Source organism: Homo sapiens, chromosome 11 (assembly GCF_000001405.40).
Source record: "Homo sapiens chromosome 11, GRCh38.p14 Primary Assembly".
Classification (NCBI taxonomy): domain Eukaryota; kingdom Metazoa; phylum Chordata; class Mammalia; order Primates; family Hominidae; genus Homo; species Homo sapiens.
Window position 1 is genome coordinate 110,071,098 of NC_000011.10, and position 274,528 is coordinate 110,345,625.

At 39.8% G+C, this 274,528-nt stretch overlaps 2 protein-coding genes and 1 long non-coding RNA gene across 23 annotated transcripts, besides 19 other annotated features; 2 read left to right on the forward strand and 1 right to left on the reverse strand.

The window, feature by feature from the left end:
- Window positions 5,246-5,540: an enhancer, noted in NCBI's record as "tiled region #12390; K562 Activating DNase matched - State 5:Enh". NCBI's record gives its function as "activates a minimal TATA promoter and a strong SV40 promoter by Sharpr-MPRA in K562 cells {active_cell/tissue: K562}" and the evidence as "EXISTENCE:reporter gene assay evidence [ECO:0000049][PMID:27701403]".
- Window positions 6,629-6,798: an enhancer, noted in NCBI's record as "active region_5498". NCBI's record gives its function as "activates an Ori minimal core promoter by ATAC-STARR-seq in GM12878 lymphoblastoid cells {active_cell/tissue: GM12878}" and the evidence as "EXISTENCE:reporter gene assay evidence [ECO:0000049][PMID:35858748]".
- Window positions 7,099-7,148: an enhancer, noted in NCBI's record as "active region_5499". NCBI's record gives its function as "activates an Ori minimal core promoter by ATAC-STARR-seq in GM12878 lymphoblastoid cells {active_cell/tissue: GM12878}" and the evidence as "EXISTENCE:reporter gene assay evidence [ECO:0000049][PMID:35858748]".
- Window positions 21,505-21,564: a silencer, noted in NCBI's record as "silent region_3883". NCBI's record gives its function as "represses an Ori minimal core promoter by ATAC-STARR-seq in GM12878 lymphoblastoid cells {active_cell/tissue: GM12878}" and the evidence as "EXISTENCE:reporter gene assay evidence [ECO:0000049][PMID:35858748]".
- Window positions 21,865-22,124: a silencer, noted in NCBI's record as "silent region_3884". NCBI's record gives its function as "represses an Ori minimal core promoter by ATAC-STARR-seq in GM12878 lymphoblastoid cells {active_cell/tissue: GM12878}" and the evidence as "EXISTENCE:reporter gene assay evidence [ECO:0000049][PMID:35858748]".
- Window positions 22,185-22,654: a silencer, noted in NCBI's record as "silent region_3885". NCBI's record gives its function as "represses an Ori minimal core promoter by ATAC-STARR-seq in GM12878 lymphoblastoid cells {active_cell/tissue: GM12878}" and the evidence as "EXISTENCE:reporter gene assay evidence [ECO:0000049][PMID:35858748]".
- On the forward strand, window positions 22,295-100,744 carry ZC3H12C (zinc finger CCCH-type containing 12C). 2 transcript variants are annotated; one of them, NM_033390.2, is made up of 6 exons: window positions 22,295-22,335; window positions 65,566-66,317; window positions 81,822-81,961; window positions 88,159-88,393; window positions 92,176-92,282; window positions 93,244-100,744. In NM_033390.2, exons 1-6 carry the CDS (start codon window positions 22,315-22,317, stop codon window positions 94,638-94,640), a joined length of 2,652 nt encoding a protein of 883 aa, NP_203748.1. In that variant the 5' UTR covers window positions 22,295-22,314; the 3' UTR covers window positions 94,641-100,744. The 2 variants fall into 2 exon arrangements, with proteins under 2 accessions (NP_203748.1, NP_001397966.1); NM_001411037.1 differs by lacking the exon at window positions 22,295-22,335 and adding an exon at window positions 59,903-60,009.
- Window positions 57,028-57,550: an enhancer, noted in NCBI's record as "OCT4-NANOG hESC enhancer chr11:109998850-109999372 (GRCh37/hg19 assembly coordinates)". NCBI's record gives its function as "activates a minimal SCP1, AML or CMV promoter by ChIP-STARR-seq in naive and primed H9 embryonic stem cells {active_cell/tissue: H9 hESC(naive and primed)}" and the evidence as "EXISTENCE:reporter gene assay evidence [ECO:0000049][PMID:30033119]".
- Window positions 59,073-61,412: an enhancer, noted in NCBI's record as "VISTA enhancer hs1311". NCBI's record gives its function as "enhancer in: neural tube[7/7] | hindbrain (rhombencephalon)[7/7] | midbrain (mesencephalon)[7/7] | forebrain[7/7]" and the evidence as "EXISTENCE:transgenic organism evidence [ECO:0001131][PMID:17130149]".
- Window positions 102,385-103,300: an enhancer, noted in NCBI's record as "OCT4-NANOG hESC enhancer chr11:110044207-110045122 (GRCh37/hg19 assembly coordinates)". NCBI's record gives its function as "activates a minimal SCP1, AML or CMV promoter by ChIP-STARR-seq in primed H9 embryonic stem cells {active_cell/tissue: H9 hESC(primed)}" and the evidence as "EXISTENCE:reporter gene assay evidence [ECO:0000049][PMID:30033119]".
- RDX (radixin) lies at window positions 103,825-225,517 on the reverse strand. Of its 20 annotated transcripts, none has more exons than NM_001260493.2 (16): window positions 225,370-225,517; window positions 208,584-208,659; window positions 201,439-201,522; window positions 193,682-193,777; window positions 192,863-193,137; window positions 187,009-187,092; window positions 186,670-186,816; window positions 184,192-184,288; window positions 182,849-183,012; window positions 176,606-176,736; window positions 166,395-166,555; window positions 165,002-165,094; window positions 162,140-162,382; window positions 160,776-160,936; window positions 128,484-128,581; window positions 103,825-104,137 (listed from the first exon to the last, which is right to left on the reverse strand). In NM_001260493.2, exons 2-15 carry the CDS (start codon window positions 208,593-208,595, stop codon window positions 128,515-128,517), a joined length of 1,815 nt encoding a protein of 604 aa, NP_001247422.1. In that variant the 5' UTR covers window positions 208,596-208,659; window positions 225,370-225,517; the 3' UTR covers window positions 103,825-104,137; window positions 128,484-128,514. The 20 variants fall into 20 exon arrangements, with proteins under 20 accessions (NP_001247422.1, NP_001427434.1, NP_001427439.1 ...); NM_001440505.1 differs by lacking the exon at window positions 103,825-104,137 and adding an exon at window positions 113,976-114,522; NM_001260492.2 differs by lacking the exon at window positions 103,825-104,137 and adding an exon at window positions 124,464-125,068.
- Window positions 110,601-111,289: an enhancer, noted in NCBI's record as "H3K27ac-H3K4me1 hESC enhancer chr11:110052423-110053111 (GRCh37/hg19 assembly coordinates)". NCBI's record gives its function as "activates a minimal SCP1, AML or CMV promoter by ChIP-STARR-seq in naive H9 embryonic stem cells {active_cell/tissue: H9 hESC(naive)}" and the evidence as "EXISTENCE:reporter gene assay evidence [ECO:0000049][PMID:30033119]".
- Window positions 121,819-121,928: an enhancer, noted in NCBI's record as "active region_5500". NCBI's record gives its function as "activates an Ori minimal core promoter by ATAC-STARR-seq in GM12878 lymphoblastoid cells {active_cell/tissue: GM12878}" and the evidence as "EXISTENCE:reporter gene assay evidence [ECO:0000049][PMID:35858748]".
- Window positions 129,167-129,461: a silencer, noted in NCBI's record as "tiled region #13162; HepG2 Repressive non-DNase unmatched - State 23:Low". NCBI's record gives its function as "represses a minimal TATA promoter and a strong SV40 promoter by Sharpr-MPRA in HepG2 cells {active_cell/tissue: HepG2}" and the evidence as "EXISTENCE:reporter gene assay evidence [ECO:0000049][PMID:27701403]".
- Window positions 145,924-146,124: a silencer, noted in NCBI's record as "peak1465 fragment used in MPRA reporter construct". NCBI's record gives its function as "represses an SCP1 promoter by STARR-seq MPRAs in K562 erythroleukemia cells {active_cell/tissue: K562}" and the evidence as "EXISTENCE:reporter gene assay evidence [ECO:0000049][PMID:32103011]".
- Window positions 224,614-225,486: an enhancer, noted in NCBI's record as "H3K27ac hESC enhancer chr11:110166436-110167308 (GRCh37/hg19 assembly coordinates)". NCBI's record gives its function as "activates a minimal SCP1, AML or CMV promoter by ChIP-STARR-seq in naive and primed H9 embryonic stem cells {active_cell/tissue: H9 hESC(naive and primed)}" and the evidence as "EXISTENCE:reporter gene assay evidence [ECO:0000049][PMID:30033119]".
- Window positions 224,614-225,899: a biological region, named in NCBI's record as "H3K27ac hESC enhancer GRCh37_chr11:110166436-110167308".
- Window positions 224,700-224,759: a silencer, noted in NCBI's record as "silent region_3886". NCBI's record gives its function as "represses an Ori minimal core promoter by ATAC-STARR-seq in GM12878 lymphoblastoid cells {active_cell/tissue: GM12878}" and the evidence as "EXISTENCE:reporter gene assay evidence [ECO:0000049][PMID:35858748]".
- Window positions 224,890-224,989: a silencer, noted in NCBI's record as "silent region_3887". NCBI's record gives its function as "represses an Ori minimal core promoter by ATAC-STARR-seq in GM12878 lymphoblastoid cells {active_cell/tissue: GM12878}" and the evidence as "EXISTENCE:reporter gene assay evidence [ECO:0000049][PMID:35858748]".
- Window positions 225,000-225,049: a silencer, noted in NCBI's record as "silent region_3888". NCBI's record gives its function as "represses an Ori minimal core promoter by ATAC-STARR-seq in GM12878 lymphoblastoid cells {active_cell/tissue: GM12878}" and the evidence as "EXISTENCE:reporter gene assay evidence [ECO:0000049][PMID:35858748]".
- Window positions 225,100-225,899: a silencer, noted in NCBI's record as "silent region_3889". NCBI's record gives its function as "represses an Ori minimal core promoter by ATAC-STARR-seq in GM12878 lymphoblastoid cells {active_cell/tissue: GM12878}" and the evidence as "EXISTENCE:reporter gene assay evidence [ECO:0000049][PMID:35858748]".
- LOC124902752 (uncharacterized) lies at window positions 257,304-260,316 on the forward strand. Its single transcript, XR_007062884.1, has 2 exons — window positions 257,304-257,426; window positions 260,097-260,316. It is a non-coding gene; the product is annotated as an uncharacterized LOC124902752 (long non-coding RNA).
- The last annotated feature ends 14,212 nt before the right edge of the window (window positions 260,317-274,528 follow it).

A 274,528-nucleotide genomic window follows, 5' to 3' on the forward strand; every position in this document is an offset into this window, starting at 1 on the left:
TAACCTTCCCGGCTCAAGCAATCCTCCCACCTCAGCTTTCTGAGTAGAGCTGGGACCACAGATGCACACTACTATGCCTGGTTAATTTTTAAATTTTTTGTAGAGACGGGGTGTCCCTTCACTCCCAGGCTGGGCTTGAACTCCTAGGCTCAAGTGATCTTCCCACCTTAGCCTCCCAAAGTGCTGGGATTACAGGTATGAGCCACCTCGCTTGGCCTTTTCTTGATTTCTCTCAGCAGAACCTACCAGTTCATTCTTGATGGTCCTACAGGGCCTTCTGACCTTGTTGTATATCACAGTCATCATTTGTTGCTAATGTTTATCTTCTCACTAAACCACAGACTCTAAGGAAAGGACTGTCCTTTGTTAATCTTTAATTCTGAGTTCCTAACATAATATCTTGCCCAGCATAATTGTTGAATGAAGGAAACTAACAATTGAATGAATGAAAGTTAGAGTAGATCTAAAATACATTCCTGGGAAAATTTTAATGTTACCTTTGGATTAATAACTTTTCAGAGTTGGGCAATATCATTGATTTCTTAATAGTGAAAGAGAAGGCGAAGCATGTATTCTACAGTCTGTGACCAACAATGTGAGAGAGGTCACAATTGTTTCTCTGGGACACATTCTCCAGGAATTCTGAAATAGAAGAGGTTGTGATGGGAAAGAAGGGAAGAAAAATAAAGAATTTCAAAAAGTCAGTGACTTATGGTTTTGCTAGATAAAAAAGGAAAATGTTTGCTTTGATATCATTTTCAAATATATGAACTACTAGCCAGGTGCGGTGGCTCATGCCTATAATTCTAGTGCTTTGGAAGGCCAAGGTGGGAGGATCACTTGAACCCAGGAGCTCAAGGCTGCAGAGAGCTATGACTGCACCACTGAGCTCCAGCCTGGGTGACAAAGTGAGATCCTGTCTCAAAAAAAAAACCCAAATATATATATATATATAAAATACATATATATTATACATATATATAAATAAAATACATATATATTATACATATATATAAATAAAATACATATATATTATACATATATATATATATGTTACCAGAAAGGAAACCATAACTAACAAATATTGTACAAGTTAGGAGAGAAGGAGTATTTGTGTCTGGTAATATAAAGCTGTGTAAGTGATACTATGAAGGCACATCATTCTGGCAGGCAGGCAGGACATTGGCTAAGAAGACATGATGCTCTATTAATAATTGTCATTATTGATAGAGTTCTACCGAAGTGTTCATAATTTTTTGTGGTCATTGTTTCCTTCTTAATGACGGGAAAAATAATATTTTTTGTGTGCGGCATCAGAGTATAGAATCTCGAGATCTGTTTACAACTTACTTAACTGATGTGTGTGCTTTTGATGGTTCTACTTCTTTATTTATTTGTTTTTATTCTGAAAAGTTAGATGGGGAAGAATAGTCCCCCAAACCCCACCTTCCACATCTCATAGATGCTGTACTTATGATTCTCTGATCCATTTCTATGTAGAGGTAGAATTAATCATCCAAGATGTACTGAAAGATTTTATATATTAATAATAGGATGACAATCTGACCTCTACTGTTTTTATTTTCAAAGCATGGTTCGATCTCAACCAGCCACAGAGACCACTGATGAATCAGTCCCTGGATGGTGCAGGCAACCTCAACATTACCCACCTCCTACCCGGCTTCTATCAGCCTTCCTGAGAGTGGTATTATTTAGAAATTCTCTTTTATGACATGCAATACCTCTCTTCTTCTAGGTCCTATATTATAGCCTTGAATCAAATCAAACTGTCAAATGAGATGTCTATCAACAAAATCTGCAAGAAATAGTCATAGAAAATTTACTATTTAACTTCCTATTAAAAAATCAGTGGGCTCATTAATGACTACTCCTTACATAAAGTTTCAAGTGTAACATTTCTTTAAAACAAAAAGAGAGAGAAAAAGAGTACAGGACTAGGAAAGTCTTCACTACCCTAAAAGAAATTGTGTGTGCTTCCTGTTTCTTAATAAGGGTAAGTCAAAATTACAGCCCAGAAGCCTGCTGACTTCTCTGGGTTCTCCCAGCCCTATTCACAGTAAAAGTTCTACCTCACCATTATCAGGCAACATGGCTACTCCAGCCCTTACTTGCTGTCTCTTAAGTTCATATCTCCATCTCTTCTTGCTTTTCTTCTATTTTTCTTAAGCCTTTAAGTCTTGCTCTTTGATTCATTCATGCAATAAATGTATTGAAATATATTGAGAGTCCACTATGTATTAAATATTATGCTATGTACCAGAGATTATGAATAAGACAGAAACAGTCATGGAGTTTGCAATTTAAGTGAGGTTTAGCTGTTTTACAAACCCATGATTTTTCTGTTGAAATTCCAGGCTTTGTACAGCTCAGTTAGTCCCCAGTATTGGTCCTCCTGGTCCAGAGGCCCCTGCAGACATTACGTGCCCATCAAGGAGCTGAACAGCAAGGTGATGAAAATCGAAGTTCTACTCATTTGCAACCTCCTGCTAAGGGGCAGATTCTGCCAAAGGCTACTGACTTTTGAGGATGTTCTAATTCCCCTGACATGATCTTTGTCTACCTCTTCACCCACTCTGTTCCTTGCATGCTCTACTTAGTACTTAATTATCCCATTTCCCTGATCACTCTGTCTTTCAATTTTTTATGTCTTTGCAAATGCTGTTCCTTCTTACCCTTCCTTTGCCAACTCATCCATCTGGCATACTCCCATTTATCATTCAAATTACTGCTTAGGACACCTTCTCCTAGATGCCTGCTGGCATCTCCTCTATTCTTTTCCTCCTTCCCCAAAGTACTCCCTCCCTCTTCTGTACTGGAGTGGTAGAGTGCAACAGTTTCTAGCTTGCTTTCCAAAGTCAAATTCATCTGAGTTCATCTCCTGGATGTACCACTTAGTCACTATGTGGCCTTGAACAATGTATATAATCTTTCTGGGTCCCAGTTTTGTGATATGCAAACTTTCCTGATAGACAGTAATACTATCTATCCCATAGGATTGTTCAAATTAAATTATATAAAGAATACACAGTACTTAGAACAGATTCAGACACATAGGAAGCAATTTTACCATTGGTCATATGACATTAGGTTATAGTTATTTATTTAGGTTCGCTCTATCCCACTAGAATGGCAGCTCCTTAAGAGTAAGAACGATGTTTTATTCATCACAGGGCCCAGCATACAGTAAATGTGGGTTCTGAACTGAACCTAATAACGGTATAAAATATGTATATCATAATTCATTGCAATTCAAATGCAAGGAATTTTAAATAACAACTCATAGGGACAGCTGTGCTAACTGCAATTAGAGATCACCCTGTTCCCATGGCCTTTTAAAAACTTCCTCTTCCTATATGGCTTAACATCCATCATTCTACAGTTATCTATCAAATGCCTGCTAGGTGCCAAAGCAGTGGAGATACCTTAGTGAATGTTGGCAGCCCACACCTCCAGAAAAGAAATGAACAAGTAAACCAGCTCTATTAGTCCATTCTCGCATTTCTATAAAGAAATGTCTGAGACTGGGTAATTTATAAAGAAAAGAGGTTTAATTCGCCCACAGTTCCACAGGCTGTACAGGAAGCATGGCAGCATCTCCTTCTGAGGAGGCCTCAGGGAGTTTTCACTCATGGCAAAAGGCAAGGAGGGAGCAGATATCTTACATGGCAAGAGCAGGACTGAGAAGGAGTGGGGAGGTACTACACACTTTTTTTTTTGAGATGGAGTCTGGTTCCGTCGCCAGGCTGGAGTGTAGTGGCGCGATCTCGGCTCACTGCAACCTCTACCTCCCAGGTTCAAGGATTCTCCTGCCTCAGCCTCCCGAGTAGCTGGAACTACAGGCACGCTCCACAACACCCAACTAATTTTTGTATTTTTAGTAGAGATGGGGTTTCACCATGTTGGCCAGGATGGTCTCGATCTCTTGACCTTGTGATCTGCTCACCTCAGCCCCCAAACTGCTGGGACTACAGGCGTGAGCCACCGCGCCCACCCTACACACTTGAACAACCAGATCTAACAGTAACTCACTCACTATCATGAGAACAGCGCCAAGGGAACGGTGCTAAACTATTCATGAGGAACCACCCCCGTGATCCAATCACCTCCCACCAGGCCCCACCTCCAACAGCGAGGATTACAATTGAACATGATATTGGGGTGGGGACACAGATCCAAACCATAGCTACTGTAACCGCCTAATGGGTCCACCTGGCCCGTTGCCTAGACAGAGCCGATTTATCAAGACAGGGGAACTGTAATGTTGAAAGAGTGATTACACAGAACCAGCTGTGCAAGAGACCAAATTTTATTATTACTCAAATCAGTCTCCCCGAGCACTCAGGGATCAGAGTTTTTAAAAATAATTTGGCGAGTATGGGCTCGGATAGTGAGGAGTGCTGATTGGCTGGGTTGAAGATGAAATTATAGGGGGTCGAAGTGAGTTCTTTCTTGCTGACTTCTGCTCCTGGGTGGGATTGCAGAACTGGTTGAGCCAGATTATTTGTAGGTCTGGGTGGTGTCATCATCTGCTGCATAAGAATGCAGGGTCTGCAAAATATCTCAAGCACTGATCTTAGGTTTTACAACAGCGATGTTATTCCCAGGAGCAATTTGGGGAAGTTCAGACTCTTGCAGCCAGAGGCTGTATGGCATGGCATAATTTCTAATTTTGTGGCTAATTTGTTAGTCTTACAAAGGCAGACTGGTCCCCAGGCAAGAAGGGGTTTTTCGGGAAAGGGCTATTATCAATTTTGTTTCAGAGTTTAAACTATAAATTCCTTTCCAAGGCTAGTTTGGCCTACGCCCAGGAATGAACAAGGACAGCTTAGAGGTCAGAAGCAAGATGGAGTCGGTTAAGTCTGATCTCTTACACTGTCATAATTTCCTCAGTTATGATTTTTACAAAGGTGGTTTCATTACCAGCTTATACCATAAAGTCCTGCTGGGAGTCACAGTGGGATACCATGCAAAATGCTGTGAGAAAACTTCAGAGAAGCAACTAACCAATTTTTGGAGTCCAAGAAAGGAAATCCTGCTGGAATTAGGAGACCATAGACTTTTCGAAGTGTACCCTTTACCCACTTACCCACTAAGTGATCAACCTGTTGCCCAGAGGCGCCCCTTGTCCAGAGACATCCTGTGCTAACTTGTTCTTGCATTGCTATAAAGAAATCACCTCAGACTAGGTGATTTATAAAGAAAACAGGTTTAATTGGCTCAGGCTTCTGCAGGATGTAGAGGAAGGATGCATCTGCTCAGCTTCTGGGGAGGCCTAAGGGAACTTTTACTCAAGATAAAGGTGCAGCGGGAGGAGGCATGTCAAAGGCAAAGACAGGAGCAAGAGAGAAAGTGGGGGGAGGTGCAAAACACTTTTAAAGGACCAGATCGCTCAAGAACTCATGCACTACTGAGAGGACAGCACCAAGTCATCAGGGATCCACCCACATGACTCAAACACCTCCCTCCAGGCCCCACCTCCAACGCTAGGGATTACATTTTAACAGGAGATTTGGTGGGGACGCATATTCAAACTATATCACACACTTCTGTTACTATTAAGGACAGATTCTGAACAGCAGTGCCTTAGGGTCTTGGACAACGCTAACTTCCTTACAGCATTACTCCCGGAAGGATATCCAGCCCTTAGAAGCTGATATAGTTAAAAGCAAATAGATTGTAAAAACCATAAAATGCCTGGGGCCATGCTAACTAGAGCTCTGAGGCCTCTGAGAATTGACTGCAGTAAATCTTCCTGTCTTATGCAACCACATGTCTCTTCTTAGAAGGATCCAGGTTTTTTCAAATCACCCGTTAAAATTATTCATCCATAAATTATTTTTATTATGATCTAAAAGGCTTTAATTCTGTTTGATGTAATCCGTGCTTTACATACAAAACATTCTGAGATAATCTCTAAGTTTTCATCAATTTATTAGACATCTACTGAGGTGCCATGATCATTATCACAAACTGAAGGGTTTTCATATCTTGACTTTTTTAATTCTTTGTCTCCAATCTTAATTATCACACACTCAATTTTCCCACACCTGTAGGTTTATTTATATAGTGAAGTAATTTGGGGAAGGGTATAAATACACTGAAGAATGCAAAAGTCAACAGAATCCCTCATCAGACTTTCAAATGGCTTCTGGACATAGCTCAGCTGTCTCCTTTCTGGAACTTCCAAACTGTATAGCAGGGGCTCCTTCCTTTATCTGAGCATCACACTAGGGCATGCTCAGGACAGTTCTCTTTAATTCATACTTTTTTTTCTTTCCATGTCAACTACAGTACTTTGCCCCTGGTATCACTAACAGAATATAATTCCAGGTGTTGAATTTGAGTTCATTGGTAAAGGTTAAGGGCTCTGATTGTCTGGAAGAACTCAGTTTGAATTTTAACTCAGCCACTGACTAGCTGTGTGACCTTGGGAAATTTACGTCACATCTCTAGACCTAGTTTCCTTATCTGAATAGAGTGGTTATAAAGATTGCATGAGATAACATATGTGAAAAGCTTAGATCATTTTAATAACCAAGAATCTTTCTGTTTTACATGTATTAACTCATTTATCCCTTATAAGATGACCATCCCATGGGACACTTAGGGATATATGTCATGTCACTATTTTACAGGGAGTTCATATCTCCCCTACATGGTACATTCTGTAACTCCCAGTCACAAAGATGAAGGCCAGCTTTCTTACCAAGGCCAGGCTTGAGGTGCTAGTTGCTCTAGGCATACAAGCCCTCAAACCCTTCTAAATAGCGCTTTTCACATGCTCCACGCAGCTGTTTCCCTGAGATAGGCAGCCTGCAACTCTTTGCACTAGCTGCAAACATGTCTCTGCATTTTAGTCCGACAGAGCTGGCTTTGCTGACATCAAGGACGTGGTGCAAAGCACAGCTCTTTAGTTTCCAAATGAATGAAAATGACATATTGAAAGCGGGGCTGGCCACAGTATCTAGCTAGAAAACAATAATGACTCACAGGAAAGACAAAGACTGAGTAAGCACCAACGAAAGGCCACTCATCCCTTCATTAACATCACTGGGGAAAATATGGTCTCACTATGGAACAACCAAAAACATACAGACAAAAGTCTCCTGGGCTTTTGAGCATAGTCTAATTCCCATCTGGCTTATAAATTTCCTAACTTCTAAATTAATTACACTAGGAGTTGGAAGAGAATAAACAGTGGCCATAGATATTAGAAATTTTTACATGTGGCATGTATCTGCATCACGACTAGCATTGCTAATCAATTGTGAAATGACTATTAGGTAGCTTTGATAAGAGAGTTTCTTATTAGTCTTAGATATTGGACTACAAAAATAGTCCACCAGCAACAAAAAGAGATTGAATCTTCTTTACTACATCTGTATATTGTCAGAGGTCCAGACAGAAATCTAAAAAATATATAAGAATAAATAAAATATTTATTGTGATACTCCTTCCTTGTTTAATATATTATCATGACAATACATGTCTTAATGCTATGTAATTTTGGCATATCTTAAATATAAAAGTGTCCAATTGATTCATTATTTTTATAGCTAATTATTCAATATATTAACAATTATATTTGTGCAACAAAAACATATCTTGATTTTTAATGCTGGTAAATGTTAAGATTTTGAAGTAAAAATACTATTTACATAATATTCCTGAGAAAAATTATTCAGGTAAAAGGCTCTTGTGAATCACTTTCTTGGGGACCTTGCAGGAATTACCAACAAAAATTGAGAGCCATAAAGGAAATGTCTGAAATATTAGAGGCTGTGTGTCAAAGTATCTTGTATTAACTAAATCAAGCGCTTATTAACAGAAGACAAACCTTGTATATATTTTTAATGTTTTTGGCTCCCCAGCATCTAAGCCCCTTCACTATGCATGAGAAACCTCATGAGGCAGAGCCCACCTCCCACTCTAGAAGCTGAACATTCTAAGTACTAGCTTGCCTGGCCTCTCTTGCAGCTAGGATGATGGCATGTGGCTTTGAGTCATCTGATTGGATGCATTCCCCTCACATTTTGAACCCAGAGCTCATGACCAAAGAAGGAGGAACCTCAAGGAGTCCATTCTGGCAAGGGTAATAGCAGGGACAGAAGCTATATTCATTTTGCAGAAGCAGCAAGCATAACAATTCTAGTGGCCACCTCCAGTGCCAGCATCAGGCTGGAGGTAAGACAAGCTGTGGTGTCAGTGCCTATTGGCAGAGGCATTGATATCTTCCTGGAATACTTCTGTTGCATAATGTTGGTCATAGTGCCAGGCTCCACAGCCTCCAAGCTCAGTTCTCCAGCACTTCTAGAGACTGTCAGGCATACCAATATTCTTTAATAAATTCTATCACATGAGACCAGAATCCTGATTATTTCATTGTTTTTACTTTAGAAAACATTGGACTTCTTTTAAAATAAAAAATGAACAAAGTTTTCAATATTTATTTTTAAAAATATTTACTCCAGCTATATATTATAGCTTGGGGAATGAGGTAGTTTCTCAAGCAAGCCAAGGTAATGCACAGGCTAATTAGTTAAGAGAGAAAAGGACACAGAAACACAAGTTTTGCAATGGCAAGGCAATTGTCAGCCTTGAGATTGCAAAAACATGTGCTGTGAGTTTGGGGTATTCTCACTTTAAATCCCAGAATATAGTTTCCAGGAGGCAATGACTGTGTATTAACATGCAATGTGCATCAGCATTTAACTGTTTTCTCTTACCTCTGCAGTCCTCATACCATACTTTGGCTTCCAGCCTGTTCTCTCTCCTCAGCTGACTGGCCTACTAAGGGGGCGTGGCTTTGGGAGAAATTCCCAACCACTGAGAACATCTTGGAAATCCTAGGTCGGGCTAGGGGCAGTGGCTCACGCCTGTAATCCCAGCACCCTGGGTGGCTGAGATGGGCAGATCACCTGAGGTCAGGAGTTCAAGACCAGCATGGTCAACATGGTGAAATCCCGTCTCTACCAAAAATACAAAAATTAGCTGGGTGTGGTGACACACACCTGTAATCCCAGCTGCTTGGGAGGCTGAGGGGGGAGAATCTCTTGAACTTGGGAGGTGGAGGTTGCAGTGAGCCGAGATCGCGCCACTGCACTCCAGCCTAGGCAACAGAGCAAGACTGTCTCAAAAAAAAAAAAAAAAGAATAGAAGGAAAGACTCCTAGGTCAACCTTCTGGCCCCATTGAACTTGCTCTCATTTTATTAATTCTCTTTCCACTTTCTTGTCAGAGTTCCTTAATACAATTTTGCTTCTTTAAAGAAGATCCTTAACAATGTATTGTACACAGTACTTGAAAATTGCTAAGAGAGTAGATTTTAAATGTCTCACCACAAAAAAATAAGGTGAGATAATGCATATGCTAATTAGTTTGATATAGTCATGCCACAATATATACAAATATCAAAATATCACATTGTACACCATAAGTATATATAATGATTGCCAATAAAAATAATTAATTTCTTAAAAAAGGAGAGTCTTGGCTAGTCTACTGCATTTCAACCTAATTCTTAGGAACTAAAATCATAGCAGTGACTTGTGCATGTGTAGACCGTTCTGGCTTGAGTTGGCCAAATATTATCTCTCACTAGCATTAAGGAATTTCTTCCTCCTGTAATTCTGAAAGAACAGAAAACCATCTGAGAAAATTATATCCATCCTATTCCCAGAGAGTAGTGCCACTTTAGCAAAGTATCTTAACAAAGGGTTTTTAAAAATTAACTTAATAATTCCATTTAAAAATGTTTGTCTTAGTAAGTTAAAAGGTTATTCAGGACGTGGATGATTCAGGGTGGTTGTGTTTTATAAAGTGCTTTCCAAAGCAAACATCTATGACATTTTGAACATATCTTTTTTTTAGAGATGGATCTTTTTTCTCGCTCTGTCACCCAGGCTAGGAGTGCAGTGGCATAATCTCAGCTCACTGCAACCTCCACCTCCCAGGTTCAAGCAATTTTCCTACCTCAGCCTCCCAAGTAGCTGGGATTACAGGCGCCTGCCACCACACCCTGCTAATTTTTGTATTTTTAGTAGAGATGGGAGTTTCACCATGTTGGCCAGGCTGGTATTGAACTCTCAACCTCAGGTGATCTGCCCACCTTGTCCTACCGAACTGCTGGGAGCCACCGCACCCGGCTGCATTTAGAACATATCTACTTATTAAAGGAGAAGCCAAGCAGTAGCGAAATACACTAACTTATTCACAGTACACAGCTCGTCCCAACTGGAACTGCATAGTTGGGACTCAAAACCAGGCATTAGACTTCAAACCTCATTTTTTTCCTCAACATAACTACGCCTGCCACATCCAGAGCCAAGAGCCATTTCTAAGGGAAACTGTTCCATCTGGAGCCCCAAGAGCAGCCTTAGCCGACCATGGTGGTTTTGTTTTACCCCTCTCTGGTCTCCACGGATTGAACAGGATTGGGTAACTGACCCCAAAAAAAAGCCAATCCACAGATTGGTCAGCAGCCTGTAGGATGGCCTGGCACAAAAACTTTTGACTCAACAGAGGTGATCTGAGTCAACCAGATTCTAGCTGACTCTTGTTGCTTCTAATCAAGAGACTCCAGTTGACTCAATCTTTCTGGAGATAATTGTATACATTATTCTGATTAACTGATTGCGTAGAATAACCTTGTTCAACTTTCTATTTCACCACTCTTAGGAAAACATGTCCTAACAGAACAAGATATTACATGTTTGGAAGTTCCCAATCTTCTTAACTTCTGATAAACAGTTTTTCTTTTAGAAATACTTGCTCCTTTGATTCCTTGGCTCCACACAGTCTTGGTCCTCTATTTTTTGGTGCCTCCTTCCTCTATGTTCTAGATAATATGCTGAGTGTTTTACATAAATTATTTTATTGAAGGCTCATGACAATCCCATAAAGTAAACACTATCCCCATTTTACAGATGGAGAAAGCGAGGCACAGGGAGATACTGTTGGTCTGGATCAGGGTTGTGGTAGAGAAGGGAAGAGGACAGATTACAGATATATTTTGAAAGCAGAACCAACAAGGCCCGGTTGCTGAATTAGATGTGGAAGTGAGGGAAAGGACGAATCAAGGATGATGCTTAAGTAACAGGGTGAATTGTGTTGCCATTTGTCCAGCCAACGGCTCATCTCTAATTGGATATTCCAGAAGTATCTCAAGGTCAACATGTCTAAAACTGAATTCATCATTTTTTTTCCACAAGACCTTCTCTTTTTCAAATATTTTCTTCTTCAAAGAATTTCATCATCACTGTTATTAGTGGCAAGTGCTTTATAGAAAGGGATACAAATGAGAGAAACAATAAAAACTATAATAAACATTTTTCTAGAATTTCAAATTGTTTCCTCCCAACTTTTTCATTTGTTTACTAGGCTTTTAGCTCCCTCATTTAACCATAAGCTTCTCAGGAACAGAGCTTGTGTCTGTAATTAGACCTAACATTGATTGAGTATTTTCTAAATGTCATGGCTTGTGCTAAGCCGTGGCTGCATCACCCACGTAACTCTCCTTACAACCACGCCTCATGAGGCTGTTAAGAATAAGGTTAGACTGCCTGAGTTCAAATCCTGTCTCCGTCGTGTGATTTGGGACAAGTTATTCAACTTTTCTGTGCCTTGGTTATCACATGGTACTCTGAGAGTATAGAGGAAAGACATGTAACCCAGATAGATGAGATCAAAGAAGGCTTTCTAGAATGGAATGAAATGCCAAGTTAAATCTTCATTCGCAGAGCTATTAGGGGAAAGGTGTTGCAGGCAGAGAGAGCAGCTGATGTGAAGGCCAGGAAGTAAAGTGAAACATGGAGGTTTGATAACTGCCAGTGCCATTTATCAAGAGCAGGAAAGGGACATGAACGTAAATGTTTACAAGCACCAGGCAAGTAAGGAAAATAAGTGAGGCTGGCTGGGGGTAAGACAATGGGAAGATGTGGGTTCCTGAGGCAAACTGCTGAGCCCAGGACTCACCTGAAGGGGCCACCTCTACTGAGGTCACACTCCCCTCCCTCACCAAGTTCCAATACACTGCTTATACTGTCTGGAGGCTCCTTCACTTGCTATATGCTCCACCTGCAAATTGCTTTGCAAGGCTGGCTCCTGAACATCATTTCAGCTCAAATGGCATTTGAAAGATGCCTCCTCTGATTACCACCCACATGCCAGCTCCAGACCTGTCAGTACTCCACTCTAGTTTATTTCTTCTGAGCACTTACTATTACGTGAAATTATTTTGTTCATTTGTTTATGTGTACATTTTGTGTCTTTAATTGTATGTTGGGTATATAATATAAACTGTATTGGAGCAGGAAACTTTTCCAACACCTACAACAATAGCTGACACACAGTAGAAGCTCAACAAAGCCCATTTATTAATTTTGAATAATCAAGTGATGGTTTTATTGTACACTTACTCCGTGCCAGGTACAATGGACTACAGTGATAGATTTGACAATCATCAGAACATAGGTAGTAGCTAAAAACACAGGAATGTGTGAGAAAAGCCAGGGCATGTGGGTGGAGCCAAAAGATAACAGATCAAGAGAAATTCATTGTAGGCCTCAACATACAAAGAAAAACCCCAAAGAGACTGATCAGGATAGCAAGGGGAGGATCCAGGAAAGAAGTGGTATCACAGAAGCCAAAGGAAAACAGAATCCACAGTGTAAGTCATGACTTTATGAGATATTCTGCTTCTGGCTGATTACAATGTACAACAGATTCCTAGATATCTAAAGACTTCACTCATTGCTGTTTCTCACTGTGCCCATTTAGAGATCTCTCTGCAGAAAGTCTCACCTGTATATTTACCATCTGTCTGCATTTCCTGTGATATATCCCAATAGTGATGCCATGTCTGTTCTCTTTTTACCTTATTCAAATAAACTTTCCTACATTTTCACCTTTGGCAAACAAATTTCCATTCATATACCATACCACTACTCTGCCTCTCCTATAAAATTATTTATTTATTAACAAGACAGAATCTACCATACTTATATTCTGATCCTGATCTGCTCCCCAGCCATCAAAATCTTGATAGTATCATAAGTCTACAGTTTTCAGCCTGTGTTAAGTGAAGGTTGAAGCCATAAGCATCCTATCTGGCCCCCTTCTCAGCAAATATATATGTGTATGTATATATATATATGTGTGTATATATATGTATATATGTGTATATATATGTATGTGTATATATATGTGTGTGTGTGTGTATATATATATATATATGTGTGTGTATATAGGCACTTACAATCACCTAATATATGTGATTAAAAAAAACTGAGTTCAGGAGATGGGTAGTGACCAGAATGCAGATAGAGGAAAGATACGTGGTGATATTCTGATAGGTTGTGAGGGAAAGTTTCTCTAATAAGGTGACATTTGAGCAGAAATCCAAAGGACGTTAGAGAATAAGCCTTGTAGATTTCTGGGGAGGTGGGGGGGATGCTCCAGAGAGAGAGACAAAAAGAACAATAAGGTCAGTGTTTCTAGTGGAGAATAAGCAAAGGAGAGAGCCATAAAAGATGAGGGGTTGGCAGGATACACTGAAGAAAGCAGCACCTGCCTTCAACTTAGGAATTCTCCAAGTCTGACTTAGGAAGTAGTAGTGCATCCAAATAGTGCCCAGAACACAGCAGGTGCTCAGTAAACATGCATTCAATGAAAAAATCCACAAAATGGACAGAGAATTATTTTGAGAACAAGCCCTCGGGATACCAGGTGACTGAGTTATTAAATTTATTTGAGATATGGGCCATGTCCTTTATTTTTATGATTCTGAGTCCAGTGCCAGCACTCAACAAACAGTTGGTTGATTGAATAAAATAAAAAAAATAGTAGAATATAGGCATAGCATGAAGACAATGAAAGAAGAGGTGGTTGGTTATCTCTGGGTGATGGCATTAGAGATCATTTACATTTTTGAAACTTTACGTTCCTTAAAAAATTTCTATAATGAGCATGTTTTTCTGCTACAATTTAAAATAATATATTGAAATACTAAAATGAACCAGATGTTAAAGGCAGTAAAATCCATCTCCATTAACACTTCTTCAAGGTCCATACAGATGAAGCATTTGAGCCTCAATTTAACTGTTGGTTGGCTATATATATAAAAAAGTCTTAAAAAAAGCCAGCTCCCGTTTCTGTACATAGAGAACTGACCATTAAGATAATACAAGTAATTATATAGACACTATCCTACCAACACTCTAAAATGCTCTTGCAAACATATGTTTTAGCAAAGTAAGCCACAAAAAGCAGTGGTAGTACATTTCATCAGAACAGTGTCTTCTCGTAAACAAGTTGTCCTTGCCAAAGCTTACTGAACATTTAACTGCCTCTTGTAGTTATCCAAAATAAAATGACAAGTTTCTGTATTTCTCTAGCAAAATCTCCATTAGAAAGTAGGGACTGCCAAAGACAGACAATGCTCACTTTTAAAAACAGATGCTTGTAAGAATGAATCAGAAGGCCTAGCCCTTCTCAATGTATCTTCAGAGGTCTGTGTATAAGACTCAAACACTAGAGGAAGTCACATGACCAGTGAAGAGCTGGAGAAACATTTCAGGGGACTACTGATACTGTTTCAAATAAGGTAAGCCTTTTAACTAAAATGAAGGACCATGAGACACAGGAATAGGTGAATGGCTCTAATGTATCCCAAAGTATAGCCAGACTTACCTCTGTCTGTAAGTTTAAACCTGTGTGCTCTAGAGTGACCACAGAACAGAATGGGCAGAAGACAAATCACTCCTCTAAGGTCAGAGCTCACCTCCACCAAATCCCTGAATGTGATCTGTGACCCACCGAAACCATTAAAAACTGTTGGATGGCTCTAGCCTATTTATCTCTCTGGCCTTAATCGCTGCCCACCAAGACCAATGGCATTTGCTTGTAGGACTCATAGAGATGTGCTTAACATTTCCTTTCTGGCTAGATTCCCTATTTCTGACTCCTTCTGGATATTCTTGGGCTGAAAATCTCCTAGAATTCGGTGTTCAATCAAAATTGCTGTAAGTATACATTTTCCGTTGACTTCCACCCTAAGTTGAAAGTGAGTACCTGGGACTAGATTGCTTGTTTCCCCTCTATGCCTCTGTCCTTAGTCACTAAGCTCACTTACCTGCCCCCATCCTAGACTCTGAAGACGATATAGACCCTAAGTCAAGTGACCTAATCTATCCCAATTACTCAAGTCTCCGGTGGTTCAGTGACTTAGCAGCAAGCCTGCCCTGCTGATAATCCTGCTGTTCCTGTAAACTGCAGCCCTAATTATGGACTCTCTCTCCTATTTTATCACTGTGCTAGTTGCTGTTTGTTTGGAGAATTGTTTTGTTTTAATATGTTTGCTGGTCAGTTGCTCATCTTTTTTTTTCTTTTTTAACCGAATCCCTGCCTTCTTCTGCTAGTTCAGTAGTTGGCTCCTTCCTTGTTCCCTCATGCTTGAATATTTTTGTAATTCCCCAGTTCCTCTGAGATTTGAATCCTAACTTTCAGAGACTGGAGTCCAGAATCCTAGTTCCCATAGCCATGTCTTTACTACCTTCTAACAAATTAATGCTTAAACAAGCAGCCACGGGTTGGAGAGTCATCAGGGTTCCCACTGTCCATCGCCAACCTGCATGTCTTCCACATGCCAGGCACAGAAAAACTAAGGGCACCACAAGGAGCAAGACAGACAGAGCTCCTGGCTTCAGGGAGCTTACATTCTCATGTGGGAAGACCAATAATATATCAAATAAGCAAATACAATTCTAAGTGATGAGTGTTATGAACAAACATGCATGCTCCCTTGACCCTATGCCTACAGCTGATCCACTGTGATACCTCCAGCTTCTGTGCACTTCCTCCTGTGTCTGCCCACAAGAACATCCCTGGATATTCCCCTTGGGTAAAGCAGTTCCCAACAAAAATCTTCATATAATCTGGGTTTAGAGCTTTTGACAATTAAATTGTAAAAACAATGACTAACACCGTTTAATGCCGGCTGGGAATCCTTGAGCAATAATGGGATCTCCCCTTTCATATGATCATAGGAATCTTTCCCTTGCCTGGGAAGCCCCAGCCTTCACACGTGCAACTCACAGGACTCCTATAACTTCCTCTTCCTTGTGACTGGGCTACTATTTGAAAAAAACAGTGGCTGCTTATTCACAGAATGCAAAAGAAAGGCATGGACAGAGCACACATCACCAATAAAAGCCTTTTAAAAAATATTTTTGATAGCGAATTCAAGTACCCAATTTAAAATTCAAAAGCTATGAAAGGGTATAGAGTAAAAAGTGAGACTCTTCTCCACCCTTTCTTCCCAATTATCCAGTTCTTCTACTCAGAGACAACCAGCTTTACCAGTTTCTTGTGTGTTCATCAGAGATATTATATGCATATATAAGCAAACACAGAGTTTTTTTACACAAATGGTAGTAGACATTGGTCTTTACCTTCCCTTTTCACCAAACAATGTATCTTAAAGTTTATTCCATACACATAAAGCCACACCACCCTCTTTTAACAGGTGAATGGTATTTCAATGTATGGAGATACTGCAGTTTATTTAAAGTCTCCTATTAATGGACATCTAGACTGATTCTAATACTTTTTGCCTTTGCAAATAATGTTACAATTAACATTTCTGCAATACAGTCTTCTAAGAAGATGTACTCTAACCTGCAAATTCTATAACTCTGTTTTTAACTATCTAAATTTTGTACATTTGTAATTCTACTTACCAGTTTCCTTTTAAAACAACAGACGCTTGTATAGGTGAAGAGGATGCTGTAGTACACTTGAAATCCCAGGCTGAAAGAAAAATTTTAAAACTTCTGGGCAAGGCGAACTACAATGGAATGGCAGGTATGGTCCTTGTCGGGGTGGCAAAATGCCATCTGAGTATTAAGTGTTCACTGTTCTCAAAATTCCTACACTGGCCAAACATGGCTATAGCAGGGCAGTCACACTATCTGTTTCAGGTAGGAAATCCATGACCTCATGACACTAGCATATTTAAAACCTTGCAATCCTGTCTCTCTGGTGGCCTCCTACAAATACTGGGGAAAAAACAGTCATACTGCTGGTAAGGAATCTTGTGGTTACCCACCAAAAGAAAGAAGCCCTGAGATTGGTCAGCAGCACATTTCTTGTGTCCTCTAGTTTCCTTTCCCTAAGAACTCAGTACTAAAAAGGAACTCTAGCCAGTCACTGAAGCTTATAAGCAAGGATATATTTCAGCCCTCAGTGTCTGCCTTGTACACAGCAGGTGCTTAGTAAATGGTTGTAATGTGGTAATGCTTGACGTTTCATGGGTTGTTGGAATTAACCAGAACTTCTCTAAAAGACATAAAAGAAACTGTGAATGAAACATCAGAATAGTCACCTGGTTATGCGTGTGAAGCTCTTCAACTAGAGGAAATCAGGTGCTGGCCAAAGAGACAGAGGCGAAGGTGCCTCCGGGGAACTGCTGATATTGCTTCAACTAAGGTAAGTGTTTTGGCAGAAATGGCAGAAGCCTGAGACATGAAAGCAGGAGACAGAACTCTCCTGCAACACCAAGTGTAGCCATGGGGTCCACACGTTTTCAATGAGAAAACTCCTAAGGACACCACCGGAAAACCTCTAAATAGAACTAAAAGCAGTTGCCAGGAGGTGTGCCACCTGAGGGTGACCACCTGAAGCCCTGGGAGGTCTTAGATAAGGTGACAAGGTAATTGGAAGTTCTGGACTAAGGCAGCCAAGGTGAGATGTGAGGAGGATCTGAAACTCTACCTTTTAAGGCTCAAATGTGAATCTAGGTGTGTGGAAGTCTACCTAAGCGCCATATTTTGGAAGGTAGGACTCCTGCCTTTGTGACCATCCTCCCTCTAGCTGCTCTTTCCAAAGCATTTGCTTTTTACTAGTGAGTCTATTCCAAGATTTTGCCTACTCTGAAGCCACAGCCACTAGAGCTTTTTAATTATGTGCAATTCCAAGTCTCAATCCAAGGTCCAGACTTAACTTTGTAACCAAAAAAGATTTGGCTATCCAGAATCAATAATAGCTAAAGTGCCATATTTGCCTAATGCCTGTTTTGAAGTCTACTATCAGATGTTCAGAATTTGATCCTCAATTTTGCAATGATCTCTAAGTTTCTTTTCATTATCCTAACATCCTCTGAACCCATGAAAATTCTTCCCAATATATTCATTATCTCTCTCTCTCTCTGTCTCTTTCTCTCTAAGTAAATATAATTTGGGGGTAAAAAGAGAATATGAGTGGAATTCCCTAATGCCTATTTAATACTGAGTCATATAAACATTTTATGTTTATTTGAAATTTTCTTTCCACTCTGGTTTATTAAAGATGAACAGCCATGCCTGGTTGTTGTTATCATAGTGAAAATTTTAAATTTTCATACTGACGCTCTCAATAGTAGATAATGAATACTCTCATTTACTGAACTATCTGCCTTTTTGAGATAGGACTATAAAATATTTCCACATGCATATCCTGCTGTTAACTCAAATACATGCCTAAAACCAAACTATTCTGAACGTTTTTAAAAGTAGTTTCTGTACTCATACACTGCCCCTTTTTTCCATTAGTAATGCTACAGGTTTCACATTCGCACCCATGAAGTCATTTTAGACTTCTTCCTTTTCTTAAGTCCATCTCCACTAAGTGCACTCAATCATTCACAAAGCCTCTATGATTTGTATACCACAGTGTCTCACTAGCCCATTTCTTCTTTTCCCTCTCTCACTGTCCACTTCGTGATTTCAGGTCAATTCTCCCATATTAGCCTGCAAACTTGTTTCCCTCCATTTTCCAAACCATCCGGTGACCATCACAATATTGGTATTCCTCTAATGGGACATTATCACTTTCTGACCAAAATCCTTCCAGATTCCCTACTAGTACACAGACTACATGGAGCCAAATTCTCTCTTTCTCTCTCTTGCTCTCTCACTCTGTGCATGAGTGAGAGTGTATTCCTTGCTTGTTTTGCAAATCTCTGTAATTTTGTCCTACTTTTCCTTTCCAGCTGTTTGTTATCCTGTTCCCCAAATTTCCCTGGCACTCTTCGTATATGTTATCAATTCTATGAATATGTTCTTCCTTATCCTCTCCACTTATCAAAATACTACTCATTCATCACAATCCAGCTCAAATCTCCCCTTTTTGAAACCCCGACTCATCTTCTATGTAAGTGTTCCTAACCACCCCAACCTAAAGTGATTTCTCTGTCTTCTGATACCTCATGGCATTTATTACCTATACTCACATTTGACACCTATAAATTATCTTCTCTTCTTAGTTTTCTTTTAATTTTTCATGTGTTTTTATTTCTCCAAATAAATAGTAAAGTAATAAGGGCAGTTACTGTATCTTATTCACATAATGGGTCCTGATTCTAGAGTCAAATTGACTGCATTTTAGCCCCTGCACTGTTATTTACTGACTATAATCTTGGTCTTAGTTGTCTCGTCTGTGAAATGGAAATAGTGATAGGTGTTTCCTTATAGGGGTTTTGTGGGCATTATATGAGACAACGCATGCAAAGTGCTTAGAATAGTATCTGGAACATGGTAAGCATTCATTAAATGTTAGTTATTATAACTATTACTCATCTCTTTTACCTTGATTTTTAACCAAGCTTAATCAATGGAGTTCAGCTGAGTCAACTGTGGGATACAAGGTAAGAGGTAGACTGTGTGGGCAGTATACTGCGGAGTGGAGGAACTTCCTGGCATCACTAAAGCCGTGCCATAGATGCTGTCACTTATCGTCAAACAGCCAGTCTCGTTCTAAGTCCCTGCTAAGTCCCTTAGAGATCCTAAGATTGAGGGCCTCTAACTCTGCTCCAGAGACCTCCAAGGTTTTGGCACAGTGTAAAGGGGCTGCTTTCCCAGCCCCTACTTTCCTGCCAATAAAAATCTGACCCGGCTGCAGACAGCAGGCTACCAATCTTCCTAAGGGTCTTCAGGGTGGTATGAAAAAATGTGGACCTGGCCGGGCACAGTGGCTCACGCCTGTAATCCCAGCACTTTGAGAGGCCAAGGAAGATGGATCACTTGAGGCCAGGAGTTTGAGACCAGCCTGGGCACATGGGGAAAACTTGTCTCTACTAAAAATACAAAAACTAGCCAGATGTGGTGACACACACCTGTAATCCCAGCTACTGGGGAGGCTGAGGCAGGAGAATCGCTTGAACCCAGGAGGCGGAGGTTGCAGTGAGCTGAGGTCGCACCACTGCACTCCAGCCTGGGCGACAGGGTCAGACTCTATATAAAAAAAAAGTGTGCACCACAGAACCAGAGAAGGCAGCCTACCTGCCTACCTGCAATTTTATTTAATCGGCTTCATGACTGGCCTACTGACGTGGAAAACAGGCTCAGTAAGACACTCTCCTTTCATCTCACAGGCAGAGTCAGGATGCTCATGTGCACCAGCCAGTAGGATACTCTCAGCTGGGACCCCAACATCAACAGCTAAAGAGCAACTGATGCTGGCCAAAAAGATGGGGACATCTGTGCTGCTCAACTGAGCCATAAAGGCCTACATTTGGTAGAGAATATTAAACTGAAAATTATCAAGTTTGAACCCCAATAAGCATCATGAATATCACTACCATTAGGCAGTCCAAGCAAATTCAACAGATCCAGGCTTAAACCATATATATGCCCTACTGAAAACAACTCAGAGGCAAAACTAATTTTATGAAAGGTAAAAAGTTGATCAAAGGCATGAATCGTGGTCCAGTGAAACAAATGCGTCCTTTAGATGTAACAGACCTGAATACCTCACATTCAAGCTGTGTAACTGCAGGTAAATTTTCTAACCTCGATTTTCTGATGGATAAAGGGGTTTCTAATACCCAGCTCACATGGCTGTGGTGACAAACGGGACAGTGGATTTAAAGCAGGCTATTTGGCCCGTGGCATATGGTAGGGGCACAACCCATTCAGTGTCCCTCCCTCTCACTCCAGAAGCAGACTCATCCTGCCCTAGGCTGCTCGTAATGATTCCAAGGACAGGCGAATAAGGTTATTTGAACATTTCTGAAACATTGACTTAGTTTGTGCTGGGTGTTGTACGATTCACAGAAGTAGAAAGGCTCTCTGCTCCCGGTGCTTTTCAGCCTGCGATTCAGGCGCCCACCTCTGTGCAAAGGGCTGTTTCCTTCCGATCTCCTGAAAGAGATCTGGATGTATCTTGGGTTCAACCTCGATTTTGACACGATTGCCATTTCCATCAAAGCCAATTTCCTTGCTGAAAGAAGTCCTATCCCTGGGTGAAATCCCAACAGCTTCATTTGTTTAAATTCTTTTATTGGCCTTGCTAATGCAGGGTGTGGTTTTTCCTCATCACGGAATATTGATAAGTAAACAACTACGGGGAACCTGCCCTAAGAAGGCGGCCCGTCGATCTCCTTGACTGCCCGGGACATGATCAGTGTTACTGCTGGGTGGAGAAGGTGTCGCCGAGCGGAAAGGCGCCGTCCTGCACCAGGTCGGGGGAGAGGCGCGGGGAGGTCGGGACCGCTGGGTTGGGCCGGGGCAGGGAATAGGCGCGAGGGGAGGCGGCGCGGGAACCTCGGGCAGCCCCAGCGGCTGGGTCGAGCCCGACAGGTTCCAGCAGCTCCCCTCACCCCTCTCCACGCCTCTCGGGTTTTCCCCTTGGCTCAGGGTTTCCTGTTTCAGTTCTCGGCGTTCTCCAGCAGCAGGTGCTGGTTTGCCAACCTCGGCTCCAGAGGCGGCGACGGAGGAGAAGGAAAAGAGGGAAGGGGAGGAGGAAGCGGCGCGGCTGCGGTGGCTGCGGGCGGGCGGGCGGGCGAGGAGCGCGGAGCGAGGTGGCGGAGCCGGGTTCGCTCTCGCCCGCGGAGCAGCGGCACGGACGAAGGGCAGGGCCGAGCCGAGCCCAGCGCTCGGGCGCGCCCGAGCCGGGGCCCTGGCGTGCGGCCAGCTGTCCGGGCGGGAGGCATGAGGGAGCCTCGCGCTCGCCCCGCGCCCTAGCGGCGGCCGCGGCAGCCCAGGGCTGAGGCGAGAGGCGGCCGCCTGCCGGAGGGCCCCGGGGCTGCCCCAGCTCCAGGGCATGTAGTGATGGCTGCGGAGAAGAGAATGCAAGTAGGTTGAGCAACAGATTCGAGTGCGCGCGCGTTGGGGCTGTGAGTTGTGCAACCCAGGGAGGGGGCGCCGGGGCTGCGGCCCGCGGAGAGGGCGCGCGGGCGGGCGCGGCTTGGCGCGGGAGGGCCGCGGTGGCCGCTTCTCCGCGGGCCCCGCCGCCCGCTCGCCGCTTTCTCGCGGGGCTGGCTATGCCGGGTGGCGGCTCCCAGGTTTGTCCTCGGGAAGGGGGTGGGGGACGCGGACCGCGGCGAGAGTGGTCCTGGGGTAGCCGGTCGTGGGGAGGGCCGCGGGGCCGCGCCCGGGCGCCAGGCGGAGGGCGCCGGGGCCGCAGCGACCTCGCCGTGTGATCTCCAGGCCCAGGCGGGTCGGGCTCCGGAGGTCGAGTCACCGAGCTCCGGTCGCTCAGGTGGGGCCGAGCGGAAAGCCCAGCGCATCCTCCCCTCGGGCAACGCCGTCCCCGCCGGGATTTCGGGCGAGGTGAGGCCGGGCTTCCCGGCCCCGCGGCCTAAGGCACCGGTCCCCGCCCGCCCGGGGGCATAGATCGCGAACATGGAGGCGGGCTCGGGCGCCGCGGATGGAAACGGACACACTGCGCTGCCCCAGCGGCTCAGACTCGCGCGCGCTCGTGGGGCGAGACATCTCTTGGCATCTCGGATCCAGCCCTGGCCATTCGCTTAACTATCCATCCCTCCATCCAGATCGCCAGCAACCCCAGGCCGAGCGTCACGAAAGCCCCTCACTCCCCCCTCGTCCCTCCTTCACCCCCAGGCTCCAGTCCAGATCCCTTTTACACGCTGCGTTCATTTTAGCTCGGCTGTTCACATTTTTAACTCCGTATTAAGAAGTGTTACAAATATAACTTGGAGAAATGAATCCCGCATTTCTTCCCTAAGCTGTCTCATTTCAAGTCCTTAAAAACAGCCCTAACATCCAAGTACTGATTACTCTGTCTGGGGTTCTTGCCATTTGGTTATCCGTTAACAATCTCGGTTTGTGTTCGGTGTTTTGTGATAAAGAGATGAAAGACGAATCCAGATTTAGGAAAAGTTTTCCTATTGGTTGACAAGACTGTATTGGAGTATCCCAGGCCCATCAGGCGCTTATTGATTCAGACTTTTTTTAAACCATTTTAGAATAGATGCAGAGATAATTGGAGCTAAGTATTGTATGTTTAGGAATTTGGCAACGTTGTTCAGTTTTTCACTTGTTACGTGCTTGAGTTTTTCCACTTTTAAAATGCATATTATAAACGGAAAACGAGATAAACCTCAAACACAATTTTTGACTTTTCAAGAACCACAAGAAGTCATAAATACAGTGTGTTATAAATGTTTTTGTCTTAATGGACTTAGGATTTAGAGGGTATGACTTCCATTCATTTAATCACATGTACAATTAATTTTAGTAGCAGTTTCTTAAGTTTAGGGTTCTCTGTGTTTGACTACATGATAGCTTCATCAAACATTGGTAAAATTAATCTTAGTGTGATAAGCCCAGGAAGATGCCTATTTCGGACTTGACCCCCTGTTCACCTGTTTTCTTCAACAATTTGGCATGCTTATTTCCAGTTACCTAAATCTGTCTACTGGATGGTACCATAAAAATAGAATGGCCTGTTGACTATGTACCCATAGTTCAAAATGTTTTAATATTTTTACATGAAAGAGTCTATCTTACTTTCAAAGTAAGTTACAAGATTCTACTTCTAGTATTTGGTCACCATAAAAGTACTTAAACATTATAACCAAAGTAAAATGAACTTTTAAATAAACAACAACAAAGTGACTGGCATTTTTTAGCCTTTATTTAATAAGGGAAGTCTAACGGAACTATTTTAGTATAATGGGAAATATTAAAGGATAGGAAACAGAAACTTGGAATGTTTCTATACTGATGAGAGTTTTTATTAGTCACTTCCTTTTACTAAATTTTTGTTTTAATGACCAGACTATATAAAAATACCCTATTTTATATTATGGGCTTCTCTGGAGCTAGGTTTTCATGGGTTACCAACGTCTGCAAAATCGGATCCCAAGTTGTTAATAGAAATTTTATGTTTAAAACATTTTTCTCATTCTACAACTAGGTCTTCATTCTAGCAGACCACAGTGGTTGCTACATTAATTTTAATTACTATCACAGACGTAAAAATGTTGCTGTTATAACTTCTTAGTGTGTTTCATTGTTTTTGTACATAAATTTAGAATTCTTTAATTCTGATTTGATAGCATTTTTAAAGAAACAAACAAGGTATTAAGTAGGGAATGTTTTTATCTTTTTACTGTTGGAACGTAGAATAACACTAATCTGCAGTTATTGCTCATTTGAAACTGGTATGCTTCTGTTCTCTCTGCAAATAATTACTTATTATCACTCTAGCTGCTGTGTAAGGCCCCCGACCTCTAAAAGGATAGATTATGAACGAACATAATGCTATGTGGAAAGTACTAAGTTCCGTGAAAAAAGAAGTGAGAAATTCAGGTACTGGGGAGTGCCTCAAAGGTAGGATTTGAGTAGGTAGAGCTGGTTGGGAGTCATTTCCAAATGAGTCAGTGAACCCTGGAAGGAAAGCAGGGAGTGGGCGGTCCAGTATGTGGCGCATGGGGCAGATGATAGGAGTAGTGAGTGGGTAAGTTGGCAAATAGAGTTTTGGAGTATAGTTTTTATTAGAGCAATATTAAGTAAATAAGATGGTCAGTGAATAATGAAAATTAATTCAATCAGGATTCCAAATTTAAGCCTAAAATATTGAGATTCCGGAGTTTGATCGTAAATCTACCAAATGTTCTAAAAAAGCTTCTTGTGTTTTAAGTGCTAATATGCCTCATGGACCTGCAGCATATGAAATCTCATGACTTTACAAAGTGAAAATGTGTGAAGATTCAACAAAACACATGTTATAATCTCTGCTGCTGTTTTGCAATTAATAGTTCAGAGAAAGGATGATCAATCAAGAATGTGATTTTTTAAGAAAGATCTATTTCACCCCAGAATAGATCTCTAATTTCTTGGTGATTCAAGATTTGTTTAAAATTTTTGTAGGATTAGTGTGTAAATTAAATATCTGACACATAGTAATTTTTGGCATCTGATAGTATAAAGATAACTGCAGATATGTGTTGTGGCGGCATCAATTCTCTACTGTTGTTTTGGTTTTTATAGGTGACATAGTAATAGTCACGTTTGTACACTGATGTGCCAGACAACATGCTAAGTCTACATGCATTATCTCATTTAACCCTTGAACACCTTTATGCATTGCTTCTATTATCCCCAGTCTATAGATGCGGAAGCAGAGACACTGAGTTTGAGTAACTTGCCCAAAGTCATATAGCTAGTAAGTTGCAGAAAGGAGTTCAGACCCAGGCAGTCTGACTTTATAACCCATGATCTTAACCACTGTGCAAGTTCTGCCTCGATAGGATTCTGTTTTTAGTTTGTTCTCTAAAAAGTGTGTCATCATGTATGTTGTTTTGTTGACATACACCATTTGAAAATTAAGTGATGCATAGTGAGTATGTAAGACGAGAAGCCTTTCCTCTGCATAGTACGACAGTAGTAGGACAATACAGAAATCCTGTCTGGCCAGGTAAGTTGAAGGCAAGGACCGTGTCTTTTTGCCAGGCTGCTTGAGTTCACTACAGAGACAAATCAAAAGACTCCAGTTTCAGTCCAGCATGGCAAATGATGTAACAGCAGTGTAGTTCACAAAAAGGAGCACTTTTCAGTGAAAGCAACAAACATTCTTAATGAATAATATTTTTTATTGATTTTTATAACTTTTCTCAGACTATAGAAATGTAATGTGCTTACTGTGGAATAAATTAGAAAATATAGAGAGGTATAAAGAATTTTTAAAACACCTGTAATCCCATAATCCAGAGAGAACTCATTTAACATTATGGCAAATTTCTCTCTGTTTAATTATTCTTAGCATCATCAGAGGATTGTTTTACTTTCTTAAGGAAAAATGGAAACTAATTGCACCTAAAGTATAATGTACACGGTTTTACATTACAACACTGACAATAATTCTTATGCCCAGTAATGTAGCCTGAAGCAGAGCTCATAAGCAGATACCTGAACATTCAAAGCATTCTGCCTTTAAGATAAGTATCACATATCTTAGGGTGGATATGGAATAAGTAGAAAATCCCATGGTCTTCCTGCTTACCTGGAACATTTTAAACTATCTTCCCTCACCTTTTGCCTGGGTCACACCTTATTCAGCCCTCAGCTTAGATATCACTTGGTTTACTGCATTGTGGTTTAAGTTTGAGAACGCTATGAAACATTTATTGTGCCAAGTATTGTTCTAAGTGCTGTACATGTATTAATGCATTTAATGCTTACTACCTGCTTATGAAGAGGTATTTCAGTACCTCTTTTTTCAGATGAGAATACCGAACCACAATGTGGTCAAATAACTTACCCGAGTTCCCACAATTAATAATAGCAGAATGAGGGTTCCAATTAATTTAGCCAGGCTAAGTCCCTGTTAAAACAAATACAGTCATGCACTGCATAATCATGTTTTAGTTAAAAACAGACTGCATATATGACAGTGGTGCATAAGATTATAATAGAGCTGAAAAGTTCCTGTCGCCTAGTGATGTCATAGCCATCTCCTGATGTCATAGCACAAGGCATTACTCATATGTTTGTGGTGGTGCTGGTGTAAACAAACCTACAGTGCTGCTGATGGTAGAAGGATAATGAACGATTATGTTACTGGGTTATTTATTTACTATACTATACTTTTTATTGTTATTTTAGAGTGTACTCCTTCTACTTATACAAAAAAAAGTTAACTGTAAAACAGCTTCAGGCAGGTCTATCAGGAGGTATTTCAGAAGGCGGCATTATCATAGGAGGTGACAGTGCCGTGCCTGTTACCGCCCCTGAAGACCTTCCAGTGGGACAAAATGTAGAGGTGAAAAGCAGTGATCTTGGTGATCCTGACCCTGTGTAGACCTAGGCTAATGTATGTGTTTGTGTCTTCATTTTAAATGAAGTTTAAAAAGTAAAAAATTTTCTAGATAGACAAAAGCTTATAGAATAAGGATATAAAGAAAGAAGATATTTTTGTATAGCTGTACAATGTGTTTCTGTCTTAAGCCAAGTGTTATTATAAAACAGTCCAAAAGTTAAAAAATGAAAAAGTTTATAAAGTAAAAAAGTTACAGTAAGAGTAATTTATTGAAGAAAGAAAAATTTTTCGATAAACTTAGGGTAGCCTAAGTGTAGAGTGTTTATGAAATCTACAGTAATGTACACTAATATCCTAGGCCTTCACATTCACTCACCACTCACTCACTGACTTATCCAGAGCAACTTCTAGTCTTACAAGCTTCATTCATGGTAAGTGCCCTATATAGGTGTACCATTTTTATCTTATAGACTGCATTTTTACTCTACCTTTTCTATGCTTAGATACACAAAGACTTATTGTGTTACAGTTGCCTACAGTGTTTAGTACAGTAATATGCTGTACAGGTTGGTAGCCCCAGAGCCATAGGCTATACCATATAGCCTAGGAGTGTAGTAGGCTGTATAGCCATCTAGAGGTTTGTGTAAGTATACTCTGTGATGTTTGCACAAAGAGGAAATAGCCTAAGGATGCATTTCTCAGAACATAACTTTGTCAAGTGACACATGACTGTATTAAAGTCTGTGTAACCTAATACGTGTCAATAGATTTGTCTAGTATTGTGAGGTTTAAGCAAAATAATGAAGTCATCTTTCTTAGGAGTTTGGTTCTAAAAGGATACATCTTTTTCCTGTATAATTGGAATTATATTACTTGTAGAACTTGATATCCTACATTCGCTCTCTCATTTAACGTACACTAAGGATTTTCTCATGACATCTAAAAATATTTCTAACGTTGTGTTATTTAATCATTCTACTATTTCAGTTAGACATGTATTTTTTCCCAGTATTTTAATATTATAATGCTTTAGTTGACTAGCCCAGTGAAATTCCTTTTTCTGCATCTGTGTTCTTAGGATGGAGTCCTAGAAATAGTGATAAAACAGAATAAACTTGAAGGTTTTTTAATGCCAAAAAGCTTTTCAGAAAAGTTATATTGATATGTATAACCATTAACATAGAGTCAGAGTACTGATTTCATCCCACGTTTGAGCCACTAAGTATTAACTTTGAAAGTGCTTGATTTCAAAGTTTGATGATGAGCATTAATATCTCATTTTAATGCTGACTTTTCTACTTATATTTTAAATTATTAAGGGAGTACAAGCTGGTTAAGAAAAGCAAAGTACCGAGAAAATGAAAGCCACCTAAAATCTCCTTACTGAGAAATAACTTCAGGTTAATATTTTGATATATATTTACCCAATTATTTTTTTTATTCCTGTAGTTATACTTTACAGAATTTGTACATGAATTTTTAAGTAAAAACATTTCACAATTACAAAAATCAGCTGGGTGTGGTGGCATGTGCCTGTAAAACCAACTACTCGGGAGGCTGTGGCAGGAGAACTGCTTGAACCCAGGAGGCAGAGGTTGCAATGAGCTGAGATTGTGCCACTGCACTCCAGCCTGGGTGACAAAGCAAGACTCCATCTCAAAAAAAAAAAAAAATCACAAACATTTCCTAATCCCCCAGTCCTACACAAAGTAATTGGTAATTGCTTACTTCCCTGTGTTTCCAAAATACTTTTTTTCCCATAACACTTGCATATTAGATGATAGTTAACTCTTCTTCATTTCTTTTCTGCTTTCTGTCTCTGCTATTCATCTGTCAATAGAGAAAATACTACCTATAGATTAGTCATAAGAATTGATAGTACAAAATGATAATGATAGTACACCATACTGTACCTAGGATTTTTACCTTGTTAGTAGTCTTTAGGCTCCCTGAGGGCAAGGACTCTGAGCCACATTATTTTATCCTGATTATTCTACAGAGTTTGGCATATAGTAAATACTTAATGAATGTGTTTTTATTATTAAAAGCTATATGGTACTTTTTTTTTTTTTTTTGATACAGGGTCTCTCTATGTTGCCCAGGCCAGTCTCGAACTCCTGGGCTCAAGTGATCACCCGCCTCCACTTCCCAAAGTGCTGGGATTACAGGCGTGAGCCACTATGCCCAGCAAAAAGCAATGTAGTACTTTAAATGAATCTGCTGGTAAGTGGGTATGATAAACAAAAGGAAGTACAGGCATACCTCATTTTATTGCACTTCACAGACATTGCTTTTTGGTTCTTTTTTTGTTTTGTTTTGTTTTTACAAATGAAGATTTGTGGCAACCGTAAGTCAAGCAAGTCTGTCTGCGCCATTTTTCCAATAGCATTTGCTCCCTTTGTGTTGCTGGGTCACGTCGTGGTAGTTCTTGCAATATTTCAAACTTTTTCATTTTTATTTTATCTGTTATGGTGATCTATGTTCTGTAATCTGTGATGTCACTACTGTAATTTTGGGGGGGTGCCAATAGAAGATGGTAAACAATCAAGCAGTGTTGTGTGTGTTCTGAGTGCTCCATCGACCAGCCGTTGCCCTGTTTTTCTTCCTCTTCTCAGCCCCACTATTCTCTGAGACACAATAATATTGAAATTAGGCCAATGAATAACTCTGTAATGGCCTTAAGTGTTCAAGTGAAAGGAAGATTCAGGTTCTCTCACTTTACTTCAAAAGCTGGAAATGATTTAGCTTGGGGAGAAAGGCATGTGAAAGCCAAGCTAGGCCAAGAGGTAGGCCTCTTGCAACAAACAGCCAAGTTGTGAATGCAAAGGAAAAGTTTGAGGAGATTAAAAGTGCTACTCCAGTGAACACACAAATGAAAAGAAAGGGAAACAGCCTTATTGTTGATACGGAGAAAGTATCAGCTGTACTTTCTCTGTATTGCTGGTGATGGTCTGGATAGACAATCAAGCCAGCCACAACATTCCCTTAAGCCAAAGCCTATTCCAGAGAAAGGCATTAACTCTCCCTAGTTCTATGAAGGCTAAGAGAGGTGAGGAAGCTGCAGAAAAAAAGTTCAAAGCTAGCAGAGGCTGGTTCGTGAAGTTTAAGGAAAAAAGCAAGAGTGTTAGGTGAAGCAGCAAGTTATCCAGCTCTAGCCAAGATAATTGATGAAGGTGACTACACTAAACAGATTTTTCTATAGACTAAACAGCTTTATATTGGAAGAAAATGCCATCTAAGACTTTTATAGCTAGAGAGGAGAGGACAATGTCTGACTGCAAGGACAGGCTGAAGGACAAGCTGACTCTCTAAAGGACAAATGCAGCTGGTGACTTTGAGTTCAGTGTTCGTCTACCATTTCGAAAAATCGTAAGGCCCTTGGGAATCAATGCTATTTTTTTTTTTTTTTTTTGAGACACAGTCTTGCTCTGTCGCCCAGGCTGGAATGCAGTGGTGCGATCTCAGCTCACTGCAACCTCTGCCTCCCGGGTTCAAGCGATTCTCCTGCTTCAGCCTCCCGAGCAGCTGGGACTACAGGCCCGCGCCACCACGTCCAGCTAATTTTTGTATTTTTTTAGTAGAGACGGGGTTTCACCATATTGGCCAGGCTAGCCTTGAACTCCTGACCTCATGTTCCACCCACTTTGGCCTCCCAAAGTGCTGGAGGACTAAAAGCGTGAGCCACCTCACCCAGCCCAATGCTATTAATTAAATCTACTATGTCTGTGCTCTATAAGTGGAACAACAAAGCTTGGATCAGTTTACATCAGTTTACAGCATGCTTTACTGAACATTTTAAGCCCACTGTTGAGACTTACTGCTCAGAAAAAAAGATTCCCTTCAAAATATGTAATATTACTATTCATTGACAGGGTACCACCAAGAACTCTGATGGAGATTTACAAGGAGATTAATGTTGTTTTCATGCCTACTAACAAAATATCCATTCTGGCAGTCCAGGGATCAAGGAATAATTTTGACTTGCAAGTCTTATTATTTAAGAAATATATTTTGTTAAGGTTACAGCTGCCGTAGATAGTGATTGATTCCTCTGATGGATCTGGGCAAAATACACTGAAGACCTTCTGGAAAGGATTTACCATACTAGATGCCATCAGGAATATTTGTGATTCATGGGAAGAGGTCAAAATAGCATCAATAATAGGAATTTGGAAGAAGTTGACTCTAACCCTCATGGATGACTTTGAGGGCTTCAAGACTTCAATGGAGGAAATCACTGCAAATGTGGAACAGATAGCAAGAGAACTAGAATTAGAAGTGGAGCCTAAAGATGTGACTGAACTGCTGCAATCTCATGATAAAACTTGAACAGATGAGGAGTTGTGTCTTCTGGATAAGCAAAGACAGTGGTTTCTTAATTTGGAATCTGCTGGTGAAGATGCCGTGAACCATTGTGGAAATGACAACAAAGAGGATTTCAAAAATTCAACCTAGTTGACAAAGCAGTGGCAAGGTTTGAGAGCATTGACTCCAACCTTGTAAGAAGTTCTGTGGGTAAAATGCTATCAAACAGCGTTGCATGCTACAGAGAAATCTTTCATGGAAGGAAGGGGAAATCAATACAGCAAATTTCATTATCATCTTATATTGAGAAATTGCCACAGCCACCCCATCCTTCAGCAACCACCACCCTGATAAGTCAGCAGCCATCAACATTGAGGCAAGACCTTTCACCAGCAAAAGGAATATGACTCACTGAAGGCTCAGATAATCATTAGAATTTTGTGGCAATAAACTGATTTTAATTAAGGCATGTACATTTTTTTAGACATAATGCTATTACACATTTAAGAGACTATAGAATAGTGCAAACATAACTTTTATATTCACTGGGAAACCAGAAAATTTGCATCACTTGCCCTATTGTGATATTCACTTTACTATTACATTCACTTTATTACAGCAGTCTGGAACCAAAACCACAATATTTCCAAGGTATGCCTATGGATGAGTAAGAGATGGTTACAATAATACATGCCAAGCAGATAGAATTGATACCCAAACATTTAAAATTTAACTTGGAATGCGTTGTGTGATTTCTTGAGGGGCAATACACATTTGTCTTTGAAGAATATAATTAACCTTATTTACTTCTCTTAGTAAAATATTATAAAAGTGAATCTTCCAAAAAGGTAGTCTTTAAAGTTTTCAAGAGCAAAACATTTTAACTATTTTAAATGGAAGAATTTATACACATGTATATTTTTCTTCTTTCAAATAATATGTAGCCTATGATTTCACTTATTATGAAAGATAATAGTAGCTAACATTTATTGGTACTAACTTTATGCCAGGTCCAATATTGAGAGCTTTGCTTAAATTATTTAATTTAGTTTTGCAACTGTATTGGGTATGTACTGTTTTGCTTATCTTCCAGGTAATGGAATTGATGCCTGGAGATGTTAAGTAGCTTGGCCCAAGTTATTGAGTTTTTTTTTGTTTTTTTTTTGAGACAGAGTCTCGCTCTGTTGCCCAGGCTGGAGTGCAGTGGTGCGAACTCGGCTCACTGCAAGCTCCGCCTCTCGGGTTCATGCCACTCTCCTGACTCAGCCTCCCCAGTAGCTGGGACTACAGGCGCCCGCCACCACACCCAGCTAATTTTTGTATTTTATTAGAGATGGGGTTTCACCGTGTTAGCCAGCATGGTCTCCATCTCCTGACCTCGTGATCCGCCCGCCTTGGCCTCCCAAAGTGCTGGGATTACAGGCGTGAGCCACCGCGCCTGGCAGTTACTGAGATTTCTAATTTATCCTAAGTGGCATAGCAATACTTGTTATGCTTTTTGTTTGCTTTAGATGTTAGGGGGCAACAGGAAACAATTCTTTTTTTTTTTTTTTTGAGAATATCATAAGATTGCAGCAATTCAGTCATATCTTTAGGCTCCACTTCTAATCTGTTACCCAGGCTGGAGTGCAGTGGTGCAATCTTGGGTCACTGCAACATCTGCCTCCCGGGGCAGATGTTCCCAGCACAATTTTCGTGCCTCAACCTCTCGGGTAGCTGGGTTATGGACCAGCTACCCGACAGGCATGCACCACCACACCCAAGTAATTTTTGTATTTTTAGTAGAGACGAGGTTTTGCCTTGTTGGCCAGGCTGGTCTTGAACTCCTGACCTCACATAATCCACTTTGGGATCATTTCAGCCTCCAAAGTGCTGGGATTAAGGAGTGAGCCACCGCACCTGGCCGGAACCAATTTATATGGATTCATGTTAGTGATTTGGGGTCTTGTCTCCTTGATGTTAGCTGTTCCTTGCTGACATGATCGTTCCCTCCCTGTAATTTGCAGGAGAGACTTACGCTGTGGATTGTGAACCTGGATGACAACATGCTAACATTATATATTAAATTAAAAAATGTTCAGGCAGTAATTAAAAGCTGTAGGATACTCAGATAATCTAGGTTGAAGACCTGAAAGGCTACACAGTGTGGAGAGAGCAGGTGGGGCCTCTGAAATCAGGTAGACCTGGATTTAAATCCCAGCTCTGCCATTTACTGGTTGTGACCTTCAGCGAGAATCTCAATTTATCTTTGATTTGTTATCCATCAAACATGATCTACTTTGAAGAGTTGTTTTCAGTGATTCAAGATAATGAGTATAAAAGTGCTTGACACATAGAAGGCACTCAATATTCTGAAATGATTTAGCAGTGTCGTTGATTTGATTGAACAGAGATTTTGTTTTGCTTTTCTACTTACTCATTGGCTCTTAGTTGTGTTCTGAGTAATTGAAATAATCAGATACAAAATCAAGGTCACTTTTATTGCTTTTAATATGTCAGTTTATATTTTGGGTTTTTCAAAGAGATTTCAAATCTATTACTTTATGTCTTATAGGGTAAAGCTAAAATTAGTTTTTGTTCTTTGTTCTTAGTCATCTGTACTCATTTCCTATTCAAAATTATGTGGGCTTAATTTTATCCTTATTCCGTGATTTAATCTGTTTCAAATCTTGGCTTTTATTTTATAATTTATTTTTATTATGCACTCACAGGGAACAGTTTTCCCATATAGTTGAGGCTGTCTCCTCATTGTTGACTTACACTTTTAAAAAATCTTTGGCATCATTTTCTTTGATGGCCTCATTGAGTTGATGATCTTATGTACTGGATACTTTATGCAATTTTGATGTAATTTTAAATGACTAGAACAGATATTAAATGAGCAAAAAATGTCTGTTTTAGGTTAAAATACATTATTTCTAGTTTTGCTAAGATAGAAAAGTGCCTTAAGTAACAAAAAAATGGGCATAAAGTATGTTAAATCATGCATATGAAAAAATAGTTTCAAATGGGGGAAGTGTTTTCTAAACTACATTTCTATTACTTTGACTATTTCAGCTTATCTTTTAAGGTTAAATTTTGAGTTGTTTTAGCATTTTATTACATATGTGAAATATAGAAAATATAAAATGATAGTGAAAATCACCTATAATTCTTACCTAGAGATGACTTAAAATTTATAATTCTTTTTTTCATCTTTTAAAAAATCTATTAATCTTTATAAACACATTCTTTTTTAAAAGTGTATGCATATATAGTTTTGTTTGGTTCTTGCTTTTCATTCAGTATATCATAAGAGTCTTCCTGTGTCATAAACATCCTTTTAAGAGATTATTTTTATTAGCTGAATGGCATTCAACATATTTAAGTGCTGTAATTTAATTATGATATTTATTAAAATGTCACCAGTTTTTTAATTGTAATAACAGTGTGATAAATGTATATATAGGTCTGTTTAACATTATTGAATATATTTTTAACAAATTCCTAGATGTGGCCATGCAAACTGCCATCTAGAAAAGTTATACCAGCCGGGCGCGGTGGCTCACGCCTGTAATCCCAGCACTTTGGGAGGCCGAGGCGGGCGGATCACGAGGTCAGGAGATCGAGACCATCCTGACTAACACGGTGAAACCCCGTCTCTACTAAAAATACAAAAAATTAGCCGGGCGTGGTAGCAGGCGCCTGTAGTCCCAGCTACTCGGGAGGCTGAGGCAGGAGAATGGCGTGAACCCGGGAGGCGGAGCTTGCAGTGAGCCGAGATCGCGCCACTGCACTCCAGCCTGGGCGACAGAGCGAGACTCCGTCTCAAAAAAAATAAATAAATAAATAAATAAATAAATAAAAGTTATACCAATTTGTATTTCTGTCAGCAATGTATGTGTCCATTTCTCTGCACCCATCACTGTTTCCCCACACAGCCTATTTACGTTCATTTGATAGATAAGAATGGGCATAACAGTGCTAAGAAGCTCATTTTGTACAGTCAGAGAGATGGAGATTGAGTTCCTGCTGTGACACTTGGGGGTTATGTATGTGATCTTGGGTAGGTTTCTTATAAAATGTCCCTAAGCTTCAGTTTCTTTCTTTGTAAAATGGTGATAATAATACATATCGTGGTAATGTCATGGTAATGGTTGTAGAGATTATTTGATGGTATATATCGAAGCACTTAAATTCTTGAGAAATGTTAGCTATCATTTATTATGAATGTGATTCTCCTCATCATATGCTATATTTTATACTTGGTAGTGGCTGATATAAAAGAAAGTTATTTGTTTTTATGTAATCATCTGGCTACCTTACTGAATAACCCTTTAATGTACTGTTAGATCAATTGCAGGACCTAGTTCCAACACTTTTCAGTTGAGTCTCGTGATTTTCAGGTTCTATAATAATGACCCAATACTATCAGGGTTTTTTCAGTATTTCAATTCATACCTTTTTTCTTCTTGTCTTATTGCATTGGCTGAAATCAGAGAACAGTGCTGGTTAGTAGTAGGCATTCAGCCTTTTCTTTTCCAATTTTAATAGGACTTCTTGTTTTCTAACACAGGTATCTCCTGCTTATATACACATGTTCTGAAAATACCTGTAATGGTCAAATGTGATAAACTTAAAAATAGACTTACATGCCCTAGAGGGATTCCCTTAAATTATTAAATCCCTAAGTATCTTTTGTGAAACATCTTCAACAATATATTTTCAGTATTTAAGACGTGGTCTGTTTTTGAATTGAACATATTGTTAATCAGTTTAAATCCAGGAAGGCTGAAATTTTAATGATTCTATCCTTGTGTCAGTGGTATAAATTTTGAGACCTATTTTTATCACTGTTGTTCGTTTTTTATGTCATATCTATAAAATATGAGTAAAGGTAAATGATACAGTGTGTACAAAACCATTTATTCAAATGAAGTCTTTTTTTTGTTTGTTTTTTTCTGAGACAGGATCTCACTCTGTCACTCAGGCTGGAGTACAATGGCATGATCTCAGCTCACGGAAGCTCTGTCTCCCAAATAGCTGGGACCACAGGCACACACCACTATACCCAGCTAATTTTTCCTTTTTTTTTGTTTTTTTTTAAGACGGAGTTTTGCTCTTGTTGCCTAGGCTGGAGTGCAATGGTGCAATCTTGGCTCACTGCAACCTCCACCTCCCGGGTTTAAGCAAATCTCCTGCCTCAGCCTCCTGAGTAGCTGGGATTACAGGCGCCCGCCACCATACCTGGCTAATTTTTGTATTTTTAGTAGAGACAGAGTTTCACCATGTTGGCTGGACTGGTCTCAAACTCCTGACCTCAAGTGATCCGCCCACCTTGGCCTCTCAATAAGTGCTGGGATTACAGGTGTGAGCCACTGCACCTGGCCAATTTTTCCATTTTTTGTAGAGACAAGGTTTTGCCATGTTGCCCAGGCTGGTCTTGAACTCCTGAGCTAAAGCAATCTGCCTGCCTTGGCCTCCTAAAGTGCTGGGATTACAGGTGTGAGCCACCATACCCAGCCTTTCAGAGACAGTGTCTCTCTGTCACCCTGGCTAGAGCACAGTGGCACAATAATGGCTCACTGCAGCCTCAACTTCCCGGGCTCAAGCTATCCTCTCACCTCAGCCTCCCGAGTAGCTGGGCCCACAGATGCGTGCCAACACACCTGGCTTTTTTTTGTTTTGTTTTGTTTTTGGTAGAGATGAGGTCTCAGTGTGTTACCAAAGCTGCTCTTGAACTCCTGGGCTCAAGCAATCCTCCTGCCTCGGCCTCCTAAAGTGTTGTGATTACTGGCATGAGCCACCATGCCTGGCCTTAATGGAGTCTTAAGATCATGATCTTCATGCCCTCTTTACCTGGCTCCTTAGATATCTTTGCAAGAGCACTGTTTGAAAGCTCCTGCTCTCTCAAAAAAGGTTCAGATAATTTACAAACACCAAAAATGACAGTGCTATTGAAATGGAGCTTTTCAGAGGCTGGCAGACAAACCACATATGTGATATCATGATAGCATGAGGTTTTTATTAAATAGTTTTTGTACTGAAGTCCTAATTTAGCATGTAAAAAACGATTAAGTTTAGTGGCATATATACTACATGAAAATAAGGTATTCACAAATTTAGGTAATGTCTTCCTATTCTTAAGTTACTAAAATTTTGCTCCTGGACTCTTTTTCTACACTCTTCCAAAATAGTCCATCCAATACTGTATTTTAAAATACCATCCATGTGCTGATGACTACCATATTTATATCTCCGATCCTGACTTCTCTCTTGTACACTGCTGTCTTGTGGACAGCTCCACTTGGATAGCTATTGGTATCTGAAACTAAAATTATCTAAAACAGAATTTTTATCCCTCTAAATCTGTTCCTTTCTAAGTCTAAATGTTACTACCTTCTTCTCAGCCACTCAAATCAAATATCTAGAAGTTCTTGATACTTCCTTCATCTTCCACACTGAATCCAGTTTAAGAGCTGTTAACCAATACATGCAACAAGTTGAATTAACAAAGTTGTTCAATATTAGGAAATCTGTTATCATAGAATAAAACCTACCTGGTTAATGTATATTATTATAATTTGAATATACCGTATAATTTCTTTCTTACATTTAGAACTTTTGCATATAAGATTAATCTATTCATATATTTGGTTAGTTTGGGTGCCATCTTTGTTGGGCTTTGTCAGCAGTTAGGCTAGCCTCATAGACCAGTTGGGATGCCTTCAATCTTCAGTGTTGTAGGATAATCTAAGAAACATAGGAATTGTTAGATGCTTTGAGTTTTGTTATAGCATGTCTGTAGAATCTGTGGGTAAAGGATTCTTTGTTAGGAATGGAATCAAGTATATAAATCCTTAATAAAGCTCTCATTCCTTCCATGGTTATTCATATTTATAACCTCTTCCCAAGTCAGCTTTGATTATAGGTTCTTAATTTATTGGCATAAAGATTTATGCAGAAATGGCACACTTTAAGCATCCCTTTCATCTCATTGAATATTACAATGGTAATGTTATATATTTGTGGAGTTCCCTGACCTCCTGGTCATACTTTTTGGAGGTTATTCACTCATTCATTCCTTCATCATTCATTACCAGCTTTCCATTTTGTTAATGGGTTTTACTTTTTAATTTTGCTTCCTAATTTATTTATTTCTGCTTTTAATTTTATGCCTTTGTTCACCTTTATTTGGTTTGTCTGCTCATTTTAACACTTCCAACTTAAATATTTTATTTAGTTTGTTTCTTGTTTTCTATTAGATGCATTTACAACATAAATTTTTCTTTGACTGTCAGTTTGGCCATATCCTGTAGGCTATAATTTTATTGTCATTCATTTCTAAATAGTCTGTAATTTTTATTTCTTTTTACTACAGTTATTTGGAAGAGCATTTTAATTTGCAGATAGTGGGATTTTTAGATGGTTGGCTGGTTTGTTTTTGGCTTTCTATCTGCCTCTAACTTCTCATTTTTATGCATCATGATGAGAGTATATTTCTATTTTCCAGGTTTGAGTTTTTCCTCAATGCCTTGAAAAAGTTATTTTTCAAAAGTTACAGGCACAAATGTTTGCCTGAATCTCAACTTTGAAGTCAAGCAGCCCACAGTAAATTATTACGTGAATACCTGAGATACAGGGGTTGCTTTTGTTGTTGTTGTTTAAACACCTAAACCCTGGAGTTTAATGCCATCTCATTATTTAAGGCCTGTGGATAGGAGAAATAAAACTTCTGCTTGTCAGGGCTTTTTGTCCTTTTTGTGTAAGGATAGGGATGGTGTAACTTTCAAAATAAACGTATTTTTCCTAGTTTGTTTTAAAAATATTTGAGTTCCTTAAATGGAGTTTCCCTATGATATTAATAGTTCTCCACACTGATTGGCCCTAGTATGCTCCTTTCTATGGGTTTTATAGGATTTCTTGGGGATTGGAAGTTGAGCCAGCACCTATGGCTTTTCTTTGGCCCCCACTGTACTCTTTTTTACCAGTTTAATAGTATTTCCAGGAGCACTTCTGAATACTCTCCACCCTCACACTCAAGATTTTAAAGCTTAGGAAATAATAATTAACTCCTCTTTCCTGTCCTGCTTATGGATGGAATGAATAAACTGCCATAGGAATAGTAGAATTATAGAGATTATTCCACATTCTTGAGAATGGAGAAGGGTGGCAATTCTAGTGATTCCTGTAAGACAATGAACAGACAACTAATGCATCAAATCACTGCCCTTTTATTTCCCATTAAGTTTCCTACTCTTTAGTGTTCTGTCACTTCTGAGTACATTGAGAGAGCCTCTGACTGGTCCTAAGGTCTTTCAGACCCCTCTTTGGAATAGAACATAAGTAGGGAACAAGAAGCAGCTAATCTTTGAAGGCAAATTTGGATTCTACAAATTAGAAAGATATTCTGTACTAAAAGAAAGACTAGCTTCAGAGTGTAAGTAGTATAATTTAAAGTATGATTTTTAAAGAAAAATCAGGAATCAGCTTATAAGAAAAAACTTCACAAAATTAATTTTGTGGATTTGGTTGAGGTGGGAAATTGTACTGCTGGCGTGGATGTCTGGGAAGCACATACCAGGTTGGCAGCTGCAGCTTAGCTTCGAGATCATCCCGTGCTGTGATAGCACCTGAGTGAAGATGTGGCAGGTGGAGAAGGCACTTTGGAACTCCTGAGTGACAGCCAGAAGCCAGAGTGTTACTTTGGCAAGTGTGCTACCAGGTGCTGAGTCTTGGGCCTGAGCATTCCTCACGATAACAGGTAGATCATAACTGTTTATTTCCTACTTTGATAGCAAATGAATGTGCATTTTACTAGATTGGATACTTACTTGATGGTATACACCTAATGTGAGCAGGACAGTTAAACATGGATTTACATATGATCAAAATCCTGAAATAATTTATAAACCTACATACAGTGTATAGAATTCTCATATCCTTCAATATGTGATAGATTCTTACTCAACTTTTTTTGTTATCTCAAAAAAAAAAATCAGAATTAGAAGGTAAAATAAAAGTCAGTAACTTATTTTAGAAACACCAGTTCCGAAGACTTGACTCATTTGTCTAATTGCCCGATCTTTGCTTCCCCAGTAGCTTTTTTTTTTTTCTGAGACAAGTCTTGGTCACCCCAGCTGGAGTGCAGTGGCACGATCACGGCTCACTGCAGCCTGAATCTCCCTGGCTCAAGGATTCTCCCACCTCAGCTTCCCAAGTAGCTGGGAGTATAGGCACACACCACCAGGCCTGACTGATTTTTTTTTTTTTTTTTTTAGTTTTTGTGGAGACAGAGTCTTTCTGTGTTGCCCAGGCTGGTCTCAAATTCCTGGGCTCAAGCCACCCTCTCACCTCAGCATCCCAAGGTGCTGAGATTACAGGCGTGAACCACTGTACCTGGCCCCCAGTAGCTTTTTGATTACCAAATCCAATGGAGTAAAAGTTTTTTCCACAAATGAGAAATAGGGTAAGCTGCTCTTATCCTCCCCACATCCCCATCTTTCAGTGCATGTGCATGGTCATGCACACGTGCACACATGTACACATGAACACTCATGCATGTGAACATACACAAGCATAGAGGAGGAAAGGTGCAGGGATAAGGAAGGAGGTCCACAGACCAGGAACATACTAGGACTGCTGTCCTTATAATATCCATTGTATTTACATCCCCTCCTCAAAAATCCTTCACATATGTAGATGTTTAATTACCTTAGTCATGTAAGCATCGGAACACCTTCACTGATCTTCCTTTTGGAACATATACATATATTTTTGAGACAGGGTCTGGCTTTGTTGCCCAGGATGGAGTGCCGTGGCACTATCTTGGCTCACTGCAGCCTTGACTTCCCGGGCTCAAGCAATCTTCCCACCTCAGCCTCTCAAATAACTGGAATTACAGATGTGCACCATCACACCTGGCTAATTTTTTGTAGAGATGGGATTTTGCCTTGTTGCCCAGGCTGGTCTGGAACTCCTGGGCTCAAGCAGTCTTCCTGCCTCCGCCTCCCAAAGTGCTGGGATTATAGGTGTGAGCCACCACACCCGATCCCTTTTGGAATTTTGATTTTTGGTGGAAGAGATAATGGAAGGAGCAACTAGGAATAAAGTATTTAGATTGCCAAATGGCAGCACTAAGCGCTGAGAAGGGTTAAAGAAGGACTAGAAAAGGAGGTAGAAGAGCCACAGAAGTTAACCTCCTGCTTCCTTCTGATAACTGTCAGTTGCCTGCCAGAGGCCCTTTTCCTTGCCTTTCACTCTCCACTCCCAGTCAGTCCTGGCTCACTGGGTGTTGTAGAGGCCAAGAAGGACTGCAGAGTTGAGAGTGGTTGGTTTTGGCAGAGAATTATGGGATGGAAAGCCAATGGTTGCCTGACTGAACCAAGTCTGTTGTTTTTCCCCATTTCACTGCTATTCCTTCTTTTTTCTGTAAGTTATTCTTTCTGTTGTTCTAATTGATTCATTAATTCATTCATACACAGATGTGCATGCATATACCCGTCATCTCTCCTGCCCCACTGAATCCAGTCTCCTGGTTTAAAGTTCTTATCGCCCCCCCCTACCAAAAAAAAAGATTTAAAAAAAAGTCTTCTTTTGAAACCGTTCCTATCCCTCCCTGCCATCCCCAAAATAATCCTTCTATATCTTATTCTTTTCCTGCCAAACATATGCTGTCATCTCTCTCTAGCACATACTTATTTCTTAGCTAGGAGTTTTTAACCTGTGTTCCATGCTTCTCCAAAGAGTCGATAGATAGAATTTGGAGATTGTATGATGTTGAGTATGGGAAAAAATTTTCATCTTTTTTTTCTACAACCTCTAATTGAAATTTAGCATTTCCCTTAATTATGAATGTAAGCAACAAACCCAATGTTAATAGCAGTATTCACCCATAGAAATGATGTTTCCCTACATATTACAGTTGAAACAAATATCCTGAAATATTTACACTTTATGTCAAAATCATGTGAATAGATTTGCTGCTACATCTTGTTATTTTAATGTGTTAGTAAAAAGCACATATTTTACTGTACCACAATTTTTAATATTTTGAGGACTATAATATAATTGGCTTCTTTTGCAATTCAATCCTATGTTTTTGTTTTATGTATTGAAAAGCCTTACTTTGAAAAGAAGTCTGTAGACTTCATTAGACTGAGAAAGGGGTCTATGTTACAAAAATATGCCTGTTTATCCCATCTCTCTTCCTTTTGCAGAAATAGCTCTCTCAGGGACCATTAGTAACCTTGACCCACATCCTCTTCTCTGTGCCATCAGTTATTTTATAACTCCTTCCTCTTTTGTCTTTAGTATCAAATCCTGACTCAACTCATTGGCTCTATCTTAGAAAATATATCATGTTTGTTTCTCTTTTTTTCTGCATAACTTTAGGTAACTTAGTCAGCTTTTACTTAGACTATTATAAGACCTTCCTAAATTGTCATCTTTGAGTTTCTTGCCTCCCCAAAACTAATACAGCTGGAGTTGTCATCCTAAAATAGAAATATGTACTCAGAAACCTTCAGTGTTTCCCATTACCTTGCTAAAATGTGGGTAGAAGAACACTATTCCCTTTTTCAGAAACCTTCAGTAGTTCCCCACTACCAAAGGTGAAACTCCGTATAGCATTATAGACTTTCCATGAACCAGCCACATCCTGACTGACTAGCCGCTTCTCCGGGAGTATTCATCACACAGTTTTCTGTATGTTGTATCATCTCTCACGCCTCTGGACCTTTGATCCTGTTGTTCTCTGGGCAACAATCCTTTTTTTTCTTTGCCTCACCTTACTCCCCCTCCTTCTACCTAACACAGACACATATACCATAGGGAATATAGGAATAGTTTGTCACTGTCATTGTATACTCAGTTTATATGTCACCTCTCAGAGGCTTCCCAAATCTGAAGCAAAGTCTTTGTCTCTTGTACTCTATGACATATCCCTATATGCAGGCATCCCCTGTGTTTTACAGATATTCATTTATCTGGTTTCCTTAATACATTTTATAGTTCTTAAGAATAGCAACTTGTATTCATGTTTGTAACCTCCGTCTTTAACTAAGCATCATCTCTTTCTCATAGTAGGCATTCAGATAAATGTTTCTTCCGTGAGTAAATTAATTCATTGGATACTGGCTTAACCTTTCATTTAGTTTGACTGGATAATCGTGGACCATGCTGCTATTTTTCTGCTACTCATGAAAGTATTACTTTAAAAATGTATTATTTGTATAGAATTTTGAAGTAAAATTTGATCAGCTAGCTCATGTCTCTAAAATGCCCCAAGAACTAAGGTATTTTATATTTAAGTTATATGTCTAAATTATACCACTGTCAATAAAATAAACTCCTCATTCACAAGTATCATTTTTTTACACAAACGATTTTTAGTTAACAGTTATTTTAGGGGGAAAAATATTATGGCTTTAACTTTTCAATAATTTATAGATCTTTGGAGAAAGCTAACTGAAAAGTGTAGCAGTTTATGACTTTAGGGGAATTCTGTGGCTAGAAATTTAAATGTTAATGAAATTATAGGAGAGGTGGGAGAGTACTGCTGCTCTAAATTTGTCTATAGCCATTTATTTTATAATAATTTTTCACTATCCACCATCTATATTGTTAAACTGAAATGAAGGTTTCACTTCTCATTTTCTTTATTTTTATGTATTTATTTATTTTTTAGAGACAGGGTCTCACACTGTCATCCAGGCTGGAGTACAGTGGCACGATGATGGCTCACTGCAGCCTCGCACTCCTGGGCTCAAGCGATCCTCCTGCCTCAGTTTCTTCAGTAGTGGAACTACAGGCATGCACCACCACACCCAGCTAGTTTATTTATTTTTATTTTATTTTTTCATTTATTTATTTATTTATTATTGAGACAGAGTCTCGCTCTATCACCCAGGCTAGAGTGCAGTGGCGTGATCTTGGCTCACTGCAGCCTCTGCCTCCCAGGTTCAAGCAGTTCTCCTGTCTCAGCCTCCTGAGTAGCTGGGTTTACAGGCTCACATCACCACACTTGGGTAAGTTTTATATTTTTAGTAGAGATGGGGTTTTGACACATTGGCCAGGCTGATCTTGAACTCCTGACCTCAAGTGATGCACACGTCTTGGCCTCCCAAAGTGTTGGGATTACAGGCGTGAGCCTCCACACCTGGCCTATTTTGTTTTTTCATAGGATGGGGTCTTGCTATGTTGCCTAGGCTGGTCTTGAACTTCTGGCCCCAAGTGATCCTTCCACCCCTGCATCCCAGAGTATTAGAATTATGGGCATGAGCTACTACACTTAACTGTTTTCTCATTTTCTTTTTTTTTTTTTTTTTTTCTTTTTTGAGATGGAGTCTCACTCACTCTGTCTCCGAGGCTGGGGTGCAATAGCCTGGTCTTGGCTCACTGCAACCTTCGCCTCCTGGGTTCAAGCGATTCTCCTGCCTCAGCCTCACAAGTAGCTAGGATTACAGCATCTGCCACAATGCTCAGCTAATTTTTGTATTTTTAGTAGAGACAGGGTTTCACCATGTTGGCCAAGCTGGTCTTGAACTCCTGACCTCAGGTGATCCATCTGCCTCAGCCTCCCAAAGTGCTGGGATTACAGGCGTGAGCCACCACGCCCGGCCTGTTTTCTCATTTTCTGGAAGAAAATCTTTGTTTCCTTTCAGGTGCCTGCTATATTTTCTTCTAATTAAACTTCAGTTTTCTCCCTCTTGCCTTCACTCCTGCCCACCATTAAATCAATGTATTTCTTCTAAATCACTCATTTCCAAGCGTTCTTACACTTATGTTCCTTACCAATTTCTAACATTGTTTTCTAATTATTTGCACTAGCCAAAGTGTTAATCCCAGCACTTTAATCTTCAATAATTTTTTTAATAAAGAGGATAGGTATGTTTGGCTTTTCCAAACTAAATGTTATTTCCCTTTCCCTTTGAGAAACATTATTCTAAATTATTTTCTTTATTTTCCAAAATTCAAATGTTGAGATATCATGCACAAAGGAATAGAGTCGGGCATTTTAACTCTAGGGCATTTTAACTCTAATGCATTTGATTTCTTGGTTCTATAAATATGTGGTAAGAACTAATGGGACACAGTTAAAGCTTTTGCCTGCATAATATTCTTCTGTGTTACTAAGGAGAGACGTTTTAGAATTACAGTAATGAGAATATGGAATAAATAATGACAATCAGGTTTTCTATTTTTCTGTACTGCAATTTCATTTTTACACTAAACTTTTTTAAAGACACACCTCACCATTTACTATGTGACAATCACTGTTATAAGTTATTATGTATATTAACTCATTTAATCTTCATAACAACCCTATGCTGTTAGTGGTATTATCATCTCCATTTTATATTTGAGGAAAATGAGACACAGAGAGGTTAAGTAACTTGTGCAGGTTGCTTGGTTAGTTTCAGGGAGAAGGCATGGTATGGATTGGTTCTTATATCCATAAATTATAAAATCACCCTGTAGTTCATCCTCTTTTCTTTGTACTTTATACTAGAATAAATTGTACCCTGGAGTTTATTAGTAAGTATTCAGAGACAAGTTTCAGAATACCAGTAAGCCAGATCTCTGGAAATAGTAGTCCCTTTATAGGAACAAGTGGTCCAGTCTAGCCTAGCTTCCTTTGGCACTGGCCAGTTGGTTTGCCATTGAGAGCAAGTTCTGAATGGAATACCATACCACTTTTAAATCAACAAAATAGTGGTGGCTAATTGGTGGCAAAGCAAATAGGTTTAAAGAAAGTGACAAGCCATTCTTATGATTATTGATGTAAAAATTCTTAGTGAAATATCAGCATATGTAATCCTCCTCAAAGTAATCATATTTCTCTATTGGCTAATCTATTAGTATAATTCACAATATAAGTTAAAAATTTGTGATTGTCTAATAGATCATTTTAATGTAATCCACATTTCTAAATTTTTTCTCTAAATCTTTTATGTAGGAGAAAAATGTATTTCTGTAAATGATTTTTCAAAGGCTGTATGTAGTGTGGTATGTATATGTATAGATGTATATAAAGTTATAATTACATATAGCTAACATATGAATGCTTGCTATATGCCTTGCACTGTTCTGAGAGTTTTATATTTATTAGCTCATTAAATTTCAAACAACCATATTTTATCCTTTTTTCAACAATTGAGGAAACTAAGGCATGGGGAGGTTAATTTGTCCCACATGAGATATATATATATATACACACACACACACATATATATATATTATATATATACACACACACATATATATTATATATATACACACACACATATATATATACACACACATATATATATTATATATACACACACACATATATATACACACACACATATATATATTATATATACACACATATATATACACACACACATATAATATATATATACACACACACATATATATAATATATATACACACACATATATATATTATATATATACACACACACATATATATTATATATATACACACACACATATATATATTATATATACACACACATATATACACACACATATATATTATATATATACACACATATATATTATATATATACACACACACATATATATTATATATATATACACATATATATTATATATATACACACACACATATATATTATATATATACACATACACACACATATACACACATACTTTATACACACATATATATATATGTTGTATTAAAACACTAGAGTCATTCCCATTAATATCAGAAACAACACAAAGTCACCCTTGTTCTTTAATATTGTAATGCAGTGGAACAAAAGCATGGATCAAGAGATATAAAAATTGATAAGGACGAGGAAATCTGATTATTTTATATTATTATATACACCTGAAAAACCCAAGCGCCTCGGTGAAACACTACCATTAAGAATTCACTGAGACATGTAAATCTTTTTCACTGAAGTTTTGTGTATAAGAATAGGTGTTTCTTTAGACATGAACAATAACCAGTTAGAAAATATAATGGGGGAAGAAACACCTCCATTCGCACCAGCAAGAAGAAAAAGCAAAATATTTTAAGAAAAGTTTATTAAGAAATACAAGCCGGGCACGGTGGCACACACTTGTTATCCCAGTACTTTGGGGGGCCAAGGCAGGTGGATCACCTGAGGTCAGGAGTTTGAGACCAGCCTGGCTGACATGGTAAAGCCCCGTCTCTACTGAAAATATAAAAATTAGCTGGGCATGGTAGCACATACCTGTAATCCCAGCTACTCAGGAGGCTAAGGCAGGAGAATTGCTTGAACCTGGGAGGTGGAGTTTGCAGTGAGCCAGGATGGCGCCACTGCACTCCAGCCTGGGTGGCAAAGTGAGACCCTGTCTCAAAAAAAATTAAAATAAAATAAAATAAACGTTTAAGAAATATATAAGTTCCCCGTAAAGAAATCTAGGGAACTCTATTGAAAGATTTTAAAATTTTCAATAAACTGTCATTGATTGAACAATTTAATAAGTCAGCAATGCTTTTTAAGCACCTATTACTGTAGCACTATCTCCATCAAACTCTCAATAGCTTTTTGGTTAAAACTTGTCAAAGCAATTCCAAAGAGTATCTGGAAGCATGCACGTGCAAAAATAACCAGGATAAGAATATGAAAATGAGAAGACTTGCACACAGGGTACCCAATATATTACAAATCTACAGTTATTAACATGTGCTGCAGGCACAGAAATAGCAAAAGATCAGTGGAACACAACTGGAAGTATGGAAGTAAGCCCAAGTTGATAAGATATTAATATAAAATAGGATCATCACTTCTCTTCTCAAAACCCTTCAGCAGTTTCCCATCTCAATATAAAAGCCAGTTCCTTCATGTGACCTAAAACCTTGCTACTTAAAGTAGTGGGGTCCAGGGACCAACAGCAACAGCATCACCTATGAAATTGTTAGAATGTGGAATCTCAGACTCCATTCCAGACATCCTTCAATCAGAACCTTCAAGACGCTTATATGATTCAAATGCAGTTTAAAGCTTGAGAAGCATTGTCTTCTAATGCACTACATGACCTGGCTTCCCTTAACCTTGCCTTTCCTGCTTCTTCTGGCTCTTCCCTTGGAGGCTCCTGACCACCTTGCTGTTCCATGAGCACACCATGCACACTCTCATCTCACAGCTTTGTTCCTGTTTGTCTTCATCCGTTCCTGCTGCTATCACCAAATACCTTACACTGGGTAATTTATAAATAATAGAAATGTATTGCTCACAGTTCTGGAAGCTGGGAAGTCCAAGATCAAGGTGCTGGCAGCTTCGATGTCTGGTGAAGTCCTCTTCCTCATCAGTGGGGTCTTGTCACTGCATCCTCTCAGAGTGATAGCGGGGCGAAGGAGCTTGCTCAAGCCTCTTTTATGAGGGCACTAATCCCTTTCACAAGTGCGGAACCTTGTGATTTAATCACTTCCCAAAGGCCCCACCTCTAAGACTATCACATTGGATGTTTGTTTCCAATATATGAATTTTGCAGGGACACCAACATTCAGATCATAGCCCTGTTATACATATCCTTTCACTTTGTTTAGGTGGCTGCATAAATATCACCTTATCTAAGACGCCTTCCCTGATTTATAATTACCATCACCTGACATGTATTTATTATTTAAATTCTCTCCCCTGCCTCTTAAAACACACTGCACTGAAACCTTGGGGAGAGGAGAGGACTTGCTTTGTTCTTACTGTAGCCTCAGTGTTTGGCACCTAGGAGGTGCCCATTTGCTAAGGGAAATGGTCTCTGGTCACAACATTTTTATCAGCCTATCAATATATGCCCTTGTTTTATGTGTGTTTCTGTTTAAAGATGCCTTATTTAATATATATTGTTGATTCATTAACATTGAACTGATGGCCAACAGCACTCTAAATTACACCTAAACAAAGCCCATCTAACAGTCATATTTTCTCTATAAGGCACATCACAGCCTTCTTGCACTTAGGAACACTGGACAGCATTTTGGCTACGCTCAGGGCCATTTTAAGCAGCAAATTCACCAACAAAACACAAAAATGGGAAAAACGTAGCACTAAATAGACCTCAAAGAAAAGGACACTTGACTTGTTTACAAAGACATGAAACACTAAGGCAGAGCTTCTCATTCAGCCTCTGCTGGAACATATGCCTTGGGGAACTCAAATTTTTCACCATTCTCCCTGCACACTTGTCTGTGGAATGACCTAAAAATCACAAGTGTTAATTTAGGGGTTAAAAATAAGTTTTAGCAAGTAGGCAAATTTGCAAAGATGGGGAATCTGCAAATGATGAGGATCAGCTGTGTGTCATTTTTCAATCACTGTGTATTGAGTTTCTACTGTGTGCTCTACTCCCAGGATTATGCAGCACTTAAACATTGATCAGTTCCTATCCATATGCCAGACCCTGTGCAAAACTCAAATAATTTAAAGATGAATTTAACAGTGTTTCAGGTATGGCTGAGTCAGGTATTTAGCTAATCTTCAATAATAATGGGTAGGATTTTAACAGGTGAAACTGTGGAGAAAAGTACTTGGGAAGAAAGAAACTCTGAAGTCAATTTCCGTAACCTTGGCTACACATTAGAATCACTTGGGAAGCTTTTAAAATGCCTCTGGCCAGGCTTCATCCAGACTAATAAAAGTAACATCTCTAGGTGGGACTTTGGCATCAATATATTTTAAATCTCCTGAGGTGATATCAATGTATATCTAAAATTGAGAGAACTGCCGCTTTAAGTACCTGTGTTTGGCTGGAGAATAGGTTATGTGAGGGAAGTAAACAAATAAATCCAGAAAATAGATTTTGGTCCAGGTATTGGAAGGCTATTATTGATTTAGCACATTTGTATTCACCTGCTGTGTGCCGGGCACTCTTCTATGTGGTGGGGATACTTCAGAAAGCAAAACACAAGAATCCCGGCCCCGTTAGAGCTAACAATCGAAATGCTTTGGCAGCTGTTCAGGATGATTCATATTCCAGATTTAACTTTTTATAGTATATGATGATTTGTATTTAGAAGGAATCTTGTCCTAAAGGCTCAGAATTCTTAATTTAATGCCTAAAATCTTACATCACCTTTTGATATGTATAGAACTCTAAAGAAAAGTTTTGTTATAAACTTTTGTGCTAATCTCACTGAGTGTTTTCTAACACAGCAGTTCCTTTTTTTTTTCTAGCCTTTTGCACAGCAGCACACTTGTCTAAAATCAGTAGTATGCAGTTATTTAAAATCAGTAGTGTGAGGCCATTGGAAATTATAACTCAAGCTTTTCATTTTCCCATCTTACAAGAACACTGATGTAGAAAGAAGTATTTTCTACATTGATTCTTAATAAGAGTTTATGTTGAGAGCAAACCTAAAATTTACAAAGTACTTTTCTTGGGTCATAGTGGGTTTGCAGCTCGTTTTGGATTATTTCCCATATACCATATTTTATTTTTTTTCCTGAATTCCTGTACAAGCATGGTAATATGTTGTTTACACACTCTTATGGACTCTTAATAAAAACAGACCTAAACACATAACTCTGTTTTAATTCTGATGCAATTATCCTTTGTAGTCTGTCTGTCCATTTCACTTTTTAACAATGCTTTGGTCAAGCAGTTTTTAATTAGTTTCCTAAGTAAATTATTTAACACTTAAAGAAGAACAAGACATGCACGTATCCTCATTTGGTACAAGCAGCCTAAAGATATGATTGTGCAGATGAGCAGCACATACCAGGTGGTGGCTGAGGATGTCAGAGAGCGTGGCATCCGAAGGAGAGATGAGATGACGTCTGACCAGGCTTTGATGGTGATATTGTGAATATTCTTACCATACAGTGTCATTAAACTACCATCAGTTATTTTATAATTTCAAGATATCTTATGTAGACATTTTCTTTTGTATAAAATACGCATTTTTGGTCATCTTTTTCTGACAATTTCAGTTATACTTAATATAACCACGAGTGTATTTTGTTAACATGAGTGATAATCAATCATGTGCCTTCTGCTTTTAAAAAAAAATCATACGTAGTCCTCCCTTATCCTCGAAGGATATGTTCCACCACCCACAGTGGATGCCTGGAACTGTGGCATACATATATATACAAATGGTCCCCAATTGATGGTTGTTCACCTTAAGATTTTCAACTTCATGATGGTGCGAAAGCCACATGCACTTGCTAGAAACTGTACTTCAAGTACACAGATACCATTCAAGTGTTTTTCACTTTCAGTACAATAAATTACATGAGATAATCAACCTTTATTATAAACTGGGCTTTGTGTTAGATGATGTTGCCCAAGTGTAACTTAATGTTAGTGTTCTGAGTACATTTAAGGTAGGCCAGGATAAGCTACGATACTCAGTATGTTTAAATGCATTTTCAACTGATGATATTTTCAACTTAAGATGGGTTTGTCAAGACATAACCCCATTGTAAATCAAGGTGTATCTATACTACATTTTTTCATTTCTCCTCTAGCCAGCTAACAGGCAGGTGGGGTCTATAGTGTGGATACACTGGACAAAGGGATAATGCACATCCTGGGTGCCACAGAGCAAGTGGGCAGTAGATTTTCTTATACTGCTCAGAACGGCACACAATTAAAAATGTATTAATTTATTGTTTATTTCTGGAATTGTTTATTTCTGGAATTTTGCATTTAATATTTTCAGACCATAGTTGACTGTGGGTAACTGAAACTGAGGAAAGTGAAATGTAGATAAGGGGGACTACCGAATGTCCTCTTTGACTCATGAGTTTTCTCTTCCCATACACTAGCTGCCTCAGAACCTATTACATCAGCACTTTGGATGTCATTTGCATTCCTTGTACTTTTCTAAAATTCCTCATTCCGTGAGTATTTACAGGTTTTGTAGGAATTGAAGATAATCTTTTTTAAGAGCTATTTGCTTAATGAATTTTTTAAAAAACACTAAATGGGAAACTAATCCCTGGAAAATATTGGATGAAGTCCTGGGATATGAGTTATATTTTCATTTAAAATGAATGTAGAAGAGTTTCTTTGTCTTTAGACCAGTGGAAAGGAATGTTGTTTTTGTGGATTTATTTTGTATTTGTTTCTGGTTCCTAAACAGAATTGAAGGTTATCTACTCTTGATGACATAGGACGGAAAGATTTTCATAAACCTTAAGAATTTTGACTTTGAGGAGCATTATCTTTCTTGTGACTGAATTTTTTTCTTCTTTTTTGAACTTAATCCCCTCAAATGTGTTAGACAAGTGGTCTGATTAGAGTTAATTCATACAGTTTTTATTACCCTTTATTTTTCTTAGTAGTTCTTTATAACAAAACTCTTTTTATTCTTGAGTATTGTTGGAGTTTGAGGGGTCTTTTTCCTGCCTTATTTCTCAACCAATTGAGAAACAGACAAAGGAGCCAAGCACATGGAGATCAAAATAGCAGCCCTTTCCATCCATAGAACTATTGGAGAGAAGGTGATTTAAGAGAACAGCATAAAGAGCTTAGTAACACTGAACCCCAGAATTAGATTTAACCATCCAGTCCCAGGCCATGCTGGAGGGCAAAGCACCCAAGTGTTTTCTGCCTGTGGGCAGATCTCAAAGAGAAATGTGCAGTTGAAAAGGACTGGTCCTTACAGACTTACCCATCAAAGTGATCCTCAAGTGGGGAGGCAGAAGCTGCAGTGGAACTTCCGCAGTTGCAGCTCTAGTTGGGAAGAGAATCCAGAGGAGACTGCGGGAAAAGACCCGTCATCACTGGGAGTCTTGAGCTTCTTTGAATGTTGGAAGCAGCCCCAGTGGCAGTATCAGGGCTACAAGAACTTTGCCAATGGCCGAGGGCTCTGATAAACCCACCCTGTCACAGGGAGAAATAAAGACTAGCAGAGCAGCATTTTTGTTCTTGTGAATGCCTGCATTCAAATTTGCAGGGGTCTATTTTTTTTTTATTGGTCGATTTTTCACTTGAAGATCTTCTAGAGATCAGCACACTGCTGCATGCCATATTGGTTGTACTATGTAGATTATGGGAGAATGAATGGTTCTGCTCTCAAGAAGCCTACATCCTGGTTCATAAATAAATGCTAAATTGTACTGTACACACTATTCATGTTACAGAAGTTTGAAGGAATTGGAAAGCAATAAAAACCGAACTAGTCCAAGAAGGCTTTATGGAAAAAATAAGTCTTGAGCTGGGCTTAGAACAATAGATAAGAACTGGATAGGTGAGGCTGTAGTGCAAGACAACACTTAAGGCAAAGAGACATCTGTGCCCTCACTTTTGCTGTCCCTTCACCTTAAGTGGGAAATTAGATTACAGGGCCAGAGGAGGCCCCGTTTGTAGATGGAGCCTCGAAAACAAAACAAAGCAGAGGACCAGAGACTTGTGATTTGCAGCTGAGATTTTTTTTTTTTTTTAAGCAGAAGAGTGATGTCATTGAAAATTACTTTGGCAGGGAGGTACCTAAGGGATATTCAAGGAAGGAGATAAATTAAGATAATCTAAGCCTGGGGGAATAAATGCTTAGCCTAAGGGATGCTCATGGCCATGGGAATGAGAAAATTGGGAAGAGAAAAATAATCAAGAATTGATTAACTGGATCTTCAGTATGTATTAAATGAATGAAACAATTGAGAAATAGACAAAGGTGTCTATGAGGTTTTAAGAATGCACTGTTGCAACAATGATAGCTACTCTTAAGGAAAATGGGGAATGAGATACACTGTTGCTCATAGATGTGAAAACGGAAGCCAAGCAATACATAAGTTCTTCAAGACTGATAAGTTTATTCCATTTCTACTTCCTCTTTTAAGTCATTTGGATGGATTTTATGGGAACCATATAGGATCTCTCACTAGTGTGTGTGTGTGTGTGTGTGTGTGTGTGTGTGTGTGTGTGTGTGTGTGTGGTTTTTTTTGTTTGTTTTGAGATGGAGTCTCGCTCTGTCATACAGGCTGGAGTGCAGTGGTGTGATCTTGGCTCCCTGCAACCTCCACCTCCAGGTTCAAGGGATTCTCCTGCCTCAGCCTCCCGAATAACTGGAATTACAGACACATGCCACCATGCTAATTTTTTTGTATTTTTAGCAGAGACGGGGTTTCACCATGTTGGCCAGGCTGATGTTGAACTCCTGACCTCAAGTGATCTGCCCGCCTTGGCCTCCCGAAGTGCTGGGATTACAGGCGTGAGCCACCATGGCCAGCCTCTCTAATGTGTTTAATGTCCTTCTGTACTGGGTGTCTGATGTTCTGTCCACCTAGCATTTTCCTGCTCTGCTTCTGTTACTATCACCCCACCTAAGGAATGCCCCGCCACCATCTCCTTACGGCCTGACAGGGCAGCCCATCATGGCCCCACATACATCTGGCCACAGTACTAGGGCAAACAGGTGAGTAACATGACTTCAGCTGTGCTCATCAGATTCTCTGTCTCAGGAATTTGAACCTTGAATGGAGAACACAAGGTCAGAGAACATAGTGCTGAATCATCAGAGAGATAGTCTAGAAGCTCTGCAAATGAAACCCGGGGTTTAGTCCTCATCTCTGACCTGAAGGCTTGAATGTTGAGATCTCTTTCTGACCCTGAGAGCTCCTTCGTGTTCTTCCAGTAAATGTCCCAAGCCCTTTCTCAAAAGTCCTGTTTTTCTTGCTGATGAATAGTAAATTGATATGCATCTATTATTTTTATTTACCTATTGGTAGTTGCTTAGTATTTTTAGGAGCAAATATGATTTACAAAAAAACATGAGTTCTGATACAATTTCTTTTAGGATTTGAATAGGAAAAGTAGTTGTTGTTTTCTTCTTTTTTTTTTTTTTTTTTTTTTTTTGAGATGAGGTCTCACTCTGTTGCCCAGGCTGGAGTGCAACTCCAGCTCACTGTAGCCTTGAACTCCTGGGCTCAAGTGATCCTCCTGCCTCAGCCTTCCGAGTAGCTAGAACTACAGGCATGTGCCACTATGCCTGGCTAATCTTTTATTTTTTATTTTTGAGATACAGGATCTCCCTATGTTGCCTGGGCTGGTCTTTAACTCCTGGGCTCAAGCAGTCCTCCTGCCTCAGCCTCCTAAAGTGCTGGGATTATAGGTGTGAGCCACTGCACCCAGTTGTTTTTCTTTCTTATTATTAAAATACCAACAGTTTACTTAATGGCTATGGAGGTAACTATATCATGGTGATAATTTTAATCTACCTTCCCCTCAGCCCCCACTTCCAGTAATGAGATTAATGTTAACAGTAAGAAATGGCAGAGATGGCCATGTTACTGGAGGAAGTATGAGCAGAAAATGTGTTTGGAACTTTTTTCATTTGCACTGCATGTTCCAATAATGCTACTTTCATTGATTTTTGTTGTCTTCCTTATTGGTTAATAATATTAGTTATTTTCTACCCAATATTCATATTTTAATGAATAAATACACTAATATTAATGTACTTTTTCTACCCCATATTAATACTTCTCTATGAGCTTTATTTTATATAAAGTTATTTATATTTGATGATTTATTTTAAACATATGATCTTGATTACAGTTGAGATCTTTTTTCTTACAGTTAATGTTAAATATAAAGGTATATTTTTCCAGAAGTTACTTTGGGTGGATTGTATTCAGGGCTGGCTTCAAATATGGGCTAATGTTGGGACTTTCGGCGTCTGCCTCTTCTCTGAAAAGTGGCATGGTTTCATGGACAGAAAGGAATTAGGAGAATGTCTAACGCTTTCAACAGTACTTTCTGGAATGGGCATGTCTCAGATGTTTATCAGGTTCTTGATACATTTGACCCTACGACTTTCTGTTAACCAGTGCTCCCTATATCTACAGCAATTTATTTGTCTTTAATTCATACAGGCAATATTCTTAGCATTGTTTTGTGGTTTAAAGTTAGTCTTTAACACTTTTCAAATAGCACTCAGAAGAGTAGCTTTCTACAAGAGAGCTCATGGCCTGTCTGACTTCCTAAATATAATAACTCATAGATACTAGAGTTAATGCCTATTTGATTTTTTACTCTATTCTTTTACACTATGTGTGTGAATTAGCTTTTGTTGTTGTTGGTGGTGGTGGTTGCTTCTTTTTTTAACACTCAAAAATAATAGTTTTTGGTTAAAATTTTAATTTCAACGTTTTGGGGACAGTTGGGAAAATCTGATATAATAATCTTACTTCCATGGTGTTATCATTAGGATCAAAAGAAATTATAGGCTGGGTGTGGTGGCTCATGCCTGTAATTCAAGCACTTTGGGAGGCAGAGGTGGGCAGATCACATGAGGCCAGGAGATTGAGACCAGCCTGGGCAACATGGTGAAACCCCATCTCTACTAAAAAATACAAAAATTAGCTGGGCGTGGTGGCTGGGGCTTGTAGTCCCAGCTACTTCGGAGGCAGAAGCTTGAGAATCCCTTGAAGCTGGGAGGTGGAGGTTGCACTAAGCTGAGATTGTGCCACTGTACTCCAGCCTGGACAACACAGTGAGACTTACTCTCAAAAAAAAAAAAAAAGAGATTACATATTAAAGAGAGTGGTCCCAGGAAGTGAACTCAGATCACTGCTGGCAAAGATAATTGATGCCATACCCCCACATCAAAGCTTACTTGTTTCACATTCATACGTCAGAAAAAGTACAAGCCCCTCTCAAATGGTTCAAGTTTCAAATATTAGACCCACCCATGGCAAAGACAGATTTTAGTATAATACTCCTAAAACTACACTGTCTTTTTTTTTTTTCTGTCATAAGTGTGCATTGTGCTCAGTCATTTATTTCAGTGACCCAAACAGAGCCCAGTCCAGCTGTTTGTATTTTCCCTGCAGTGGGAAGTGGACTAGGGCCATGTGACTAAGAAAGCCAGCCTGGGGGCTGTCTTTTCACCTACAGATGTTTTAATGTGCTTAACATTATCCAATACTAGCAACCGAGATAGTCTAAATACCACAGCAGGATCTGATTAGCTTTTTCAGATCACTGCCTTTATTTGCTGTTTGCAAAAAAGCTTAATCCAGTGCTAGAGATCAGGCTTCCTGCTGAGCCCTGGGGTAGTTTCTCTCATTCTTTGTGTTCACAGTGGCAGGCGTTAGTGAGCAGATTCCTCCTCCTCCTAAATTAAAGCTGTAAAGTAGTAACTGTAGTAGCAAGGGATAAAGAGAAGGAAGAAAACCCAAGGGAAAAAAGAAGACTGTCTATTCATACCAAGTAGTTTCCTTGATATACACAAAAGAAAGAGTTTCTAATATGAATTCATAAATACTGACCTCAGTGTCTCTTCTACTCAGTGCACAGCTATTAAGTTTTATTAGGTTTCAGTTGTAACTACTTTGTGTGGATATATGTTACGTTTTTCATATTTATCCTACTCAATCAATCTCAGTTTTACCAGAAGAATTACATTTATTAGCCATAACAGTGGCCCTTCTCTTATTCTTTTCAGGGCTGATATCTTTTTTATTCATGAGATTTCAAAAAGAACTATCACCACCACTAACAAAAAAAAAAAAAAAAAAAAAAGAGATAAAGTCTTTCTTCATTTCTGGGACATCCATTTGCTTACCCAATATGTGACATTTGAATTCTGTGTAATTTACATTGTAATTTGCAATAAGCGAGAATACTAGAGATGCTTTATCTTGATCTTTGATGGGTTTATGAAATGAGACCATCGCCTTAACTATTTCAGTAATATTGCTATAACCCTTAGCAGAAGAAAGAATAGGTCTTACTTTAGAAATTAGTTTGTCATTCAGAACCTAGTAATTATATTTAGTTCAAAAATATTTTCACTGATTTTTAAATTTCCTACCATTTTTAGAATGGCATACATCAATAAAATATTGGAACTCTCTTGAGGAAATATCTGTAAACAAATGATGATCTGTAATATGGTACTTTATCTTTTAGTTTTCTTTCTGGAAACAATAATAATTTTCAGTTTTTAGTAGGCAGAAGGAGTGTTTTCAGTGCGATAACTGAAACATCTTAACCATGTAGATCTTCTTATTTTGTAAATAGAGACGATCTCATTTGCATTTGAGTAGGCACAATAAGGACAAGGCCAGGAGTCCCAAACTAGTGTTACTTTTTTCCAACTATTCACAAATGATCCTAATTGTGTGTAGCTTCTGTATTTGTGTATAAAAGGAGATTGATTTTGATTGTTTTGGGTACTTTTTATATCTTTAGAATTCATGATCATATAATGAAAAAGTCTAGGCTCTGCATAAATCAGCCTATAGCAGAAAATTGTATGTAAAGAGCAGTTCTTTGCCTTCACTGTTTTAATTTGCACTGGAATGAAAAGGGAATGTGCGTGCTTGTGTTCTACATCACGTAAGTAAATAGTAGAACAGCTATAGATTTCCTTTTTCTTTAGTAGGGAAATATCCTTACAATGCCTTATAGTATTTACATTTTGATTGATTTTTTTTTTTGTTCATAATCAGAGGCCACTCCAAGTATAACTTACGCAGCCCACAAAAGCAAGTAGTACATAGTATTATACATATTGCAGCCTGAAACTTTGAAATAAATCTGGGATAACAAGTTTACTCACGAAAGGGGCTTATTTTTATATACTTTATACACTACAAAAAATCATAGTATTTATAATGTTAACTTGTTCCTGAGCTGAAATTTGAGTATTACATCTTACAAATTTTATGAAATACAAATACTTTTAAACAGTTATGTTGTATATTAAAATATAATGAAAGACTTTGCTTCTCTTTAATTACGTGGTTAACTAGTATCCATAGTAAAAAAAATTTTACACTGCTATTGGCATACATAGGATAGGTTATTCTGATGATTTTAAGTTGAAGTTAAATAATTCTGTCTAAATCTACAGTTTAGGTAACTCATTTGGCACAAAGTTAGACAGAACTTTTGTTTTATCTACACTTTCAGTGAATTTTTAAAAATCAGTTCTATTTGTGATCTCTTAAGTCTTTTTCTTTTGCAATTGTATTTTCATCATCTCTTCTTTTTGTTTTCTTGTCTTGCAACAAATTAACAAATACTTAAAACTACACATTTTCCACTATTTCCAGGGAAATAGTTTGACTATACCCTTCTGTCTCATTTCACCAGTAACTCATTTATTAAAGACAGGGATTACTGCAATAGTTAATTGCTACTTTGACACACTTCATTTTCTTTAATAAAAATGAAAAGCTAATAGACTACAGTATAGCCTCAACTTTTTGGAAACATGCAACTTTTACTACTTTAAAATATAATTGGTTTCTTTGTTTCGTGCATTAAAAACAAGGAGGAAAAACTGAAGTCTGCCCAAGCCAGGTGTTTCTTGTTGGCAGCCTGCTCTCTAATGACTCCGCTCTCATAGAGCAGCTGCCTACTAGTCAGCTTTGTATGGCCTATTGTTGCTGCACACCCCTCGTTAATACACATGCTGCCCGGGGCAGACCCTGCGAATGACATCAGCTTGCTTATCTTAGAAACCTACGAACCTGACGCAGGGTGCTGAGGTTGTCTTGCATCTGCCCGGCCAACTAATTGTGAGCTTTCTGGCCTATGATTGGCTGTTATTCCACTCGGTAATAGGTTAAGCAAAGACATTACCATTCCATCTGTTCAACCATTCATTGTTCTTCTTGCCTGCCTGGAAGTCTGCAGCTAAAATTGTGTTAAGGAGTTTACTGCTGAAGCTGCTACAGAAACCAATGTCTTTGTATTTTCCTGCTAACGTGAGTATTTGTGCTACTTTAATGCCTTGGAAGTTAAACTTTGCTAAATATTCAGAGTATTAATTTGAACTCTGTAAAAGAAATCACCTCCAATGAAAGTCTACAAATTATTACATAGTGCCAACATACCAGAAAATTAAGTTATTTTTGTGAAATATGTCTGCGAAGCAGATTTTTACACTTTTCTAGTCTAGAGTTATATAAATAATTACTTAGAGCTTCATGAACATTTATAAGGCATTAGGCATGGCGTATAATCATTTGGAACTTAAAGTCAAGTTATAATAAATGTTCCGATATTTTTGATAAATGGTGGATTTAAATCTTACCTTGTCAAAGTCTTAAGTTTCTTAAGATGTCACTGTCGTACCCAGGTGCTATAAAATGATAAGATTTGATAGAGCTTTCTGTTGTCTTAAAAGTCTAGCTTGGGGAGATGGATTGATGTAGGTAGATGTCTCAACTTGTTTTAGATGCGATGATTAAGCATTCAGTTGCTTTGTCAGCAATCTCAGTATTCATGTACAGCTTCTGATTTCTTCACTCTCACCTTTCTTCTCCCTTACATTAGTTTCAGACATTAGATGGAAGATGTCATTCCAAGAACTATTTTCTTCAAGAGTTCTGTAAAGGGGAAGGGAGGAAGAAACAAAGACGTGCATCTATCAGTTGGGAGGGAAAGAAAGAGCATAAAGGGTTAAAAAGAGGTTTTCATTTCTACCACATGCCCTATTGTGCGAACATATGCATAAGTCTATTGAAAGTTTTCCGAAGATGGGCAGGCCACCAGTTGCTGGTCTCCTGCAGTTCCAGTAGACATCTGTTGCCCCAGAGCATTAACCAATCTGTTCAAAGGGACATCCCTCCTTTGTTAGCTAGAGGGATGCAGACAACAGCACTCACTCAAATACAATGGTAATTAAATACACAGAGACTGCAGCAGTAGGTATTTATTACATATTCATTATTTTATTTTTATTGTTCTCATAGTATTACCATTTGGATAACAACCAGAACCCACTTTTATGGCATTGTAACTTTACATTACAAACAAATAAGTCGGCTTAACAAGTTTATGGTCTAATATTCCTGATTAATATGAGGCTCTTTAGAATAGAAAAAAGATTTTTTTTTTTAATCTGATTTGAGACGAAGAATTATCCAAGTTAACTAATGAGAACTTTCAGAAAATTTGGTCACTCGATGGAGGAATTTCAGTGTGTGCAATAAATTTCTAGTGAATAGCCATTATGTTGTAAACCTGCATTCAGCTAGTACAAAGTTTCTTTTTGATAATTAAAAGAATTAGCTACACTTCATCATCATCTACAAAATTAGCATGAACATTTAGTTCTTTTTCAACAAATAATATTATTTAATTTTCAACTTGCCTTCTAGCAAGAAAAATTGAGTTTCCAATACAGTATCTGGAAGGAATTTATAGATTTATAATTATAGAAATCTTCACAAATCACTATATATTTGCCCAGTTCCTTTTGTGTTCAAGAATATAGTGTCTTTAGGTCAATTACAGTGGAGCCCTGATAATACAGTTTAAAAATTAGCTGCATTTCTTGGAGTTTTTTGATAACTATGGGAGTAAAAACTGACCTACTTTGTGAAACTTGGACTATGCTGCTTCATGAAATGAGCAAAATTACCCTTATCAGTTAATATTTCATTGATTAATTTAAGATGGTTTATATGAGTTTACGTTTTAGTAAATGCAAACTTAAAAGTCTAATAATTTTTTAAGAAATGAAAAGTATTTTCTACTTTACATGTAATAATACATTTTGTGTTGTTAATGGTCTTTTCCGTTCTTTTAAAAGTTATATTAATCATTTTTAAAGAACTGAACGAAAATAAAGATTATATACCATTCTTTCTTCTTAAGTTTCTCATAGTAATTTCTTGTAAGTTTTACATATTTCATTATATTAACAAATACTGCAGCCTATTTAAATACCTTGTTTTTAAATCTTTATCATGTAGCTTTTCATTGAATGATTTCAAGATATTGCCAAATTCTGGGTTGTTTTTAGGTGCCCTATTAAGTAAGGGCAATCGTTTGCTAATTACAAGTGGGTGAGGAAGCATTCTAGAGATCAAAGTTTTAAAAACCAAATCTTTACCATTTGGATCAATACAAATCAGGTTATTTCAAATTTGTAGTATGTTTATAGGCATAGAAATTGAACTCATTTGTCCCTATTTGTACTGTTTCTGTTTAGCCTCTTGTTTTGCAAGGACTAAAAATCATTTAACTGCTTGTTTAGTACACGATGACATTGGATAACCTTCTCTGAGCTAACCAATGAAATCTAGAAGATGAAGAGAGGCCTGTCAGTGTGAAAAAAGTTCAACCAGAATATTTTAAGACAAAACTTATTTGCCTAAAAAAACTGGATGTTAATTTCTTTTTAAGTAGGTTAGGCTTACATTTATCCTTAGCATTAAAAAGTCAACCTAATTATTGTAAACTTTTTACTTAAAATTGTGTGCAAATTACATAAATTATCACTTTAAAAATATGTGGTAGTCACTAAATACATTGGTATACAAATGAGGTTTGTGTGATTTAGTTATTAAAAAAAACTGAAAATCCTATTTTCCGCCTTGTATCATGATAGCCATATAATAAAATTACATGGTATAGTAGGTTTAGGTAGTATCACTGACACTTTTTTAAAACATTAGATAGAAGATATAGAAAGATTTAAATACCTTTTAAAGTGATTGATTTTCAGTTTAAAAACTTTGCAGTATCTGATTTTGTTACTTTGAAAAATGTGAAAATAATTTCACTTATCCTTTAAGCAGAACATTTTGTTCTAATATTTGTCACTAGTTGTATTTTTCATAAGGTATTCATCTTGTCTGGTGTAAAAGAAAAACAAAAACAAAAGCAAGCCCCAAACTGCTCAATATTAAATAATATTTCCTAGGTCAATTCAGGGATTTGGTCAGCAAGTCATTATCTTGAAGAATTATCTCACAACAGCACTTATACAAAACCCAAACTTTTCAGGGGAGATCAAAAATGTTGCCCATTAAATGCACTTCCTGCAGTCAGAGCAGATTGTGGGGTTTATAGAACAATGATGTCGGAGCTTCCAGATTGGTTTGGCAGCTGCATTGTTCTCGGAGGGTAAACCAGACGCACTTAAGTCCCAGTCTCTTTTATAGGCTTTTGTTCATACCAAATTATTCTTTCACTGTGCTAGCATTCATGATGGCATGTTAAAGGCGTGCAGCTTAGCAACCAGCTTCTGGTTGCCAAGCAGCCCAGCTTCCAATAGGTTTTCCTCGTTTAAGATACTTTTGGTGGGAGCGCCATGAAGGCCATGGTGTGGACTTTTCTTAACTGTATCCCTTTATTAGGATGCTGCTGTGATTTTGTTACTTGCATTATGGTGTTAGTATATTACAGTAGTTAATAAATCACAGGGTGTAAAAATCTGTTTTTAAAATTCCTTCCTTCAATTCTAAGTAATTGGGCTCATGCATATCTATATTAATAGGAAAAAATTGAAGTGGATACAACTTCATAATGAAGCAGATGTATACAGAGCTCTCCTAAGGGATATTTCTTTTTATGAGTTGCCAATCCAGAGCTAGGGGAATTGATGTTTCTTTAAAACTAATGAATCCTGTATTAGTAGAACAATGATATTAAAGTTGTCTATCTTCTCAGGGAATAGGCCCTGAGGAAACTCCTGTAGAAGTGTGTAGGAGTTCTACACTGAAGGAATGTTAAGTGTATTATCAAGCTGAAGATTCCATGTTCTCTTCTCTAGTATTTACCATAGTTAATAAAATGTATTTCATTACTTGACTCTCTAATTAAAGTTTACCAGGTATGCTTTCAAATTTGTGACTTCTCAGAAAATCACTTAGCATTTTCTTTTAACATTTATATAATAGCTATTTTCTAGTGTAAATATGATGTTGAAGAGCTTTAGAAACATTTTCTCAGTTTTCTTTTTCAGGTTAGTTTTAAATAGGTGTTTTTATGGCAGTCTGAAATTCAACTATCGCTGGCTTGCTAATGCTGTATCTGCGTAGAATACCAGAATTGCCTTAACAAGTAAATCATGAGGCCAGGCGTGGTGGCTCACACCTGTAATCCCAGCATTTTGGGAGGCCAAGGCGGGCAGATCACTTGAGGTCAGGAGTTTGAGACCAGCATGGCCAACGTGGCGAAACTTTGTCTCTACTAAAAATATAAAAATTAGCCGAGCATGGTGGCACTCACCTGTAATCCCAGCTACTCAGGAGGCTGAGGCAGGAGAATCACTTGAATATGGGAGGCAGAGTTTGTAGTGAACTGAGATTACACCGCTGCACTCCAGCCTGGGCAACAGAGTGAGACTCCCGTCTCAAAAAAAAAAAAAAAAAAAAAGTAAATCCTTGATGTGGATATAGTTCTTACAATGAAGCACCAGAGAAAATAGCTTTATTTTCCTAACCCATTCCTAGTAGAGAAATAACATTTCCAATAGTCTTTAAGGAAAAATAGTAAAATGGCAAAAAACAAACCAATTTTAAATAGTAAAAGTATTCTTATATGGTGAAAAATAGGAAAAAAGATCACTTTTTAACCAAATGCAGATTAATGGCTAGTTAATCTGACATAATACAGGAGGATTTTCTGCCATAAAATTCAAGAAACTGAGATAACATTATCTAATATGCCTAATTGTTTGCTGCTAATTTTATGTGAGATATCATCTCTGCTTTCCGTAAGTGCAGATAGAATAAAACTTTTACCTTTTCCTGGAATGAAATAGACTGTTGTTTCCCTGGCACTTAATAAGGATAGCATAATGCTAGAAATTATATTGTGTTACTATGTTCCATAGTCAAAAAATCATGATTACTAGGGCAAAACCCTGTTCATCTCTTAAGAAGAATTTAACTCACTTTGTAATTATTTAATTCCCTTCTGTCTATCTTAGAATATGTGCTCTTTCATTGCAGTATCTATGTTATTTTTGAAAGTTCTTTAGATTGCTGTTAAGCTTCATCCAGATTAATAATGATTTTTCAAGTATAAGTTAATGGTTTCTTTCTATGTGGCTTTCTTTTTAAAAGAATATTTATAGATACTTATGAATTCTGTTAGAGAAAAATGTAAATTTTAACCTGTCATGCATATTAAAAACATACTTTTTGATGATATTCTATGTGTCACTCTAGAATTATAAGCCGTCCTAAAAGTAGAAAAATCTGATCCATCGAGATTGAGAAGGAGCATGATATAGTGGGAAAAGCATGGGTTTTAGAATCAGACGAAACTGGGTAAAAAAATACAGTTCTACTACTTATTTACTTTGTTGCCTTGGAGGAATTACATGGCCTTTCTAATTTATGACTTCTTCATCTGAAAAATGGCAGATGATACTCTCTTGGCAAGGGTGTTAGGAGGGAGGAGAGGATGTAGACAAAATACAAAGTATTTTGAGTAGTTGAGTAATTCTCTTCTGACTTCTCCATTGAGACAGAAATCTAGCCATAACTATGAAATTCTAAATATTTTACATTTTTCTCTAGGAATACGGGGTGCTTTGCATTCAGGAATACAGAAAAAACAGCAAAGTGGAGTCAAGTACACGTAACAACTTCATGGGCTTGAAGGATCACCTAGGGCATGACCTCGGCCACCTTTATGTGGAGAGCACTGACCCACAGTTAAGTCCAGCTGTACCTTGGTCAACAGTAGAAAACCCAAGTATGGATACCGTTAATGTGGGGAAGGATGAAAAAGAGGCGTCTGAAGAGAATGCAAGCTCTGGTGACTCTGAAGAAAACACAAATTCTGATCATGAGTCAGAACAATTGGGTAGCATTTCAGTAGAGCCAGGCTTGATAACTAAGACTCACAGACAGCTCTGCAGGTCTCCCTGTTTAGAGCCTCACATACTCAAGCGCAATGAAATTTTGCAAGACTTTAAACCTGAAGAGTCCCAGACTACATCCAAGGAAGCAAAGAAACCACCTGATGTGGTGCGAGAATACCAAACAAAACTGGAGTTTGCACTTAAGTTAGGTTATTCTGAAGAACAGGTTCAGCTTGTACTAAACAAACTTGGTACTGATGCTTTAATCAATGATATTTTGGGAGAACTTGTCAAACTTGGAAATAAAAGTGAGGCTGATCAAACGGTTAGTACAATTAACACTATAACACGGGAAACTTCTTCCCTGGAATCTCAGAGGTCTGAATCTCCAATGCAAGAGATTGTAACAGATGATGGTGAAAATCTGAGACCAATAGTTATTGATGGCAGCAATGTGGCAATGAGGTAAGTGGAAAAATCGTTACTGAAAATTACTACCAAATAATCTTTAAAAGCCTTATTTCTAATTTTGTGGCTCTTTTCCTTCTCATGGTCATTAAAGTCAACATTTTTCTGTATCCTGATGTTAACATTAGAAAACATTAGTTTTCCGTCTCTCTTCTTTCAGGGCACTCAGCCATCTTTACTTCATTTATCCCCGTATAGAGACCCATTTTTCTCAGATATGTCTCTTTTTGTCCTCATCTGGCTAAATTTCTATGGTATAAAAATTAGTGTGTGTTTCTGGTTTACTATTAATCAGTAGTTTTAAATGAATAATTTGATATGATAATATTCAACAATTTTAGAATCTAGTCAAATGGTCTATTTCTTTAGGAAGTTAAATAACCCTAATTCTTCTAGAAAATAAACTATGTATTTTATTGATTTGAGAAAAAACCAAAGCTGTAGTTTGAATTGTTTTGTAATTTGAGTTGTTTTCATTTAAGAAATTCAAATCAGAAATAATTCTTAAGGAACTGGGGGGAAAAAAAAGCAAAACTTTCAGTGATAATTTTTTTGGCTAGGCAGGGTGTCTCACACTTGTAATCCCAACACTTCGAGAGGTCAAGATGGAAGGATCATTTGAGGCCAGGAGTTTGAGACCAGCCTGAGCAACATAGGGAAACACCTCTACCTATAGCAAAATATATATATATATTTAAAATAAAATTTTAAAAGAAATTTTTTTGTGTGATTTTGATGGCTCAATATTTAAAGCACATCTAAATTCAATCAGCTTATGGGTAACTGCTCACAATTTCAGAGCGCTGTGAAGATAAAAAGATATGTGTATAAAAGCATCAGTTCTTCCTCTGGAGAGCTTAGAGTTTCATATGCAGTTTCTCAGAAGGTGATCTGATGATGCCTACCAGAGAATCATCTGAGGGACTTATGGAAAATGCAGATTCTATATCAGTGCTGTCCAAGGGAAATACAATGCAAACCATGTATGTCATATTAAATTTTCTAGTACCTACATCAAAAAGTAAAAAGAAACAGGTAAAATTAATGTGACTAATGTATTTTGTTTAGGCTAACATGTCTAAAATATCTTGCCGACATGTAATCAATTTTAAAAAGTTATTAATGAGATAGTTTACATTATTCTTTTTTTTTTTTTTTAAGACAACGTCTTACCCTGTCACCCAGACTGGAGTGCAGTGGCACCATCTTGGCTCACTGCAACCTCCGCCCCCAGGTTCAAGCGATTCTTGTGCCTCAGCCTCCCTGAGTAGCTGGGACTCCAGGCACATGCCACCGTGCCTGGCTAATTTTTGTATTTTTTAGTAGAGCCTGGGTTTTACCATGTTGGCCAGGCTGGTTTCAAACTCTTGACCTCAAGTGATCTGCCTGCCTCGGCACCCCAAAGTGCTGGGATTACAGGCATGAGCCACCACTCCTGGCCTGCATTATTCTTTTGATTTTAAGTCTTTGAAATCTGGTGTATATCTTATAGCACATCTCAATTTAGAATAGCCATATTTCAGGTGCTCAGTATCCTGATGTGGCTATTGACTACTATATTGGACAATGCACTTCTAGAGCCCCATGCAGACCTACCAAGTCAAGTTCAAAGTGTAACTCAGGCATCACTTTGTAAGTAGTGTGCCTTCCATTAATGATGTATGCTGAAATTAGGGAACTACTGTTTTCTGTAGGTGACAGCAAGTTCTTTGACATAGACTATGAGGAGAACCAACCTAATCCTCTAAATAGCTTTTTCGGGTGGAGGCAGTATTATCTTTCTTTCATTTATTAGCAAATGCAACAAGATTTGAACTACTTGCCAAGACAAAATGGAATTCAAACCCAAAAATGTCTGACCTAAAAGCCTATATTCTTCATTACATAAAAAAGAGAAAAACTAAGTTGAAAAGGTTAAAGCCAGATCTTACTAGAGAATTTAAAGCTGGCTCTGTAATCCAAGGGTAATTGAAGGGTTTTCAGTAGAGGAGTGTCAAGAGTAGAGTTGTGCCTTATACTGATCATTTTTGCAATGATGTATGGGAGGTAGGAGATCAGTTTGGATGTAAACAACCCTTTCTAATGGAGTAGAAAGAATCTCGCCAAGTGTCATAGAGGTATGGAATGCTCATAGGGCTTTGAGAAGGACTTCAGTAAGATTACCTCTTGTTTGATCTTTCCCAAACTTGACCACAAAATAATCTTTTTCTTGAATAATCCAGAATGTCTGAATGATTACCTTAGTGATATTAAGACCAAAAGCCATAAAATTGCCAAACGAGGGAATAGTGAAGGAAGGTCATAGATCCCTGAGGAATACCTACAACCATGCCTGTATACCAGAATTACCAGAGGAGTTATTTAAAAATACATTTTCTAGCATTCTACTTTTGTAGAATATAGAATTAGTCTCTATCCACATGTACCCTCTAGTTTAAATTCATATATTTTCTTTTTTTTTTTTTTTTTGAGACTGAGTCTCGCTTTGTCACTCAGGCTGGAGTGCAGTGGCATGATATATTTTCTTAAATGAATCCAATGCTTTCTAGATTTTTCCCTGGTTTTAGGTTCAGATGACTTGTCGTTAAGAAAATACAATTAAGGCCGGGCACAGTGGCTCATGCCTGTAATCCCAGCACTTTGGGAGGCCAAGGCAGGTGGATCACTTAAGGCCAGGAGTTCAAGACCAGCCTGGGCAACATGGCAAAATCCCATCTCTACTAAAAATACAAAAATGAGCTGGATATGGTGGTGCATGCCTACATGGGAGGCTGAGGTGGGAGGATGGAACGAGCCTGGAAGGTGGAGGCTGCAATGAGCTGAGATCACATCACTGCACTCCAGCCTGGGCAACAGAGACCCCATCTCAAAAATAACAACAACAACAAATTCTAGCGAGCTATCCAGAGTGGGAATGTGATAAATTGATGTTAGTCCCCTTTGGTACCTAAAAGTGTTTGAGTTCTTCAATATTCTTCCATGACCTAGTCATCTGACTTCATTAAAATTAACTAAATCTCCATATCCCATTTCAGCTTCTTCCAGATTTTATATAAAATAAGAATGATGAAAGAAAAAGCCCAGAGCTTCATGGCTACCTCCACATCATGCCATAGCACACATTCTTCTGTTGAGTGTTAGAATGGAAGCTGGCCACACCAGTCTTGTGTTTTTGATATGAACAGACTGTTGAAACTTTTCCCTCCTTTATCATGGCAAGTCCTACCTTTTGGGTAGTGAACCCAGGTTTCTGGGATTAGATTAAATCTCTCCCCTGACTGGTGGGTAGGCCTTATTTTTGCATGTTCGTGTGGAGTATTAAGATAAATGTTTTGTTGGCTAATAATCTCACATGAACCACTTTTGCCCATGGGATCCATGCTCGTATTTTCTCTCTGTTAGTGATACGGAGCTACTAGAAGAATTTAAGCAAGGAAAAAAGTGGCATAGTAATATTTTGCCTTTAGGAAAAATCACTCTATAGGGAAATGTAGAGAATGGATTTGAGCACTAAGATTGGAGACAAAGAGACCCACTTATGTTTGAAAATATATGCAAAAGTTAAATTGTGGACAACTCCTGGAAAAAGATGCAACAAGAATATCATTGGTTTTATATACCAATCAAATGACACAGAATAGAGAAATAAAGTAACCATTTGCTTGAGAGTTTATACTCAGCCCCGCAAAGAGTCATATTGGAAAACAGCTGGTGTTAGTACACATCTGATTGTAACTGGGGTATTAAAAAAAGCACTGCAGGTAAATCACTGAAGTAATTTTCTTAAAGTTTGAACAGAAATCAGATATAGATTATATAGAGTCAGAATATGAACAGGGAAAATGCATTAAGCTGTGATAACTTTCCTCTGTATCAAGAAAATGAACTAAGCCCATATATTTATGAAATACAAGCAGAGTTTAGCAATCTGTACAATCAGGATTTAAGCTTCTGATTAATCTTTTAAAAAGTACAAAGCCTTTCTTATATCTAATCTTTGGGAAGCTGTATGAACTTGAGAACCCTTTTTAATATAAATTTGAATACTGAAGGCTTTCTTGCCTAGGCTCTAAAATTTGCCTTCAATTGTTTGGTTGGTTTTGCTCTCCTGTTGCCTGGTTATCATTTAAGTACAGCACTGACTTATAGTTAATAAAATCATCCTGGACACCTAGTCCAAATGTATGGTTTAGACTACAAATGAGACTAAAAATTGCCGGAATTCATACAAATTTGTTTTTGGCTCTCTCAACAAAACTGTATCAAAATTACGTGCAGTAGACCTGCATGAAATGTGTCTAGCCCAAATTGAGATATGCTGTAAATATAAACTACATATCACATTTCGGAGACTTCGTACAAAAATATGTAAACTATTTGAATAACTTTTATGTTGATTGTGGATTTAAAGAATTTGATATATTGAGTTAAATGAAATACATACTAAAATTAACTTCAGCTGCTTTTTACTTTTTTAATATGGTATGCCAGATGATTTAAAACTATATATGTGACTCACATTATATTTCTATTGAATAGCCTCTCAGTAGACTGTTTTGTAAGCCCCAGTTTACTAGAAGTAACATTCATTAAAGGATAGCTTAAATTCCCTCTAGGTGAGTGTCACAGGTATTACTTCATTTGGCAGTGCCCCATTTCTCTTACTGTTTTTAAAGAAAATCCTTAGAGCCTATGAAAAGAATCAAAGAATCAGAGCTAGCTTTTTGTTATTGTTTAATTATATCATTGTGGAGCCTGACAAAGACAGATATTAGAGTTATATTCCATTGCACCTCTTTATAATTCTAAGTACATAATTCTAGTTGTCATCAATGTCATGTACTTTAATAGACCAGTCAGCAAACTTTCCTATTATCTCAAGTGTGCTTATTTAAACTCTAACCTAAAAATTGGCAACCTTAGTAATCCTATTACATAGAAATAAAGTTAATCACAGATCTTCACCTAACTAGTGTTACCAGTTATACAAAATGGGGAAAAAGTGATTAGAGTCCATGTTTTCTACTTTTGTTAATAAGACCTTTTTACATCTACTAAACAGATTTTCTTCATTATCTTTAGACTGGATCTTGACCAGCTAGATGTTGCCTCAAATTGTAGACCTTATATGGCGAAGGAAATCTTTTTTCCTTTCCTTTTTCCTTGGCCCTTTCAATTCTCAAAGCTACCCCTCTCAACTGTACTGCTGTTGAGCTCATAACCAACTGAAGGGTAATAATTACTGCATAATGGACTTCCATAGTAATTTTGGTGTTAAATATTTTTGTTGTCCTAAATCGATGACTTCCAGGCTTCTATTTTCCTTTAAAGCAGTACAATCCTGCAGATCTCTTCATGGAAGCCCAATATTTAAAATCAAGCAATAGCAGAGTTCTGTTTGAATTGGGAAGGATGTACAGGGTTGTGTTCCCACTTAAAAATTCCCTTCTCTACTCCCCAGAAGGTCCTGCCATGCCATGGAATTTCTGTTTGGAACACAGCTTGATAAGCATTGATTTAAATGATCTATAACAAGGGACATGGATTTAGTTTTCTGGTGGTATGTTTAGTATTTAGCATCCTGTGAATGAGATTTAGCTTCAGAATGATTTTGGTATATTGGAAAAGAGATCAGAGACAATAACGTTGAGTAGCTATAAGAATAACAAAATAGGCATGCATAAATAGTTATGAGCCTTCAATACAAAAGAAAAAACTCCAGATCCCCATGAGATGAATTATAGATTCTCAAATAAATATGAAATTTAATTGGACTACAATGAGAGAAAGTAAAATATCCTGTTTCTACGTTTCTGTATTTTCCTATTGAAGATGAGAGGCAGCTGCACTTCTTCCCCCTGCTTAAGGACTACGGAATAGATGTAAGAGAATTTAACAATCATTAAACATTGAAAAATATATCAGTGAAGAAGGTCTTAAAGTCATTTTTTTTAGAGTCCTTTAAAATTAAAATCTATTTTCATGTGTCCAAGATGGTTTATGTATAATCAGGCCTAAAATATGAGAAAAAAATAAAATTAATTCACCAAATATTTGAAGAGTACCTGGACTTTATATTAATAATTTAATGTTCTATAAATATTTATTAATATTATAATTATTCTGTGATTAAAATCTACTATACTCTTTCTCTAATATAATTAACTATATCTAAACTGGAAGGATTTTGATACTAAAGATTCAAGTATGATTTTCTAGTTTAAAAAGATTATTTTTAAAAACACACACACGTATATGTATTTGTATATGTGTATGTGTATATATGTATAAAGACGGGGTCTTGCTATGTTGTCCAGGCTGGTTGAACTCCTGGGCTCAAGCAGTCCTCCCACCTAAGCCTCCCACAAGTGCCAGGATTACAGGCGTGAGCCACCGTGCCCAGCCTAAAAAGATACCTTTATATTTCCATTCTAGCCACTTCATTGACAAACCCTGCTAACTTGTGTCCTTATCACGATAGGTAGGTTAATCTAATTACCCATTAAAGTAATAGAAGTTTTATAATCATACTTATTTTTCTAGTGGAGGGTATCTTATGCAAGTACATCTTAGAATATAGCAAACTTACAGGTCAAGTTTTTAATTTAAATAAAAGATGATATATAGAAGGTTATAGAAAATCAGTGCATGTCCTTTTGAATCCCATAATTACCTTGATCTTTTGTTTGGTTTCTTTTTAAAACACTGTTTAGTGATCTCTACACATCATGCATTTTGCTCTAAAAGTCATAGTTTAGTATTGTGAGATTAAAGCTATTAAATAAAGATGTATTTTATTGGTTTCATTTTGATTCCAAAACAAGCTTTTTTCCATTTTCTAAATATTAAGACTGAGAGGACATGAGAAAGTAAAGACACTAGCATGTGTCGAAGACTTCGATATGCCACGCACTTGGCTAGGTTTATTACCTTATTCAGTTCTCACAACGCTATGAGGTAGGTGAGGTTATTTTCATTTTAAAGATGAGAAATTGAGATTCAGAATAAGAATCCCAAGCTCACACAGAAAAGTGGTAAAGAAAAAATTTAAACTCCTGTCAAATTCCAGAGGCTATGTTATTTTCGGTATCTTCAAGAGCCATCTCTATTTGGAGTACTGAAATGTGCCATTCTAGGTACTTTGTATCATTAGATTTTAGATGATTTGTGAAAAAGACTTTTTAAGAATAGGTCTTCTTTGATCATGTAAATAATATACGTATTATATAAGTTTTAGAAATAAAGATCACCTGTAATTTCCAAGGTTTTTAACAAGCATTATATAATATGCAAATTGTAGTAAAATCAAATTTGAGGAAATAAAAAGATAACTGAAAAGAGGTTCCTTTGTTCTTTTCTTCACTGCCATATAAAGTATTAAAAAGAGGCAGTCTCTTTTTATAGATGCCTTCATTCTCTTTTTAGGTTTTTCCATGTTTTTCAATTACTCCCCGTGTCTATCATTGGAAGGTAACAGTTATAATTCTAAAATAACCCTTCCTGTTCTGTGGTTAACCTAGTTAATGGTATCTGTATATATACCTAAAGAAAACATTAATATGTAACATTATGGTTTTTTAGATATGGCAGATCTAAAAGTGGTTGTCCCATCATCTTCCCTTCTAGGCCCCAGACTGAGGCACATTGCATTACAATATGTGGTCCCTTGAATTTTTCTCTGCATTACAAAACCCACCTCTATTATCTATTAACCATTGTAGGTGGCTAATATAGTGCCATTAATAAACAAGCATAATTCTCCGGTGGCAATTCATATGGTGTAATAGGATACAAGAAATTATTTTGACTTCTTAGGCCCTTCTCTTGAGGGCAGAAAAGTAGAATTTATGTGCTTTTCCAGTATATTAGTCTTGAGTAAAGATAATCTTATTAGAGCTATGAGACAAAGTGAATTTACAGAAAAATGAAAAATTATAATAGTGAAAGCCTTATGAAGAATATGTTTGTTAAGATAATTTAAGTTCATTTAGCTCTCCTAATTTCCAGTTGTCTAGTTCATAAGGCGTTCCTTTTACCTGAAACTGAGTAGGCATTTTTGGATAGAGGTAATGAGGTTTCAATTAACCCAATCCAAAGCGTAGTAGTCCTTTTCAGAGCTTGGTCTACAGATTAATTTCATCTTATTATCCAATATGAGCTCTACAACAAATTACAGAAATTGGGGGCGGGGGGGAGTTGCAGTGACTCTAGTAAATCAGCATCTCATATCCTATGTGGTATTTTAGCTGCCACTGATGTTAGGATGCCTCTCTTCTTCAAAATGTGGCCCATAGCATGGAAGATCCCCAGCACATACTTTCTCTTGATATAAACAAGCACATACTCACCAGCTCAAGTGCCCTGTCTCCTAGAATCTTCCAAATACCCAGCGTACAGAATATGATGGCTCTTAGGTTACACAGCAGGTCCCTTCACAACAAATTAACAGCAGTAAGAAACAAGAGAGAGGCATGTTCTTCGAACACAGGACCTATTGGCTCGGGAATCTCAGACGAAAAAGAAAAGGTAGAAGACGGTTGAGAGAAACCCATAACTTGTTGGTTTAGTTTAGTTTTGTTTTGTTTTTGAGACGGAGTCTTGCTCTGTCGCCCAGGCTGGAGTGCTGTGGCGCGATCTCGGCTCACTGCAAGCTCCGCCTCCCGGGTTCATGCCATTCTCCTGCCTCAGCCTCCTGAGTAGCTGGGACCACAGGTGCCCGCCACCACGCCCGGCTAATTGTTTTTGTATTTTTAGTAGAGACAGGGCTTCACCGTGTTAGCCAGGGTGGTCTTGATCTCCTGACCTCATGATCCGCCCGCCTCAGCCTCCCAAGGTGCTAGAATTACAGGCATGAGCCGTCGCGCCCGGCCCCGTAACTTGTTTTAACGGGTCAGGCTAAAACAAGAAAGATGAACAGAAACTGCAGAATTCATGGCTCTAGTCTCCACAAGACAGAGCAGGAAAAGATTAAGGCAGGAAAAACAAGCAAACAGATCAGGTTGTCCCATTTCCAGCACTGAGGCTCTCCCATTATGTCACTTTTGCTCCTAGTTGCAGCGTTATTTCCTGTCTGATTTCCCGAGGGGAGAAATCTCTGGAGGGGGTAGTAAAGCTTCATAGTTGGGTTGCATCTCTTGCATCTTCCTCAGTCTCTTCCAGCATCCCTTTTTCCAATGTCCTAGCTTCCTATAGTAGTGACCTATTGACTTTTCATTAGAGGATCTTCTCTTATTTGTTGGTAGTCCCAGAAAGGGGTTTGCTCCCCTTGTGAACAATTCCAACTGGGAAGGTAACACTGCAGTCTTAAGTTTCTTTGTCTTTATCTTTCTACATTTTTTTTTCCAAAACTGGATTGCTATTGCCAATACCTGAGAAACTTGTCTATCCTTACCATCCACATACCTTTTCTTTTACCTACGCCTGAATTCCCAGTAGCAAGGCTGCCATAAAAGTAGAGAAGAATAAGGGTCTATTCTGATCTACCTTTAAATCCATCCTTGTTAATTTAGAAAATGCCTCAGTCAGCCACTGATGAAAATCAATGGAGACTCACCCAACAGCAGCATTGCAGCTTCTCCCAGGTCACCTCGCGGTGGGTTTCTAAGGCATGAGAGGAGGTAGTCTCCTCTTGTTTGAGGAGGCAGTCAGCTTCCTGAGGCCAGGGCACTCCCTTACAAGAGGGGTTATCATTTGCCTCCACCGTGCCTGTTCCATTAGTCAAACACAGTCGGCCAGAGCAACTCCATGCAGCAGCCAGTGTGCCACAGAGCACCTCGGCAAATGTTTCCAGATCTTTTCAGAGCACTGGGAAATAACTCTTTAAGATGGGTACCATCAGCTGGGGAAAAGGTCATATGCACTCCTACCATGTCTGATGTACCTGGCAGTCCTGGATCACTTTAAAAAGGCATTTGAGTCACCGGAGCTACTAAAGGGTAGGGCTGATTTTCTTCCATTGAGATGAAAAAATAAGTTGACTCAATGAGAACACATGACTACAGGGAGGGGAATATCACACACCGGGGCCTGTCAGGGGGTCGGAGGGAAGGGGAGGGAGAGCATTAGGACAAATACCTAATGCTCGCGGGGCTTAAAACTGAGGTGATGGGTTGATAGGTGCAGCACACCACCATGGCACATGTATACCTATGTAACAAACCTGCACATTTCAGCCCATGTATCCCAGAATTTAAAGTAAAATTAAAAAAAAAAAAGAAAAGAAAAGAAACAATAAGTTGGTTTGTATGACACTGTAGTGTCAGTCTCATTTTGCTGTTTGGTATCCTTACTCCTTTTGCCTCCCCTTTCATCTAAGTTACCAACGCAACCATTTGCCAACCTAATACCTTAATTCTAGGACAGTCTGTTATCCAGGTTCTCAGACTCCTTGTTCCTTCTTCTTCATCATTTCTGCCTCCGTAGCTGTGTTTTGCATGTTCTGTTTAGGGAAGTTTTGGAGAATGGAATCCACATTAGAATATTCTAATAAGGCTAGCAATTTTCCCCCTTCCAAAGGGAAGTTATCTCCAGAACCTGTAGCCATTGGGAATCATCCATCCATCCAGAAGGTCATTGCCCCACTCTTCTAGGACCTAGATAGAGGCAAAGAAGGGCAACAAGAAGCAGAAAAAGCAGAAGGAGCAACAGCAGAAAGAGGTCAAGAACCTGGAAGAAGAGAAAGGAGCTTTCAGTTACTTTATCTCTTCCTCCAGTTTCTTAATTCATTCTTTGTGGCTGCCCACTTCATTCCTTCTTTTATTTCCTGAGATCCAGAGATACCAATAATCCCTTTGAGTGGGGTTTTTCTGAGAATTCCTGTAAATACATCAATTTGTCTACTTCAAATGAGCCTTCTTTTGACCGTTGCAAAGCAGGATTTTTATAAGTATGCTTATGCCAAATGTGAGAGAATAAAAGAAGCCTTTTATTTTTAAAAGAGAGACCTACTGACAATATTCTAGGCATCTCGTATTTTTCTACTGCTAAAGCCAGTGATGAATCAGATGGGACCTTCAATGAGTTACCCATTTTGCTCAGTTGTAACTTGGAATTTACAGAGAGGCTTTGGAATTTTCCCTGGGAACCAAATCCCACTCAGCCAAAGTAGTCAGAGGGAGACTTTTTGGCAAACATTCAGAGTTCTGACCTAATCACGGGTGACCACAAATCCTCCAACAAATTCACCCACCAAAAGGACTCACTTGAGATATACCAATCTTCCTTATTGCCAAATTGTTGGGATAAAAAAGTAATCAAGGCCCAAAGGAACATGCTAATTCATAAAAATAGAATTAACTAATTTTGTTACTGAGCAGAAAACCCCTGCATCCATGCAGATAGCCCATAAGTGGCTATAGAGCTATGGTGAATGTTCTCTATTTATAAGCAATTAAAGCTATGGTCCTTTTTTTAGTAAATAGTCAACAGATAGTTCATTTGCATCAGTAGCTACATGGCACTTACTCTGACATCCTGTTTTTCATCATTCTTTATCTGGCTCACTCTGATTTTGTAATTCTTTATCAGTACCTCCTCTAGTTGTCCCTTATATTGTATCTAGCACGTATGATGAGTCACATCCTTCATCATGCGTCAGTAAGGTTAGATTAAGTTCAGTCTCCCAAAACCTCTCCTAGTGTGACAAGTCCCATCTGCAGATTTGAGCCACCAGGTAACTGTCTGCTCAGGCTTAAGTTATTATACTATGAATGATTCTGGATCTTGATGCCTGACACAGACTTCCAAGACAACAGCAGCGATTCTAGAGATTTCTCAGTTAGCATTCATTTTGGGGCCTCATCAGGGGAATATTGGCTGGGAAAGTCCTGGTAACTCGGGGACCCACCCTGCTCATCCCCACTAACCTGCCTTTCCCTCGCCGTTTAAAAGATAAGAACAGTAGCTTGCCCCCAAGTGCCATCTAAGGCTGGGAGGAGGATGAAAGGCAGTTGCCAATTGTATTGAATCTAATTTCGAGTTCCTGTGGGGTTTTACTGTACCTGGATGCAGAGCTACTGTATTTTAGAGAAAGTACGCCTTCCGCTTTATGGAAGTATTGCCAAATTGCTCTCCCAAATAGTTATACCAATTTACACTCCCACCTGTGATGTATGAGTTCCTACTTTCACACATTCTTGGCAACATCTGGTGTTTGCAGACTTTATTTTTATCAATCTGATGGGTGTGAAGTAGTGTCTCATTTTGGCTTTAATTTGCATTTCTTTACTATTGAACATCTTTTCCTATGTTCATTGGTCATTTGAGTTTCCTCTTCTGTGAATTGATTGTTCATATCTTTTGCCTTAAAAAACAACTGGCTACCTCTTTTAATATACGAGAGTACTTTATGTTCTGAGTACTAACCTTCTGATTGGTATTATATGTTGCAAATCTCCTCTCCAAAGCTATGACCTGTTTTTTTATTATGGAGTCTTTTGTATAAAGAACTTTCATGTGCTCCAATATGTCTATTTTTCTTAATAGCATGTAGTTCTATGTCTTGTTTAAGAAGTGTTTTCTTATCCTGATGTGAATTCTCTGGTAATTTATTCTAAAACTTTTATAATTTTTCTTTTCATATTTAAATATTTGATCTATCAACAATTTATTTTTGTATATGATGTGAGATTAAAATGCAGTTTTATTTTTTCCACAGGAATAACCAGTTGCCCTAGTACCATTTGCTAAATAGTTCATCTTTTCCTCATTGATTTGTAATGTCACCTTATTGCTGGCCTTTGGTTTTTCCATGTTAATTTTAAGATTAGTTTCTCAAGTTCTGTGAAAAAAACCTTTGGAGAATTTGATTGGAATTGCAACATACAGATGAATTTGAAATCATTTGCCATCTTTATTAATCGAGTCTTACTGTCCATAAAAATAGTATATTGTTTTTTTATTTAAGTCTTACCTTATGCCCTTTAATATAGGTTTTCAATTTCATTTTATCTATAAAGCTCTTGCATGCCTTTTTTTAAAGATCTGTATGGCTTTTATTACATTACAAATTGGATCTTTTAAATTAAAATTGTAAATTGGTTTTGCTGCTATAGCAACACTAATTTTTTAACAAGGACATTATATCTGCAATGTAATAACATATTGTGGTGAAAGAGTGTATTGTATGTATGGTACAGATTCCTGATATCTGTTGAAATCTGTTCTATGACCTAGTACATAGCCAATTTATTTATAAAGTTTTCATATTTTTTGAAATAATTTTTTCTCTTTAGTTTTGTGCAAAATTTGTATATGTCCATTAGATCAAGCTTGTAATTGATTATTCCAGTTATCTATATCCTTATTAAATGTTTTCTTCTTCTGTCAATTAGTATGGTTGTGGATTTTTTTCATTTCTTCTAGTAATACTGTGATCTTTTGTGTTACTAATTTGGAGATGAGTTTAGAATGACTATAGCTTCCTATTAACTGTTACATAATAACTTTTCTGCTCCTAATAATGGTTTTTGCCATAAAATATATTCTTTTTCTGGGTATTCATAGAGCTGTGCCTAGCATAGCAATTAGGGATGTTTTCGGCTGCAAATAACAGAAAACTTGACCACAGATTCCTAAACACATGGAGGATTATATTTTTTTCAACAAGATGGAGATATTTACCATTAACGACATGCCGTTTTTCATCTTCATTCTTGTTTTTTCCCTGTGAGTCTTTGTGGAGAGGGAGGATAATGAAACAACCTTTATGATCAGAATTGCATAGTACAGTATCCTGTTTTATCATCTATGGAATCTTTATCCCATAATTGTAAATGGTTTGCTGTTTGCACTCATTTTATGAAAGTAAAAGTTATTTAATTATTTAGGAGATAGAATTTTCTATTTCTAGAGTGAGTAAATGTGACAGTTATCCTTACCAAATGAAATTACCAGGAAGAAATGTTTATGCAGGCCTGTCGTTAGAGCCAGAAGCAATTAAATGCTCAACTCTCAGTAAACCAAGTATCATTAGTTTACTAGCAAAGCTTAATACAATAGATTTCAGACAAGATCCAGTGCATTCAGGGTGGTATGGCGATAGACATAATGCAATAGATTTCAAAGCATTAATGCAAAGTAAAATTTTAGTGAGGTTTTAGCAAGCTGACTTTTTGCATCTAGGAATACTTGGTACATGTGTTCTCTCTAGAGATACCATTTTCTACAGTTTTTCAGAAGACTGATTTCAGTATTTCATTATTTTCCATGAAACCTAATATCACTTTGTACCTTTTGATGGTGCATTCACCAGGCTATCGGGTCACCCTTCTTACCTAGAAAATTACCTCAAAATCTCCCTTTCCTTATCCCATTTTCTGAAACTCTGGTGCATCTGATTTCCCATCTAATCATGCCCTGGACCATTAGGACAGGACTATGGAACCATGTATTTTCTCTTGTTTGTATTTGGAGCCTTCGACATCTACAAAGCAAGTCAGTCTATTTCTGTTTTTTACTAAAAATGATTAGCCATATGTTAGATGGTTCTAGGGTTTCCCAGGGAACCCTAGAACAAAATATTAATATGCCTAAAGTTTAGTTTATGCTAAAAGTTAATAAAGCATTTACCTTCAATATTTCATTCAGCCCTCCTTCATCCTAAGAAGAAAAAATATCTCCGTTATAGATAACAAATGGAGCCCTCACATTATAAAAGAACATAATTATTGCATTCAAAATGGGAGACTTTTTCTTCAAAAACATTGGGATGGGTATCATTTTTGAATTATTAGGTTAAAGTGTACAAGCAGAGCCTGGTGCTAGATAAACACTTACTGAATGACTACACTGTTAGTTGGGCATTTTCTTTTAGGCACTAAGGCTGCTAATCCAATTTTGAATGCCCTTTTGTCATCATTAATCCTTGTCCAACACGATATAGTTGAACAGAAACTAGGTGTCTTTTCACTGCATTATATGCAAAGTGTTTCTTCTATGAGATTAAGCATTGTGAACATGTTTTTCCTTTCAGTGAGTGTATAGTATGTTGTTTTACATTGGTCACCTGATAAAGTTTGTGCAGTATTCAGTCATTGAGTATTGAAATATACACTAAGAACTTTTGAGAAAGAAAAGTTTTTAGAAACTCATAAGTATTCAGTTTCACTGTTTTTACAGATTTTTTTTTTTCTGTATGAGTTCTTGACATTTGACTGAAATTCTTCTTGCTGTGGTTGAAGGAAGCCCTTTCTGTTTTCTTTATTCTGATCAAAAACAGCTTGTGTCTTTCTGACTAGTTAACCTTTAGAGCTTTACCTTTGAAAACTCACTTTTGTTTCTTCTCTGGAAAATAATCATCCCAATTTTCTTTTCTGTTTTTCCTCACAGATCTTGATTTTCAACTTAGTTATCTCGATGTGTCTCTGATCTATAAACTCCATTTTAACTCTGACGTCTCTTATTACTGTTGTAACTATGTAATACTTTCTGTTTATAAACTTGAATTAATTTACTTAAATTTAGGTTTTGTTGTGTTTTAAGTGTTCCGTAATAATCTTTCAGCCATGGAAACAAAGAAGTATTTTCCTGCAGAGGAATAAAATTGGCAGTGGATTGGTTTTTGGAAAGAGGCCACAAAGACATTACAGTTTTTGTTCCTGCTTGGAGGAAAGAGCAATCCCGACCTGATGCTCTCATTACAGGTAGGCTTATTCCAGGCGGCTGCTTGTACCTAGCTTTCCTATAATAACCATGCAGGTGTCTGACACTGTCAGGTATCCTAAATCCATTTCACTTGCTCAGCGCAGGCAGTGGGACACAAACGTTGTTTTTTGTTGTTGTTGTTTTCTGAGATAGAGTCTCCCACTGTCACCCAGGCTGGGGTGCAGTGGTACGATCTTGGCTCACTGCAACCTCCGCCTCCCAGGTTCAAGCACTTCTCGTGCCTCAGCCTGCCGAGTAGCTGGGATTACAGGCGTGTGCCACCACACGCAGCTTATTTTTGTATTTTTAGTAGAGACAGGATTTCACCCTGTTGGCCAGGCTGGTCTCGAACTCCTGACCTCAACTGATCTGCCCACCTCGGCCTCCCAAAGTGCTGGGATTACAGGCATGAGCTACCATGCCTGTCCAGTTTTTGAGTTTGAAAACTATCTGGTTTTATTAATTAAACATTAATCATCACTACATAAGCCAGCTTTTTTTTTTTCTTTACTTTTGTGGAAACTCTGACTTCAAATTTTGTGAAATTCTGACCTTTAGAGAGATGCCAGAAGTCACAAGACCTGGATCCAAATTCTGGCTTTGCCCTTCACTAGCTATGAAGACTTTGAGCCACACAATGAACCCCTTTGGGCCCCAATTTCTCATGTGCTATTGTGACATTAGGTGGCAGTCAGATTCTAATAACAACAGTTCAAAAAAGACATGTAAGACCATAAGATGTGCTTCAGTCCAGTAGAAAGAAATGTATTTTGCATTATTTTGTAGTTTTTAAATGTATGAGTTTCAGGCAATGATGTCCTCTGTAACTGTTAATTATTGTTCTTGAACATTTTGCTCAATTACAGTGATTTACAATCAACATCCAACCTTTCTTGTCCTTCTCTCTGCATCCAGTATTGACAAAAACTGAGGCACCCGTGTAAAGACAACTGTAAAACATTTTAAATCAAAAACAAATAAAGAGACCATCTACTATATACCCAAAGGGGATGATTAAGACTTAATTTTTGGCTGGGCGCAGTGGCTCATGCCTGTAATCCCAGAACTTTGGGAGGCCGAGGCGGGAAGATCACTTGAGCTCAGTAATTCAAGACCAGCCTGGGCAACATGGTGAAACTCTGTTTCTACCAAAAATACAAAAAATTAGCCAGGTGTGGTGGCATGTGCTGTGGTCCAGATACCCGAGAGCTGAAGTGGGAGAATCACTTGAGCCCAGGAGGCAGAAGTTGCAGTGAGGTGAGATCACGCCACTGCACTCCAAGCTGGGTGACACAGTGAGACCCCATCTCAAAAAAAAAAAAAGACTTAGTTTTTATGTATAATTATTACATCATTGTTAAATTAACATAAGAATGAATAGGCAAGTCATGGTGGAGTCCAAAGTGGAACCAGACCCTAGCCTATGTATAAATGTAAAGCAGAGAGGTCATCATTCAACCAGTAGTACCAAATATTGGATAACCCTTTGGGAAAAATGTACTTGTTTAGACCCTTATCTTACACCATATAACAATAAATTCCAGGTGGTTGAAGACTAATTATCAAAAATCAAACCATCAGAGACCATAAGAATTTTCTAAATTTAAAACTTTTAGAAGAAATTACTAAGGAAAAGAGAGATAAAATTATATCAAAATTAAAGCTCCTGCATTTTGAGAAACTTTCTTAAAAATGATAATTGGCAAGTTGCCTAAGGAAAAAAAAATCCAACAAAGAATCATGCCCTTAATACAAAGAGCTCATACAGCTTGATTAAAAAAAAAAAAAAAAAACTTCTTTCCAGTATATAAGCATCAAAAGGCTAGGAATAGACAACTCCCAGAATATAAGCACCAAATAAGAAGAAAAAAAGTTCAACCCCATTAGTAATTAAATAAATGCAAATCTAAACAATGTTATTTTTCACCCAGCAAATTAGCAGAGATGGCCAGATGCAGTGGCTCAAGCCTGTAATCCCAGCACTTTGGGAGACCGAGGCAGATGGATCACTTGAGGTCAGGAGTTCAAGACCAGCCTGGCCAACATGGTGAAATCCTGTCTCCACTAAAAACACAAAAAATTAGCTGGGCCTGGTGGCGGGCACCTGTAATCCCAGCTATTAGGGAGGCTGAGACAAGAATTGCTTCAAGAATCGCTTGAACCCAGGAAGTGGGGGTTGCAGTGAGCCGAGATCATGCCACTGCACTCCAGCCTGGGCAACTGAGCAAGACTCCATCTCAAAAAAAAAAAAAAATAGCGGAAAGTAAAAAACTGATAGCATTCAGTGCCCTGAAGCAGTTACTCATAGGCTGCTGTGGAAATTGTTACAACCTGTCAAGAAAGTAGTTGGTCTTAAAATGTTAATATTCTTGGATCCACTAGTTCCCCTTCTAAGAATAAGTTCCAAGAAAATAAGCAGAAGTACAGACAAATATTTGTGACCAAAGACATCCCATGCAGTACCATTATTTAGAATAGAAAAAAAAAAGTGTTCATTCATTAGAAGAATGGTTCAATTAGGAGGTATCAATATGATAGAATATGCATTAGAATATTCAGGCAGAATTTTTAATGATCTGCAGAAATGCTCTTTTACATAAAAGGCAGATTTTATTTTTGTGTGTCTGTCTATACAGACACACAGGCATACATATATATATACACATATATCAACAGTGGAAAGAACAAAATACACAGAAAATGATGAGCAGGAAATATACCAAACTGTTAAGAGTAATTGCCTCTTAGTTGCAACTTTGTGAGGTTTTTATTTCTGCCTGCTTCTTAGTACTCGTCCTTACCTTTCTAATTTTCTACAGGGAACTTAACAATATTTTGATAATGGGGGAAGGGATAGAGTAAATTAAAAAAAGGAAAACAATATTTAGGCATGTAAATGACTTTAAAGCTTCTTGAACATGAAGAGAAGAAGAGAAAATGATAGTACACTGTGTAAGTGTGTCTAAGTTTAGTTTTAAAAATACCAGCATGCCAGTCCCTGGAACACATCAGTATGCAGATTGCTTTATAAAATGCCAAACTAATGGCAGAGGCATTATATTTTTATATATTTTATATATATAAATATATATTTATATTTTTAGGTATTATAGGTATTATAACCCCAGGGTAATAATTCTCTTAACTAAAACCCTGAACCAGATAATACCTGATAAATTGAGTAGCCCAATACTCTTTCACTGCAACAAAAAAGACCCTTGATAAGAAATATTTTTAAGTTGTCAGCATCATAGATTCAGATTAGCACTTTTGCCAATCTTCCATTCATTTATCAAATATTTAACAAGCACTAGCTATGTATCAAGTGCTGTGCTAAGAACTAGAAATTCAGTTAACTTACTAGTTTTACTGAACCCATATTACTTATGTCAGGATTATTTATGTCATCCTAATTAATGTCCTAACCTCATTAACAATTAAAGAAATGCAAATTAAGCAACATGATGACTGTGAGGCCACCGAACTTAATCTACAACTCACTTTGGTGAGGATCAAGACATGGCATAGATGAGTAGACATCCTCACAAATAATAAAGTACCATAGATTACTCATGAACATAAGACGACGAAAGAACTGAAAGACTTCAGAGTATATAGGTTTAAGTAACTCATTCATTCCACAGACAGTCATTGAACATCTACTGATGTGCCTCATGGGCTGGGTGCTGATGGATACAAAGATAAATGACTCATGGCACCTGCCCTCAAAATGCTTATCAGGTTAATAATACACAAAACTATATGACAGCTCCTATAATTGAGACGGGGCACTTGCTTTTGCATTGGTATTCTGTCATTTCTAAAAGAGATCAACAGTAGGCCAGGCACAGTGGCTCATACCTGTAATCCCAGCACTTTGGGAGGCCCAGGCGGGCGGATCACGAGGTCAGGAGTTCGAGACCACCCTGGCCAATATGGTGAAACCCCATCTCTACTAAAATTACAAAAATTAGCCGGGCATGGTGGTGCACGCTTGTAGTCCCAGCTACTCAGGAGGCTGAGGCAGAAGAATTGCTTGAACCTGGGAGGTGGAGGTTGCAGTGAGCTGAGATCGCACCAGTGCACTCCAGCCTGGGTGACGGAGCAAGACTCCGTCTCAAAAAAAAAAAAAAACAGAGAGATCAGCAGTTACATCTATTGAACAAAATTAAGTTGAAGAGCACAGTGTTTACTGAGAGCTTGCCAGGCACTGTGCTAGCTGCTTTGCCGCAAGATAACTCATGTACTTCTCATAGTCTATCAACTGCATTTGACAACATGAAGAAACAGACTCAACAAGATTGTGATTGTCTGATGTGGAAAGTGGCAGAACCTGAGCCACATTTCTTCCACTCATAGAAAGGTCTGGTCTTTTTTTTTTTTTTTTTTTTTTAAGACAGAGTCTCGCTCTGTTGCCCAGGCTGGAGAGCAGTGGCGTGATCTCGGCTCACTGCAGCCTTCACTTCCCAGGGTTCAAGCAATTCTCCTGCCTCAGCTTCCCAGGTAGCTGGGATTACAGGTGTGCACCATCACACTCATCTAATTATTGTATTTTTTGTAAAGACAGGATTTTGCTATGTTGGCCAGGGTAGACTTGAACTCCTGAGCTCAAGCAATCTGCCTGCCTCAGCCTCCCAAATGTCTGGTCTTAATGAATTCATCTGTCAGGAGCATCATCAATCTGTATGCCAGGATTAGAGCTGACCCGTGTCACTCTTCCATCTGTACCCAGCTCACACTTCTGCTGTGGCAGTTACAACCCTTGCTTACCTGGCTTATGTGTTTGTCCAGTGCAGTCAGACTGAGGCTCCTTTGGAGAGGTGATTTTTAATCTTGATGGCTGTTACACCTGGCACAATACCAGGAAGGTATGTAATAATCATCCGTTGCAGAGATGGATTGAAAAAAACTTAGTAAGTCCAGTTAATAAGCATTGAGAAGAAGTGAGCTTTTTTTTAAAAAAAATCATGACATCTGTAGGTTTGTGCCCCGCACTCTGTGCCAGAACTTACAATGGTGGGAAAATGGGGGACAGAGGAGCAAAAGTAGAAGGAAAGGATGGTTGAAAGAGAATTTTTATCATTGATTAACATATGAACTCTAGTACCCTTTTTTAAATCACAAAACAAGTCAATAGAGTTACAAAGTGCTATAAGAGTATGCCAACCAGCCGGGCACGGTGGCTCACTCCTGTAATCCCAGCACTTTGGGAGGCTGAGGCGGGTGGATCACCTGAGGTCAGGAGTTCAAGAACAGCCTGGCCAACATGGTGAAACCCTGTCTCTAATAAAAATACAAAAATTAGCCAGGCGTGGTGACAGGCGCCTGTAATCCCAGCTACTCAGAAGGCTGAGGCACAAGAATCACTTGAACCGGGGAGGCGGAGGTTGCAGTGAGCCAAGATCACACCACTGCACTCCAGCCTGGGCGATAGACCAAGACTCAGTCACAGAAAAAAAAAAAATCCAACCACAGACAAAATGAGCATATCTCTACCTGGCCTTTTCTAATCAGCAGATGTTTTCTCCACATGATGACTTCTTATCTTTTACTCAGTCTGACCCCCACAAGAATGCTGGCATTTGTCACCATGTCTCACAGAAAGGTCATGGGGCATATTGTAGCCATGTTTATAACAACACTTGTGACCTCACTGCCTTCTCTCTCTTTGAACTTTCTGCATTTAAAGATTTTTCTCTTTGCTACCTGGACAACTTCTACTTCCTTTCATACTCTCCCACTAGTTAGAAGAAAATAATTACGAAGTATGCAAACAAACTTAAAAGGAAAAAAATGTATTGCTCACACCTGAACCCCACACAGCATACAGCTGCTTTATTAGAATGGCATTCAAGTAGGAACGTGGAAGAAGCTGTGTCCATAGTGGTCGTGTGATGACTCCAGCTCTTAAGCAAAAGCTTCACATAATGACAGTCAGAATTTGCCCAGTCATGGTTCAATTTTATACTGTTCGTATTTTTTTAACTAGTTTTAAAGTCTTTATTATTAAAATTCCTGAAGGAAAAATACTATTGAGAGTTGGAAATGATGCTGTATCTACAAATTAAATCATAATCCCTAATTAAAGGATTTCATATATACAGCTTATGTTTTAGAGTTTCACATTGTATGAAAGTTGCCATGTGTGTTATCTATGTATTTACTTTCTGCCATCCTACCGTCATTATTCTTGCAGATCAGGAAATTTTACGTAAATTAGAGAAGGAGAAAATCCTGGTGTTCACGCCATCCCGGCGAGTCCAGGGGAGGAGAGTGGTGTGCTATGACGACAGGTTCATCGTGAAGCTGGCTTTTGAGTCGGACGGTATCATTGTGTCCAATGATAACTACAGGGACTTGGCTAATGAGAAGCCAGAATGGAAGAAGTTCATAGATGAACGATTATTAATGTATTCATTTGTCAATGACAAGTAAGTAAAACCATTTACTTGCCAATGATACTGCTTCTGTAAAAATATAACTATCCCTGGCAGCTGCTACAGAATTCTCTTTTTGCCACTGTCCAGACTTCACACAGGTTTCTAACAACTGATCTCCCCACTGATCCTCAGTGGGAGTCAGGAAAACTGCAGAATCATTGCCAGAGGAGGCCCGGTGTGAGTGGCAGGCCCCACCTTTCCCTGTAAGTCACTCATAGAACACCTAAGGTAGAGGAAGTCTTCTAAGACTATGTCTGGAGAACCTGAGGAAACAGACACTGGGGAAATTCCCATCTTCACCCTCAAAGGACTGCCTTTTAAAATCAATTTAGAGCACTGATAGCTTACTAAATAAGCCATGCTTGGCTTAACAACAGGGATACGTTCTGAGAAATTCATCTTCAGGCGATTTCATTGTGGGTATGAACATCATAGAGTGTACTTACACAAACCAGCTGGAACAGCCTACTACACGCCTAGGCGATGTGGTACATATAGCCTGTTGCTTCCAGGCTACCAACTTGTATAGCATGCTACTGTACTGAATACTGTAGGCAACTGTAATACGATGGTATGATATGTTTGTATATCTAAACATACCTAAACACTGAAGAGGTATATATACCATAAAATATGGTATAAAAGATTTCTAAATGGTATGTCTCTGTAGGGCACTTACCATGAATGGGGCTTGCAGGACGGGAAGTTGTCCTGAGTGAGTCAGTGAATGAATGGTGAGTGAATGTGAACGGCTAGGACATTACTATAAACCACTATAGACTTTATAAACACTGTATACTTAGGCTATGCCAAATTTATCAAAAAATACTTTTCTTTTTTCAATAATATATTAACCTTGGCTTATAACTTTTTTACTATTAATATATAAACTTCTTAGTTTTTAAAACTTTTTTCTCTTTTGTAATACCACTTAGCTTAAAACATTGTACAACTGTACAAAAACATTTTCCTTCTTTATATCCTTATTCTATAAGCTGTTTTCTATTTTTATTTTTTTTTCTTTTTAAAGTGTTTGTTAAAAACTAAGACACAAACACATTATCCTAGGCCTGCACAGGGTCAGGATCATCAAAATCACTGTCCTCCACCCCCACATATTGTTCCCCTGGAAAGTCTCCAGGGGCAGTACTATGCGTGGAGCTGTCATCTCCTATGGTAACGATGCCTTTTGAAATACTTCCTGAATGAACTGCATGAAGCTGTTTTACAGTTAACATTATTTTAGAAGTAGAAGGAATACACTCTAAAATAAAAACAAAAAGTATAATATAGTAACTATATAAACCAGTAACATAGTTGGGGATATTTTGTTTTCTTTTGTTTTTTTGTTTTTTGAGACGGAGTCTTGCCCTGTCGCCCAAGCTGGAGTGCAGTGGTGCCACCTCAGCTCACTGCAACCTCCGTCTCCCAGGTTCAAGCAATTCTCATTCCTCAGCCTCCTGAGTAGCTGGAATTACAGGCACGCCCCATCACACCTGGCTAATTTTTGTGTTTTTTTTTTTTAGTAGAGACGAGGTTTCACCATGTTGGCCAGGCTGGTCTCGAACTCCTGACCTCAAGTGGTCTGTCTGCCTTGGCCTCCCAAAATGCTGGGATTACAGGCATGAGCCATCACGCACAGCCAGTGACATCATGGTTTATCGAGTATTATGCGCAGTCCATAATAGTATGTGCTACACTTTTATACGACTGGGGGCATGGTAGCTTTGTTTGTACCAGCATCAGCATGATCACAAACACATGTGTAATGCATTGTGCTATTACGTTACCAGCAACTTTTCAGCTCTACCGTCATATATGCAGTCCATTGTTGACCAAGATGTTATGCAGTGCGTGACTGTACCTGAATTTTTAAAGTTCTTATAGTAATGTAAGACTCTGGTCATGATCAGAGTCTAAAAGTTGATGAATGAACGAATGACATCAAGCATGTCTCATGAGAAGTAAATATATTTCTAAATATGTAGAAAAAGTTCACCTCTTGTGCTAATTAAAAATGCAAATGAATCTAAAAAGAATATATTTTCTCATTTAATTCACAAAAATAATTTTGTGTGTGCCTTATGCTATTAAAGAGGCACTGATAGGTTATTTGGCAGAGGTTCACAGAAGCCTCAAGAATATTGTGTTCCATCAACCCAAAAATCTCATTTCTTGGAATATATACTGAGGAATAAATAAAGACCAGATGTGTTCATTTCTGTATTATTTATAATTGCAAGAATTCAAGGGCAACTAAATGTACAATAGAGAAATCAATCAAATTATGATACATCTCCTACTGGAATATTATTCAGCTCTTCAGAGTTCTTATGAAAAAAAGAATTATGCCAGGTGTGGTGGCTCATGCCTGTAATCCTAGCACTTTGGGAGGCCAAGGCAGGTGCATCACCTGAGGCCAGGAGTTTGAGACCAGCCTGGCCAACATGGCGAAACCCCGTCTCTACTAAAAATCCAAAAAAAATTAGCTGGGCATAGTGGTGGGCGCCTGTAATTCCAGCTACTTGGGAGGCTGAGGCAGGAGAATTGTTTGAACCCCAGGGGGGCGGAGGTTGCAGTGAGCTGAGATGGTACCACTTCACTCCAGCCTGGGTGAAACAGCAAAACTCTGTGTCAAAAAGAAAAAAAGGATTATTATGAAGGCTATTAAGAAACATGGGAAAGTTTTTTTATGTTAAAAAGGCAAAGTGTAAAATTGTATTTGTGTTTGATTAAAGCCATGTAAAATGATGTGTGCACAATGAAAATGACTTAAATCTAACACAGACCTGGAAAGTAATTGTATTAAGATTGTGGGATTGAGTGACTTTATCTTCTGTTTTGTAACATGTAGTGTTACCATATTGTTTTGTAATAATAAACACTGTGGTTGCTAAGTGTTACTACTCAGCCATGTTGACACTCCTGTAAGGGTTCATACATTATTCCCATTATTCACATTTTATAGGTAAATACTTGGGTTTAAGTTCAAATGGTAATATAATGAATAGCAGAATTCTTCAAGCATAACTTCTTTTCATTATTCATGCCATAAATTCTTCTCTTCTTTATTAGTCCATCCAAAATAGTAGGTTTATTTCCTTAGCATTTTTTTCTATCTCAACTGAGAAGCGCATTCAAATAGGGGAAGAGAATAGATCGGAGTTAGATCTAATTGAATCTTGACTATGCCATGCAACATTGGATAAAAATCACTTCATTTATCTAAACCTAAATTAGAAAAGTTTACATATCTGTAAAATGGAGCTAATACTTCGTGGGATCATGGTTAGGATGCCATGGTGTAGTGTGTAAAGTGCCTAGCACTAACCGGTGTCTGGTAAGTTCGTACCTTCCCATTGTGTTCCAGCCCCCTCCCTTCTTCTCAGCTGCTCCACCTCGCCCCACCTGCAGCAGTCCATTTCATGAGGTGTATGTTGATAAAGCTCTCCTAAAGTGTCACTGAAATCGTTTTCTAAAACCCTTACAAAATCCCAAGACTGAGAGGAAGGAAGAATTAATAGGACATGCTCAACTCAAAACTTACTTGAATTAAAACAAATACAATTTCAGCTCAAAACAGTTCAATTTTCATTAAGAAATGAGAACTTCATTTACTGATTTCTTTTTTACTCTGTAAACGTGGAATCAAAACACTTGGATTAAAATTGCAAAAAAAATTCCTTATAGAGGGAACAAATCTTTGTACTCTTTTTAGAATTAAATTATCAGCCTCCTACTTAGGTATCATTTTTTTATTATCTCCATGACAGGTTCATGCCCCCTGATGACCCTCTTGGCAGACATGGCCCCAGTCTGGATAATTTTCTGAGGAAGAAACCTATTGTTCCTGAACACAAAAAGCAGCCTTGTCCATATGGTAACTTGCTTTGTGAATATTGGGTATATGCCTTTAGAACACAATATATTATTAAACTTTTGTTAACAAAAATGAACACTTAAAATTTTGGATGGCATAATATGCAGTTCTTTGGATTCCAGATAAATTTCAGAAAACGTCTTAGCCATGAAAAAGAATTATTTTTACCTGTTTGGATTCAAGACAAATGCATTTCCTTATATTAAAACATGGTTCAAAAAACACTGTTAATTCTACGTGAAGTTAGTTTTGAAGTGAATAAAAATTTGGAGTTTTTTCATCTAGATACAAATCAGATGAGCATGGTTCTATCGCCCTACAGTAGTATACTGTGCTCTTCAAAACAGAATTTCCTACCTAATTATAAAGTCCTACTGGAAGACAAGAGGCAGGTAGGAGTTGAGGACACGGAGGTATTAGCCAAAAGTTCTGGAAGTGGCTGGGTGCAGTGGCTCAAATCTGTAATCCCAGCAGTTTGGGAGGCCAAGGTGGGCAGATCACATGAGGCCAGGAGTTGAGACCAGCCTGGCTAACATGGAGAAACCCTGTCTCTACTTAAAATACAAAAAAATTCACCAGGCTTGGTAGCGCACGCCTGTGATCCCAGCTACTCAGATGGCCGAGGCATAAGAATTGCTTGAACCCGAGAGGCAGAGGTTGCAGTGAGCTGAGATCACACCACTGCCCTCCACCTGGGTGACAGAGCAAGACCCTGTCTCAAAAAAAAAAAAAAAGTTCTGGAGGTGATTATTACTCATTCGGCCAACTTCCTCCTGTTCTTGATAGTAAAGAAATGAGAAGACTGAGAAGTGACGTTTCTCAAGAGTAAAGAACAGAGTGACACTTAGCACAGCTCCCATTTCTATCGTTGTCTCTTCTACAAGTTAAAATCATAGGGCCAAACTGAGTTTTCAGGATCTGATGGTATGCTCCTTTGCCTAATTAATTTTACTCTTCTTAGGAAAGAAGTGTACCTATGGACACAAGTGCAAATATTACCATCCCGAAAGGGGCAGTCAGCCACAGCGGTCAGTGGCTGATGAACTCCGTGCCATGTCTAGAAATACGGCAGCCAAAACTGCAAACGAAGGAGGACTGGTGAAAAGCAACAGTGTTCCTTGTAGCACCAAGGCTGATAGCACTTCTGATGTCAAACGAGGTGCTCCAAAGAGGCAATCAGATCCAAGCATAAGGACACAAGTCTACCAAGACCTAGAAGAAAAGCTTCCCACCAAAAACAAATTGGAAACCAGGTCTGTACCTTCCTTAGTTAGCATCCCAGCTACTTCTACTGCAAAACCCCAAAGCACTACATCTTTAAGCAATGGCCTTCCATCTGGAGTTCATTTCCCACCTCAGGATCAAAGACCACAGGGACAATATCCTTCAATGATGATGGCAACCAAAAATCATGGAACGCCAATGCCTTATGAACAGTATCCAAAATGTGACTCACCTGTCGACATCGGATATTATTCCATGTTGAATGCATACTCAAATCTGAGTCTCTCAGGCCCACGAAGCCCTGAAAGGCGTTTCTCCTTAGACACAGATTATAGAATAAGTTCCGTAGCTTCTGACTGCAGCAGTGAAGGGAGCATGAGCTGTGGGAGCAGTGACTCCTACGTGGGTTACAATGACCGGTCCTATGTCAGCTCCCCCGACCCACAGCTAGAGGAGAATTTGAAGTGTCAACACATGCACCCTCACAGCCGCCTTAATCCTCAACCGTTCCTGCAGAATTTCCACGACCCCTTAACCAGAGGGCAAAGTTACAGTCACGAAGAACCAAAGTTCCATCACAAGCCTCCTCTTCCGCACCTGGCTCTGCACCTGCCGCACTCCGCTGTGGGCGCCCGGTCCAGCTGTCCTGGCGACTACCCCTCTCCTCCAAGTTCAGCACACTCTAAGGCACCACACCTAGGGAGGTCCTTGGTGGCCACGAGAATAGACAGCATCTCTGACTCTCGACTTTATGACAGTTCTCCTTCACGACAAAGAAAGCCTTATTCCCGCCAGGAAGGCCTGGGAAGCTGGGAGAGGCCAGGCTATGGGATCGACGCCTATGGGTACCGGCAGACTTATTCCTTGCCCGATAACTCCACACAGCCGTGTTATGAGCAGTTCACCTTCCAGAGCCTCCCTGAGCAACAGGAGCCAGCCTGGCGGATCCCATACTGTGGAATGCCGCAAGATCCCCCGAGGTATCAAGACAACCGAGAAAAGATTTATATCAATTTGTGCAACATCTTCCCCCCTGACCTTGTGAGAATTGTCATGAAAAGGAATCCTCACATGACAGACGCCCAGCAGCTCGCCGCAGCCATTTTAGTGGAGAAATCCCAGCTGGGTTATTGAAAGATGATGCATCTTTGTGGTGTTTAGTAGTTTTTTGTTCAGCTCAAATGCTGAGGGAGGTTTGCTACAATAGCACATGTGATCTCCTTCTCAGCAAGGAGGTTATATAGTATCCATTTATGTGAAATACTGTATCATGGAATCTGTATGTATAGCCCCACATGGTGGAAGTATCACGGGATTGCTTTACATTTAAACTTTTTTTTTTTAACATTTCCTTTTTAAAGCTATATCCTTGGCTGGAAATTTTTCCAGTTTGATTTAATAGATGTATCTGTGATCTTTGATATTAATCTTTGGTGCATCAGGGGTTTATATGCAGCACTTTTTATCCTTGTTTTGTGTTTTATTAACTTGGTGTTTGTCTATCAATTGCAAGCAATTACAATACCTTCAGAATGTGGGACATTTGACTAGACCTAGCAAACTGTTTTTTCGAGCCAAGCTTAGTTAGACTCTTTTACAGCTTTTTAAGTTATTTTTATTTGGGGAAAGTGGGCTTCTTTGTGCTATAATCATTATTTATAGAAACAAAGTTATACTACAGCACTGACTTTATATTTTAAACAGAATGTAAGTTACCAGTTTTATGTTGAAATGTGTTACAGTATATATATATTAGAATGATTTACAATATGGCACTTTTCGATGTGTTATTTTTGTTTGGATTTTTTTTTCTGTTAAGAAATTAGTTAATTTAATATGGTCAATTTAAAAGAAAGCAGATGCAATCAATGGAAAAATGTTTCCATTTTTTAAAAATGAATAAGGCAAAAGCTGTAACTGTTACAGGTTAGAGCTTTGTTATCCAGCTATGATGTGCTTCTTGACAGTAGAAGTGGAATTGAATTCCTAGATTTCCATTAACCTGTATTTTTAATATGTCTGTCTTTTTGTTTTGGGGCACAACAATACTGGATAAAATAACCCTTTCACAGCACTTGCCTGTTTTTAATGAATCTAATTATTCACAATGCAACTTTTATATTTAACATACTCTTTAGCTTTCCTGCTATTTATCAAGGCTGGCCTGAGGTGGGTTTATGTGTTGAGGTTATGCAACATTTCTTGATACTGCACTATAGAGAAATGGTGATGGAGGAGTTGTAAATGGTAACTTAAAATTTTTGTAAGATATTGTATATTTTCCATTTTCCTGAAGGTAGTTTTCTTGGGGGGGCCTGTTATATTATTAAGGCCAGACTCTTGCCACAAATAGTGTAGTTTTAGATACAGACTAAGGTCTGTTCTAGTATTAGTAAGGGATATTTCTGGTTTCAAAGTCATGGGTTTTGCTAGTGGTGAATACATTTCTGCGGAGTAGAAGATAGATTTTGCAGTCAGTGGCAGACAGTTGTGTGATTGACATCACTTGACTGTTGCGTCCAGGTTTTGAATTGTACTTCACGTAACAGATGCATTCAGATCTTTTTCTGTAGTCTGCTTAGATGCCCTGGCTATTCTGATTATCCTACATGCTACAGTTTGAAGTGAAGCCCTGAAAAACCAGAAAGTACCTTTTACTGTTGATACAAATTGTATCTTTTTAACTATAAGAACTATTTTGATTTGTAGATCTAGTTAAAACACAAGTATGTAACTATGATTAGACTTTTGGGCAACATTTTATCCCTTATTTAAATACAAATTTTTAAAGTAAAATTGAGGTCTAGAATAGATTAGAAAATAAAAATAACAATTTAGATAAATAGAAATGTCTGTCTTAGTTTTATATAATATATTAAAACACAGTAAATAAATTTATTGGCATTTTCTTTCTCCTAAAACTTACCTAGTGTGAACTTAAAATAAAGGTAAAATGCTGCCTGAAAATAATGTCCAAGCACCTTTGACTAGGATAACATTTTCACTACTTGTGTGACACTGTGTGTTGCACGAAGTAGGATTTGGGTATACAGTAAATGCTTCTAAAAGGCATTGTGCATATTGACATAACCAATAATCTGAACCGTGTTCAGCAAACTTAATTCAGGAAAGTGGTATTCTACACAATTATTGCTGTTGTGTTTGAAATGAGTGTGGCACTCATCTGTATCCAGAAATAATATGGGTGAGGCCACACAACCCATTCTGAGTGGTGTCTGTCTGAAAGCAACCCTACTCGCATGTGAAATTGTTCTCCTTGATTTGGTCACTATAAAGCAAGTTTAAATGTAGAGGCTAACTCAGTGCCAAAAACAGGGTTACAAATGTGTAGTATCTTTTATTTTAGTCATATTCTAAGACTTCTTTTTAGTATGAAATCACTTTTAAATTATACATGTAGGTTTTGCTTCCATTTTCTTCATTTTACCATTTTAATTATTTGAACATTCGCCAAATTTTACATTTATTTAAATGAGATCTTAGGTGAGATGTGTGTGACACTTTGAATTTGACCTTCTTGTGTTATTAGCTGACTATTTGTCATTGCCTCATGGATTTTAAATTATGGGAAAATAGTGTAGCCAGCTGCCACCTCTACTGAAGTGAGTAGCTCTGAACTACCCACACTAAATCCTTCAGTGTAATTAATTATGAGTTTAAAAATAGCAGTTTTCTTATGTGAAGAGGACAGTTTGTCCCCTTTTTTTGAAGCACCGATGTTGCGTTCAGAGCTGTAGAATGAGATAATTGGCAGACTTTAGGTACAGCAAATTCTTACTTATCTAAAGCAATAAGTCAAAGGAGTCCATCATTAAATTAAATCCATAGCTGATCACAAGCCTTCATTTTAGCCAAAACTTTCTCTCTAACCAAATCTTTTACCAGACTTGCTAATAAATAACCAGAGAGATGTGTTAATAAGTGAAGTTGCCAGAAATGGTCAACTGATCGGAAAAAAAAGGATTCAGACTGGAGTATTTTGCCCCTGAATAATTGACAGTTGACTGTGCTTTACACAGTAACTAGCCAGTCTGTTGTCTCTGTGTCTTAGTCCAGAGGGAATAGTACCCAATTGGCCAAATACTGGCCCTTAGTATCTCCTCCTTTCTTGCATGGGATACAGACGTTTTCAGTCTTGTTTTTATGATCTCTCTCTATATCCTGATAAGAGTTTGTCATTGACTTACACATTTGGAAGAAATGCACACCAGTGTAATATATTTGATACTGGTGGAAACTTGAACTTTGTGTTTTTATGAAAATTCATTTATGAGAATATGTAATATAACTGAAGAGTATTTTATGTATATCTATATACACAAATATGTATTTGTTATGAGGTATTAAAAACAGGGGTTGGGGGGAGTGCTTCTGATGGCTAACTTTTCTCTAATTAAACTATGTTTCTTTGAGTTGTGAACGACCGAGTCTGGGGTCTGGACGGCCAATGATAAGATTTAGAACCACTTGGATGGAAAGCAGTTCTTCACTGGTTTTATTCTTGGTATTTTCAAAGAATTATTTTGATATTTTTAATAGAATGTGTAATTTTAAAATACACAAAAAACTTAAAGTAGTATTGATTATACAAATAATTATTTAACATGTCTTATGGATGTATCTATATGTATATAGACAGTAATATATTTATAAAACAAATATACTTTGCTTATGTTATAGCTCTTAGTTTGTGACAGGTGGGAGGATGGCTCTGGGTGTGTGTGTGTGTGTGTGTGTGTGTGTGTGTGTGTGTGTGTTTTGAAAACTCTCAAGCTGTTTTCCCTCTGATTTACAATGGTATTTACTTTAAAGTATGTTTGGTTTTCATTATTCTTTTTGCTCTCCAACTTCCTTATTCAAGATAAAATAAGACATACAGTTTTCTGGCCATTCTGTTGGTGTGTGGTGCACCCATTTTATTGTCATCTAACTCCTGGAGAATTCCCACGTGACCTGAAATCAAACAGATTCTGGCTGGACATATGCTTATGTTCCAAATATATTAAAGATGTTAATTCAGCTAACAGTTAAGTTTCCAAGGTATACACCAACAAATAAAATGAGGTATTAAAAAGAGATGGATTACACACATGCATTAGAATAAGAGAAAACAGTAGTGTTAATAAAAGTAAAGAAACATACACTATCTTAGCCCCCTAGGGCAGGGGTTGACTTTTTCTGTAAAGGATCAGATAGTAAATAATACAGGAATCATATGGACTTCAAATGCCATTGTAAAAACTACTCAGCTCTGCCTTTAGAGCATAAGAACAGCCACAGATAACATGTAAATTAGTGTGGCTGTGTTCCAATAAAACTTTATTTACAGAAACGGGAAGCCGGTCAGATTGGGCCTGTGGGCCATAATTTGCTGATCTCAAGCAGTAAATCCTGGTATATGTTAATAGAAGAAATCATAATTGCATTTCAGTTGACATTAAAAGAAAATCTGGTAGTTTTTGATGTCCTTCAAAAGAGGATTGTTAGACATTGATGTTAAAGCATCTTAATTCATTTGAGTTTTCTTACCTGTTTACACCCATTATTTATTAGAGATATTTCTTGTGTTTAACCACAAAAAAAAGCACTCTGTTAAAATGTTTTAATATGTATTGAATTTCTTTCATAAACTTTTCATTTCTGTTGATAAATGGGAATCCCTTACCAACCTTTTGTTTTTTAAAAGTCTCATAGACCAAAAAAAATCTGTTGCAGCATTTAATTAGCCACAGATACATTTTGGCTGCATTTACCAGTTACATTTTTCCATTGGTTTTGGCTTCTAATAAATAACATATCTGCCATTCTTTAAAAATGATTTTAAAGAAGATAAATATATTGTAATTTCACATGCTATAGCTTTATTCTGTAAGATTAAAAATTGTGACTAGTATAATTGTAGCTATAATGTGAGTGGCATGTTACAATGTAACTCTTTATGAGAAATAAAATGTATCTCTGCTTTGTCTGTCCAGATCTTTAGGATTTTTAGATGCCTTGGGACTGTCCTTGGTGAATGATATTCTTCATATGATCATATGTAATTTTGAATTCGTTGGAAGTACACGCTGCTGAGCATGTTTATTCACAGTGCTTTATACCGGGTGTTGCATCAGTAATCATTTTCATAAGAACATTTAAACAGCATGAACATCATCATCCACTTAAATAGTTAAACTTTCTTTTAAAATTGGAATGCAACTGTAGGTTTTAACAATGTTTATTGTTTTTTAAGTGGTTACTTTGTTTTTCCTTAATACTTTCTGTTAACTTAATTATTACTCCTGTTGCAGTGTTACTGTTATGTATTAGAAGTGGCTTTTCCCCCTAAGATCCTTAGTCTTTTAAAGACAATTTAAGGTATTGGCCATTTGGCAGTAGAAAATGTGCATGTTTTAACTTGGTTTTATAAAATCTGTAATGTTTCACTTCTTGAACCATGTACCAAATTTGCCAATTTTCTGTCCAAGTGTTTCAGATGAATAACAAAACGCTGTTCATTGAAGCTTTCGCCACCTTTCTTAAAGCAGCGTATGTTCCAAGGGAAAAAGGCATTGAAAAGCAATCGTTTGTTTTTATGAAGAATAGGTGTTCAGATTCCTTCAGTTTTTTTGAAATTAGAAATTTCTTACCTTATGTGAAATATTCACAAACGTGCACACTTCTGCAGAGACAAAGCATTTCACTGCACGTGTACCAGGTTATTGATTTTATCTTTTCCTTTCAGGGTTTTGTCCTCCCAAACCAGAGTCATATGCTGCTAGTAGAATTTTTTATTTGATCCTGCGAACTTTTCTTATAGGAAAAGTAAGGCAAAGGATGTGTAGTGCAACCATCTGATAAACTAGTGTGATTGTATTTATCCTCTGTTCTGTGTATTTCTGTAATGGAATCTTTACAATTCCCAAAACGGTATTTTAGACCTACTGGAAATCTGTATCGAAACAGCTATGTGATTCTGCCACTGAGAAAAAAAAAATTTTTAATTCGTTTTTCTTATGCTGGTTTGTTTTTCTTTAATGAAGAAATTGATCTCATATGGCATCATAGATGCTAAATAAATAAAAGCATCATACTTCTCTAGTTTGCCTGCATTCAGTGGCTAACATTATGAGCATTGTGTAAGATAAACACATGGTCAGTATCAATGTAAATGTTAGAGCCATGATTAATTCCTATGAAAATTGAAATTAAATGTCAAAGACAACTAGACATAACTTAAGGCATGATGAGAGTGTTTTTTTTTCCTGAACCCGTCATTATAGTGTTGGTTCCCAGTGCTTTTGAAGTATCATCAGGTGTCTGGCTAAGAGTATTGTTGGTAGGGACCTCGTCCAGGGAGTTTGTAAGATAATGCTAGATGGCACGGACATCCTCTTTTCTGATTATGAGGGCTGCCAGTTGATTTAAATTGTATTGAAAAGGCCGGGCGCAGTGGCTCACACCTGTAATCCCAACACTTTGGGAGGCCAAGGCGGGCAGATCACTTGAGGTCAAAAGTTCGAGACCAGCCTGGCCAACATGGTGAAACCCCATCTCTACTAAAAATACAAAAAAAAAAAAAAAAAATTAGCTGGGCTTCATGGCGCACGCCTGTAATCCCAGCTACTCGGGAGGCTGAGGCAGGAGAAGGTTGCAGTGAGCCAAGATTGCGCCACTGCACTCCAGCCTGGGTGACAGAGTGAGACTCCGTCTCAGAAAAAAAATGTATCAAAAAGACTCATTGGTGCAGTGGTGTTTACTAGGATGCACAAAACTTTGAGCCCTGATGTCCATGACACCCTGACAGGTAGTGGGGCACAGAGAATGAGGGTCCACACATCCCTCTTCAAGTTAACTTCTTTAGCTGGCCTGGAATGTACGGGGCCACATAGCCAACAGGAATAAGGATTTTGTTTGTAAAAATAAATTGAATAGATTTGAATGCACAGAAATTGAAATTTTTATCTCTTTAATAGTTGAGGCTGGAAAACTTAGATCATTGTGGGGAAATGCTCTGCTTCTGTGAAATTCCTGCACAGATTGGGAGAGATTGCAGACAGCTGTCAGGTACTCCAGGGCTGTGTTTGACTCTCAGTCCTGCACGTATTACTATGGTAACTATATATATGAGACACACAATATGTAAAATTTGGGCAAATTATTCTCTTTCAGAGTCTTTTTCATACACCGTTGTGAAATGATCAGAATGCCTATCTCACAGGCTTATTGTCACTAGCTACATGGTGGTGATGACCGTGGGCGTAAGGATGACTCAAGGACAGATGCAAACAAATACAATGCGGCATCCACCCTGTTCTTGCTGAAGTAAAACAGCAATCTTCGCTGTATCCCGACTATTCTAGACAGCAGTGTCTTCCTGACCCAATTGTCCTAATAATTTTCTATTAACGAAATACTCTGTTTCCGATGCAGTCACCGTATTGTCATGATCTTCATGATTTAGCATGTGGACGTTCTGTGTCATTGCATGAGAAGCCACTATTTCAGAGAGCGGGTTTCTCCTCTGACATTGCTTTTTGGACCTTTGCTTTTCTTCTTTTTCCCTAAAATTTCCATTTGCATTCTTAAGTATTCTTTTTTTCCCCCACTTGATTACTTTAAGCTGTGTAACTGCAAGCTTATGGATTTAGACCATTTATTTTGGCTCTGCCAGCAGATTTGATTATTGATGTTTGATTGTGGACAGAGGAGTCAGCATATTCAAAATAAGCATTAGGTGTGAGAGTTCCCCAGGTACTTCCACAGGCTGAGCCAAGAATCCAGGAGAATATTCTATTAGGCAACAGTGTTACCTGGGGTAAGGACTTTATTTCTTCTCCACCTATACCATTGGGTAAGAAGAATGGGTTAATACTCATTGATGAATGAAGTGGCATGTGAGAAGGGGAGTTTGGTAAAAAGCAACTATGACAGTGAATTTATTCAAAACAAAACAAAACGCCTGCAGTTGGGCCTCTCATTAGTTAAACATCCTTATTTGTTAGCCTTTGCACCTCCGCCTCTGTTGCTGTTTTAGAGTTAATGGTTTTCATTTTTGTGTTTTTAAAGGATTTTTAAATTTTTTTAACATTTTAAAGGTTTCCCTTTTTAAAGATTTTTAAAATAACCTTTTAAAAAATGTATTCCTCTCTAGGTGCAGTCATCGGCCTTGGGTTAAGAGTACACACCCAGCTCCACACATCATACATGTAGCAGATTGGCAAATTACTAAACAGAGTAATAATTGCCCCCATTTCCTAGGGTTGTTAAGACTAAATGAGTTGAAACAAGTAAAACCCTTTGAACATGCAAATCCATAGTGTGTGTTCAATAAGTGACAGCCATTATTATGTAAATAACTAGGGGTATTTAAATGCGTAGTAATTTTGAGGCTTTCTCAATGGAGCCTTCCCTATCTCTATAGTTATGCTGTGGAAGAGTTTGAATTCTAACAATCAATGTAATTTGATTTATTCACTGGTGAGGTCTATTTCAGGAGTGGTATTTTAACCTTCAAAGAGTTCTTAGAACCCACTTCCTTGCTGCTCCCATCACTCAGCTCTTCTAGGTTTAAGGGTTTTTCCTCTGTATCTGCATTGTAATAGGGAAAGTGGAATAACAAATGATAATTACAAAAAGATTTCAGAATCTCACAGTTAAGCAGTTTACGACGGCGTCACTAACATCCCCTGCACTCCACTTTTACTCCTGAAGGTGGCGCTCCGCAAACCTGTCTGCGTCTCTTCCCCACCGCACACACCCCTGACCGAAGTGAAAAGGAATGTCGGTCCCTTACCGTAAGAACCTACAGAGCCGACCTGGACAGAGCAATGGCTGCTGTGTGGTCTCAGGTGGACGATGTACATTTCTGGGGAGATGTCAGATGACACTGGGCAACTGTTTTTCCCTTAAGCATTCCCTTCTAGTTTACAACTGCCGCTTTCAAAGTTGGAGAGATAAGGCTAGCAGGAAGAATACTCACATCTGAGGGTCCAGTACTATATATTTACATAAATTAAAATCCTATGAAATAAGCATTATCCCTATTTTAGAAATGAGGAAACTGAGACTCCAAAAGCTAAAAGCACTTACTCAAAGACAACCTCGTGATTCAATTCCCACTGTGCATGCTTTCAGAATTCTTTTTCCCACTTCAGTGTGCTGCAAAGCAGTGCTAGGAATGGGCCCTTAGTCACCTTTGGTATGAGTTATTCTACACAAAGTTAGGTCTGAGGAATGAAACCAGTTATGCTATAAATGCACATCCTTGAACATGCTATAACTTTACCTGGGAACAGGGAGAGACTAGGAAAAATATGAACTAGTGCTGTATTTTTACTTCTTCCGTGGACCCACACACCTTCATCACTCTGCTTTCATGTACAAACACCTGCGACAATGATGTCACTTGGATTAGAGGAAAGGTTTCACTGAGATCTTCCTGTCTTGAGGCTTGTGGTGATGGGCTTGGGTTGGGACTCAGGCCAGCTGACCAGGGTTCACTGCTTAAGGCCCCAGAAAAACCCAGGGCCCGCTGCGTCTGATAAGCAACAGTGGTAGCTTCTGTGTCCAAAGGAGGTTATTTCAGAGTCTGGACTCTTGTCTCCACTCTAGCATTCTTTGTAGCCCTGGAGAGTAAAAGGCAGTACATTTATTTCTAATGTTTCCAATCATGCTCAGGGACGTTCTAGGGTGTTTTTAGAGAAGGCCTATTTAGCTTTCAGACTCTTGACAATGCCCACTGCAAACACAACACCTTTTATGCTGAAGCAGCTGCCACTGGCATTTTCCTGGGCTTTGTGTTTTGCACAAATTCACCATGAGATTAAAAATAGGAAAGTTTAATTAGGTAGCCAAACAGATTCCCTTCCTAGTTCCCCAGGAGAACTCAGTGAGGAAGAGAGCACTGAAAGAATGGCAAGTACAATGTTTAAATGCACTTCCTGCTCTTGTCCAGAGGTCTGGGTGGGTGGGTGTCAGTGCACAGAGGGTCCCCCTTCAGCCCCTGGGGTGGGGGTGGGGGCCTGCCAGAGGCGAGGCTTTCTGTCTCAGCCTTCAAAGCCCTCTCCCCACTGCTCTCCACTTTCCAAGGATGTAATTATCATTCATTTGAATAATTCTTTCAAATATGCATGTGAAAAGATTGAGGGAGATGGCAAATACAATTTGGTAACTACATGAAAAGCTATTCAGTAAACTCTGGAGGAGATTTATGGGTTTGCTCTGTATGTTGCCAAATTAAGACAAGGACAAAGCACATTGTGCCATAGTGAATGCAATACACATTAAAACCCTGCAAATTAGACAAGGAGGATTGGAGCAAGATGCCTGTTCTAGTCCAAGCTCAACTTCATTGCCTACATTGAAGGGAGGTGGGAAGCAGTGGGAGAGGCGGGAGTGGGGACTACAGGAGGCCCCTGGGCCAAGGCGGGTGTGGGTGAGGGCGCACCAGCACCAGCCTTTTTTTCTTTTTCTTTTTTTCTTTTTTTTTTTTTCTGAGGCAGAGTCTCGCTCTGTTGCCCAGGCTGGAGTGCAGTGGCGTGACCTCGGCTCACTGTACCCTCTGCCTCCCAGGTTCAAGAAAGTAGCTGGGACCACAGGTGCGCACCACCACACCCAGCCAATTTTTGTATTTTTAGTAGAGACGGGGTTTCACCATGTTGGCCAGGCTAGTCTCAAACTCCTGACCTCAAGTGATCTGCCTGCCTCAGCCTCCTAAGGTACTGGGATTACAGGCATGAGCCACCTTGTCCGGCCTAGCACCAGCTTTTACAAACCCCAGAGCCCATCCAGGCAGTACCCCTCCTGGCTCCTGCCTTCCACATCCCATCATCTCCTGGCTCTGAGTCATCCAAAAGGGTAAGCATTCTCAACTCTGCCTCCTGCTCCCCCCAGCCACGGGGTGCCTGGGGACATTGCCATCACCCTGTCAGCAGTGACTGTAGGCAGATGGGGAAAGAGGAAGATGGCAACTGACTTTAAAAGATCCTTCTCCATCTCTCTCACAACTTAATATACAGACTTGTGATACCGCTTTCCAGATTGGTAGCAGGAAATGCCAAGTGGTGAGAGGGGTGGCGCAGGGAATATTTTAATCAAGGATTACAAGGATTGAGCAACGCCAGGCTCTGGAGGCCTAGCAGGAAGTTAGAGGGGGATTGTCAGGCCACAGCTTGTGCTCCTTGAACTCCTAAGGAGCCGAAGGTGGTGGGTGCGTCCCCTAACTCAGGCCTATTCTGCTGGGCTGTAGTTCATCTGAACAGGTAGCAGTATCACCAGGCCCTTTCGGAGTCCTCTCTGCTGACCTGAAGGAACCAGCGCAACATCGCACAGTCGGCTGGCCTGCAGCCTGCCAAGGGCCAAGCGCACACCACCTCCCCTTCCACCGTGACTGAAGCTTTGCCCAAAAGACCCTCTGAGAGGCTCAGAGTTTCTGGAGCCAAATGCATCTTCCAGAGAAAAGAAACACATTTCCAGAGACATCGGTTCTGTCAAGCTGTAAAGCAAAATGCCTCAGGGCAAAGTAGTAAAAGCCAAGACAAGGAGAGATGCTCATGGAGAAGAATTTCCCACCTCCACCCGGGGACAGGAACGGTGAGACTCCAACCACTCCCTGGCTGAGGCCTGAGGCCGCGACAGTGCGAACTCCTGTGGGAAGTGGTGAGGTGGTGGGGTCCAGACCCAGCTGCTAATCTGGTGCCCCCATTGCTGCACTGCACAACTTTGAGCAGGTCCTTAATCTTGAAGCTCAGCTACTTCCTCTATTGTAAAAGGTGATCTTTTAACCCACCACACAGGGTTGTGGGATGTTCAGCTCCAGCGTCTAGGACATGAGAGGTGTCAAAGACAGAATTCACTTCCCAGCTGGAGGCCTGCACCTTGGCCCCCATTCTTCCCTCTCCCTCCCAGAGGACATATGCAGCCCCCCAAATCCTCCATTCAGCCTCTGAATAGATCTCACTTTCATCACCTTTGCCTCACCTTTGTCCCTCTCCATGGCTCTGGCTGGACCTTGGCCTGGCCTGGGAGCTCTTTTGTGTGTATGTGTGTGTGTTTTTGGTAGAGACGAGGTTTGCCATGTTGGCCAGGCTGGTCTCGAACTCCTGACCTCAGGTGGTCCGCCTGCCTCGGCGTCCCAAAGTGCTGGGATTACAGGCATGAGACACCGCATCCGGCCTGGGAGCTCTTGTTACAGCAAACACTTCCCTATCCAGTCTCCCTACTGCTCCACCCTGCCTCAAATCCTTCTAACCTGTAGCTAGAGTTAACCGTCTCATGATATACTTAGAAACCTTTGACATTCCCTGTGCCCTCCCCGACACTCCCCCTCATACCCGCCCAGCACACACCCTGCCTCTCTGATCAGGCCAGGATGTCTGACCATAACATGCAAAACTCCCCACACAGTGACATCCCAGGTCCACCATCTGCCCTCCCCACCCACCATGGCCTCTAGACCCCTGGCCCGTCTCACAGTATGCCTGGCAAGCACTCTGTTTCCTCCAGGCTGTGTACTGCAGGCTCCTCTGCCAGGGATAACCTCCATCTCTGCTTCACCAGCAAAGACAAAATCCACAGCTCCACGTAAATGTCACCCTCCACCTGCAGCTCTCCTGGTCTTTCTAACAAAAGCAAGGGGGCCCTCTCTTCTAGTGCAGAACTCAACTGCATCCTGATTCTGAATTTGGGTTCAGTACTTTCCCCCTTTGCCCAAATCAGGGGTGCAAAAACAGTGGCTGTGCTGGGTTCATTTTCCCCTTTGACTGATCGATCCAGTTGCTAAGTTACATGCCAAAGAAGAGTGTGGGGAGAGAACTAAGGGTCACCACTGCCTACATCATGTTTAGGACTATGCCGTGGCTATTACATCAGTTGGCTTCTGCCCTGGAGATCACCGTCTAAGTCAGGGCAGAGGGACTCATCTATGATGCTTGCAACCAATGATCATGCTGTGGGAAGACGGGACAGGTTCACAGAGAAGGTGGCCTTGGACCTAAGTCCCAAAGGTTGATAGATTTTGGGGGGCAGAAAATATAAAAGTCAGAAGAAATCAGGTACAGAAGCAAGGAGGCATGACAGAGCACCTTCCAGGGACAGAGGTGTAGCCCAGCCAAAGTAGTGAGGGCGCAGAGAGGAAGCTAGAGACACTGAGGCCAGGTTGCAGAGGCTGCTGTTTGAGCAGCTCAGGATTTGGGCCTTTACAGATTATAAAGAGGGAACACTGGGGCTTGACTTGATGACAGACATATCTGCTTTGGCTGGCACAACCTGTTTCTCTTTTTGCTGAATGCCTTCAGCCATGTTTGTACTCTACATTGATCCCTGCCACCAGCCCTGCTGATTTCGTTACACCAAGCAACTAAAGACATTCGAGTTTGGGGTCCCTGCAAACAGGTAGTACCAGGGCCAGGGAAAATACCAAAGATTTTTACATGGGTACCAAATGGTGGAGCACAATTTTGAGGAGGGTGATTAGACCAGAGGGGTTCAGCCAGGGGGAAGCTGCCGCAATGGCCATCCCAGGAGAACTCATCCAAGGTCCACCCAAGGGCCAGAAGCCGGGGAACTGATGCCAGACACATTTTGGAAGTAGGATCAAACTAGGCTTTTTATTTGGGTGATGCTGGATAAGCTTTTTGCCCTGTAACCATCCATCACACGTGGAATCCTGGGCCTGAGCCCCAGTGGCAAAAAGTGACAATGAACACCACGCCAGGAAGTACCATGCCCAGCCCAGAGCCACCACCCAGCAAATATTCATTCCTGTCACTGCCCTGGCCTTTCCATTGTCTCTAGGATGTTAAGGCCCCATCTTCCCAGTTCCACTTGTGCCCTCCTAAATCCTGCCTCCACAGAGTAATCAGAATATTCTCTTAAATATCTAGGCCAGGCATGGTGGCTCATGCCTGTAATCCCAGCACTTCGGAAGGCCGAGGTGGGCATATCACCTGAGGTTGGAAGTTTGAAACCAGCCTGGTCAACATGGCAAAACCCTGTCTCTACTAAAAATACAAAAATTAGCCAGGCGTGGTGGTGGGTGCCTGTAATCCCAGCTATTCGGGAAGCCAAGGCAGGAGAATCACTTGAACCCAGAGGCAGAAGTTGCAGTGAGCCAAGATCATACCACTGTACTCCAGCCTGGGCAACAGAGCAAGATTCTGTCTAAAAAACAATTATAATAATAAAATCTAACAAGGTTAAGTTGTACCTGCAGATCCAGCTATGGAATGCCTCAGCCTCTAGGCCTCCCTGCAGTGCTCTGGACTTTGTTCTTTTTCTTTTTCTTTTTCTTTTTTCTTTTTTTTTTTTTTTTGAGACAGAGTTTCCCTTTGTTGCCCGGGCTGGAGTGTAGTGGTGCAATCTCAGCTCACTGCAACCTCCGCCTCACAGGTTCAAGCGATTCTCCTGCCTCAGCCTCCTGAGTAGCTGGGACTACAGACAGGCACCACCACGCCTGGCTAATTTTTGTATTTTTAGTAGTGAAGGGGTTTCACCATGTTGGCCAGGCTGGTCTCGAACTCCTGACCTCAAGTGATCTACCTGCCTTGGCCTCCCAAAGTGCTGAGATTACAGGCATGAGCCATGGCGCCTGGCCCTGGACTTTGTTCTTTAAGAAAGCTATTGAGTTGCAAAAGTGAAATTGACTGTGTAGATCTGCCTTGTCCTTCAGCGCTCATCATGCTATGTGCCAGCCAAATTGGACCCCATCCTATTTCCCCAACCCCCATATGGCCAAGGTTTTCCTCATTAGCTCCAGCTTTGGGCTGGGATTCATTCCCTCCCAACTTCAGCGGTCGGAATCTTCCCCTCCTCTCCAGGCCAGGAAGAAAGTGTCTCCTGCTGGAGTCCCCTGTCACCAATCTCACGGCAGGTCTCACCCTACCTTCAGTTACCCATTTCCCCGGGCCACTGTAGCAGGCAGCACACACACAGCTCTGTGGTCACCCTCGTGAAGCTGTTCCTCTAGTTCTGCTCTGTAGGGCTCCAGGCCCCTTCATCAGCCTTCTTGCAGTTTCCTCAGTCTGTGTGCATGCTCCTATCTCAGAACTTTTTTTTTTTTTTTTGAGACAGTCTCGCTCTGTCCCCCATGCTGGAGTGCAGTGGTGCGATCTCGGCTAACTGCAACCTCCACATTTTTGTCATTCCCTTTGCCTGGCTTTATCCTTCCAGGTGCTGCGTGGATCCTTCTCTCACTTTGGGTATCTGCTCAAACATCACCTTCTCAGTGAAGCCGTCCTGATATTTAGAAAATCGGAGCTCCAGCCCCCCTCTTGGATGTGCCCCGTGTTATATTCCTCCACAGCATGAAACCTTCGGATGAACTGTGTGGCTCCTTTATCGCTCAGCCCGGTCCTGGGACACACACTCCATGAAGGCAGGGCCTTGGTTGATTTGTTTGCTCCGTTCACATATGATGAATGAGTGGACAAAACTGCTTCATTGCCCCATTCCAGGTATCACCTTGGAATGTGTCTGGATCTGCCTGGATTAGAGCAGCTCAGGTGGTGGCCAGGACCCAGGCTACACACACACACGCACACCAGCTCAGGGCTGCATCTTTTTTTTTTTTTTTGAGACGGAGTCTTGCCCTGTCACTCAGGCTGGACTACAAATGGAGCGAACTCGACTCACTACAACCTCCGCCTCCCGGGTTGAAACAATTCTCCTGCCTCAGCCTCCTGAGTAGCTGGGATTATAGGCACCCGCCACCACGCCCAGCTGATTTTTTGTATTTTTAGTAGAGACGGGGTTTCATCATGTTGGCCAGGCTGGTCTTGATCTCCTGACCTCATGATCTGCCCGCCTCGGCCTCCCAGAGTGCTGGGATTGCAGGCGTGAGCCACCGCGCCTGGCCAGGGCTGCATCTTAATGCTCCTCTAAGGTCGTGAGCTATGTGAGGTTGGCCCCTTCCCAGTATCTTCCACTGCCCTGTGCCCTGGTGGACAAGAGGTCAAGGGGCCTAGAAGAGTTGGGCAGCAGAGCCTCAGGGCTTGGCCAAGAATGGGGGCATGGCCCCTGTGCCTTCATTTTACAATGTGTGGCTTTGAAGGGTGGTCCCAGAAATGGCAATGGACAAAGGCAAGTACCAGGCTGTACAGTCCGGAGCATATCTACCAACTTCCAACAGAGCAAGGGAAGAGAGGCGTCCAAGGCCATGTTATCACACATACACCAGGTGGCTTACCAGGGCAGGGGCATTTTAAGTCAGCTTCACTGTCCTGCAGCAGTGGCCTGAAAAAAAAGGGGGCAGCTTTTATTCCGAGACATTGTTACCACCTCAGACTCAGACCCAGGCACACCCTGGAGTCATCAGCAGCTCCATCAACTCCTGATGACTTGGGTACAAGGCCCCCTCACCTGGCAATCTGCACACTCCTCACCCCTCCCTGTTCCTCCCTCGGCCACCCTCTCCCATGCCTACTGTGCTCCAGGGCCAGCACAAGAGAAGGTGGGGGAGAGACACCCAGCAGCTGCTTTAGCAGCTTTCTGAGTGGAAAAAGCTGAGACTTCCAATTCTACCCTTCTCCTCTGAGCTCTCAGCGAGTGAGGACTACTGAGCTCCACAGATTCCTTGCCGCAGTGCTGGGTGCCAAGGGAGACGCGGAAGAGGTGGAGCTCCAGGAGGGCAGAGACGCCTTCCAGCCACTCATTGTGCAGCATCTCCAGTGCCCAGGACTTTGAGGAGGGTCAGAAATATTTGTTGAATGAATGTGGCCGGGCATGGTGGCTCATGCCTGTAATCCCAGCACTTTGGGAAACCAAGGTCCTTGGATTGCTGGGCTCAGGAGTTTGAGACCAGCCTGGGCAACATGGCAAAACCCCGTCTCTACTGAAAATACAAAAACCAGCCGGGTGTGGTGGCACACACCTGTAGTCCCAGCTACTCGGGAGGCTGAGGTGGGAGGATGGTTTAAGCCTGAGAGATGGAGGTTGCAGTGAGCTGAGATCTTGCCACGGTACTCCAGCCAGGGTGACAGAGCCAGCCCCTGTCTCAAACAACAACAACAACAACTTATTGAATGAATGAATAGGAGAATGGTAATTCTCTTGGGTAATCCTGTTCCTCATTGCCATGGGCAATGGTTTCTCAGAACTTGTACCAAGTCTCTTCATTTCTGCCTTTAGGGAAACTTTTGACAACCATCCCTCAAGGCCAGGTGAGCAGGCTGTCCGGGGTAACAGGACATATGAATAGCATTGCTGCATTTAGTTAAACCAGAAGGAACTGAAGATGAGTTCTGAGCGTCTACGGATTCTATGTATTTGGGGAGGAACAAAATAAAATATCTATGTTACAGAGAGCAAATCATTCTTTTACAGGCGTCAGAATTGAAATCCAGGGAGGCTAAATGATTTGCCCAAAGTCATGCAGCAGAAAATGGCACAGTTGGCCTTAGAATGCGACTCATCCCAAACCAATGCTAGGCACAGCCAGACCACAGGAGTCAGCCCACTGTGAGGACAGTGAAGGGTGATGACTCAAGCTTGCTAATGTGGGTTACCCGCACCTTGGTTCAACCACCAATGAAAAAACAGCCACTGATGAAGAAATATGGTGGGTACAGGGTGCAGCAGACCTGAGTGTACACACCCAGGACCTGCCAGCTCCTCTCAGAGGTGGCGATGCAGCCCAGTGCCCAGTCTACGTGGAGGGAGGAGCACTCCAGGTGAGAAGCTCTACTTGGCTTGCCATCTGCTATTAATATATGTATATCTGTATCGATAGATACTAGAAAAGTTCTTGCGTTCTTGCTCTGTCACCCAGGCTGGAGTACAGCGGCACAATCACAGCTCACTGCAGCTGCAAACTCCTGGGCTCAAGTGATCCTCCCACCTCAGTCTCCTAAATAGCTGGGACTACAGGTACACGCTAACAGCCCAGCCAATTTATTTTTCTGTAGAGAAAGTGTCCCACTATGATGCTCAGACAGGTCCCCAACTCCTAGTCTCAAGCGATCCTTCTGCCTCTGCCTCCCAAAGTGCTGGGATCACAGGCATAAGCCACTGCACCCAGACTATCTGCTATATTTTTAAGCCTGGTGAAGCCATTACAAATAACACTCAGATGACCTTTTTTCTCTGCCACTGCTCTATTACCTGTTCACTTCTGTCCCTCATTTCTCCTAGAGTCATCAGGCCCACTGAAGGGGCCAGGGCAGCAGGACTCAGTCTGTCACCAAGCCTGGCTTTAGGCCACCATGATTGTTTTCCCCAGAGTTGCAATTCAGCAGGAGTAGGCAAGACCTACGCCAGCTGAAATGGCACCCTGGACTACAGGGCTCTGGCCACGCTGCTATCGATGCTTAGGACTAGGCCGTGCTTTGTGTTGGGAGGGCTGTCCTGTGCATTGTAGGATGTTTTCCAGCATCCCAGGCCTATCCCTGCTAGATGTCAGTGCCACACACACCCAAATCTCAGCAATCACAAACATCCCCAGACATGTCCCCTGGAAGACCACCAGTGTGCAAGATACAGATACTGTAGAATAACAGGAGGGAGAGGGAGCACGTGAGAGCCCAAGGGCAGAGGGGATGATAGAACAATCTGGCGCTGGAGACGGAGCTGATCTGAGCACTGTGGCAGCAACAGGGATGTTCACCAAATCTTCCCTTTGCTATCCTGCCTTTCCCATCCCCCTTGTAGCCAAGAGAACTCGCTATATGACTAGCTCTGACCATGAAATATTGGCAGAAGAGACAGGTGTCATTCCCAAGCCCAGGCGGTGAACAGCCCTGTGGGGTTCTCCAGCCTCTGTCTCCCTGACATGGTGCCTAAGAGGTCATATGTTCCTCCTGGTGTAGGGAAATCCAGGTCCCTGAGGGACTGTGCAGAACAAGATGCCCCCAAATGAACAGAGAGCAAGGCACGGGCCTCTAAGGTGTAAGCCTTGCAGGGTGGGTGGTAGAGCCTCACCTGCTCTGACTGATGGAAATCGGCAGAGGGAAGAAGGGAAACCCCTTCTGATGGGGGTGGGAGGCCTGAAGGAAGCCCTGGAGATGGGAAAGTCCTAGAGGGAACTGGCTGTACTGGAACAGCCACACTGTGCCAGGAAGTTGCAAAAACTTGTTGCAGGTGGGAGGCGGGGTGTGCAGCGGGCAGCCCACTCACAGAGGCTGGAGTGAAGGATGTGTGGTCAACAACACGGATGATCAGAGGAGAGACATTTTTAGGAATTCATTGCGTTTGTGGAGTAAAAGAAAGCAGACACGACACATAGAACCTGCTGAATGATGTCAATTATATAAAGTGCAAGCCAGATAAAACATATCTACCTGTTAGAGTTTGAGACGGTGCTGACCTTGGAGGGGGGGCTAGGGCCTGAGAAAAGCACTAGGGATGTCTGCGGGGACACACTCTGCTCTGGCCTTCTCCTGAATCCACTGGCATTCATCACACGGTTCCCTAACCCGCAAATGTTTGTACTTTTACACTTCAATGACAAGTCATTAAAATCCACTAGCTCCATCATTATTAAAAAGTCTTTATTTGTGCACAGTGCTGTACAAGGTTTTATCCAAGGAGAACTGAGCATGTCTCAAACTCTGTTTTAAAATAGCAATTTCAGGGCTGATGTACAGCTGCTGTTGACTCATCTTGCTTTCTGCATAGAACAGAAATGAGGATAATCCATAATCATTTGTTTCTCCCCAAGGCCGTGGGCTAGAAGAGGATATTGATTTGTAAGAATTACTCATGCTGACCGAGGACTGTTTGCCAGCCCCAGGTTAGCAAAGGAGGCCCAGCTGACTCAGACAGCCTTGAGAACATTGGGTTCTTCTGGAGTTTGAGGGAACAATAACAGAATGCCTTCTCTTAGCCAAGTGTTCCTTGGGTCTTCAGTGTGGTCTCCAGTCCAGCAGCCTCAGTTTCACTTGGGAACTTGTCTGAAATGCAAATTCTTGGGCCCCACTGCTGACATGCTGAATCAGAAACTCTGGTAGCGGAGCCCAGCATGTGTGTTTTCACAACTCCTGCAGGCAGTTCTGCTGCACATTCGAGTGAGAACCACGGGCTAAATCCATTGAGAAACAAAGCAAAAGAATAAGGCCGTGAAGCTGTCAGACCACCTTCATCCTTGATAAAGCTAGCACTAGAGAATGTGGGCTTATGCCTGTGGCGACTGGGCTTTCTAATACTGAACCCCAGACTTGCCCCTCCCAGGTGGGAGCCTGGCCTCTGTGAAACTATGGCATGGAAGAGCATACTATGGCGTGGAGGTGCTTATGCTTCCTGCAGACAGCTCATTCCCCAAAGGAAAATCCGGGAACAGGACTGGGCTACAAACCTACCAGTCAAGCAACTCATCCCACCTGCCTGGAAGCAAATGAGTGGACCACCAGGGAAAGGGTATGGTGCTGACTGATGACTGTTGCATCCACGCTGGAGGAGGGAAGCCCCCCAAACCAATGCATTTCCTAAGTATTAGTGACTAGCTTCCCCGCTTTGTGTTGCTACACCCATCAGCTTTGGGCTTACACAGTTGGGAATAGAACTTGACCAGGACTGACATCTGATAGTTACAGAAGCACTCTTCATGGGTCACTGCCCAGCTTGACGGGTGTGGGCAATTCACGCGTGAAGAAAAGTGGGTTCTTGTTCTGAGACTTCAGCTTCCCATCAGAGCATCCCAATGATAAACACACACTGCAGTCTTTCTGCCCTGTGCAGAAGAGAGCCAAGAAGAAATCCAGCCAACAGGGCATGAAAAGTGAGAGCCAAGTATGTTCTGTTTCCTCAGAAAGATTTTGACTAGGTGGTGCTTTGACCTGTCATTATCTTAATGCATTTTTTGGTATCTGAACATAGGCAATCTTCATCACTCGTTTTTTTTTCCCCGCAAGATGGTGAATTACAGGCTTCTAGCATGCCTCAGCCACTTGGAAATAGCAAAATAGTGCATAAAGATCAATTCTGTGAGCTTTAAGATGGAAAATGGGAATCCATCAGCATAACAAAAGACATCCCAGATCCCAAGGAGAAGGTAGGCAGGCAGCCCCCATGATGGCACCCAGCCAATAAAAGTGAGTGACGCCCCAGAAACTAGGAGGGTCAGAGAGTCCCTCATGGCCCATCTTTCCGCAGGGGTTCCATACAACCCAGGCCAAGGGAGAGCATTTCATTTCTCCCAAGCCCTGGAGCGGACTTATGAAGCAGCTTGGACACGGAAAAGTGGCAGATATTTTCCCAGACCCGGGATCAAGAGAAGGATGCCACTTTTAATCCAGGCTCATACAAAGTCAGTCATTCTTTGGTGACCCTGGCAGTGTAGCCATGCAGGCATTTTAGTCTCAGGTTAGAGATTGGAGCATTTGCTCTGGAGCAGGGTAGGGCCCTCCACAGCCAGAACTGGGCAGCAAATGTGGAAGGTGTCCCAGCAGTAGGCACTGGAACTGTGCTCTCCTCTGTCACAGGCCTGGAGTGGGAGGAGGGCTGCCACGGCCACAGTTTCTCCTGGGCAAAAAGATTTGTAGTCAGAGCCAACTTGGCACCCTGGAACCGTCTGCATGTGTAATTACTGGGTGCCTTAGAGATCGTGGCACAGCAGGGCCCTCTCTACTCTACCCCCAGACATATCTCCAGGTATTTGGAGCAGCTGCTCACCTGAACTAACAGCCTGAACTGCTCCAGTCTTCCTGAGTGAGTCCTTGGTGTAGCGGGGCCCTCTTTGCTCCACACTCAGGGAGACCTCCAGGCATTTGGAGCACCTGCTCCCATGGATTAGCAGCCTGGATCACCCCATCCTTCCTGTATGGAGTTTGTGGTGCAGGAGGCGCTCTCTTTGCTTCATGCCCAGGCAGATCTCCAGGCATATAGAGCACCTTCCTACCCAGATAGCCTGAGTTACTCCACCCTTCCTGAGCAGAGATCATGGTGCAGGGGGCCATTTTTGATCCTCCAGGCAGATCTCCAGCAATCTGGAGCACCCACTCACTCTCCTAGAGCAGGAGTTTAGGATGCCCCCACTCCCTGTGCAGAGAACTTGGAGCTGAGAAGTTCCCCAGCTCCATACCTAGGCACACCTCTGGGTGCTTGATGGCTGCCCATTGGACCTCTTCCTCTGCACTGGTGCTTATGCTTGCCATTAGGGGACCTGTAAGCAGTCATTCCCAGTCCAGCCCCACTTATCTTGGTCCTGTCCACCCACCCATCTTGGTCTCCCCTTCCGGGGGTTGAGCAGGGAGTTCGGACCATGGTGCACTGCACAGATCAACCCATTGCCTGAGGAAAAAAGAGAGCTTCTTCCGGTAACAAGGATCAAGTATACACCCATCTGTGTTGGCTGCAGCTGGCTTTTACCCACAAGTGCCATCCACTGGCCTGTAGATCAAACCACACTGCCCAATATAAAACCTGCCAACAGAAGTGCATAGGGCTATTCATAAAAAGAACAAAAGAATGGCATTGGCCGGGCATGGTGGCTCATGCCTGTAATCCCAGAACTTTGGGAGGCCGAGGCAGACACATCACTTGAGGTCAGGAGTTCAAGACCAGCCTGGCCAAGATGGCGAAACCCCATCTCTACCAAAAATATAAAAATTAACCAGGCATGGTGGTGCGCCCTTGTGATCCCAGCTACTCGGGAGGCTGAGGCAGGAGAATCACTTGAACCCAGGAGGCAGAGGTTGCAGTGAGCCAAGATCACACCACTGCACTCCAGCCTGGGCAACAAGAGCGAGACTCTGTCTCAAAATAATAATAATAATAATAATAATAATAATAATAATAATAACAATAATAATGGCATTCGCAGCAACCTGGATGGAGCTGGAGACCATTATTTTAAGTGAAATAACTCCGGAATGGAAAAGCGAACATCGTATGTTCTCACTTATAAGTGGGAGCTAAGCTATGAGGACGCAAAGGCATAAGAATGATACAATGGACTTTGGGAACTTAGGAGGAAGGATGGGAGGGGGGTGAGGGATAAAAGACTACATATTGGGTAACAGTGTACACTGCTCGGGTGATGGGTGGACCTAAATCCCAGAAATCACCACTAAAGAACTTATTCGTGTAACCAAACACAACTAACAGGCTAACAGGGAGCTTCTCAGCAGAAACCTTACAAGCCAGAAAAGACTGGGGGCTTCTTATGGCATTCTCAAAGAAATTCCAACAAAGATGCTATATCCTACCACACTAAGCTTCATAAGCAAAGAAGAAATAACCTCTTTTATAGACAAGCAATCACTAAGAGAATTTTTTTACCACCAGACCAGACTTATAAGAGATCCTTAAGGGTGTTCTAAACATGGAAATGAAAAAACAATACCTATCACCACAAAACACTCTTACATACATGGCTCACAGACCCTATAAAGCAACCGCACAATAGAAACTACAAAATAGCTAGCTAATAACTTCACGATAGGATCCAAACCTCACATATCAACGTTAACATTGAATGTCAATGTTCTGAATGCCCCACGTAAAAAGCACAGAGTGACAAATTCGACTTTAAAAAAACCAAAGACCCATACATCTACTATCTTCAAGAGACCCACTGACATTTAATGACACCCATAGGTTCAAAGTAAAGGGTTGGAGGAAGATCTATCATGCAAATGGAAAATAAACGAGAGCAGGAGCCAATAGTTTTATATCAGATAAAACAAACTTTAAATGAACAACAGGTAAAAAAAAAAAAAAAAAAAAAAAAAGACAAGGGCATTACATAATGACAAAGGGATCAATTCAACAAGAGACTTAATTATCCTGAACATATATATGCACCCAACATTGGAGCATCCAGCTTAATAAAACAAGTACTTCTGGACTATGAAAATACTTAGCCACACAATAATTGTGGGGTCCTTTAACACTCAACCAACGGCATTAGATCATCAAGGCAGAAAACTAAAAAATTTTGGACTTAAATTTGACATTTGACCAATGGGGCCTAATAGACAGCTACAGACTATTCTACCCATCAGTCACAGAATATACATTCTTCTCATCTACATACAGAAAATACTGTAAGATTGACCACACGCTCAGCCAAAAAGCAAGTTTCAATAAATTAAAAAACCTGAAGTCATGCCAACCATACTCTAGAACTACAGTGGAAGAAAAACAGAAATCAGTACAAAGAAGATCTCTCAAAACCACACAATTACATGGAAATTAAACAACTGCTCCTGAATGACTTTTCAGTAAACAATGAAATTAAGGCAGGAATCAAAAAAATTCTTTTGGCCAGGTGTGGTGGCTCATGCCTGTAATCCCACCACTTTGGGAGGCCGAGGTGGGCAGATCACCTGAGTTCAGGAGTTCAAGACCAGCCTGACCTACATGGAGAAACCCCATCTCTACTAAAAATACAGAATTAGCCAGGTGTGGTGGCATATGCCTATAATCCCAGCTACTTGGGAGGCTGAGGCAGGAGAATCGCTTGAACCCAGGAGGCAGAGGATGTGGTGAGCCGAGATCGTGCCATTGCACTCCAGCCTAGGCAACAAGAGCGAAACTCCATCTCAAAAAAAAAATTATTTGGAATACATGAAAACAGAGACACACATACCAAAATTTCTGTGATGCAACAAAAGCAGTGTTAAGAGGAAAGTTTATAGCACTAAATGACTACTTCTTTGGAAGGCCAAGGTGGGTGGATTACTTGAGGTCAGGAGTTCGAGACCAGCCTGGCCAACATGGTGAAACCCCGTCTCTACTAAAAATACAAAAATTAGACGGGCATTGTGGTGCATGCCTGTAATCCTAGCTACTCGGGAGGCTGAGGCAGAATTGCTTGAACCCGGGAAGCAGAGGCTGCAGTAAGCCGGAGGCTGCAGTGAGCCGAGACTGTGCCACTGTACTTCAGCCCAGGTGATAGAGAGCAAGTCTCCATCTTAAATAAATAAATAAATATAAATGCTTACATCAAGAAGATGGAAATATCTCAAATTAACAATCTAACATGATACCTACAGGAACTAGAAAAACAAGAACAAACTAACCCCCAAACTAGCAGGAGAAAAGAAATAACTAAAATCAGAGCAGAACTGACATTGAGGCCCAAAAATCCATACAAAAGATCAACAAAACCAAAAGTTGGTTATTTGAAAGAATAAAAATAATCAATAGACCACTACCTAGATTAATAGAAAAAAGAGATGTGATCCAAATAAGCACAATCAGAAATGAGAAAGGTGACATTACAACTGATCCCACAGAAATACAAAAGATCTTCAGAGACTATTATCAACACATCTGTGAGCACAAACTAGAAAATCAAGAGGAGATGGATAAATTCTTGGATGCACATAACCTCCCAAGATTGAATCAGGAAGAAATCGAAACTCTGAATAGAGCAGTATCAAGTTCCAAAATTGAATCAGTAATAAAAAACCCAGCAGCCAAGAAAAGCTCTAGACCAGATGGATTCACAGCTGAATTCTACCAGATGTACAAAGAAAAGTCAATACCAATTCTACTGAAACTATACCCAAAAATTGAGGAAGAGGGAATCCCCCCTAACTCATTCTATGAAGCCAGCACAACCCTGATACTAACACCTGGCAAAGACACAACAAAAAAAGAAAACTACAGACTAATATCCCTGATGAACACAGACACAATATCCAAAACAAAATATCAGCAAATCAAACCCAGTTAATTCACCATGATCAAGTCAGCTATATTACTGGGATGCAAGGCTGGTTTAAGACACACAAATCAATAAATATGATTCACCAGATAAACAGAAATAAAAACAAAAATGATATGATTATCTTAACAGATGCAGAAAAATCTTTTGATAAAATCCAATATCCCTTCGGGATAAAAACCTTCAACAGAGTAGGCATTAAAGGAACATATCTCAAAATAAGAAGAGCCATCTATAACAAACCCACACTGAACAGGCAAAAGCTGGAAGGATTCCCCTTACGAACAGGAACAAGACAAGGATGCCCACTCTTACCACACCTATTCAGCATAGTACTTGAAACCTTAGCAAGAGCAATCAGGTGCCAGGCGCAGTGGCTCACGCCTGTAATCCCAGCACTTTGGGAGGCCAAGGCAGGTAAATCACCTGAGGTCATGAGTTCAAGACCAGTCTGGCCAACATGGCGAAACCCCATCTCTACCAAAATTACAAAAATTAGCCAGGTGTGGTGCTGTGTGCCTGTAGTCCCAGCTACTCAGGAAGCTGAGGCAGGAGAATAGCTCGAACCTGGGAGGTGGAAGTTGCAGCGAGCCGAGATCATGCCACTGTACTCCAGCCTGGGTGACAGAGGAGACTCTGTCTCAAAATAAAACAAAAATTAAAATAAATCATAGATGATCCAAACAAAGCGAAAAACATTCCATGCTTATGGATAGGAAGAATCAATATTATTAAAATGGCCATACTGCCCAAAGCCATTTACAGATTCAATACTATCCCTATCAAACTACCAAGGTCATTTTTCACAGAATTAGAAAAAGCTATTCTAAAATTCATATTGATCCAAGAAAGAGCCCAAATAGCCAGAGCAATCCAAAGCAAAAAGAACAAAACCAGAGGCATCACGTAACCCAACTTCAAACTATACTGTAAGGCTGCCATAACCAAAACAGCATGATATGAGCATAGAAACAGACACACAGACCAATGGAACACAGTAGAGAACCCAGAAATAAAGCTACACACCTACAACCATCTGATTTTTGACAAAGTTGACAAAAATAAGCCGTGGGGAAAGGACTCCCTATTTAATAAATGGTGTTGGGATAACTGGCTATGCATATGCAAAAGAATGAAACTAGACCACTACCTTTCACCATATACAAAAAGTGACTCAAGCTGGATTAAAGATTTAAATGTAAGACCTCAAATTATAAAAATTCTAGAAGAAAACCTGGCCCTAGCAAAGAATTTATGGCTAAGTCCTCAAAAGCAATTGCAGCAAAAGCAAAAATTGACAAGTGGAACCTAATTTAACTAAAGAGCTTCTGCACAGCAAGAGAAACTATCAATAGAGTAAGCAGACAATCTGCAGAATGGGAGAAAATATTCTCAAACTATGCTTCTCACAAAGGTTTAATATTCAGAGTCTCTGAAAAATTTAAATCATTCAAGAAGCAAAAAACAAATAACTCCATTAAAAAGTAGGCAGAGGACATGAACAGACACTTCTCAAAAGAAGATACAAGCAACGACAAACATATGAAAAAATGTTCCGCATCACTAATTACCAGAGAAATGCAAATCAAAACCACAATGAGATACCATCTCACAGTAGGCTGAGTGGTTAGTATTGAAAAGTCAAAAAAAAAAACAGCAGATGCTGGTGAGGTGTGGAGAAAGAGAATTCTTATACACTGTTGGTGGGAATATAAATTAGTTCAGCCACTGTGGAAAGCAGTTTGGAGATTTCTCAAAGAACTTAAAACAGAACTATCATTTGACCCAGTAATCCCATCACTGGGTATATATTCAAAAGAAAAGAAATCACTCTACCAGAGAGACACATGCACTTACATGTTCACCACAGCAGTACGCCCAATAGCAAAGATACGGAATCAACCTAGGTGCCCATCAACAGTGGACTGGATAAAGAAAATATGGTACATATACACCATGGAATACTATGCAGCCATAAAAAAGAATGAGATCATGTCCTTTACAGCAACATGAATGCAGCTGGAGGCCATTATCCTAAGCAAATTAACATAGGAACAGAAAACCAAATACCACATATTTTCACTTATAAGTGGGAGCTAAACATTGAGTACACGTGGACATTAAGATGGGAACAACAGACACTGGGGACCACTAGAGACGGGAGAGAGGGTTGGGGGCAGGGGTTGAAAAACCACCCATTGGGTAGTATGCTCACTACCCGGGTGACAGGATCATTCATACCCCAAACCTCAGCATCATGCAATAAATTCATGTAACAAACCTACACATGTACACCCTACATCTAAAATAAATCTTGAAATTACAAAACAAAATAGAATAAACTATTTTCTCCTCTCAACTGCACATTTTTGCCATCTAATGACCTTCCTCTTTAACATGAAAATTATGCTACTCCTTTCCCTCTTCCAAAGAAGACACTCTAAGAACAAAAAGAACCTTAGAAATCATTTAGTCCAAACACCTCATTTTACAGCAGAGGAATCGGAGGCCCTGAGAGTTGGAGTGATGTGTCCAAATTCCAACTACTAATTAGTGGCAGAGCCGCAGCAAATGCCCAGGTTTTAACACCCACAGGCTGAAAACTCTCAATCCTTCACAGCTTCATTAACCAAACTTTTGATTATACAGCATTATCTCTAATTGGGATTCTCTCTTACTGCATTATAAACCGAAGCAATTGGTAATTTGTCCCATACATTTTATAATAACGTCCCTTCATATCACCAGTCCTGGCTAGAAAAACCCATATGTAGAAAAGGTTTTTGCCCAGTGCATTGCACAGGAATTAGCTGTTGAAGGCAGCGGCCCACGCTGTGCCCTCTTTATCTTTTGACCTGGAGCCTCAGGTTCCCTGATATATCTATTAAAAGGTGAGAGTAAGAACAGATGTGGCACAACTCTTCAGAGTTACTTGTTCAATGTTTTAAAGAGCTTGACAGATGATTTCCTCAATTCTCTTCCAGGCTGTATTTTTTAATACACAAAAAGTAATCTTGCAAGAGCTGTTTGCCCCTGCCATAGGGTAACAATAGGCTGGAGTGCAGTGGCGCAATCCTGACACACAGTAACCTCCGCCTTCCGGGTTCAAGCGATTCTCCTGCCTCGGTCTCCCGAGCAGCTGGGACTACAGGCACCTGCCACCACACCCAGCTAATTTATGTATTTTTAGTAGAGACGGGGTTTTGCCATGTTGGCCAGGCTGGTCTGGAACTCCTGACCTCAACTGATCCGCCCACCTCAGCCTCCCAAAGTGCTGGGATTACAGGGGTGAGTCACTGCACCCAGCCGGATATTACAACTTTTCGTTTCTTGCATTCCCAGGTCTTATGACTGAATGATTTTATGCCAACTTCCACTTATAATCAAGGAGAGGACTGAGAAACCATAATTTGATAAGAAACCACAACTATGTGGTTATCCTTTAAGTTATAAAAGTGCCTGATAACCAAAGATTTCACATAAATTACAAGAGACCACTTTGGGAATAAATATTCCTTGATATTAGACAAACAATATTGTATCTGCCTAGTGTCCCCTGTAGGAGGAGGTTGTCTCTAAAATAACTAGACTTAATATCCTTGAAAAACATCAGTGACAGATGGAAAATCCTATGTCATGTTGGCATATTTTGTGGGGTTTTTCAGAAAATCTTTAAGGGGTAACTTCGTGCCCAGCAGATACCTGTCAAATAATCACAGCACAACATGCTCTTGAAGGCTGTAAGAGTGACTTTTTTGGTTGTTTTTTGTTTTGTTTTGTTTTGTTTTGTTTTGTTTGAGACAGGATCTCGCTTTGTCGTCCAGGCTGGAGCGCAGTGGTGCGATCTCAGCTCACTGCAACCTCCACCTCCCGGGTTCAAGCGATTCTCCTGCCTCAGCCTCCCGAGTAGCTGGGATTACAGGCACACACCACCATGCCCAGGGGGGTTTCACCAAGTTGGCCAGGATGGTCTCGCTCTCTTGACCTCGTGACCCATCCACCTCAGCCTCCCAAAGTGCTGGGATTACAGACGTGAGCCACCGTGCCCAGCCAGAGTGACTGTTAATGCAGCTGACTCATGTCACAAACTGTCACCCAATCCTCTAAGCTTCGGTCCTTGGACATTCAAAACACCTCAAAGTGCCAGGACTAGTGCCATCTTATGAATTAATAATGCTGCTTCACATCCCAGCTCTGCCACTGAACTCTCCTCAACCCTCTTTCTCCAAACACTGGCCAGGTCCGAAGTAACTGAAATCAGAGAAGATGGGAACCTGAGATGGGGCAGGCAAGCAATATTCACCGCCTACCACCAGGATGCAGAATCAAGTGCGCAGTAAGGCTCAGGCTGATGTTAGAATATATTTATTGCTACATTTATATACAATTATACAAACAGCCCAGACAGGAAAGAAATGTTGCATCGATTTCTGCAGATTCCACCAACATGTGCACAGAAATGGAGCTGTTCACCACTGAGTTTGCTCTTGGATTGAAGCCAAATATAAGTCACATACATTTTTTGAAAAAGTGGGAAATTCTTGGAAATCCTGTCCATAGATTCTTCCTTACAAGCTAGTCATGCAGAAAAAAGTGGGTTCTCATAAGCTGATGCCTTCCAGCATGTTTGGGGGATAGAGTCCTGAAGATGGGGTGCAGTAGATGCTGGCTTGGGACTGCAGGGTGCTGTGCGAAGTCCCAAGTCCTGGCCCATCTTGCTAAGGTCTGTCTTTAGGAAAGGCAATTGAGAGGGGTCTGGAGAGAAAGAGAATAGCAAGAAAGGGAAATCCAACAGTAAACTGAGAAGAGGAGAGAACCATGAGCCAGGGCCCTGGGTAATGGAATACTGGTCCATCCAGTTCCAGCTGAGATTGCAGACTTTGGGGGATATACACATTCAGAACACCAGGTATGTCCTTATCCTAAAGCTTCCCATAAGTCAGTAGCCAGGGGCCTGCATGAAGACACAGAAAGTGAATAGGAAAGTCAGGCAAGAAAGAAGAAAACTCAACTTGAACACTCGTATTATCAACATTCAGTTGAAAAGGCATGACCCTGAATGTCTTTGCACATTTTGTAAGTTAACATTTAGTCATGGTTAGTTGATGGTTGAGTGATGAAGGGGAATGGAATGCCAGTGAGGAAATGTAATGATGTACAGATTGTATCAAAATAAAGGTGCGTCCACAAACTCTACACTCTGACCTCAGCCTGGTTAGAATTACTTTTGGCCTCAAAAGGAGTCTCACATATAGATTTTGCAATGTTCTGATCCAGAATTATGATGTGGATATAAGATGACGGTATAAACACTCTCTCTTTCATGTCACAGTCACATACACCTTAGTGACGTGAATCCCAAGAGAAATTGTTGAGCAGCCACAGGGCGTGTGTGCTTAGGGAATGAGTTCACCTTATTTACACCAGCTCCGTCTGACCCACCTCAGGCCCCTTCCCAACTCAGGAATCCAGGAGGGAGGACCTGCAGATTGGGTTTACTCTGGCCTCCTCAGCTAAAATCAGCTCAGAGCCTCAGAGAAAGGTCTGAAGGTTGAGAAAAAAGGCCCATGACTCTAAATACACCAGACTGTGCCAGGCTTTGGGGTTGATTAGTAATTTGGGTACAGTCTGGTCCCAAGGCTGTAGGGGTCCTATTCATGTGGAAACCAGTCAGTTCTATCTTGTTCATGGCTTATTTTATTTTTGAGACAGGGTCGCGCTCTGCCACCCAGGCTGGAGTGCAGGGGTGTGATCTTGGCTCACTGCAGCCTCGACCTCCTGGGCTTAAGCAATTCTCCCACCTCAGCCTCCCGAGTAGCTGGGATCACAGGCATGTGCCACTATGCTCAGATAACTTTTTGTATTTTTTGGAGAGCCAGGGTTTTGCCATGTTGCCCAGGCTGGTCTCAAACTCCTGAGTTCATTCAACCCACCTGTCTCAGCCTCCAAATGTGCTGGGATTACAGGCACGAGCCATAGCGCCTGGCCTGTGCATGGCTTTAGATGTCACGTTTAATTCCTTAATGTCACCATAATCCTACAGGCCCCTAGTCACGAGGAAGATAGGATGACAGTGCTGTGGAGAAGCCCTGGGGGCAGTGGGAGACGGACCAGAACATCACTCAAGAGTCCCTGTTCTTTCTCTTGGGTCAATAATTTTATAATCAACTATGGAGAGGCCCAGCAGTTCTTCCAAGGGTGCCAACTATGTGACACCTCAAGCTGGAGGATGTGGCAATCACCAACTCTGTGGATCCCTTCATAAATTCATGTCTAGATAATTCAAAATCTCTTTCTGTCATTTGATCTTGACTTTTCATGCAGAAACTTTCTTTTCCTACTTCTGACGACAATAGCTCAGAGTCAAACTCACTCAAAGGATTTGCTCTAAAAAGAACATTAACAGATGAAAATCAAGGAGGAAAAATCATAAAAGATCAGGTAGATTTTACTTTGGGGAGTTTTACGAGTTGACAAAATGGAAAGAGTTACATGAATGAATTTCTGCACTGGAAGAAATGGCTAAAGATAAATAGCTAAGAAGAGTATTGTTTGCGGCAATCTATGGCACATTAAGAATGTGCTTTAACCCAGGATTTTAGCTCAAATATCAGAAATAAGACCAGCTGGATTCTCAGCTAGACCCGTTTCAAAGAGAGTGAGAGCAAATGATGATGGATGTGTCGTAGCATTTCAAGTGGACTTTGAAACAATGAAAGTGTTTTGGTAGTGTCATGAAATATCAGAGAGAATCTTGCACGACCTTAAACTCATTTCAGGGCAGGCCAAATTCAAGGCCAAAGAAGCAAATTGCTTCTAAAAGTTCCCCACCTTAAATGAACACATGTGACCATTTTTTTGTCACATAAATAAGTCTAAAACATAATATTTCTATAAAGAACATTGGTTCTACATCTTTAAATATTATCTCAAATATATTGACCTTTAGCTAGAAGGAGGTTTAGAGAACTTTGGGAGGCTTAATCAGCAAGTTGGGGGAACTCAAGATTTACAACATAAACAACATTGTTGTGGTTTTATTCACAAATGGGATGAGTCAAATAGTCTCTGCCAAAAAAAAAAAGAATTTAAAAACCTGTTATCATGGTAATCATATTGAAAAATGATTTTTAAATATTACCAAATTCAGGTCAGTACATAATACTATATTAACCTAGCTTATTAACCAATTCTTTAATTCTTCTGCTCCAGGAATCCCCAATCCCTGGGCCGAGGACCAGTACCGGCGTGTGGCCTGTTAGGAACTGGGTGGCATAGCAAAAGCTGAGTGGTGAACAAGCATTATGGCCTGAGCGCCGCCTCTTGTCAGATCAGCAGCAGCATTAGATTCTCAAAGGAGCGAACCCTATTGTGAATTGTGCATGCGAGGGTTCCACGTTGCACGCTCCTTTATGGGAATCTAATGCCTCATGATTTGAGGTGGAACAGTTTCACCCCAAAACCATCCCCTCCACCCCCCAACCCCACTCCCAGCCCATGGAAAATTTGTCTTCCATGAAACCAGTCCTTGGTGCAAAAAGGTTGGGGGCCACTGTTCTACTCAATGTGCATGTACAAAACTTCATTTTTAAGTAAATCTGAATACGTCTTTTTTTTTTTTTTTGAGACGGAGTCTCGCTGTCATCCAGGATGGAGTGCAGTGGTGCCATCTCGGCTCACTGCAACCTGTGCCTCCTGGATTCAAGCAATTCTTCTGCCTTAGCCTCCGAAGTAGCTGGGACTACAGGCATGCACCACCACTCCTAATTTTTTTTGTATTTTTAGTAGAGACGGGGTTTCACCATGTTGGCCAGGCTAGTCTCGAACTCCTGACCTCAGGTGATCCACCTGCCTCCACCTCTGAAAGTGCTGGGATTATAGGCATGAGCTACCGCACCAGGCCTGAATATGGATTTTTTAAAAAGAAGAAAAACCTCCCAGCAGAACAGAAGTGTCATAAGAGAACTTGCACCATAATACTTTCATTCTCAATGCTAGAGAGGGCTCTTTCTAAAGGTAAGAGAATCCCCTAAAGTAGGAGGTCCAATCAGCTCACCAAGATTACAGGTAAAACATCATTTTAATAAATTCTAGCTCACCTCAAAATTATTAAATTGGAGGATGATGTTCTTGATTGGCAAAGAGCCCAAGAGATGCAAACTATTGGGAAAGAACCTGGAAGGGATGGAATCAGAGGCTGTAAAGATAGAGGTTGCTCTTGGTCAGTTCCTTTGACTTGAAATCCACAGGTCCTGTGGATGAACAGGTTCAGATTTTATGAGGTCCCACCAGCATCCTGGCAGTGGAAGGTGTGGCAGGTCTAGTGGGCAGGTGAGCTGGCCCTGGCCACGGCTGCCAGTTGTACTTACCTAGTGAGGGAGGGAGCCTTCTTCCTAAGGGTTACATTTGCTTTATGCTGCTTTGGCAAGAGCGCATCTGGAACAATGCATACAGTTTGGGTCCCCACCTTTCAAAAGAGACATTAAGAGATTAGAAAGCATTTAGCAAAAGAACACAGTAGGAAGCTGAATGGGCAGGCTGACTACTTGCTCAGCACATTGCAACATCAGGGCGCTCTTGTCAGCCTGGATTATGTAGGGCCTGTTATTGTCAAACTGTCTGCCTAATCTTTAACCTCTTTTTTTTTCCAGTCCACCTTTGAAACTCCACGATTAGAATGTGGAAATAAGAATAACTTTAAACCTTCCTTTTAAATAGATGCTAGACTTCAAATAGTGCAGCAACTCTACACAAGCTAACTAGTCTCTTTCAATAATAAGACCTATTATTTAGAATAGTAGGTCTTGTCTTAAAGCCATAAAAATCAGAACTTCATGTCATTCAGTAATGTGTTCTACCAGATTTTATATTTTATGTGAAGTTCTCTTTTGATTAACCGAGGCATTGTTAAAGTTATTTTCAGGTAGCAACCAGACTAATGGATCCAAAATACTTTATAGTGCCTACTCTGAAATCAATAGTTGCTATGTTTTTGAATAAGCAAATTCTCAGTACCTGCCTACTAAAAGACTGGATAGGTTAAGACAAACAAACCATGAAAACTACCTCCTCTGCAGACACGTTGGCATTGCCGGAATTAAAGAGGTCAATTTCAGCCCTACTCTCTCTGGTCTGTCTTCCTCAGCTGACTCACCTGCCATTCTCCGATATATCCCTTAGAGATAAAACAAAGTCAGAATTAACTTGACAAAGAAACTGCTAAACTGGCCAAACGTATCCATGAGTCAGTTCCCTGACTGGGGAGAATACTGGTTACAGTATTTTCTAACCTTGTGGGTAAAACAATTAGAAATGCAGTTACTAGCAATCTCTATCTTACGAATGAGTTATGAACCAAAAGGGCAGCTGTGGTGGGCTGTTTCCCATGGAAACCACGTCATGAAGAGTGATTTTGTTTCTAGGCAGTTTAACCCATAATGAAAAGCTGAGTCTTTGCAGTAAAATACAGTAGAAACTCCAAATTTGTCAAAGATTGTAATAAAGGAACATAGAAACAATGACATTTATTAATGGTTTTATAATTCTTCTTTAATACTTGAGCTTGATGTTAACCTGGCCAGAAATAATTCGATGGTTCAATAGTACCTGAAATTTAAGAACATTTTAAAGGGAATTCTAACTATTTTCAAAGACTTTGAAGGTTAGTCTGGCTGGCACTTTATTGTATGACATGCCATTTCAGGCTGAGTAATTCCAGCACTTTGGGAGGCCGAGGCAGAGATCACCTGAGGTCGGGAGTTCGAAACCAGCCTGACCAACATAGAGAAATCCTGTCTCTACTAAAAATAAGAAAATTAACCGCGCATGGTGGCGCATGCCTGTAATCACAGCTACTCAGGAGGCTGAGGTAGGAGAATCGCTTGAACCTGGGAGTTGGAGGTTACGGTGAGCCAAGATCGGGCCATTACACTCCAGCCTGGGCAAGAAGAGCAAAACTCCCGTCTCAAAAAAAAAAAAAAAAAAAAAGAAATGTCATTTCAAAATGTATAGCTGTAGTTTTTCCATAGTCACTAGTAATATTATTCTCACTGTGATTAACTAGTAGTACTATTTATGTAGATTTAGACTCATAAAGGAGCAGAGAGAGCAAAGGAAGAGAATTATTTTTCATGAAAATAATGAGAAAATTTAGGAGAGCATGAGAAAGGAGGATTTGGGAGTAAAGTTAATAGATGAAAGGCACAAGAGAGGGAATAGAACTGAAGGAGAAAACTGCATGTATGAGTTTCCCTAACAGGGAAAGAAAGGTGAAGAGACGTCAGAAATTTCCAAGCTTTGCCACCAGGTGGCGGCATGAGATTAGATGACAGTATTTTAGCTGAAGGCAGCAGCAACTGAAGGGTAGTGAGGGTGAGATACATAAAAATCACATGAGCTGGATATTCACAACACAGGAGGCTCAGGATTTGTGAAGCGGTAAGCCATGGGTTAGAATATATATCAAGTTATAGCAAGAATATATATTAAATTATGTGTTAGAATATATAATAAGGGACGCAAACCTAGTTGAACTTATTTTTTAAGATGTTGTCTCCCTCTGTCACCCAGGCTGGAGTGCAATGGCGCCGTCTTGGCTCACTGCAACCTCTGCCTCCAGGATTCCAGCGATTCCTGTCTCAGCTTCCCAGGTAGCTGGGATTACAGACACATGCCACCACATCCGGCTAATTTTGTGTGTGTGTGTGTGTGTGTGTGTGTGTGTGTGTGTGTGTGTGTGTGTGTGTTTTCAGTAGAGTTAAGGTTTCCCCATGTTGGCTAGGCTGCTCTCAAACTCCTGACTTAGGTAATCCGCCCGCCTTGGCCTCCCAAAGTTCTGGGATTACAGGTATGAGCCACTGCGCCCGGCCTAGTTTAACACTTTAAAGAATCTATTTATCTAGTACAGGCCATGGCTCACACCTGTAATCCCAGCACTTTGGCAGGCTGAGGCCAGGGGTTGATCACCTGAGGTCAGGAGTTTGAGACCAGCCTGGCCAACATGGGGAAACGCCATCTCTACTAAAAATACAAAAATTACCCGAGCGTGGTGGCCTGCACCTGTAGTCCCAGCTACTCTGGAGGCTGAGACAGGAATCGCTTGAACCCTGGAGGCAGAGGCTGCAGTGAGCCAAGATCATGCCACTCACATTCCAGCCTGGGCAAGAGAGCAAGACTTCATCTAAAAAAAAAAATCTGTCTAGTTTAGTATATTAACATTTTTCTTTTAGACAGGGTTTTGCTCTGTCCTCCAAACTGGAGTGCAGTGACATGATCATGGTTTACTGAAGCCTCAACATCCCAGGCACAAGCAATCCTCCCACCTTAGCCTCTCGAGAAGCTGGGACCACATGTGTGCTTCACTACACCTGGCTAATTTTTCTTTCTTTTTTTTTTTTTTTTTTGGTTGGGGAGGGTGGGACATGAGGTCTCACTATGTTGCCCAGGCTGGTCTTGATCTCCTGGGCTCAAGCAATCCTCCTGGGATTACAAGCATGAGCTGCTGCACTCAGCCAACAGTTTTTTTTTTAAAAGTAAAGACATACAAATGGCAGCAGATATATGAAAAGGTGCTCAACATCATTGAGCATCAGAGAAATGCAAACCAAAACTGCAATGAGATAATCATCTTACCCCAGTTAAGATGGCTTTTATCCTATTAAGACAGGTAATAACAAATGCTGGTGAGGATGTGAAGAAAAGGGAACCTTTGTACACTGTTGGTGAGACTGTAAATTAGTACAACCACTATAGAGAACAGTATGGAGCTACCATATGATCCAGCAACCCCACTACTGTGTATATACCCCCCAAAAAGAAAATCATTATATCAAAAAGATACCTGCACTCCCATATTAACTGCAACACTACTCACAATAGCCAAGATTTGGAAGCAACCTAAGTGTCCATCAACAGATGAATGGATAAAGAAAATGTGGTACTTGCATACAATGGAGTACTATTCAGCCATAAAGAATAATGAGATCCTGTCATTTGCAACTACATGGATGGAACTGGAGATGGCTAATGTTAAGTTAAATAAGCCAAGCACAGAAGGACAAAAATTGTATGTTCTCACTGATTTGTGGGATCTAAAAATAAAAATAATTAAACTCATGGAGATAGAGAGTAAAAGGATGGTTACCAGAGGGTAAGAAGGGTAGTGGGGAAGCAGGAGGTTGGGAGGTGAGAATTGTTAATGGGTAAAAAAAAAAAAAAAAAAAGTAGAAAGAATGAATAAGACCTAGTATTTGACAGCACAAGGTGACTATAATCAATAATAATTTAATTGTACATTTAAAAATAACTAAAAGGGTATAATTAGATTATTTGTAACACAAAGGAGAAAAGCTTGAGGGGATGGATACCCCATTTTCCATATGTGATTATTACACATTGCATGCTTGTATCAAAATATCTCATGTCCCCCATAAATATATACTTATGTGCCCACAAAAATTAAAAATAAATTTTTTAAATAAAATTTTTAGTAGCATCATCTACAAAAAAGTTTTAAAAATTAAAAAATTAAAGTACACACACACGGTTGGTTACCTCAATATACTCAGAAATTGCGTTTAATAAATTTAAAACCCTCTTTTTATTTAAAAAGAAAAAACTCTTAGAAAAATATGTATATGTATGTAAAAGGAAGTTTCATAAATCTGATAAAAGTCATATACTAAAAATTAGGCTGGTGCCATGTGCCTATAGTCCCAGCTATTCAGGGGGCTGAGGTGGGAGGATCACTTGAGCCTGGGAAATGGAGGGTGCAGTGAGCCAAGATAACGCCACTGCACTCCAGCCTGAGTGACAGAGTGAGACCCCATCTCAAACAAGAAAAGAAATGAGACACCACTTATGTTCCACATGGGACTGGAAATTGCAGCCAGTCAACTCAGTAAGAAACAGAATAAAAGTTTTATGGATGGAGAAGACTGAAAACTATAATTATTTGCAGAAAATGAAGAAAGTCTGTGTAGAAAGCCCAAAAGACTTCACAAATTATTAGAAACGGTGAGAATGAAACAAGGTTCCTTAATTTAAGGTCAGCAAAAAAAAAAAAAAATCAACTGCATTCTCTACACCAGCCAGAAATAGTTTTCAAATGTAACTCTGAAAATGACAGCAAAAAGATGATTAATAATAAATCTAACAAAATAAATACATGATCTTAATGCAAAAATTTAAACAACTTTACTGAATGGCATCAAGGAAGACTTGGTGGAAAGACACTGCATATTCATGATTAGGAATGCTTAATATTGTACAGCTGTAATTACTTTTCTTTCTTTTTTTTTTTTCCTTTTTTTTTTTTTTTTTTTGAGACAGAGTTTCACTCTTCTTGCCCAGGCTGGAGTGCAATGGCGCAAACTCGGCTCACTGCAACTTCCGCCTCCCGGGTTCAAGCGATTCTCCTGCCTCAGCCTCCCGAGTAGCTGCGATTACAGGCACACGCCACCATGCCCGGTTAATTTTTGTATTTGTAGTAGAGACGGGGCTTTACCATGTTGGTCAGGCTGGTCTCGATCTCCTGACCTCGTGATCTGCCTGCCTTGGCCTCCCAAAGTGCTGGGATTACAGGCGTGAGCTACCGTGCCCGGCCGTACAGCTGTAATTTCTTACCAAATTAATCTGTTAATACATTTCCAAGCAAAAGTCCCCAAAGTATTTTTTCCCATACAGGTTACACGAATTTATGCAGAAGAACAAAGAACCAAAACTAGTCAGGAGCCTATTTTACAAACAAGGTGTAGCAACTTTTTAAGAAAGCTCAACCAGATATCAAGACTTGTTAAAAAGCAAAGGCTGTAGTAATTAAGACAGAATAGTATTGACACAGGGATAGAAACACTGACCAATGCAACAGATGAGAGTATAACAGAACAGAGGAAGAAATATGAAAGAAATGGCAATGGGATCAATAGGAAAAGGATGAACTGTTAAATAAAGTATCAAGACAACTAGTCATCTAGACAAAAAAATAAAATAAAATTGGATCCATACTTCATACCATGCACAAAAGTTATTTATAGCTGGACTAAAGATTTAAATGTAAAAATAACCAAACTTTTAGATGAAAATATAGGAAAATATCTTCATGACATAAAGTGAGAGAATAATTTCTTAAAACAAGACACACACAAGAAAAAATCCCCACAAATTATGAGGAGAATAATTTATAAATTAAGCTACAAGAAATTGTAAAACGTTTACCTATCCAAAAAAAAAAAAAAAAAAAAACCACCATAAAAAGCCAAAGAGACAAGGTAAGCCATGGAAGGAAATCTCTCTAAAACATTTAAATGTCAAAAGATTAGTAACCACAATGGAAAGAAATTATCTGAATTAACTGGATCAAGATAAACAATCTAATAAAAAACAGGCAAAAAAAAAGTTATTTCAAAGAAAATGAAACATGAAAGGCCTTTAAAGAAAAATTATGTTATATTAGTAATTAACAAAATGCAAATTATTAATAAAAGCACAATGTCATCTTAAACCTATCAAATCGGCAGAAATTGAAAAGTTTAGTGATATGAAGTGTGGCGAAGATGTGGATATAGCCTTACTTTAGGAAACAATTGATGGTTACATAGTAAAGTTGAAGATGTGCATATTCCATAATGACAGACAACTCCCCTCCCTAGGTCTCTGCTGTAGAAATACTGTTGTGCTTATTCACTAGAAAACATGAATAGAAGACAAAAATATCTGTGGCTATATTGTTTAAAGATTTTAAAAAATACTCGTAACAATCCTATAGCCAGACGCAGTGGCTCATGCCTGTAATCCCAGCACTTTGGGAGACCAAGACTGGTGGATTACTTGATGTCAGGAGTTCAAAACCAGCCTGGCCAAAATGGTGAAACCCTGTCTCTACTAAAAATAAAAAAAATTAGCTGGGTGTGGTGGTGGGTCCCCGTAATCCCAGCTGCTTGGGAGGCTGCAGCAGGAGAATTGCTTGAACCCAGGAGGCAGAGGTTGCAGTGAGCCAAGATCATGCCATTGCACCCCAGCCTGGACGACAGAGTGAGAGTCCATCTCAAAAAAAAAAAAAAAAAAATACTGGTAACAATCCAAATGTCCACCATTGGGGGAACTGATAAATTGTAGTGCACTCATAAAATAAATACAGCAGTGAAAATGAACCACAGCTATATTCATCAAAATGGATGTGCATGTGTGTGTAATAAAATTATGTTTTGAGAACTTCATCACGAATTACAAAAAAAAAACTAGTTGTATAAAGTTCATGTGTGGGCAAAACTAGACATTATATTGTTGTAGATACAAACACAGATAGTAAAAGCTAAGAAACGGATGACGTGATGGAGAGGAACATGCAGTGCCAGTTACTGGCAACATACTATTTTTCAAACTGATACATGAGTATCTAATATATATACATATATTCCATCATTTATATTTCTACTAGATGCATTTCATTCTCTAATACTGTTATAAATGAATCTCTAGTTTTTAAGTGTTTAAAAACAGAAAGTAATGAAGGAAAAATACTACAATAGATGGGGAAGTTATGAATTTTGTTCCAAATATCTTTGGTCTTTGAGCCATTCGAATTTCAAAGGTCTCAAAGAAACTATGTAGAAGTCAATAGTTACTCTAAGGACACTGAGTAAAAGAAGCAACTGTGTTATTTCCACAGTATTGGGTTGGAGTGAGACCCAAACGAGCAATTCTCAAAGTGTGGTCCCAAAACAGCAGCATCAGACTCACCTTTAAAACACGCAATTATTTTATTTTATTTTATTTTTTTTGTGGCATGGTCTCGCTCTGTTGCCCAGGCTGGAGTGCAGTGGCATGATCTCAGCTCACTGTAACCTCCACCTCCTGAGGTTCAGCCAATTCTCAAGCCTCAGCCCCCCTAGTAGCCAGGATTACAGGTGTGCACTACCATGCCCAACTAAGTTTTGTATTTTTGGTAGAGACAGTGTTTCACCACGTTAGCCAGGCTGGTCTCGAACTCCTGGCCTCAAGTGATCCGCCCGCCTCAGCCTTCCAACATGCTGGGATTACAGGCCTGAGCCACCGCACCTGGCCATAAATGCACATTCTTGAGCAGCTGCATAGATCTACTGAATGTGAAACCTGAGGAGGGCACCCTGCAATCTGTGTTTTAACAAGCCCTCCAAGTGATTCTGATGCACGCTAGTGTGAGAACCACTGCCAAAAGTTGTTCAAGTATCTAAGAAATCCCTTCATTATAACAAAATAAGACCTCCCTAGGGTCACATCAAAATATTAATAGTCATCCAGACAGAAAGACACAGCACTGGCCCTTAGGAGAACATTAGTTTTTAAAAACCTTTAACTCAGGAGGCTCGTTGGCCAAACCCAGCTTCCCATCTGTTTTTGTACAGAATGTGATTTAAGAATGTTTTTTACCTTTTTTTTTTAAACAAATCAGAGGAAGAATATTTTGTGACACATGAATTGTATGAAATTCAGAGTTAAGTGTCCATAAATAAAATTTTATGGGAACACAAACATGCTCATTATTTACATATAGCTGCTTATGCACTACAACAGCAGAGTTGTATAGCTGGGACAGAGACAACTGGCCTGCAAAGTCCAAAATGTTTAGTATCTGGGCCTTTTCATAAAGATCATTTGCCCTATTTGCTCTAATTTGATAGAATCTACTAGTCTAAAAGCAAAATATAATTACAGTAATTTTCTGTTGAAAACGCAATTTTCATTTTAATTACACACAGGCAAAAATCTAATAAAGAATCATAAGGAAGTTGAATCAGATTTTTTTTTTTTTTTTAATAGAGACGGGGCACCATATTGCCCAGGCTGGTCTCAAACTCCTGGGCTCAGGTGGTCTCCCGCCTTGGCCTACCAAAGTGCTGGGGTTACAGGCATGAGCCACCATGCCCGGCCCAGATCTATTTTTATCTACAAAGCCATTCAAATAACCCACACAGAGCATCTGAAAAATGTTACTAACGCTTTCTCTCTTCAAATTTCTAATAAATGACAAAGAATTGCACAAAGAATTGACTGGTACATTTCAATGAAATACTCATTCAGTTCTGAAAACGAATGTAGCGTTCTCCTCTGGCATTTATTCGGGAGGTTAACTCAAACTATAAGCCTGTCTCAAATGCTGCCTGATAACTTCATTTTTCAGCTCTCACAGTGGCCACCCTCCTCGCTGGCTCTCTTCTACATGCTAAAACTCACCAAGAGCCTTCTTCCCTTTGATCCTCAACCTCGAATTTTCTCCAGACTGAGTTCAGTTCTTATCACTGAAGACTTGCTCACTGAGTTCCTGAATTATTTTATTCAACACCTATTGGGTGGCTTAAAAAGCCTTCTATCCACATCCATCTTCACTTCTCCAATTTCAACTTTCCTCTAGATTTTGAATATTTCTTGAGCACAGACTCTTCTTTGATTTCTAGGGCTTTAACAATCATTTATTAATTTAAAAAAATAGCCAGGTGTGGAGGTTAACGCCTATAATCCCAACACTTTGGGAGGCTGTCAGGCGGATCACTTGAGGCCAGGAGTTCAAGACCACCCTGGCCAACATGATGAAACCCCTTCTCTATAAAAATACAAAAATTACCTGGGGGTAGTGGCGGCCACCTGTAATCACAGCTACTCCGGAGGCTGAGGCAGAAGAATCATTTGAACCCAGGAGGCAGAGGTTGCATTGAGCAGAGATCACGTCATTACACTCTAGCCTGGGCAACAAGAGCAAAACTCTGTCTCAAAGTAATACTTTTAAAAAATATAATGCGGAAGATGGCCGAATAGGAACAGCTCCGGTCTACAGCTCCCAGCGTGAGCGACGCAGAAGACGGGTGATTTCTGCATTTCCATCTGAGGTACCGGGTTCATCTCACTAGGGAGTGCCAGAGAGTGGGCACAGGTCAGTGGATGCGCGCACCGTGCGCGAGCTGAAGCAGGGCGAGGCATTGCCTCACTTGGGAAGCCCAAGAGGTCAGGGAGTTCCCTTTCTGAGTCAAAGAAAGGGGTGACGGACGGCACCTGGAAAATCGGGTCACTCCCACCCGAATACTGCGCTTTTCCGACGGGCTTAAAAAACGGCGCACCACGAGATTATATCCGGCACCTGGCTCGGAGGGTCCTACGCCCACGGAGTCTCGCTGATTGCTAGCATAGCAGTCTGAGATCAAACTGCAAGGCGGCAGCGAGGCTGGGGGAGGGGCGCCCGCCATTGCCCAGGCTTGATTAGGTAAACAAAGCAGCCGGGAAGCTCGAACTGGGTGGAGCCCACCACAGCTCAAGGAGGACTGCCTGCCTCTGTAGGCAGCACCCTGGGGGCAGGGCACAGACAAACAAAAAGACAGCAGTAACCTCTGCAGACTTAAATGTCCCTGTCTGACAGCTTTGAAGAGAGCAGTGGTTCTCCCAGCACGCAGCTGGAGATCTGAGAACGGGCAGACTGCCTCCTCAAGTGGGTCCCTGACCCCTGACCCCCGAGCAGCCTAACTGGGAGGCACCCCCCAGCAGGGGCACACTGACACCTCACACAGCAGGGTACTCCAACAGACCTGCAGCTGAGGGTCCTCTCTGTTAGAAGGAAAACTAACAAACAGAAAGGACATCCACACCAAAAACCCATCTGTACATCACCATCATCAAAGACCAAAAGTAGATAAAACCGCAAAGATGGGGAAAAAACAGAACAGAAAAACTGGAAACTCTAAAAAGCAGAGTGCCTCTCCTCCTCCAAAGGAACGCAGTTCCTCACCAGCAACGGAACAAAGCTGGATGGAGAATGACTTTGACGAGCTGAGAGAAGAAGGCTTCAGACGATCAAATTACTCTGAGCTACGGGAGGACATTCAAACCAAAGGCAAAGAAGTTGAAAACTTTGAAAAAAATTTAGAAGAATGTATAACTAGAATAACCAATACAGAGAAGTGCTTAAAGGAGCTGATGGAGCTGAAAACCAAGGCTCGAGAACTACGTGAAGAATGCAGAAGCCTCAGGAGCCGATGCAATCAACTGGAAGAAAGGGTATCAGCCATGGAAGATGAAATGAATGAAATGAAGCGAGAAGGGAAGTTTAGAGAAAAAAAGAATAAAAAGAAATGAGCAAAGCCTCCAAGAAATATGGGACTATGTGAAAAGACCAAATCTACATCTGATTGGTGTACCTGAAAGTGATGGGGAGAATGGAACCAAGTTGGAAAACACTCTGCAGGATATTATCCAGGAGAACTTCCCCAATCTAGCAAGGCAGGCCAACATTCAGATTCAGGAAATACAGAGAACACCACAAAGATACTCCTCGAGAAGAGCAACTCCAAGACACATAATTGTCAGATTCACCAAAGCTGAAATGAAGGAAAAAATGTTAAGGGCAGCCAGAGAGAAAGGTCGGGTTACCCTCAAAGGGAAGCCCATCAGACTAACAGCGGATCTCTCGGCAGAAACCCTACAAGCCAGAAGAGAGTGGGGGCCAATATTCAACATTCTTAAAGAAAAGAATTTTCAACCCAGAATTTCATATCCAGCCAAATTAAGCTTCATAAGTGAAGGAGAAATAAAATACTTTACGGACAAGCAAATGCTGAGAGATTTTGTCACCACCAGGCCTGCCTTACAAGAGCTCCTGAAGGAAGCACTAAACATGGAAAGGAACAACCAGTACCAGCCATTGCAAAATCATGCCAAAATGTAAAGACCATCGAGACACTAGGAAGAAACTGCATCAACTAACGAGCAAAATAACCAGCTAACATCATAATGACAGGATCAAATTCACACATAACAATATTCACTTTAAATGTAAATGGACTAAATGATCCAATTAAAAGACACAGACTGGCAAATTGGATAAAGAGTCAAGACCCATCAGTGTGCTGTATCCAGGAAACCCAACTCATGTGCAGAGACACACATAGGCTCAAAATAAAAGGATGAAGATCTACCAAGCCAATGGAAAACAAAAAAAGGCAGGGGTTGCAATCCTAGTCTCTGATAAAACAGACTTTAAACCAACAAAGATCAAAAGAGACAAGGCCATTACATAATAGTAAAGGGATCAATTCAGCAAGAAGAGCTAACTATCCTAAATATATATGCACCCAATACAGGAGCACCAAGATTCATAAAGCAAGTCGTGAGTGACCTACAAAGAGACTTAGACTCCCACACATTAATAATGGGAGACTTTAACACCCCACTGTCAACATTAGACAGATCAACGAGACAGAAAGTCAACAAGGATACCCAGGAATTGAACTCAGCTCTGCACCAAGCAGACCTAATAGACATCTACAGAACTCTCCACCCCAAATCAACAGAATATACTTTTTTTTCAGCACCACACCACACCTATTCCAAAATTGACCACATACTGGGAAGTAAAGCTCTCCTCAGCAAATGTAAAAGAACAGAAATTATAACAAACTATCTCTCAGACCACAGTGCAATCAAACTAGAACTCAGGATTAAGAATCTCACTCAAAACCACTCAACTACATGGAAACTGAACAACCTGCTCCTGAATGACTACTGGGTACATAACGAAATGAAGGCAGAAATAAAGATGTTCTTTGAAACCAACGAGAACAAAGACACAACATACCAGAATCTGTGAGACGCATTCAAAGCAGTGTGTAGAGGGAAATTTATAGCACTAAATGCCCACAAGAGAAAGCAGGAAAGATCCAAAATTGACACCCTAACATCACAATTAAAACAACTAGAAAAGCAAGAGCAAACACATTCAAAAGCTAGCAGAAGGCAAGAAATAACTAAAATCAGAGCAGAACTGAAGGAAATAGAGACACAAAAAACCCTTCAAAAAATTAATGAATCCAGGAGCTGGTTTTTTGAAAGGATCAACAAAATTGATAGACCGCTAGCAAGACTAATAAAGAAAAAAAGAGAGAAGAATCAAATAGACGCAATAAAAAATGATAAAGGGGATATCACCACCGATCCCACAGAAATACAAACTACCATCAGAGAATACTACAAACACCTCTATGCAAATAAAATAGAAAATCTGGAAGAAATGGATAAATTCCTGGACACATACATTCTCCCAAGACTAAACCAGGAAGAAGTTGAATCTCTGAATAGACCAATAACAGGAGCTGAAATTGTGGCAATAATCAATAGCTTACCAACCAAAAAGAGTCCAGGACCAGATGGATTCACAGCCGAATTCTACCAGAGGTACAAGGAGGAACTGGTACCATTCCTTCTGAAACTATTCCAATCAATAGAAAAAGAGGGAATCCTCCCTAACTCATTTTATGAGGCCAGCATCATTCTGATACCAAAGCCGGGCAGAGACACAACCAAAAAAGAGAATTTTAGACCAATATCCTTGATGAACATTGATGCAAAAATCCTCAATAAAATACTGGCAAAACGAATCCAGCAGCACATCAAAAAGCTTATCCACCATGATCAAGTGGGCTTCATCCCTGGGATGCAAAGCTGGTTCAATATACGCAAATCAATAAATGTAATCCAGCATATAAACAGAGCCAAAGACAAAAACCACATGATTATCTCAATAGATGCAGAAAAAGCCTTTGACAAAATTCAACAACGCTTCATGCTAAAAACTCTCAATAAATTAGGTATTGATGGGATGTATTTCAAAATAATAAGAGCTATCTATGACAAACCCACAGCCAATATCATACTGAATGGGCAAAAACTGGAAGCATTCCCTTTGAAAACTGGCACAAGACAGGGATGCCCTCTCTCACCACTCCTATTCAACATAGTGTTGGAAGTTCTGGCCAGGGCAATTAGGCAGGAGAAGGAAATAAAGGGTATTCAATTAGGAAAAGAGGAAGTCAAATTGTCCCTGTTTGCAGACAACATGATTGTATATCTAGAAAACCCCATTGTCTCAGCCCCAAATCTCCTTAAGCTGATAAGCAACTTCAGCAAAGTCTCAGGATACAAAATCAATGTAGTACAAAAATCACAAGCATTCTTATACACCAACAACAGACAAACAGAGAGCCAAATCATGAGTGAACTCCCATTCACAATTGCTTCAAAGAAAATAAAATACCTAGGAATCCAACTTACAAGGGATGTGAAGGACCTCTTCAAGGAGAACTACAAACCACTGCTCAAGGAAATAAAAGAGGATACAAACAAATGGAAGAACATTCCATGCTCATGGGTAGGAAGAATCAATATTGTGAAAATGGCCATACTGCCCAAGGTAATTTACAGATTCAATGCCATCCCCATCAAGCTACCAATGACTTTCTTCACAGAATTGGAAAAAACTACTTTAAAGTTCATATGGAACCAAAAAAGAGCCCGCATCGCCAAGTCAATCCTAAGCCAAAAGAACAAAGCTGGAGGCATCACACTACCTGACTTCAAACTATACTACAAGGCTACAGTAACCAAAACAGCATGGTACTGGTACCAAAACAGAGATATAGATCAATGGAACAGAACAGAGCCCTCAGAAATAACGCCGCATATCTACAACTATCTGATCTTTGACAAACCTGAGAAAAACAAGCAATGGGGAAAGGATTCCCTATTTAATAAATGGTGCTGGGAAAACTGGCTAGCCATATGTAGAAAGCTGAAACTGGATCCCTTCCTTACACCTTATACAAAAATCAATTCAAGATGGATTAAAGACTTAAACGTTAGACCTAAAACCATAAAAACTCTAGAAGAAAACCTAGGCATTACCATTCAGGACATAGGCATGGGCAAGGACTTCATGTCTAAAACACCAAAAGCAATGGCAACAAAAGACAAAATTGACAAATGGGATCTAATTAAACTAAAGAGCTTCTGCACAGCAAAAGAAACTACCATCAGAGTGAACAGGCAACCTACAAAATGGGAGAAAATTTTCGCAACCTACTCATCTGACAAAGGGCTAATATCCAGAATCTACAATGAACTCAAACAAATTTACAAGAAAAAAACAAACAACCCCATCAAAAAGTGGGAGAAGGACGTGAACAGACACTTCTCAAAAGAAGACATTTATGCAGCCAAAAAACACATGAAAAAATGCTCATCATCACTGGCCATCAGAGAAATGCAAATCAAAACCACAATGAGATACCATCTCACACCAGTTAGAATGGCAATCATTAAAAAGTCAGGAAACAACAGGTGCTGGAGAGGATGTGGAGAAATAGGAACACTTTTACACTGTTGGTGGGACTGTAAACTAGTTCAACCATTGTGGAAGTCAGTGTGGCGATTCCTCAGGGATCTAGAATTGGAAATACCATTTGACCCAGCCATCCCATTACTGGGTATATACCCAAAGGACTATAAATCATGCTGCTATAAAGACACATGCACACGTATGTTTATTGCAGCATTATTCACAATAGCAAAGACTTGGAACCAACCCAAATGTCCAACAATGATAGACTGGATTAAGAAAATGTGGCACATATACACCATGGAATACTATGCAGCCATAAAAAATGATGAGTTCATGTCCTTTGTAGGGACATGGATGAAATTGGAAATCATCATTCTCAGTAAACTATCGCAAGAACAAAAAACCAAACACCACATATTCTCACTCATAGGTGGGAATTGAACAATGAGATCACATGGACACAGGAAGGGGAATATCACACTCTGGGGACTGTTGTGGGGTGGGGGGAGGGGGCAGGGATAGCATCGGGAGATATACCTAATGCTAGATGACAAGTTAGTGGGTGCAGCGCACCAGCATGGCACATGTATACATATGTAACTAACCTGCACAATGTGCACTTGTACCCTAAAACTTAAAGTATAATAAAAAAAAAATGAAAAAAATAAAAAAAACATTTAGGAGACCTAACAAAAAAAAAAAAAATATATATATATATATATATAATGCTTTCGGCTGGGTGCAGTGGCTTATGCCTGTGATCCCAGCACTTTGGAAGGCCGAGGTGGGCGGATCACGAGGTCAGGAGATCGAGACAATCCTGGCTAACATGGTGAAACCCTGCCTCTACTTAAAAAATACAAAACATTGGCCGGGCGTGATGGGTGGGCGCCTGTAGTCCCAGCTACTCAGGAGGCTGAGGCAGGAGAATGGCATGAACCCGGGAGGCAGAGGTTGCAGTGAGCTGAGATCGTGCCACTGAACTCCAGCCTGGGCAACAGAGCGAGACTCCATCTCAAAAAATAAATAAATAAATAAATAAATAAATAAATAAATAAATAAATAAAATAATAATAATGCTTTCCCTCCCCTACAAGAGTAAATCATATATTTCAACTTTAAATCTTTAAGCTATATTGACCTCATCTTGAAAACAGGAGCACTAAACTGGACAGACTAGAGTTACAAGCCCACATGCAGTGGTTCAAGGAGGTTGGTCTTCAATCTGGTGGGTTTGATCAGGTCACTACCACTCTGTATTCAAGTCGAACTTAAGATTTAAAGCAGTCTTCTTTGGCCTATAAGTCAATCAATACATTCACTTTGAGTTATGCAGACAAAATAATCCTTCCAAGAGCAAGTAAACATGTCTCAGTTGGCTTTAAACTGGAAAGGTCACATTTTGTAATAAAAAAGATAAGGGCTTTCGCTTCTAAGAAAACCAAAATCCAAATGCGGAGTTTGCCACTGTGGTTGTCCTTCGGCAGGTTACCTAGCTATAAAATGGAATACCTTCAAGGACACCTGCAGCCTTTATGATGTCTTTGTGTGGATAAGGGAATAGTGCCCCTTGCTCAGGCAGATGCAGCCATTTAGCCCCAGGGTACAGTTTGTTGAGAAGAATACAAACTACACTGACACTTCCATCCCTGCACCTCTGTTCCTCAAACTTCTCTTGAATTTACCTTTGCTTAGCTCGATTCTGGTAGCAATGTTTTTGTCCTACAGGGCCAAACTGCTCAGTGGACATTGGCCTAGATCTTGTAGGCTTCTCACCATGGCTTAGGAAGCTCCTGTGATCTGGCTGTTCCTCAACTTCCTCTCACACATCACTCTCCTCCGGGGTCACCTGGCTCTGGACATACCGCCTTTCTGTCTTTTCCATGAACAAGTGAAGCTCTTTCTTGCCTCAAAGTATTTGCATATGTTGTTCCTTCTACCTGGAATTTTAAAGCAAGGCTGTAAATTGGTGTCCAGTGGGCTACTTCTGGCAAGCAGGTGTATCTAGTTTGGCTTGCCAAACTTTTTCTAATTTTTTTTTTTTTGAAACAGGGTCTTGCTCTGTTGCTCAGGCTGGAGTGCAGTGGCGCAAACACAGCTTACTGCAGCCTCAACCTCCTGGGCTCAAGTGATCCTCCCACCTCAGCCTCCCAAGTAGCTGAGACTACAGGTGCGCTACCACACCAATTTTTTTTCTTTTTTTTTTTTTTTAAATAGAGAGGAGGTCTCACTATGTCGCCCAGACTGGTCTCACATTCCTGGCGTCAAGTGATCCTCTCACCTCAGCCTCCCAAAGTGCTGGGATCACAAGTGTGAGCCACCACACTGGGCCCTAATTTTATTTTTAATTTTTGTAGAGTTGAGATCTTGCTATGTTGCCCAGGCTGGTCTTGAGCTCCTGGACTCAAGCAATCCTCCCACCTCAGCCTCCCAAATTGCTGGGATTACAGGTGTAAACCACTGCACTGAAATAGCTGACATGTATAATCTGAAAGACTTCACATAAAAATTACATTTCAACTCAAATATAGTATATTTGAATGTTTTTCCTCTAAAAGCCATTTTCTAGCTTATCTTGGAAGATCACAAGGTATAGCAACACAGGGCCTACCTACCCCATATGTAAAGGGCTGATGCCCTCCCTCTTCCTCACTCTTTGGACAGAGCAGGAGACTCCTGACGAGACACAGTCCCCATCAGGCCCAGTGCACTCTTTTCATCTGTCTGGCATTTGCATCTACCATCTTGATTTAAACAGAGGAACAAGAGGAGCTAGCCTTTTCCTCCTTCAGGTAGCAACTTACATGCCACTTCCTCAGAGACTTTTTCTTACCTCCTGTCCTTGATTACATTTTCTTCTAACTCAGTCCCTTATTTCATAGTTGTAAGTGGATATAAAATTGCTGTTTTTACAGGTCGGGGATGGTTAAATATCAGTAACTGCACATGATTCAACCTAGTAATACAATTTGTATTAATTATTCTGTTTTCCAGTGTTTGTGTTTTCCTACTGGAAGTCAGTTCATTAGGGCAGGGACTTGGCTACTATGATATTCTGAATGACTAGTACACAGCGCCTGTCAAGCGCTAACATATTTGGATGAATAAATGGAAGGACTCCTCCCACCAGAAGTCCTTAGCAGCTCCAGAACGTACACAAAGTACATCTTAACCTCTCCTGAGGAGAGCAGCGCAAGATATAAACAGACTTTCCTAACCGACAGCCCAAGACATGCTACCAGACCTCCTCACCCTCTACTCATACAGCGGATACCGTTGGCTCTAGTGCTGGAAATTACTCCTAAAGCATGATAGATTCTGAAACTCCTCTGTGAATCAGCATCAAGACCACTACTGCACTGAACATCCACTGAGATACGCCCTCGGCCCTAAAGGCAAGGGGTAGGGAGATGGTACTTGTTCCTGAGGCGACTGCTGACAATTACAATAACCTCTATAACCTTGTCACTGTTAGCAAGAGGTTGGTCACTACCTAGCTCTGAGTGCCTCTTGTTACTCGTCTCATTGTCATAATTATTTAACTCTTCTGTTTCTTCCTCTAGATGTTTTAAATTATTTATGATGATGTATTAAATTATTTATGAATCCTCAGAGCCTAACTTGAGGCATCTAATAAATGTTTAATGAATGAATAACATTATTTGAATGGATGACATCACTCAAGTGCTTCGTGGAGCCTATTTACTATAGATGGCAAATACGGGAACAGATTTTCACTTTACTAGGCATAATCTCAGTGACTTGAGCAGGGGTATGGAGTGGGGCTCATGCCAACGTGTCAGATTTAGACATATGGAGCTGACAGAGGACACTGTTAGAGACAGCATTTTCTTGTTCTTGTTATTCTTGGAGCATAAGAATTATGTGTAGATTTGGGGAAAACACTTTGCAGAAGACACACAGTTAAGTGACAACTACTCTAACTCAAAGAAATTGCTCTTTTCAATGATGTTCTTGTTGCTGAAACCAGTTTACATTTTAAACATCGTAATAGATTTTTTTCCCCATGTGGCACTGGTGGTCACATGCAGTCACCTTTCTGTCCTACACATCTGTGGGGTCCTCTCTTGCTTTGGCAGTACTTCATGTTGGCACTCTCCAAGGTCCTATACTAAACCCACCAATTCTTTCCTTACACTTTCCCCTTGGGAAATTTCATCTGACATTCCATCAGCATTCCAAACTCAAATTGTCCAAAAAGAAATGTCACAGGCACACCCAAACCTGCCCTCCCTCATGATTTTCTAGTATTTCACGGTACTACCTTCTGAATCCCAAACTTTACGTTTTCAATACAAATGGGCAGTCCCAGCACACACTCCACATCCTTCTGTGACTCGATATATTTGCATATGCAGTTACTTCTTTCCAGAAACTTTCCTATCTTTGCCTCCTCGATTAAGAGTAACTCATCCTGAAAGACTTGGCTTAGGGATCATCTCCCACAGGAAGCCTTCCCTGGAGCTCTGCAGTAAGATCAGGTGCCTTCCTTCTGAGCTCTCAGAGCTCATCTATCCATTCGTTTATTAAATAGGAGCATCTATGGCATTCCAGGCACTGCTCTAGGCCCTGGGCATATACCAGTGTACACAACAGTAAAATTCCTGCCCTCATGGAGCTTACATTCTAGTGGGGTGAGATAGATACAATACAAATAGGTAAATATATAGTATGCTAGATGGTAAGTGCTACAGAGAAAAATAAAGGCAAGAAATGGGTACCAGATACTTGAGGAAGGTACAATTTTAAATAGGGTTGTAAAAGGCGGCCTCATTGAGGTGGCATTTAAGCAAATTCCTGGAGGTGGCAAGGGAGTGAATCATAACAATATCTGGGAAAGTGTCTTCCAAGCTGAGTAAGAGGAGTTGGACCAGCTGGCTGCTTTAAAGAATAACAAGGAAGCCAGTGTGACTTCAATTTAACAAGAGAAGAGGAAATCAGCAGAGGAGGCCCAAGAGCTTCGGCAGGGACCAGAATAGATTAGGCTGCAAATGACCGCTGAAAAGAACATGGCTTTTACTCAGAGATGGGAAACCTCCGAAGGATTTTGAGCACAAGTGACATGGTCTGACTTACCTGTTGTAAGATCTTAAAAGACTGTAAAATGGCAAACAGGAAATCAAGAAAACAGAATGGAAGTCTTTTGCAATCATCCAGGCAATCCTGTGGGTGGAACACTGATGGCTGTGGAGGATGAGGTGGTCACATTCTGGATACATTATGTATCTTGAATGCTGGGCCAACAGAATTATGATTGGACTGGATGGAGATTATGAGAGAGTCATAGATGTGGTCAAGGTTTTGCCTAATTAGCTGGAAGAAGGGACTTACCATTCATCAACTGAGAAGGGGAAGACTGAGGCAGGAGCAAGTTTAAGGAGGGAAGATCTTGAGTTTAACATAAGTTTGAGATGCTTATTAGATATCAAACTGGAAATGTTATGTAGAGAGTTAAATATATACATCTGAAGTTCAGGGGAGAATTTGGTTAGAGATTTAAGTTTTTCAGTCTACAGGTGGTATTTAAAGCAATGACACTGGATAAGGTCACTAAGAGATCCAAATGTAGACAGAAGGACTGAGACTTGGCACACTATAATATGAAGGGGTTGAGGAAGGAACCTCACTTATTCATAACACACAAACACATATAAATTATGTATTTTGTGTACCGGGAGAAAACCATAAACTATTTACTGCTTAGGAGCATGTCTTTCTTATCTCCATATGCTTTGTATAGGCCTGGCACACACTCAACAAACATGGGGAGTGATACCTTCTAAGAGAATCATAACTAGAATCCTTAAAAGGTAAACAAAACATATTAAAAAATGGAACCCAAAGGACTTGGCTACAAATATGAATATTCATAATACAAAAGGATGAAAACTAAAATGACAGAAGTTACTATTTATTAACATTTCCAATATGCCAAGGCTGTAAACAAAGTATTTCATGTTTATTATTACAATCAACACTCACAAGATTAATAGTGTTACTTCTGTTTGATGAGACAACTCAGGCTCAAATGGCCAAGTGGATTCCCAAGGTCTCAGAAGTGGCCAGGCCAAGATTCAAACCCGAGGTGGGAATCTAAAACCCATGCAATTACCTCAACATCATGGTGCCTCACAGCTATCCCAAAGATTTCTCTTATTTTTTTTGAGACAGAGTTTTGCTCTTGTCACCCAAACTGCACTCGGCTCACTGCAACCTCCACCTCCTGGGTTCAAGCGATTCTCCTGCCTCAGCCTCCTGAGTAGCTGGGATTATAAGCAGCTGCCACCACATTTGGCTAATTTTTGTATTTTTAGTAGAGCAGGGTTCCACCATGTTGGCCAGGCTGGTCTCGAACTCCTGACCTCAGGTGATCCACCCACCTTGGCCTCCCAAAGTGCTGGGATTACAGGCGTGAGCCACCACGCCTGGCCCCAGAGATTCTCTTAATGCCTGTCAGACTATGTATCTAATGTGCTGTGAACTGATAAAACCTGGATCTAAACAGCCTCTGTAAAAAAAAAAAAAAAAAAAAAGTTTGTTGAAAAAGCAGGGAAATTTGGTACAGGATCCCTATACCCCTAATTTGGGGATAACCATAGGCTACAGAGTCTATATTTTGACTCCTGACAGTTTCTAAGCATGCCTAGAAAAACCATGCAGAGACAGGTGTCAGGATCAGACCTCAGTGGCAGCGACTGGCTAAAACAGCAATGGCAAGATGGTGACCATTACAGGCTAAGCCCTTCTGAATCTCTCTGGTACACAAATGAAGAACGTAATGTGACTCTTGGGGAAAAGGAATGGGGAGAGGGAAATCACAAATTACTAAGACTGATGTTTCTTCTATGTTATTAACATGAACTATCATTAGTACTTTTGAGACAAATCCTAGGCTGTACCCCCCCCAAAATACTTGTGGTGCAAGAAAATCATTTAAGAACTAAGATCAGGCTGGGTGTGGTAGCTCATGCCTGTAATCCCAGCACTTTGGGAGGCTGAGGTGGGCAGATCACTTGAGGCCAGAAGTTTGAGACCAGGCTGGCCAACATGGTGAAACCCCATCTCTACTAAAAATACAAAAATTAGCCAGGTGTGGTGGCACATGCCTGTGCTCCCAGCTATTCAGGTGGCTGAGGCAGAAGGATCGCTTGAACCCAGGAGGTGGAAGCTGCAGTGAGCCAAGAGTGCACCACTGTTCTCCAGCCTGGGCAACAGAGCAAGACCCTGTCTCCAAAACACACACACACACACACACACACACACACACACACACACACACGAAGATCAAAGTTTATAGGCACAAGAACAATATCTAAAACCTAAGCTCTAAAATCAAAGAACATTTCCTTAGCTTCATCAAGAAATATCACATGAATAAACACTGAATCAAAGTGACCTAAAGTTGAACTAAGTGGCCTCTCATTTCTGTATCTCCTGCACATTTTATCTCAGTTTTTCTTCTGGCACTTAACTACCATACTTTCTATACCTCAATTTGAGTCCAGGACTCAACTCCCCGATTAACCACAATTTTCTTGGCAGAGTTGCAAAGTCTCATCTATTCATCTATCTCCCATAATTCCAACAGTGCACAAACAGCAATTGCTCTGAAAATCACTGATTAAATGATTCTGAATGCAAATGTATATTATGTCTATATATGTCTTATTTCATGGAAAAGGGAATAAACATCATGCCTTCTTTTCTCCTAATTCAGCATTCCTTTAATAGTACTATTAAACCAAAAATATTTTAAATATCTAATTTTTAAGAGCTAAAGCATAATGGTTGAAAAATAAGAGGTGGCAGACAACATTTTCCTATCTGTATACATCTCACTAGTTATCTAGAAGACATACTTACTCGCACAGTCTTCCCAATGCTTGAAAACATTCCAAAAATTTACATACCTTAACCTCCTGTAAAGATGCAAACCTACTTTTCCAAAGGATACATTTCATACAAAGCCTTTTATACAGCTTATGCCCCCCAAATTCATTTTAAATATCCTTAAAAGTACATTAAACTATATCCAGAGGATTAGGTTCTGGATTCTAATTCCAGGTCTTATATTGTCTGGTACGAACATTTTACAAAATGGAAGTATTATCTCAGCTTATTTTAAGAATGCATATAAATTACTAAATGGACCGGGCATGGTGGCTGACACCTGTAATCCCAGCACTTTGGGAGGCCAAGGCAGGTGGATCATAAGGTCAGGAAATCGAGACCATCCCGGCTAACACGGTAAAACCTCGTCTCTACTAAAAATACAAAAACTTAGCCAGGCATGGTGGCGGACGCCTGTAGTCCCAGCTACTTGGGAGGCTGAGGCATGAGAATGGCGTGAACCCGGGAGGTGGAGGTTGCAGTGAGCCGAGATCGCTCCACTGCACTCCATCCAGCCTGGGCGACAGAGCCAGACTCCCAACTCAAATAAATGAATGAATGAATGAATGAATGGACAGGGATTTATATTGTACCTATCAACAAAAACGACTACTTTTAAAAGATGTTAATATTTCTTGAAAAATGACAAGCAGTTTAACCAACCTAAAGGTTTTAAGAAACCCAAGTGAGCTACTATCAAGTACATTTGCAAATATTAATGGGATTAAAAAGTAAACTATTATTTACTTTTACATACAATGAACGATTATATGTCCTTCAACAGCAAATGCTTTAAAAATACACAAATTTTAGGCTGGGCACGGTGGCTCACACCTGTAATCCCAGAACTTTGAGAGGCCGAGGGGGACCAATCACTTGAGGTCAGGAGGTCAAAACCAGCCTGGCCAGCATGGTGAAACCCCGTCTCTACTAAAAATACAAAAAATTAGCCAGGCGTGGTGGTGGGCGCCTGTGGTCCCAGCTGCTCAGGGAGGCTGAGGCAGAAGAATGGCGTGAACCCGGGAGGTGGAGCTTGCAGTGAGCGGAGATTGCGCCACTGCACTCCAGCCTGGGCGACAGAGCGAGACTCCATCTCAAAAAATAATAATAAAAAACAAAAAAATTAGCCAGGCATGGTGGCACACACCCTTAGTCCCAGCTACTTGGGAAGCTAAGGCAGGAGAATCGCTTGAACCGAGAGGTGAAAGTTGCAGTGCACCAAAATCGCACCACTGCACTCCAGTCTGGGCAACAGAGAAAGACTCTGTCTCAAAAAAATAAATAAAATAAAGTTCCTGAGAAGAAACCATCTACCTGTAACTTAGATTCTATCAAAAGATTTTATCTACCTGTATTTGAAAACCTTTATGGCCTAAAAATTGAGAACTAGATTGTATTAGGAATTGTCTGAGAGAAACAATCAAAAGTAAGAAAGAAAAAAAAATCTAAGATGTCATTTGGGTACCTCTAGCAAAATCTAAATTGATGAGCATAATCAACTACAGTTTTTGACTTTTAAAAAATCTAGGCTGGGAGCAGTGGCTCACGCCTGTAATCCCAGCACTTTCGGAGGCCGAGGTGGGCAGATCACCTGAGGTCAGGAATTTGAGACCAGCCTGACCAACATGGAGAATGGAGAAACCCCATCTCTACTAATAGAAAAATCAGCCAGGCATGAGAATTGCTTGAACCCAGGAGGCCGAGGTTGTGGTGAGCCGAGATAGCGCCATTGCACTCCAGCCTGGGCAACAAGAGTGAAACTCCATCTCAAAAAACAAAAAAAAAGAAAAGAAAGAAATCTAAAGAAATTTCCAAAGTGAGTTGTTTAGAGTTGTCACAGCCAGGAAATAATTGTGCCTGTATATTCTGAGATAATCTCTGAGTTATGTTTTGGTGAACATAATCCTGTCATAATGAGCTGAAAGAGTTATTTTTCTAACCCCAAACTGTTTATATATATATATTAAAAAAAAAAAACAAAAAAACAAAACCCTTCGAATTTCTTCTAAAAGCCAGTACATTATGACGGTCATCTGAGAGCAAAAAGAAGTCTGATAAACTATTGTTATAAGCATTATTCTGAGGTTAATAGTTTTCAACTATAAACCAGTATTAATAATTCAAACATACACAGATATTAAGCCTCGGTTAGGCATACATTTTTGTGAAGATAATGGATCTAGAATGGAAGTGTCCATAATCTGAATCCAGAGAAATGCTCTGAAAAAGGACAATCTGATTCAGAACTATAAAATCAGTTATAAAAGCTAGAGTACGAGAGCATAAGACTTGGAATTAGAACCCAGAACCAAATCCATTTGTTCTTGCATGTCTTTAATTTCTACTTCTATTGTGCCACTAAAGAACCCATTCCCAAAAAGTCATGGATAAAAGAAAAGAAACTGAGCTTTTAAGTGTCTCAAAAGAGGTCGGCTGGAAAATAAGTTCAGAAGAAAATACATTACCACAAACATGAACAATATAGCAAACATGAGAGCAAATTACACTTAGACATTTCCTTTATCAGAATTTCCTTTAAATTCATTCCATGGCCACGGCCTTTCTTAGGCTAACTACAGTAGACATAGCTCTTCTATTATGATATCTCCTCTGCACTTTCTAGTATACTTTACATCACAACATGAGTTTTCTTTTTCAAGCAAGGTTTAGTTATTGTTCCCTTCTGTAGCTGTGCCTTCCCAAAGCTACCAGTTGTCCTCAAATCAAATTAAAACATCTAAACATAGGATTCAAGGCTCCATAAATTCCTGGGCCCAAACCACTCCAGCTTTATCATCCTACAGTCAATGCACACTGGCTCACATTTTCTATCTATTTACTTTCATTTCTACAGTCTAGAGACTAACCATATACGTATTCTCTCTTCTGCCGTGCCTTTTTGTAACACCTTCTTCATTAAAAACTATTTTTCCTCTTCAAAAAAACACAAACACCAAAAGCACAGGCAACAACAACAAAATTGGACTTCATCAAAATTAAAAACTTTTGTGCATCAAAGAAAACTACACTATATCAAGGGCAAAAAGGCAATTCACAATGGGAAAAAAGATTTGGAACTCATATCCGAAAAGGAATATTCCAAATCTGGGATAATGGATTAATATTTTGAATCCCAAATATAAAGAATTCCTACAACAGAAAAATAAACAATTTTAAAAATGGGCAGAACTTGAATAGACATTTCTCCAAAAATGATATATAAATGGCCAATAAACACATGAAAAAAGTCTAACTTCTTTTATGATTTGAGAAATGTATCAAAGGAAAATGCAAGTCAAAACCACAATGAGGTACTGCTTCACCATTAGGATGGCTATCATCGAAATCAAGCAAGCAAGCAAATAAGCAAACAAACAAAAAACCCAGAAAATAACAATTGTTAGTGAGGATGTGGCAAAATTAGAACCTTGTGCACCGCTATGTGAATATAAAATGGTGCTGCTGCTGTGGAAAATATTACGACAATTCCTCAAAATATTAAACACAGGGCCAGGTGCGATGGCTGACGCCTGTAATCCCAGCACTTTGGGAGGCCAAGGCGGGCAGATCACCTGAGGTTAGGAGTTCAAGACCAGCCTAACCAACATGGAGAAATCCTGTCTCTACTAAAAAAAAAAAGAAGAAGAAAAAAATACAAAATTAGCAGGGCATGGTGATGCATGCCTGTAATCCTAGCTACTCGGAAGGCTGAGGCAGGACAATCGCTTGAACCCAGGAGGCACAGGTTGCAGTGAGCCAAAATCGCATCACTGCACTCCAGCCTGGGCAACAAGAGCAAAACTCCATCTCAAAAAAAAAAAAAAAAAAATTAAACACAGAATTAACATATGACCAAACAATTCCATTTCTGGGTATGTACCCCAAAGAACTGAAAGCAGGGACTCTAAGATATTTGTACACCAATGTTCAAAGCAGCAATATTCAGAGTAGTCAAATGATAGCGGTAATTTAAGCGTCCATCAATAACAGATAAATGGATAAAATATGGTATATGCATACAATGGAATATTGCTTAGCCTTAAAAAGGAATAAAATTCTGATACATACCACAAAATAAATGAACCTTGCAAACATGCTAAGTGAAATAAACCAGACACGAAAGGACAAATATTGTATGAGTTCACTTTTATGAGGTACTGAGAAACATCAAATTTATAGAGACAGAAAGTAGAACAGTGGTCACCAAGGACTGGGGAGGAGGGGGAATGGGGCATTACCATTTAATGGGTACAGGCTTCAGTCCGGGAAGATGAGAACATCCTGGAGATGGATGGTGGTGATGGTTACACAACAATGTGAATGTACTTAATGGCACTGAACTGTACACTTAAAAAATGGTTAAAATGATCAATTTTATGTATATTTTACCATGATAAAAAAAGATTCAACTGTAAACTTTTAACTTTATTAATCTTCTCAATATTTAATACAGATATTATAAATTACTCATATTTGACTGGTCAGTTGGGTCTAAAATGAGTCTTCCTAGGTTAGAAAAACTTTTCAAATTAGAGACTCTTTTAGGATAACTTTATTAACTGGTGTTTAAAATTTGGCCTATGAAATGAAAATTAAGTAATTTATCAGAAAACAAGCATACCGAAACGTATACTGAGTATTCATTCATATTCCCTGTCAGTTACTAATTTTCCTGCTTATTGATCTTCCTTTTATTGTGTAAGTTTCCTTCATCTCAAAACTGTTTTTATGAAAATAGCTAAAATTTAAAAGTAAATAATTAGGTAAATGCAATGATAGCATAGAGAATTCAAATGCTAGACTTGAATTTCATAGACTTTTCAATATATATAAAAGGAAAGTGAGGGAGGAGATAGATATTCCCTTATGATTCTGAAAAACACGATTCGTAAGTCTAAAACAATATAAAACATCATATTTAAGTTGAAAAAAATAAAAGGGATATCATAGCATATATTGTAATACAGTGCAAGAAGAATTTCATATAATAAATCCATGTTTTATCAAAAGAAACTTTTCCAAAAATAGTCACATAAATAATCTCAGAAATTCTGATCGCATATTACCACTAGGAAGATGGACATTTGGCTATACTGATTTAGTAAGTAAAAAACTAAAACCAGTATCACTATTTTTAGGAGCAAACTAAATGGCATGCATAAATATAAAAATGAATCCAAATATTTAAAATAATGATTAAATAAAAGTGAAGAACAATTAGAATAGGGTGGTAAAAATAAGTTGCACTGATAGAAGCAACTAGCTAGCTACAAACATGGAGGAATCTGGGCATACAAATAACAGGAATCAACAATATGGCATTGCCATTTTAAAAGAAATGATATTGTAATAGATAAATGCAAATGATCTAAGGCTAAGATAAGTTAATATTTGAAGTCCCCTATATAGGCCAAAACAAAGGGTCACAATCATCCTAATCTTGCTTCTAAGTCCTTGAATATAGCCAGCTCTTAATAAAAATGTATTGGCTAAATGACGACCATTAAATAAGAACCCGGAGCCATCAAGTAGTTAGGGATCTCCACAGCCAAAACATAAACCTGAATGCAAAGGATGTGTCATGGGGTATCACCTTAGTCAAGATCTTTCATGTAAAAATTGTGTAGGAAATACTTCAACTCCTAAAGTAGTCCATATAACCCCAAATCAGAAAACTCTTGTATCACAGAGGTTAAGGGAAATCAAAGTATTGATGAAATAAATGGCAATTTTAACAGATAAATGTAAATCTGAGTGTCTACTACCCAAATGGAAAGTAGCTGAACCATACAGCCATGATCTTTCCACAGAGAAAATGGTAGTTCTTATATCTTGATACATGGACATAGTAAGAAGTAGGTCTACTAAGGAAAAATTGGGAGTTAAAATTATTTAACTGGAAAAGCTAAGGATAAGAATGTGTTAATCTTTAACATATGGAACATGATTGTGAGCCAGCTTTTCCTAGTTACTACCGTAGACTGTGGGGGGTCAGGCTGCCTGAATATTTCATAAAGTTATCAAACACATTTGCAGAATCCAAAGAGCTTTTGTATGAGCTAGAATACTGTCATTCCATCTGACAGACCACATTAGAATATTTGATAGGTTAAAAAAATGGAAGTGGTACAAACTAAGAAAATGCTAAAGTTCTGTTCATTTAGAACAGACTTAAGAGAGGAACCTAACAGTACAGCTCCACACTGAACTGTTTTCTCTTATTCTTACTAATGGTATCTAAGCTTTGGTTTACTCATTAGTTCAGTATGTTAATGCTAAAGTTAGTAATCCCTTAGACTTTAGTTTCCAGCTTTAACTTTTAAGACTAATTGTTTTTATTGTGCATATGTAAAATGGGATGCCTGTGAATTTAAAAAATTATTTTCATTTCTAAAAACATTAATAATCAACACGGTGATCAATACTGGGACAGAATACAGTGGGATTTTAAAAAAAAACACAATAATATTGAAACACTTCTAATGATAAGAGTGACTTCCAATAAAATCTAACATAACTTTATAAGGGGCCATTCCAGTTCTTAAAACTCTAATTAGACATAAAGCAAAATATTATTTAAAATTCCATTTTCTGACAGGATCAGAGTAAAAAAATCACTATGTGTCCTTGAGAACAGAAATAATAAAGTGACAGTTAAATATTACTATCAACAAAAAAATCTAGCTTTTACTATTTTTATAGATTTATCACTTATTTAAGTTAAAAATTAGTAAGAAGACTTGAAAAAGGCAATTTCTAGATTTATAGTAACTGTTCTATAATACAGCTTCAAAATAAGAACATGTACTTACATAAATATACTTAGCATACAGTTCTTTAAAGAATGTTGAAATGTTAATAGTGAGATCAATCAATGACAAGAAACTGTATCTTCCTCAGGAAAAAGAAACTAACCACTATACAATAAAGGCAATGACTGGAAACCCTAAATTACGTTTTGTTGTCAACAAAGTCAATTTAATTTAATAATTTAACTTTTCCACAGAATTAATCACTATTACTTCCATACCAAAGAGGTATCGGGGAAAGAGTAGATCTATGAGGATTTAAAATTATTTCCTATCTACTTCTTACTTTTAAGTTGTGGTGATTCATGGCTGTGATAAAGATTGTAATTTTCAAGAAACATACAAAAAATCCATGTTAAATAACAACAGTGGACCTTGAAGGCATGAGCTTTTGTCACTTTATTGTTAACCAATGAATATTATCCAAAATTAGAGATGTAATTGTAACTTAATTGTACAACACAAAATTATGCTAATGGTAAAAGCCTACTGGGATTTACCAAATACTCATTAGTGTATTTTTACATTGACTATATGAACATGTGCTCGCGACTGCTAATAAGTTATAATTGGTTTAATCTCTAAGAAATCCATATTGCAAATGGTTCTTGTTTAGAAAAATTCACACAGCCTTAAAAATGGATTAAATCCATTTTAATCCTAATCTACAAATAGATCATAAACAGCAAAATATAACTGATAATTTTTCAATACTGTATCAAACTGATGTAGCTATGGTAGTGCACATAATTCAAAATGAGGAAAATTAACAAAAATCCAATGAAAGTTCAGGTTTTTATCTATTATGCAATTGCTTTAAAGTGAACATTTATGTCTCAAAACATGAATAGTAGGGTCCACCATCCATTCCTTTGATGTACTGCAAGTAGGAATATTCTCTTCCATAGGATTCTGAAGCATGTGCACAACCATGGTACAACAGTCACTTCAAGGTTAACCAGCTATGTTTTGTCCTACAAAGTTCAAAAAATATATTAAACGCAACCTTTCTTTTACATAATGTCTGCCCAGATTAATCCTTTTAAAGTCAGCAAAATCAAAAAAGCACAAGAGATATTTTCAGACACAACTTGAATCTACTGTGCATGAAAATGTTTAATAAAATGGCAATTTTAATAGATAAATGTAAATTTGACTGTGTAATACCAAATGGAAAGTAGCTGAACCACACAGAGAAAACAAGGCTTTACGTATCTCCAAATTTAGCTGTTTTACAATAAACAAAGTATTAGAACATGTGAATATTAGAACCTCCTTCTAACTGGAAAGATTTCTTCAGTAAGCTATAACCGAAATTAATATAAACTAAAATTATAATTTCTAAAATAAGAATTAACAAACCAAATTTAAGTATTTTTAGTCAGAGATTGAAACAAAATAAGCACAGTGATCTAGAAACCAAATATACTGATTATGTAACTATCGTATCAAGGTACAGACATTCTTCACATGCTACAAGGTTAGCATTTCTCTCTCTCATACACACACAGAGTACACACACACACACACACACACACACACACAGTCTCTCTCTCATTCTCTCTCTCTCTTGCTCAGCCATACAACACCCCTCCAGGATGATAGTATACCAGTGAGGAGCTTACAATTTTAATACAAATCAGAATCCCACAGTTTGACTCGACAAAAAGGCAGTTAAAAATTTAGCACTCTTAAGATATTCTGAAGGAAAATGAAATTTCGAAAGTATTTCTTGATGATCGAGGCTATGGTTATGAATTATAAAACATATACCTTACACACTCCATTGTGTTTGAACAACCAGTCATCACAGATGTAGTAGTGAGGTAGTATTGTTGTCCCCTCCTCGGGACTGATGTTTTTATATGCTGCCCTTCCAGAAAAGGTCCAGGTTTTAAAAAATAACATTAGTTACCAACAAATGTATATTTTCTTTTTTTAACTAATCATTTGTTTTTCTAAATCAGTCTATAAAAGAACAAAACTTTTAAAATCTTGCAGAGGCTGTTTCATCAGTAAACTCTCCTAGGGAGCTACTACTGCTGTCTAAACCTCTGTGAAATGGTAGGCAAAAAAAGCCATCAAAGGATCACAGGAGATAAAACACCAATCAGTGTAAGCTGTTAAAGATGACTGTGATTAAATAACCAAATATCAAATATCCAATAAGGTAATTAAATTTAGATTAAAAAAAAACTAAGCACCAGCTGTACATACATTATTAAATGTTCTAATCTCTTTCCTGATTCATAGCCATATTCTACATGATGATCAAAGACTGTCCACTGTGCTACCTACCATCATTTTAAACACTGCCTGATCTGTATGATGGTGGAATTATGGCTATGGACATGGCAGATAAGAGAAGGGCACACTGAGAAAATGTGAGTGAGAGAGAATGTGGAAATAGGTTAAATATGGAAAGGGCAAGGGAAACCCATTAAAATGTTCACCATTATCCTTTAAAATGTACACAGAACTGAAACCACACATACACATTTGTCAGACGTGATAATTAGTGTTAATCTTCAACAGAAAAAAAAAAGAAAAAGAAAAAAAATGTGAAAAGAGGCAATGGAACACCATTCTCCATTCCCTGGACCAAAAGAAAAAAGAAAACCAAGCATGATATCATACTGCCTTAATGTTGAAGAGCTCCCCTTAAATTTGTCTTTTAGCTAGCACAGTCAAACTGGTGTAAGTGCTTTGGCAAGGTGGGATGCATTCCATCATATCTGCAAAGGCCTGCTTTTCTCTGTTGGTGGTTCAGCTTATGAAGAACATATATGCAAAATAACAGCTCTCACATTGCTTCAAACTCATCGATACGCTGCTTTGTATTGCCTTGTCGAATCTGTCGCAGAGTCTTGTACTTATCACGGCCTGCTTTAACATTCTCAGCATGAAGAACATCATTTTGTGTTTTCTTGGTTTCATCTCTGGCTTGGGCTAATTCTGAACTTAATGCCTATTTAAAAAATAAAAAGTACAACTATTATTTTTTTCTTAGATTTAAAAAAATTTATGAAAATGGCTTTAAGATGCAAAAATACATATACCAAATCATTTCCACTGTGAAACCTTTTTCTTTAGGTATAAGTTTGTTTTAGTAATAGTGGTGGCAGTGGTAAGGGAGGAATACACATGGCCTTTCCACATTTATCAACCATGGTATTTTGTACATTATTCTAAATTTCCTTAACTTTCTAATCTAATACTTGAAATGGCTAAAAAGTTCAATGTAGCCATTACAGACTAATATTACTATGAGATTTAAAATCTATACCTCAAGGGAAGCCTTCTCCAAAAGTCTTAATACATTTATTGTAACTATCACCTCATTTTCTTTTAATATTTAAAGATTTTAACAATTAAAATATTAGATAACTTATTGGGAAAAAAGAAAGCTCATAATATTAAAATCCTCTACTTTGACCTAGTTATGTCCATGTAATATACTGACCTTTTGCCAATATAAAATCTCAACAAATAATTAAGATTATGTAATGTCTTAAACATAGTATATTAACTATCATTCTTTCCAATGTACATTTTATTTTATTTTATTTTTTTGAGACAGAGTCACTTACTATTGTCCAGGCTGAAGTGCAGTGGCATGATCTCGGCTCACTGCAACCTCCACCTCCCAGGTTCAAGCAATACCTCAGCCTCCCAAGTAACTGGGATTACAGGCTCATACCACCATACCCGGCTAATTTTTGTATTTTTGGTAGAGGCAGAGTTTCACCATGTTGGCCAGGCTGGTCTTGAACTCCTGGCCTCAGGCAGTCCACCTGCCTCGGCCTCCCAGAGTGCTGGGATTACAGGTGTGAGCCACTGCGCCTGGCCCTCAATGTACATATTACTGATCAAAAACTAAATTCACGTTTTTCAACATGACATTAGAATACTTTCTACCTTTTAAAATGGGTCAAGCTGTAATTAAATAACTCACTAGTTAAGGTCTGATTATACAAAGCTAACAGGTATTTGCTAATGGGTTCACACAACGGAAGAAATGAAATAACATGACTATAGGCCAAACACCCACAAACCAATCACAAGGGCAGCCAGTATTAAAACTTCTATATTCTTTTTAACTAAGTTTGTCTAAGATGGGGAAAATGCAAACTATATTTCAAATGCACATACAACTGCAAATTTTAAATACCTGAAGTTGCTTCTTAACACGCTCATTTTTCTGTGTTTCGGTTACACGTTCTTCCTCGCTTCTATGGTTCATTACCCCTTCATTTGATAATTCAGCACTAGCTTCAGCATTATTCTCATCGTGTTCATCATGTTCGTTTTCTGTTGGAGGAATGACTGGTGGTGGTGGAGGTGGAGGGGGGGCAGACATCACAGTTTTTAACTCTTCTTTGGTCTTTTCCAAGTCTTCCTGGGCTGCAAAAGCCTGAACATTAAAAATACGTTTATGAGCAACTTACTTCAAAAATTAATAATCAAAACAATCAAGTTATACTCCCTTTTTAATAGAAACTGTATTTCAAGGTAATGAAAATAGGCCCTATTTATGAAACCTCTATTTTCATAAAAGAATGTCAACAGGTAAAAGAGAAAATCAAAAACATTATTATGCAAACCCTATTAGAATTACTCTGTGAGCTTCAAAGTGACAGATTAAAAGAAAAACAAGCATACATGCAAAAAAAGAACTATTAATTCTGGCAAGGATTATCAATTGTTTGCTAAAACTGTTGTGCAAATAGTTGATGAGAAATAGATATTCATATAATGCCTAAGAATCTCACACCCAATAGATTTTATTTGAGCCACAAGGGGAAAATGTAACCGAATAACGGAGGAATGAGACTGTCGTTACTCAAATCCAATGATCACTAAAAAATACTAATGGTGAGTTAACTAGATATTAAGTGTCTTCTGATATGATACAACCTGAAATATCTAACATCACCAATTATTTGGGTGATCATATTATCTTGGTTTACCTGGAAAAGTCCTGTTACACTGTTGTCCTGGTGTAATTATGAACAATACCCCCTTTTTCTCAAAAGTACTCCAGTTTAGATGTTCAATTATATGGAAGTCTCACCTTTGATGCACTGTAGTCAAAACATTTAATTTGAATTCCCCAGGTTCTAGATCTAACTTCTGGTTCAAAGGAAATACTGGAGTTAAAGGATAAGGTCAATGACACAAGGAAGTAACTAAACAAATATAGGAGGTGAGACATTCTGTAGGTCCCTTCAATAAATCAAAATAATAAAAAGAGAAACTGCCCTCCATTAAAAGAGACTTACAGCAAATACAGACAATGCAAAGTCCTCTGAACACTTGTCTGGCAAATTAGCTATGAGACTTTTTGGGAAATTCTTAATATAGTCTAATATTCTGAGATGAAAATTGACTAAAATGAAATAGTACATACAGTAAGATTTCATGTTGAATATATAAACAGGAAGTATCCTGGAAGAATATGTACTAAGGTTTTGCAGTATTTCCCCTAGTTTATGGGAATACAATTGTCTTTTGTGTGCATTTTCTAATTTTCTATAATTCACAGACTTGATATCTGTAATATGCTAATTTTTTAAAGTTTATGTGTCTCTAAATTTCATAAATCATCCCTAAAAGGGATCTAAAAAATTCTAATAAACAAGTAGAGTAACTGGGAAATTAACAGTAGCATTCCTTTTGTAGTTTTATTTATATATAACTAATTTTCAATACATATAAAATTACCCAATGAAATTTAAACTGCTACAAAGATTTACTTAAGAGTGCAAGAAAACTGTTTTCTGTATAAGTACATTTTATTGTAGAAAAATCATCTTCTAAAACTAAATATCATCTTTGGGGGTAAAAAAATTATCTTTTCAGTTAAGAGTTAATGTTGTTTGAATTAAACTCTCATTATCTTATATTCCCCCACTCTCCAACCAAAGCCTGATTTTACAATTGTGTGCTACTTTAGACAACAGTGGTTTCATCTACTTAGGACTCATATTAGAAATCTCGGTGTCAGCTGCACACAGTGGCTTACACCTACAATCCCAGCACTTTGGGGGCTGAGATGGGAGGGCTGCTTGAGGCCAGCAGTTCAAGACCAACCTGGGTTACACAGCAAGACCTCCATTCTCAACAAAAATAAAAATGATGGTGCATGCCTGTAGTCTCGGCTACTGCAGAGGCTGAGGTGGGAGGATCCCTTGAGCCCAGGAGTTCAAAGCTGCAATGAATTATGATTGTGCCACTGCACTCCAGCCTGGGACACAGAGTAAGACCATGTCTCTAAAAAAATAAAAATAATTCAACTTCATATCCAATCACTGGTTCCCATGCCTTTTTGTGACCACAAAATGTCTCTTATATCTTCCCATTCCTCTTTATTCTCATTTTCACATCCTCAGTTTGGGTCTTTATCTCTTAAGTATCCACTATCCCAATCCTTTCTTCACACTGATCACTACATGGTTTTTATAAAATCATATCTGATCATGTTACAATCCTGTTTTGAAATCTTCTAAGCCCCAAGTCAATCGATACTCCCACTGCCTTGCTGTAGCAGAGCATTTATTTAAAGCCTTTCACAATTCCCTATTATCAAACTTGAGGGCCACATCTCCTAACATTTCTGAACAACACTAAGCCTCGGCTGCTTATTGGTTATCCTCAAATCTATTATATACATTCATACTTCCTATACTCATTCAGTTCCCTCTGTCTAGAATGACTACTTCTTCAGTCTCTAACTATTCCCAATTTTACATCCCAATCTTTTGTACCCCCAAAATTTAATTCATTATTCAAGACCCAGCTTAAATGTATATGGGTCTCCCGACAACTCTCTGGTCCCCCAGAAATTAATCACCTCTTCTGTGTTCCCAAAGTACTTGGTTTATATCTGTAGATAGATATTTACAATACACATAACACGAGTATCTTTCCCACTCTAAATTATGACAGTATCTTACACTTATCACTACAAAGTCAGCATAATCCTGGGTATAAAAGCTATTCAATAAAAGCTAGTAAATGAATAAATGATTACTTTGTGTTGCCACTCAGTAGCTTCCTCTTCCTTTTTCTTCTTGGCTTCCTCTAGAAGTGCAATCTTGGCAGTGAATTCAGCAAGTTCTGCTGCCTAAAGTAAACAATATAATTCCAAAATTAAAATAACATATTTTGAATAATCTTATAAGTCAACAAAGTTTTAATGCACATGCTTAGGCTGTTTATGTTTTTCTTAGCCTTCCATTTAAAAAAATACAGTATTTCTTAAGATCTTAAATAGCTTATTTACAATAAGTCCTTTAGGTAATGAGCTAAGGAGACAAAATTAAAAAATTACTATTATTCTACAGACTAGTTAATCCTGCTTTCAGTAGCAGGAACTTAAAATGTGTAACTTAAAAGCTTTTTTAAAAAATTTCCATCAATAAACTATTTGTTAAAGTCCACAAAAGATAAAATATTTATCTAATGCTATATACTTTAAATGGCACTTTGTCAAATCATCTCATTTAATACCCCAATAATCCTAACAGGTAGTATCATTAACAGGTAGTATCATTCCTCCTTTTTTTTTTTTCAGACAGAGTCTCGTTCTGTCACCCAGGCTGGAGCCCAGTGGCACAATCTCAGCTCACCGCAACCTCCGCCTGCCAGGTTCAAGCAATACTCCTGCTTCAGCCTCCCGAGTAGCTGGGATTACAGGCGTGCACCACTGTGCCTGGCTAATTTTGTATTTTTAGTAGAGACAGGGTTTCGCCATGTTGGTCAGGGTGGTCTTGAACTCCTGACCTCAGGTGATCCACCTGCCTCGGCCTCCCAAAATGCTGGGATTACAGGCGTGAGCCACTGTGCCCGGCCATCATTCCTCTTTTCAAAGGGAGGGAACTGAGGCTCAGAAAGACCCAAAGACACATACATAGCAAGTACATGTGTGAACTAATATTTAAATCCAGGATCTTTTAAGTGACACGCTTACATCTAATTATTTGCAAGTCCACTAAATAAAAAAACCCAACCAATTATGGCCTCATAGGAACTATAACATATTATATATCTATAATATATTATATAACTATAACATATATCTATATTATATAACTATAACATATTAATTTATCTAAAGCAAAAGACGCCAACTGACTTATTACCGAACCTGTCCAATGTCAAAGTGAATCAGAACCTTTTGCTGACAGTAGACTCCATTTACAAATAATCTATAGAAAAATGCCTTATTCTTTTGTATTTTTAGGTTTTTGTTTAGGCAGAAATAAATTTTCTAGGTTTTTGTCTACATTTTGTTATTAAGTTACATGTTATCTTTGGCTTGCTCTCCAGAAAGCACAAAATGGTTGCTTTTCTTTTTTTCTTTTTTAGAGGGTTCACTCTATGCTTTTATTTAAACTTTTTTCTCTAAGAAGACAGTTCCTTACTAGCTGCTCCTGATTCTTCATCTGGTCGGCAGCTTGTTTTGCTATGGCAGACTTTGCCTCTTCAGCAGCTCGACGCTCCTTTTCAAGTCGTTCTGCTTCTTCTTTTGCTCGTTTTCGTTCTTGATCCAGTTCTAGAGCTTTTCGAGTCTGTTCTTCTAGTTCTATGAAATATGTGTATTCCCCCCAACAGTGATTAATTCCAATCATTCTCATTATCAAAAGAAGCTAAAATAGTAGCAAGAAATCAAATCTGTTCAATTTCTAAAAGTTAGCACACATGTAAATACATATATACCTCTTTGTTTTCTTGAGACAGGGTCTCGCTCTGTTGCCCAGGCTGAAGTGCAGAAGCTCACTGCAGCCTCGAACTCATGGGCTCGAGCAATCCTCCCGCCTCAGCCTCCCAAGTAGCTAGGACTACAGGCGCTATACCTCGTTTCCAACTTGGCAAAAGCCTAATAATTTTTAAAGAGAAATGAAAATCTTCTGCAATTCAAGTTATGTAAAAAGGCTACAAGCACGTAACTATTTTATTTTTAAAAAATAATCTCTCCATCTGAAGTTTTGACCTCAGTAAACAAATTGCCATGTTTCAGAAATCTATAATACATTTCAAAACTTCCATTAAGGTTTTACTTATCTAAACTAATAAGTAAATCCAAGAAATTAAGATTGAAAACAGTATTTACTGACCCCAAAATAGGAATTTTGATGTGATTATATGAATTATTGAAAAATGTGAGTTATTGGTATATATTCATTCCTAAAGCATGAAGATAAGCAATATTGGGAGATAAATAACATGAATTTTAATCCTTAGGTGCATAGATCACTAAATCAACTCTTTTCTTATTCCAATGAGTTGAACAGGAAAGGAAAATAAATTTTTAAGAGAGTTTAACAGTACTAACTTTAAATATTATTTTGACAATTATTTAAGCCCTGTGACAGAAGACAATAGAATGCCACCTAGTAAGACAGTACAAGGTCCTACAAAGAATTATTTTCCCTTACTGTATACTAAGAAAATCTATATGTCATGAAATTTGAAAGCTAACTGTAACTTACAAGCTTTTACTTACTGTTCTTAATTTTCTTGGTCTTGATCAGAACTAGTTGAGTAATTGCAGTTAAGACTTGGAAGGTTTTAGGCCAGGTGTTGTGGCTCATGCCTGTAATCCCAGCACTTTGGGTGACTGAGGTGGGTGGATCATTTGAGGTCAGGAGTTTGAGACCAGACTGGCCAACCTGGTGAAATCCCGACTCTACTAAAAATACAAAAATTAGCCAGGCATGGTGATGGGCGCCTGTAATCTCAGCTACTTGGGGAGGCTGAGGCAGAAGAATCTCTTGAACCCAGGAGGCGGAGGCTGCAGTGAGCCAAGATTGCACCACTGCACTCCAGCCTGGGCGACGGAGCAAGACTCTGTCTCAAAAAAAAAAAAAAAAAACAAAAAAAACACTTGGAAGGTTTTGAGAGGGTTGGAGAAGAATGACTCTTTGGTTAGGCTTTGGTTAGGCTCACGCCTGTAATCCCAGCACTTTCGAAGGGAAAGGTGGGAAGACCGCTTGAGGCCAGGAGTTTGAGACCAGTCTGGTCAACAGAGTGAGACATCATCTCTTCTTAAAAACTAAAATTAAAAAAAAAAATCAGTAGCTATTTATATATAACAACAGTAAACAATCTGAAAAAGAAACCAAGAAAGCAATTCCATTTACCATAGCCAAAAAAAAAAAGTAAAACACCTAGGAATCAATCTAACCAAAGAAGTGAAAGAAGGACATTGGTCTAGGCAAAGATTTTTTGTGTAAGACCTCAAAGGCACAGGCAAAGAGAGATAATGGGTGTTACATCAAGCTAAAAAGCTCTATACAGCAAAAGAAACAACCAACAAAGTGAAGAGATAAACAAAGAATAGAAGAAAGTGTCTACAAACTGTCTATCTAAAAAAGGACGAAAAACCAGAATATATAAAGAGCTCAAACTCGATAGCAGAAAACCAAATAATCTCGTTTACAAATGGGCAAAACATCTGAACTGACATTTCTCAAAAGACGTACAAATGGCCAAAAGCTATATGAAAAAAATGTTCATCACTATAATCACAGAAATATAAATCAAAACCACAATGAGATATCATCTCACCCCAGTCAAAATGGCTTGTATCAAAAAGACAGGCAAGGCTGGGCAAGGTGGCTCACGCCTGTAAATCCCAGGACTTTGGGATTTACAAAAATTAGCTGGGCATGGTGGCACATGTAATCCCAGTTACTTGGGTGGCAGAGGCTAAGAATCACTTGAACCCGGGAGGTGGAGGTTGCCTGGGTGATAGAGGAAGACTCTGTTTTTAAAAAAAAAAAAAAAAAAGGCAGTAACAGATGCTGGCGGGGATGTAGAGAAAAGGAACACTCATACACTGTTGGTGGGAATGCAAATTAGTAAGGCCGCTATGTAGAACAATATAGAGTCCTCAAAAAACTAAAACTACGGAATTACCATAGTATCCAGCAATATCCAAAACATAGTATCCAGCAATATCCAGCAATAGTATCCAGCAATATCCAGCAATATCCAAAACAAAGGAAATCAATATATTGGAGATAGTTGTACTCCTACGTTTATTGCAGCACTATTCACAATGGCCAAAACATGAAGTCAACCTAAGTGCTTAAAGAAAATGTGGTATACATACACTATGGAATATTATTCAGCCATAAAAATAAATGAAATCCTGTCATTTGCAGCAATATGGATGGAACTGGAAGCCATCACGTTAAGTGAAATAAACCAAGCACAGAAAGACAACTATTGCATGTTTTCACTCATATGTCAGAGCTAAATCTCATAAAGATAAATAAACTGGTGGTTATCAAAGGCCAGGAAGTGGGTGGGGGGAGTTGAAGGGAGGAGAAAAAGAATAGAAATGTATTTATTACTACTGAACTGTATACTTAAAAACGGTAAAAATAGGCCGGGCGCGGTGGCTCACGCCTGTAATCCCAGCACTTTGGGAGGCCGAGGCGGGCGGATCACGAGGTCAGGAGATCGAGACCATCCTGGCTAACACGGTGAAACCCCGTCTCTACTAAAAATACAAAAAAAATTAGCCGGGCGTGGTAGCGGGCGCCTGTAGTCCCAGCTACTCGGGAGGCTGAGGCAGGAGAATGGCGTGAACCCGGGAGGCGGAGCTTGCAGTGAGCCGAGATGGCGCCACTGCACTCCAGCCTGGGCGACAGAGCAAGACTCCGTCTCAAAAAAAAAAAAAAAAACGGTAAAAATGGCCAGGCACGGTGGTTCATGCCTGTACTCCCAGCACTTTTGGGAGGCCGAGGTGGGCAGATCACCTCAGGTCAGGAGTTCGAGACCAGCCTGGCCAACATGGCAAAACTGCATATCTACTAAAAATACAAAAAATTAGCTGGGTGTGGTGGCGGGCGCCTGTAACCTCAGCTACTCAGGAGGCTGAGGCAGGAGAATCACTTAAACCCAGGAGGCGGAGGTTGCAGTGAGCCGAGATCACACCACTGCACTCCAGCCTGGGCGACAGAGTGAGACTCTGTCTCCAAAAAAAAAAAAAAAAAAAGGGGCGGGGGGGCAAAGATGTGTACATTCTGTATTATATGTGTATATTTTACCTCAATAAAAAATAAATAATATAAAAATTCTATGTGGCTATTTGGCTATAAAGACAAAATGTATACGGCACTGGATGTTACCATAGCGATATTCTACGATTACTCATTTTAGAATCTGCCTTCTAAAATTCAGATAATCAAGCTGGCCTATCAAACTTTTCTTTCTTTCTTTTTCTTTTTTTTATTTGAGATGGAGTCTCACTCTGTTGCCCAGGCTGGAGTGCAGTGGCACGATCTCAGCTCACTGCAACCTCTGCCTCCTGGGTTTAAGCAATTCTCCTGCCTCAGCCTCCGGAGTAGCTGGGATTACAGACGTGTGTCACCACACCCAGCTAATTTTTTTATTTTTAGTAGAGATGGGGTTTCACAAGGTTTGCCAGGCTGGTCTCGAACTCCCGACCTCAGGTGATCCACCCGCCTTGGCCTCCCAAAGTGCTGGGATTACAGGTGTGAGCTATTGCACCCAGCCTCAAACTTTAATAATTAATTCTTTTCATCTGATTGACTGATATATAAAACAACACCCACAAAGCTCATGGTTTTATCTTCCATCTAAACAAGCAAACAAATAACTAAAGAATTGAAAGTAGGGTCTCAAACCAATACCTGAATATCCATGTTCATAACAGTATTATTCACAATAACTAAAACACAAAAGCAACCTGAGTGCCCATCAACAGATAAGCAAAATGTGGTATACAAATAGAATATCATTCAGCCTTAAAGGAAGGCAATTCTGACATATGCTACAACGTGGATGAACCTTGAGGGCATTATGTTAAGTGAAATAAGCCAGTCACAAAAAGACAAATACTGTATGATACCACTTATACAGGTAGAATACTCAAAATCACAAAGACAAAAAGTAGAATGATGGTTGCCAGGGGTTGTGGGGAGGGGGGAAATGGGGATTGTTTAATGGGTGCAGAGTTTTAGTTTTACAAGATGAAAATAATTATGTAGCTGGATAGTGGTGATGGCTGCACAACATTCCCAATATATTTTGCATCAGTGAACTACATTACTTAAAACGGCAAAAAACTGGCCGGGCACGGTGGCTCATGCCTGTAATCCCAGCACTTTGGGAAGCCTAGGCGGGCGGATCACATGAGGTCAGGAGTTTGAGATCAGGCTGGCCAACATGGTGAAACCTCGTTTCTAATAAAAATACCAAAATTAGCCAGACATGGTGGCAGCCACCTGTAATTAGGCAGGAGAATCGCTTGAACCCGGGAGGCAGAGGTTGCAGTGACCCGAGATTGCACAATCGCACTCCAGCCTAGGGGACAAGAGCAAGACTTTGTCTCAAAAAATTTAAAAAAAAAAAAATTAAAAAAAAAAAAAGCCAAAAACCTCAATGCTTTATTTTCTCTCATAATAAAAATTGTTTCTGTATTATGAGACAAAAAAGAGAAATAAGTCTGGGTTACAAAGTTAAATTTTGAAACATTCCCCAATATTCATTTTATCAGCTTTTTGTAATAAAGGTCAATTTGAAAAATGACAGATAAGGCAATAGCTATTTTGTGATATATTAAGAATTGTATAAAAGTGTAAGTTTTAAAAAATGTTTAAAATGAATTCTGAAAACATCAGGTCTACTCCAGTCCCTCCTAAAAAAGGAAGCTTTTTAACAGTCATATAGCCCATAAATGGTTTCTGCTGTTTCCTCTCCAATTAACTGAGTTAATACAGGAGTTAGCAAACTATGGCTCATGGAGCAAACCCAATCCAATGCTTTTTTTTTTTTTTGGTAAATTAAGTTTTACTGGAACATAGCCACCCTCATTTGTTTAGGTATTATAGTACACAGCTGCTTTCACACTGCAATAGCAGAGCTGAATAGCTGGGACAGAGACCATGTGGTCTGTAAAGCATGAAATATTTATCATCACTGGTAATCAAGAAAATAAACTACAGACAGAGTATCCTAATCCAAAAATCTGAACTCCAAATTACTCCAAAATCCTAAATTTTTTGAGCATTTGCATGACACTCAAGGGGAATGCTTACTGACAGCATTTCAGATTTTGGAATTTTGAATGAGGGATGCTCAACCAGTAAGTATAATGCAAATATTCCAAAATTTTAAAAAAAGAAAAAAACCAAAAACCAAAATCCTGAAATCTAAAACACTGTGGTCCCCAAGTATTTAAGATAAGGGATACTCAACCTGTATATTCACTATATACTCACCAGAATGGCTAACAAAACCAAACCCTAACAATAAAAACTAGTGGAAGAAGTGATAAGGACATAGAGCAAATGTACTTTCAAACACTAGTAACAGGAATAAAAACTGATCCATGTCTGGGCACAGTGGCTCAGGCCTGTAATCCAGCAATTTGGGAGGCCAAGGCAGGCAGATCACTTGAGGCCAGGAGTTGGAGACCAGCCTGGCCAACAAGTATATAACCCTGTCTCTACTAAAAATATAAAAATTAGCCGAGCGTGGTGGTGCACATCTGTAATCCCAGCTACTCAGAAGGCTGAGGTATGAGAATCGCTTGAAGCTCAGAGACTGAGGCTGCAGTGAACCGCGATCATGCCACTGCACTCCAGCCTGCGTGACTGAGCAAGACCTTGTCTCAGGAAAAAAAAAAATACATGCAATATAAATGTCCAAAAAGCACATAGAAAGACACTCAACGTCACCAGGTATTAGAGATATGCAATAAAAACTATAAAATACCACTTCACACCCATTAAGATGACTATAATCCAAAAGACAAACATTAACAAGTATTGGTGAAATGTGGAGAAATCAAATTTGCTGGTGGCAGGGTAATATGGTACAGTCACTTTAGAAACCAATGTGGCAGTTCCTCAAAAAGTTAAATACAGTTACCACATGACCCAGCAATTCCACTCCTTAGGTTACACCCAAAAGAAATGAGGACATATGAACAACAAAAACCTACACAATGAATGTTCATAACAGCATTAGTCACCTTAGTCAAATAGTGGAAACAATAAAAAACATCAGATTTCAAACAAATAAATAAAATATACCATATCCATAAAATGAGTTTGAGACCAGCCTGACCAACATGGCGAAACCCCGTCTCTACTAAAAATATAAAAATTAGCTGGGTGTGGTGGTGGACGCCTGTAATCCCAGCTACTCAGGAGGCTGAGACAGAAGAATTGCCTGAACCTGGGAGGCGAAGGTTGCAGTGAGCCAAGATCACGCCATTTGCACTCCAACCTGGGGCAACAGAGTGAGATTCTGGCTCAAAAAAAAAAAAAAAAAAAAAAAAAGAGAGTGGAGTGCTGATAAATGCCACAATATGAACGAAACTTTAGAATATTATGTTAAACAAAAGAAGCCAGTCACAAAAGACCACATTTTGCATGATTCCATTCATATGATGGTCTAGAACAGACAAAACTTTAGAGAAAGATTCGTGGTTGTCTACAGCAGAGAGAAGGGGTACTGAGAAGAAATGGGAGTGACCGCTAATGGGTATGGGATTTCTTTTTGGGATAATGAAAATGTTCTAAAATTTATTATGATGATAGCTGTACAACTTTGTGAATATACTAAAAACCCTTAAACTGTATACTTCAAATGGGTAATTACATGGTGTGTAAATTATAAGCTATATCTCAACAAAGCTATTAGAAAATGATAAACAAAACTAATCTCTATATGATGGTATAAGTCAGAATGACAGAAATCACATTTGAAGTTATAAGAAAAAGAGAAAAGGAGACTGTGTGAGGGCAGATAATTTTGTCTATCATGTTCAGGGCACTTATGGGAGTAAATTCACTTCGTAAAAATTGAGCCTCATACTTGAGAAATACGTATATTACTGTATCTGTACTTCAAAGTTTTTTTTTTTTTTTTTTGAGACAGAGTCTCGCTCTGTCATCCAGGCAGAAGCGCAGTAGTGCAGTCTTGGCTCACTGCCAACTCTGCCTCTTGGGTTCAAGTGATTCTCCTGCCTCGGCCTCCCTAGTAGCTGGGATTACAGGCACCTGCTAATTTTGTAATTTTGGTGGAGATTTACACTCCACCGTGTTGGCCAGGCTGGTCTTAAACTCCTGACTTCAAGTGATCTGCCCGCCTCAGCCTCCCAAAGTACTGGGATTACAGGCATGAGCCACCACGCCTGGCCAAATTTTTTGTTTTTTAAAAAATAAAACTATAAGGCTGGGTGCAATGGCTCATGCCTATAATCCCAGCACTTTGGGAGGCCAAATGCAGGAGAATCACTTGAGCCCAGGAGTTTGAGGCTACAGTAAACCTTGATCACACCCACTGCACTCCAGCCTGTGCAACAGAGTGAGAACCTGTCTCACCAAAAGAACCCACCTAGAAATTTTCTTTTTAATCTCAGAATGCTAAATTAGGGATTATTTCCATTTTAGAAATTAGGATCCTAAGGAAATTAAGATGTTAAAATGACTTGCTTATAGTCATATTCTAGGTTAATGACAGAAGTAAAGCTTTTTAAAATTGTAAACAATATATATCTAAATTAGACACTCCCCTCCTACCCACAACTACTGCTTTCATAACATTATCATGTTTCCTTTCCTTGTAGCACTTAAAACTATGTAAAATAATTGTATTATTTAATATATTGCTTTGTCTTCCCCCAGTAAAATGTAAACTCCAGGAGAATAGGAACTCTTTTTGTCCAGTACTATAATCTCACTACTAGAAAGGTGCCTAGTACACACAAGGTGTATCCAAAATGAATGAAATCATTATACCAACTCTTTTCTGTGGTTTATCTTCTTGAAGATGGAATTCACTTTGATATTTGCTGGGACAGTAACTGAATGCAGGTCTGGTGCTATATATATAGATATTTCATTTTTTTTGAGACAGGGTCTCACTCTGTTGCTCAGGCTGGAGTGATCCTCCCACCTCTCAGCCTCCTGAGTAGCTGATACAACAGGCATATGCCACCACACCTAGCTCACTTTTATTTTTCGGAGAGATAAGATCTCACTATGTTGCCCAGACTAGCCTTAAACTCCTGAATTTTAGCAATCCTCCTGCCTCAACCTCCTAAAGTGCTGGGATTACAGGCATGAGCCACCGCACCCAGCCTAGGTTATTGCTATTTATTCTCCTAGAAGTATTATTTCTAATCCTCTTGGAATTGAAATGATCAATCAGCTTGCGCATTTATAGCAATCTTTGTGGCTTTCCCCTCTAGCTACTCTCCCTTACAATTATTCTACTCATTGCTCAAGAGTACGTCTCCACCACAGCAGGCTGGTGTAAGAAATCAAAATATATCTTAAATAAGACTGAGTATCCCTAATCCAAAAAACGTGAAATCTGAAATGCTACAAAATCCAAAACTTTTTAAGCACCAACATGGCATTCAAAGAAAATGCCCAGGGCCGGGCATGGTGGCTCACGCCTGTAATCCCAGCACTTCAGGAGGCCGACGCGGGTGGATCACTTGAAGTCAGGAGGTCAAGACCAGTCTGGCCAACATGGCGAAACCCTCTCTCTACTAAAAATACAAAAATTAGCTGGGCCTGGTGGAGTACGCCTGTAATCCCAGCTACTTGGGAGGCTCAGGCAGGAGAATAGCTTGAGCTGAGATCATGCCACTGTACTCCAGCACAGATGACAAAGTAAGACTGTGTCTCAAAAAAAAAAAAAAAGCTCCGATTTTGGATTTTCAGATTTGAAATGCTCAATAGGACAATGCAAACATCCCAAAATCGGAATATTTCTGTTCCCAAGCATTTTCAACAAGGGATATTCAACCTGTGTTGGCTATTTCCAACAGAACTGAATAGCTTGTTTTACCAATTGTAAGAAAGCAGATTATTAAATAGAGCTTTTATAAAGAGTGTAGACTTCATGTTACCCCTGAGAGCCTGCTGCTTAGAGAGGAGAAAAACATTTTATTGATGCAATACTTTTTTTTTCTTGCTTTCTCCACTATTCGCTGAGTGAAAGTGGTATATCCTAAAGTTACTTAATATAAACCACATATTATAAATCTAGTATATCCTTTCTATATACAGTAGCACTTTGGTTATATATTGCCTAAGAAGTAAGTTCTTCCAAACACATTACCAAAAACAAACAAAAAACGTTATAACACGTCTATGTGTTGTGTATTTTCTAGTAGAATAAAGTAAAATATTTTTAGGAATTGAGTTCCAAAAAAGTTCATATAGTCAGAATAGCTTAAATTACTTTAATTACTTAAATGCCTTACTTATACAGCCATAAAGCATTGCATACTTTTCTTTAAATGCCATAATGTATTGCATATGTGTTTTTTGTTTATAAAGCCCATATATACATTTACAATTATTTAAGAATACATATGAAAAATATTTGCATGTTTAAAACAAAAAACTAAAAAAAGAAAAATATCTGCATGTTTAAGAGAAACATCAGCACTGTATAAATGAATGTGCCTTAGTGAAACATGTTTATGATGTGATTCCACTAAGTATTAATTTGCCAATTAAATATACAATTGTCCTATATAACAAATAAGGTTTAAGAGTACTAAAAAAAATACCACTATCTGACAACAGAGCAATAATAATTTTTAATCCATTTTCAAAAAAGAAACTTTTACCTTTCTGAGCTTTAATTGTCTGCTCTTCAATTTGTTTTAGACGTTCCATTAGCTCTTCCTTTTCACGTTCTATTCTTTCCTTTTCCTTTTCTGCTATTTCTCTTTTCTTCTTTTCATTCTCTAATTGTGCCCTTAAAAGGAATTGCAATTGCTGTTACAAATTAATACACAAAAATATTATTCATGTGATGGAATACTACTCTGCCATAAAAAGTAACAAAATAATGTCTTTTGCAGCAACTTGGATGAAGCTGGAGGCCATGATTCTAAGTGAAGTAACTCAGAACATACAAATGCCATATGTTCTCACTTATAAGTGGGAGCTAAGCTATGAGGATGCAAAGACAGAGTAATATAATCGACTTTGGTGACTTGAGAAGCAATGGTTGGGAATGGGGTGAGGGACAAAAGACCACATATTGGGTATAGTGTACATTGCTCGAGTGACAGGTGCACTAAAATCTCAGAATACACAATGATAGAACCCATTCATGTAAACAAAAACCACCTATATTCCAAAAACTACTGAAATAAAATAATAATAATTGGAAATAGTATTCATGTGAAACCTAAGAACTGAATCAACTAAGAAGAAATGACAACATAAATATTTTAACAGGGTTTTCATTGTATTACACTTGTGTTCAAAATAGCATATGTAGTTAAAAGTACAGGACTATGACATACATACACTCATGTACGTACATACATGTGCTGGGTTCCAATGTATTACTTATTGTGGGTTCACAATAAAGACCACTGAGACTATTTTTAAAAAATATTAAAAACTTAGACATTTAGGAACATCCTCAAAGGATGAGTTTACAAAACTGCTAGTAAAGTATAACTGTCAAATATATATTCCTGCATATAGAACATGCTTATAAGGCACACTTTAATGGGGGAAAAATCAGATTTACCATTTGCATACGGGATGAACTCTGACAACAAATTAAATGTCAGCACCAAAAGAGTTAACCACACAGTTGCCATGCCCCAAGAAAATATCTTCTTTAGATTAACCGGAGACCTCCACTGGGGAAATAATAAAGGACTGAAGGGAGCAAACAAAGGCATGTATCTTAAATAAAAGGGAGGGCAACAATTTTCAATCATTAAAAATGAATTAATCCAAGTTTAATTTCTTGGGTAGTACCCATTTATGCCTAGATACAAGACAACAAATCAATTTCACCTCCCTTCACAATTCCATTAGAATGACAGTAGGTGGCTAATGATCTTAAAAAATATCATCAGAGCTCAGTGGGAAAAAATGCCTTGATCATTTAGCTGCACCTGCCATGGGCCTGATGAGAGTGTTTCTTTTAAATACTGCCAAATTCATTCACCAAACATCTACCAAGAGCCTACCATGGGTCAGAATCTATGTTAGGGGCAAAAATATAAAGAGGAATAAAAGTCACATGGGGAAACTCTTATTATCAGACAATATTGTTTACTTAAGTTGAATCAATATTCAAATCACTACTTTAATAACTTAAAAATCAGTTATGATTTCATCTCTGAAATTTATCTGAGTATGCTTTAATGTTCCACAAAAAGAGCACTGCCACCTACTGTCAATTCTGAATTTCAAGCACAAAACCCTGTAGTTTCTCAACTTGCAGTCTCTGATAAACTTATCAGAAAAGTTTTGCTATCAAAAATTTCGCCCTTATTTATAAACCTACATTTTAAAATTCCTGCAGCTCCTAGATACCCATTTGCCCCTAAAACAGAAAGAGAGCTTACCTTTGGGGCAAACAGGTAGAGGTGTCACAAGTCAGCAAGAGGTCAAACACTGATGGTGACCTCCTAGTGCATGCACTAAGCTAAAACATAACGGGTCACCACACCTTGCTGCTGGTTTAATGAATCCTTCCACCATTTAATAATCTAGAGAGGCTGGGCATGGTGGCTCACCACATTGTGAGGCAAAGGCGGGAAGACTACCTGAGGTTAGGAGTCCAAGACCAGGGCAACATAGCGAGACCTCATCTCTTCTAAAAATAAGAATAAAAAATTAGCCGGGCATGGTGTGTGTACCCATAGTCCTGGTTACTCAGGAGGCTAAGGTGCGAGGATCACTTGTGTCCAGGAGGTCAATGTTGCAGTTAGCTATGATCGTGCCACTGTGCCCCAGCCTGGCAGGCAACTGAGCAAGACCCTGTCAAATAGAAAACAAAAAAACTAGGGCCTGGTGGTCATTCATGTAAGGGAAGCTCCATCTCTGTTCTGGAGTTCCCTATGCCTACGAGGTACTTTCGCAACAGCAAGGAGGAAGAGCCAGTAACTATTCCTAACCCCAGTATTTGGGCTCACTCTGCAGGACATTCACCTCTTTCTCTTTATCCTATTTCAATTTATAAAGCATATACAGGCAGAGAGATTTAAGGAGATACAAGCTTCCACACTTCTAGAAGACGTGAGTTTAAGGGAAAGTTTGTGTTTCCCAATCTCTCCGGGCAAAAGAAAGGCCTGGTGGCCCCCACAGTGGCTGCTGACCTTTCTGTGTTCTTTAGATAGCTGAAACATCACGCTTTGTGTGAAAGCAAAAGAAGCAAAAGCACAGTACTTTTCAAGTAATTGCTAGTAAGGCCAAAAGCTATTCTTGTCCATGCCAGGTTGTCTGCCACCCTAGGATGTTGATTAGACTACCCAATCACTCCCCAGCCTCTATGCAATCACATCCAGTTCTGCCACAGTTCCCAAGCCAACTACCTCCCTCCCTCCTTTCCCAAGGTCCCAAGACAATTCTCGAGGACTTACACTGCAAACCAGATCTCAACCAGAAGTCTACCATCATATTCCACCAACTAAGAGCCTTTCAGACCCAGCTCTGGCATATATGGCCCTTTCTGCAGATGGATGTGCTGGTTTTATTTAGCTTTTCCCTATTGATGTTTCATTTGTTCTTCAGGGATGGAGGTGAAGGAGATATGGAAGCAGAAAAAAAGAATCAAGATAATCTGGCCATATGCAAGTTGGGAGGGGGTGGGGAATGGTCTTCCTACTGAAAAATGGAATAAGTATACAGCAGATATTTAAACTGATTATAATATTTAAAACATGTTGTAGTTTACTGTACTCTGTGAGGCTCGTATCTCACATTTTATAAGAATCCTACCCTGACAATAGCCATCTCCAGCCAACACTTCATTCAAATAATACAAATGCCTTCAGCCCTTTACATTACTCAGTGATATCTAGTTTTTGTAGGCCTGTCTTGTCTCCTTTATGAAACCAGATCTTGCTGCTCCCCTAAATGCTGTTCATTTTAGAGGACCTCACTGGCCCATAGGCACACCACACATATTTTTATCTCTACATATTCATCTATGTTGGCTTCTTCTTCTGAACGTATCTCTTGCTCTCTCTAACCTTCAAGCTTCAGTCCCACTTTCCTCATGAAGTCTTTTGTGATTACTGTAACAATAGATGCAGATATTTTTATTTGGAGTTTGGGTTTGAAAACACTCATTTCAATGCAGTTGTTCTATTTCAAGGACATAAATCACATTAATAAACTATTATTCCTTGTATTAATATGCAAAAAATTACTTTAGAATATCTTACTTTTTAAAGATCAAATGGGTCTAATTACACTTTTCTTCCATGAATATTAAAAACATATCCAACTTAGTTTATAATAATATTAGGAATTATTATAATGGCTATTTTTTATTAAGTACCGGGTACTTTGCTAAATGCCTGTATACCACTGTCATGATTTCTTACAAAAACGCTTGAAGGTAAGAATATTATTTTCATAGTAAGAGCAAGGAAACACAGGCTCAAAATTATCTGTTCGATTGAGTGTTAGAAGAGGAGTCAAGCCCAGATTTATCTAGTTCCAAAGCCTGTGTTCTTTGTATGACACTAGCCAGCCTTGGTGCAGAATCTCCCACAGCTAACCTACAATTGGTACATAGGTATGTAACTCTAAACTGTAAACTTGGGGCTTTCAGTTTTCACATGTGGAAACAATTTTAGCCATACAAAAACGTGCAAAAATTATCAGTCATAATTCAATTTGGATGCCAATAATTTAAGAGCTTCAAAAACTACATGGAATAACCACTCATAGTGTATAAGGTCATTTTCATTGCCAAAAAACCCCTAGGTTATAAAAATTATAGGGAGTAAATATAGCCAAATATACCAAAGTATTGTAGGGAAAGAGGTCTCTTTGCTACTCTTTCCCAACTACTGTTCTTGCCCAAGAGAGTCTAGCAGCACAGGCAGCATACCTCTGGGCATTCTCCCAGGTATATCTGCTGGCTACTTTGCCAATGGGCTTAATCAAAATTGTTTCCACACATACAGCTGCCATTTCTCTCTCTCTGACCTGTAAAGCAGGGAATAAATGACTCAGCATGCCATTTCTGAAAGACTGCCAATTCCTAGGTGACTAGAATAATATATCTCCTAGGCATTCAAACTGAATAAAAGTTACTGAATTCCAACTGAGTATAAAGCAGTCAATAAATGCTTACTAATGAAGAGCTCTAACATTTATCCAGGAGAACTACGGATTATTGTGCCAAAAAAGAAACTTAAGTCTTCCACTTCCATCTAAGCCTTAGAGTAACTAAAATATAGCACCATTACCAAATGATACTAAGTAAACATACTACCTGTACTAGAAGCAATACAGTATTTCTCTATAAGCCATGAAATAAAGGATATATAGATAAATATAGTAAGTTGAGAATGTAAATAATATATCAACATTATGAATGAGCAGAACAGTTAGGCATACTATAGAGTGATGAGTATGAGATACAGGAACTGTATATAAAATAATTCCTCATTTATCTCATGCTAGAAAACCTTTAAGAGACAGTGAAATCTTTAAGACGATTTAAAAAAATTAAGTGGAAACTAAAAGAAGTCTTCCCTTTGACAGAGGGAAATGCAAGGCTATGTGTATAAGAATGTACTGTATAGAAAGTAAAGCCCAATAAAGAGTATTTTTAAAAAGCATTTAAGATTAGAACCACAATGTAATGCTACAGCACATGAGCACAATAAAAAAGGACATAGCCCATCAAAGTAACAATCCAACTCATTACTCTTTTTTTTATTTTTATTTTTAAGAGAAAGGGTTTTACTACACTGCATGTTGCCTGTTGCCCTGATTGTCTTCAAACTCCTGTACTCAAGCAATCCTCCTGCCTCAGCCTCCCAAGTAGCTGAGACTACAGGCACATGCCACCATCCTCAGCTCACCAACTCAGTATCTTTAATGATGGGATTAGTAATTACTGACAAGCTTCAAACCCATATAAAAAATGTTTTGTTATGTGGTTAACTTCTCTAAGGAAGATAATTTGAGTTAATATGACAAAATAGGTAAAAATCAATAAAATCTCTTACACAGAACAGTTGTTGAATAAGAAAAAAAATCATTCAATATAAAACCTAAAACTATAGTAGCAAAATGGTATCTAGCAGATGGCTTCCTTCTAGATACAAAGTACCTTATATCCAATATTTAAAATACATATGTTTAGGGCTCTTCAAATTTTTTTTAAGGACTTACTCTATTTCTTAGACTATCACGTTGTTCCATAAAGATTTATTCAATAAAGGTTAACTTTAGTTTGGTCTCTAAATTTTTTCAAGTAAAGCACAAAGTTGAAATTAATCTAAAACCAGATTTGGAAATTAATGTCACTGGACCCAGTAATCTGATTCCAGGGTTGATATAAATTTTATTCACTACCATTCAATTTTAAAAATTATCAATTTAATATATTTAACAGTTTCTTTTTTAAGTCTAAGAGAAACAGAGTTAAAAAGATTAGGGTCTTTGGCAGGGAGTACTGATGTTACCCTACTTGGCACAGTGACGTTTCAGTTGTGTTCTACAATGTCACTGACATTGTTTCAAAGTTAAATATTCAGCACATTCTTACCCTGAAAAAATTAAGAAATATAAGTCACAAGCAAAACAATTTTGAAAGTTTCAAACTACTATATCTAAAACAATGTCTATCAGTGAAAAGCAAGAAATGAGTCACAAAAAGCTATTTTCTTCGAGATATGTGTCAAAGATTTCTAACTTGAAAATTATACATACTCGTTTTAAAGGACAGAGTGATAATACTGTCTTTGAATTTTAATATAATGAAAATATTAATAAATACAAATTTAAGGTACATTTAAAAAACTGAGCAGTCTTAAATTTTAGATAGCCTACTCCTATCAATTAAAAGTGAAAGGTCATAAACCCCATACCTTTCCAACTGCTTCTGATGTTTCTCCTCCCTAGCCTGAGCCTTCATCTGTTGTACTTCAATAGTATCAGGCTTCCTTCTTCGCATGTATAGTTCATGGTTTCCCATACATAAGGCCAAAATCCGCTTATTGATTCTCAGACGAGGTGCATAAAACACAAAATCCTAAACATAAAGTATTCTGAATTTAAAATCTTCCTCAAGGATACTGTCTCTCATAACAATCTGTACTAAATTTTAACATGAGGTATGAATTTTAATGTCATATTACATATAGTTTAGAAATAAGAAATCATACAATTTCATAACTCCCAGTGAGCATGACATACTTTCACATAACTGGTTCCTCACCTTTTCATATCCAACCAGTTTTGTAAAGAGGCTAATATTCTTATCCTTGCAATACATTAAATGTCATTTATTCCTTTTTGTTCTCGAAAGTAACTATGAGCACCTGTTCCTTATACACCATTTGCCATTAATGTCAAAATTGGTTCTTCGTTCATGGCTGTAGAGTTTTTTTTAACCTAGAATTGTTCTTTTTTTTTTTTGAGACGGAGTCTTGCTGTCATCCAGGCTGGAGTGCAGTGGTGCCATCTCAGTGCACTCCAACCTCTGCCTCCCGGGTTCAAGAAATTCTCATGTCTCAGCCTCCCTAGTAGCTGGGATTACAGGCATGCACCACCACATCTGACTAATATTTGTATTTTCAGTAGAGATGAAGTTTCACCACGTTGGCCAGGCTGGTCTTGAACTCCTCATCTCAGGTGATCTGCTCCTCTCGAGCCTCCCAAAGTGCTGGGATTATGGTCCTGAACCATTGCACCCAGCCTGTTCTTCTTACTTTTACCTTTTCAGTAACTAACAGGGTTAGGATACTAGAGTATACTTGACATTAGAGGAACTTTAAAAATCTATTTAAATAAAAAGATTTCTTAAGTTCAAGGCTTCAAGTTACAAAAATACAAAGTTCATAAAGCAAAACTGTATAAACGAAGTTAATTTAGAATAGGGCTACCTCTACTACATTCTAGCCACCAATGAAGAAACACTTTAAAATTGCTTCTTAGGAATGGTGTTTTCATTAGCCTCCTAATAAATATTATCTATTTATAACTGAATCTCAAATAAAATAAAATTCTAATATTTACATCTTACTTTAAAAAATTAAATCTTTGGATTTTTATTAACATATTATTTCATCACTGGGAAAGCTGACCTATGGAAAGAGAATGGTCCTCAGAAGCAATTTAATAAATGAACACTGTTATTCTTCAAGTGATATCATGGGAAACTAGCAGATATTAAACAGTTAATACACAAAATATTAAAGAAATTACTTACAGGTGCCTTTTTGTCGATTGGCTTTATAACAAATTTTTTGTCATTAAATGAAATATTTCTGATTTCACTCCAGGGAAAACCAATTTTAGGTGTTAACCTTAAAAAATGAAAGCATCTCCTTAATTAAAGGCAGGAAACAATGAATAAAATTCCTGTTTAGGACCTAAACTGACTGAATGACCAATCTTAAGAGTTCCAGATTTTCAAAATGTATTAACTTATTCATAACTACAGTTGACCTTATCTTTTAAGGGGAAAACTGATAAATCATATAAAACAAACAACTGTCCAAAGATTTCATAAATGTGTCATGAACCTTAAAAGCAGTGTATTTTCCTAAAATTATCTAAAAAAACTACCTGGTGACCCAAGTGTAGAACTGAGCCTCCTGGGGTTTGAACTAGCTGTTCAGTTTTTATTGTTTGGATTCAAGCTACAACTACAGTTTAAATATGTGTAAGAAGTGGGAAGAAAAAAAAAGGCCTTTATAACTTCTCATGTGAATTACGGGCAAGTTACTGCAAATAAAAAAACAGTACTTCCTTCCTGTGTTTAATTTGAAAATGTCTGGATATTCACGAATATACTAAAAATACTTAATTTTCAGTATATTTTGAAAGAATCTTATGGTATATGAATTATATCTCAAAAATTTTAAACACTCACATACATAAATATTTGGATAAATGATAGAGATGGAATTCAAACTCTTGAGACTATACACAGCAGTTGACTCCGTTTTACCACCCTACACACAAAGATATAGGGAATCATATTGGAATAAGTGATTTTGTTTCTGCCTTTTCATGTATTTTACTGTTTCAGACTACCTATCAAATGCATCACTATTGTCCTATTGTCCTAATAACTAAGACTGAGAAATGATTTTGACACCTATACTGGCCAGAAGACATCTTTTAGCCAGGCTTCTGACAACACAGCATGAATTTTTACCTATTTATATTCCTTTTAGTTCTCAAGCAGAGTAGGTACTGCAGCACAGCAGAGTCTTTTCTACATAAAACATTCTTTACTCAATAAGCATATTAGAGGACCCTCTAATGGCCCCTGATATAAGTCAAAGTAACATGCTTAAAACGGAGACTGCAGGAATGCAACATAGTATTTTAGAGAACACTATGCTACGTTTATATGCTACTTTGAAAAATTCTAAAGCAATTGCCTCATATAATTCTCATAACACTCTTGTGAGGTAAGCCTGGAAGCTAATACAATAACTTTTTTAACATTTAAAAAAATTGCTCCAATATGTGCCAGAACCACCACCACCAAAAAAATTAAGAAGCCAGGCACAGTGGCTCACGCCTGTAATCTCAGCACTGGAGAAAGCAGAGGCGCAAGAATTGCTAGAGGCCAGGAGTTCAAGACCAGCCTGGGCAACATAGCAAGATCCCATTCTCTAAAACAAAAGAAAAAGATTCAGTTTACAAAAATTAGTCTTGAAGTCATTTTTGCTTTTCAAAAATTTCTCTTCTAAATGATATAACCTTCTAACTTGCTTTGTAATAAAAACATGAGAAGATATTAGGGTAAAAATAGTAAAATGCTCTTGTTTGGAATCACATATGCTTTGAAATTAGTATTTTATTAGATATCTGTAGTAATAAAAATTAAAATTCTGGAGCCAACCTAGAATAAAGAATAATGCCTTAGGAAAAGGCATTAATTACTGGCATAGACTTGCATGCTTATGTGGTATGGTAAATAAATTAAAGTCTAAGACAATTGAGTTATTAATCCTGAAAAGTAAGAGTCTGATGTATTTTATATTGCATGTGTATGTGTATAATATACCGTCTCTATATAGTATTTACCCATGTATTTGTATAGTACATATACATGTATATGTAAATATACATATATTATACATATAATAAAATATTGATGAATTATATATGTATAATAAAAAACTATTTGGTCAATTTCAAGATATAATTACAGTGTTCAATATGTGTAATACAGGGATATTCTATTGTATTAATGTCCAAACATATTTAAAACAATTCCTATATATAAATGTTCAAAAAAATCCTCTAAGATGTGATAGACATATTTATTAAATCCATTCTCTCATTGCTCCTGATTTCTTATGTATGTTCAATTTCAATCTATTTGTCAAGCATAATAGCATTTTAAAGAATTATTTCTCACCTATCGAGGGAGCAAATTTTAATTAAGTTACTAGACATAACTCACAAGAGCTAAAAGCAGCACAATTCAAATAAAAGTCAATCATCTCATTTGATAAATACACTGAAAAGTAGAACTCTGAAACTGCAAGGTGATAAGAAAATGGAGGTAAAATATCTACAAGTCTATGTGTCATTAATTCATCTTTTAGTTTGAAAATAGTAAGGGTAATCAAGACAAGAAACTACTTTGAAAAACAGGACATAAGATTAACGTCATTTAGACCACTGAACAATGACTAGTTCACTATGCAACTAATTTACTTACTTGTCGTCATGCTCATAAATATTCAGACCCAAAGCATCAACACCTAGCCACAATTCAGTTCCTTTTTTATTTTTTATTTCAAAATAGTTGACTCCATACATTTCTAGATCTTGTGCAATCTTCAGGTATTCCATCATAGAATCCTCCCTGTTGAAATAAAACTAAATGTAATATATTTAAGTAGGAGCATATCAAACTAAAGTTGCAAAATACCTGGAATTAAAAATTAGTACTTTACATAAGTCAAACAATCTTTTGGAAATAATGTAATAATAAATGTTACGACATGAAAATACTTTGAAGGAAAAAAGAAAACATAGAAAATAGCTACCCAAATACCTTAACATTCCTCTATGTTCTTCATGCCAGTTCTGTATTCTTTCTTCCCACTGTTCTTTTGTTAGTTTGTGTTGTTCCAATACACTAAGAGGACCAAAAAAAAAAAAAAATTATAATGACTTTAAGATTCAAAAGCATACACTTTAAAAGTAAAGAATCCTTTCAGTAACTTGACTGTGGTAGTTGTCAGACAATTAATACACATGATGAAATTGCATAGAACTAAATTACATACACACAGAAATGAGTGCAGGTAAAACTGATGTAATCTGAATAAGGTGGCTAGATTGTACCAATGTCAATATCTTGTTTGTAATATTGTACTGTAGTTACACAAGATGTTACCATCAGGGAATGCTGGGAGAAGGATACCAGGGATCTCTTTTTTTTACAACTGCATAATAATCAGTAATTATCTCAAAGTTAAGTGTCTAGGATCCTTAAATTCCTTGAAATAATACTTGCTCCATAAAGTGATTACAAAGATAGCTTATAGGAACCCAAACAGTTCAAAGGAATAAAACATTAGATAAAAAAATGGCTCATTGTTAATAGATAAAGACCAGACTGAAAACCAGAATTCTTGGGCCCTAATTCTTCCTTTATGTATTTACTTTTTTGCTACTAATTTTGTTGTTTTAGGTAGGTAATACTTTCAATTAAAAAGTAGAGTGAAAAGTCATACTCCAGTCCAATACCCCCCAAATAACTTGTTTTTGTATCCTTCCAGTGTTCTTAATTCAAATGTGAGCAAATACATTCTTTTTTTTTTTTTTTTTTTTTTGAGATGGAGTCTCGCTCTGTTGCCCAGGCTGGAGTGCAGTGGCACAATCTCGGTTCACTGCAACCTCTGCTTCCTGGGTTCAAGTGATTCTCCTGTCTCAACCTCCCAAGTAGCTGGGATTATAGGTGTGTGCCACGATGCTCTCGGCCTCCCGCGTAGCTGGGATTACAGGCGTGCGCCATAATGCCTGGCTAATTTTTCTTTTTTGTGTGTTTTTTTGGTATTTTTAGTAGAGACGGGGTTTCGCCATGTTGGCCAGGTTGGTCTTGAACTCCTGACCTCAAGTGATCCACCTGCCTCGACCTCCCAAAGTGCTGGGATTACAGGCGTGAGCTACCACGCCCAGCCAAATACAAACATTATATTCTACTACTACTATTTTAACACCAAATCAGCAAAGTCAACATGATTATAAGTTACCTACTATGCACACTACAGTTTGTGACTTCTATTCTCTTTGGCTCATATGATAATTATTCACCTTTATTTACCAGATCCTACTTTACTGACAGCAGAAGCTGTGGTGTTAAAATATTACTGTTTTACTATATAAAAAATCTTGCATGAAACCCAAGGATTTCTTGGCAGCATAAAGGAATGATAAAATCTCCCCCTGGATAAGTTACCTACTACTTAGAGTAAATTCCTTAAAGGGGTCTCAGACATACTGTTATGTTCTTATTATACTCTGCTCCTTTCTCTAGGCATCTTTTCCAAGCTCTTGCTTTTGGGGAGAAGAGTTTCATCTTCCTTCTGAGAGAGCTTAGGTTTCCACAGTTTCTTGTCTTTCTTGCTGTCTGGCCTCTGGGCTCACAGAGAGGCATGCAATCAGCCTTGGAGACATAACCCAGTGCAGTCAATTGCTTACCATAATTATATGCCCAATGCCAGTACTAAAGAGGGCCTCGAAAATTTGTAGAGTGAATAAATGAATTAATCAATTTTTCCCAACCCCTATTTTTTTTTCTTTTTCAGAGACAACTTTCTTTTATGGACTGTCCATTATACACTAACCTCAATTTCCATACCTGACATCCACTGCCCCCAGTCTACCATAATCTGGCTCAAACACCCAATACTCTATGGTAACTGTTCTTCTTTTTTTTTTTTTCTTTAGACAGAGTTTCGCTCTTGTTGCCTAGGCTGGAGTGCAATGGCATGATCTCGGCTCACTGCAAACTCCACCTCCCGGGTTCAAGCGATTCTCCTGCCTGAGCCTCTCCAGTAGCTAGGATTACAGGCATGCACCACCACGCCCGGCTAATTTTGTATTTTTAGTAGAGACGGGGTTTCTCCATGTTGGTCAGCCTGGTCTTGAACTCCCAGCCTCAGGTGATCCGCCCACCTCGGCCTCCCAAAGTGCTGGGATTACAGGTGTGAGCCACCACACCCGGCTGGAAACTGCTCTTCTAAGGTCACTACCAAGCTCCTTATTCCAACAGATACTTTAGTTCTCCTCATATTTGACCTCTTGGTACCATTTGGCAGTGCTGACCATTCTCTTCATCAAAGTATTCTTTTACCTTGGCTTCCATGATATAATACTCTTCTGGTATTATTCTTGTTTTCTGAGATGGAGTCTCGCTCTGTCGCCCAGGCTGGAGTGCAGTGGCGCCATCTTGGCTCACTGCAACCTCCGCCTCCCGGGTTCCAGTGATTCTCAGGTCTCAGATTCCCGAGTAGCTGGGATTACAAGCATGTGCCACCATGCCCAGCCATCTTCTAGTATAGAATTATTCTTGAATCTGTGGCCAGTGTCTCAGTACAGTTGTCCCTCCATATCCATAAAGGATTGCTTCCAGGACTCCCCTTGGATACCAAAAACTGTGGATGCTCAAGTCCCTGATATAAAATGGTGCAATATTTGCATATAACCTATGCACATCCTCTTGTATACTTTCAATCATCTCTAGGCTAATAATACTAATACACTATATTATTACTACTATGTAGTATAATAATACACTAATACACTACAAATGCTATGTATTGTTATCCTGTATTTTTAAAATTTTGTACCTTTTCATTGCTGTGTTATTTTTTTCACATATTTTCAATCTGTGGTTGGTTGACTCTGTGAATGCAGAACCCAAAGACAAAAGCTGAGGTCCAACAAGATCTGTCCTAGGTCTTTTTCTCATTTTTATGTACTTGGTAGGTTGATCTCTTTCATTCTCATGGTTTAATTACCATCTATTCACTGATTACTCCCAAAACTGTATCTATAGTCCAAGACTGTTTCTAAAAGGTCTGCACCCACATATGCAAATAAATACCAGATATCTCTCTTGGTTATATTGCACATATTTCAAACTCAATAGGTTCAAAACTGAATTCATCTTCCCCCTCAAATGTATTTTTTCTTCCACTCATTTTGATAAAAGGTATTACCAAATACCCAGCCGCCCAAGTCAGAAACCTGGTATGTAAAAGTTTATGTATATTTAGCTCTTTTCAAAGGGAAGCAATACTATCTGGTGGAGCTAATTATCTATACCACAAGAGCTAAACTTTTCTACAGTAAGAACAGATTGCTCATCTGGGTTTTTCAATACAAGAAATCAGAATGTATCAGAATCACTAAATTATTTTATTTGATTTGTTATCACCAAATAACCTAATTACTCATTTCCTCCCCAGACTGTACTTAGATACTGAGAAAAAGTGTCCGATATACCATACTGGAATAAGCCAATCACTGTGAAAATATCCTCTCTGTTCTAAACAGAAAATGAAAAAAAAATGGTATTCTAACTTTATGACTAAGTCTCATTTTAAGATAACATGGCTTGAATTAGTCCTCCATGGAATATCAACTCTGAAGGAACAACTGACCTACAAAATTAAGGAACAAATCTTGAAATAGGCATTTGCACTAGCAACCACAAGCAACCCTATCTAAAGCATTTAGCCACCTTCCTTCTTTTTAAATAGAGTAGGTTAGAGCACACCCATATTTAAAATAAACTGTGCTTGTGTGTTATTGTAGTGTTTAAGAGATTTTTTTCAATCACATGAGTTATGAAATGTAAGCCAATTACTTCATCTGCTGCTCAACCAAACAGCAATCTGGCTTAACACTGAAAGATCAATGCTGTACTTGTTTAGATAAAGCATTCCTATTCTTTAACATTTAAAAAAAAAATTAAAGTAATTCTGATTATAAAACAAAAGGTAATCCTTATATGAAATGAAATTCCACCATAATAGTCTGATTACTCAATTCAGTAATCTAAGATGAAGAATCTTAGGTTAGAATAACATTCAAAACCAGAATATAAACAGACTATCAGATATCTCATATTCCTGACTCTCTTGGTGAACAACTTACATAATTCTATCCTTTTCCAAGGTGACTACTATTGCTACAAAATTAAAGGGCGGAACACTGTGACATTTAATAATTGAATTTTGGCTGAGCATGGTGACTCACGCCTATAATCCCAGCACTTTGGGAGGCCGAAGCGGGTGGATCATTTGAGATCAGGAGTTCGAGACCAGCCTGACCAACACGGTGAAACTCCATCTCCACTAAAAATGCAAAAATTAGCCAGGTGTGGTTGTGTGTGCCTGTAATCCCAGCTGCTCAGGAGGAGACTGAGGCAGGAGAATCGCTTGAATCCGGGAGGCGGAGGTTGCAGTGAGCCGAGATCGTGCCACTGCACTCCAGCCTGGGCAACAGAGCAAGACTCCATCTCAAAGAAAAAAAAAAAAAATTAAAAAGTAATATTTGATGTTCCATCTTCTAGATTCCATCAATACTACTAAATAACACGTTTCACACTTGACAATTAAAACTGTAAATCATATAGTTCATTAATTATAATCATAAACTAGAAGGTAGCCAGAGAAGGATTATTATCCCCACTTTGCAGATTTAGATACTGAGCTCAGAGGTTTTAGGTCATGTACCTAAGGTCACATATATAGCAAAGGGTGGAATCGGTACTCAAAATTTAGGTCTTCTGATAATTTTTTCCTATGCCATATTATTTTAAAATAGCCATTATAGAAGCAGCAGTACACTGTAGATAAGAACAATGCACCAGCCTAGGAGTCTGAAAACCTAGTTTAAAAAGCCTTTTCAGAAAGTCAGAAAATTCAGCCAGGAGCAGTGGCTCACGCCTGTAATCCCAGCACTTTGGGAGACCGAGGTGGGAGGATCACTTGAGGTCAGGAGTTCGAGACCAGCCTGGCCAACATAGTGATACCCTGTCTCTGCTAAAAATACAAAAATTAGCTGGGCATGGCGGCAGATGCCTGTAATCCCAGCTACTCGGGAGGCTGAGGCAGGAGAATCACTTGAACCTGAGAGGCAGACTCCAATCTCAGCGAGCTGAGATTGCACCACTGCACTCCAGCCTGGGTGACAGAGTGAGGCTCTATCTCGGGGGGGGAAAAAGTCAGAGAATTCTATGAAGAAAACACAGCCTGCCACTTACTCTCACTTATTAAGCACCTGCCTGTGTTAGAATTTGTACCAAGCAGCAACAGTCACATCCTTTCCTCAAGTCCAAATTATCACTGCCTCCATTTATTGCTTACCCTATGGGAATGAGGAAAGAAGAGATAGATCAACCTTAGGTAATTACAGAGCATATAAATCTATGGAGGTGCTAGGTAATGATTTTTAGAAGTATACCCCATGATCCAGCTGGCAACTTAAAATCTGGAAAAAAAAAAAAAAGAGGCCAGGTGCGGTGGCTCATGCCTGTAATCCCAGCACTTTGGGAGGCTGAGGCGGGCAGATCACTTGAGCTCAGGAGTTTGAGACCAGCCTGGGCAACATGATGAAACCCCATCTCAATGAAAAATACATTAAAAAAAAAATTAGCGGACATAATGGCATGTGCCTATAGACCCAGCTACTCAGGAGGCTGAGGTGGAAGGATGGCTTGAACCCAGGAGGCAGAGGTTGCAGTGGGCTGAGATCACGCCACTGCACTCCAGCATGGGTGACAGGTCCAGACCCTGTCTCCAAAAAAAAAAAAAAACCTGAAAAACGTTTTATTTATAGACTTCTAGAATACAATTTTCAGACAATATAATGCAAACGCATGTTTCACTTACCGCTGGGGTAGGAGTCTATCATTAGCCAGGTAGCCTGGCTTATGAATCTCTTTATTGTAATCTCCATACTTGGCTTGGACAGCATAGGAAGCCAAAAGAACTGCAGTTTCTGGCGGGCAATATATCTCATCATTTAAGATGGCTTCTTTAACTTGCAAGAAGAAGAGTCTCTGGGTTATTTCTTGAATTAATTCCTCAGAAACATCTTCAGGAAAGAATTTAGCTCTAAACTTGAACTGTAAAGGATTCTCTTTTTTAACATCCTGCTGTGTTACCTGGAAAAATAATTTCAAGTATAATCAACAAAAATCTTAAGTTTACAATAATTAGACCTAGTCACATCAAATTCTTTTTGGAAGAAAATGAAGTGAAATAGATTCTAAATCTATGAAGATTTTAGTGTGTAATAGTCTAAATCTGTAAACAAATATATGTGGTAAAAGATTCTATGCTCTTGAATGTGACCTATAACTCAGATTCTAATAACCAAATTGAAAACTTTTTTTCATATTCTTGAGAAGCTTATCCTACAGGTATTTACATCAAAATTGAAGTACTTAGTATGCCATTTGTAATATCTGCTTTAATATTTGTTATAGGCTAAGTTTTCAAATAGGAAAAGTAAGCATTTCTTTTTTTTTTTTTTGAGATGATAAGCTGATGGTGCCTGATTGAATTTAAAAAAACATGGTACCTCATAATGATTAACAGATAACTACAAAAGGAAGCTTGCAATCAGTCAGACTTAGCTTTTCCAGCACAAATTCATAACTTCAACTTAACATAATTATTAGTTTAATGTTATCGTACATATTTTACCTTTTTATTTAGTTTAAGCCATGTAGAATAACCTTTGCTGTCTACATACTGCAGCCCAAAAAACCAGACCTCACGCAAACCAACTGTTTTCACCACCTAAAACACAACAACAACAAAAAAACACAATTTCAGTCCAACATACACATTGTGTCTAGATGATACTACACTTCAAAAGGAGAACAAAACTATGTAAGTATACGTATATTCCTTTGCCATAGAAAAGGCTTTCCCTAAATTTAAGATATTAAAGGAACATTTTTGAAAACTCAAATTCAAGTTTTCTATACTCAATTTTTCTTTTTTTTTTTTTGAAAAGAAGTTTTTTTTTTTGTTTTTTTTTTTTTTGTTCTTGTCACCCAGGCTGGGGTGCAATGGCACAATCTTGGCTCACCGCAACTTCCGTCTCCATTCAAGTGATTCTCCTGCCTCAGCCTCCAAAGTAGCTGTGATTACAGGTATGCACTACCACGCCTAGCTAATTTTTTGTATTTTTAGTAGAGATGGGGTTTCACCATGTTGGCCAGGTTGGTCTCAAACTCCTGACCTCAGGTGATCTGCCTGCCTCGGCCTTCCAAAGTCTTGGGATTATAGGCGTAAGCCACTGCACCTGGCCTCTAATCCTCAATTTTGTAGTGTCACTTCAATCCTCTTACTTGATCCACTTTTTCATACCTCCTTTTCCTTATCTATCATGACCTCAACAATAACAAGAGTCTTGAAAATATATATATATATATATATAGTTTTCATAATCATACGTTCCAATTTCTATTTACCCCCACAAGTACCCTATTGGTATATTTAGGGCAAATGGTATCATTTTGGTGATAAGAAAAGTCTGATATATTCCATGTTCTACCTTCACTGAGCAAGAAACCATTCTTAGAACATACCATAAATTCCACCCTTCTACAATTTTGCTGATGTTTTTTCCTCTGCCTAGAATGGGTCTTCTGTATTTTTATGACTTATTGAACAATTTATTCTTTAAGGACAAGCTCAACTAACGTGCCTTCTGTGAATAAAGCTCTCCTACCATCTAGATAAAATTAATCACTTGTTCCCTGATATTCCCATAGGACTTTATCTATCCTGCTATTAGAAAATTTACTCTATCATAATTGTGTTATTAGCAGTGTGTCTATTTACCCTCCTTGACTGCATAATACTTATGGACAGAGATTATTGATTTATGTGTCTTAAAATCCATAGCATCTCACAGAATGATCAGCCTGTGGTAGATACTCAAAAGTAAGACTAAGTAGGCTGTGCGCAGTGGCTCACGTCTGTAATCCCAGCACTTTGGGAGGCCGAGGCGGGCGGATCACAAAGTCAGGAGATCAAGACCATCCTGACTAACACGGTGAAACTTCATCACTACTAAAAATACAAAAAAAAAAAAAAATTAGCTGGGCGTGGTGGCATGCGCCTGTAGTCCCAGCCACTTGGGAGGCAGAAGCAGGAGAATGGCGTGAACCCGGGAAGCGGAGCTTGCAGTGAGCCGAGATCGTGCCACTGCACTCCAGCCTGGGCGACAGAGCAAGACTCCGTCTCAAAAAAAAAAAGAAAATAAAGTAAGAGTAAATAAAGTGGTGGAGTTAGGATACACACCCAGGACTTACCCACACCTAACAAAAGCATATGTTTTTTAAAAAAATCTGTATTTAAAATAAAATGAGGAAAATGATCCAGGGGAGGTAAAAGTTCATTAACATTTTAAAAGCTTTACAGAAAGATTCAATATCAGTTCTTAAATAATAAACATTCTTGGTTTTTTGTGGGAGTTTTTGCTTATTTTTTTTTTTTAAAGACAGGGTCTCACTCTGTACCCACAATGGAGTACAGTGGTGTGATTCACGGCTCACTGGAGCCTTGACCTCCTGGGCTGAAGCAATCCTCCTGCCTCAGCCTCCTGAATGGCTGGGACTAGAGGCACATTCCACCACACCTAGTTAATGTTTTTTTTTGTTTTGTTTTGTTTTGTTTTCTGTAGAGGCAGGGGTCTTGCTATGTCGCCAAGGCTAATCTTAAACTCCTGGCCTCAAGTGATCCTCCCACTTCAGCCTCTCAAAATGCTGGGATTATAGATGCAAGCCACTGCGCTTGGCCCTTGGTTTGTTTGTTTGTTTGTTTGTTTTGAGACGGGGTCTCACTCTGTCACCCAGGCTGGAGTGCAGTGGTGCAATCTCAGTTCACTGCAACCTCCACCCCCACCCCAGGCTCAAGTGATCCTCCCACCTCAGCCTCCCGAGTAGCTCGGACCACAGGCATGCACCACCAAACCTAGCTAATTTTTTATATTTTTAGTAGAGATAGGGTCTCACTATGTTGCCCAGGCTGGTCTTGACCTCCTGAGCTCAAGGGATCTGCCCACCTCAGCCTCCCAAAGTGTTGGGATTATAGGCATGAGCCATCGTGCCCAGCCTGTTTTTTAAAAAATAATGTTAAAACATTTGGCAGGGCAGGGTGGCTCACGCCTATACCAGCACTTTGGGAGGCCAAGGCAGCTAGATCACTTGAGGCTAAGAGTTCAAGACCAGCCTGGTCAACATGGTGAAACCCCATCTCTGCTAAAAATACAAAAATTAGCCAGGTGTGGTGGTGCACACCCATAATCCCAGTTACTCAGGAGGCTGAGACAGTAGAATTGCTTGAGCCCAGGAGGCAGAGGCTGCAGTGAGCCGAGTTCGCGCCACTGCACTCCAGCCTGGGTGCCAGAGCGAGACTCCGTCTCAAAACACACACACACACACACACACACACACACACACACACACACACACACACAAATAATCTTAAAACATTCCAGGCTTTTGGTTTCAAGACAGCAAACTGAACCCTTCCATTTACTTTCCCACTCTTGAAAATTTTCACTGAAATGACAGAAAAAAAGAAAAAACACTGGCTGGGCACAGTGGCTCACATCTGTGATCCCAACACTTTAGGAGGCCAAGGCAGGAGGAGCTCAGGAGTTTCAGAACAGCCTGGGCAATGTAGGGAGACCTTGTCTCTTAAAAAAAAAAAAAAATTAGCTAAGTAGTCAAGCAAATCTGTAGTTCTAGCTAATCAGGAGGCTGAAGTGGTAGGATCACTTAAGTCCAGGAGGTCAAGGCTGCAGTGAGCTGTGATTATGCCACTGCACTCCAGCCTCAGTGACAGAGCAAGACCCTGTCTGAAAAAAAAGAAAAAAAAAATTAAAAATAAGAAAAAAGCATTTAGAAAATGTTACCATCAAAAAAGCAAAAAGTGGGCCAGGCACGGTGGCTCACGCCTGTAATCTCGGCACTTTGGGAGGCTGAGGCAGGTGGATCACAAGGTCAAGAGTTCAAAACCAGCCTGGCCAACATGGTGACACTCTGTCTCTACTAAAAATACAAAAATTAGCCGGGCATGGTGGCAAGGGCCTGTAATCCCAGCTACTCAGGAGGTTGAGGCGGAGAACTGCTTGAACCCGGGAGGCGGAGGTTGCACTGCATTGAGCTATCGCACCACTGTACTCCAGCCTGGGTGACAGAGTAAGACTCTGTTTCGGGGAAAAAAAAAAAAAAAAGCAAAAAGTGAGAAATTTCTAGAAGATGTGGAATATAAAGTCTCATACTGATAATGCAAAAGCTGATCAATGTCAAACAATGAAAAATTCAATGTGGACAAAAGGAGATTCCAAATAATCTAACTTTGGTAAAAGACAGATTGCCCCAGCAGTGCCATAGAAAACATTCAAGCTTGGAGCGGCAGGAGTAGTAATGTACAGGTCAAAAGCAGCAGAGAGAAGTATAACAAAGCAGCTGGGCTCAGCTTCTGCCTCCACACTCTGTGAGATTCACAATGGTAAGTAAAAGGGAGATGCCCCACAGTGGGCACAGGGGATAATAGCTTAACTAACTTTAGACTATTACACAAATACAAGGAACAAGAAAGCTCAGCTGTGAAATTCCCTAAAAGGCCCTGTCTCCCCAGTGGTTCTCTACTTCTTCAGAAGGTGCTCCTAGAATGTTTTTTTTTTAATTAATATATTTTAGTGAGGCTGTCCTTTAAGCTCCCATAAACTTCTGATCACATACTTTTAGAAGTGAATCTGCTTGGGCACGTAACTATAACATAGGTATATTTATTTACAAGTTACATACTATCATGCTAATACACTATAAAGCATATATTTTTAAAAATGTTTAAAAATACATATTATATATACATATATATATATTTTTTTAATTAATTTATTTATTTTTTTGCCCAAACTGAAGTGCAGACCGCAACCTCTACCTCCTGGGTTTCAGCAGTTCTCCCACCTCAGCCTCCTGAGTAGCTGGGATTACAAGTGTGCACCACCACACTCAGCTAATGTTTGCATTTTTAGTAGAGACAGTTTTGCAATATTGGACAGGAAAAGGTACAGTAAAAATATGGTATTACACTCTTGAACTCCTGACCTCAAGTAATCCTCCCGCCTTGGCCTCCCAAAGTGCTGGGATTACAGGTGTGGGCCACCAAGTCTAGCCTAAAAATATATTTTAATACTTCTTTCACCGTAACAGATGTTCTTGCACACTCTTTGGGGGTATGAACACTCTTTACACTAATCCCACAAGAAGCAGCTAAAGGAGAAGGCTAGTCAAGAAAAAAGTCAGCAAGAAGCAAACCAAAGGACTTCAAGCACTCAGAGTCCCCAAACACAGAGCAGCTGGCCTCGATTTAACATCATAATCAGACATGGGGCTTTACTACACATGTACTCATGTAGCTATGTGCTCTCATTTTAGAGGACCCAGTTTACCCCTGGCTTGACCTGAACCTGCCAGCTTATCCCACACACACTACATACAAAAGTAAAGTCTGCATTTTTCGATCCTTGCATTTGAGTTCAAGGAAAGTTCATCACTGCATTTGAGTTCAAGGAAAGCAGTCAGGAAATAGAACAGGGACTAAAGAACTGCTGAGAAGAGTCCATAACAGATAACAATACTCAATAATCTAGACCAGGCTGGACGGTGGCTCACGCCTGTAATCCTGGCACTTTGGGAGGCCGAGGGAGGCGGATCACTTGAGCTCAGAAGTTCAAGACCAGCCTGGGAAACATGACGAAACCCCATCTCTACCAAAAATACAAAAAAAAATTAGCCGGGCATGGTGGAGCACACTTGTGGTCCCAGCTACTCAAGAGGCTGAGGTGGGAGGATCGCTTGAGCCTGGGAGGCAGAGGTTACAGTGAGCCGAGATCGCACCACTGCATTCCAGCCTGGGGCGACAGGAGTGAGAGCCAATCTAAAAAAAAATTTTTTTTTAATAAAGAAATAAGTAATAATAACCTGGACCATTTACAATATGAACTGTGTGTGCATGTGTGCGTGTGTGTGTGTGTAGTCAGGGTTGCTTAACGATGGGGATACATTCTGAGAAATGCATCGTTAGACAATTGCATCATCGTATGAACATCAGAGTATACTTAAACAAACCTAAATGGTATAGCCTACTACACACCTAGACTATATGGTACAGCCTGTTGCTCCTAGGCTACAAACTTGTACAGCATGTTACTATATTGAATACTGTAGGCAACTCTAACACAACTGTTAAGTATTTGTGTATTTAAACGTATCTAAACATAGAAAAGGTATAGTAAAAATATGGTATTACACTCTTACGGGACCACTGTTGCATAAGTGGCCCGTCACTGATCGAAATGTCATTATGCGGCACATGACACTGTATTTATCTACATAAATAGAAAGAGATATACACAAAACCATCAAATACTGTTCTACGCACTTTACATAGATTTTCATTTAACTCTCACAATAAACCTCTGAAGAAGTAATGTTACCATCATCCTAATTGTACAAACGAGAAAAATAAGACAAAGAGATTAATTTGTCCAAAGTCAAACAGCTGCAACTACAACTATTGCAGGCAGTGTGACTCCAGTGCCCACACTTCTAAACCACTGTACATCACTGCCCTATAATAAATGGTTTCATTTTCCTGTATCCAAGTGAAAGTAATTCTACTTAATAAAAAACAAGTTTTATTTCTCAGTATACAATACCAAAGAGGATAACTTGCTGATTAGTTTTTGGCTGCCACAAACATCTCACTTACTATAAATAACATTTCAATTTGCTATGAAGTACAATAAATGCTAACTCTATTCACATTTTTTTCAAATAAGATAGACTGTATATTCACAAACAGGAGGCACAGAAGAATCAACAGAAGTGGATATTATACCAGAACAAAAGTGGTTTGGAAAAAAGAAAAAAGTGGAGATTGGTTCACAAGGTGTGGTGAACTTAGCTCTTTATGATTTTGCTTTAAAATTTTGCACATCCACACAAAAAGCTTTTCATGATCCAAAAAGGCCTTATCAGGACTTTTAAATTTATGAATTACCAAATCAGGAGATTAAGTATATTACTTGTCAGGAGAATAAACAACTTTAGAGAATTTAGAATTTTTATTTCATCAGATTTGAATCTGTATTTGACAGAATGACAACTAACAAAACCAAAGTATCTAGTGTTACTTACTGCTGAAATGCTAGAAACTCTTTCCTTCTTTAAGATCAAGTTATTCTGACTACAGGCTATTGCTCTCCTGCTCCTAAGAAAAAGTGTACGTGAAGTTTATATAAAAGTTATCCTCCTCTAAGTTTCATGCCACACATGATATATACCACCTTCCTCTGTCTTTGCAACAGTTTCTTCATGTTCTTACTTAATCCCTGGGGCCAATCCCTTACCTCGTTTTCTCAGCAAAACTTGCTTACATTGCAATACAACATTATCTGGGAAGCTTAAATTTTAAAATACTGATAATTTAGAGTAGGCCCAGACAATTAAATCAGCATCTCTGGAAGGGGTTTCCAAGCACTGTCTCCTTTCCCTTTTTTTAAAGCTCCACAGGTGACTAATACGCACTCAAGACTGAGAAGAAAGATAAGATCAGTAGTCCCAGTTCCTTAACATACCGGATACCTGACCTCCATATCCCAACCTTTGCCTCATACATTATGAACCTATGACACCAAATTGTTGTTAGGGATCTCTGTATAGCCTATACAGGTTGAGCATCCCTAATCCAAAAATCCAAAATCCTAAATGCTGCAAAATCTGAAACCTCTTCAGTACCAACATGACTCTGCAAATGGAAAGTTCCACACCTAACCTAACGTGATGGGTCGCAGTCAAAACTCAGTATGCATAAAATTATTTAAAGGATTTTATAAAATTACCTTCAGCCTATGTGTATAAGTTGTACACAAAACATAAATGAATTTTGTGTTTAGACTTGGGTCCCATCCCCAAGATATCTCATTATACATATGCAAATATTCCAAAATCTAAAAACATCCAAAATCTTCTGGTCCCAAGCATTTTGGATAAGAGATGCTCTCAACCTGTAATTCCCTATGCCTTTCACTCCTGCTGTTCCTTCTGCCCAGGATTCCTACTCATTTCACTCAACAACTTTGTGGATTATCCTTGAATCCCTTTTAGTCACCATTACAATGATTCTCATAAATGTTAAATAAATACCTGCTGAAAATTATTTTCAAGAAGTCCTCTCCCACAAATGTAGGAATGTGAAAGAATAAAGAATATCCCTACTGCTGTAGTAGGGATATCTGAATAGCTACTATGAAAAATTCCAAGTGGTACACTGTTGGATTATCAGCAAAAGTACAGAAAAACAGAGAAAGAGGTATGCAACAACATTCACACTATGGTGTCAAAAGTTGCATATTTCATGCAGTGTAATACCTGGTCAAAAAGTTGTTTGCCAGTTGTATTGGGCTGAATGGCAAATTCCAGCTCAGCATCCATTGTAGTTACTCTTACGTTGATCTGTAATAAAAATAAAAGGAATAATAAGTAGAAGAGAAGTTATTAGGCGTGAGAAAACTTTTATGATTTTCTTTATTAAAGTGATAAAGTTTTATTTTAATCACAAGAAATCTTAAATCTATTTGAAAAACAAAGAGCTTATAAAGTCCTCATTTAGGAACATCTATTGAATACTTAACATATACTGGGCACTAAGCTATGGGCTTTCCATACTCTCATTTAGCCCTTGCTATAATACTAGGAGATACTACCTTTATTTCTACAGAAACGCAAAGAGTTTCCATTATTCACCTAAGGACACGTGGATATTAAAAGGCAGAGCAAGAGCTGGACATGGTGCCTCACATCTTTAGTCCCAGCACTTTGGAAGGCCAAGGTGGGAGGATCTCTTGAGGTCAGGAGTTTGAGACCAGCCTGGGGAACACAGCAAGACTATGAAAAATTTAAAAATTAGTTGGGTGTGGTGGCATGTGCCTGTTATTTCCAGGAAGCTGAGATGGGAGGATCACTTGAGCCTAGGAGTTTGAGGGCTGCCGTGAGCTATGATTGTACTACTGAACTTCAGCCTGCACAACAGAGCAAGACCCTGCCTCCAAAAACAAAGCAAAACAAAAAAGGCAAAGGAGGTATTTAAATTGAGGTCTAACTCCAAATTCTTTGAATGTGATTCACTATCCCATATTTCTTTCAACATGAAAATCAGATTTCATTTTATTCATACTGTAAATACATTATTCGCTTTAGGAAAGCATTTATCTACAGTGCTTTATTTGCTAGATTCTATTTTTTGTTGTTTTTAGAGACAGGGTCTCACTATGTTGTGCTCAGGCTGGAGAGCACTGGCCATTCATGCGTGCAATCATGGCACACTGCAACCTTGATCTCCTGGACGCAAACCTATACTCCCACCTCAATCTACCAAGTAGCTAGGAGCACAGGCGTGTGCCGCCAGGCCTAGCTCCAAACTCTATTTTAAATAATAATTTTATTGTGTAAATACCTAATATCTCAAAAACTTAACACGCCTTACCAAAATAATTTTACCACAGAATAGCATCTTCACCTAGAATTCTTCACATGATCCAAATATATCTTTTTAGCTTTTTAAATTATTTTATCTTTTATTAACTTATTTCTCCTTTAATTTTCCCACACTTCATTTGCTGTTTCTGTATCGATTTTCTAACAATCTTTACTTTTCCCTTAACCAGTATAAACCTGTAGCGATTCCTACTAACACTGTTTCTGTAACAACTGTATTTAAAATTTTATATTAATACGTATTACTGCATTTGTTTTTATGTATCTTTTTCCATCAGCCTGTAGGTTTACTGAGGACACAGCTTGTGCCATTTTATCTAACTTTAACTCACACTATAAAAACTCTAAATCAGACTTCTTATTTCCCCATATGTCTAACAATCACAACCTCAGCACATTATAGCTTTCACCTGGAATAACTTCTGTAATCAGATCTTACAGATTCATCCTTCTTTAAAATAATCTTATTTTTTTCTTTTCTAAAACTGTATCTTATTAAGAAATGATATATACAAAACATCTATCATATATAAACAATGAAGAATAATAAAACGAAACCCATAAATCTACCATCCAACTGAATAACAAGAAATGGTAAATAATGTTGCATATACCACTGTTATTTGTTCTTTGTAAATACCAACAGGTAATCACTAACCTAAATTTTGTTATTATCTTGCTTTTAAAAAAATGGTTCTAACGTAAATATATGTATCTGTTTGTAAAATAGCTTCATTTTTCTTGATTTTTAGCTGTATTATAACTGCACGATATTTGTTGATCAAGTTTTCTTTCTTGATGTGGGCAATGCTTACATGGGTATATTCACTTTACGAAAATTCATCAACTACACACTTTTTTTTCCCTGTTGCCTAGGTTGGAGCACAGTGGCAGAATCCCAGCTCACCGCAGCCTCAACCTCCCGGGCTCAAGCGATCCTACCGCCTCAGCCTCTTGAGTGGCTGGGACTACTGTTACTACACACTTCTCATATATTCTGTTTGGTATGTATATTCTACTTCAATAAATTCTTTAAAATTGCACTATACTAGTTTAATTTTTCACCATATGTTTCTAAGATTCATTGATGTTTTTGTAACTGAACTTTCACTGCTATGCAACATTCTGCATGTGGCCAAACAAACATTTACTCACCCATTTTCCTGTCAATGAACACTGTTTCCAATTTTTTGGCTATTAAGAACAATACTGCTATGAACATTCTCGTACATGTCTCCGAGTGTCAGAATTTCTCCAGAATATACTCAGAATTCTTGAGTAATGAAGTGTGCACACCTTCTACTTTTACCACATAATGCTGAATTGTACAATGTAACTGTGTCAATGTATACTCCTGACAGCATTGTATAAGAATTCTTGCTTTTCTGTATTTCCAGGAACAGTGGGCATTATCAGATTTATTAATATCTGACAATTCAGTTAGCAGAAAATGGTATCTCAATATGGTATTAAAGTGGGATCCTCGATTGCTGATGACATCCACATTTCTGTACATGGCATGTGCATACAGAATTTTAAGATGGCCCCTGGTGTCATGCTCATGATTATGTTGCATTACATGATTAAAGGGATTTTGCAGAAGTACTTAAGATTACTAATCAGCTGACTTTAGAACAGGAAGATTATCTAGGAGGGCCTAAGCTAATCAATTTATCTGGCTGGTTGCAGAATAAGTTATACCTTGATTTCAGCCTTATAAGACTTTGAAGCAGGGAACTCAGTCACATCATCCCAGATTTCTAACCTATAAAACTGTGGGATAATACATGGGTGCTGTTTTATAACACTAAATTTGTGGTAATTTGTCATAGACCAATGGAAAACTAGTACAATACGTTTAACTGACCACTCATTCTCATCTGCGAATGTTCACGCATACGGCTTATTTTTCTATTGGGTTGTTTTTTCTTACTTTAACGTAGGAAGTCTTTATATATTCTTGATACTGATCCTTTGTCAGTTATTTCTTACAAAAGAACCTCCCATATTGTGGTTCGTCATTTTACTTTCTCCATAGTGTCCTTTATGATAAACTGACATTCTTAATTTTAATGTTGAATTTATAAATATTTTACACACAGATACCAGTTTTTTACCATCCTTTTTTTTTTTTTTTTTTTTGAGAAAGCATCTCACTCTGTCACCCAGGCTAGTGTGCAGTGACGTGATCTCAGCTCACTGCAACCTCTGCCTTCCAGGTTCAAGTGATTCTCCTGCCACAGCCTCCCAAGTAGCTGGGATTACAGGCATGCACCACCATGCCTGACTATTTTTTGTATTTTTAGTATAAACGGGCCAGTATAAATGTTGGCCAGGCTGGTCTCAAACCCCTGACCTCAAGTGACCCACCTGCCTCAGCCTCCCAAAGTGTTGAGATTACAGGAATCAGTCACTGCACCCAGCCAATTTTTTGCCATCCTTAAGAAATCCTTCCATACTCTGGAGTCATAAGGATATTCATATATTTCCTATTTTGATTTTCACAATTTTCAATGATTTTTGCTTATGATGTTAGAGGTCCAATTTCATTTTTTAATCTCCATATGAATGAAAATAATACAGGGTTTTTTTTTAATCCCAACATAATTTATTAATTAGTTCATTTATTCTCCAAAGTCTGTGCTGTCACAAATCAAGTATCTGCATAAGTGTGGATCTAATTTTGTTCCACTGGTCAATTAAACTACTCAATATCATATTGTCTTAATTAGTACTTCTTTAAATAAGTCTTGATATGTGGTAGGGCAAGTCTCCATTATTCTTCAGAACTATTTTGACTAGTCTTGGATCATTATCTTTGCTCTTGGTTCCATATAAAACTGTGAACTTTACAAAATACACCATTTATGATTTAGTATTGGAACAACACGAAATTATTTGGTATCTTTGGGTAAGAATTAACATTTTTATTAATATAGACTCTATACATGACTATGGTTTTCTCACTGTACATTGACTTAGATCTCCTTTAATGACTTTCAAAATCTTTTGAAAGAAGTGCTTATAATTTGCTCCATATAAATCAGTTTACTCATTTGTTAGGTATTTTCTCCTAGATCATTATGGCTTTGTGGGTATTGTAAATATGGATCCACAGTTCCTATTCCATAATTTTGACATCCTAAAAGCACGGAAACCTGAAGATGAGTTAATTTTGAGGAAAAATCTGACATGAAGTGATATAAGACTATCACTTGTAGTGAATTAATTTATTCCACTTCACGTGACTATTCACTCATTAAACTATAGAAATACAAATGTTTTAGAGGTGATGCCATAGACCTTGATGGGAGTTTCATGTTATAATGACATATGCACATAATATATCGTATATTCATCTTTCTAAAATCCAAAAACTTCCACATTCTGAAACTTATCTAGCTTCAAGAGTGTTTTCTCCACAAGGCAAGTTCTATACTTCCAGAATCTTTAATGAATCAACAACACACAATTGATATCCAACTGCATATAATTTTGACTCTTTAAGGAACAATAAACACTCTCCACTCAATTATACTGGCAAAGAGTTTTCCAAAGTAGCTGTAAACGTTCACATTCCTAACAAAAATACAATAAAGTCGCAGCTGCTCCACATCCATATCTACACTGGATTATTACCAGTCTTTTTTTTGTTGTTATTTTTTGTTTTGTTTTTTTGAGACAAGCCTCACTCTGTCACCCAGGTTGAAGTGCAGTGGTGCGATCTTGGCTCACTGCAACCTTCGCCTCCTGGATTCAAGCGATTCTCCTGCCTCAGCCTCCCAAGTAGCTGGGATTACAGGAATGTGCCACAATGCCTGGCTAATTTTTGTACTTTCAGTAGAGATGGGGTTTCACCATGTTGGCCAGGCTGGTCTCGAACTCCTGACTTCAAGTGATACTCCCGCCTCAGTCTCCCAAAGTACTGGGATTACAGGCGTGATTTACCATGCCCGGCCTACCAGTCTTTAATATAGCTTCTTTTGTGAAATATCTGCTCAAATATTTTGTCCACTAAAAAAAAAAAAAATCTGAGTTGTGTTATTATTCAACTGTAAAAGAACTTTATATGGCAATTATTTTCTCCCACTGTCTTGCCTTTATATGTTTTTATTGCTGTCTTTCAAGAGCAAAAGTTTTTAATTTTGATTAAGTCCAACTTTTTCTTAATGGTTCAAATTTTCTGTGTATTACATAACAAATTTTCGCCTACTCTAAGATCACAAAAATTTTTTCCTATGTTTTCTTCTAGATGTTTTACAGTTTGAGCTTTTGCATGTAGGTCTATAATCCATTGAGTTTATGTTTGTAAATTGTGAGACAACAGTCAATGTTCATGTTTTTCTGTATGGATAACCCTTTGTGCCAATACCATTTGTTGAAAATAATTATAGTTCTCCAGTAAATTGTGTGACACCCTTGTCAAAAATCTAATGAATACATATGTGTATATGTGTGTTGGTGTATTTTCATTTCACCGATCCTATTAATTTATTCTTTCACCAATACCTCAATGTCTTATTTTAGTGGCTTAAGAATAAACCTTGAAATCCAGGAGTGTAAGTTTTCTTTTTTTTTTAATTGCTTTAGCTACTCTGTACACATTTTGGCATATCCATATATTAATATATTTTAGAATCAGCTAGTCAATTTTAATCAAAGAAGACTGCCTGGATTCAACTGATTGGAACTGAATTTCATTTACGAACACTTTTATGGAGAACTGACATCTTATAAAGATCTCTATACATATTTTATAGTTCTCTATGTATTTAAATCTTTAATTTCTCATAGCTGGTTTTCAGTGTAGAGATCTTGCACAGCATCTGTACATTTATTACTAAGTGTGTCATGTTTTTTAATAACTAAATAACCAAACTAGTTTTATATAAAAAAGGCCATTGATTTTTTTTTAATACAATCTTGCATCTGGCAATCTTGCTAAATTCAGTTATTGGTTCTAGTATTGTTTTATAGATTTATGAGGATTTTCTACAGAAACAATCATGTCATCTGCAAATAGGAAATTTTCTTTTTGATCTTTATGCCTTTTTTTAATTCTTCTCTCCCTCTAACAATGCATACTTTGCGACCTGCTGAGTCTTTAAGTCATTCTGAAGTGTTATCCGTGCTAGAAAATCCCAAAAATGATAACTAATGACTTTCTTTAAAATTATAATTGGCCAAAAGAAACATTCAAAAAAAAAAAACAACTCACTTTATTAGATTAAGAAAAGAACATTTACACCTTAAGAATAAAGGAATCCTTAGTCAAGAAGAACCAAATAACTATAAAACTAAGTAAAATAATCACATGTGTACCCTTAAATAAAAAAAATCTAAGACTATATAATATCAGTATGGGTAACACTTGCATCTAAACTACAATTATGAGAAAACTAAAATGCATAGATCTTCCTGACCTCTCATTATTTCCTCCCATTTAACAATGTTACCATTTACTGGGCACTAAATATATATCAGATTCTTCTAACCCTTACCATACTCCCTTGGGTAACTAATTATATCCCATTTTATATGCAAGGAAATTAAAAATTGGACAGATTGAGCTAAATTAACAAAGGTCACCCAGATTGGTGGCAGAACCAAGGTAACAACTAAGACAGTTTGACCTTAGAACTCATGACCACATAATACCATAGTATTATGGTCTGGCCAACATGGTGAAACCCCATCTATACCAGAAATACAAAAATTAGCCGGGCATGATGGCAGGTGCCTGTAATCCCAGCTACTCAGGAGGCTGAGGCAGGAGAATCACTTGAACCCAGAAAGGAGAGGTTGCAGTGAGCCGACATGGTCCCACTGCGCTCCAGCCTGGGCAACAGAGCAACACTGTGTTTCTAATTAATTTGGCCACATTAATCTAAAGAGAAATAACAGTAGTATCAGTGCCTTTTTCTTCCAACAACTCTACCAACATTCTTTGTCTTGTTCCAAAACGAATTTAATGATATCTTATTATTGAGACACTGTCAAATGTAATAAAATACACTTACTGGTTTCGGCATTTTCTTTCTCTTTTTGTTACCTTCTTTAAAAATTCTCCACTTCAATGAATTCTGTTATCACTTTCTGTTAAAAAAAAAAAAGCATAATCTATTATCTTTTTATATAAGGTTTCTATTTTAACTATAATTTGTGTAAGATATAAATTAAAATATTTGAAAAGGTGGATTTAAAGTAACAAGGAGTGATTTCATTCTCATTTTCAATATCTTCTACTAGCATTGCACATTCCCTAAGAAGACTGAAATCTGAAGATTAAAAATACCACACATCTCAAATAACATGTTATAAACACACTGATCTAACCAGAAGTTTTAATTACAGACAACAAAGAACAAGGAAACATCACTGCTTAGAGCCCAAAAGCTTGCTCTCTGAGTCAGGTTCATCTCTGTATCCAGGATGTTAGAGAAAGGAACAATAAAAGTGAAGACAGATGGATTCAGACTCTGAAGAGCTTAAGAATACTTATTCAATGTTTTTTTTCTGTACTGCCAAAAACAAAAGGAAATTCTGATTAATGTAATCTACAAAAAAATGGAAGAAACTAATTTTTTTTTTTTATTTTTTTAAAGATGGGTCTCATTCTGACATTCAGGCTGGAGTACAGTGGTAACACCACAGCTCACTGCAGCCTAAACCTCCCAGGTTCAAGTGATCCTCCTGCCTTGGGCTCCCAAGTAGCTAGGATCATGAGCACGTGCCAACATGCCCAGCTAGTTTTTTTATTTTATTTTTTTGTAGAGGCAGGGTTGCCCTATGTTGCTCAAGCTGTCTCAAACTCCTGGCCTCAAGCAATCCTCCCAACTGTGCCTCCCAAAGTGCTAGGATTACAGGCATGCGCCACTGCGCCTGGCTTATTTTTTCTTCTTGTAAATTTGAAAATATGAATGGAGAAAAATATGAATAGCTTATTCACCCAATGTGTATGAAACAGGCAAAGCTCTGCACACTAACAACCTGCATTCAGCTAGCACAGCGGCTCACATCTGTAATCCCAACACTTTAGGACCTGTAATCCCAGCTCTTTGGGAGGCCAAGGTGAGAGGACTGCTTAAGCCCAGGTGGCTGAAGCTGCAGTGAGCGGTGATCACACCACTGCACTCCAGCCTGGGCAACAGAGCAAGACCCTGTCTCAAAAACAAACAAACAAAAAAATGTTATTGATTGCTGTTTAAGATGCCATAACTAAGGCTGGGCATGGTGGCTCATGCCTATAATCCCAGCACTTTGGGAGGCCGGGGCGGGAGGATCATTTGAGGTCAGGAGTTTGAGACCAGCCTGGCCAACATGGTGAAACCCCATCTATACCAGAAATACAAAAATTAGCCGGGCATGATGGCAGGTGCCTGTAATCCCAGCTACTCAGGAGGCTGAGGCAGGAGAATCACTTGAACCCAGAAAGCAGAGGTTGCAGTGAGCCGACATGGTCCCACTGTGCTCCAGCCTGGGCAACAGAGCAACACTGTGTTTCTAAAAAACAAAAAAAGAAAAGATGCCATAACTAATAAAAGAGAAATTCTCTAAGTTGTAATAAAAATGAAATTTAGGTAAGGCCATTTCCCTAAATTCTAGTCAATCACAAGTAACTGATTACCAATAAACCTCTTCAGAGGAAATTTCCTCCTGAGATTTTTTTTTTTTTTTTGAGATGGAGTCTCACTCTGTCGCCCAGGCTGGAGTGCAGTGCTCGCAGTGGTGCAATCTTAGCTCACTGCAACCTCTGCCTCCTGGGTTCAAGCGATTCTCCTGCTTCAGCCTCCATAGCTGGAATTACAAGCGTCCACCACCACACCCAGCTAATATTTGTATTTTTAGTAGAGAAAGGGTTTCATCATGTTGGCCAGGCTGGTCTCAAACTCCTGAGCTCAAGTGATCCGCCGGCCTTGGCCTCCCGAAGTGCTGGGATTACAGGCATGAACCATTAGGCAATGAAATTCTGCTGGAGGTATAAACCCCTCATTTCTTAATTCTTATCATTTCCTAGCTTATTCCCATCTACACTCACCTACCTTCATGAACCTAAATGTATTTCAGTCCAATTTTTAAATTCTATACCCTCTTTTCATCCCAACTACTATTACTGCCTTAGTTCAGGTCTTATCATCTCAGGTCTTGATTAAAACAGCCTCCAGGCCAGGCGCGATAGCTCACGTGTGTAATTCCAGCAATTTGAGAAGTGGGAGGATCACTTGAGCCCAGGAGTTTGAGACCAGCCTAGGCAACATGGCAAAACCCCATCTCTATCAAAAAAAAAAAAAAAAAAAACCAAACAAACAAAAAAAAAACGAGCCAGGCATGGTGATGGAAGGAATGCTTGAGCCTGGGAAGTGCAGGTTGAAGTGAGCTGAGATCACCAATGCACTCCAGCCTGGGTGACAGAGCAAGACCCCATCTCAAAAAACAAACAAACAAAAAATGACCTATAACCTATTGGTTCAGAAAAATTGCTTCATCTCACATTTCATAGAACAATTTTATTCAAATTCTTCACACATATATAAGACATGTGTGTCTGCATCAAAACTTTGGCCATTTTTTGAATCATAATAGTTGTTTAGATTACATAAGCATTTTTTTGAATCAGTAATACAATCACTAAAGGTTTTATCCTAAGCCAAAATGGCTTGTCCTAAGTTACGTGGGCAATAAATGGCCAAACTACAAGTCTTTTGACACCTAGCATCCAGAGTTCTACAACGTATCAGCCTGTCTTCCTTTTTTTTTTGATATGAAAAGACTGCTAACTAATTTCATTTGTGGAAATATACCTGAAGAAAATATTAACAAATATGTATAATGATACAACTACAAAGACTCTAATTATAGTACAATTTATAAAAGTATATGTAAAACTGAGAGTTTAGCTAGGTCAGTCATGGTATATCTAAGGATCCACTAGATCACAATGCAGCCTATCAAAATGTTATAGAAAAATACTAAATGACATAGGAAGATATTCACAAACCACTAAGTACAAAGGCAGGTATTAAACCCATCCATAGTAGCCAGGCATGGTGGCTCACACCTGTAATTCCAGCACTTTGGGAGGCCAACGCAGGAGGATCACTTGAGGGCAGGAGTTCAAGACCAGCCTGGGTAACACAGACAGATTGTGTCTCCACAAAAAATAAAAATAAACCAGGCATAGTAGAGTGCACATGTAGTCCTAGCTACTCAAGAGGCTAAGGCAGGAAGATCACTTGAGCCCAGAAGTTTGAGGCTGCAGTGAGTTATGATCATGCCACTACAACCCAGCCTGGGCAACAGGGCAAGATTCTGTCTAAAATGTAAAAAATAAAACATTAAAAAAAAATCCACAGGATATCATCACTTTTTTTAAAAAAACAAAGGAATGAATGAAAAGACCAGAATGATTATATTCTAAAATATTAAGAGGCTCGAATAATTAAAATGAAATCTGTAAACTTGTAAAATGAAAATGTAGAGGTTTTGTCATAAACTAATTTCTTTTTTTTTGGAGATGGAGTCTCGCTCTGTCACCCAGGCTGGAGTGCAGTGGCGCGATCTTGGCTCACTGCAACCTCCGCCTTCCAGGTTCAAGCGATTCTCCTGCCTCAGCCTCCCAAGTAGCTGGGATTACAGGCGTCTGCCACCATGTCTGACTAATTTTTGTATTTTTAGTAGAGACAGGGTTTCACTATGTTGCCCAGGCTGGTCTCGAACTCTTGACATCAGGTAATCTGCCTGCTTCGGCCTCCCAAAGTGCTCACAGATGTGAGCCACCACACACACCCGGCCTAAAAAACTAATTTCTTACGATGAAAAAAACAGAATTATTCTAAATAAGTAAACTAAAGTTGGACTCATAACTTCACAATACCATTTAATAAAATGTAAGTAAGTTAATATTTTTTTCAAAAAGAAAGGAGAAGCAGTGGCTCCTACTTGTAAACCCAGCACTTTGAGAGCCTGAGACAGATGGGCTGCTTGAGCCCAGGAGTTCAAGACCAGCCTGGAAAACATAGCAAGACCCCGTCTCTATGTTTTTTTAAAAATAATCTAAAACAAACAAACAAAAAGACAGACTTGAAAAAAATTATAGTTTTGGAAGAATAACATAATATGACTAAGAAAGATATATAGGTTATAATAAAAACAGATAAATATATTTTATTTTAAATCTCTACATAGGTAAAATAAATACCAAAATAAAAAAGAGTAGAAAAATTTGCAACAGTATAATAAAGCTGTTATGCAAAGTAATCAAATGGTTAAATATATAAAGATATTGCTCAGATTCCACTCAGTAAACACTTCAATAAGAAACTTCACCAACAAAACTTACGTTAAAAAAAACACACAAATGTTCTACTGATTAAAACTACAAATGTTTTACCAATGATATACTCATTAAACTAGCAAAATAAATATTAATTACGCATGCTAAGGTTGACGAACAACGTTGGTAAACAAGTAGGTAAGTATTGTAGGTATCACCAGATATTGGCTCCACATTTCCAGAAAGTAGAGAGAGAATACATAACAAAAGCTACACAGCTTTTTTGAATGTGAAATTCTGCTTTTGTAATAAATCCTCCAGAAGATATTTCTCCCCCCAAACTAAATATAAAAGAAAGTAATCTGTATCAAGATATTCACAGCAGCATTCTTTACAATAGCCAATGATTACAATCACCAAAGTAATGTTGATACTATGTGATAACATGGACTTCTCCAGGGTTGTGGGGGTTTTTTATTTGTTTTTTGGTATTATTAAAACAAACTGTGTCAACATTTAGATAAGGTTAAGTGGAAAGGCAGAATATGTAACTACCCATCCATCAACACAGAAAAACACAGGTATTATTATTATTTTTTTTTTTTTTGAGATGGTCTCGCTCTGTTGCCCAGGCTGGAGTGCAGTGGCGCGATATCGGCTCACTGCAAGCTCTGCCTCCCGGATTTACACCATTCTCCTGCCTCAGCCTCCCCAGTAGCTGGGACTACAGGCGCCTGCCACCACACCCGGCTAATTTTTTTTTGTATTTTTAGTAGAGACGGGGTTTCACCGTGTTAGCCAGGATGGTCTCGATCTCCTGACCTCGTGATCCACCCGCCTCGGCCTCCCAAAGTTCTGGGATTACAGGCGTGAGCCACCACGCCCGGCCAACACAGGTATTATTAAAAAGGATGTCTGAATACACAGAAAGTTAGTACTTAACAGAGTTTTGTTAAGTTTCTAATTTTAAAAATCAGAGACAGAGATAAGAATTTTAAAAACATATTTCATGAAATTGCTTATACATATCTTTCATTAGCTTCTACAACACACAGATGTAAAAATTCTACCTTAAATTTTTCAGGACAAAGCTATGTATAAATGCTATTAAAACCTATGTTTTTACACCAATTTAGTGATTAATGGAAAATATTTATATCAAGAGAATATTGTTGCCGGGCACGGTGGCTCATGCCTGTAATCTCAGTACTTTGGGAGGCCGAGGCAGGCGGATCACGAGGTCAGGAGTTCGAGACCAGTCTGGCCAACATAGTGAAACCCGGTCTCTACTAAAAATACAAAAAATTAGCTGGGTGTGGTGTGTGCCTGTAATCTCAGCTACTGGGGAGGCTGAGATAGCAGAATTGCACGAACCTGGGAGGCAGGGGCTGCAGTGAGCCAAGATCGCGCCACTGCACTCAAGCCCAGGTGACAGTGTGAGACCTCATCTCAAAAGAAAATAAAAGAGAATATTGTTTAACCTCAATGAGACATTTCTGGCTAGGTATGGTGGCTCGCGCCTGTAATCCCAGCACTTTGGGAGGCTGAGGCAGGCAGATCACTTAAGGTCAGGAGTTCGAGACCATCCTGGGCAACATGGAGAAACCCTGTCTCTAGTAAAAATAAAAAATTAGCCAAACATGATGGCACATGCCTGTAGTCCCTGCAACTCAGGAGGCTGAGGCAGGAGAATCGCTTGAATCCAGGAGGCAGAGGCTGCAATGAGCTGAGATCACACCACTACACTTCAGCCTGGGCGACAGAGTGAGACTTTGTCTCAAAAAAAAAAAAAAAAAAAAAAGAGACATTTCTAGTCTATAAATATATTAGTATGTTTTTAATTGAAACTGGCATCTATTAGTAGCAGAATAGATAATTTCATAAAATGTCACATGGAAAACAAAGAAACCTAGATGCATATCCTGGGGTTCCATCTCTAACTTGAAACAAAACCTGGTCTTTCAAGTCTTTCTTTTCTTCTATTAAAAAAAGTATAAAAATAATAATAAAAAATAAATTGCCTAAACCATTATATATCAAAGACACATATTTATATACCAAATATTTGTATATTTCCACTCTTCCCTCATAAAAATATTTACTCCCTCCTCCCCACTCTTAATTCTCTTAATTTTAATCTGCAAGTTTATTGGTTTAAACTTAATTAAACCAATTAAATCCTTAATTTTCTCCCACTCTTAAATGTCTTAAAAGTGGTCTTGCCCTGCCTCTTTTCCATACCTACTTCTCCTAAAGCAATATATTGTGCTCTTTTCCATACCTACTCCTTCAAAAGCAATAAAAGAGCAGTCATGGCAGCAACATACCCAGCAAGTCGTCTGGAGAGATGCTGCCAGCCAGCAAACGTCTCCCATCTCGAGAAAACCACTCATATGAATATGTACTCAAACACAGTGCCACACATTAGAGACAACATAGACACAATAAACATTCTCTCCTTTGTCTTTTAACTCTGAGGGTAACCCTCAGTCTCCTTTCTACCTAATGCAATGGAAAAATAGCCTCATGCTCGACACATTGAGCTCTGTTAGGTCAGTGGCACAAGACTCACACCTGTCAGGTGGTAAAACAGGTGTTATAAAGTCTAGTCCATGCAGTGCCTGCACTGAAGCATCAATAATTCATAGCAGATTGCCTGATTTTACTTTTGAGATACTCTTTTCCCTAAGCCTAATTTTAATTATTTTAAATTTTTTTCTGCCTTTTCGGACTTAGAAATGACCTCTGAACATAATTGTGGTCTCTCCAGAAACCAAAATATTCCAAGAGAACTCATCTGCCAATTTACTGGGAGAAAGCTGCACAACAAAGAACAGTATAAACTGAATAAGGCAACTCTGGCAGTCCAATCAACACAATAATGGAATCTACTAAAGAAGTTCTTAATCATTTTATTTTTCCTGCATGGGCCCTGCTGGTGAAGCCTATGAACTCTTTCTAAGAAAAGTATTTTTAAATGCATAAAATACATGCACACAATACAGAAAATTACAAAAGAAACCAATTACACTGGAATATGATTATCAAAATATAAAAAACACAAACCTTGAGTAATATATATGCTTTTTTAATACTTTAAGTAACAGTTAAGTTATTTCGAGACAGCTTTAATGTATTCCAAAAGTATCTACCGTTTCTATTAGAAACAGTCTCTGGGCTGGTTATGGTGGCTCATGCCTGTAATCTCAACACTTTGGGAGACCAAGGCAGGAAGATGGCTTGGGGCCGGGAGTTCAAAACCAGTCTGGGCAATCTACAAAAAATAAAAAAATTAGCTGTGTGTAGTGATGTGCACCTGTAGTCCCAGCTATTCTAAAGGGTCACTTGAACCCAGGAGTGATGGTGCCACTGCACTCCAGCCTGGGCAACAGAGTGAGATCCCATCTCTATAAAAAATAAAAATTAAATTAAAAAATAGACGACACAGTCTCTGGTACTGTACTGCTAATGCTAATGTTGTCTATACTCATAACAAGAAAATGTAAAAATAAAGATGTAACTTTTTCCCCATTCAAGGTCATAGGTCCCCGGGTTTAAAACCTTTAATATACAAAGAACTATGCTTATTATGCTGTTAGCTCAGTGTTAATAAATTTTATGGCAATAATAATGCACTTTTACCTAAATAATGACATGTCATCCCGTCATCCCAAAGTGAAGCAAAGAGGACAAGAATTTTTAGCTCCATTTTGCAAGTAAAGAAATAAGGCCAAAAGCAAGAAGGGTAGTGAATACAGGGAGCATCTGTAGAATGCTCACTCTCCACTCTGCCTACACTTCCTATCTTCACAATAACTGCCCTCCCCCTTCCTGCCCAAGACAGGTGTTACAATCTCTCATTCTTCTAAAAAAGAAATTAAGATTCAGATAAATGACTTGCTCAATGTCAGGGGGCTACTTAACAAGACATAAGTCCTTTAAAATCCTAGTCTTGGGCTCTTTTGATTATCTTATTCTACTTTTCTCAGATACCATTTTAGACAAGTTCATTCGAAACAATTACTAGGGCTTTTCAAGAAGTAGGCTATTAAAGCTCTCTATTGTTAGCAGGTCAAGAGACTACCTCTAAAGATGTTTTAAGTGCACATTAATAACTGGTATGATCATCTCTGTAAATGGATTTCCTGTAAGGGTGAGAGGCAGTTTTAAATAAGATATTAAGTCTTGCTCATGTAGAAATGATTTCTGGTTTAATGATATTTTCAAGGAAATGAAATATTCAACGTTTGAGTAATATACATGTTACTGAAAATGCAAAGCAAATTTCTAAAATTTATAAAGCTGAACTGCAATATTAACACCAAAGTTTTACACTGAGTTTAGGATCTCTTCTAAGAGTTTTGTAAATTTAAAAAGGAAAATCATACCTGTATTGTTCCTAAGGTGAGCAGAAAACAAAATAATACACTATCATTTGCAATTATTAAATACTAAAAGGTAAGAAAGCTAAATCCAGTTCAACTTCCTCATTTCACTCTTAAGAAAACATTAAACATTCACATAAAAATGTTTAGAAATGGGAAAACAGGTTCATGCAAGTCACTTATATAACAGGAAAGAAGCAAACACAAAATAATTCTCACAAATAATTCTACCCTTAATGTGCTTTGAAACATCAGATATTATAGCTTATTTTCAAAACAGAACAAAGTCAGTATGTTTCTTAAATGTCTTTATAATTAGACAATATTCTCTAACACAGTCAACGAGGCTATATGGCAGTTCTATTGCTATAAAAAAATTAAGCTTCTAATTTTCTAGATATTAACTCCCTTTTTTGAAAAACTGATACAATGCCTGGTTCACAGTTGGGCCTCAAAATGTCTGTTGATTTTGTTGGTGAATTAATCTTACACATAATACTAGTTTTAATTTTTCTGTTGATTAGTGTCAAGGGCAATAGTTTCCTCTCTTTTTTTATGTTGTAAAATGACCAAACTAATAAGCATCACTAAGAAGAGAGAACCAACATGAACATGGGGAACAAAAAAAGCTCCTTACAGCTGGGCGTGGTGGCTCACACCTGCAATCCCAGCACTGTGGGAGGCCCAGGTGAGCGGATCACCTGAGGTTGGGAGTTCGAGACCAGCCTGACCAACATGGAGAAACCCCCATCTCTACCAAAAATAAAAAATTAGCCGAGCGTGGTGGCGCATGCCTGTAATCCCAGCTACTTGAGAAGCTGAGGCAGGAGAATCACTTGAACCTGGGAGGCCGAGGTTGTGGTGAGCCAAGATCGCGCCATTGCACTCCAGCCTCGGCAACAAGAGCAAAACTCTATCTCAAAAAAAAAAAAAAAAAAAAAAACTTTTTACAACTAGGCCTCCCAAATTCAAGCCTTAACCATCTCTATCCAAAACTGTTTTAATAATTTCAATTAAGTTGACAATCAAATTAAAGGCCAGATAATTTGACACACTTAATGATAACTGTAATTACCATGCTGCTTGTTGATTAGATATTAGCAGTAAGCTTTCTGGTGATATATACTAACTTTGCTGAATAGCCAAACTAAGTTTTTATAGTTTTTCTAAGTCTAGAACCTATAAACAGCTTAAGTATCAGGAGTCCTCACAATGGCTAAGAAAATTTAATCCAAGCCAAAGGGATCTAAAGTCAATTAACCACAGCTGAGATTTTCTATGTTCCCATTCTCCCTTTCACTCAGAGTCCTTATGTTGACTGGGGGCGGTGGCTCACACCAGAAATCTCGGCACTTTGGGAAGCCAAGGCGGGTGAATCACTTGAGGTCAGGAGTTCAAGACCAGCCTAGCCAACACGGCGAAACTCCGTCTCTACTAAAAATATAAAAATTAGTCCCGTCTCTACTAAAAATATAAAAATTAGTCAGACGTGGTGACCTGTTTGGTGGTGTGCATCTGTAGTCCCAACTACTCGGGACGCTGAGGCAGGTGAATTGCATGAATCCAGGAGGCAGAGGCTGCAATGAGCTGAGATCATGCCACTGCACTCCAGCCTGGGTGACAAAGTGAGACTGTCTCAAAAAAAAAAAAAAAAAAAAAAAAAACAAGGGTCCTTACGTTGCATTAATGCATCCACATTATTCCATGTACTCACCAGGATTTTTTGTTATAAACAAAAATACCCACTCTGGTTAACTTATTAAAAGATTATCAGTCAATTTACAAAAACAACAGGAAGATTTAACAAAGAAAAAAAAACAGAGGAAGCAAGAAACATCCAGAACTCACAGCACAGAATACTGTGCTTAAAATGCTGCTGCAAGGAGTATTAATTAACTTATACACACTACTGTGACACTTAACAGGCCAGGTGTGGTGGCTCACGCCTGTAATCCCAGCACTTTGGGAGGCTGAGGCGGGAGGATCACTTGAACCCAGGACAGCCTGGGCAACATGGTGAGACCCCGTGTCTACAAAAAATAAAAAAGCCGGGAGTGGTGGCAAGCTCCTATAGTTCCAGCTACTTGGGAGACTGAGGTGGAGGGATCACTTCAGCCTGGGAGGTCAAGGTCACAGTGAGCTATAATCAAGCCACCGCACTCTGGCCTGGGCAACAGAGACAGTCTCAAAAAGAAAAAAAAAAAAGCACTTAACACACTTTATGAATACAATATGGCACATCTATCTGCCCATTAGAGTGAGAACTCCTGAGTATTTTACTCATCTTTCCATTCTCAAATGCAAAGAGTATGTGGCATATAATAACTGTCCAAATGTACGACTGACATCTTAAAGCAGTGGTCGGCAAACTTTTTCCGTAAAGGGCCAGGTAAGTAAACATTATAAGCTTTGTAAGCCACACAGTCTCTGTTGAAACCATTCTACTGTTGTAGCAGGAAAGCAGCCATAGATAATATGTAAACAAGTCAGCTACGATGTGTTCAAATAAAACTTTATAAAAACAGGCAGTAGGCTGGGTTTAGCCCATGGACCACAATTTGCCAAGTATTTTAACAAGAATCAACACTTTTCCTTTCATAATTTAACTGAAGTTGGTACCTACAAAGATATGAGCTCACTACATATGACTATCTGTAATGGATCAATTTTGGATATGACTTTGGGTGGGGGTAAAAAAAGGACCGAAGACATGTAATATAGATGAATAATGAAAATAACAGGGCTGGGTGCAGTTGCCTGCACTTTAGGAGGCTGAGGCAGGAGGATCACTTGAGGCCAGAAGTTTGAGACTAGCCTGGGCAACATAGTGAAACTGTATCTCTAAAAAAAATTAAAATCAGCCAAGCATGGTGGTGTGCACATGTAGTCTTAGCTACTCCAGAGGCTGAGGTGGGAGGACTGCCTGAGCCCCGGAGTTCAAAGCCCTGGAGTTCGTGGCATGGAGCTATGATCATGCCACTGTACTCCAGCAGCAGAGAGGTGACAGTGACAGAGAGAAGGAGGGAGACAGGGAAAAAGGGAGGGACGGAGGGAGGAAGGAAAAAGAAAAAAGAAGTATCTATTGGGAACAGAGTTGGAAGAAAGGGCAATTCCATTACCCTTGCCAGTTGACTGGTTAGGTATAGAATGTGCCCCAATCCTGGCCAATGAGGCTCGAAAGACATCTGCTTGGGGGTTTCTGGAAACAGTTCCTCTTATTCCTTTGGATACTGCCCTGTCTGGATGGGATGCAGCAGCCAAACTGGGACAAGGGGCTAACTGCAGGCTTGACCTCCCAGGCTCAAGTGATACCCCAACCTCAGCATTCTGAGTAGCTGGGACTACAGGTCCACACCACCGCTCCTGGCTCCTTTGCAGCAGCCAAATTGAGATGGGTAAGGGCTGTCTTAGTATGAAGTTAATAGGGAAAATCACAGGGAAGAGAGTTGGAAAGAGAAGGAGTCCTTGATGTCATTATTGAACCATTCTTGAGCCTCTGGACTTTTAGTATGCAAGACATTAAATTTTGGCCAGGCATGGTGGCTCACACCTGTAATCCTCCCAGCACTTCAGGAGGCCGAGGCAGAAAGTCCAAGGCAGGAAGTCTGAGGCAGGATGATCATTTGAGACCAGCCTGGGCAACATAGGGATACCCCGTATCTACAAAAAGGCTTTTTAAAAAATTAGTTGTTGGCCAGGCACAGTGGTTCACACCTGTAATCCCAGCACACTGGGAGGCCAAGGCGGGCAGATCACTTGAGGTCAGGAGTTTGAGACCAGCCTGGCCAACATGGTAACACCCTGTCTCTACTAAAAATACAAAAATTAGCCGGGCCTGGTGGCATGTGCCTTAAATCCCAGCTACTAGGGAAGCTGAGGCAGGAGAATCGCTTGAACCCTGGAGGCAGAGGCTGTAGTGAGCTGAGATCATGCCACTGCATTCCAGCCTGGGCAACAGAGCGAGACCCTGTCTTGGAAAAAAAAAAAAAAAATTAGCTAGGCATGGTGGCACACGCCTGTGTTGGCAGCTACTAGGGAGACTGATGTGGGAGGAACTTAAAGGATCACTTGAGCCCAGGAGGTCAAGGCTGCAGTGAGCTGTAATAGTGCCACTGCACTCCAGCTTGGGTGACAGAGGAAGACTCTGTTTTCAAAAAAAAATGAAGAAAAAAATGACATTAAATTTCCTCATTGTTTAAACCAGTTGGAGAATTTTCTGCTATTTGATGCCAATGCATCTTAAAGGATCTAAGGGCTCAAAACTGAAGAGCGCTCACTTCACAAATTTACCTGCAGTCAGTCCTAGTTGACTTAAACTTTTCACAAATAAATTAAAAAAAAAAAACATTTAAGGTCCTGAAAGCCATAGAGATTATCTACAACTCAGAAGAAAACAGTCCATTATCTCAATTACTAATAGCTTTATAAATTCTATAATCTTAGAGAAAATAAACAATGAAGTACCTGTTTCTTCAATACTGTATCTAAAATATCCTTTCAACAGGATGTTTTTTCTAAGGAGTTGGCAAACTTTTTTTGTAAAGAGCAAGATGTGGCTATTTCCCACACCAAATTATAAACCTCCTTTTTTAAAAGACACCATTTCTCATTGTCAACTATATGCCATATGCTAGAAAACAAAAAGTAAACTTCATCTTCAATCATTAATCAAGAAAATCTGTACACAAACAAATTTGCACATACACACACTTGAGAATTAGCGTAGGGAATTCTATTGTGTGCTTTTATTCAAATGATGAAAACATGAGAAATATGATTTACTCAATGTTTAACACAAGTTAATAAGCATCCTTTCAATGTCTGTTACAATATAACCCTATTTTAACAAGACTTTAAAATCACAAATAAGGGATATAAAGTATATGTTTATCCCTGCATACCTACTGGCATTTTCTATAAACAAGGAATTGCCGACAGCAGCTACCTATGGAAAACAGGACTGGGAAAGGGGCTGGGGTGTTCCAGGGAGTAAGGAGGACTTTGACCTTTTCCTTGACATTTTTCTGAGTTTTTAAACTTTGCCATAAAATATATCACTTTTATAGTTTTTTTTAAATGGCTTAAGCTATACATTCAATATAAAGATATACACCAGGAACTTAAAGTAGGAAAGGCAGGATTTCTCTAAAATAGGCTAGAAATTGAGGAACTCTCTGGGGCCAGATTGGACACCTCTATCATCAAAGCAGTACGCACACCCTGGCTGCAGCAATCAAGGAAGTTACCAGAACAGTCTTCAGCTGGATCAGTAATGCCATGAGACTTAAAATAATCTTTTAAGGGTAGAGTCCATAGCAACCCAATCCAGCTCCACTGAATCTTGTACCCCAGGGGTAGTATCAGTTAAGTACCACCTGCCAGCTCGTGGTCTGCAGGAAGGTTCCTGCCACCCAACAGTGACTTGCTTGACTTCCCCGATGCACAGAAGTAACACGAAATTATATTTATCTACACCTTACATATAAACTCCAGCAGCATATAGCTCAGTTTTCACAACCTTAATAAAACAGATTTTTTTAGACTTTGGCCTACAGGAAATATTGGTTAAAATTTGACCCCGTTTTTAAACATTAGTAGCATAAATTAAAATGCATTAAATTAAAAATGGATGAAAAAACAAGACTCTCACCATCATTTACCATTTCAGACTATTATATCAGATCACACATAGTAGGTTAAAAGATTGAGAACTGAAAGCAAAATAAAAATATATAAAGACTTTCACTTCAACAGCCTGCCAAAGATAAAAAATGAATAATAAAATCCAATTCTGGCCGGGCGCAGCGGCTCATGCCTGTAATCCCAGCACTTTGGGAGGCCGAGGCGGGCAGAACGCCGGAGGTCCAGGAGTTCCAGACCAGCCTGGCCAACATGGCAAAACCCCGTCTCTACTAAAAATGCAAAAATTAGCCGGGCATGGTGGCGCACGCCTGTAGTCCCAGCTACTCGGGTGGCTGAGGTACAAGAATCACTTGAACCCAGGAGGCGGAGGTGCAGTGAGCCAAGATCATGCCACTGCATATCACCCTGGGAGACAGAGCGAGATGGGCTAACTGGATTAAAATAAGCATCGGTTTCATTAAAAAGGACTAACTTGAAGATAAATCTTTTGACTCTAGCTCTTTAGAGGATCTAAAGTGACCTTGATGGACAGTGGAAGAAATCACAACATGGAATTCCTTGAGTAAAAATTTATCGACTTAAAAAAAAAATCCAATTCTGCTTTTGGGAACAGTGAACCAATAAACAAAAGACAACGCGTTCCCCATCCCGGAGACTAATGAGACTCAGCAAGGGAGGGAAACAACAGCAAAGTCTGTCATTTCTTACCAACAAAAGGAAAGTAATCAATTTGACTTTCAGTTAATTAATCACAATTTCAAAAAAAAAAACAAAAGGACAGACTCAACGTATTTTCCCTACACCCAAATTAATTACATCTATTCTACAGCTACTTCTGAGACTCTCCTACATACTCTTCCATGTGTGGGGATACAGGAGTGAACAAAACATTGTATGTGATTCCTAAGGTCAAGAACTCAACGTTTTTTCAATGCCACAATCAAATTCTGTCTCATTTAAATAAAACTGTAAAGAATGCCAATGTCTATTCATTCCTTGCTAATAATATACCAACTGTTTATTAAATTCCATCATATATAAAAAAGCGATTAAGCAAAGAAAGTCACTGCAATCGTCTTTACAGCATACGATTAACTTCAAAAGGAGTGTTTTACATGTTGCTGTATTTGAAGGAAAGTATTATTAATCTCTGGAAGATAAAGCACACTGGGGAAAGCAAAGAAATTCTGAAAATAAAAAACTGCAATCCTGAATATTAGTCTCCTTTCTCAAATCCAGTGATGCTGTTTTGGCAAATGGATCAAGCCATTATTTATCCAGCAACATGAACGGGGTAATTGTTCCTTCTTAGCTCCATCAGTCATATAAAAGAGTATTTAGTGTTCTAAAAAAAAAAAAAAAAAAAGAAGTATGCTCCTTAAACAATAGATTACAATGTCTATGTCAAAGTACTCGTTTATCAAATAAACCCTTATTATCTTAGACTTTTATATTTACATCCTGCCAGTCTTAGTGCCACAAGAATGCCATCGAGTTCCTCAGCAACGTGTCTTCCACCAAAATCTCAAATGTATTTTAAAATATATTTTTATGAAGTTGACTTTTAACACATTTCCAACCTAGTAACTACTCTTTAAGGAAAAAAAAAAACCACCAAATATTGGGAATGTCTGAAGAAACATGACATCTGTCTAGGAAGTGATGTAGTCTGTTTAAACTGAAAAAAAAAAAAAAACAAAAATGCACTGCCCCCTTTCAAAGTTAGTCCGGGAATTGAGTTTAGAATCCTTTAAAGGAAAAGAGGGATATCATGTACTGAACTTGTCTGGTGGGGTCTGAGACACTAAAACTGAGCGGCCTCAAGGGCCCGAGAAAGTTACAGGGCTCCGAGAGCTGCAACAGCAGCAGGTAGAGCTGCGGCCGGGAACCGCGGCCCTGGCCTGGCGGGTGCGAGCGGCGGGAGCGACTGGCGCCCCAAAGCCTGTCATGCAACATCCCCTTTGCCACTGGGGCGGAACGCACGCTCTCTAGTAATTTAACACCCCTCCTTTCAAACTGGAGGCCGGGGAACAAGTTCTAATAAATGTAAAATCGAATTCTACCTACGCTGAATATCTGGATTTTCAAACAACCCTTGGGACCATGCCAGCCCGGGCCCGGGGCCCAGTCCAGGCAGCGGGAGCCCACCGTCCCCAGGGCGCTGGGGGTCCGACACCGGCGCTGAAGGCAGACTCCGCGCCCCGAGGAAAGGAGAATCCCGCGGCGGCGAAGGTCGACTTTGGCCCGGCCAGGCACGTTCGGGCCGCGGCTCAGCCACGACTCGGGCAGGGCCTCGCGGCCCCTACCAGCCCCGGGAGGAGCCTGGCCGGCCGGGCCGTTACCACAGTGGCGCCTCGGCCAGCTGGGCGCGAGCGGAGGCGCGCCAAGCCCTGGCGGCGGCGCCACGGCCGGGCAGCACGGGCCCCGCAACTTCGCGCCGCCACCTTAGCGTCTCCGGAGGAACCGGGAGCGGGGAGTGGGGGAAGGGAGGGCGCCGCGCCTTACCCGGAGAGCGGGCGGCTTCTGCCCGCCGGCGTGTGGCTGGGGCGCTGCGCGGCGGCGCGGCTGCGACAGGGAGGGAGAAGCGGTGGTGCGAGCGCTGGCCCGCGGGAGACGAGAGGCGCCGCCGCCACCGCAGACAGCTCCGCAATATGGCCGCTCGGCGCCTCCGCGGGAAAAGGCGGGGCTGCCCGGCGCCCCCCCGCCTCCCCCTGCCGGCCGGCCGTCCTCGCGCCGCGGACTGAGCGCCAACGCCGCCGCTGGGGGCCGCCCCCGCCCCGCCCCTCCCGCAGGCTCGCAGCCGCAGGCCTGGCTCCGGGCGTGGCCGGGGGTCGCGGTCTGGGGCCGGCCAACGCGAGGTGGGTGGCTGCGGGCTCGGGAGCGCCCAGGGAAATAGGGCGAATGCGCCGGAGGGTCGAGCCCTTCCAGAGAGCGCTGGGCTCCAGCTAAACCTGCGGTCGAGGGAAGCGGAGCCGCCCAGCCCAAAGCTCGGAGTGTGCCCGCCGCCTCCCCAACGAGTGGAAACTTGAAACTCCCGCTGGTGCCAGCAAACTCACTGAGGGCGTTGCCGTCGCCCCCAGAGGAGGAATTCTTCCCAGAGGGAGCCGGGGACCAAATGAAGCGTGAGACTTGGCTGTTAGGTTTGAAGATCCTGGACTGGGAAGGAGAAAAGGGCCTACCTGAGCGGAATTTAGATTTGCAACAAAGAACGTTTACATTATTTTGGCAGGTTTTAGCCAACTAGAAAAACTTAATTTTTCAGCGACAATTTTCAAACTTCACCAAAACCTCAATGGATAAGACCCCAAATCAGGAGTGCAAATTTTAATCCAAGCAAGGATGTGTGATAATTTTTTATTACCAACGACATGCTTTGGCAGTTGGAAGGAGTTGGTTAGCAAGAAAAAGTTGGAAGTAGGGCCCCAAAGAGCCGCCAAACCTACATAATTCTAGATTTAGAGAAAGTTAGGCATTCGATCTTAAGACTAAGTCTAGCCCACTCACTTTAGTTAGTGGCTGGGATGAGACAGGAAGCTCCTGACTTCTGGATCAGTCTTCTGTCATCTAATCCATGCTGAGTCCCCTCAGTATTGTCTGCTGGGATGATTCAGGGAGCAAAACTTGCTATGAGTATACAAACAGCAAGCGCACAAAATCAGATTCGCCTGGCTTGCCCTGTTTGCAATACTTTTTTTAGCTTATCTTTTGTGAACAAACTTTAGATTCAAATAACAAAACGCCTGAGTATACTTACTTTTATAGGACAAATAACTCCTATACTTCCTGCCTTAGCATTTACCTTAGGTGAGACAGTAGCTTTTCCAGGAAATATCTGCAAATCACTTTCACTAGCCTGCCTCTTCAGTGAGTTTCCACTATTGCCCTTTGAGACCTCTCCGAACAATTAAAAGCCCCCAAGAGACTCAAGGGTTAAACTCAAGGGCCTTTAGATAGCAAATTCCTCAAGGATGGGAACCAGGTGTGTGACTTGCGACCAAATAGGTTCTTGTGGTTCTTAGGGACCACCAAAAGATCACTCCTTACCTCTCCCTAGGGTGCAAGAATTATCCTGGTTATTGTTCAGCCTACCACATCAGGTTGCAGGCATAGTCAAAGTATTACGTAATACTTCCCATGAAGTAGGTAAGAAAAAAAAGTATTATGTAAATTCCTACATAGTACACTAATCAAATGAAATTATATAACACACTTTTGCAACTGAAAGTGAAGGATTCACTGTTGTTGGTCAGGTGCCAGACACTGGTGTGAAATTCTTTTACATGACTGTCTCTTTTAATGGTTACAAAAACCCTCTGGGATAAATACTATTATTGACCCTTTAAAAAAAATCGATGAATAAGACAGCTTAAAAAGAGGTAAGTAATTTCCCCAATGTAACAAAACTAGGAAGTGGCAGAGCAGTGACCAAACCCAAATATATGTTTGACTCCAAAAGCCTTGATTTTATCCTATCTTCTGCAACAGCAAACAGACCAAAAATTGCAACATTTTAGTTGGGTATCCTATTAGTAAATATTTAAGTGAAAGATAACAGTCAAGGCTGGTGAGATAAAAAGGGTACTCTCAGACATGGTGAGTGGGAGTGTAAACTGAAATAATCTCTTTATAAAGCTATTTGGCACTGTGATTCAACCCCTAAGAACTTTCATGGCAGGGCATGGTGGCTCATGCCTGTAATCCCCGCACTTCCTGGGAGGCTGAGGCGGGCAGAGCATGAGGTCAGGAGACCGAGACTATCCTGGCCAACATGGTGAAACCCCGTCTCTACTGAAAATACAAACCTCAGCTGGGTGTGGTGGCACACGCCTGTAATCCCAGCTACTTGGGAGGCTGAGGCAGGAGAATGACTTGAACCCGGGAGGCAGAGATTGCAGTGAGCCGAGATCATGCCACTGCACTTCAGCCTGGCAACAGAGCGAGACTCCCTCTCAAAAAAAAACAAAGCAAAAAAACAAAAAGAATGTTCATAACTGGCCAGTGCTGAAGCTCACACCAGTAATCCCAACACTTTGGGAGGCTGGGGCGGGAAGGTCGCTTGAGCCCAGGATTTTCAAGACCAGCCTGATCAAAATAGTGAAACCCCATCGCTACAAAAAAAATTATAAAAATTAGCCAGGCATGGTGGCATGTCTGTAGTCCTAGCTATTCAGGAGGCTGAAGAGTCAGAAGAATCCCTTGAGCCCAGGAATTTGAGGCTGCAGTGAGCTGTGATTGTCAAAGGCGTTGACCACAGAGTGACTCCATCTTGAATAGGGGCTGGGTAAAATAAGGCTTAGACCTGCTGGGCTGCATTCCCAGGAGGTTTGGCATTGTAAGTCACAGGATGAGATAGGAGGTCAGCACAAGATACAGGTCATAAAGACCTTGCTGATAAAACAAGTTGCAGTAAAGAAGCCAGCCAAAATCTACCAAAACCAAGATGGCAATGATGGTGATCTCTGGTCATCCTCACTGCTCATTTTATGCTAATTATAATACAGGAGCATGCTAAAAGACACTCTCAACAGCACCATGACAGTTTACAGATGACATGGCAACATCACGAAGTTACCCTATATGGTTTAAAAGGGGGAGGAACACTCAGTTCTGGGAATTGCCCACCCCTTTCCCAGAAAACTCATGAATAACCCAACCCTTGTTTAGCATATGATCAATAAACAACTATAGGTAGTTTTAGTCCAGCAGCCCAAGCTGCTGCTCCGCCTATGGAGTAGCCATTCTTTTATTCCTTTACTTTTTTTGTTTGCTTGTTTTTTGAGATAAGAGTCTCACTCTGTTGCCCAGGTTGGGGTATAGTGGCCTGATCTTGGCTCACTGCAACCTCCGCCTCCTGGGCTCAAGTGATTATCCTGCCTCAGCCTCCCAAGTAGCTGGAATTATAGGGGGCTGAGCCCACGCTCACCTAATTTTTTTTTCTTTTAATAGAGATGGGGTTTCAACCTGTTGGCCAGGGTGCTCTCAAACTCCCGACCTCGGGTCATCCACCCACCTCAGCCTCCCAAAGTGCTAGGATTACAGGCGTGAGCCATGGTGCCTGGCCAATTCCTTTACTTTTCTAATAAACTTGCTGTCACTTTATGGATTCACCTTGAATTCTTTCTTGCACGAGATCCAAGAACCCACTCTTGGGGTCTGGATGGGGACTCCTTTCCAGTAACATTGTGTCCAGAATTGGTGGGTTCTTGGTCTCACTGACTTCAAGAATGAAGCCACGGACCCTCGCGGTAAGTGTTACAGCTTTTAAAGTGGCACGTCTGGAGTTTGCTCCTTCTGATCTTCGGATGTGTTCGGAATTTCTTCCTTCTGGTAGGTTCGTGGTCTCGCTGGCTCAGGAGTGAAACTGCAGACCTTCGTGGTTCAGTGTTACAGCTCTTAAGGCAGCGCGTCTGGAGTTGTTCGTTCCTCCCGGTGGGTTCGTGGTCTTGCTGGCTTCAGGAGTGAAGCTGCAGACCTTCGCAGTGAGTGTTACAGCTCATAAAGGCAATGTGGACCCAAAGAGTGAGCAGCAGCAAGATTTATGGCAAAGAGCGAAAGAACAAAGCTTCCACAGTGTGGAAAGGGACCGGAGCCAATTGCCACTGTTGGCTCAGGCAGCCTGCTTTTATTCTCTTATCTGGCCCCACCCACATCCTGCTGATTGGTCCATTTTACAGAGAGCCCAGTGGTCTGTTTTGATAGGGCGCTAATTGGTGCGTTTACAATCCCTGAACTAGATATAAAAGTTCTCCACGTCCCCACTAGATTAGCTAGATACAAAGTGTCCACACAAAGGTTCTCCAAGTCCCCACCAGAGTAGCTAGATACAGAGTGTTGATTGGTGCATTCACAAACCCTGAGTCTGACATAAAGATTCTCCAAGTCCCCACAAGACTCAGGAGCCCAGCTGGCTTCACCCAGGGGATCCCGCACCAGGGGGCAGGTAGAGCTGCCTGCCAGTCCCGCACCGTGCGCCCGCACTCCTCAGCCCTTGGGTGGTCGATGGGACTGGGTGCCGGTGGAGCAGGGGGCGGCGCTCGTTGGGGAGGCTTGGGCTGCGCAGGAGCCCACGGAGAAGGCGGGGAGGCTCAGGCATGGCGCGCTGCAGGTCCCCAGCCCTGCCCCGCGGGAAGGCAGCTAAGGCCCTGTGAGAAATTGAGCACAGCAGCTGCTGGCCCAGGTGCTAAGACCATCACTGCCGGGCCCGCGGGCTGCGGGCCGGCCTGCGGCTCCAAGTGCGGGGCCCGCCCAGCCCACGCCTACCCCGAACTCCTGCTGGCCCACAAGCACCAGCGCGGTTCCCTCCCGCGCCTCTCCCTCCGGGCCTCTCCCTCCACACCTCCCCGCAAGCTGAGGTAGCCGGCTCCTGCCTTGGCCAGCCCAGAAAGGGGCTCCTACAGTGCAGCGGCGGGCTGAAGGGCTCATCAAGTGGCGCCAAAGTGGGAGCCCAGGCAGAGGAGGTGCCGAGAGCGAGCGAGGGCTGAGGACTGCCAGCACGCTGTCACCTCTCAACATGATGGCACCACTGCACTCCAGCCTGGGCAACAGAGTGAGACCCTGTCTCAAACAAAAGAATGTTCATAACTCTTGGAACCCGTAATCACATATCTGGGATTCTTTCTGAAGGAAATAATCTGAAATACAGCCAAAGCTTTATTCATAAATGCACAATATTATTTATAAAATGCAAAAATTGAAAACACGAAAACACCATGGGTGTGGTGGCTCACACCTATAATCCTAGCACTTAGGGAGGTGGGATGATTGCTCAAACCCAGGAGTTCAGGACCAGCCTGGGCAACATAGTGAGACCCCATCTCTACCAAAAAAAAAAAAAATTGGGCATAGTGGCGTACACCTGTAGTCCCAGCTACTTGAGAGGCTGAAGTGGGAGGATCACTTAATCCCAAGAAATCAAGGCTGCAGTGAGCCATGATCAAGCCACTGCACTCCAGCCTGGGCAATAGAGCAAGACCCGTGTCTCCAAAAAGACCAAAAAGAAAACGAAACAAAACCTTTTTTTTTTTTTTGAGACGGAGTCTCACCGTTGCCTAGGCTGGAGTGCACTGGTGCGATCTCGGCTCACTGCAATCTCCACCTCCCGGGTTCAACCAATTCTCCAGCCTCAGCCTCCCGAGTAGCTGGGATTACAGTCGTGCGCCACCATGCCCGGGCTAATTTTTTTGTGTTTTTAGTAGAGATGGGGTTTCACCGTATTGGCCAGGCTGGTCTCGAACTCCTGACCTTGTGATCCGCCCACCTTGGCCTCCCAAAGTGCTGGGATTACAGGCATGAGCCACCGCACCCAGCCCAAAACCTTCTAAGTTGAGTTTTACCCGATATGGATTGCCAATTATACAAAAGCAGTAAAGCCACTCTTTCCTAAGAATAATTGTGATAAGCTGAGCTGACAGAATTTTATGGTCAGGGGTCAAGTTTACTATTGATTGTAGTACCTACACACATGCAGAAATGTTTTGTTTCTTACATCAGATACATGAACTTTTAAATGAAATGTTAGAGATTTAATTAACAATTTTCCTTCTTATTTTTATCCCAATGCCTCAGATTTCAAGGATTAAAACCATGCACACTTGCTAAAACTACTTTTTTTTAAGAAAAAATAATATTAATCAGTAGTTACAAGAAATTTTCTAGTCTCACATATAATATGCTTAAGAAATGCTCGGCTGGGCACAGTGGCTCTCATGCCTGTAATTCCAGCACTTTGAAAGGCTGAGGTGGGCGGATCACAAGGTCAGAAGTTCGAGACCAGCCTGGACAACATGGCAAAACCCTGTCTCTACAAAAATAAATAAATAAGTAAGTCAGGTGAGGCGGGGGCATGCACCTATAGTCCCAGCTACTTGGGAGGGTGATGTGGGAGGATTGCTTGAGACCAGGAGGTTGAAGCTGCAGGGAGCCATAATGGGGCTACTGCACTCAAGACTGGGTGACAGAGCAAGACCCTGTCTCAGAAAAAAAAAAAAAAAAGACTGGGCACGGTGGCTCACGCCTGTAATCCAGCACTTTGGGAGGCCAAGGCAGGTGGATCACCTGAGGTCAGGAGTTCTAGACCAGCCTGGCCAACGTGGTAAAACCCCATCTCTACTAAAAATATAAAAATTAGCTGGGCGTGGTGGCAGGCGCCTGTAATCCCAGCTACTCGGGGGGCCAAGGCAGGAGAATCGCTTGAACCCGGGAGGCAGAGGTTGCAGTGAGCTGAGATTGCACCATCGCGCTTCAGCCTGGGGGACAAGAGTCAGACTAAGTCTAAAAAAAAAAAAAATTAAAATTAAAATACCCCACTCAAACCAATCCGTTACTAACACTTCTATGCTACAGTCCTAATCTACTTCATCACAATATGTTGTCTAATTCTGAATTCTGGAATTCTGATGATAGTTAACAAAGCATTTGTCTCGCTAGCACATGTGAAAGTACTTCTTGAAAGCGGAAAAAGATCATTTTTACGAGAATGGTTTATACATAACAGGTTTTTTTTTAAATCTAGAACAAACATTGACTTGCAGACCCCTTGCTAGTTTGAATAAAACCTGGTTCCTGCCCTTTGGTTTAGTAATGGGAAAAGCAAACAATGCTGTGCAATAGGAGCTATAATAAAGATAGACACATAGTGTCAAGGGAGACCGAGAGGAGGGCAATTCACTCTGCTTAGAGAAGAGAACATCATGTGGAGGAAGGGACAGTAGAAGTTATCTAAGACAGGGGTCGCCAACCCCTGGACTATGAACCTGTCCATAGCCTCATCTCAGCAGGAGGTGAGAGGTGGGCAAGAGAGTGAGGCTTCATCTGTATTTACAGCCACTCCCCATCGCTTGCATTACTGCCGGAGCTCTTCCTCCTGTCAGATCAGTGTGGCATTAGATTCTCAGAGAAGCGCGAACCCTACTGTGAGCTGTGCATGTGAGGGATCAAGGTTGCATGCTCCTTATGAGAATCTAATGCCTGATGATCTGCCACTGTCTCCCATCACCCCGAGATGGGACCATCTAGTTGCAGGAAAACAAGCTCAGGGCTCCCACTGATTCTACATTATGGTGAGTTGAATAATTATTTAATTATGTGTTACAATGTAATAATAATAGAAATAAAGTGTGCAATATATGTGCTTGAATAATTTTAATCATCCCCAAACCATCTCCTGCTGCACACCCCCCGCCCCCCGCCCGCCAGTCTGTGGAAAAAATTGTCTTCCACGAAACCAGTCCCTGGTGCCAACAACTTTAGGGACTGCTGCTCTAAGAGGAGAAGCAGAGGAAAGACAACCAGCTTTGGAAACTGATTAGGAAGATGGGGTTGATGTTTAGATATGAAGATGTGTATAACCAGAGGCTTCAGAAAGGTAAGTTGAGATCCATTCAGGTACTGCAGAGTTTGTCCTTCACCCTTGAGGAAATAGGAATGCACCCATAAGAGGTATTAAAAAGAGGAATAATGTGATCTGATTTATATTTTAGTAAGGTAACTTGGCAGCCACATGGATTGCCTGGTTCAGTGGCAGTGAGAATAGATGGTGAGATCAAAACTGTCTACCTTAGATAGACTTTTGCTATAAAGGCCCAAGCAAGACAGGATAAGGGTCTGAACTTGGGAGTTTGTGAGGATGAAGAAGAGAAAATAGAATCTGTTCAAAGATTTGGAAATAGACTTTGAGGGGTAAGAGAAAATGAGATATGAAGATGACTTCAAGGTTTCCAGAAGTACCATTAAGATACATGAGGAATATAAAAGAAGTAGAACTAAGAGATCAAGATAATTAGGCAGGTTGGGAACATACTGAATTTGAAACATCTATGGACAATCTAGAAACAAATATGTATTCAGTAACTGGAAATATATGAACTATTAATATTAAAAACTATGGCAAATGATACATGCAATAAATACTTGTGAAATAACATAGCATGCTAAAACAGACCTTTCATTTCCAACTATTTCTTTGGAAAATACAGTTTTGTATAAGCCAAGAATTTTACAACAGTATTAGATATTAAATTAACTGAAAGCATCAAAATATACTAAAATGCTTTTCCATCAAAAATTTTATTCACTTTTTTTTCTCTTTTCTTTTATTTTGAGACAAGGCCTCACTCTGCAACCCAGGCTGGAGTGCAGTGGCACAATCATAGTTCACCTGCAGCCTCAACCTCCTGGGTTCAAGCGATCCTCCTACCTCTGCCTCCAAATGTGCTGGCATCACAGGCATGAGCCATCACATCCAGCACTATTTTTAAAAAGCTATAATTATGCAAAATTACAACTACTTTTTTAAACCTATACATACAGGCTAGGTGTGGTGCTCACATCTGTAATCCCAGCACTTTGGGAGGCTGAGGTGGGAGGATTGCTTGAGCCCAGGGTTACAGTAAGCTATGATTGTGCCACTATACTTCAGCCTGGGCAATAAAGGGATACCTTGTCACTTAAACAAACAAACCTCTACACAGAAAGAAATGCAAGAGAATTTTCAATTATAAACCAAGATATTTCATACTATCTGCATTATCTTGCACATTTAATTAAGTACATATTCACAATGTGTTCACCAATATAATGGCTCTCAGTTAAAAAACAGACAAAGTAAATAAAACTATCTTATCATTTACTTTGTGTGCCTAGTTAAGTCATACAAATTTAATTGCTGATAAAAGCTATAAAATTTCAGTGCAGTAGATAGAAGTTTGATGGCTAATGTACCTAAATGAAGAGTCAGGAAACCACAGGTCTATTCCTGCCTTTATTCTCTCCCTATCTAAGTTCAAATTACATAAGTACATAATTCATCATGTGTTCATAGATGTGAGTCTGTTGGTCTTCCACAAAGACAAGGTAAAGCTATTACCTAATCCTCTCTGCATATGTAATAAAGCCAATTTACTTTGTGATAAATGGCAATAACATTTCAGAGGTAAGTAATAAATGAGTGGAAAGAATCTAAACAAAGGAATCTGTAACCTTGGCTTCATTCCCAATTCCTACAAACAAGTTACTAACTGACCTTGAAAGATCCAGTGGACTGTTCTGTAACTTACTTGCAAACAATGTTAAAATAGGGAGAATGTTATGCCTTTTATGCCTTTCCTGAAAGTTGTTTTAAGACAATATAGATTTTCAGGACTGGAAAAAACAAAGATCTCAAAAGACCACTGAATCCCATCTCTAACATTATTACCAAAAGACCCTCTGTGGTTTTCTGCCACAAACTGAGTGAGAACTCTAGGGGGGAAAATGTTGTTTGTTTATTACAGACTCACGTTTTTTCATCTTTTTTTTTTTTCTTTTTTTGAGATGGAGCTTCGCTCTTGTTGCCCAGGCTGGAGTGCAATGGTGCCATCTCGGCTCACTGCAACCTCCGCCTCCCAGGTTCAAGAGATTCCCCTGCCTCAGCCTCCTGAGTAGCTGGAATTACAGGTGTCCACCACCTTGCCTGGCTAATTTTTTTGTATTTTTAGTAGAGATGGGGTTTCACCATGTTGGCCAGGCTGGTCTCAACCTCCTGACCTCAGGTGATCCACCTGCCTCAGCCTCCCAGAGTGCTGGGATTACAGGCATGAGCCACTGCACCCGGCCGTTTTTTCATCTATTAAATGAGAAAGTTGGACTTGACCATCTGTAAGCTTTCTTCAAGCTGTAAAATTCTTCAGCTCTGACTCTGATTCGCATCAAAAATATTTGATTCTCATACAAAACAATATGTAATTTACAGAATTCATTAAGTATTTTACAACATAGGCAGAAAGCATATGCACAGATAATCACTTATAATAGTATTTTGTAATTATAGATACAAACATCCACTAGTGGCCGGGTGTGGTGGCTCATGCCTGTAATCCCAGCACTTTGGGAGGCCAAGGCAGGTGGACCACTTGAGGTCAGGAGTTCGAGACCAGCCTGGACAACATGGTGAAACCCTGTCTCCACTAAAAATACAAAAATTAGCCAGGTGTGGTGACGCATGTCTATAGTCCCAGCTACTCAGGAGGCTGAGGCAGGAGAATCCCTTAAACTCAGGAGGCAGAGGTTGCAGTGAGCTGAGATCATGCCGCTGCACTCCAGCCTGGGTGACAGAGCAAGACCTTGTCTCAAAAAAAAAAAAAAAAATCCACTAGTTTATGACTCGATAGCTTTGTACATTCGTAGACTGCCCTTATCTCATTACAGAGATAGAGAGAAATCTAAATGTAAATATATAAATCAATAAATATTCATCCAGAATGTTGGCACTTAAGTATTCTAGGCAGCTGTTTTCTAGAAGTTCATAACACTTTAGTTTTATTTAACAGTGTTATTTACTATCAAGAAAAGTTGCCCAGCACTTTCTGAAGTGTCAAGCGTATGAGATTTATTTTTTTTTTTGAGATGGAGTTTCGCTCTTGTTGTACAGGCTGGAGTGCTATGGTGCAATCTCCGCTCACTGCAACCTTCACCTCCTGGGTTCAAGCAATTCTCCTCCCTCAGCCTCCCAAGTAGCTGGGATTACAGGTGCCCGCCACCGTGCCCGGCTAAATTTTTGTATTTTTAGTAAAGATGGGGTTTCACCATGTTGACCAGGCTGGTCTCAAACTCCTGACCTCAGGTGATCCACCTGCCTCGGCCTCCCAAAGTGCTGGGATTACAGGTATGAGGCACTGTACCCAGTCTCTGTGGTGGTTTCAAAATATGTTCACAAATTGTTTGATACTCCTCCTGTCAAATGATAGAGCCTGATTCCCCTCTCCTTGGTGTCGGCTAGATTTAGTGACTTGCTTCTAACAAATAGAATAAAATGGAATTGACAGTATGTGCTATAGCTGAATGTGTGCCCCCAAAATTCAAATATGAAAACTTAATCACCAGTGTGATAGCATTAAGAAGTGGGGGCTTTAGGAGGTGACGAAGTCTCTCAGGAATGGGATTAATGCCCTTATAAAACAGCCTTCACCCTGCATTTCCCCCTTTTCCCTCTTCCACCCGTCTAGCATGTAAGGACACATAGCAACAAGGTGCTATATCTGAAGCAGGGAGAGCCAGCCCTCACCAGACATGAAATCTGCCAGCACCTGGATCTTGGAATCCCCAGCCTCCAGAACTGTGAGAAGTAAATTTCTATTATTTATAAATCACCCAGTCTAAGATATGTGACTTGTGACTTCTGACACCAGATCATCAAAGGCACTGCTGTGTCCTCCTTGTTACCTCTTTCTGAGATCACTTGCTTTGGGGCAAGCCAGATGCTATTGTCGTGAGGACATTCAAGGAGCCTGTGGAGACGTCCATGTGGTAAGAAATGGAAACCTCCTGCCACCAGTAAGGATCTGAGGCCTTCTGCAAACAGCCTGTGAGTGAGCCATTGTGGAAGCGGCTAGATGTGGTCTCAGTCAAGCTTTCAAATGCCTGCAGCCCCTGCCAACATCCTGAATGCTCCCCGTAGGAAACTCTGCTCCTAAATTCCTGACCCACAGAAATTGTGAGATAATGAATGATTGCTGTTTTAAGTCACTAACGTTTGGGGGTATTTTTGAAATGTAGCAATAAATAAACAATACATTTACCTATAAGCAATTCCCACTCAAGATAGGCAACTCGATTTTTGAAAAATGATGGAATTATATAATACAAGCATACAATTTTAGAACTAGACAGAACTTCAAAATAAAGTTTTACTCATATTTTGCAGAAACAGAAAGTAAGACCTCCAGAATCTGTCTTGCTCGAATCTGGTCATCTATCATTGTTCTCTATCATCTCAGCTAGAGATACAGGACTCATCCTTAACACTCACTGCCTCTTTCACGAATCCTATACCCAACTTATTACTTGGTGCTATTATTAATTACTTAATGCTATTAATCCTTTTGCCTCTGCCTACCTCTTTTTTTTTTTAATCCACCAAGCCACACACTGTTATCTTTTCTGGACTCCAGCAATAACCTCCTAGCTGGTCTCATGTCGACTTGTGCCCCTACAAGTAGTTCTCAAGACTGCATACAGAGTTAATGTATTGAAATACAATTGCAGTGATCTTACCTCTTCTCCAGTCTCCCTCACTCTCCAGACCCATTTGTTGACTTCTGATCACTGGTCATTGGTTTGCCCTTGTCCTGAGCTCAAGTCATTCTGGCCTTCTATAATTCCTAGAATATGATGATTCTGCATCCAAGCCACTAGGACTTTGCATGTGCAGTTCCTGCAGCCCCATTCACCTAGTTGACACCTAATTATCCTGCAGATCTAAATCACAGTTCAAGTCTATACTAACTTCCCTGCTACAATCTCCAGGTTAGCTTTTCTTTGTAGCACTAAATCACAGTTACATTGTTAATGGTTGGATTTTCAAAAATTGATATCTGTCTTCTTTAATAGAATACAAGTCTTTAAATGCAAGGACAATGTACTTTTTATTTGTGTGCTTTAGCACTTAGCACAGTGCCCAGGGCATTATAAAATGTCTGATAACTATTTGTTAAGTGGCTGGATGAATGAATAAATGCATGAAATCATCCAAGAAGTTAATGAGGGACTAAAATCTAGGTTTTCTGACTCCACATTTAATGTTACTTACAACCCACCTGCTGTTCTCAATTTGATGTACTCAACTCTGAGTATCAACATAATGCATTTATCAAGTGCAAAGAAAATCACTGATATTCCTCAAATATCGTATTTGGCAATACTAGTGGAATACGATATCTAGATAAGGTTACTGTATTGAAATGACAAGGTTGTACTGTGGACCTGTTTACTTTGTGACTTTGCCACTTATTTCCTAAAATATCACCATTACTTAAAACAATTCAAGAGCAGCCTACTCTTCCAAAATAAATTGCTTTATACAAGTTGAGATTCAATAAGTTAGTAACTGAATGAGCTGAGTGAGGTGGTGTGCACTTGTAGTCCCAGTTACTCAGGAGGCTGAGGTGCAAAGATCACGTGAGCTTATGAGTTTGAGTCCAGCCTGAATATAGCAAGACCTGTCTAAAACAACAACAACAACAACAACAACCACCCAAAAAAACAAAAACAAACAAAAAAACCAGTAACAATATATGAATGCCTTTTAATATAATAAGTTAATATATAAATGTAATGATTACAGTTAAATTTGGAGGGACTGTCTGAGTCACAGTTGGCTGTTACTTGTAAGTATTCAGGAGCTATGGTGAAAAAGGGTGGCAAGCTCTAGGCTTTTTGTAAATCTACTTGGGTCCTTGACCTAGTCCAACTGTTAGTCTCTGGAATGCTTTTCAAGCCACTGGGCTATGCCTCTGTTCCCTGTCTCAAGAAGCTTTCTCTGGCCTGTGTAATGATCTGATTCCAAAAGAGTGAACAAGATGGCACTGAAGCATTGAGATAGTAGCCATCCAATGCTCTGCACCCCTTTGGCAGCTTACTGTCAGTTGTACTGTAGACCTGATGGCTTCCAGGACACACATGCAGGTGTTATAGTAAGTTATTCAGGGGAAACAGAAGAGTGACATTCTCAACTAGTGAAGGGCCTTTTGGTCCAAAGATATGGTATAAGCCAGGCACAGTGGCTCACACCTGTAATCCCAGCACTTTGAGAGGCCAAGGTGTGTGGATCACCTGAGGCCAGGAGTTCAAGACCAGCCTGGCTAATATGGTGAAACCCCATCTCTACTAAAATACAAAGTTAACTGGGCATGGCGCTGGGCGCCTGTAATCCCAGCTACTTGGGAGGCTGGGGCAGGAGAATGGCTTGAACCTGGGAGGCGGAGGTTGCAGTGAGCCGAGATCGTGCCATTGCACTCCAGCCTGGGTGACAAGAGCAAAACTCCATCTCAAAAACAAAACAAAACAACAAAAAAGATATGGTGTAAACTACTTTGGAACTCAAAAGGTGTTTTTCCCCCACTATGGAAATGAATTTGAAGGGTGGTTCAGTTCTGAGGCTGGCCTAGATATAGCTGACCAATATACTCTGCAACAAGGAAGGCCTGTCTGTTCAGATCCTTCTTGGCATTCCTGTGGAGCAACCCTTCTTCCTGGATACAGGACAGTCAAGGCAGGTCAGATAATGTCTTTATGGCCAGCTCTTATACAGAAAGTAATGGGGAGCTTAGAGGAATTTTTCCAGGTTTTATGACTGGCTTTGGTAGAGAGGGGTTCTAGTTTCTCTGACCAGACTCAGGAAAAGGGAATTTAATTTCTATGGCTTATCTCGCTGGAGGAAGAGCATGGGAGACAGGAAGGCAAGGGAAGGTCAGAGAGAGACTTTGCTTCTAAAGCTGCTTCTGAGGCCTTCCAAATTATGTTATTTCAAAGTGTTCAGCATGCCAAAGCACCATATTTTGGGGTATCATTTTCTGAACCCCAATAGCTGACAGAGGCTCAAGTGTGATTTATTTAAATTTCAAGGTAACTCAGACTACTCATCTTCACATTCATGTCTTCATTCTTCACACAAATAATCATCTAAGGTTATTCTGTAACATCCAAATCCAAGTTGTCTCTCCTTTGTTAGAGTTCTTTTATTCTCTAATTTTTTTCTGGATTTCAAGATAACAACCATTTGTTATCTTTGGTTGATAACAGAAGTTTGTTATGTAAACAAATGCTATCAACCATTTGTTCACCTAGCAAACTTTTGTTAAGACCTGCAAAGGAACAAGCACCATAAAAGCACCAGGGTTAAGATACTTGCACATATTATTTCAATATACTCTTCATCATTTTAGTACATTTATATAACATACTGCAATTGCTAACGCATATGCACATGCTTTACTTCTAAATCACATTTTAGATAATTTCTTTCTGTGCAAGTTCTTGTAGACCTAATCCAAAGTATACTTACTCACTCTTTGGCTTCAAATAATATAACTTGTCTGCTTTTTAACCATTTTTCTTTCCGAATATCCCACTGAAAGCTGATCTAACATTGGGCCTATGGACCTTGGCCCTGCCTGAATTCTCTTGAGGGCCAAGGGCCCTCCAGCATCACAGACTGTCTGAGACAAAATAATTCATTTGTGCTAGCCCAGGGGGAAATATGAATCACTTGGGTGAAGGTCAGAATCATCACACACACAAAAAAAGACCCAGATGACTCAGCATTTTGTATTATAGAATGCACAAAAATGAAAATCCACTTGATCTGTGTCTTGTTTTTTTTTCCAGGGCATAATACAACAATTAGAAACCAGAAAATCTACTTAGACTGTAGGCCCTAGAGTGATTCCTTATAGTTTTAATTATTCATAATCTATAAAATTATACCTGATATTTGTAGCTAAGTGTATTAGTTGGTTCTCACATTGCTATGAAGAAATACCCGAGACTGGGTAATTTATAAAGAAAAGAGGTTTAATTGACTCACAGCTCCGCATGGCTGGGGAGGCCTCAGGAAACTTACAATCATGGCAGAAGGGGAAGCACAAACATCTTTCTTCAGATGATGGCAGAAAGGAGAAGAGCCAAGCAAAAGGGGGGAAAGTCCCTTATAAAACCATCAGATCTTGTGAGAACTCACTCATTATCATGAGAACAGCAGTATGGGGGTAACCATCTTCATGATTCAGTTACTTCCCATGGGGTCTCTTCACAACATGTGGGGATTATGGAAACTGCAATTCAAGATGGCATTAGCAAACCAGATTGCTAAGTAATCACCGTTTTTCACCAGGTGACAATTTCTACCAAAAACCTATAATAAAACATTAAGCTAAAAAGAAAAGTGAACTCATCATTTCACAAGCTATGCCTTAAAAGTCTTACAAAATGTTTACTTGCTTGTGTATTAGAGTCAGAGACTATTTATGGCAGAGATTTTGTATATTAGCAAAAGAAAAATAAAATTATTAACATGCTTTTTAGAGTAAGAAATGTATGACTTGCAGTTTAATGCAATGTTAATAAATATGACACTGCTCATCTCATAAAAGTAATGCTCTGGTTTTTACTTTTCCATAAAGCTGAGTCATATATTTTAAATAGGATGTCAAAATAACAATTTCCTTCAAAGAATTTCCTTGTTTCTTTAAATGGAGAGGAAAAATGGTGTTAAAATGTAAGAGCCCCATGACATTCAATGCTTTGAAGAATATGGTAAGACAGGCTATCTTATATACTTTTATATACTTTCAATAGGAGTGTAAATTGGTGCAAAATTCCTAAAAATCAATTTGGCGTTATGTATCAGAAGTCTTAAATATATTTATATTCTTTGGTCATTTATCAGTTTCTAATAATCTGAACTAAAAAATAAGAACATGGCTTAACACAAACATACAAAGATATTCAACACAGCCTTATATATAATAGTGAAAACTTGAGAACGTACTAAGTGTTCCCCCAAAAAAGTTAAATAAATTATATTATACAATGTATAACATAATATAACAACGTATGTAATAAACAATGTAATGTTTCTTATTCAAAAGAAAAATTGCATTAAAAATTATGTCACTATATGTAAAAATGCTTATAATGTAATGTTAAATTAAAATCAAAATACAAGCCGGGTGCAGTGGCTGACACCTGTAATCTCAGCACTTTGGGAGGCCAAGGCGGCTGGACCACTTGAGGTCAGGAATTCGAGAATAGCCTGGCCAACATAGTGAAACCCTCTCTCTATTAAACATACAAAAATTAGCCAGGTGTGGTGGCATGTGCCTTAGTCCCAGCTACTCAAGAGGCTGAGGTGGGCCGGGTGCGGTGGCTCATCCCTGTAATACTAGCACTTTGGGAGACCAAGATGGTCCGGTCACCTGAGGTCGGGAGTTCCAGACCAGCCTGACCAACATGGAGAAGCCCCATTTCTACTAAAAATACAAAATTAGCTGGACGTGGTGGCACATGCCTGTAATCCCAGCTACTTGGGAGGCTGAGGCAGGAGAATCACTTGAACCCTGGAGGTGGAGGTTGCGGTGAGCCAAGATTGCGCCATTGCACTACAGCCTACAGTTGGAGAGCGAAACTCCAACTCAAAAAAAGGAGGCTGAGGTGGGAGAATCGCTTGAACCTGGGAGGCAGAGGTTGCAGTGAGCCAAGATCATACCACTGCACTCCAGCCTGGGTGACAGAGTGACACTCCGTCTCAGAAAATAAATATATAATAAAAAATAAAAATAAAATAAAGATTCAAAATATTACATGCAATATAATCCCAATTTCAACAAATTGCTGTGTTTAAGTGTCCATTAAAAAGTTGCTTTCTTATTAATTTAGAAGAGATATTTTTATTTTCTAGATAAAGTCTTTGTCTGATAAAAGTTTTGTCAAGATTTTCTCCTAGTTGTGGTTTGCTGTTTCATTTTCATAGTAATGTCTTTTAAAAAGCAAATATTTTTAATTTTGATGAAGTGAAATTTGGTTTTCTCTTTTATTTCATGATTTTTTGTGAACTCTTTAACAAACTAAACATCTATAGAATTTTCTTCTAAGACCAGGCAATGGTGCCTCATGCCTGTAATCTCAGCATTTTGGAAAGCCAAGGCAGGCAGATGGCTTGAGCCCAGGAGTTTGAGATCAGCCTGGGCAACATGGAGAAATCTCGTCTCTACAAAAAATACAAAAATTAGCTCAGAGTAGTGGCACTTGCCTGTAGTCCCAACTACTCAGGAGGCTGATGTGGGAGAATCACTTCAGTCCAGGAGGTGGCAGTTGCAGTGAGCCCAGATCTCACCACTGCACTCCAGTCTGCACAACAGAGTGAGACCTTGTATAAAAAAAAATAAATAAACCTTTTTGCTTCTATGTATTTCTTCTAGATCTAATAGTTTTGACTTCTACAGTGAGGTCTGTAATGCATTTCTTTCCTTTTTTTTTTTTTTAGACAGAGTCTCACTCTGTCACCCAGACTGGAGTGCAATGGTGCGATCTCGGCTCACTGCAACCTCTACCTCCCAGGTTCAAGTGGCTCTCCTGTCTCATCCTCCTGAGTAGCTGGGATTACAGCACATGCCACCACGCCTGGCTAATTTTTGTAATTTTAGGAGAGATGGGGTTTCAGCATGTTGGCCAAGCTGGTCTAGAATTTCTGACCTCGTGATCCACCCACCTCTGCCTCCCAAAGTGTTGGGATTACAGCCGTGAGCCACCGTGCCCGGCCAGTAATGAGTTTCACGTTAATATTTTGCATATCATGTGAATCAAGTGTTGAGAATCATGGGGGATGGATAATGACTAATTTTTCTGGCACCATTTATTGAAAAGATTTTTCCCCCTTTGAATTGACCTGGTACATTTGCGGAAAACCAGTTGAGTCTCTTTCTGGACTCTGTCTTCCATTCTGTTACTCGAAATGTCTCATTTATGCCAATTCCCCATACCTTTGATACCGTAGATTTATAATAATTTTGAATATAATAATTTTGAAACCAGGTAGTATATGTCTATCAACTGTTCTTTCAAATGTGTTTTGACTATTCCAGGTACTTTCCATTTTTATATGAATTTTGGAATCAGCTTTTTAATTACTACAGAAAAAAGAATGCTACAATTTCTATTGGAATTTTATTGAATGTAAAGGTCAATTTGGGAAGAACTGATGTTTTAACACTATTGAGTCTGCTAATTCATCAACATGCTGCATGTCTCCGTTACTATGTCTTCTTTAATTTTTCTCAGCAATGTTGTCTTTTTCAAAGTTTATCCTTAAATATTTTCGATTTTTATTTTATTGTAAATGGTATTGCTTTTAAAATTATCAAGTTTGGTTTGTTCATCACCAGTTTGTAGGAATATAATTTATTTTTGTATATTGACCTTGTATTCCACAACATTGCTAAACTCAATTATTAGTCGTAGTAGCTTTTTCAGCAATTCCATAGGATATTCTATAGGTGATCATATTGTCTGCAAATAAAGACAGTTTTACTTTTCCTTTCCAATATGTATGTCTTTTATTTCTTTTTCTCACTTTTCTGTACAACCTAAGATATCCAGTACAATCTCAAATAGAGGTTATAAGAGTGGATATCCTTTGGTCATTCCCAATGCCAAGGGAAAAGCATTAGGTCTTTACCATTAAATGTGAAGTTAGCTGTAGGTTTTTCACAGGTGCCTTAGTTCATTTTGTGCTACTATAACAAAATACCTGAGACTGGGTAATATGTAAAAAACAGAAATGTATTTTCTTTTTCTTTTTTGAGATGAAGTCTTGCTCTGTCACCCAGGCTGGAGTGCAGTGGTGTGATGTCGACTCACTGCAACCTCTACCTCCCAGGTTCAAGCAAGTGTCCTGCCTCAGCCTCCTGAGTAGCTGGGATTACAAGCATGGGCCACCATGCTAGGCTAGTTTTTGTATTTTTAGTAGGGACAGGTTTTGCCATATTGGCCAGGCTGGTCTTGAACTCCTGACTTCAGGTGATCCATCCGCCTCGGCCTCCCAGAGTGCTGGGATTACAGGCATGAGCCACTGTGCCAGACCAGAAATGTATTTTCTTATAGTCCTGGAGGCTGGGAAGTACAAGATCAAGGTTCTGGCACCTGGTGAGGGCTCCTGTCTTCTTCTAAGGTGGCACTGTGAACTTGGCATGCTCTGGTCAGGAGGAATGCTGTGTCCTCACATGACAGAAGATGGAAGGGCAAAAAGGGGTAAACTCAGATAAGCCCTTTTATAAGGACAACCAATCCCATCGATGAGGATGGAGTCCTCGTAACTCAATCACCTCCCAAAAGCCACTCCTTCAAATACTGGTGTGTTGGGATTGAGTTTTAACATGAATTTTGGTTGAGACAAAAACATTCAAACCCTAGTAGTGCCCTTTATCAGATTGAGGGCATTCCCTACTATTCATATTTTGCTGAGACTTTTTGTTAATAGATATTGGATTTTTGAACATTTTAATCATTATTTGAAATTTCAGCAATTACTTTAATATAATTTTTAAATTTGCACCAAATACAGACAAGATCAAGTCATGTTTTAATTTTTCTAGGAAATGTATTAATGGATATATAAAGTCTCCAGTTACTAAAAATTAAGAATGCCCCTATTAATATTTAAAACACAAATGTTTGACTTCTTTAGGACAGTTTACTAATAAAACCTTTAATGATTTGAGTTTTAGGACTATTTTCTCTTCACAACCAACAATTTAGATTTTAGTTATAATATGACAAGGCAGTTAAAATTGGAGATGTGCTAATGAAGCAGCAATTGCTGCCATGTGCTAATGAATACAGATATTTGGTTACAAAGATATATATGTATAAGCCTTGAGTTATACATTGTAGATGATGTTTGAGTATCAGGTTACCTTTGCTCCTCTCTCTTCTTTGAATGAATGGAGACCAGGCTGCCATATGGGAAATGTGTCTTTCCTTATTTAATATAGTGTAGCCTCACAAGCATGTATTTTAGGAGATTTGGACTAAGGTAAAGTCAGCTTTGATAGAGACTAACAAAGTCAAAAGAGAACCACCAAAAATAAAATTCCCCAAACACCCCCAAATCAAAAAGCTGATACCAAAGACCCATTGTTTATCGTAGGTGCATAATGTACCATTTTATGAAAATATACAAAGATATTATTATAACTTCTACACAGATTGTCAGGAAATCCTTTTTTAAAAAAGGAAAAGACCCACACGTAATTTACTATTACTTGGAAAAATCCATTGGTTTGTGTGATAAACACTAAAATAGACTGATTATTCATCTGGCTAGATGCCAAGCCGTTCTTCTGTGAACTCTAAGATAATGGCCCTTCATTGTTCTGTGTGTTATCGTTGCCAATTCCTGTCAGACTGGTCCTCAGCAGTTAGTGGGCTTCTGTCATTTATCAAAAGTCTGAAGCTTAAAAGTCTCTCTCTGCTTGTCTGAAACAACAACTCATTTGTTTATTAAACATGCATTTGATGAAATTTCCAAGGTTCACATGTGATAAAGTAAACTTCCACTATTTGTAAATTGAGGAAATGTGTAAACCCATATTGCCTTAGGAAAAATTATGCAATCAGCTACAGTTATCTTTGGGATGGCCATCTTCTCTAGTTTAACAATGAATCCTTCTAGATAAGAATTTTCTGTAATTTTAAGGGAGTCGTATTTGATAAAATATAAGCTAACTCCAGCAGACTGTGTTAGTAATAGTGTTATAAAATTATACAACCTTAAAGACCTGATTTTATCTAAGAATACATTCTCAAAAAATTCCTGTGCTGGCTTTGTTCCTCTGGAGATAAAGATTTAGGCTTTGTTCCCCTGGAGATTTCGCTGTGTCTTTCAGTCTTCTTCACGCTATTTAACTTCTCTTTTTTTTTTTTTTTTTTTTTTTTTGAGATGGAGTCTCACTCAGCTGCCTAGGCTGGAGTGCATTGGTGTGATCTTGGCTCACTGCAACCACTGTCTCCCGGGTTCAAGCAATTCTCCCATCTCAGCCTCCCGAATAGCTGGGATTACAGGCACCTGCCATCATGACCGGCTAATTTTTGTATTTTAGTAGAGACAGGGTTTCATCATGTTGGCCAGGCTGATCTTAAACTCCTGACCTCAGTTGGTCCGCCCACCTCAGCCTCCCAAAGTGCTAGGATTATAGGCATGAGCCACTGCACCCAGCCCCACTATTTAACTTCCATGCTACAGAAGCTAAAAAATTTGTTTGCCGAAAATCCTTCTTGCATGTTAATTACATAGTCGTTCAGTTCTATCTTTTGTAGCACTGGGAACTATTTTGTCATTTGGACTCTAAACCTTTTAAAGTGCATTTTTTACAACTCTCCAAATGTAGGTTAATGAAACAAAGATAATATCAACTCAGACATTATCTCACAAACTTATGAGTGTGCTCTCTTTTGGTAGGTGCATTGAGTGTCATTTAGACAAGACTGCAAAGGAGACTAGTGAAAATAGGGAGACAAAGACATAAATCATGCATTTACTTCCTAAATTCACTTTGGAAAGCTATGTTGGAAAGTAAGCATCAGAAACAGAAAAGAAAGAAGGGAAAGATAGGAAGGAGGATTGTAAAATACTTAATGGACACAGAAAATAATAAAAGTTTGTTAATTTTACACTTTATTTGTAAAGATTCTGTAGAAGAGATTAAGGAAAGACAATGTATAAATCCTAACTCAAAGGAGGAAAGTGTATTTAAAAAAATAGAAAGTTTTTTTTTGAGGGGGATAGATTTTTTAAAATCCCTCAATCTGGGCCACTTCAGAGTTCTGAAAGCAGCTGGGTGTCCCATAAGGGTATCCGGGCACTTTCTGTCAGCAAGATAGAGTGAGCTAGAGAACAAGGCTGATTGCTTGCACAGGCCTTTCCTGACTTCCTCAAAGCTCTTAGATGTACTAGGGGTTCCCTGCACAATCAGCCCATGAGTTCATTTCTCATCTCTGGTGTTGACCTCTGTTGCTGTACTCAAGGTTGTAGCCATTCTGTTCTGTGGAAAGGGTGAAGGAAGGAGGAAAGGACAAGGCAGGAAGCTAGGTAGGGATCAGGTAGAGGGTTTGATTTTAAGGTCATTTAATGGTCTGAGCAGTTATAGGGGCTGATTTTGAACTTAAGTCACTGCCCCTGGATGGGTACCTTGGTTAGGGCCTGCACTCCTGGTTTCCCCTTATATTAAAGGCAGCGGAGACTACTTATTTCAGGAGCAGTGCTAAGATAAGATGACAGGATTTCCCCTGTGAGAGAAGACAAATGCTTTTCTTTAGGATAACAAACATTCCACAATTCCATAGAGGCAATCCTTTATTTGTTTCTCTTGCCCGGACAATGGGAAATCACATTATGCCCTTTCACCTTATGCCCAAGGCCACTGTGCAAGCACAAACTTCCAGGAAAAGCATAAAGATAAGGTAAGAATCTCTAGGAAGGAAGGTATTAGTGTGCCCTACTGTTCAGAACTCTGCCCCATCCTACTTCCTCACTCTTCTCCCAGCCTCAGATTCTCTGGCTCTCACCTACCTTATCTGCTTCTGGAGCATTTCCATTATTTATCCCGATGTAGGTGTAGGAAATCAGTTTTCCTTTTGGTTCATCTGGGACTTGGTTGGAATTAAAAGAGAAAAACAAACCCCAAAATAAATAAACTCAAGGAAAAGAGAGAAAATATCAGAGCACAGAAATGGATAGGTTTACAAAACTCAGATTTTTTTTTTCTTTTATCCTAATCTCCCTGAGGTCTAGTGATAGCCTGGTTGGATTGGTAGTTTGTAAAGTGCACAGCTTCAATTATTTCTGGCCTCCACACTGTCTGGGCTGACAGGATGGAGGCTAGACTGAGCTCCTTGGATTTCTGGTCCAATGTTACTTTAAACAAATCATCCCTGGTGGAATCTCAGGAAAAATGCTGGGTCTTTTTGGAACTCGGTTCTGTGTCTATTTTCTGGGATTAGCCTTTAGATTATCTGTCATCCCCAGGTCGGGACTCAACTGATTTTCCTTCAAATAGACTCCTGACTCCCTGGGCCCAGCTTTCTTCTTCTTTCTAAGTTAAAAAAAAAGAAAAATTCCCTCTCTGCTCTGCAAGGAATCTGCCCTCAATCCCAAGGCCTTCATATTCAGCACTGGCAGTCCAGTTAGTCTTTGTGGCCTTGATCCCTGGAAATACAGCTCTTGCTTTAATCCTGTGTTTACTAACTTGGTTAATTAGTCTGATGGATACTCCTTTTTTTTTTTTTCCTTTTCTTTTCTTTTTTTGACGTAGGATCTCATTCTATCACCCAGGCTGCAGTGCAATGGTATTATCATGGCTTACTGCAGCCTCCGCCTCCTGAGCTGATCTTCCCACCTCAGCCTCCTGAGTAGCTGGGACTACAGGCTTGCACCACCATTCCCAGATAATCTTTTTGTGGAATTTTTTTTTTTTTTTTTTTTTTTTTGGAGATGGAGTCTCACTTTGTCAGGAGACTCCAGTCTTACTCTGTCAGGCTGGAGTGCAATGGTGCGATCTCTGCTCACTGCAACCTCCGCCCCCTGGGGTTCAAGCGATTCTCCTGCCTCAGCCTCCCGAGTAGCTGGGATTACAGGCGCCTGCCACCACACCTGGCTAACTCTTGTATTTTTAGTAGAGACAGGGTTTCGCCATGTTGGCCAGGCTGGTCTCGAATTCCTGACCCCAGGTGATCTGCCCGCCTCGGCCTCCCAAATTGCTGGGATTACAGGCATGAGCCACTGTGCCCGGCTGATTTTTTCGTGTTTTATACAGACAGGGTATCGCCATGTTGCCCAGGCCAGCCTCAAATTCCTGGCCTCAAGCAATCCTCCTGCCTTGGCCTCCCAAAGTGTTGGGATTACAGGCATGAGTCACCACGCCTGGCCCTAATGGATCCTCTTGAGTATCAGATTCTCTGAGACAACTCATCACTCAGAGATATCCCCCTTCATGGGAGTGGGCTCACTGGAGCTGACCACTTTCATTACACAATTTAAAAACACAAAAACAAACACACATATATACAGCCCTGCTTGCCACCAAGGAAACAGGAGGGATGTTTTTACCACAATTCTTAGATTTCCCCATCCCAAGCTTCTTTTCTACAAAGGTGTAAAACCCCTGACCAAATAATTATGGGGCCCTGGCTATAGTTTTCACATTAAACAGCTGAGCTCCGAGGGGCAGGATTACATAAAGGTCAAGTACATAGGCTCTGGGGGCAGATCATTGGATTTGAATCCTAGCTTTGCTGCTTATTAGCTGATTGACTATTGGCAAATTACTTATTGAGTCCTTGCCTTAGTTTTCCCATCTGGAATATGGAGGGAAATAATAGTGACTACTTTTACGGCCACTGTAGCAATTTAATTAATACGTGTAAAGAACATAAAACAGGGCCTGGTACATTGTAAGTACTCTGTAAATGTCAGCCACCATCATTACCACTGTACAGGTCTCTTGGACAGTTAGATTTTAAAAAGTAATGGTTGGTGTAGTGGTGTTAGCAGTAGGATTGAAACTAAAATTTAGAGATTAGTTACGGGTAACTCCAGTGTTCCCTACAATAATAGTTGAGTTAAAACAGTGAACAAGATGGACTATGAAACAGTTCATTGAAACGTTAAACAACATTGTTTCTGTTGCAGGGTTCAGGAACCATCTAAGGGGTCTGCAGCCTTTTGTATTTGTGCCAGTGTTCACCTTTTCAGGAAAGTATCCACCAAAGTCATTTCTTTTTATGACTAACTCTTCTTGTTTCTTGATTTTCTTGTCCAACTCTCCTAGCTCACTATGTATCTAGATTCTATCTAACATGGATTTTAGGGTGAAAACATTCAACCTTTTGCCATTAAGTCTCATGTTAGCTGTATGTATTTTATAAAATGCCATTCATCAATTTAAGTTCCCTTCTAGTCCTAGTTTGTTGGGAGTTTCTGTCATGAAAAGGTGTTGAATTTACTTGATTGTTTTTTCTATTGAAACAATCCCATAGACTTTTGAAACAAAATTTTTGTAGAGACAAGGTCTTGCTATGTTGCCCAGGCTGGTCTCAAACTCCTGGTCTCAAATGATACTCCCACCTTAGCCTCCCACTCTGCTGGGATTACAGGCATGAGCCACTGTGCCTGACCATCGTTTTAATTTCTGCTGGGTCTACAGTGTGTCTTCTTTTTCATTCCTGACTTAGGTAATTTGTGTCTTCTCTTTTATTCTTGGTCAGTCTAGCTGAAGATTTATCAATTTTGTTGATCTTTTCAAAGAAACTACTCTTCATTTTATTGATTTTTTTCTGTTGTTTACCTGTTTTCTATTTTGTATGTTTCTGCTCTGATCTATATTATTTCCTTCCTTCTATATACTATGGGTTTGCTTTTCTTTTTCTAGCTTCTTAAGTTGAAAACTTACACTGTTGATTTTGGATTTTTCTTCCTTTTTAATAGAAGCATACAAAGCTATAAATTTTCCTCTAAGCCTACCTTAGCTACGTCCCATAAATTTTGACATGTTGTGTATTCATTTTTACTCAGTTTAATATATTTTAAATTTTTCCTTGTGATTTATCCTTTGACAAGATTATTTAGAAGTGTGTTGCTAAATCCCCTAAACTTCTGTTATTGATTTATAATTTGATTTCCTTGTGGTTAGAGAACATAGGGTGTATGATTTCCATCATTTTAAATTTATCAGGACTTGCTGTATATACTAGTATATGATCTCTACTATAAAGAATGTTCCGTGTGTGCTTTAGCTAGCTCTGGTAGAAAGTGAGATTCAGCTGATATCCTCATCTCCCTTCACACACCAAAATAAATATTTGATACATAAAAAATGAAATTTTACAAAGTACAGAAAAAGATAAGAGAGATTTGAAGTAATTAAGATGGACTGAACACATACATTTTCTCTTTTCTTCTTAAATCCTATCTTAGAAACTAACCTAAGCACCTGCAAGGAGAAGGTAAAACAAGAAAATAAAATTATTTTTGCCTGTGAGTTCCAGAAAGATTTAGGCATGTGGTCCCCAGTAACTTTTGAAAATAGGGGCATAAGATTGGGCTGAAAATAGAAGGGTTGGTTGGAAGGAGCAGTTAGTCCAGTCAGACCTCCTCTTCTGTCCTATGACCTGTCCCTCACTTCTGCAGAAAACTGGAGCAAAGTTTACTCTCTGGAGAAGTTGAACCAGAGAGGCTTTGAACTCTGGAAGACTAGACACATTAGGGGATAGCCATCACCACACTGAAAAGTGGGAGTGTCAAATTAAACTCTTTTTTTTTTTTTGAGATTGAGTTTCACTCTTGTTGCCCATGCTGGAGTGCAATGGCACGATCTCGGCTCACCACAACCTCTGCCTCCCAGGTTCAAGCGATTCTCCTGCCTCAGTCTCCTGAGTAGCTAGGATTATAGGCATGTGCCACCACACCTGGCTAATTTTTCATATTTTTAGTAGAGATGGGGTTTCTCCATGCTGGTCAGGCTAGTCTCGAACTCCCAACCTCAGGTGTTCCACCTGCCTCGGCCTCCCACAGTGCTGGGATTATAGGCATGAGACACTGTGCCCGGCCTTAAAGTCTTAATGATAAATAGTGGGATCTCCCAGAGGTCTTACAGGCAGGCTTATATTATAGACCTCCAAAGTTTGGAGGATTTCTTGCTTGTGAAACTGACCGGCCCAAAACAAAGGCCCTTTATATACTGATACATAGAGGAGGTTGCCCAAAGAAACAGCTGCATCTCTGCTCAAGTAATTTGTTGTGAGGCCCCTTCATTCAAAACCCCCTCAGCACATAGGACTTTCCATCAGATATTTCTTTCCTTTAGGAATTATTCTTCAGTAAGTCTTAACAATTTATTGCAAAATATTATTTATTTTAGTGATGACTTAAAGCCTGGGCTCTGGGGCATTGCTCAGCCTTTCTCATCCATTGAAAGGGTTAGTGAAGGAACATCATTTATTAAGACTGGATCTATGGTCAGCCCAATGTTGGCAGATCCACACATCCACATTTGCACAGGCTGATACAAATTTTGTTAACTGAAAAGAGCCAATGCTTCAGAAGAATCTAATAGCTAATCTGACTTTGCATTATAGATCATGCTCTTCTTATCAACTCCAAGGTGCCTCACTTGTAATCTAAGAATTTTCAGGATATAATTTAGTTTTTAAAATAAGTAATCCATTCCTCATGCAGAAATATAATCAACTGGTGCAAAAAAGTATCCTCAAACTTGAGCAGCCTCATCTTCTTCTTGGAAGAAAGAAACAAGTTATCCTGCACTTCTATTATTCAGGGAAAAAACAGACAATAGACAATGAAGGTTGCGGAGATGACAGTGGAGGATGATGGTGGGCCAGCACTGGTGGAGGCTGTGGCTGCTGCTAAGGAGACGGAAGTGGAGAAGATGGCACTCGAGACAATGACTAAGGAGATGACGGCAGATATGATCACAATAGACCCAATGGCTGCTGAGGCAGAGGTAGCAGAGACAACCTGTATGATAGGTGGTCTAACGTGGTGTCTCCTCTGTGGTGAATCTGAAACAGGAAAAGTTCCCTCATTTCCCTCGAAGAGCGAGCTATGGGGTGTGGCTCACTTCTTCCTTGCCCTGCTCCTCAAACTTCTAGGGGGAGCATGCAGACGGGCAGGTTGTGGGGACTGCATCCCACGGCAGCAGCGTCTAGGGTTGAGTATTTACAGCTCCTGAAGCCCCAGTGGGCGTGTGTTACAGTGCGTTCTTCCAGTTTAGCTATCCGCAGGCGGCTTGTGTTACTCAGCTCAATTAGACCCCTGCCTTACTGCAAGGACAGAGGGCTTTCTGTATCCCAGGATTCTTGCCTTAGTGTACCGGAAAAATCGGATGACACGTGGGCTTGGAGGATGGGTGCAAAGTTTTGTATTGAGTGGTGGTAGCTCTCAGTGAGGTGGTTGGGGAGGCCAGAAGGGGGATAGAGTGGGAAGGTACTTTTCCCCTGGAGTCGGCCACCCAGAGTCTGGGCTCTCCTCCCACCACCCTGGCCAAACTCCGCATCGTTCTGCCACTCAATGGCCTGCCGTCGTCTGCCAGTACTTGGTGTGCTCTTCCGCAGGTGTGTTCCTCTTGACGTCCAGCCGCTTGTGTCTCTGCCCACCAGGGTCTCGGGGTTTTTATAGGCATAGGATGGGGATGCGGCCCAAATCCAACATTTGGGCACTGAAAACAGAAATGCCTATCCTCACCTAGGTCCGTGAGCATAGGCCAGGGGGTGGAGCTCTAGCCGAGGACCTGCCCTTCTCCACCCAAAACTTCCCTGACCCCCCTCCCGTTTCAAATCCAATGGCCACAGCAGGTGAGGTGGCTGCAGCCCAAGGACAACAGGCCTTATTATTGTTGGGGAGGCAGCAGCTGCTGGTGCGGAGGAGATGATAAAGTTGATGTGGCCATAATAACTGGAGGGGGGAGGTAAATGAGTTTTCTGCAATAATCGGTGAGATCGTCCTTCATACCCCAAAGGGACCATAGTGGCAAGTAGAAAGAAAAACCACTGCAATCTATAGAATTAGCCATTCATCATGATTCTGAATTGTGGACTGAGCTCTACACACACTTCGAGAGAAAGAGGCTCGTTAATCCAAGGTGTTTATAGGTGAGCAGCCCCTTCCATGGCCCAGGGAAGCTAGAAAATAGAAAGAAACCAGTAACTGGCTGCTAGAAACAAGAACCACAGATCTATATGTCATTGCAACATCAGAGCTCCAGCCTTTGGGTTCCCTTTCTTGGTTATTCAAGAAGGCAGTTCCATCTTGGATTCCCATGGGTGTAACTAGGATTGCTGTCCACTTGGGGGTGGGCATATAGAGATAAGGAGAGAGACTGTTGATCAGGAGTGAGGACTCTGTGACAGCTGATCAGCTCAGCTCATGGAGGCTGGTAACCTCCATGTTCTCTGATGCTTTGATACTGCTTTCTCTGTGTCACTGACCAGCTCCTCATTGAGAACAATAGCAAATAGAAAATGAAATCTCGTATTTGAGAACAATCACACATAATAAATGAAGATAGATACGAAATAAAAGTGTCTATTCAATCACACACAAACAAAGGTATTTTGCCTGGATATTCATGAAACTGAAAAGTAGGTTCTTTTATTTAGAATTTAGAACAGAATGACTTTGCTCTTACTACATAAATAAATGTTTAAACTACACCTAACTGGCCGGGTGCAGTGGCTCACGCCTGTAATCCCAGCACTTTGGGAGGTCAAGGCAGGTGAATCACTTGAGGTCAGGAGTTCGAGACCAGCCTGGCCAACATGGTGAAAACGCATCTCTACTAAAAATACATATAAAAATTAGCTGGGCTTGGTGGCGGGTGCCTGTAATCCCAGTTACTTGTGAGGCTGAGGCAGGAGAATCGCTTGAACCCAGGAGGCAGATGTTGCAGTGAGCTGAGATCATGCCACTGCACTCCAGCCTGAGTGACAGAGTGAGACTTTGTCTCAAAAAAGTACTAATAATAAAAGAAAATAAAAATAATAAAATAAAGTACACGTTAACAGAATCCAAAAAAATGATACTTTACCACACACCCAATAGGATGACTACTATAAAAAAAAAAGTGTTGACAAAGATGTGGAGGAATTGGAACTCTTTTTTTTTGTTTTTTTTTTCCGAGACGGAGTCTCACACTGTCACCCAGGTTAGAGTGCAATGGCGCGATCTCAGCTCACTGCAACCTCCACCTCCTGGGTTCAAGAGATTCTCCTGCCTCAGCCTCCCAAGTAGCTGAAATTACAGGCACACAACATCCAGCTAATTTTTTGTATTTTCAGTAGAGACGAGGTTTCATTATGTTTGCCAGGCTGGTCTCAAACTCCTGACCTTGTGATCCGCTCGCCTCGGCCTCCCAAAGTGAGCCACCACACCCAGCCCACGAATTAGAACTCTTGTGCACTGTTGGTGGGAATGTAAAGTAACAGCTGGTATGAGAAATAGTATGGTGATTTTTCAAAATTAAAAGTAGAATTACTACATAATCCAGCAATTTCATTCCTAGATAAATACTCAAAAGAATTGAAAACAGAGTTTTGAAGAGGTATTTGTACACCAAAATTCATAGCAGCATTATTCATACTAGCCCAAAAGTGGAAGAAACCCATGTCCACCAGTGAATGAATGGATAAACGAAATGTGATATATACATACAATGGAATATTATTCACCTTTAGAAAAGAAAATCCCATTATATGCTACAATATAGATGAAACTTGAGGGCATTATGATAAGTGAAATAAGCCAGAAACAAAATGACCAATATTGTATGATTCCACTTATATGAGATATTCAGAGTAGTCAAATTCATGGAGACAGAAAGGAGAGTGCTGGTTGCCAGGGGCTGGGGAGAGGGGAAATGAGAAGTTATCGTTTAATAGGCATACAGTTTCAGTTTGGCAAGATGAAAAAGTTCTGCAAATTGGTTTCACAGCAATGCGAATATACTTAACACTACGGGATGGTACACTTAAAATGGTTAAGATGAAAATATTTGTATTTTAAATATCTATATATATTTACCATGATTAAAAATAAAAATAAAAATAAAAATAAATGACTCTGGCAGGGCGCGGTGGCTCGCGCCTGTAATCCCAGCACTTCGGGAGGCAAAGGCGGGCGGATCGCGAGGTCAGGAGATAGAGACCATCCTGGCTAACAGGGTGAAACCCCGTCTCTACTAAAAATACAAAAAATTAGCCAGGCGTGGTGGCAGGCGCCTGTACTCCCAGCTACTCAGGAGGCTGAGGCAGGAGAATGGTGTGAACCTGGGAGGCGGAGCTTGCAGTGAGCTGAGATTGCACCACTGCACTCCAGCCTGGGCGACAGAGCGAGACTCCGCCTCAAAAAAAAAAAAAAAAAAAAAAAAGACCCGCATGAACAATTTATCAAACATGAGATAGCGTGTGTGTTTATGAGTGTATTTGTGGTCACACTGATGTTTCATACTGTGGCTATCAAGTTGATTATGTGAGTAATTTCTCACACCTGCACAGGAAGTTGACCCCTCTCCTCACTTCCCCTCCCCTCCCCTTCCCTTCCCTTCCTTGTGTTACAGTCGGGTCTTTGTTCTTAGAGCTCCCGAGATGGTGGCGGCCGGCTCCCAAGGTGGCAGCAAGACTTTTGTTCTCTGACCTGGGGTTCTTGGCCTCCTGGATTCCAAAGAATGGAACCTTGGGGCCATGCGGTGAGTGTTGTGGTTCTATTGGAAACCGTGGGTCACGGAAGAGAACTGTGGAACCCAGTGACTAGTGTTCAGCTGGATTAGGATGAACCTGGGCACTTAGCAGTGCAGGAGCAATAGTGAGCCTCTAGCCCGATCCAGCAATGGGTGCCTCGCTGGATCAGAAGTGCAGTGGACACCCTGCCTGATCCAGAGTGGTGGAAGTCAGTGGCAGGTCTGTGACAGCGGCATTCAGCAGTGGTGGACAGCTCGAGCCAGAACAAACACATACCAGAAGAGTGAGCAGTTGCAAGATTTAATAGAGTGAAAACAGAGCTCCCATACAATGGAAAGGGACCCAAAGGGGGTTGCCACTCCCTGCTCAAATGCCTGGGTTTAAATCCCGATCATTGTCCCTCCCTTTGTGCTCTCAGGCGATAATATGATTTGACTATTTCTTTACCTCCTGCTTTTAGCCTAATTTGTATTTTAGTGAGCCCTCTTTACTACCTGATTGGTTGGGTGTGAGCTGAGTTACAAGCCCTGTGTTTAAAGGTGGGTGCAGTCACCTTCCCCAGCTAGGCTTAGGAATCCTTAGCCTAGGAAATACAGCTAGTCTATTCTCTTTCTTCCTTCCTTCCTTCCTTCCTTCCCTTTCTTTCTTTTTTTTTTTGAGACAACGTCTTGCTCTGTCATACGGGCTGGAGTGCAGTGCTCTGATTGTGGCTAACTGCAGCCTCAATCTCCCAGGCTCAAGCGATCCTCCCACCTAAGCCTCCCTAGTAGCTGGGAAAACAGGCAAATACCACCATTCCCAGCTAATTTTTTTTGTAGAGACAAGGTTTTACCATGTGCCCAGGCTCAGGTCTTGAACTCTTGAGCTCAAGTGATCCACTTGCTTCTGCCTTCCAAAGTGCTGGGATTACAAGTGTGAGCCACAACACCCAGCCCAGGCTTTTCTATACATCCTCTGAAATCTAGGTGAAGGCTGCCAAGTGTTCTTCATTCGCATTCTGTGCATCTATAGGCTTGACATCACCTGGAAGCCACCAAGGCTTACAGCTTACATTCTCTAAAGTAGCAGCCTGAGCTGTACCTGGGCCCCTTTGAGCCAAGGCTGTAATTAGAGTGACTGGGTTGTGGGAAGGAGTGTCCTGAGGCTGCACAAGGCAGTGGGGCCCTGAGCCTGACCCACAAAATCATTCAGTCCTCCTAGGCCTCAGAGCTTATGATGGGAGGGGCTGCTGCAGAGATCTGTGAAATGCCTTTGAGGCATTTTCTCAATTGTCTTAGATATTAGCACCTGGCTCTCTTTTAATTATGCAAACATGTCTAGCAAGTGGTCACTCCACAGCCTGCTTAAATTTCTCTCCTGAAAAAGCTTTTTCTTTCTCTGCCACATGGCCAGGCTGCAAATTTTCTAAACTTTTATGCTCTGATCCCTGTTTAAATATAATTTCCAGCTTTAAGTCATTTATTTGTTCCCACATCTGAATATAGACTGTTAGAAGCAGCCATAACACCTCTTGAACACTTTGCTGCTTAGAAATTTCTTCTGTCGGTTGGAAGTGGTAGTTCATGCCTGTAATCCCAGCACTTTGGAAGGCCAAGGTGGGAGGGTCACCCGAGGTCAGGGGTTCAAGACCAGCCTGACCAACATGAAGAAACCTCATCTCTATTAAAAATACAAAAATTAGCCAAGTGTGATGGCACATGCCCTTAATGCCAGCTACTCAGGAGGCTGAGGCAGGAGAATCACTTGAACCCAGGAGGCAGATGTTGCAGTGAGCCGAGATCACGCCACTGCACTCCAGCCTGGGCAACAAGAGCGAGACTCTGTCTCAAAAAAAAAAAAATGAAATTTCTTGCCAGATACCCTAAATCATCACTATGAAGTTCAGACTTCCACAGATTCCCAGGGCATGAAAAGAGTACAGCCAAGCTCTTTGCTAAGGCATAATATGCCTGATCTTTGCTCTAGTTTCCAGTAAGTTCTTCGTTCGCTCTGAGACCTCCTCAGCCTGGACTTTATTGTCCATGTCACTATCAGCATTTTGGTCACAACCATTTAACCAGTCTCAAAGTTCTAAACTTTCCCTCATCTTCCTGTCTTCTTCTGAGCCCTCTGAACTCTCCTAATCTCTGCTTGTTACGCAGCTCCGAAGTTTCTTCCACATTTTTGGGTATCTTTATAGCAATACTCCACTCCTGGTACCAATTTTCTGTGTTAGGCCATCCTTGTACTCCTATAAAGAAATAACTGAGACTGAGTAATTTATAAGCAAAGAGATTTATTTGGCTCATGGTTCTGCAGGCTTTACCAGAAATAGAGCAGCATCTGCTTCTGGGGAGGCCTCAGGAAGCTTATAATCATGGCAGAAGGCAAAGGGGGAGCAGGAACATCACATGTTGAAAGCAGGAGCAAGACAGAGAGAGAGTTGTGGGGGAGGTGCAGAGGTGCCACACATTTCTAAATGACCAGATCTCATGAAAACGCATTATCACAAAGATAGGACTAAACCATGAGGAACCCACCCCTATGATCCAAATACCTTCCACGAGGCCTCACCTCCAGCTTTTTCATTACAATTCAAAATGAGATTTGGGCAGAGACAAATATCCAAACGATATCACCCTCTTAGTAGTTAAATACCTTATATTAACAATTTATTCTTTTAAATTTCCCTCGTTCAGATTACTGGTGTGATTACTGTCTCCTGACTGGACCCTGACTGCTATAGAATTGGTACCTGAAAGTGTCACAGAAGACGGATTCTAAAAGATGGGTTTTGGGATTGGGTGAAATGTTGAGGTTTTTGCTGATGGGAATTAGATGCTAGTAACCCATGCATGCAGCAACATTACAATTAAGCTATCACCTCTGATTAATTGCAATTAAATGCTAATTAGGTAACTGTTGTGGGAGCTTATACAGCTGCTGCACTTGACCATTATAGATTCTTCCAAGTGTGTTGGAGTGCTTAGAGAAAGAAAAAATGACAAGCTCAAGTCCTTTAACTCTTAGATAAAATGATGGTCTTAGAATCATACAACTAATATGGCAGCAGTAAAGTATCTCATTTCTTGTAGTGATAGGGCTAATGCTGAAAATCAAACATAAAACTTTTTTGCAGAATTACAGCATTAGTTGAATTCACAGCTCTACCAAGTATCTCATGTGAGAGTTAGGGCATTCATTGGGAAATAATGGCTCCTTGAAACTTGAGATGAGAACATCTGATTGGATTCAGATTAGCCTGAGAATCTCTGACTCCTGAGACACTCTAAGCCTCCCTTACCAGTAGAAGTACGTTTCCTTCTTGTGTTGAGATGTCTAGCTTTCCTGTGATAATCTCAGGGGAGCATGCATTGAAAAAGGATGTCCTTTGTTCCCAAGCACAAGGACCCTCTGTTTCCATCAGTCCCATAACTACAGCTGTGTGTCAATATGCTTATAGTGCCAGAAAAACTGGATGGTAGTAGGTTATACACCTAAAGAAATTACAAGGTTTTGTGAATATGTGTCAGCAGAAACTGAAGAATATGTATGAAAATAGATTCTAAAGGTATTAGATCAGCAGTCCCCAACCTTTATGGTACCAGGGACTGGTTTCGTGGAAGATAATTTTTCCATGGACAAATGGAGGGGTGGGGATGGTGGTTGGTTTTGGGATGAAACTATTCCACCTCAGATCATCAGGCATTAGATTCTCATAAGGATCATGCAACCTAGATCGCTTGCATGTATAGTTCACAATAGGGTTCACACTTCTGTAAAAATCTAATGCTGCTGCTGATCTGACAGGAGGTGGAGCTCAGGCAGTAATGCTTTCCTGCCTGTTGCTCACCTCCTGCTGTGCTGCCCAGTTCCCAACAGGCCACAGACCAGTACCAGTCCATGGCCTGGGGGGTTGGGAACCCTTGGATTAGACCAAAGAGGACAGAATATCAAAATGGGTTAAATGATATGATATGGTTGCACTTACTAGAGATTTCAGATTTAATGTATTAGCTCATGCAGCTGTAGGTGTCTCTAATAGCATGCTTGATGGATTTACTAAAACGTGGACTGACTGGACTGACTGGTGGTCTGTGTCAATGAGGTTGATGTCAGAGCTTCCTTAGCATGATGTAGAAAAGGGAACCCAGAGGCTTAGGAAGATAGGAAGTTTGGAAATGGGTTTATTTATTTATTTAATTTTTAAAAATTAAAAAAAAATTTTTTTTGAGACAGAGTTTTGCTCTTGTCGCCCAGGCAAGAGTGCAATGGTGTGATCTCGGCTCACTGCAACCTCTATCTCCAGTGTTCAAGTGATTCTCCTGCCTCAGCCTCCCAAGTAGCTGGGATTACAGGCACACACCACCATGCCTGGCTAATTTTTTTTGTATTTTAAGTAGAAATGGGGTTTTGCCACGTTGGCCAGGCTGGTCTTGAACTCTTGACCTCAGGTGATCTGCCCACTTCAGCCTCCCAAGTTGCTGGGATTACAGGTGTGAACCACCGTGTCCTGCAGAAATGGGTTTATTATATGCAACTGCATGCCTACCCTTCAATCACAGCCCTTTTAAGTCTTGACACACTTCCAGGGTTACCTGTACCCTAGTTTGAAGGCCACTGCTTGAGTTTGACAGCAACTCAAGAGGGATGATACAAGATCAAGAGGGATGATGCAAGATCTAGAGAGGTTTTCTTGTTTTTGCTTTAAACCAATAGACTTAAATATGTTAAAGATCTGGGTAGAAGAAGTCAATAGACAGGGAAAATGAAAATCTAGTCATGAGAATACACACACACACACACACATACACACACACACACACCCCACAGCAACTATCTAAAAATATGGTCCTGAGGATCCTGTGTGAATGTGGCAGGGTTATATCTCCAGGAATTCACTTGTTGGTTTATTTTCTTACCCCCTTCCCTTCCATTCTCTCACTAGGGAGGACACTTTATTTCTCCTCCCCAGAGCACTATGATGGCCATGAGTTACTTTGTGAGCAGAAACAAAAGCTCAAAGAAGAAAACTGCGGAAGCTTTAACTTCCAGGACCTATATAAGACTCTGGCTGGGCAAGAGTGGAGGAAGATATGTAGAAAATTAGGTTTGAAAAGATGAAGAAAGAAGGATGTTTTCAGTCCACGAAAGCAGACTAAAAACAGCTTCTTGCCCCTAACCACCCAGTGCTCCAATATCCCACCCAGTTCTCACCTCTGCCTGCTCTCTGTCTATGATTAACCTACCTTGTAGCATTCTCATGCTCTAGTAAGTCTCCTCCTTTAGACACCCTGTGGTAGGGGTGATGTATCCCCCTCCAAGTTGGGATGGAAAGACCCAGCTGGAAATTTCCCTATGTACTGGGCCAAAGTGGACATAGAACCTTGATGCTTGTGTAGGCCATACCATTTTTTTTCGATAATTGACACTGCTAGTCTTCTTTTTTTTTTTTTTTTTTTTTTGGGAGACAGTCTCACTATGTTGCCCAGGGTGGAGTGCAGTGGTGCCGTCTTGGCTCACTGCAACCTCTGCCTCCTGGGTTCAAGCGATTCTCCTGCCTCAGCCTTCTGAGTAGCTGGGATTACAGGCATGTACCACCATACCCAGCTAATTTCTGTATTTTTAGTAGAGGCAGGGTTTCACCATGTTGGTCAGGCTGGTCTCGAACTCCTGACCTTGTGATCCACCCACCTTGGCCTCCCAAAGTGCTGGGATTACAGGCGTGAGCCATCGCGCCCGGCTGACACTGCTAGTCTTTATGCACAGCAACAAATTATTTACCTCTTGAGTGCCTATCTATAGGGTTTTTTTTTTTTAATTATACTTTTAAGTTCTGGGGTACATGTGCATAACTTGAAGATTTGTTACATAGGTATACACATGCCATGGTGGTTTGCTGCACCCATCAACCCGTCATCTACATTAGGTATTTCTCCTAATGCTACCCCTCCCCTAACCCTCGACCCCCAACAGGCCATGGTGTGTGATGTTTCTCTCCCTGTGTCCATGTGTTCTCACTGTTCAACTCCCACTTATGAGTGAGAATATGCGGTGTTTTTGGTTTTCTGTTCTTGTGTTAGTTTGCTGAGCAGTGACTATCTATAGGTTTTGAGTTGTTTTTAGAAATAGTAATTGGGTAGACTGATGATTGGACTCAGGAGGTAAAATTTAAAACATGGACCTTATGAGAATTATATGTATGACTTTGGCCTCATTTATACACACACCCCACAAAATGGAAACAACACAAATCAAGAAACCCACTTACTTCTGGGCAGCTTATAGGGGCATTGATTTAGGACATGAGTTTTAAATATATTTTATATAAATACCTTTTTTGATACATATTACCTTTATAGTAAGACTGATGGGTTATAGAGAGACCTGCAAAAGCAACAGGGAAACAAACAAATGTATAAATGTAAAAGAATATGAGTTACATATTTTCAAACACTGTGCCATTACAAATAAGGTCTGTAAGGAGCTGTATACTTGCTACCTCAAATATATTCCAAAGAAATGATCCTGCCTTTGAGGAACACAGAGGCTGATCATGAGAGACCATTGGCGCTCCCTTCGAGGCATCATTGCCTTTTTGTCATATTGTGCTTCTTGGTGGCGGTTCGAAGAATAAATGCTGGCCAGGCATGGTGGCTCACACCTGTGATCCTAGCACTTTGGGCAGCCGAGGCGGGAGGATCACTTGAGCCTGAGAGTTCAAGACCAGTCTAAGCAAAACAGTGAAACTCTATCTCTACAAAAAATATTAAAAAAAAAAAATCAGCTGGGTGTGGTGCCATGCACCTGTAGTCAGCTACTTGGGAGGCTGAAATGGTAGGATTGCTTGAGCCCCAGGAGGTTAAGACTGCAGTGAGCCAAGGTAGGTCACACCATTGCACTCTAGCCTGGGCAACAAAGCAGACGCTGTCTCTAAAAAGAAAAAAGGGCTTGGCGTGGTGGCTCATGTCTATGATCTCAGCACTTTGAGAAGCCAAGGTGGGAGGATTCCTTGAGCCCAGAAGTTTGAGGTCAGCCTGGGCAACAGAGTGACACCCTGTCTCTACAAAAAATTAAAAATTAGCCATGCATGGTGGCGCATTCCTGGAGTCCCAGCTGCTTGGGAGGCTGAAGTAGGAAGATACTTGAGCCCAGGAGGTTGACACTGCATGATCACCCTACTGCACTCCGGCTGAGCAGCAGAGTAAGATCCTGTCTCAAAGGAAGCAAAATTAATAAAAAGAAAAAAGAAAATAAAAACAAATGCCATAAATTTGGAAAGAGTGTTGAAATATCTAAGTTGCTAAAGGTCTAAAAGTAGATTCTCAGACTTTCAGGACTCTTAAAATGCTCCTGATCTGTTTAACTAAATTTTAGTTAGTTTAATACTTAGGCCCTTTCTAAGGAATTTGGTACCAACATATAACTAGGCTATATGAAGGTCTAATTGAAGGTCTATGTGAAGATTGAAGGTCTAATCAATACAGACCACCAAATCCATGTTTTGAATCATTTTTATAGTTAGTGGCAGTACAAAAGGGTTGTAAAATTTGAACTTTATATAAATACTTGAATATAAATATTGTGAACATATATACAGGTGTAAAAATATAAAAACATTTTCCTAAAGAGGAAAAATGGTCAACTGTGCATTAAGCCATTTTAATATGTGTTTACATTGAAAAAGAGACATTTTGATATCAGTTTGTATCTTCTATGAAGCCTGTTCTAGAGTCTTTTGGATGATGTACTGGTTTTTGGATGATGTAATCGTTTTTCTTGTATAGCCTTAGGAAAATTTTTCATTAACTCTAGAAAGAAACAGACTGTTCCATACTTGGATCTATGTTAAAAAAATGAAGAGCTGTGGCATAAATGAAGGTAAATATAATTTCCTCATTTTTAACCGCCCTGAAAGATAACTGATTTCCTTTTTTTTATTTTTCAGACGGAGTCTCACTCAGTCATCCAGGCTGGAGTGCAGTGGCACAATCTCAGCTCGCTACAACCTCTGCCTCCCGGGTTCGAAGTGATTCTCCTGCCTCAGCCTCCTGAGTGGTTGGGATTACAGGCATGGCCTACCATGCTCTGCTTTTTTTTTGAGACAGAGTTTTGCTCTTGTTGCCCAAGGAGTGCAATGGCATGATCTCGGCTCACTGCAACCTCCGCCTCTCAGGTTCAAGCAATTCTCCTGCCTCAGGCTCCCGAGTAGCTGGAATTACAGGCACGTACCACCACGCCCGGCTAATTTTGTATTTTTAGTAGAGATGGGGTTTCTCCATGTTGGTCAGGCTGTTCTTGAACTCCTGAACTCAGGGGATTGGCCTGCCTCAGCCTCCCAACATGCTGGGATTACAGGTGTGAGCTACTGCGCCTGGCCTATTTTTTTTTTTTTTTGTCTTTAGTAGAGACGGGGTTTCACCATGTTGGCCAGGCTGGTCTCGAACTCCTGACCTCGTGATCCTCCCGCCTTGGCCTCCCAAAGTGCTGGGATCACAGGCATGAGCCACGGTGCCCGGCCTAAAGATAACTGATTTTCTTAAACAAAGTCAATCGTATAAATGCATTTGTTTTTATAGCATATATGAAAGTGTTCATGGAAAGGGATACCGATCCAGACCCCATTCTTTCTTGCATGGACCTCATGCAAGAAAGAATTCAGGGCCAGGCGCGGTGGCTCATGCCTGTAATCCCAGCACTTTGGGAGGCCGAAGCGGGCGGATCACAAGGTCAGGAGATGGAGACCATCCTGGCTAACAGGGTGAAACCCCGTCTCTACTGAAAATACAGAAAATTAGCCGGGCGTGGTGGCACGAGCCTGTAGTCCCAGCTACCTGGGGGGGCTGAGGCAGGAGAATGGCGTGAACCTGGCAGGCGGAGCTTTCAGTGAGCCGAGATCCCGCCACTGCACTCCAGCCTGGGCGACAGAGCCAGACTCCGTCTCAAAAAAAAAAAAAAAAAAAAAAAAAGAAAAAAGAAAAGAGAAAGAATTCAAGGTGACCCCATAGAGTAAAGTGAAAGCAAGTTTATTAAGAAAGTAAAGAAACAAAAGAATGGCTCTTCCATAGGCAGAGCAGCAGCATAGGCTGCTCAACTAATTACACTTAACAGTTGTTTCTTTATTATATGCTAAACAAGGAGTGAGTTATTCATGAGTTTTCCAGGAAAGAGGTGGGCAATCCCCGGAGCTGAGGGTTTCTCCCCTTTTTACACCACACAGGGTAACTTCCTGACGTTGCCATGGCATTTGTAAACTGTCATGGTGCTGCTGGGAGTGTCTCTTAGCATGCTAATGCCTTATAATTAGAGTATAATGAACAGTCAGAATGACCAGAGGTCACTTTCGGCACCATCTTGGTTTTAGTGGGATTTGGCCAGCTTCTTTATCACATGCTGTTTTATCAGCAAGGTCTTTGTGACCTATATCTTGTGCTGACCTCCTGTCTTATCCTGTGACGAAGAATGACTAACCTCTTGGGAATGCAGCCTAGTAGGTTTCAGCCTTATTTTACCCAGCCCCTGTTCACTATGGAGTCACTGTGATTCCAATGCCTCTGACAGAAGTAAAATATATGATAACATAACACAGAGGCTGAAAGGCCTATACTGTTACAAGGTTCTCATGCAACACATGAAGTGGTATAATATTATTTGAAGATAGACTGTGATGGATTAAAGATGTATATTTTAAACCCTAGGTTAAGCACTAAAAATGTATGTGAATGAAGTACAAATAGTGAGCCAATAATAAAGATGAAATGGACTCATTAAAAATACCCAAATAATCCAAAACAATATAGAAATAGAGGAAAGAGGAATCACAGAACCAAAAAGAAAAAAAAAACTACAAAAAATTAAGGCTGAGCACAGTGGCTCATGCCTGTAATCCCAACAATTTGGGAGGCTGAGGTGGGAGGATCACTGATGCCAGGGTTTGAGACCAACTTCAGCAACATAGGAAAATCCCATCTCTACCAAAAACAAAAACAAGTAAAAGAATCAAAGAACAGATGGAATAAATGGAAAATGACTACGAGATGGAAGATTTTAATTCAACCATATCAATAATTACAAAATAGTCTAAATGTACCAATTAAAAGACAGAAATTATCATTTGGGTAAAACTCAAGATTGAATTTTTTAAAAAAGCTCAAGAATATACTGTCTACAAGAAACCCATTTCAAATGTCAAGATATAACTAGGTTAAAAAAAACTAGCCTAATCCCCTGTTTATTAGCATCAACAAAACGTCTAATATTAGGCATTGCTGCCATCTCTTCTCCACCCACAATTAGACTGCACAAAAATATAAGAGCCTCCAAAGTAAACAGGAGACCTAGTCCTTGATCTCCATAGTAGCCAGAGTTTCACTTGCTCCTTCCATTACTATACGATGCCATTTTCACTTCCTCCTCATTTGTCTTTGAGCTTTGTTGCATTGGGTAGGAAGAGAAACGTTCTTTTTTTTTTTTTTTTGAGATGGAGTTTCCCTCTTGTTGCCCAGGCTGGAGTGCAATGGCACAATCTCGGCTCACTGCAGCCTCCACCTCCAGGGGTTCAAAGCAATTCTCCTGCCTCAGCCTCCCGAGTAGCTGGGATTACAGTCGCCCGCCACCATGCCCGGCTAAGTTTGTATTTTTAGTAGAGACGGGGTTTCTACATGTTGGTCAGGCTGGTCTTGAACTCCCAACCTCAGGTGATCCACCCACCTCGGCCTCCCAAAATGTTGGGATTACAGGCGTGAGCCACTGTGCCTGGCCTGAGAAACGTTCTTTACAATGGTCTCTTCTACTGACCACAGGCTCAGCTACAGGGAACCCTACCTTTATTACCAGGGCTACAGCGCTTGGTGACATAGATAACACCCATCTGAGGTCCTACCTTTTCACAGCTCCACTATTTGTAGAATATAATAGTTCTCCATCCTTCCCAGTCTCAAAACTCTTAGATAATTCAGCTCTATCCTGCTCTTAGCCTCAATGGAAAAACAAAAGTGTCTTAACTTTTCAGTGGTGATCAAGAAGCCCCAGCCTTCAGCTTAAAAAGCTCTGGCTTTTCCCTTTAAAGGGGACTGCTCTGTGGTGGTAAGGAAGTGCCTGTGCATCAGTTAGACTTGCATTCACAGGCAAATAACAGAAAAACCACCTGTAGTCCCTTGACCACATAGAGGTTTAATTTTCTTCACTGAAGTCTGTCTGTATCAGATAGCTGCTGACCTTGGTTCTACAATTTGGTGATGTCAGAGTCCATGTATCTGTGCTTGTCCTGACTTTTCTCTCATGGGTACAAGATGACACTGTAGATTCAGCCATCAATTCTGCATTCAAGAGAAAAGGAAGTGGGTGAAGGAGAACACAGACCTTATGTGTTCTTTCTTCAGCGAAGCAGAAGTTTTTCCGAACCTGATCTTCCTTGATCATGTTAAATGAAAAACCTCAGTTGCATTAAATTTAAAAGAGCTTAATTGGACAATGAACGATTTGCATATTGGGCAGCCTCCTGAGCCAGAGTAAGCTCAGATACTCCAGTGCAGCCATGTGGTGGAAGAAGATTTTTGGATAGAAAAAGGCAAGTGATATACAAAAAATGGAAGTGAGGTATAAAAATAGCTGGATTGGTTACAGTTTGGCATTTGCCTTATTAGAACACAGTTTGAATGCTCAGCAGTGTATGAGTGGTTGAAGAATGGCTGCTGGGATTGTCTGAGACTCAGCTCTTATTACAGACACATACTCCTAAATTAGGTTTTCAATCTTATCTACCTACTAAGTTAGGTTACTGTCCATTCACAAGGGCTCAAATATGGAAGCACAGAGTCATTCTCAGGCCATATTTAGTTTGCTTTAACAATCATCAGGCCTCATGATGTCCCATGGGCCAGAACTGGGTCCCAGGGCCATCTCTAGATGCAAGGAAAAACAGAAAAGCAAGTATTCTGCTTTTCAGGCTGTATAGTGGGAGGCATAAATGGATAAGAGGTTTGGGAATGGCTTTGAGTAGCTGTTCAACATTATGTTTCATAATCCCTTGTTCCTTCCTGATGAGTAGAAAACAAGGCAGAGTTAATTTCTCAAACACAATATGCTGGTACTTGGGTCAGAGCAGCGCATTACATACATATGACGTCCAGGCACTGCAAATAAGAACCACTGTACTCCAGCAGGTCACAAAAAAGAGAACAGAATGAGTTGTGCATCAGAAATGGGGAAAGTAGTCAGAGGACAAGAAGTATTAGAAGGAATGGGAGTGAAAAGGGGAAGAATCACAGAGACTTTGACCTAAAGAAGCATAAACAAAGTAACAGCCTGAGGGCTTGGGACCCCAAGGCCCAATTCAGGAGCACAAAGGGAAGAAACTTCAGAGGCTGTGCTGTAGCCCTGGGCACCATATTTGTCAGCACCACCAAGAGCATCCTCTGCAGGCTGCTCATACCTAGCTGGGCAGGATTTGAGGAATTATGAGGGCCAAGTTGGTGAATACTGCTTTCTGTGTTTTTGGTGTTACCTTATGCCTGGACTGGAGTGGAAACACACAAGTTACACAATTAAATCTGATATATCAATAAAGTTGCATTTGACATATATGTAGTTTCTTTATGATTTTGAAGAAAAACATACTTTACATAAATAAGAACTATCTAGTCATTGAAAGGTCACTGGAAATAAAAACACAGAGGACAGGGAAATTAAAATAAACTCTCCACTAAATCACTAAATTTCATATTACAATTCCATAAATTCCAATTCTTTTTTTTTTTTTTTTTTTTTTTTGGAGACAGAGTCTCCCTCTGTTGCCCAGACTGGAGTGCAGTGATACGATGATCTTGGCTCACTGCCACCTCCACCTCCTGAGTTCAAGTGATTCTCCTGCCTCAGCCTCCTGAGTAGTTGGGACTACAGGCGGTGCCACCACGCCTGGCTAATTTTTGTATTTTTAGTAGAGATGGGGTTTCACCATGTTGGCCGGGCTGATCTCGAACTCCTGACCTCAGGTGATCCACCCGCCTGGGCCTCCTGAAGTGCTGGGATTACAGGTGTGAGCCACTGTGCTTGGCCCAATTCTTTTTATGCTATCAATTAATTAAATGTGCTTCCATCACATAGGCTCAAATCATTAGGAATTATACTTGTGTGTGAGTACACAGGAATACATTCTCACATCCACACAACAAAATCTTTTTCTTTCCCCCTTTACTCTTACCAAATTATTTATGCATTCAATAAATGTTTATAGAGCACCTACCGTTTCCTCTTATACCTTTCCTACTTCCTATACTGTAGACCTTATGGGAGTCATGATCAGAATTATAGGTGTTGGTTAGGGTTGAGGAGGTATGAGAGAACACATATCCACTCTGGATAAATATGCAGACACTTCTCTGTCTCTCTTTTTTTTCCCTCCAATCTCAGCTCTTGGAAGCAGAGATCAGTAATAAATTAGGAAGATCAATTACATGTCTAGCTCTATCACTATCATGCTGGGTATATCACAAGACTTCTCTATCTCATTGCCTTTTAACTAAGACAAAACTGGTATTAGTCTTTTCTGTTTCCTTCTTTTTTCTTTTTCTTTTTTTTTTGAGATGGAGTCTTGCTCTGTTGCCCAGGCTGGAGTGCAGTGGTGCAATCTCGGCTCACTGCAAGCTCCGCTTCCTGGGTTCACACCATTCTTAGCCTCCCGAGTAGCTGGGACTACAGGTGCCCACCACCACGCCTGGCTAATTTTTTGTATTTTTAGTAGAGATGGGGTATCACTGTGTTAGCCAGGATGGTCTCGATCTCCTGACCTCGTGATGCACCCGCCTCGGCCTCCCAAAGTGCTGGGATTACAGGTGTGAGCCACCGCACCTGGCTCCTTTTCTTTTCATCTTTCTTGTCCAACTACCTAACAGATCTATTCCGCAGATAAATGAGATTTTGCTGGTGAAATTTCTCTGGGAAAAAGCAAAATCAAACTATGCACAAAAAAACATTTTTCTTCAATAAAACTTTCTTTTTTTGTTAAAAAAATTTTTTTTGTGGGCACCGGGTGCAGTGGCTCACTCCTGTAATTCTGGCACTTTGGGAGGCTGAGGCAAATGAATCATTTGAGCCCAGGTGTTCAAGACCAGTCTGGGCAACATAGACCATCTCTATAAAAAATAATAATAATAAATAAATGAATAAAAATAATTAATTTTGTTTTTGTAGTGTCTCCCTATGTTGCCCAGGCTGGTCTCAAACTCCTGGGTTCAAGCAATCCTCCAACATCATCCTCCCAAAGTGCTGGAATTACAGGTGTGAGCTTCTGCACCTGGCCTCGATAAAGCTTTTATGCCTACCTCTAATAGGTCCACTCAGAATGAGGGGTGTGCAACTGTCTTGAGAGTGTTACAGAACTCTGCTATCTACATTTGTGTAGCTGGAGTTTTCATTTCCAAAAAGTTTACCAGAAGGCATAACTTTCTTCACTCCCTTTAATGATACCAATCTAGGTTTGTTCCGTGTCTGATATGTTATTGCAGTTTTCCCTTATACCCTCATTACATTCATTTACGCAACTTGCAGTTGATGAGTACCTACTTACAATTGCCAGGCACTCCTCCTTGTTCTAGGCATGGGGGTACAAGAGTGAATGAGACAAAAGTTCCTGTCCTCTTGAATCTTACATCCTAATAAGAGAGACATATAGTAAAAACACACACACACGCGCGTGCGCACAATGTCAGAGGGCAATAAGAAAATAAAGCATGCCAAGAGGACAGAGAGAAAGAGGTAGAGGGAGTGCTGTTTTAGACTGCGTAATAAGAGCAGGCCTCCCTGAAAAGTTAATATTTGAATGGAGATGTGTGTAAACTGAAGAAGAGAGCCATGATGATATTGAGGTGAGCAATATTCTAGGCAGAGGGACACAAATGCCAAGTTCCCAACGTGGGAAAGTACAGAGAAAACTCAAGGAATAGTAAGATGAGTTAGGAAGGCAGGTGAACAGAGAGGCAGAAGACCAGGTCATGCAAAGCCTTATGTGCCATGGTAAGGATTTTACCCTAAGTGTGATGAGAAGCCATTGAAAAGATACAAACAAGGAAATGACATGATCTCATTGATGAAGCTCTCTCTGCTGTATGGAGAATAAAACAAAAGAGTGGAATCCAAAAGATCATTTGAGAATCTACGGGAAAGATCCAAATGGTAGAAAATGGTGCCTTGAACTGAGATAGTAGTGATGAAGGTAGTGGGAGAGAGATGGTAAAATTGTGATATAGGTTGAAAGTAAATCCAGTGGGATTTCCTGGTAAGTTGAACACGGACTAGGAAAGAAAGAAAAGTTATGAACAATTCCAGGATTTTTGGCCTGATCAGCTGAATTAGAAGAGGTTCCATTTGGTATGGTTTAGCTGTGTTCCCACCCAAATCTCATTTTGAATTCCCATGTGTTGTGGGAGGGACCCCCAAGAGGTAATTGAATCATGGGGGCAGGCCTTTCCCATGCTGCTCTCATAATAGTGAGTAAGTCTCATGAGATCTGATGGTTCTATAAGGGGGAGTTTCCCTGTACAAACTCTCTCTTTGCCTGCTGCCGTTCATGTAAGAGGCGACTTGCTCCTCCTTGTCTTCCGCCATGATTGTGAGGCCTCCCCAGCCATGTGGAACTGTAAGTCCATTAAACCCCTTTTCCTGTATAAATTACCCAATCTCGGGTATGTCTTTATCAGCAGCATGAAAACGAACTAATACACGTTTAATAAAATATAGAGCACTGGGAGAGCAGTAGATTTGTGACAAGTGGAGAAGGAAATTCAGAATTCAGTCTGGAACATGTTTAGTTTGAGATGCCTATTGGCTGACTGAGAGGAGATGTTGAGTAGGCAGATAGATAAAGATGTGTCAAATTTAGGCTAGGCTGAAAATATGAATTTAGGACTCTTAAGCATCTAAAACCACAGAATTGCAAGTCAGTTGAAGAAATGTTTGGAAAAGGAGAGTGTGACTCTACTGTGTTAACTACTTTTTTTTTTTTTTTTTTTTTTGAGACGGAGTCTCGCTCTGTCACCCAGGCTGGAGTGCAGTGGTGCGATCTCCGCTCACTGCATGCTCCGCCTCCTGGGTTCACGCCATTCTCCTGCCTCAGCCTCCTGAGTAGCTGGGACTACAGGCGCCTGCCACCACACCTGGCTAATTTTTTGTATTTTTAGTAGAGACGGGGTTTCACCGTGTTAGCCAGGATGGTCTCGATTTCCTGACCTGATGATCCACCCGCCTTGGCCTCTCAAAGTGCTGGAATTACAGGCGTGAGCCACTGCGCCTGGCCTGTATTAACTACTTTTAAGAAGCTAAGATTGACCAAAATCTGACCAGTGGATTCAGCCCTATGAAGGTCAGTAGTGACGTTGAGAAGAATAGATTCAGCCGAGGACTGGGGTCAAAACCCTCACAATTTTGATCAGATGTCCATTCTATGAAGATCTGTTTCTATCAGTCTCCCCAGCTTGTATTGTAAATTTTATGGAAGTAAGGATGTCTCTTTTAGTCATCATTTTATCTTGATTTTTTTGTCTCAGTGCCTGGCACATAGCAAACGCTCCATAATTATTTGTGGAATATTCCATTCTGTTCAGATAATTTCAAAGGAATTGATTGTGAGGATTTCTCTTGAGGTTGTAGAGTGAGGATTCAGTGGTGATTTTAAGGGGATGGGAAAGTGATTTATAACATCATCAAAGAACCACTCTTCTATTTTATCTTGAGAAATATTCACTTTTAACATTTCAAATTTTAAAATTTTGGTGTAAGTGTTTCAAGGCAATGTCAGCATGTACAAGAAACATCTGAAATGTCTGGGCGCCGTGGCTGTTGCCTGTAATCACAGCACATTGGGAGCCCGAGGCCAGTGGATCACCTGAGGTCGGGAGTTTGAGACCAGCCTGGCCAACATGGTGAAACCCCATCTCTACTAATAATAGAAAAATTAGCTGGCTGTGGTGGCACACACCTGTAATCCCAGCTACTTGGGAGGCTGAGGCAGGAGAATGGTTGAACCAGGGAGGCAGAGGTTTCAGTGAGCCAAGGTTGCACCATTGCACTCCAGCCTGGGCAACAGAGTGAGACTGTCTCCAAAAAAAAAAAAAAAAAAAGAAGTGAGGGACCGGTC

Coding starts and splice junctions, on each gene's coding strand:
- ZC3H12C (NM_001411037.1), top strand. CDS start 59,986: ATGTCTTTGTATTTTCCTGCTAAC. Junction 66,318..81,821: donor GGCAGCAATGTGGCAATGAG/GTAAGTGGAAAA, acceptor ATAATCTTTCAG/CCATGGAAACAAAGAAGTAT. Junction 88,394..92,175: donor TATTCATTTGTCAATGACAA/GTAAGTAAAACC, acceptor TCTCCATGACAG/GTTCATGCCCCCTGATGACC.
- RDX (NM_001440509.1), bottom strand. Junction 176,737..182,848: donor CATCAGAAGCAGTTGGAAAG/GTATGGGGTTTA, acceptor ATTCCTTTTAAG/GGCACAATTAGAGAATGAAA. Junction 162,383..165,001: donor CTACTGAGTGGCAACACAAA/GTAATCATTTAT, acceptor TTTAATGTTCAG/GCTTTTGCAGCCCAGGAAGA.